We start from the raw sequence: 265,915 nt of genomic DNA, 5'->3' as shown, positions 1-265,915 counted from the left end.
TCATAATACCCGGATGTGACTCGCCCCGCCCATTTTACCGGGCATGCATCGAAGCAGGCTCGTCTGTTCTTGTGAGAGCCAAATATCCCAGAATGCATTTCACCTCGGCAACAGGGAACAACGACAGAGGAAAATAAACACAACTTTATGTCAAAGTTTTTAAATACTACTTTATTTAAGGAACGTAATGTAATTTTATGACTGAAGTTAGTTGTTAAAGCAACTTTTGTTGTTAAAGCAAATGTTTGTCAACATTCAGCCTTCTTAACAGTCTGCTCCGTGGATGGAGATGTGAGGTGTTGTTAATGCACCGTCAGACCCTCCAGCACAATATAGCATTATAATAATAATGAATCCAATTATTCATTGTAAAGTTCTCTGTAAGATCTTTGATGTGTGGTCAGCAGCTTGCTGTACGAGGACCACTACACTGATTATCAGCCTCTTGATGTTTGAGTAACAAGACAAACGGTATGTGTGTGTGCATTCAAATATTTTAGTATAATAGTTAATTTTTTGTTACTGTATCAAACCTCCTCCTCCTAAAATGATAAAGCTATTTATTTTATGACTGATTAGCAAGACCAGCTGACGTGGTGACGTCATCAAGTCACCTGCTGTTCCAATTGCGGAAATGACTGTTCTCCGTTCTCCCGAACCTGCGAGTCAGGACTCCCGAGTCTATTCTCGCGGGAACACAAGTCCGTTCTCGCCGTCTTAGGTATTGAGAAAGGGCCACTGACTTAACTGGGCAAACCACAAATGAACAAAGAAGTCATAATCAAAATACTAAATAAAACAATGTAACAACACCAGCCCACCCGCCACCTCCGCTCAGCAGGCACCAACCGCCTCACCCCTATCATTCGCACTAACCGCTGAACCCTGGGGGACCGAGCCTTTGCCATCGCCGCCCCCACCCTTTGGAACTCACTCCCACAGCCTATTAGAAACTCTGACTCATTACCTTCCTTCAAATCAGTGCTCAAAACCCACCTGTTCAAACTAGATTTTCCGTAAACCCCATTTTTTGTTTTTTCCCTCATGTAAAGCGTCTTTGAGTGTCCAAAAAAGCGCTATATAAGTTTGATTTATTATTAACTGTAAGAGCCCAAAGTGTGTGTGTTGACCTCCTTGTGTTAAGGGCATATTATATTGAATATACAGTATGTTGGCGTGACGCCCCCTTTATTTTCCTGCTTATATTGACGTCGTGTTTTACCAACAGGTGATTCCCGAGAGGAGCTGATTAGGCACTTGTGCACAGTTTTTCTACCGTGTGACAGAATGTTTTATTTTGTGTTTAATGAACTTTATTTTATGCGTAAATAAACCTCAATCTAAACAAACGTAAGCTATAGTAACCATAAGTACATCATATATTTGCAAAGGGGCAAAAACAGCAGTGGCTAGAGCTCAGCTTCAGCACCCGAAGCAAACATCACTTCCCCATTCCTGTAACAAGAGACGACACATGTCATACACAATATGTAAAAGAACTTCACTGAACATTGAAGCACCGCTAAAGAAGCATATTTAAACATACAACATAAGAAAAACAACCACCACTCCAAAAACAGACATACCTGGGAATTGCACATTATACATCCACACATGGTGAGAGCTCTGTAACAAGTCCTCTATAGCTCTCACTCCTGCACCTTGACTAGATGTAGTCGTTCCTGAGACAAGTGTGGAGATGGGGAAAGCTTGGGGTAAAACCTACATTTAAGGAGAACCAGGAAGGGATCTGGCCTCACCTGGTGGGAATCACTAATTAGGGTGGTGTGGCCAAACAGGTAGAGGAGGGAGGGGGAGCTCTACCCATCACACATGGGCTTCTTAAATTTGTTACACTGACGTCCTTTTGCCGGACATTCCCCCGTGCAATCGTGTTCTCTAACCCATGCTCCACACTCCTTGCTCTCCTTACTGTTGCTATCGTTCCTGCCAGTTCTTTTCTGTCCGTGTTCGGAATTGAGTGGCCTTATGCTAACTGCATGGACAGACTGGCTGGCTGTGTTAGCTACCAATTGCAATTGCAACCAATCGTCTTTAGCTGCTGCTGTGACACCTCATGTGGGCGCGCAATGTCAATCGCTTTCTCGAGCGGTACATCCGGACCATGATAGAGTAGGTTTTCCCGGGCCTCTTGGAGAGTTTGTACCGAAAACGATCCTGTTTCTAATCATCTCATCACCGTTATGGTAGTAGCAGTCTTTTACTAGCAGCTTTAGCTCAGTCACAAACGGGTCGAAACACAATCCCTTTGAATCTTCTCATGGAGTTTATATCGCGTGAAAATGGGGTTAGCTTTGGGCGTTACACATGCTTCAAATTTCACATAGTACGTTTAGAGAACGTTTTACTCATCCACTGTTAGGGTCCATGTATTATAGATGTCTCTGCCTTTCTCAGTGAGCCATAGGAGTAGATAACTGCACTTTCCTTTCTCCTCTTTAGTGCTCAGCAGGCCGGAGAACATTAGCTCCACATGCTGGCGAAACTTTCTCAATGTAGTTTTTGTGTGTGTGTCGACTGACATTTAATTTTTAAAGTAAGTAGTAGACATGGGGGGGGGGGGGGGGGGGGGTTCTGTTTATATGGTGTTTAACTTCTAAAAGCGTCCCTTAAATCGCTTTTGCTCTGACTCAACACTTCTAATTCGAGGAAAATAGTTATACGTACACACACGAGTGTGTGTGTATGAGGATGGTTGAATAGATTTTTATATGCCTTTGTGTTAAGCTACTACTTTCATATCTGTTTTTAGGTGTTGCTGCAGCGCCAGTTGTCCCTTGTATTGTTGACGCTGTCCATCGCCTGAGCTGTATCTACAGACCAGCTTCACCTGCCTTCCCGCAAGTCACATGAGTGCATGAACTCAACGCAAGGCTGCCAAATGCCTAAACTGTAGTACTTTCAGACTATGTATAAGAAGTTTGATGAAAGGACAAATCATAGAAATCTCTATCAGAATCAGAAACATTTATTTGCCAGGTATTATATAAAAAATGAAATGAGCCAAGTACAGAGATGAGTTCAATGACTCCTCAAGTGTGTCGGTAGACAATCATTGTATGAAATACAGATAGATGACATTACACCTTGTGTCCTTGTGCTCAGTTTTGGTCCAGAATGAAGGTCATAGGTTAATGATAGAGAGAAGACAGTTTACTGGAAAGGTCCATTCAGTTATTGAGAGATTCAGTGTGAAAGAGAGTTTCCACAGTAAGTTGACTCTGTAGTTAAGGTCAGGCGTATTCAACTGAAATGTAAAGATGTCCATTTTGAGAAAATTTCTAGAAGAAAAGGGGATTAAATAGAATAGTGTAATCAATACAATAAATGAAACTAGAAAATGCATTTCCTGCTGAAAATGCGTTGGAATGCAAGCTGAAAATAATTTCTAAAAGTTGCTTAAAGTACAGAAATGAAACCAGCTGAAATTATTCTAAACATTGCTGAAAGAATAGAAAAAGCTGAAATACACTTAAAAATGGCTGAAAATACAGAAATGAGAAAAGCTGAAATGAACTTGAAACAATTGCAAAAAAACTGAAATGGGAGAAGCTTCTATGAATTTGAAATCACAGAAATAATAAAAGCTGAAATTAATTTCAAAAAGTTGCTTAAAATGCAAAAAGCTGAAATTATTCAAAACATTGCTGAAAGAATAGAAAAAGGTGAAATACATTTAAAAATGGCTGAAAATACAGAAATGAGAAAAGCTGAAATGAACTTGAAACAATTGCAAAAAAACTGAAATGGGAGAAGCTTCTATGAATTTGAAATCACAGACATAAAAGCTGAAATTAATTTTAAAAAGTTGCTTAAACTGCAACAAGCTGAAATTATTCAAAACATTGCTGAAAGAATAGAAAAAGCTGAAGTACATTTGAAAAGCTGAAATGAACTTGAAAGAATTGGAAAAAACAGAAATGGCAAAATACAGAACGAAAAAAGCTTAAATTACTTATAAACATTGCTGAATCTTTTTCATTCAAACTAAATGAACTTGGTAAATGGACGTGTACAACGCTTTGCTAGTCTTCTGACTACTCAAAGCGCTTTAATACTAGATGACATCTCTCACCCATTAATACATTGATGTCACAACCTACCATACACAGTGGCACCTGCCCATTTGCACAGAATAAACAAGACAGGAGAAGATCCTGGCAACAAGTCAAAATAAAATATAAAAATCTTTTTGCAAATAGTGTAGAAATTACCAAGAGCTTTGTGGCGGTCCCATCAAAAACGCCCCTGGATACTTCCGGATAAGTTAACAGTCATGTCTTGATGATGTCATAGAGATGCGCGGTTTTGTGAAATAAAGATGGACGCATACAGCGCCAATGACTAAAATAAGTACTAAGTGTTTCACTTGGACAATTAAATGTTAGTGGACACACACAAATACTACAGCCCCCATCTCGATTACAATTGTTCACTCCTCAGTGCGCAGTTTCGCCCACCAGCGGACCCCCTCCTCCCCCCCTAACCCCGGCTGGCCCACCGTAACTTTTGACTTGCTTATTAACTGACGGACCTTCTTGCGGTCCGATGAAGGTTATTAATAGTATATTAGGTTGACGCTTTGTTGCGTAAAATAAAGACCAAACGATCTCCTGTCATTCGCGTAAGAAAACAAACTCACGTGTCTGCAGCTCAATCACCGAAGGAACAACGTCACGCCACTCCCCGTAACTTTTGACGTGCTTATTAACCTACGGACCTTCTTGCGGTCCGCGAAAAGGTTATTAATAGTATCACTCGCGTAAAAAAATAAACTCACGTGCCTGCAGCTTAATGACAACACCGAAGGAACAACGTCACAACCACGGTTTAAGTCTCCAGCGGGGAGTAGCCTCGTTAGCAGTTTAGCTAGCTAGCAATCTAGTACTTATGGCTCTCACATGTCTCAAATATCTTACGGTCCAGCCTCCACATTACTTACGGTCTGCTCATCCCGGGTCTCCGTCCCAACTCACGACACGCACGTCCACACGTACCGTTATCTAACCACGGTTAAACCTGCACGTCCCTGAGCTACGTCTTTATGGCCATCGATCAACAGCTGATCGCTAATTAGCTCGCAGTGAAGAGAGTGAAGAGATTTAGACAAAATCCACACCTCAAACAAATGCTTCCTGGAGCAAAACTATTTGGAGTAGCCAAAAAATAATGACATTTTGAGAGACACAAGACTCTACCGAACGTTTGAGTGTAGTTTTTATGTCTCTATGTGTTTTAAAACTGCTCAAACAGCCGTTTACAAAAAGTGTACCGGCTGTGTTTTTTTTTTTTAAATGTCGGCAGATTTGTATGGAAGCGTATGGGGCTCGGGGCAGACTTTGTCTCACAACCAGGCTCCTCACGCAAAAAGTAAATAACTCTGACATTCCAAACTTATACGAGTCCAACCAGCACAAGCACGGCTAATGTTTTCTTTTTAAATGAAGGCTGAAAAGTGAATATTGTGGCCGTAAAGAGAAAAGTGCCTCTTTTTTTTTTACTGAATCCTGACACGGCGCTCACTCTAAATCGCGGGACAATCCGGAAAACTCCACTCTAAATTCGAAAGAAACCCCAAAACTAATGAAACATAATTAGTGATTATGAAAAAACTATAATAGATATCAACAAGCTGTTTTTTTTATGAAATTGTTAAGACTTGTGTCAACATTTTAAAGTTTAAATGGTGACTCTAGCTGAAAGATTGGAAAAGCTGAAAAAGTTGAAAGTTGAACAAGTTTTGAGAGGATTTGAAAATGTAATCCATTAGGAAACCATGTTAAAAAGTTTGATGATTTTAATTTTTATTAATTCAATTATAAGAGCTAAAAAGCTGAAAAGTCATAGCACACCTCTCCTGAAGGAGCTGAACATTTTAATATTTGAATGGTCTTAATAGCTGAAAGTGTGAAGGAGTTGAAAGGTGCGGCGGAAGAAATAGAATATGAAGAAGATGAATAAGTCGGAACTAGAAAATGCATTTCCTGCTGAAAATGCGTTGGAATGCAAAAAGCTGAAGTTAATTTCAAGAAGTTGCTTAAAGTACAGAAATGAAACAAGCTGAAATTATTCTAAATATTGCTGAAAGAATAGAAAAAGCTGAAATACATTTTAAAATGGCTGAAAATACAGAAATGAGTAAAGCTGAAATGAACTTGAAACAATTGCAAAAAAACTGAAATGGGAGAAGCTTCTATGAATTTGAAATCACAGAAATAATAAAAGCTGGAATTAATTTCAAAAAGTTGCTTAAAATGCAACAAGCTGAAATTATTCTAAACATTGCTGAAAGAATAGAAAAAGCTGAAATACATAAATGAGAAAAGCTGAAATGAACTTGAAAGAATATCAAAAAAACAGAAATGGGAGAAGCTTCTATGAATTTGATATCACAGAAATAATAAAAGCTGAAATTATTCTAAACATTGCTGAAATAAAAAAGGCTGAAATACATTTAAAAATTGCTGAAAATACAGAAATGAGAAAAGCTGAAACGAACTTGAAACAATTGCAAAAAAACTGAAATGGGAGAAGCTTCTATGAATTTGACAAAATACAGAACTAATAAAAGCTTAAATTACTTCTAAACATTGCTGAATCTTTTTCATTCAAACTTAATGAACTTGTACACCGCTTTGCTAGTCTTCTGACAACTCAAAGCGCTTTAATACTAGATGACATCTCTCACCCATTAATACACTGATGACACAACCTACCATACACAGTGGCACCTGCCCATGTGCACAGAATAAACAAGACAGGAGAAGATCCTGGCAACAAGTCAAAATAAAATATAAAAACATTTTGCATGGTTGGTGAGTGCCTCAAAAGTTTGCAAATAGTGTAGAAATTACTGAAAGCTTCGTGGCGGTGCCATCAAAAACGCTCCTGGATACTTCCGGATAAGTTAACCGTCATGTCTTGATGATGTCATAAAGATGCGCGGTTTTGTGAAATAAACATGGACGCTTACAGCGCCAATGACTAATACAAGTACTACGTGTTTCACTTGGACAATTACATGTTAGTGGACACACACAAATACTACAGCCCCCATCTCGATTACAATTGTTCACTCCTCAGTGCGCAGTTTCGCCCACCAGCGGACCCCCTCCTCCCCCCTAACCCCGGCTGGTCCACCGTAACTTTTGACTTGCTTATTAACTGACGGACCTTCTTGCGGTCCGATGAAGGTTATTAATAGTATATTAAGTTGACGCTTTGTTGCGTAAAATAAAGACCAAACGATCTCCTGTCATTCGCGTAAGAAAACAAACTCACGTATCTGCAGCTCAATCCACGAAGGAACAACGTCACGCCACTCCCCGTAACTTTTGACGTGCTTATTAACCTACGACCTTCTTGCGGTCCGCGAAAAGGTTATTAATAGTATCACTCGCGTAAGAAAATAAACTCACGTGCCTGCAGCTTAATGACAACACCGAAGGAACAACGTCACACCCACGGTTTAAGTCTCCAGCGGGGAGTAGCCTCGTTAGCAGTATAGCTAGCTAGCACTCTAGTACTTATGGCTCTCACATGTCTCAAATATCTTACGGTCCAGCCTCCACATTACTTACGGTCTGCTCATCCCGGGTCTCCGTCCCAACTCACGACACGCACGTCCATACGTACCGTTATCTAACCACGGTTAAACCTGCACGTCCCTGAGCTACGTCTTTATGGGCATCGATCAACAGCTGGTCGCTAATTAGCTCACGGCGAAGAGAGTGAAGAGATTTAGACAAAATCCACACCTCAAACAAATGCTTCTAGGAGCAAAACTATATGGGGTAGCCAAAAAATTATGACATTTTGAGAGACCCAAGACCCTACCAAACGCATGAGTGTAGTTTTTATGTCTCTATGTGTTTTAAAACGGCTCAAACAGCCGTTTACAAAAAGTGTACCGGCTGTGTTTTTTTTTTTTTAAATGTCGCCAGATTTGTATGGAAGCTTATGGGGCTCGGGGCAGACTTTGTCTCACAATCAGGCTCCTCACGCAAAAAGTAAATAACTCTGAGATTCCAAACTTATACGAGTCCAACCAGCACAAGCACGGCTAATGTTTTCTTTTTAAATGAAGGCTGAAAAGTGAATATTGTGGCCGTAAAGATAAAAGTGCCTCTTTTTTTTTTACTGAATCCTGACACGGCGCTCACTCTAAATCGCGGGACAATCCGGAAAACTCCACTCTAAATTCTAAAGAAACCCCAAAACTACTGAAACATAATTAGTGATTATAAAAAAACTATAATAGATATCAACAAGCTGTTTTTTTAATGAAATTGTTAAGACTTGTGGCAACATTTTAAAGTTTAAATGGTGTCTCTAGCTGAAAGATTGGAAAAGCTGAAAAAGTTGAAAGTTGAAGAAGTTTTGAAAGGATTTGAAAATTTAATCCATTAGGAAACCATGTTAAAAAGGTTGAAGATATTAATTTATATTAATTCAATTATAAGAGCTAAAAAGCTGAAAAGTCATAGCACCCCTCCCCTGAATGAGCTGAACATTTTAATATTTGAATGGTCTTAATAGCTGAAAGTGTGAAGGAGTTGAAAGGTGCGGCGGAAGAAATAGAAGAATAACTAGAAAATGCATTTCCTGCTGAAAATGCGTTGGAATGCAGAAAGCTGAAATTAATTTCAAAAAGTTGCTTAAAGTACAGAAATGAAACAAGCTGAAATTATTCTTAACATTGCTGAATGAATAGAAAAAGCTGAAATACATTTAAAAATGGCTGAAAATACAGAAATGAGAAAAGCTGAAATCAACTTGAAAGAATTGCAAAAAAACAAAAATGGGAGAAGCTTCTATGAATTTGAAAACACAGAAATAATAAAAGCTGAATTTAATTTAAACGTTGCTGAAATAATAGAAATAGGAAAAGCTGAGAATTAAAAAATACATTCTCTGTAGTAATGTACGGTTTAGTTATATACTAGTTATAAAACTAAACTCTGTCCTCAAACAGACGTAACCGTGAACAACATCAGTCTCTGACACCACATTAAAACGTATGAAGACTCGTTATAGTATAGTTATGTAGCAGGTCGAACCAACCATATAGAAAGTTAAATTTCAAAGTATGATTTAATTAGAGAATTTTAGAACAATTATTTCATACTGAAACATTTCCCCTCGTTCATGACCATGCTTTAACAGGGAAACACCAGTCTTACTCAAGGGGGAGTTATTCTAACTGAAGGGGGCTCAGTAACCAGAACAAAACAAATAAATTCCCCGTAACAACGTACATTCATTCCACTGCGTGGTAATGTCATTAGCAACATATAGCCATAGATGCAGTAAACGACAGGCCAAGCTTAACACTGTACTGTAACACTGAATGCAGCAAACATGTAATCACAGCATTCAAAACTACCCATAACGTAGACGTAAAAAAAGGAGCCACGATCAGCTGATCACGTTGCTGTTCGTGGACAAGGTGGATTCACGTGTGGCAGGATATTACTCACGTCGGGTAGTGGCGTGGGAGAGGGAGGGAGAGATAGCATGCGTGCTGCTGGCACATCACGGGCTGTAGAGGTGAGGCGGCTGGCCGTCGTTATTCGCTGGCGCGGTGAAGCCTTCAGCGTTGGAGACGAGCTAATACAGTTCCTAAAGTCAGCTAAACACTTAACTAGCGGCTAACATCCTACCGTTGCGCTTCCTCAATCACAGGTGTACTTCCCGGGCTCCGCCAGCAGCTTAATAACAACACCGAAGGAACGTCACGCCCCCGGTTTAAGTCCAGCATACGGGGAGTAGCCTCGTTAGAAGTTTAGCTAGCTAGCGCTCATATCTCTCCCATGTTTGAAATACCTAACCGTCCTGCCTCCACATTACTTACGGTCCGCTCGTCCGGGGTCCCCCGTAACTTTCGACGTGCTTATTAACCGACGGACCTTCTTGCGGACCGTGAAAAGGTTATTAATAGTATCACTGGCGTAAGAAAATAAACTCACGTGCCTGCAGCTCAATCACCGAACAACGTCACGCCCCTCCCCCGTAACTTTTGACCTGCTTATTAACCTACGGACCTTCTTGCGGACCGTGAAAAGGTTATTAATAGTATCACTCGCGTAAGAAAATAAACTCACGTGCCTGCAGCTTAATGACAACACCGAAGGAACAACGTCACACCCCAGCAGAAGGGGAGTAGCCTCGTTAGCAGTATAACTAGCTAGTACTTATCGCTCTCCCATGTCCCAAATATCTAACCGTCCTGCCTCCACATTACTTACGGTCTGCTCATCCCGGGTCACCGTCCCCACTCACGACACGCACGTCCATGTCATTCTTCCTCGACACGGACCCTGAACTTAACTTGAAGCTAAACTTGCGATTAGCAGACGCATCTGCCATCGTATCCGCCATTGCTCATCGCTCTTAGTCTCTCCCTCGTCCCGCCCCCTCCGCTCTCTCCGTTCGCCTGCACACAACTTCCTGGTCAATGATTGGCCGGACCTATGGCCAAGTTCAGGGGCGCTATTAGGTGTGGAACTTCCGATTGACATCCCAAAGTAATCTCAGGGGCTGTATATAAAGATACATGTCCGTATTGTTATTTTTTTTCCATGACTGTACGAACCCTGGTTGAAAGAATAGCTGTGTCACGTGACGACACTAATCAGCCGTTATGGTTCAGCTGGGTGAGACCAACTGACAGAGTGGAGTATCCATGGCGACGGAGAAGCTGCTCACAGACAGGCAGTGATTTACAGAAAACCCACACCTCAAACAAATGCTTCCTGGAGCAAAACTATTTGGAGTAGCCAAAAAATAATGACATTTTGAGAGACACAAGACTCTACCGAACGTTTGAGTCTAGTTTTTATGTCTCTATGTGTTTTAAAACTGCTCTACCAGCAGTTTACAAAACATGGACCCTCTCTTGTCTTCCGACTTTGTCTGCACTCTAGCGCCCACTCTAAATTCAAAAAGGACCCCAAAACTAATGAAACATAATTAGTGATTATGAAAAAAGTATAATAGATATCAACAAGCTGTTTTTTTTAAATAATTGTTAAGACTTGTGTCACCATTTTAAAGTTTAAATGGTGTCTCTAGCTGAAAGATTGGAAGAGCTGAAAAAGTTGAAAGTTGAACAAGTTTTGAGAGGATTTGAAAATTTATTCCATTGGAAACCATGTTAAAAAAAGGTTGATGTTTTTAATTTATATTAATTCAATTATAAGAGCTAAAAAGCTGAAAAGTCATAGCACCCCTCTCCTGAAGGAGCTGAATATTTTAATATTTGAATGGTCTTAATAGCTGAAAGTGTGAAGGAGTTGAAACGTGCGGCGGAAGAAATAGAAGAATAAGTCGGAACTAGAAAATGCATTTCCTGCTGAAAATGCGTTGGAATGCAAAAAGCTGAAGTTAATTTCAAAAAGTTGCTTAAAGTACAGAAATGAAACAAGCTGAAATTATTCTAAATATTGCTGAAAGAATAGAAAAAGCTGAAATACATTTTAAAATGGCTGAAAATACAGAAATGAGTAAAGCTGAAATGAACTTGAAACAATTGCAAAAAAACTGAAATGGGAGAAGCTTCTATGAATTTGAAATCACAGAAATAATAAAAGCTGGAATTAATTTCAAAAAGTTGCTTAAAATGCAACAAGCTGAAATTATTTTAAACATTGCTGAAAGAATAGAAAAAGCTGAAATACATGAATGAGAAAAGCTGAAATGAACTTGAAAGAATATCAAAAAAACAGAAATGGGAGAAGCTTCTATGAATTTGATATCACAGAAATAATAAAAGCTGAAATTATTCTAAACATTGCTGAAATAAAAAAGGCTGAAATACATTTAAAAATTGCTAAAAATACAGAAATGAGAAAAGCTGAAACGAACTTGAAAGAATTGGAAAAAACAGAAATGGGGGAAGCTTCTATGAATTTGACAAAATACAGAACTAATAAAAGCTTAAATTACTTCTAAACATTGCTGAATCTTTTTCATTCAAACTTAATGAACTTGTACACCGCTTTGCTAGTCTTCTGACAACTCAAAGAGCTTTAATACTAGATGACATCTCTCACTCATTAATACACTGATGACACAACCTACCATACACAGTGGCACCTGCCCATGTGCACAGAATAAACAAGACAGGAGAAGATCCTGGCAACAAGTCAAAATAAAATATAAAAACATTTTGCATGGTTGGTGAGTGCCTCAAAAGTTTGCAAATAGTGTAGAAATTACTGAAAGCTTCGTGGCGGTCCCATCAGAAACGCCCCTGGATACTTCCGGATAAGTTAACCGGCATGTCTTGATGACGTCATAAAGATGCGCGGTTTTGTGAAATAAACATGGACGCATACAGCGCCAATGACTAATACAAGTACTACGTGTTTCACTTGGACAATTAAATGTTAGTGGACACACACAAATACTACAGCCCCCATCTCGATTACAATTGTTCACTCCTCAGTGCGCAGTTTCGCCCACCAGCGAACCCCCTCCTCCCCCCTAACCCCGGCTGGTCCACCGTAACTTTTGACGTGCTTATTAACTGACGGACCTTCTTGCGGTCCGATGAAGGTTATTAATAGTATATTAAGTTGACGCTCTGTTGTGTAAAATAAAGACCAAACGATCTCCTGTCATTCGCGTAAGAAAACAAACTCACGTATCTGCAGCTCAATCCCCGAAGGAACAACGTCACGCCACTCCCCGTAACTTTTGACGTGCTTATTAACCTACGGACCTTCTTGCGGTCCGCGAAAAGGTTATTAATAGTATCACTCGCGTAAGAAAATAAACTCACGTGCCTGCAGCTTAATGACAACACCGAATGAACAACGTCACACCCACGGTTTATGTCTCCAGCGGGGAGTAGCCTTGTTAGCAGTATAGCTAGCTAGCAATCTAGTACTTATGGCTCTCACATGTCTCAAATATCTTACGGTCCAGCCTCCACATTACTTACTGTCTGCTCATCCCGGGTCTCCGTCCCAACTCACGACACGCACGTCCATACGTACCGTTATCTAACCACGGTTAAACCTGCACGTCCATACGTACCGTTATCTAACCACGGTTAAACCTGCACGTCCCTGAGCTACGTCTTTATGGCCATAGATCAACAGCTGGTCGCTAATTAGCTCACGGCGAAGAGAGTGAAGAGATTTAGACAAAATCCACACCTCAAACAAATGCTTCCTGGAGCAAAACTATATGGGGTAGCCAAAAAATAATGACATTTTGAGAGACCCAAGACCCTATCAAACGCATGAGTGTAGTTTTTATGTCTCTGTGTGTTTTAAAACTGCTCAAACAGCCGTTTACAAAAAGTGTACCGGCTGTGTTTTTTTTTTTTAAATGTCGGCAGATTTGTATGGAAGCTTATGGGGCTCGGGGCAGACTTTGTCTCACAATCGGGCTCCTCACGCAAAAAGTAAATGACTCTGAGATTTCAAACTTATACGAGTCCAACCAGCACAAGCACGGCTAATGTTTTCTTTTTAAATGAAGGCTGAAAAGTGAATATTGTGGCCGTAAAGATAAAAGTGCCTCTTTTTTTTTTACTGAATCCTGACAAGGCGCTCACTCTAAATCGCGGGACCATCCGGAAAACTCCACTCTAAATTCGAAAGAAACCCCAAAACTACTGAAACATAATTAGTGATTATGAAAAAACTATAATAGATATCAACAAGCTGTTTTTTTAATGAAATTGTTAAGACTTGTGTCAACATTTTAAAGTTTAAATGGTGTCTCTAGCTGAAAGATTGGAAAAGCTGAAAAAGTTGAAAGTTGAAGAAGTTTTGAAAGGATTTGAAAATTTAATCCATTAGGAAACCATGTTAAAAAGGTTGAAGATATTAATTTATATTAATTCAATTATAAGAGCTAAAAAGCTGAAAAGTCATAGCACCCCTCCCCTGAATGAGCTGAACATTTTAATATTTGAATGGTCTTAATAGCTGAAAGTGTGAAGGAGTTGAAAGGTGCGGCGGAAGAAATAGTAGAATAAGGCGGAACTAGAAAATGCATTTCCTGCTGAAAATGCGTTGGAATGCAAAAAGCTGAAGTTAATTTCAAAAAGTTGCTTAAAGTACAGAAATGAAACAAGCTGAAATTATTCTAAATATTGCTGAAAGAATAGAAAAAGCTGAAATACATTTTAAAATGGCTGAAAATACAGAAATGAGTAAAGCTGAAATGAACTTGAAACAATTGCAAAAAAACTGAAATGGGAGAAGCTTCTATGAATTTGAAATCACAGAAATAATAAAAGCTGGAATTAATTTCAAAAAGTTGCTTAAAATGCAACAAGCTGAAATTATTTTAAACATTGCTGAAAGAATAGAAAAAGCTGAAATACATGAATGAGAAAAGCTGAAATGAACTTGAAAGAATATCAAAAAAACAGAAATGGGAGAAGCTTCTATGAATTTGATATCACAGAAATAATAAAAGCTGAAATTATTCTAAACATTGCTGAAATAAAAAAGGCTGAAATACATTTAAAAATTGCTAAAAATACAGAAATGAGAAAAGCTGAAACGAACTTGAAAGAATTGGAAAAAACAGAAATGGGGGAAGCTTCTATGAATTTGACAAAATACAGAACTAATAAAAGCTTAAATTACTTCTAAACATTGCTGAATCTTTTTCATTCAAACTTAATGAACTTGTACACCGCTTTGCTAGTCTTCTGACAACTCAAAGAGCTTTAATACTAGATGACATCTCTCACTCATTAATACACTGATGACACAACCTACCATACACAGTGGCACCTGCCCATGTGCACAGAATAAACAAGACAGGAGAAGATCCTGGCAACAAGTCAAAATAAAATATAAAAACATTTTGCATGGTTGGTGAGTGCCTCAAAAGTTTGCAAATAGTGTAGAAATTACTGAAAGCTTCGTGGCGGTCCCATCAGAAACGCCCCTGGATACTTCCGGATAAGTTAACCGGCATGTCTTGATGACGTCATAAAGATGCGCGGTTTTGTGAAATAAACATGGACGCATACAGCGCCAATGACTAATACAAGTACTACGTGTTTCACTTGGACAATTAAATGTTAGTGGACACACACAAATACTACAGCCCCCATCTCGATTACAATTGTTCACTCCTCAGTGCGCAGTTTCGCCCACCAGCGAACCCCCTCCTCCCCCCTAACCCCGGCTGGTCCACCGTAACTTTTGACGTGCTTATTAACTGACGGACCTTCTTGCGGTCCGATGAAGGTTATTAATAGTATATTAAGTTGACGCTCTGTTGTGTAAAATAAAGACCAAACGATCTCCTGTCATTCGCGTAAGAAAACAAACTCACGTATCTGCAGCTCAATCCCCGAAGGAACAACGTCACGCCACTCCCCGTAACTTTTGACGTGCTTATTAACCTACGGACCTTCTTGCGGTCCGCGAAAAGGTTATTAATAGTATCACTCGCGTAAGAAAATAAACTCACGTGCCTGCAGCTTAATGACAACACCGAATGAACAACGTCACACCCACGGTTTATGTCTCCAGCGGGGAGTAGCCTTGTTAGCAGTATAGCTAGCTAGCAATCTAGTACTTATGGCTCTCACATGTCTCAAATATCTTACGGTCCAGCCTCCACATTACTTACTGTCTGCTCATCCCGGGTCTCCGTCCCAACTCACGACACGCACGTCCATACGTACCGTTATCTAACCACGGTTAAACCTGCACGTCCATACGTACCGTTATCTAACCACGGTTAAACCTGCACGTCCCTGAGCTACGTCTTTATGGCCATAGATCAACAGCTGGTCGCTAATTAGCTCACGGCGAAGAGAGTGAAGAGATTTAGACAAAATCCACACCTCAAACAAATGCTTCCTGGAGCAAAACTATATGGGGTAGCCAAAAAATAATGACATTTTGAGAGACCCAAGACCCTATCAAACGCATGAGTGTAGTTTTTATGTCTCTGTGTGTTTTAAAACTGCTCAAACAGCCGTTTACAAAAAGTGTACCGGCTGTGTTTTTTTTTTTTAAATGTCGGCAGATTTGTATGGAAGCTTATGGGGCTCGGGGCAGACTTTGTCTCACAATCGGGCTCCTCACGCAAAAAGTAAATGACTCTGAGATTTCAAACTTATACGAGTCCAACCAGCACAAGCACGGCTAATGTTTTCTTTTTAAATGAAGGCTGAAAAGTGAATATTGTGGCCGTAAAGATAAAAGTGCCTCTTTTTTTTTTACTGAATCCTGACAAGGCGCTCACTCTAAATCGCGGGACCATCCGGAAAACTCCACTCTAAATTCGAAAGAAACCCCAAAACTACTGAAACATAATTAGTGATTATGAAAAAACTATAATAGATATCAACAAGCTGTTTTTTTAATGAAATTGTTAAGACTTGTGTCAACATTTTAAAGTTTAAATGGTGTCTCTAGCTGAAAGATTGGAAAAGCTGAAAAAGTTGAAAGTTGAAGAAGTTTTGAAAGGATTTGAAAATTTAATCCATTAGGAAACCATGTTAAAAAGGTTGAAGATATTAATTTATATTAATTCAATTATAAGAGCTAAAAAGCTGAAAAGTCATAGCACCCCTCCCCTGAATGAGCTGAACATTTTAATATTTGAATGGTCTTAATAGCTGAAAGTGTGAAGGAGTTGAAAGGTGCGGCGGAAGAAATAGTAGAATAAGGCGGAATAAAGATTAGAAGAACAATACTTGGAATGCTTGAAGCATTCCAACTAACTAGAAAATGCATTTCCTGCTGAAAATGCGTTGGAATGCAAAAAGCTGAAGTTAATTTCAAAAAGTTGCTTAAAGTACAGAAATGAAACAAGCTGAAATTATTCTAAATATTGCTGAAAGAATAGAAAAAGCTGAAATACATTTTAAAATGGCTGAAAATACAGAAATGAGTAAAGCTGAAATGAACTTGAAACAATTGCAAAAAAACTGAAATGGGAGAAGCTTCTATGAATTTGAAATCACAGAAATAATAAAAGCTGGAATTAATTTCAAAAAGTTGCTTAAAATGCAACAAGCTGAAATTATTCTAAACATTGCTGAAAGAATAGAAAAAGCTGAAATACATAAATGAGAAAAGCTGAAATGAACTTGAAAGAATATCAAAAAAACAGAAATGGGAGAAGCTTCTATGAATTTGATATCACAGAAATAATAAAAGCTGAAATTATTCTAAACATTGCTGAAATAAAAAAGGCTGAAATACATTTAAAAATTGCTAAAAATACAGAAATGAGAAAAGCTGAAACGAACTTGAAAGAATTGGAAAAAACAGAAATGGGGGAAGCTTCTATGAATTTGACAAAATACAGAACTAATAAAAGCTTAAATTACTTCTAAACATTGCTGAATCTTTTTCATTCAAACTTAATGAACTTGTACACCGCTTTGCTAGTCTTCTGACAACTCAAAGCGCTTTAATACTAGATGACATCTCTCACCCATTAATACACTGATGACACAACCTACCATACACAGTGGCACCTGCCCATGTGCACAGAATAAACAAGACAGGAGAAGATCCTGGCAACAAGTCAAAATAAAATATAAAAACATTTTGCATGGTTGGTGAGTGCCTCAAAAGTTTGCAAATAGTGTAGAAATTACTGAAAGCTTCGTGGCGGTGCCATCAAAAACGCTCCTGGATACTTCCGGATAAGTTAACCGTCATGTCTTGATGATGTCATAAAGATGCGCGGTTTTGTGAAATAAACATGGACGCATACAGCGCCAATGACTAATACAAGTACTACGTGTTTCACTTGGACAATTAAATGTTAGTGGACACACACAAATACTACAGCCCCCATCTCGATTACAATTGTTCACTCCTCAGTGCGCAGTTTCGCCCACCAGCGGACCCCCTCCTCCCCCCTAACCCCGGCTGGTCCACCGTAACTTTTGACGTGCTTATTAACTGACGGACCTTCTTGCGGTCCGATGAAGGTTATTAATAGTATATTAAGTTGACGCTTTGTTGCGTAAAATAAAGACCAAACGATCTCCTGTCATTCGCGTAAGAAAACAAACTCACGTATCTGCAGTTCAATCACCGAAGGAACAACGTCACGCCACTCCCCGTAACTTTTGACGTGCTTATTAACCTACGGACCTTCTTGCGGTCCGCGAAAAGGTTATTAATAGTATCACTCGCGTAAAAAAATAAACTCACGTGCCTGCAGCTTAATGACAACACCGAAGGAACAACGTCACAACCACGGTTTAAGTCTCCAGCGGGGAGTAGCCTCGTTAGCAGTTTAGCTAGCTAGCAATCTAGTACTTATGGCTCTCACATGTCTCAAATATCTTACGGTCCAGCCTCCACATTACTTACGGTCTGCTCATCCCGGGTCTCCGTCCCAACTCACGACACGCACGTCCACACGTACCGTTATCTAACCACGGTTAAACCTGCACGTCCCTGAGCTACGTCTTTATGGCCATAGATCAACAGCTGATCGCTAATTAGCTCACGGCGAAGAGAGTGAAGAGATTTAGACAAAATCCACACCTCAAACAAATGCTTCCTGGAGCAAAACTATTTGGAGTAGCCAAAAAATAATGACATTTTGAGAGACACAAGACTCTACCGAACGTTTGAGTGTAGTTTGTATGTCTCTATGTGTTTTAAAACTGCTCAAACAGCCGTTTACAAAAAGTGTACCGGCTGTGTTTTTTTTTTTTTAAATGTTGGCAGATTTGTATGGAAGCGTATGGGGCTCGGGGCAGACTTTGTCTCACAATCAGGCTCCTCACGCAAAAAGTAAATAACTCTGACATTCCAAACTTATACGAGTCCAACCAGCACAAGCACGGCTAATGTTTTCTTTTTAAATGAAGGCTGAAAAGTGAATATTGTGGCCGTAAAGATAAAAGTGCCTCTTTTTTTTTTACTGAATCCTCACACGGCGCTCACTCTAAATCGCGGGACAATCCGGAAAACTCCACTCTAAATTCGAAAGAAACCCCAAAACTAATGAAACATAATTAGTGTTTATGAAAAAACTATAATAGATATCAACAAGCTGTTTTTTTTATAAAATTGTTAAGACTTGTGTCAACATTTTAAAGTTTAAATGGTGTCTCTAGCTGAAAGATTGGAAAAGCTGAAAAAGTTGAAAGTTGAAGAAGTTTTGAAAGGATTTGAAAATTTAATCCATTAGGAAACCATGTTAAAAAGGTTGAAGATATTAATTTATATTAATTCAATTATAAGAGCTAAAAAGCTGAAAAGTCATAGCACCCCTCCCCTGAATGAGCTGAACATTTTAATATTTGAATGGTCTTAATAGCTGAAAGTGTGAAGGAGTTGAAAGGTGCGGCGGAAGAAATAGTAGAATAAGGCGGAATAAAGATTAGAAGAACAATACTTGGAATGCTTGAAGCATTCCAACTAATAAAGAAAAGAAGAACAATACTTGGAATGCTTGAAGCATTCCAACTAATAATATGAAGAAGATGAACTAGAAAATGCATTTCCTGCTGAAAATGCGTTGGAATGCAAAAAGCTGAAGTTAATTTCAAAAAGTTGCTTAAAGTACAGAAATGAAACAAGCTGAAATTATTCTAAATATTGCTGAAAGAATAGAAAAAGCTGAAATACATTTTAAAATGGCTGAAAATACAGAAATGAGTAAAGCTGAAATGAACTTGAAACAATTGCAAAAAAACTGAAATGGGAGAAGCTTCTATGAATTTGAAATCACAGAAATAATAAAAGCTGGAATTAATTTCAAAAAGTTGCTTAAAATGCAACAAGCTGAAATTATTCTAAACATTGCTGAAAGAATAGAAAAAGCTGAAATACATAAATGAGAAAAGCTGAAATGAACTTGAAAGAATATCAAAAAAACAGAAATGGGAGAAGCTTCTATGAATTTGATATCACAGAAATAATAAAAGCTGAAATTATTCTAAACATTGCTGAAATAAAAAAGGCTGAAATACATTTAAAAATTGCTAAAAATACAGAAATGAGAAAAGCTGAAACGAACTTGAAAGAATTGGAAAAAACAGAAATGGGGGAAGCTTCTATGAATTTGACAAAATACAGAACTAATAAAAGCTTAAATTACTTCTAAACATTGCTGAATCTTTTTCATTCAAACTTAATGAACTTGTACACCGCTTTGCTAGTCTTCTGACAACTCAAAGCGCTTTAATACTAGATGACATCTCTCACCCATTAATACACTGATGACACAACCTACCATACACAGTGGCACCTGCCCATGTGCACAGAATAAACAAGACAGGAGAAGATCCTGGCAACAAGTCAAAATAAAATATAAAAACATTTTGCATGGTTGGTGAGTGCCTCAAAAGTTTGCAAATAGTGTAGAAATTACTGAAAGCTTCGTGGCGGTGCCATCAAAAACGCTCCTGGATACTTCCGGATAAGTTAACCGTCATGTCTTGATGATGTCATAAAGATGCGCGGTTTTGTGAAATAAACATGGACGCATACAGCGCCAATGACTAATACAAGTACTACGTGTTTCACTTGGACAATTAAATGTTAGTGGACACACACAAATACTACAGCCCCCATCTCGATTACAATTGTTCACTCCTCAGTGCGCAGTTTCGCCCACCAGCGGACCCCCTCCTCCCCCCTAACCCCGGCTGGTCCACCGTAACTTTTGACGTGCTTATTAACTGACGGACCTTCTTGCGGTCCGATGAAGGTTATTAATAGTATATTAAGTTGACGCTTTGTTGCGTAAAATAAAGACCAAACGATCTCCTGTCATTCGCGTAAGAAAACAAACTCACGTATCTGCAGTTCAATCACCGAAGGAACAACGTCACGCCACTCCCCGTAACTTTTGACGTGCTTATTAACCTACGGACCTTCTTGCGGTCCGCGAAAAGGTTATTAATAGTATCACTCGCGTAAAAAAATAAACTCACGTGCCTGCAGCTTAATGACAACACCGAAGGAACAACGTCACAACCACGGTTTAAGTCTCCAGCGGGGAGTAGCCTCGTTAGCAGTTTAGCTAGCTAGCAATCTAGTACTTATGGCTCTCACATGTCTCAAATATCTTACGGTCCAGCCTCCACATTACTTACGGTCTGCTCATCCCGGGTCTCCGTCCCAACTCACGACACGCACGTCCACACGTACCGTTATCTAACCACGGTTAAACCTGCACGTCCCTGAGCTACGTCTTTATGGCCATAGATCAACAGCTGATCGCTAATTAGCTCACGGCGAAGAGAGTGAAGAGATTTAGACAAAATCCACACCTCAAACAAATGCTTCCTGGAGCAAAACTATTTGGAGTAGCCAAAAAATAATGACATTTTGAGAGACACAAGACTCTACCGAACGTTTGAGTGTAGTTTGTATGTCTCTATGTGTTTTAAAACTGCTCAAACAGCCGTTTACAAAAAGTGTACCGGCTGTGTTTTTTTTTTTTTAAATGTTGGCAGATTTGTATGGAAGCGTATGGGGCTCGGGGCAGACTTTGTCTCACAATCAGGCTCCTCACGCAAAAAGTAAATAACTCTGACATTCCAAACTTATACGAGTCCAACCAGCACAAGCACGGCTAATGTTTTCTTTTTAAATGAAGGCTGAAAAGTGAATATTGTGGCCGTAAAGATAAAAGTGCCTCTTTTTTTTTTACTGAATCCTCACACGGCGCTCACTCTAAATCGCGGGACAATCCGGAAAACTCCACTCTAAATTCGAAAGAAACCCCAAAACTAATGAAACATAATTAGTGTTTATGAAAAAACTATAATAGATATCAACAAGCTGTTTTTTTTATAAAATTGTTAAGACTTGTGTCAACATTTTAAAGTTTAAATGGTGTCTCTAGCTGAAAGATTGGAAAAGCTGAAAAAGTTGAAAGTTGAAGAAGTTTTGAAAGGATTTGAAAATTTAATCCATTAGGAAACCATGTTAAAAAGGTTGAAGATATTAATTTATATTAATTCAATTATAAGAGCTAAAAAGCTGAAAAGTCATAGCACCCCTCCCCTGAATGAGCTGAACATTTTAATATTTGAATGGTCTTAATAGCTGAAAGTGTGAAGGAGTTGAAAGGTGCGGCGGAAGAAATAGTAGAATAAGGCGGAATAAAGATTAGAAGAACAATACTTGGAATGCTTGAAGCATTCCAACTAATAAGGCGGAATAAAGATTAGAAGAACAATACTTGGAATGCTTGAAGCATTCCAACTAATAAAGATTAGAAGAACAATACTTGGAATGCTTGAAGCATTCCAACTAATTAATTGAGTATGATTAAAAAACTGACAATATTTGTCATGTAACAAAGAATTCATCACATAAATATGAATAATGCTAATAATAATAATTCTAAATATGAATAAATATGAATAATCAGGGAATATATAGATCCTGAATGACCAGGTTATGCCATCAATGGAAATTTTGGGGGAGTTTGTTTTTTTGTCCTTGATGGCATGGGCATAGATGACAATGCCAGGATTCATTGGGCTCAAATTGTGAAAGACATGGATTGGCCACCACAGAGTCCAGACCTTAACCCTATTGAGAATCTTTGGGATGTGCTGGAGAAGGCTTTGGGAAGGGGTCAGACTCTACCATCATCAATACAAGATCTTGGTGAGAAATGAATGCAACCCTGGATGGAAATAAATCTTGTGATATTGCAGAAGCTTATTGAAACAATGCCACAGCGAATGCGTGCCGTAATCAAAGCTAAAGGCGGTCAAACAAAATATCAGTGACTTTTTTTTTTTGGCCAGGCAGTGAACATGTTTCATATTCAGATTTATAGGGCTGTTTGTGAGATTTTTGGAGGCAAATCTCAAAATTTTCAGTCTGTAATATTGATATATTTTATTCAGCAATAATATATAAATATATTTTTACACATATTAGCACAGGGGTTCCCATTTCTGGTACTACTCCCACCTAAAATTGTCCAAATAGATAACCAGTTTCAGTGTTATTACTCTTCTTTGAAAACAATGATAAAAAAGGCCCAAACCCTGCATTCCAGTAGAATGCCTGTGCATCTCTTATCTCTGGCCCTGGGTCTCTGTAGAAACATGTCAGTGCACATCTTCGATCTTATTCTAAAAGTCACTCATTAATTTCCTTGATCTCTCATATAACTGATTATTTACTTCTTATAGTTAAAAAATTGTAGCGATAACTTGCCGAGTTAGAAACATCAGTCACATCAGTCATTCCAACAGCTTCCTTTTGACCTAACAAGTTAACAATACATTTTTTATTATTCATTCATTCTGAGGTTGAAATAACAGATTTGCGCGCTCTCGAAATCACACATAAGTATTTCCTTGCATCCTCTACCAATCAATTTTGTTATCTCTAATTTATTTCTACCCCTCTCTTGTTCCCCGTCAGTCTGTGGCTGTTTGTTTGTATGTATATGACCCGTTTTCGGTTGAAGGGATCCACCACCTCGTGTGTGTGGCTTAAATGGGTGTTTGAGCATAAGGTGCAGGTGTGTGTAATCGGTGCAATGCAGGTGTATGGTGTAATCCGATGATGCATGGTGGGAAATACAGTGAAATATTCAGGCAAAGGGGAGCTTGACAGTGACAGCTACAAGGGGAGGTTACAGAGTCTTTGTGACAATATTCACATCTTGTCATTCATTTCTTCCCACATTTTGCTGATAATCAACCCTATTCTTTTATATATATATATACATACATAAAAGAATAGGGTTGATTATCAGCAAAATGTATATATATATATATATATATATATATATATATATATATATATATATATATATATATATATATATATACATAAAAGAATAGGGTTGATTATCAGCAAATATATATAGGACTTGCGGCCGCTTTCCGTTTTTACAACTTGCTGTCATGGTTCATCGAAACATCCAATTTCCTTTTTTATGACACAGTACTCCAAAACAACAGATTCTTTGTTTTTACGACTTGGCGGTCACGAATTACAGAACACCCAACTTCTGTTTTTAGGACCCTATAGGTCTACGGCAATTAGAAACTCCTCATCGAGTTAGATGTTGTGTCCTCATCATTTTATGAACTTTAAAAAGTTTATACCATCACAACCTCAGTCTCTAGTTTTCAAGTAGTTCCTCGCCTCACAATCAACCAAACTTATCCTGTAACGCACTGGGGCTGAGGACATTGAAAAGACTCCTAGACTCCCTGTGCTGTTTCAGGTCCAATCCTTGAGCGGAAAAAAAGTTCTTATGATGCTGAAAGGACTAATTATGTTAAAGCAATTCTCACTCGACACCTGTGTAAAGACAACATATGAAACGTGAGAAAAATAAGCAATTTACAAGAAATAAGAATGGTTTCACTTCTTGTAAGTCAGGAAATACATCTCAGGATGATAGTATAATCTTTAAACATAACCACACAGCAAGTAATAAGTAAATTATTTGTAAAGATAAAGACATTCCTTGAGCTGGCAGTATAAGTACCGATGTGTATGTTCCCATCTCCACCTCAGCCTGGATCTCCTGCAATCATGTTCAGCTTCAAACTCCACCACACCACACCACACTGTGTGTGTATCAATTCAATTGCACGATGCTGCCACCATGTTTCACTGTTGGGATTGTATTGGGTAGGTGATGAGTAGTGCCTGGTTTTCTCCACACATAACTACAGCTTAGAATTAACGCCAAAATATTGCCCTCATCAGACCACAGGATCTTATTTCTCATAGTCTGGGACTCCTTCATGTGTTTTTTGGCAAACGCTATGCAGGCTTTCATATGTCTTGCACTGAGGAGAGGCTTCCATCGGGCCATTCTGCCATAAAGCCCCGACTGGTGGAAGGCTGCAGTGATAGTTGACTTTGTGGAACTCTCTCCCTTGACAAGTCTGCTCCTACCTGGATTGTTCTTCCTTCCAGGAAATCTTTCAAATCCAGTTCAGAAAATTTCTTCTAATTCCCATATTATATAATTGAATCCCTCTCTCCATAACATGTCATATGCTTTTTCTACATCGAAAAATACTGCCACTGTTGTCTCTTGGTATACTTGTGCTTTTCTCATGTTATCTTCTAAACACAGTATTGCATCCATAGTATTTCTACCTTTTCTAAACCCACTTTGGTATTCGGCCATCATACCTTTTTTCCATAATATACATTAGCCTCTCATTTATCATTCTGTCCATTCATTTTCAACTATGAGAAGTCAGGGCAATAGGCCTTTAGCTTGTTGGTTTACTAACTTCTTTCCCAGGTTTCCTTATCGCAACTATAATTGACTCCTTCCAGCTCTTTGTTAATTTACTTTTCTGCCACAATTTATTATATAGCATTAACTATTTTTCTTTCCCCTTTTCACTTAACTGTTTCAACATGCTATAACAAATGTCATCTTTTCCTGGCGCTGTCTTCCCAGCTTTGGCCATTGCCCTATTTAGTTCTCCCACATTAAATAATACATTTTGCTCATCCTCAACTTTTCCCATCCCTGTAAGTACCTCTACATTTTCAGATTTAGTTTTTTCTCTGCCTCTCTTCTCTTCCTCAGACATATTTCTGACATGAACTGTGAGCTGTAAGGTCTTATATCGACAGGTGTGTGCCTTTCTAATTAAGTCCAATCCGTTTAATTAAACACAGCAGGACTCCAATGAAGGAATAGAACCATCTCAAGGAGGATCAGAAGAAATGGACAGCATGTCAGTTAAATTTAGGACCATGTGATATTTCAGTTTTTGTTTTTTAATAAATTGTTTAATACATTTTTTTCTGTCAAGATGGGGTGCTGAGTGAACATTTGATTTGAATTAGCTAGGATTGGTTAGTGTCTAATTTGTCTTTGACTATAATTAATACGTCAACAACATAAACAAGAATGTTGAACATTGCTTTTTTCAACATTCAAGTTTGTGTTTTGGAAACATTCAATAAGACAGTACCTCATTTGTACATTTAAACACAGCATTTCAGAAAACCACGTCCATGTAAGTAATCTAGTGATGTTTGATTGTGATGTCTGCTAGTTGAGATGTTTACACTTATCCCTTATTAATGTCTTTCCTACAGGTGTGATGGAAAGAAGGTTTGCGAACTGAACCTAAATGACGTTAGTACCTCTGATCCCTGCCCTGGAATCTCCAAATAACTGGAAACCATCTACTCCTGCTTGCCAGCAAGTTGGTTACATCTCATGAAAGCATGAAACCAACAGTGAAAAAATCTTTATATGGCGCGATGTCTAATGTGTTTCACTCATTATTCTTTCACAGTCCACTTTATAACATGTGAGGGCTCTTTGGCACATCTCAGATGCGGTAATACATATATTTTTCTCTTTCCTGCATTTCTGATGGATGAAGCAAACATTTTCAATGCATCCGACCTCTGTTTTCTTCACCTTGCCAAATGTAACTCCGCTTTTTGACAGATCCAGGACAGGTAATATTTGTGTACGGTGCCGACTACGGACGCCACGACAGGACCACCTGCAGTTACAGATGGGCTACTGAGTTGGACAATGTCGACTGCTCAGTCCCCAGCAGCATCGTTGCTGAAAGGTACAGCTTCAAACCCTTTGATGAATATATGAATTACATCCAGATATCGACACTATTTCCTATTGGCACAGACAATCTAGATTAATTGAAATTCTTGCAAGAGGAAAGAAAGCAAAATTAAGCCACACAATATGTAAAAGAAAAAAGTTCATGTACATCCATGTACATATCATGTGTGGTTTGATAGCATTCAACATGCAGGCTGTTGAAGCGTTGTTGCCATTGACGAAGACCCAATTTCTCACATGTACCGTGGTGCATTCAAATGTTTTTCACCAATTCTTTTACTCCACAGGTGCAATGGGAAAAACCGCTGTACTATCAGTGCCTCCAACTCAGTGTTTGGGGACCCCTGTGTTGGCCCTTTAAAGTACCTGGAGGTGGCTTACATATGTCAATGTAAGTAAAGGCCCATTGAGCATCACTTATTTGGTAACCAGCCCAATCTGGAATAGGGAAAATGGCATCAGACTAATACTTGGTTGCTTAAATATTTTTTCCTGAATTGAATCTTCAGAAGTCCCTAGAAAACTTGTGTTCACCTACTGACATCAGTGATTTACCAATAAAGCTACATTTAATCAAATAAATATATCAATGTATTCATTACCTCTGAATGACAGAAAAAAAGGAAATACAAACAACTGCAGAATCTGGTTCCAGATACATAACCATACCGCTTTGGAAGTTACACACATGCAGGTTGTTAATGAGTTGGAGTTCACTCATTTCTTGGCAGTGCGCATTAGCAGCTCATAGCCCTGACAGCTCAAGCTGTGTCAGCATATGAAATAAAATGAATGAAAACAGGAATGCACTTTATTAAGTCTCAAGTCAGACATCACTTGCTGCTATAAGCGTGTGTGGTAACACAAATCTTCCAGTATTACGGACATGTGACCGGTCAAAGGTAAAGTGGCTTTGAAGAAATTTACTTTTCAGTACAGACTAGTTTTCAGATGTAAATTATACAAAGTTGGTCTATTTAATGATAGTTTGACTTATTGATTGTGTTTTGTGGAACCAGCAAGTTCCACAAAACACATTGCATGTTGACAAACTTCCGCTAGCTAATCTTTTAAAATGACTTTATCTCAATGAGTGCAAATAATGCAGGTTGTCTACCAAATCACGTTCACGTTGCTAATGTTGTTGCAAAGGTCGGTCTTGGACGGGTAGACAACTTTCAGGTTCCCGTCCTGGTCCAGCGTGCGGACCTGCTGCACCGTCAGCTCACTGGAGGGCTCGCTGCTGGCGGCCGGGTCTTGTGGGCCGTCCCCTTCCCCGTCTGACCCCGCCTCCTCGCGGTGCTCTGCCGTGAACTTGTTCAACTCTGCCATTTTCTGTGACAAAACAATAAAGGCGCTCTAAATGCTCAATGTGATGGGAAATGGTTTATGTTTCTGGTTCAGCTGTGTAGGTTAACACATATGAACCCCAGTGTGTCTGTGTACCACACTACATTGCTAATCCCTCCACTCTGTGTTCATACGATGGAAACCACAAAGCCATCATGACCTGAGGCGGCGGTAGGAGGCAACACCCACCCTCTCCGGTTCCCCTTCAGGCTAACACCATGTTGAGAGCCGTGTGGAGACAATCGCTCAATCGCCAATTTTCTCAGAATTTGAAATTCATTCTGTTCAAATGCAGTTCAAATGCAGGAAAGATACTAGAATAATCAAAAATTCATTCGAAACTGAGCTGAAACTGAGTTTCAAAATACAAGCTTCTTACTCTTTTTGGGAAGAGGAAGAAAAAGTGAATCTTACCACGATCAGAGCATCCATAACATCTTTGCAGGTCTGAAGGCTGACTGCACTCGTCACCTCCAAGAACAACTCTTTAGTCGTCTTCTTGATCTGTAAAACACAATCAGCTGATCATGTAATCATTTCTATTTTATCATGAGGAGACAGAAACACACTGTCGGGCTCAGTAGGTTTGATGTCAGATGCGTTGTGATTTCCACCAGCGGACCATGTGAGCAGTTGCGACTCTTTCTGCGTTGTGCTGCTGCATTCTGCAGCAGCACAACGCATTATAGTTTGGGTTAGATGAAGTTGCGGCTTCCTGCTCAAGGACCCTATTAAGGCTGCGGTAGCTAACACTTGATATGGCCTTTTTTATACAATCACACAATACAGGAGTTGTAGACACACCTGGCGGGAATCTGCTCTCTAATGGCTGCACCTTACTAGTTGGGTTGAGATTTCTCTGCTAACAACATTTCCACAATAAAGAAGTCTTCCTTAATTGGAGGACCAAATAATGAGAACCAGAAGGAAAAGAGATATACATACCTTGGTTTTCTCACTGTTGGTTATAGGTGGGAATGAGATCACATGTCCCTCTGCATCCACTATGCAGGGATACATCGCTTTTCCCTGCAGAAGTTGCAGGTACCTGGACAAAATAAAATGTGAGTGACAACTTTATCAAAAGCAGGGTAAGGCAATGCATTAGACGCAGAGCTGGGTATTTTATTTCAATGACACATTTGAGAATGATAATATCACGGCTGTCAGCAGTCATAGCAAAGATTCTTTGATTGGATTCATTGGTCATGTAGTTACTTTGTCTTCCTGACTGGTCACGGCTACACTGACAAAAAGTCATGAAGTACAATACTCCTCTAATACACCTTATGTGTAACAATTCATTGCACATTCAACATGGAAGTTGACTAAGCCCAATGCTGTGGTGGAACATTTTTATACTGCCCCATGTGTTCAAACACAACAGCAGACCAAGTCATACAGTCATGTACATGTCTTGTATACCACTTAAATTTATCTTGAAAATGCCTTTTGTGTTCTTGCCACAAACTGTTTTGACCAAAACCTCCCTCCCTCTAATCCCGCTAACGAAGGGTGGATCCTTTAAAAACACTTTCCCCAAAAGTGCCCATGTTGTACAGAAGACTCATAGGTTGTACTGACTTGTGGAGGCCAGTGACGTTCTGCCTCCTCTTCTGCTTCCTCAGTTCGTCGGCCTCAACCTGAAGTTGTCTTATCAGCTCGACAGCCGTCATCTCCTTGCGTCCCAGCGACACAACCTGCCGAACATTGGATTTATTATGGTTCCTTTTGTGAACTTGACAGTGACAGCTACAACGATCCACAAAGCAAACCACCTGAAAACGCCATCAACTCCCATGAGAGGAAATTAAAACTAGTTCATTTCAGGTACATGCCAATCTGCGTTTGCCTATATACCTTCAGCTCGATGGGTCGTTTGACATCATACGTCAGCGGAGCTTTGATGAGCTGCACATCATGAGTTGCAATGGTTGCGGTGGTCCTTTTACCGCACAAGTCATCATGAAGCTTCGTCTAGGAAAACAGGTAAATACTTTTTGATGAATACACTGCACACTTACCTCAACGGTGACGCCCCACTAAAATGGTGATACCTCCTTGTGAGGGGCCTGAACTCACCTGAGCGACCAGGAAGCGCTTGAGAGCGTTCCCAGCCTTTAGGTTCATGCCCGTGACCACGCAGCACACCAGGTACGGTCGAACATCTTTCACCTCCGCGCTCACCGTGACGGAGAGGGCAGTGGGACTGTCCGAAACATGGAGGACCCTGACCACCATCTTGTTCAGTTCCTCCGTCTCGTCTTGTTGATCTCCCACCTTCTCCTTCTTCTTCCTCTGCTGCCTTTTGCCCTTGTCTGCCTTGCGACCCCCGTCGGCGTCACCTCCTTCCTCTCCTTGTTTCCCTTTTCCTTTTCCTCTGAGGTAGTCGAGGATGGACTTGGTCTGACAGCCGTTGACCATCTTCTCCAGCCGCTTGTCACTCAACTTGTTGCCTTTGAAGTTGATCTCCTTCAGCTTGGCGCAGTCGCTCAGATCGGAGGGGATCTCCTTCAGCTTGTTGTTGGAGAGGTCCAGCACCTGAGGAGGACGCAACAAAGTGCAGATGTTGAGTTTGACTCGCTGGGAAAATGCAATCAGGCACCCCCAAGGTTTGAGGTGTGTGAAACACACACACACACACACACACACACACACACACACACACACACACACACACACACACACACACACACACACACACACACACGACTGGATTAGACAGTGTGGAAGCTCAGATGCTCACCTGCCTGTCTCATAATGCGACATTTTCACGTTGCATCGCATAATAGTAAACGTGGAAGCTCGTTAGCTGCAACTACAGATGTACACACAGCTCACCGAAGGCCTTTTTAAGATTCGGACTACAGCTGATGCTCCCAGGAGAACATCTCTCTGCATTAAATCACCCGGAGAGGCAGTTCCACCCACCTTTATAGCGGCTAGCTTGAGCACATCTCCACTCAGCTGCTCAATGGAGTTGTCCGAGGCGATCAGTATGCTGAGCAGGTCCAGTTTCTCGGAGTAGAAATCCGCGGGGAAGCCGGTGAGGCGATTCTTGGAGACGTTGATGTTGGAAAGCTTGGTGCACCGGCTCAGCCCCTCCGGCAGAACTTCCAGGCTGTTGCAGCTCACGTTGAGAGTGGTTAGCTCCTTCAACTGAGTGACTCCCTCCGGCAGACTGCTGAGGCTGTTGACCGAAAGGTCCAGGACCTTCAAGGACTTGAGCATCCCGACGACATTCGGGACGGAGGAGAGCCTGTTCCTGCACAGGATGAGGCTTTGGAGGTTCGTCAGACGCTGGATGTCCTCGTGGATCTCTGTCAAATTCGGGCACTGGCTAACTTCCAGATAATTGAGCAGCGCGAGGGAGTAGAGAGCCGGGGGGAGGCCCCCGTCACAGGAAATTCTCTCGTTGAAAGTTGGACCTTGGAAAACTAGTTCACGCCTCTTCTCTGTCGCTGCTTTCTCTATTTCTGGCCAATTCTCCATGTCAACCATGCTGTCTGCTGTGAACCAGTTGGGCAAGATAGCGAAGACAATGAAATACATCGAAACCCGGTTTTAGTTTTCAAAATAAATTAAGTTTTTTTTACATACTGGTTTGTGGATCATAATTGTAGCTCTGCCATAATATACCAAGCAATTATATTCGGCAAAGTACTGGAAATGGATGATTATTTCTCAGAAAGCTTCAATTATTGAAGAATTGCTTGCTTTCATTATAGGGCCAACACATTTATTTTTAATTAGTAGCATTTATTGTTTAACATTTTTATCACTAGTCTTATAGTTGCGTACTACTGCAGATTTTCTGCCATATTGTAAGACCTTACCTGTTAATGAAGTTACCTTTTACATGCTATGCCTTTACTTTGGAGACAACATGTTTGGCTTCCTGTCATACTCTAGTATTGACAGACACGATGCTTCTTTCCGCCAGGACAGATAAGAAGTTATGAATACGTATATCGATATAACAGTTTATTCAACAGTTAAGTAGACACATTATACAAGCAGGGGTTGGTCGAAGTAGATTTTACTCAAACGAATAGTGATGAATGTCTTAACAACTTGCACGCATGTAAAACTACATTTACGACAATCCAGTGCGAATGACGACCACCCCTCTACTGCGCATGTGCGGGCTGGTGTTGTCAGCGGTGGTTATGGAGATGGGTCTACAACCTGTAAATAGTACTCTTATGTTCGTGGTAAGATATTTTTTCTATAATCTCAAAAAAACGGCTGATTAATTTAAAATGTGTAACAACAAAATATAGCTTCGAGTGAAATACAGTTGTCAGGACAATTAGCTGGTCAAAATACCTTTGAAATACAGCTAGCGTCACTGAAGACCAGCTAATTCACTTTGGTTGATTGAGTCGCTGTTAGCTAGTTAGCATTAGTGCCAAACATGTTGCAGTCAGTACGGAGGGTTTATCTGCCCGCTTCCTCCCGATGCCCCTACCTAATGAGGCTTGTGTATAACATATAAAGAATAACTTATTTTACCCGAATAGATGCGAAACATGCGCCAACGGACATAACTGGCCGTTTAATATTTTCATTGTCCCAAGTAAATCCTTCAACAAATCTTTAATCCTTTGGCTTTCGCCATATGTTCACACGCGCACATATTCAACACATAACCCCACGTGTCAAAAAACTAACCATTGTTAGTACTAATGATATACGCTTTTATTGTAACGTATAACTATGCATTTAAATTAACACATATGATCTCGTATCTGTTTTTCCTTTAAAAATTAGTTATTCTGAGTTAGTTAACAATTAATTTGTCTCTCATTTCTAGTATATCAACTCTAGAAAATACTATTACAGGCCTATAGAATTAATACATAAATTGTGCAATCTCGCCCAATACCATATTTAACTTCCTTACTGTCACCAATTAAATGTGCTCTTTTCAGTTTATTAAATATATATGCATTTCTTATTTTTTTTGTGTCCTTTCAGTGTACATCAAAGGGATGCCCCGAAAGATAAGATTCATTGTGGTCAACTCTTCAAGTCATGAGGACATCTTCAGTGCTAAGGAGCTCATGGTCCATGCACCCACGGTCAACGGTTGGAGGTCTAGCAGGTAAAGCCAAGGTTTTTGTTCGAGGAGAAACGCTGATCCTTTGCCTATATTCAAATATTTTGGAATAATTCTAGATTAATCTTTCACTTTAAATCCAAGTTAAAAATAACTAAATTTCAAACTAACTTTAACTTCAGCTTGACCTAACCTAGGGTGTGAGAAAATTAAACGTCACCATTTACCTATTACTTCAATATTGCCTCAATATTGTAGGATTGACCAATGTGGCTTTTACTAAATATTTACCCAATGGGGATTTTTGATGTATAATCATCAGTAATATGGATATAATGACAAATTGAGTAGTTTTGATTATACAAAATTTGGATGATATCTAGTCTATATTTATCCTACCATAACCTTATAACAGTTAATTAAATATTTTTATATTTTTTCTACCTTTGTAATAAATGTATATATTTAATTGTGCTGTATTGGCTGTACTGTGTTGACCTAAAGTGTATTTATAATATAATGCTACTAATTGCAAACGCACTGCCCTATGCAACTATTGCACATTTACAATGAGTGGAAACACAAAACTTTGATTAATGTAGACCACATGTGTCAAACTCAAGGCCCGCTGGCCAGATGTGGCCCGCCACATCATTTTATGTGGTGCTTAATTCACATATGCGAAACTCGCGGCCCGCGGGCCAAATCCGGACCGTCAGCGCCCACCGTCGGCCCGCATCCGGTCGAACTGGGCAGTTTCTGCCCCGAACCTGAAATGAGTTTGACACCCCTGATGTAGACCCTAAATATAAAACGCATTGTCTATAACCACAGTGCTTTACTTTCAACAACATGAAACATTTAGCCGAAGCAGTTTTTCATTAATTTGGGCTTCCTTTTGAAAGAAACACATCATTTTCCGCAGGTTGTGCTCCTACCCTCAGTACGTCACCCTACAGCTAGCGGAGAGATGTAGGGTGAGGAAATTGCAGCTTCTGGGCCACCAGTACCTCATCCCATCCAAGGTTGAGTTCCACATTGGAGACACCCTTCCTGAAACCAGCGGCTCTGCGTTCCCTGGGCAGCTTCGCAGACTCGGGTGAGACTGCAGACTCGACCAGGCTGAGTTTTCCACTGGCATCCTTCTGTGTTGTTTTACTAGAACTGAGCATAATGTCAATACAAGGTGGTTTACAAGATTTGAATGAGAAACAATATTTTTCACGAGGAAAAGAGTTACAATTTATTATTTTGCAATTCTGTAAGCAAGGCCATGTGTGGGATCAGTGGGATGCGCATTTGTCTCCAACATAATACCACTATCCTTTGTGCAATGTAAATCTTTTTGTGTTAACTACTGATTAAACATCTATGCATTATTTTTGAGGATACAATACAGTTGCACAGAATGTAGGAATGCATTTCAGTCTTTTATATCTCTGCAGAGGTGTTGAACTAAAAAGCAACATTGTACCACAATTGCAGGTACGTGTCTTTGTCAGATAATGAGAAGACAGGCTTCAAAGCGCGGGAGCTGAAGTCAGTCCACGTAGACGCCATCGGAACGTATCTGAGAATCACCTTCCATAGGAACCATGTCAACCATTACAACCACCACAATCAGGTAGTCTGTTGGACGGTAACATTGCAAATTGGTTACATTTCAACAATGTTTAGCTGACACAGAAGGACCAATCCGAACTGTGAGTGTTGTTCTACTTGTTTTTAGCTTTCCAGAATTAAATTCCGTTGAAAATAAATAAACAACACAATCATGTTTAAAAGAAACTCACCAATAACAGCAGCTCTAGCCGTTTCTCTCAAACAGTGATTTTCAAACATTAATTTTCAAACATATTGAAGTTATCTTCTGTATTGAGTGACTGCTTTATGAGACACTCATCTTGCCAATTATACCCTTGACTTCATAATCTTGCCTTTTCGATAGTGCATCCATGCGAATGACTAGTTAGATCATAATTTGCTTGACCAACTTCTAAAAATGTATTCACATATTTATCATGAGACATGAGCTTATTGGACATTCTCAACCCCCTATAAAATACATTGTGGCTCTTTAGTCTTTTGCCAGTTTTGTATATTGCATTTGTTTTAGAAATGTGCCTTAAATGTCATAAATGCACTTCCAGTTATCAATGTCAAGGTTTTGAAACCCTGTTAATAGATTGGGTTTTAGCTGTTTGGCTGGTGAATGTGTGATTGACTCAAAACGTAACACAGTGTGTTCATCATAACATAAGAACATAAGAATATGTTCCCCAGTGTGGCTCATTGATGAAAGAAAGGAAAAGTAAGACTAGGCTTTGACTACACCAACAGCACTTTGTTCTTCAGAATAGGAGAATAGATTCTTATTTTCTGGCTTTTGGTGTGAATACAAAACATGAACCGGCCTTGCACCTTAAACTGGGCTGAATCACTGTACTTCCACTATTGAGTTCCCGACACTCACATTTTTATTCAACCCCTTCATCAACACCTTTTTATGATTTCAGGTTGCTTTGGTTGCCATTAATGTTCTGGGAGATTCTTTGGATGGCAACGCTTTCAACACGATTGTAAGTTTTCTTCAGCTGTCCCTCGTCCCTGTACTTACATCTGCACAGCACTGGGTGGAGCTCCAGTTCTGTGAGATGTTGCTGTGTTGTCATCAGTCAATTAGAACACTGTTGAGTGACGTCTCCTAATCTGTCCTCTGACATTGCAGGCATTGGCATGTCAAGTATTGTATATAATTTATTATTATGTGCTATTGTATCGGCATCTTATGTAGTATTTGCTTGCTTGTGTTTACCTGGAGGGTTTGTGTGTGTAGGCACATGTATAAGTGTCAGGAATGTAGTAATGAGACACAGAGGGAAGGTAGTATGTAATCACACAGGAGGCCTTTAGTTAGCCAGTGTAATCAGATAGTTCTGCAGACGGACAGGTCCTGGATGAGGGAGAGCACCTTTAAACACACACACATGCACACAAGGCTCAAAGACATGGAAAGACAAGGACACAAACTTGCAGAGATTCCAGCAAACAGGCTGTGCATTGTTGCTCCACTAATCCGACTCGGAGCACCTCCACCACAGGAGGGTCGGCTAGATCTTGTTCTCTTATATTTGTTCATGGCGGAGGAAGCTGCGTTTGTTTTGTGTGTTTGTTTTTCACAAAAATCCTTTAAATGATGCACACTGGACTTGGTGTGTTTGTCTTTGTGGTCACTGACCTAAATGGCCATCTAACAGGCATTTGACACGGACACTTATGTAATGGGAAAAGCCCAGTTGTCACTAATAACATCGCCGGCATACATCATACCAGCACCCTGAGGCAGCAAAATGGGATTCTTCCATCCTACCCATTTCATAATATACACCGTGGGCTTTTTCCTAGATATTGCAGGTATAGTGGCAGAAGGCGTAGGTGTGTATTTTATAGTTATGTGTACTGTGGCGCTGGACCATTTTCACAGAACACCGCCAACGCTTTCCTATGAGGGCTTTTTCCACAAAACCTTTTGCAACGCCTCTATATTTGTCTGAAGTGACAGATGTAGAGGCGGAAACACACATTGCAGTTCATTTTTTTTAAATATATATCCTTTGTTTCAATGGTTTGCAAATCCCAGGCTAAATTAAATTCACCTCAATTATATTGAAATACTGACTCTTAAAATCTGTGATCTCACTGTGTTCCTTTGTATGGAATCTGAAGCTGCTTGCCTGCTCTTTGCCCTCTATGAACAAATGTTAGCTTCTCGTTTCAGTCAGAATAATTACATACTGTATGAATAGAGTAGTGTACAGTATTGCTCGAGTTTCTACTCAATTCTGGCTAACATGAAGTGAAATCATGAGTAGACACGTCTTGTGGTTGTAAGGATTGAACACGTTGAGGTGAGCGCAGTGTAAACAGCGGGCTACTGGTCTCCACTAAAGGCACTAATTAATGATTAGCGTTTGATTTACGTGACTGTACTTGTGTTACTGCCATTTGATTTTTTTTTTTTAATTTATTGAAGTACTTCTACATTTATTAGGTCTTCCCAGGCACAGTGACACAAGAGGATAAATGCATGTGTGTGTGACATTTCCCCCATCTGTTTACCCCCAGCCAAGCAGAGAGCAGCTGATCGAACAGTACCTCAACAGTACCCAGCTGGAAGCCGCCTTGGATACGACCTTCATGGGGTGAGGTTAGGCCATTGAACCCTGGTTTCTTTGTCTTGTGACAAGAACATTGTTCAACAAAGCCATTGAGTCTGGAAAATAACCAATAAGGCTTTCAAGGTCACACACATTTGAAGACAATGCAGGTGGTGGCCCGCACAGGGAGAAAAACATTTCGAAATATTCCTTTTCTTTTAATTCTAATATCAACCCCCCAGGGACGTTTCACCGCAGGGTCTCACTCCTTGGGGGTCGATCCATGTTTTTCCCCCTTTGATCAGGATTTGCACAATACTCAGCCCATTTGACTGATAGCAACATGTTTTCCTAATCTACTCCGGGATCATCAGCTGTTCTCAATATTCAACATGTTTGGCGAGTGTAACAAGTTCAGACCTGACGTATAGAAAGAATTGTTTTAATGTCTTAAGTTTGTTGTTTTTGTGTCCTGTTTTGCGCCCAGTAAATGTGAGTCCTTCTCCCCTTTGGATGACCTGGCCTTCGACATGTACCAGGACCCCGAAGTTGCCAACATCATTCGACTCCTGGACCAAAAGAAGCAGGAGATGGTCCAGCGGGAGAAATACGAGCAGGCGAAGAATCTGAAGCAGGCCATCGCCGACCTGCAGAAGGTACCGTAGGCGCTGGGGCACCAACAAATACCAGGATGTCCCCCCTATGTCAATTTGCTTTTCGGTTAATTGACTACAATCAATGATTAAAAATGGCTTAAAAACAGTTAAAAGATGTATTTCAGGCTGACCTCAAATAATCGGCAACCAGCTCGTGCTCTATACTGACCACACAGACAGGAATATCTATTCGACTTTGGGATGTATTTCTCGGCAAGAAAACCAATAAGCACTCACTGTTATTTTTCAACTAAGCTACGTAGTTAGGGAGCAACGGGACACGCATGTTAGTGACGTCAGCCAAACTGCAACTTAAGATGGACAACAAAGAAGCATCTTAGATATCTTTGTCCTTTTGTTGTTACAGTACTGTGTCATGCAGACAACACAAACCAACCCTGTTCAAAGCATAACTTTATTAACATGGCTGCAATATAATGAGTTCTGCTAAAGGTTACTTGACATGATCTGCGTTTCTCGGTCGTGAACATTAATTCGGCCGAATTATACGTCACTATTTAAATATTGCCGCCGCAAGGAATTGTGGGACAGAATTATCTCCTTTCCTTCGTAAAGGATGGTCCAGTGCTTCCTATGCTAAAGGAGGTAAGTAGGGAAGCATTTCCTTTCCTAAGCATTGGGGAATTCGAACAGCCCTTATCATGGCGGCCACGTACACTACGACCGGGTCGTTTCTCTCTTTCATTTCACTTTGACAATTAGAATCTAGCCAGACAGTTGCATTGTGGGGTCTGGAGAATGTCCCTTTGTTTCAGTACAAACAAGCAGTATGTGTACACGCAGACACACATAAGCACACATATGCTAAATATCCCTGGTTACTGAAAGTATTTCTTCCAGCAAAAGGCAGAAGATCTTTTACCTGGATCTCCCCTCCATTCACCGCTGTTTGTAACAGTAGTTGTTAAACATTGTTCAGATTCCTGTTACCGACATCCTTTGTATACAGCGTTACCATGCTGACCATGAATTCTTAATAAGCTCAGCAGCTGCAGTGATGGTCATCTGGTGGGGTCTCTCCCACTTCCAACCAGCAAACAATCCTTTTTGTAACCAGATAACAAACACACACTCACACTGACACTCGCATATGGCATATTAACATTGCAGACAAAACAGTTGCCAAGGCAGTCATGCAGAAAATCTGTTGTCGTCCCTCCTCCCAGGTAGTCTGGGGATGTTTTTTGATGGTTACATCAATTGATTACATGATGTCTGAAAGCAGATGGCAGTTGTCGTGTTCATGGCACCTCTTTGTTTTGCCAAATTTCTCTTCCGGCTGTGTCACTTGGCACTTTGTTCGCAGCTTCACGTCATTTACGCACTTACTAGAAGTTTTGGTCAAATTTCCAGCCCATAATTATTAGTGATATAAGTGTCGCTGGGCTCTATTATTTTTTAAACTATAATTCAGCTCATATTGTGTTTAAAGCATGATTCTGGATCATTGCATGACACCAAAGTATTAACAAACAATGCTGCGGAAACACAGTAACATCGGGGAAGTAACCTTTTAAGGAACAGCCGTGCCAAGAACAACACCAGGGCGGATGGAATTGTATTTCAGATCAGCACCAAATCAATGTGCAAAAAAGATATCTGTTTCTAAAGGTGTCAGATGTATCAGGAGCGCCGGCCTAATGCACAACAACCACTTTAACTTTCAGCAGTGCTACATGAAGATAGCAAACATCCCAAAGACCTTTGGCCAATGAAGGCTCGCACCAACATAAATCGAAGCCATCTTGAGGCCATCGATGTCGTACATCAGCCCCGCCGCCTCGTTCCCCTCTGTAAACAAACACTAAAGGATCGGTCCGTCACAGCAGGGCTATGTTCACCTCTCCTCGTCCCGGGCTCTTCCAGGTCGGCGAGCGTCTGGCTCGATACGATGTGGAGAAGCGATGTGCGATCGAAAAGGAAGACTACGACCTGGCCAAGAGGAAGAAAGAGCTGATGGAAGAGTACAGGAGGAGCGTCTACCAGCAGCTGGAGGTCCACAACGTGCTGGAAATGGCAATGGTCAGTCAACATTAGATGGAGGTGCTTCACCTGTTTATCTGGATATTTTTATCCGAGGTGTTGGTGTTCATCACTTATTCTGCCTTCACCTTGTTAACAGATCACACAGGCCGCAGATTCATCCTCAGCCCGCGATCCTCCTGCCCCCCTGCCTTCTCCTGGTCACCGTCCTTCCCCCACTGGGCCCCTTGTGTCCACAAACACATCCATGGAGGGGAAAAATACGAGCGCTCCCCAGAACCACGAGTCGGACACAGAAACCGCTGTGGCCAAACCGAGCAGCCAGCCGGACCCCCCGTGCACCCCCGTCTCTGCTGTGCCTAAGATAGACGTAAGAGACCCGTTGTTTCTTTTCATTCCAAGTTTTTATTAATTCAAGCTTATCAACGTTATAAAAATCAACTTCCCATCATGAGCAACATTTGCAGGTACTTAAAAACTATAACAGATGCATTGTACTTTGTAGGGCTTTACCAGAAGCTTGTTCTTCTGGGGTCAAATTAGTTTATTGTTGTAAGAATAACCTAGCTTACTGCAACACCTTGGGGAACATGTCCTCTGACGTAAGCCGCTGTAGCGTTGGAACACGGAGCACACAGGGAGATTGTGACCAGCGGGGGCTTTTATCCTTTACTCACCACCTACTAGGACTTGTCCTACTGCAGGTTTGGGTTTCACTATTTAATTAAAAGCGTGCAACAGTTGGCTGACTCCGGCGGCTGCCAACCTGGCCCCATAGCAGGGCTCTGAACCTTGTACGAGGCAGCAGGGTGCCAGTGGGCCTCGGGCCACAGGAGACAGTGCTGGCCGCGTGGAAAGGTGGGGTTAAACGTTCATTGTGATCGCGATGTCGAATGATCTACAAATGAAGGTGAGAGTAAGTTGAGAAAAAAAAGGGAATGTGGAAGATGATACATTTTTCAAAAAGATGGACAGACCTAAATGTACAAAAGAGAAACAAGTTATTGTTCTGTGTGCTGATAAATACAGAACAGTATTGATGATTCAATTTGAAAGAAAAGATGTTTGCTTGTGTAATTAAAATATCTTATTCCAAGCTTTCAATACCATTGTGGTCTTGTGCTGAAAGGTTACCTGTGTGCCTCATGACGAGAGGCCGCTACCGGCCATTCTGAGGACGGAGCGGCCTGTGGAGGAGGCTCTGTCCTCCACAGAGCGGCGCTTCCCCCAGCCTGCTTCTCAAAGGGCTGCACACAGCCCCGAGGTGAGCGGAGAGCCAGAGCCCCTGTCGGAGACGGCCCAGAGAGAGGCCAGCCTTCCACTAGAGGTCTATGGAGAAAGCGTGGTAAGAAAAATCATTTGGAAACACCTGGCTCTCTAAGCGAGATAAGTGTTTTCATCTCTACTCATGCTATACTATATGTGAAACATATTATTATTATGTTCATCTTCAGCCCCTCTTTCTATTCCAGGTGGCCGGGGTGTATTCCAAAACCTGGTCCTACAGAGAGAATGCTCTCCTGGCTGTGTACAAGAAGCTTTCGGAGCTATCACCCGCCACCCCCAAGGAGGAGCTGAGAAACATGACCAGAGCTGCTGTCTTCCTGGTCAAGAAGTCCCTCCTGGATAAAGTGTCATCTGTGAGTCACGTTGTCCAAGTGTAAACGTTCTTTCAACAGAAACCTTTGCCGGTAAAGATGCCCTGTTAAGCCGTAGAGGATATTTTTACTTTTATCAATGTCAAAGTCTCAGTAAATCACGTTCTCTGGATTCATTTTACAAACAGAGCTAACGTTCATGAGTCAAATCACAAGCACACCCATGCACACTCCTAACAATGTTGACCCTGTCCCATATGCTACCCTAGTTCTCTCTCCCGCAGCTGGTCTACCTTAAACAAACTGTTTTGACAAGGATGGCCCTGTAACCGCTCTCTGGAAGTCATCTATAGCGTGTGGTAACAAACAGAGTAGTGCTTCAATAATTCAAGTTATTTATCTTCATGGCCACCGTAGCTGCTGATTAGCTGCTTCACTTATTAAATACGTCTTTCTCTTCCAATTTTGCTCTAATCTGCCATGTCATGTAATCCCATCCTGTGTCTGAATGTTGGTCAGGGTGTTTTGTTATGTCTAAATCTGCCTATTAATTGCAAAATGCTACAAACATTGATGACAATTGACCTGTAAAAAATGCAGCTTATTGGATTCTTAACTTCACTGATTGTCCCTCCACATCTGCCAACTGTAACCAACTCAAAGTAAACATTGCCAAGTCTAGCCTCTTTGCTAATTGACACCACCCTGGTGCTAGCTTCTCTCAGAAAGTCCACTAAGTGTGTAGCTAAACGTCCACTGGTTCTCTCCTTAGGTTTTCCACGCCTCCTTGAAGTTGCTGCGGCTGCTGCTCAGCCAGCTGGTCCCAGGTCTGGGGCTGGGCCGGGCCGAGGTGAGCCACTGCATAGATCAGACTTGGCCCAGCCTGCTGGCCCGGACTGGAGACTCAGTGAGCCGCCTCCGGGGCACAGCCATAGCCTTCATTCAGGTATTGAAAACACACTGGACTGACATGTAAATGTGGCACAGTACAGAGAAAGTATTTATGTTTTTAAAGTCAAGTCAGAGGAGTGAGGATATAATACACTTCTGAGAGTTCCAATTGAAGATTACATCACAATGATCATACTGCGGTGCAGTGTGGTCATAGACAGATACACAATGGCTCCATATAACAAAATACAATAATAGACAAGGAAGTTGAAACTGTATTGGTCAGAGCTTACGAATAAACAGATGGTGGGACGATAGAATAGAGTCTGGATCAATTTCTCCTTTTCCATAAAATCTATCAACCATACTAATTTGACAATTCCAGGAGCTGTGAGTACACATGAAAGAAATATTGTTCCTTTTAAAAAGATCATTCTGTAGACCCTGATCCCACCATTACCACATGCAGGCAGAAGTTTGCTCAACATACTGTGGTCATTGAAGCGGAGTGACATGTTTCGTAACCTCCAAATGCGTCAGAGAGGATAAAATATGCCATGATTCATAGCTGGGTGGATATGTTGTGGTTAGTGATTTTTAGTAGTGTGAGAAAATCATTTGATAACCGGATGATTAAACCCTTTTGATCAGTTTAAAGCCCATAATTATTCCTTCATATCATGGTCTTTTTCAAGCAGTTGAATTTATTCAAAAACTAAATAATAAAAACCTTTTAAATTTGTCTTTAAACAGTGTAGTTGCAATGTCTTATTTGATTTGAATCCTGACATTTACATTGTCATTTTTGCAAGGCACTTACTTTAACAGTCAATACATTTGTTATCTGTCAATTGATTAAAATAATAATCCTTTGTTTTCCCTTTCCTTATTAAGGTTTATGTCCGTTAAGATAAATCTCATTCGTATTTTGAATAATCAGTTAAAATCACAGACAACTTCACTCACAATGACTTGTGCAATATAATTGTTATGGTAATTGTTATATTTGTTTAGTTTAAATGGAAAATATTAGGCTCCATTCAGATGAAGCCAGTCTGATGGACAGCAGCCACCGATCGTCCATCAAACCTCTAAGGTGCCTTATTTACTCGCTCCAGAGTAAGCAAATAGAGGGAATAGTCCCAACATGTGAGAAATCCAACTTTCTTTCAAGGGCAAACTTTAACTAGTAAACACTGGCTGCACGGTCTCTATCTTCTGTGTTTTTAGAATATACATTTATGTCTTAAAAAACAGACTATTCTTCCAAGAAATATGAAATGTGTGTCCTCACCTTCAAAACACGGTGAATGCCATCGTATTTTGAAGGCATTGTTCCACCAGCACAATATAAAGTCAGGCAAAGCCAAGGATACCTTTTGTTGTTTAAAAGTGGAGTGGAAACGCTCCATATTGTTTTCACACGGTTACACTCCCCTTTGAATTAGAACTGACACAATAAGAGCCTGTAATGTTGTTATGACCCACTGCAGGCTGTAGAATAATGCTATTACAGTAACACACTTCATACTTGTGCAGTGTGTCCCACCGGTGCCTTGCAATCTCTGTCTGCTGGTTGTGAGGGTGCGTGCGTGTCGGAGCGGAACTGCCGTGCATGGCGACAGGTGGACAATTGTAGGAAAAAAACGCTATGACATATGAGACTGTTTTCTAAGCGAGCATGTAACTGAGATGCAGAGAGCGGATAAACCAGGCTTTTGTTTTCTAGCTGAAGTACGTTTACATGCAAATACATAAACAAACCAATCCTAGTGAACGCCCATGCGGTTGTGTTTATTTAATTAATTTTTAAAGCAGTTCGTCACGGCTTAGGCTGACGTGGACGGGCTTGGATTCCCTGCGTGCACGCTGCACTGTGCTGTTCCTTGGGTTGGGAGGTGTGTGAGGTGTCGTTTAGGCTCTGCCCGGGCCTTCAGACTATCGGCCCACGTTGTAGTTCATCTGATGGCTCCTTCTAAGACCCGAGAGAGCCACCAGTACTGGAAGTTGTCTCTTTACTGAAAGTTTTACCAGGCTCATGTCAGCACATTGCGCAGTGTGCGCCGGCCAGCTGGAGTCTGTCGCGGTGTGACCCGCGCCTTGGTGTGTCTGATGAGTAATAGAGGGATGGAGGTCTTTAGGAGCTACAGCAGCTTCTCTTTCAACCAGTTCAACTCTGGCAACATCTGTGCACACCAGTGCCATGAGTCGCAGCCCTCTGAAATCACCGCCCTCCCATTCTGGATCTCAGAGCAATGACTGAATGCCTCTTTTTACGATGGGAACAAATTATATGTGGGTTTTTTTTTTTTTGTGTGTCTGCCAAATTTCCGACATACATTCCACTCACCCGATGAGGTTTGAATGGCACACAACTGAGAGGAGGTTTTCCAAAAGTGTAATTTTCCACTTGTATTCTCTGTCACGACTTGTCTCTCCAGCAGTTGCTCGTGTTGAATGACAAATCACCACACATATGTTTTACAAGTGTCTTACCGTCCAGAACACATACCATAGCTGCTTTAAAGTGGCTAGCCTGCCGCTCTACCGTGACATCGCACCGCGTTTGTTCCAAAAACGTTGTCTCTGCTTTGTGTCCTCCTTTTAGGAAATTGCAGTTTTGAAAGATGTACGCGCTCTGCATGTAATCCCTGGTGAGCTGGTGAAGCCCTTCAAGTCCAACTTCCCCTCCCGTCCGGCTCAGAGTAGGGTCGAGCTGCTCCAGAAGCTGCTTGCTGAACTGGGGACGGAAAACTCTGGCTTCACCCTGGACAACGTCATGACGGTAAACCCAAATGGACCCAAATGGTGCAAAATGACCTATTTTTTTGCATCTGTGTTTTAATTCATTGTGAATGATTCTGGCTTCTGATTCTGCACATTTCTGTTTGTATCAATCTGATCTCTTCCAAATCTGGAAATAGCAATCACGGCAGCATGAATGCACAAGTACTCTATATTGATTCATACAGTATGAAGCAGTTATTTCACTTAAAATTGGCTTCCATTGGGCTAATTTTCCATTACATTTGGCTTAGATATTACACGGTGACGAACTGAAAGGAGCTCAGTCCCTCCCTGGCTCTCCGTGGCCATTCAGTTCCTCCAGACAGGATGTGAGAAAGCCCTGCACAGCTGAGACTATGTCGTCACCACTGGCATCCACTTCACATCCCCTCCTCCGGTTTCCAGCAGTGACCTAATATCTACGTGCAAACTATCTAAACTGTTGACCAGGCCGGGCAGGACAACAAACCGCCCCTGTCCTCCCCTCCCTAGTTTACGACCGGTCCTTTGCCCATCCCCATCCCGCCTCCGCTCCCCCCTCGACACATCTTTTGTCAGCAAGAGCAAATTGTCAGGTTTGACCACTCTGAAGCCAAAGGCACACGGATGGCGTCGGGTGGCCGGTGTTTGTGTGCGTGCGTGCTCAGCGCCTGTCTTCTTTGTATTGGCTTTCTCCCTTGTGTGCCTGGGAGACATTGGATGGAGCTTCGAAGTTTAGAAGCCCTCAGTACAGACCTCCCCCTATTCCAGCAGTGCAAAGGCCACAGATGTAGAAAGAGAAAGTCAATGGGAGGGAGATAGACAGTAAATTGCTTCGTATTAAACCGGTATGCGGTGCTAAAAGAAGCCGTGGGAACCCTGATCTAACTCGAGGACAACTGAATCCTGAAACCCAAAGTAAATCCTCCTAGGGTATCTTCCTCTTTAAATATCCCCACCAGCCCTCTTGACAGCTCTACAGTGTTGGCCAAGCTATGTTTTGAGCATTTTTCCTTTTCCCCCCTGCTGTTACCTGGGTGATCTGCTCCGGAGCGGCAGGCAGAGGGCGAAAAAGGGGGTGATTGAATTTCTTGTAATTAAAATGAGAAGTGGACGGCTGAGACAACAGAGAATAATGGCAAACTGTCCCAGAACCGGTTGAACGAGGGCCGGCTGGCCTTCATACGCAGTTTAGTTTGAACGCTCTCCTCTGGCGGCACCGCCATTGTGCTCTCTGCACACAAGACTGTGTCGGGTTATGGGCTCTTTCTACGTCATGATGTGCATTTCCCTTGAAGTTACTTCCTGAATAATGTTGCGGTTTTTGCACATGAATTACGTGCAATGATCTCTCCTTTTGTCACGCTTCTAGTGAAACAGTTCCTTGTCATTCACCTTTGCATATGGGGTAATGACGACTGGAAACTTGGTGAATTCACGGTTCTCATGGTAAAAAAAAAACATATTTATACAAAAGACTTCCTCTTTGGAGAGTTGCCCGCATGTTTCTTATTTCCAACAAAGGTGTCTCTGTTCAATAGGTTGAACCAAGGCAGAAACTCCGTAATGGGATGTCAGTCAGAGTTCCCGCTCATTGTTCCCATGTTGTCTTTCTGTCAGTTCTGTACAGCGGCTTTGGAGCACAATGCATCAGCGGTTCGCGGTCTGGCTGTGCGCGTCATCTTATCCATGTACCAGCAGCACACAGCGGCGGTTCTCCACTACCTGCCGCCCAACAACGCTGTGGCACGAAAAAACTGTCTCTTCAAAACCCTCTTTGATGGCTTCTCAAAGATTGATGGAAAACCGGTGGACAGTCAGGCAAGAAACGTTCTTTTTTTTGCAAACAAATCTTTCATTAACACCATCTTCACTTAGGTATACTAAAGGTATATAATATAAGGTACAAACTAAATAACAGAAATCTCCTTTTTTTTCCATTCGGGAAAATGCAACATTATTTTGCATCTAACTGACAAGCCGCGTTGACGTAGTCATCTAGGAGCAGCTGGTACATGGGCAGTGAAACTGTCAGACATGGCAGATGGGAGCACTCTCTTGATCGTTTTAGAGAGGACTGAATGACGTCATGCCTTTTTTATTTTTTCCAAGCTGACAGTAACAGAGTTTCATGTTCTGCAAAAAGCCAGCGGCCTCCGTTGCTTCCTTTGCCAAAGCAAGCACGGCCTTCTTCTCCCATCTTTTACTCACCGAAATAAACTCTCCACGACATGCATTTATGAATAATATAAAGATATTTGGGGTACACTGTAGACAAAATGTTGCACCTCTTCCAAATCCTGCACTAGGAACCGACCGGACTTCTCCAACTTCACAAAATGTTGTTGAGGATTTGCTGTTTGCTGAATCCACCACCACAGCCCCTGAACAAGTCTGCTTGTGTTACCGTAAAGTTAGTGACTCACACAGTGACCGTGTTTCACTGGCATTGTTGGGGACCTAGCCTCCCCATTACATAATGGCTGTAAGAGTCTGGACAGCTTAAAGCGGTTTAGTTTTCAAGATGGCGTGGCGAGTCAAGAAAGATCCGTGATCCTGAAATGATGACAAACGGGAAGAAAAAGAACCAACACAGAGGAGCATGCAACAGATAAAACTGACCATGAGTCTCTTTTCTTCCAGATTTTAAATAAGGGAGGTGGTCAGCAGGAGGGGAAAAAAGAGAAGGAGGAGATCCACTCTCTTCAGGAGCAGCTGGCCGCCTTGAAAGAGATGACAGTAGGGGGAGTTGTCATTATGCTGCGATTACATGGCTTCTCGTAACGGCTAGTCATTTGTTTTTATGATTCCACGGAGACCTGGTAGAATGTTAGCTTTCGGTCAGAAACTAACATGAACATATGCAAACACGTTATGTGGAACTGTGCTCTGATACCCATTCATGTTCATCTTTGTCTGCTTGTGAAGGAGAGAGGGAATGACACCACCAAAGGACAAATGCCAAAGAAAGAAGCTCCAAAAGCTGAGTCCCAAAAAGCTGGCAAGCCAAGTAGGTTCACATGTCCAGAAAAGCAGACAAAAAGCTCTCAGTTCCTAATCGCATTAAGATATGCTTTAGTAGAGTTAAACACTATTCTGTGTTGAATTGCTTTAAAGCACAAAGGGTCATATTACAAATCAGCAACATGTTGCTAATGCAGTCTTTAGAGTCATGTAACATGTTGTGGACTATTTTGAAGGTATCTGAAGGTGAATGACTTGAATGGCCGTTTACACAAGGGATAAAGGCCATTACTGTGTCTAATTTTGTTGTCGGTGGTTCAGCAACAGTGCACCCGAAAGTCTTGAACTCAAAGTACCGTGCTTGTCTTGGCATGTCCATAACAGAAACAAAAGCTCCATTCGAACAACAAGGCTTTACACCAATGCAGCCATTCAATTCCACCATGAACCTATAGAAAGGGGATCGCAAACATGACAACAGAATATGAACCGAACAATTTAAGGATTTTTAATTGATTGGACTGAAATATTTCTGATATGAGGCGAGTTAATTGTTAAGTGATGTTTGCAGTCGTGACCGGTAACACATGTTGTCTCCTTTATTCCCAGCTGTCACAAAAGTGCCGCAGAACAAGGCACCAGACAGCATAGACGTCCAACCGACCATCAACTATCTGGACAAGTAAGAGCCTCAATGGAGTCCTTTGAATAAAGTTTATTCGAGTAACATAAAAATAAAAACACAATGAACATGGCATGTTGATCTAATCCTGATATCACAGGTCTATTGTTTTCTGTGAAGCTTTTATAGATAGTGTATTCTTTTCCCCGTTATTCCAGCCTGTGTATATTCTGCGGTAAAACGGATGAGTCATTCACAGAGGACGGATTGGACCTTCACTACTGGAAACACTGTCCCATGCTGAGACGCTGCGACGAATGTCGACAGGTAGACGGTTACCCCTCTCAGGAGGTGTCTGCGTGCGTGTAGTCCTCCCAAAGAGGAGGGGGGGCTTCTTGCTCGCTGTTGGACGGAGCTCTGCGTTGTGTCCGCAGGTCGTGGAGATAGCCAGCCTCACAGAGCACCTCCTCGGCGAGTGTGACAGCAGGTCCATGTTCAGCCAGTGCCCTCGCTGCTCGGAGGCCGTGGCCTCTGAAGATCTGAGCCGCCACGTTCAGGGCCCCGGCTGCAACTGTGAGTGCTCCGTCTCAAGTCGCCATCTCCTCGCGAGATGAGAATCATGCTTTTTATTCATGTTTTTATTACGGTGGATTTTTTTTTCTTCTTTTCCTGCATTTATTGGATGGTTGTAGATTAGACAGAGGTGAAATGTAATAGGAGATAAGAGTCCGACATGCAGAGAAGGTCCCGAGCCAGAGTTTGAGATGTTCCAGGTGTTAAAAGCATCAATAAATAGGCACATAGATAAAAACACAAATTGATCATAAATAAAAATGCTCTTGTTCTATGTAAATGTGCCGCAAATTCCACATATCTGTGTTTTCCATAAAAGTTGCTGATCAGAATGCTCACTAATATTTTGCTAACAGAATCCAACATGTGAGACTCGAGACTAAATTCAATGCTGTGACACTGTCCTGGCTCTGTTCTCCTGTTTGTGTTTATAAACAGGAGAACAAGGGCATCAAGTTACTGTGTGAAGCAGAAACCTGGTGTCTTCCCTGGTGAAGCTCTGTGAAGCCCGTACTGCACATCTTGCTTGTTTTTTGGAGGCAACCCACATGCTCCGTTCCATTGAGGTCAGGTTTTGTGCTAGGCCATATAACCGCAATTCCACCGTTTAGCCCTAAAACCTACTTGATTACTTTGTGTGTGTGTTAAACCGTAAAGAGTTAAGATCCTCGTTTTGCTCTATCGCCCTCAAATTGGGGGATTACGTGCCACAAATCCTGCACTTGATGGAAGCCCAGTGAAGTAACTTGTTAGGTTTAGTGCTTGTACGGGTAATATTTTGGGCCTCAAGGGCAGTTTTAAGACTGAAAGCAAAGGACTAGAACGGCAACACCTCTGGTATCTATGTAGTGACCTCCGGCTGTACCTTCTCTCTGGTTCCATTTGGACCAGATTATCTCATATTATCCAGGTCATCCCTCAGGACGGCCTACAGCCACCTGTGGCCACAATTCAAACTCTTTTGAAACATGAAACACTATGGGAAAGTACATACTTCAGATTAGAATCTGAAGTATGTACTTTCCCATAGTGTGAGTTTCAAACAGCCCTGTTGCCAGTATTTACTTCATGAAAGCCGGGGTCAGCTTTTTTTAAGGGGACTTCTGGTTCTTGTGGACGCAGGGGTATTGCAGGAAGATTTGCATAAGGTCTCTATTGCCGTTTGTCTCACCTTTGTTGGTTGTGGGAGCAAACAAAAATTTGAACAGGGAACTGCAATAGATCATGTTCCTGTTCCTTTAGGGTGTATTTTCATGGGTGTTATATTCCTTTTCGCTCAACATGTTCTGTAACTGTATATTAGGTACGTTTAAAGGTGTCATGTGTCTGTTTCAGCCCCCATCGCTGGAAAAGGCTCCAATCACTGTCCTTTGTGTCACAACAACTTCATGCCCGGGGAGAAGGTGAGATTCGGGTTGTTTCATTGTCATCGCAAAGATCTCTCCCACATGAACAACATGTATGACCGCATTGGCAAACAAGACAACAAGCAAGAAAAAGTCTATTTCTATGAAGTAATCATCTTGTCAAATGTGCCACCGAGCCGGATTCGGCACAATATCAGATAAAATTCTCCAGGTTTCCAAGGAACTTACTATGATTTGAGGTTGTTAATCAATGAAGAAGGTGGACAAAAGTTAAAATTTCTTTCCCAGGCAGGTGTATAAAACATGGGTGAATAAAGGATCCACAGATGTTTAATGGATCTTGAAGCCCCTTAATACACACCATGCAGCACATCAAGACAGTAAGCGGAGGCCACATGTACAACACATCGAAAGGAAAAACAAGATTTGTTTTTAAAGTAAAAGAAAAAATTGAGAAAGCATGATAGACATAATTGGACCATTTCTTTGACTGACATCTGTCATGTTTTGTGTGAATCAAGAAATAGCTTGATTTAAATAGGATCAGAGCATGTGGACCAAGCACTAAAGAGGTGGAACGTGGTTCAATTCAGATTTTCACCCCACCTGTGCCCGGACTTCACTCTGTGAGTTTGTTTTATCTTTCATATTGACGCAGAGACTCAAAGCATCTAATGTGAGGCTGGAGGAGCAAACAGGTGTCGAGGTAAAACCCTGATATTTTGCTCCTTTCCAGGCTTCAAAGCGGCCTTTGTTCCCAACGGGCTGCTTCATGTGTCTCAGAATGAAAAAGATACCGTCACGTTCTTTACATTCCTGTTAGTTTAGGGGCAAGTGCAAAGAAGAAAAATCTTAAATGAAGCTGTGAAAACATAAATTATATTTATTTTCAATAAATTCCCAAATTCCTTTTTTTTGTGGTCTTGTTTGTTTAAGAAGAAAAGCAGTTATTTTGATATTAGTTATGAATACTGGACAAAAGAAGGCTTTTGAACACGCATATGTTTCCTTTGATTGCAGCAGATTGCTCCCTGCTGTGTGTGATGATGGATGAATCAATGACAGGAAAACATTGCAGTTGAAGATTTAGTGGAAATCTTATTCCAATATGAGTCAACATAACAAATGTAACATTGAGGAAACCATAGTAGCACACACTGAACACCTGGCGTAACCTCAATGTTAAAGATGACTTTATTTAACCCAAATAGTCGAAATAGTTCACTAGTAAACAGAGCTCTCGATCCAACGCTCTTGCAGCTTTTCATCCATCACTCATCAGTTTTGTCCATTCACAGGCTTTTGATGAGAGAAGTTTAAAATGGAAAGACTGTGTGCCCCACTAAAAGATGAAACAGCAGTGTAGCCTTTCATGTGTCTTGCGTTACGTCTCCTTCGCCGCGGCGTGTAGTGAATCATGCAAACTCGTCTTTCAAGGACTCACAAGCGCTCCGGGAATCAGTGTGACCACCTGATCACCTCTCCCAGTTTGCAGGTCATTTATTGCCTCTTTTATAATGGTGTGTATGTTTTCTGCCTTGCAAATATTCTACTGTAGGTAGATGTATGTCATGTGAGATGAGCACTTAGGCTTGTAGCAGTGTGGACCAGGTGTGATCTGTTCCATATAAGCCGTGCACAACACTGGCCCGATGTTGCTGGAACACAGCTTTCATTGATAATATTGATTACCACTGTGACTAATGTTTGCTTTGTCAAAGGCCTTTTAGCCTTCGTATCTCTGCTCACGACACCTTGGAGTGTAAATGAAGCGCCTCATTAACAGTTTTCAGGTCTGTTTGCAAACATCGCCAAAGTAGGATCAGGTGCGAGAGACGTTGAGGGTGAGCCCACGTGTACAGCGACCATCATTGTGCAACCGTAGCCGGATTTGTGTTCCCATTCAAAGTTGCGCTCACACACACACTCGAATAAAAAAACAAAAATAAAACGAGAAAAATAACTGAAAAGAAATTCTCGTCCTCGCTGGCCGAGCCGTGAGCTCGGAGCCCATGAAAGAGGGCAGTGTTGGTGGGAGGGAGGCGAAGCCGTTGACTGGGCCCCACAGAGGGAGCCTACTCACTGAGCTACTTTGTCCCCCCCCCCCCTTGCAGGCCTGGAAGGCTCACCTCATGGGGAGGGAGGGCTGTAAACAAAACTCCCGAAGGACTGCGGTGTCCCAGAGAACCCAGCCGGCACAAGGTAAAGCATTCACACCCCCCCCCCCAGACCCCAGCCGCCTCCCTAACACTCGATGTGGAAGCTGTACAAAGTGCTGGTCAAATGGTCACGTTGTAACTTTTCCCTGAGGGTTTCCTTGAATTGAGGCACATAAAAAAAAAAGGTGTCGAGATTAAATTTGGAGGGTAGCGGCGGGCGTTGGCGTGGCCATTTTGAGTCATTTGTAAGCACATTGCTGAGTGGATGTGGACTGCTGGATATGTTCAACACCGTGTTATGGTTTTCCTCAATCCACACACCTTCTATTGGATCATCCTAATGGGTGAATATTTATTTATTCATATATGATTTAAATATGCCGTTACCATCGGCAACGACCAGCATCGCCAAATGAACCAATTGTGAAATCCTCTACGCAGATGGCATCATCCGAGATATAAGATAAAACACACATTTGAACTGTGGCTCATAGGTTTACGGTTTCAGGGTTTCCCCCAGGAAATAGTTTTCAAACAGGCGCCTCATGAAATACGTATTTTCGTTTTGCACTTTTGTATTCCGGAAAAGCTTATTCATTATTGTATGATGTCGTTGTGGTCTTCATGTTTGCCTTGGTGGCCTTCACTGTATATTGACAGTAAACCTGGTGACATGGCCGCAGCTTATAGACTCAGTGACGGTGCGTGATCAAAGAGCGAGGGGATCTCCCCGCCTACAGCCGCATCGCCAGGAGATGCTCACGGCCTGTTTGTACTCACATCACAGGGGATGCAGGCGGCTTTGCTGACTGACAAACAGCACACAAGAACAGAGGGTGTCCCGTTTTAAAGATCCTTCAACGGTTTACTTAACGGATGTCGTGTGTGTGTGCGTGTGTGTGTCCAGGCAGGGCCGGCGACGGGGCCAACCTGAAGCAGGCCTGGTCGGTCGGGGCCAGAGGGCGAGCCTTGGGCCGAGGCAGCCGGATCCCGGCCTTGACCCCCCGGGCCAGAGGACATCCTCCGGGGAAGCACTGAGACGGGGCCTGAGACACCTGTAGAAACAAACATTACCTGTTGCAACAACCCACTCCCACATTTACCCTCCCCACGATCCTGCATGTCGCCACCTTTACAAAAGACATCTGGATGTTGGATCTCTTGCCCTCTTTTATCTATACGTCTAGAGTCTGGCGTCACACACCTGCCGGGCTCTCCAACATGTGCACAGCGTGTCCTGTTGGCTGGTATCCCCTTACAGAACAGCTCTGTTTTGAGCCTCTTATATTTCAATTTGCTCTCGGCCCGCTTGGAGGCGTAAGGCTCGACAGCGGTCGACCACCGATTTGGCCCGTGTGGAGGGCAGAAATGAAAGAGAAAACATCACTATGTTTCTCCTGTGTGTCTTCATAGAGAGTCCGCCATCTTGAAGACGCCATGTTTTTTTTGCAGTAGCCCAGGACGCAGGAACAGCATCACGCCTCACCTGAAGGCCGCCCGGCTTCTCCGCCGTGACTCCAACCCCAAACCCGTCTGCCTCCTGTTGCTGCTGAAGCTGCGTCATTATGGTATGGATGGCTCCCGGAGCGAGTGCATGGTTTCCCATTGGACAGCTCGCGTTACCGCGGGCCGCTGGATGCCCCCGAATACTGTACACCGGAGCTTTTACGTTTTTTAAGTTGACTCACAAGAGACCGATGATCAAAGATGTCCTCGATTTTTGGTGCCTAATTGGCGTCTTCTCATTAGACCGAGTCAGTCTTACAAACTCCACGCCCTCTAATACAGGCTTTGACTGATGACATCACAGTGATGTCATTAGTGTTACACCACCAGACTCTGCAAACAAACAAAACAATTCATACATGAAATCGATTGCAGCTGTTACATGTCTTTTACTTGAAAGGGGTTTCCATTTAATGGGATTTAGGTCACAAACTCTTGAGGACAATCCCAGGATATAATCCTGTGTAATACCATTAGATACGTAAACGGTCACTAGATCTTACCAGAGCACAGGTTGACCACAGACTGCCATCTACTTACATTTCTCCTTCCATTTTCTATAAATTATATCGACGAAAATGAAGTTGCACTTTGCCGAAAGGGACCAGTTTACAGTATATATGATGTTAATTTATTTTCCTGCCTCTGCTGACCGACGATCTTGACAAGATGGCACAACTTTGTTCATCGTCCCCGGACTCACACAAAAGAGATGCATCTATTGTATGCAGTTGAATTTCTGTCGTCATTGGTGTGTGAGTGGAACCTGACGGTCTAAAAGACTTCAGTCTCTCGATTTGCTGGATTTATTTTGAATGCTATAAATTGTACTACTTCAATTGTACTGCAAAGTGTTAGGATGATGTTGCTGGAGACAAACCTACAAAAAACATCCTTAAATGATCTTTGCAAATTGTAACTTTCGTAGTGTAAATAATACCTGATTGACATTTACTGTTGGTAGATGCATAAAACTAGATTTGGTCAATCCATCACGTTGGCTTTTATATGAATCTATGACACAAAAGTGTATATTTTTCCTGTTTTTAATTTGCATAACAGTCAGTATTTATTTTATTTTATCTGTATTTGTTTAAATAAAGCTACATGACGCTGAACATTGCAGCTGTGGTTTGTTCACACGTCGGATGAAGGGATGCAACAGTAATTCTGCATTTTACAAAGTTGACAGAACTCCGGTTTTATTTAAATGATCAGCCAATCAATCTGCACAATTACAGCCCTTTCAGCGTCTTTGGTTTTTGGCCTCACTGCCGATTCTACACACGTGAATTGACATTTACAATATATTAACTTAAAACAATCCAATTATTCAATTTTGTACAATTTCAGCCCCCTACATTAACAAAAGGAAGAAAAGAGGATCACCACTATGAATGTTGAAATCAGATATAAAGATCAGTTGTTGTAAAGAAACAAGTCCAGTCTCATTTATGCCCGCACAAACACACACAAAAACCTTTACAGCCCATGAGGGATGATAAAAGTACAAGCTGAAATGGCACCGGGGGTCAGAAGGGGTCACCTTCCTGTGGTGTGCACGTGCACACTGCGGAGTAGTGGTTTCACGTAATGGAAAAAGAAATCCAAGTAGTGGGATGAAAAGCTCCAAAGCCTTTTGAATTGGGACACACAGAAAGAGAAAACCACAGTGAAACAAACCCATAGAGCACTAGACCCTTTCTCACGTGTGACTGGTCCTGTACATCTTTATCTATTCATTACCCCCCTCAGTTGTGGCTCCCCGTTGGTTCCATAACTCAGTAGAATTAGTACAGACATGCAACAGAATGCGCACAGCTCCAAAACTGATCATCATCATCATCAGGATTGATCCCGGGTCACATGGACGTCCTCTGCGCGCACACCAGCTCGTCGCTGTGCACCACGCTCCACATCCGCAGCAGCTCCTGCGCGCTCAGCTTGTGCACCACGACGAGGCTTCGGTAAAAGCACGGCTCGCTGTTCATGGGGCTCACTTTGCGTCGGGTGATGCCGAAGGTCCTGAAGCCCGGGTGGATCTCGGGCGCCAGGCGCAGCTTCTGCAGGCACATCCCCAAAAACACGTCGTCGATGGGGTACAGCTCCAGGTCCTCCGAGGCCACGAAGAGCCTCCTGGCCAGCTGGGAGGACATGAGGAAGCCCCCGCCCCCGGCGTACGGGGGGTACGGCTTATCGTACAGCTCTTTGGGGATGTAGTACTTGCTCTGCCGGTTCCGGATGGGGATCGCCTTGGAGATGGTGTCCCCCACGAACAACTCGGCGTCCTTGCGCTCCTCCGTCTTGAAGCCGATGAGCTGCAGCAGGTTGTGCGTGTTCACGAACACGTCGTCGTCCCCTTTGAATATGAAGCGCACGCCGGGGCAGAAGATGTCGAACCACTTGAGGAAGTTGACCTCTTTCAGCGTCAGGTTGAAGAAGGTGTCCATGAAGTCCCACTGGAGGATGTCCCCGTAGATCATGTCCTCGTACTCGATCAGCTTCTGGAGGTTCTTGGTGTCCTTGCCGGTCGTCGGGCTCCCCAACAGAAACAGCGTTTTGATCACCTTGCCGTCCACCGTGTGCTCGTGGCCCCAGGTTTTACGCACCGCCTCCCGCCGGTCGTGCTGCTCGATGACGGACTTGACCACCATGAGAAGGTGCACCTCTCCGTCGGCGCACTTCTCCGGGTGGTTGATGAGCATGGGGAAGTACCTGCAGTGTCTGTGCAGGACGAACTGGTGAAACCTCGGGTCCAAGCGGCGGAACCAGTCCTTGGTCCTCACGGACGCGTCCTCGCTGCAGTTGAGAACCTGCGCGTCCCAGAGGGCCGGAGTCCCGTTGGAGACGCGCTGCGCGTCCGCTGCGAAACCAACCGGTGGGGCGTCGGAACTAGTTTTCACGGCGCCCTTCTTGATGGGAAAACATCTGGAGCCGCACCAACCGGCGTCCCTCGCGTGCTTGGCCCCCACGCCGTCCTTTTCTGCCAGTTTCAGCTTGTGGATCATGAGGAAAGACGCAAAGACGAGGGACAGACTCAGTAAGGGTTTCAGCAGACCGACCCGCTTTCTCCGGGGGAAGTGATCCATGGCTCTCAGTGCGGCGCCCGGGGACCCTCGAATGCCGGACCTTCTGGCCTCATAGTGTGTCAAAAACGTTTGGTCCGAGTGAAGTCCATCACCGCCGTGCCCGCTCACTTGGAATCCAGACGATGCGCTCTCGGGCGGGTGAGAGCGCAGAAGCTGAAGTGGCCCCGGGGCCCCGTGGTGCCATGACGGCGCTCAGAGGAGTCAAGCATCGCTTCTCGGTGCGGGAATGTGATGCGGGAAACACAACATGTCCTCAAGTTTCTTCACCGCCTTTCCGTGTCAGAATGACTGGAGACCTGCCCCTCCCCATCCAAACACCCCCCCCCCTCTCCCTAAAGATCTCCTCCCCCAAAATCACCGAGACTGATCTGGGACCAGCGGGAATTCCATTTCTCCCACACACCAGGTGTGCCACGACGTCGTAACGGGCCGATATACACACTTTATATTTAATCAAGGCATTGTTTTTAAATATTGAGCTTACAATGATAAAAAGTAGAATTTACTCCATTAAATGAATGGAAATAGTGAAGAGATACAGGTGTATCGCTCACTGGGACTAAACACAATGTAATAATGCGATACGTTTGGGAGTACAAAGTATACGAGGTAGAACTTAGTTAATAAAATGCAAAATAATACAATGAAATAATCACAAAAAAACCAGCAAAAGCATTACAAATACATGTTGACGTATATCTACATTAACATAGTACAGAACGCACTACTTTCACAAGTTGAGCATTATAAAAACTTTGTAAATGTGGCCACAAGATGTGTTAATTCTAAACAATGTGCTCTCATTGCTCTTGTCAATGTAAATGATGCCAATTTCTTTAAAAAAAAAATAGTATCAAACAACGTTCGGGGCAAAACTTAGACATAGAAGAAATGACATTCCTAATATTCCTCGACAGCACAAACTGTGCGCATCACTTTCAGGTGCATTATAAAGACTCGAGCACCCTCTTGTGGACAATTTATGGAATGACGCGTTGTCAACTCCATCTCCTCCAATTATGTCGCCTCAAATTACCCAACCCCTAGAACAGAAGTTAAACTAAATGGCATCGCTTACACACTTTAAAGCACTTTAAACTTTAAATTAATTGAAAACTCGTCGTCATTTAGGTAGGTTGGAAGAATATAGGTAAATATCGAGAGCAGAAAAAATGAATCTGACTACATGCACCGCTCAGAAGTCTTGAGTTGTGTCAAAATAATCAAATGAAATTGTCAGTAAAACATTTAAATAAAATTGTTAAATAATAATGACGCCAAAGCATTTTTTATAACGCCCCAAAAATGGATTTTTTGGGAAGTTATAAAAATGCTTTGGCAGAAACGTCATTATTACGTGTGTGCCAATGTTTTGTGTGAAGGATGACATAAGGAATGCTCGAGTAAGTCAAGAAACAGAAGTGTAGTATATTGAAGTGGAAAAATAACATGATGGGCTAAAGAAAATATACATTTTTTTTAAGTGAGAGCAGGAAGCACGCACTGAAGTATGTTGAACAGATGGGACGCTGTAGGAGTCGACCGAGTCCACAAGGTGGCAGAACTGCGACATTTAGGATGCAGACTGACCTTAAAACCCAAGAAGAAGCAGGAGGGTTTTTTTGGGGGGATACGCTACAAAATTATCCATAGATGCCACAGAGTGTAGCTGATCCGGTCCGTCCGTTTGTTTGAATAATAAAGTACTCAGGGGAAACTCGCCGTAAAGCAGAGGCATTACGCCGCTAAAAAGTGCGCATGGAAGGCGTCAAGGTAAGCTAACGTTAGGTTACGTAAGTTAATGTCAGGTTTATTTACAATACACAACATTTACTACGTCAACGTTGTCCGTGGTTACGGTGACCGGAGATGTTAACTGTCAGAGGAAAACAAAGTCCTCACCGGAGCAGACGGAAGGGCCCGATATGTCGACGTGTGAGCTGACTTTACTCAAAGAGCAAAGGAGGCTAGCAAAGCAGCTTTAATGGAGTAACGTTCATTTATCAGCTGCCTGTCGGCTGACTCACACGTCAGGTATCGTTCGCCATGATGGTTTATTTTTCACACAGTGCGCAGGGAATTTAATGACCAAAAAAGCTCATTCATGTCACCCGACTAGTTGCGTGTTATAAACTGTTCCCAATAGTTTATTAGACTTGTTCCCAATAGTTTATTAGACCTGTTGTCGTGGTTTTACATTCGGCGGCGCGTTGTCGCGATCAAAGGCGGTAAAATCGCGCTGTGTGGCGGAGGTCTCAAGTCACGGGGTCAACATTTTGGGGGAGGAGCTTATTCAGCGGAGGTCACCCGGCCCTGGTTGGGGTTTCCAAATGGGTAAAGTACGTCTTTTGGCGTGAAACACATAGAGATTGGAGTTTTGAATTGAGTTTTGAATTTGAAAAGATGAACTAACTAACGCCTTGCACAACAGTTTTATCATGCCAAGCTAAAACGCTATGACAGCACCCAGGGCAGTGTTTTGAAAAACACACTGACCTATTCCCGAGTAATTGGTTGCTCGTATGCACTTGCAGTACAATACTTCCATCGTATTGTTCCCTTGAAGTAGGCTGACATCAAAACAAATCAATGCTGATGCACAATTTTGAAAAATTGCCTGCCTTGTGGTATCGCTGAAGCTGGTTGCAATTTGGCTTCCTGCTCTGCCTGCCAATTGAAACCATATAAAACCGTCCTGTCCCATGAAGTGGTCGCTGGATTGATTTCCAGATGCCCGGTCAACTTGACGGCTTGAAGCCCAGAAAGAGGAAGATCGGCTCCAGACAGGTTTGTGTTAACTTGTAAACCGGAGTGGAAGGCCTGTAGGAAGAGGTCTGTCAATATAATAAAACCATGTATATTTGTTTTTTCTGTTCCCTCTATACTGGACATTTACAACCGGCTTATCTTTCAAAACAGCATTTGAGTACTGTGCTTTACAGGCGCATTAGGCCCGCTATCCAAAGCGCCTCGCGTCCAAGCGGGCGTCAGATGATCTCCGCCGGTACAAGAGCAAAGGAAATTGATGGTGGTTAACTGCCGCGTCATCCGCCTGACCCTGGTCTCCGACCCTCTCACAGGCTTCAACCTCAAGAAGGAGATGTGCGGATGGTCCAAAGAAGCAGCCGGCGGCAGAGGGCAGCTCGGCCGTCGGTGTTTTCAGCAAAGCAGACGTCCCCCTCGAGAAAGACTCTCGCATCGGCTGCGAGTGCCTCCACTCTGCAGGCAGGAGGAGGTGCTCGGCGTCGCCGGAGGTCGAAAGCCAGGAGGGCAAAGAAAACGCACTGCGGGCGAGGCTGGAACCGGACGGCCGCAAAGGGAACGGCGCCTGTGAGAAGCGGGAGGCCGAGGACATGGATTGTGAGGAAACCAGCAGAAACGTGGGGGACATCTTCCTGGACGACGACAGCAATCAGATTCTTCCCGTGGAGCAGTTCTTTGGGAACTTGGACGCTGTACAGGTGAGGCATCTTCTCTTTGTCCTGTTTTTATTTACCACCTTGGGGAGATTCTGTGACTCAGGTAGGATTGTTTAGCCTGTAACAGGCTTTTACAGTTTGATGGCTTCAAGTATGTCACATCACGGGACTTTTTTTTTTTTTTTGTAAAGCATGTTCCGACTGCAATATTTCCGATATCCTACAGCCTTTTCTAGTTTACATTCATCAGAGCCAATGTAATTACCGGTCATTTCCCGTGGAAAGGGCAAGAAAATGATATCGTGTGTGTTGCGTCTTTACTAGTATTCTGTGAAGTTGATAAGTTTCAGTCCAGGATATGCATTGAACTATCTCCCCAAAGGCAAACCAGATTGGTAAAGAAAGGGGGCTTCATTGTCTGACTGAAAGCATTAATGCAATGCACTGTGGGTACTCATCACCAGCTGTATATGTGGGCTACCTGTACTCTGTACAGGACAGTGGCTGTGGCCAAGTTGCCAACCAAAACCAATTCTTAGCATTTAGTTATTCAGTGTCAACAATTTTTTTTTTTTTACACAAAATGGAGATCAAACTGCGAAACGTGCACCTCAAAAATGTATTTTAACAAACATGAGTTCAAGAAAATGATATTTGCACATGTCATATTTGTAATTATTAAGATGAGGTATGAGTGCATAGTTACTTAATCACTCAAAAGCTCTGTTCTGCTTTCAAATTACAGCACTGCAGTTATTTTTCATAGTTTGGTGGTAAGATACCCTGAATGAATTCCTTAATTCCACTTTCCCGTGTTCCAGGACTTCCCTCAAAGATCGTCGGAGACCTCCCGCCGCGCTCACAGGGAGCGCAGGAGACGGCACTACTACGCACCGGAGGACAGCGACCAAGAGGAGGCGGGCCTCGGAGGAGGCGACGCTCAGTGAACAGGCAGCGCAGCGAGGACATTAGAGGACTCCCCAGCGAGGACATTAGAGGACTCCCCAGCGAGTCGCGCGCAGATGGGCGTGTTCGCCATTCCCCGGTGAGGAAGCATCCCGGGGCGATGCGGCACGGACTGGAGCGTCGGATGTATTTGCTCTAAACCCGGCCGTGCCCCAAAGGACCCGCTGGCTCCAGTTCACCATCAGTCAGGACTCTGCTGATGCCGCAACGCGCTGCGTCAACTGGGACATTTCCAGCTGTCGACCTGACGAGGAACCGCCAAACACACAAACCTGCCAAATTGTCCTTAAATGCATGAATACGTTTTTTCATTTGATACCTTTTAACGTAGCTTCAGTACTGAGATTAATGTGTCCACCTGTGGGGGTTTGTACAATAGTGCCTGTTTTGTTATTTATTGCTGAATTCATGCTCCGTGTTGGCAGCACTCAGCACTGTTTGGATAAATCGTGCTGCTCTTTAATTTGAGGGCAAGTTTGCGATCAGCCTTCATCAATGCCAAACCGTACCGGACTACAACATTTAGCGATTTCAGGGGGACTGTTTTTTTTTTTTCTCTCCCAATTCTTCGGTTGTGTCCATGTGGAAAGGAAGGAGGCGTCAAAGAGCAGATCCGTTTAGACAGCTTTTAATATCAAATACAGCGTTTGAGAGGAATGTCATTGTTCACCAAGTGTCTCATATTCATGCTTTTTTTTGGCAGCTGCTTAACATACTGTACAACACATCTGTACATTATAACACATGTGTATGTATATATTGATGCAGCTATTACGTTTCTCTGGGTTCCTGCTAGGTTCACATTTGCAAACATAAAATACAAGGAAAACAAAATCATGGACTATAAAAATGTTTGAAGAAGTCACGATTTCAGGTTAACGGGTCTAAATCTCATCTTACTAATGCGGTTCACTCCTATGCAACTTCCTGTCTGAGTGACCGCTGCGCTGAAATCAATCCATGCATTTCTACTTCACTGTGCCAACAGAAATAAATGGTTTTCATGATTTCCTGGTTTGGTTTGATTGTCTAACAAAGCTCTGTCGGCTTCACTGGTTCAGGAGCAGAAAACAACATAAAATACAGGGTGCAGAATCTGGTTTAAAAAAAATGCGAGGTCCCTTTGCTGATTGGCTCTTCCCACAGTCACCTCTAATATAATCATTCACATCATTATCAGTGCAACACTTCAGAACCGACCCCCAAAATGCAAGGCAGAGGTGAATCTTCACAACCAGCGCCTCTTGCCTTTGCCCTTCTGTATGTCTGGGCCTGCGTTGAAGATCTTGGTGACGTCGCACTGCAGGTCGTGAGCTTTCTTCTCGTGGCACACGATGTGGACCAGCTTCAGGTTTTCCCGGGTGAACAGCATGTGGTAGAAGTAGTCCAGGTTGACTTCTTCGCTCTTGTGACTCTGCAGAGCTTCCAGCAGGGCGGGAATGATGGTCCTCTTCTTCTCAATCCTGGACACCCGACGAAGAAATGTTTTAAAATGTGTTTTTCAATCAGCAGGTATGTTGTTTAGAAGCGTCCGTGCAGGATGCTGGCCGTATCCGTGGTGTCCACGCCGAATGAAAACATTGAATAAATTCAAACAAAGTCTGACCTGTGGTCCAGATTCCAGGTGCTGAAGACGATCCTGCTCTCCCGGCTGCTGTAGGGGTTGATGGAGTGGAAGGACTGGCACACCTCTTGCTCAAATGATCCCTGAGGAGATAACGAGGTGGAAACCATGCACTCAAAAGCAGGCGCAGTTCTTTCGAAACTTTTGTGAAGTTGCCAGGGTCACCTTGTAATGGGGTGGTGCCCCCCCCCCCCCCCCTTGTGTGTGTGCGGTTGACTCCTAGCTTACCTGGCAGGTGAACCAGCCCGCCTGAGTACACAGGCGATGGGCTTCCTTCTCCGTCCTGTCAAAGTAGCCGCCGTTGTTCTTCGCCGACTTCAGCATTTCCGCCAGGCCTTTGGTTGTTTTCAGATACTCCGCCCTGACTGCGGCCCCCTGGATGCTTTTGGTGGCGGCGTCCACCTGACGACGGAGACACAGAGGAGCCACGCTCTGAGGGCGTCGTGCCACTCGCATTAAGACGCCCGAACAGAGAAGGGAGCCTCACCTCCTTCATGTAGCTTCGTATCCTGCTCCCGCAGTTGAACTTCATGTAGGCGGACTTGGTCTTGAATCGAGGGTCAACACCTGGGAAGAAACCAAGATTTGTGGATTAGGATCAGGATTAGGGAATAAAACTCAAACGCGGATCTATATTGTACCAATATCGGCACAGCCTTCCCGATGTCTGAATGCCTCAATTGGTCCAACACCTGGTCAAACAAACATTGCATTTCTAACAGAGTCGCTGCAGTGAACCCATTGGACGTTGTACCTCTGAACCAGTCTTCATCATGCTCTCTCTCCTCCGCATCACATTTGTCCTCCAGGTTGAGCAGCAGGTCCGTCAGGACCTTCCGCCTCTTAGGGGACCGCTCGTCAGAGAGGAGGCCTTTCGCCGCTTCGATGAGGGCATCTGCATGCCGGTCTGGGCTCAGTAAGCGGCCGATGTCGGACACAACTGGAACCACGGGGGGGGGTGTTAGACATCATCATCTACCACTTAACTTACAGGTTGAAGCTATTTAAAACAAATGTCTACGGATGATTCCTCTACCTCCACTCCATGCCTGATCTCTGCACAGAAGAACGAGTTCAGTGTTGTCCGGCAGAGTTTGGAAGAATTCCTCCGTTAAGATGGTCCCATCCGAATACAAACAGATGTGCGCACCAGAAGATGGCAACTGGGAATGATCAAATGTACACAGCAGTAATAACAACAACAATAGTTAAGTTCTGAACCAAACTAAGATATTGTGTTGACTTTTAGCTCTACTCTGACAGATGATTTTTCTACCATCTCTGAAGCGCACTCGGTCTTATGTAACATATTCTTAGAGGAACCTCCTTTAAATGATCATACAATAAAACTACTTGATTATGCGCACCGGTCTCGTGTAATACACTGCACACCTGTATATCCAGTAACTTATATGCAGATGTCTGGCATGTGTCAGCGTACCGGATGAAGCTCCTCCTTTTTTTAAATTACGCCTTAAAGTCGCTGTAGAGGAAGCGCAGCTGGAGGTCCAGCACTAACAGATTAGAAGAAAACAAAGTTCACCTGTAATTTCTCGCAGGCTTTTTTAAGCAACTCCTTCAGGTTTTGGGCCGCAACTCCATACTTTTTATTGTCATTGCAACTCCTAATTTTCACTGGTTTATTTGTTTTTCCGAGGAGTCCGGACATTGCACTGAAGGTAGTTTTACGCACCACTTCCGTCCTCTTCTTCTTCTTCTCCTTCTCCTTCAGGCTGACCGGCCTCTCGGGTGGCGCGTGGCTGCCCTCTGGTGGTCAAGGCCTTCCATTGTCTTTAAGTGCTGGATCAAGTGTTCAGATGTATAGATACAATCTTCCATATACAGAGTAAAAATACTTAGGTACGTTGTCATCAAGGAAACATTGCATAGCCCCACGTAGTGTCATATTTTTACACTGATATATTGTGATGCATTAATGCGTAAACATTAATGTTGTAATTGGTTGATCGGAAGCTACAGTTTTTGTGTTAAATGAGAGGTATGAAGAAGATATGGCAATAATCAATGACACCAATTCCTGCCTATGTACAATACTAGAATAAATTATAATACTTTAATGTGTTGCTTGCCAGACAGCAAACATGGTAGGCACGTGCAACTGTCAATGTCCCAAAACAAATAAATAATATTAAGTTGAACTAGGACTTTTCTACCACACTGGGCCAAATTTCAAGTTTATACGATTAAGCTTGAACGAGCTGTTCTTTTTAGTCTTTATTAGTACTACTTCAACTAGTGTCTTTTACATAATCCTGTATTTACATTACTATAATATGCACTATTTCAAGCATATGTTATACTTAAACAACAAAGGATGCTTTGTTTAGATGTCGAATTCAAGACCTTAAACTGTAGACGGGGATAACAAAGTGAACATTACCATAGCAACTGATGCAGCGCAATGGGACATACCAAAGCAAGGTTTAGAGTTTTAAATGAAAACATTGTGAAAAAAACTATTTTTACGATCAAAGTCAGGGAAGAATTTCCTCGATGCATCCATAACTGAAATATATAAAACATGTATATTTGCATTGCTGCTTTGGTCGTGAACACACTAATGCGACCACTGATACACTTCTTCCCCCCTCGATCACTTAGTAGAAGAATCCAATTTCAATATGGCGGCCGCGGGTTTAAAAATCTGAACGGGTGGCAGAGATAAAATACAAGGTAACAGCACTGTTTTTACGCTATATTCCTCCATTCTCGTATTGACATCGTCGTTCTACTACTTGCCGCAGGAAATGGTCAAAGCGGAAGACATGGTCGACATGGCGGGCGGCTGGAGAGAAGTGTTCGCGAGGAGCCGGGTGCTTCCTCCGCCGAGCCACACGGTCCGCCTGGCTTTGGACAACCACTTCACCCAGTCGCTCGGTTCCCAGCTCACCGTCGGCCGACTCACTGCGCCCCACCTCCCGCAGGTGATGGCCCGCAGGATGCGAGAAACACGCTCAGGCCGAGCTTTAGCTCTAGTGGTGGTCTTTGAACGCGGCTCCATTCGGTGTAGTTTCACGTCTGCCATTATTTAGTAAAGATATGAAAGAGGCCCCTGATGATTAGAAATGCTCTTTTCATTTTATCAGCCGGCCAATTAGATAACGCACTCCGAGGATGCTATGGATTACATCACATGTCATTTAGCTGACAATAAGTGCATTTCAGCCATAAAGGATACAAACTCAAAAAGAACAAGAAACAAGTGCAATTTCATTAAATAAGCCGATTTACAACTTGCTATAGATAAGAGCCATTAAGTAAAACAATTTGTTAGTGTTTTTAGTCGAGGTATGAAGAGATGTGTCAGTAGTTTGTGGCTCCCTGCGGTCCTGATGTCATCAGAGAGCTCGTTCCACCATGTCGGAGCAGCAAAGAGTGTTGATCTTGTCCAGTGCTTTTCTCTCGGAGAGGGAGGAACAAGCAGCTTGGCCGATGCAGAGCGCGGGTCGGGACGTAGGGTCAGGACTCCCCATGTCCTGGATGTAGACTGGACTCACGATGTTAAGTGTCTCAATGATACAAACCCTGAAAGCTGATTTAGATTATAACATGGTGGCGGAATTTAGCATTTGGATCTTGTAAAAAGTTCTCGAGAGAAACCCAGTTAGTAAAATGAGATTTTACGGTTTTGTTTTTTTACACGTGTAAATCTTCTGGGGTTTACCTGTGGCTGTGACTCTAATGCAGGTGTGTCCTCTTGTAGGCCCAGGAGGTGAGCGGTGTGGAACAGGATGTGACCTATCAGCTGCGAGTGACCCTTTTTGATAGAAACCATCAGCACTTCTTTGGGAACACGTGGAAGAGTCCCTCCCTGAGGATGAAAAACAAAAAGATCCCCGTCAACGAGGTATCTTTGCTCTCAGAAAGCTGCAGATGACACCCAGCTGAGATGTGCTGTGTGTTAGCTTTGCAGGTCCTCTTTCCAACTTCTCATGTGTTGTTTTTAATTAGCGATGCATTGATGGTTACAAAGTGAAATCAATGCCCATTCAAGAAATGTATTTTGCACAACCATTATTTAATTAGAACAATCGCTGAAGCTCCACCACTCAAGGCTTTCAATAAGCAGCGATGATTAGACCGTTCTTCTGCACTCGGTTACAAAGTGCACCGATTGCCAAAAAGTCCCTTCTTATCATTGTCTCTTTCTTTATAAAGACAACCACAACATTATGAGAGTTATTACACAGGGTTTGAAAGAAGGAAATTATTGATACAATACAGGCACAATGAATGAGGGTTAAAGAGGTTAAAATGGCTCTAAATCACACAATGATGATGTATCATTTTATTCTCCACTATCATTACAAAACATTATATACTACATTTGTTGAAGGTTTATTTATGAACTGCAGACCGATAAAAGGAATGATTGTATTTGGCTAAGCCACATCATTACATACCTTAAAAAAACGAAACGAATCACATTGATGCCAACATGATGCATTCATTAAATATTGCTAAAAGCAGTCCTGCTCCCTGATTTCAAAGGAAGGCGAGTTCCCAAACTTCTTCCCAAGTAGAACTGTTCTAAGATGAGAGTACATTCTCACGCGTGTGAGCTTAATAGATACAATTTGACCAGAGATCATTAACTGTAAACAGTGTAACCTCCTGTCCGTGTTAACCGGACACACTTGGTGGTATTGAGGAAGTCGGCCGGCCTGGCTTTGGATAACTGTTCCGAGTGACCCGGTAGAACCACGAATGCGTCTCGTCCCGGCGGACCCACGTTTCGCGAAAGGGCCTCGGTGTAATCTGTTGTTTCAACTGGGCTCTCCCAGTATCCACACACCTTCTGACCAGACAACATTTGATTGAATTACCGAATCAACCAACGACACCAAGCGCTAACTGCCGTATCGCCCTTAGTTGTACACCCAATGTACTTTTCTCTGGGAGCCCATGTGAATCAAGTTGGGCGGCACTTTTGGTCAAAGTTTGGGGTCTCGGTGTCACGTTGTTGCGTTCGGTTTCTTTACTTTACTTTGCCTCATCGTCGTGTCGTTGCTCCTCTGTAATCACGGTTAGACAAAAGGGAACAAAGAAACATCCTTTTGATGGCAGTGATGCACTTTGAAGCAAGTGCTTTGATGATGTCATTTCCAATCGCTTCTTGAAAAACGCTTAAGAGAACGTCGTAGCTGCCGAGGACAAAATAGACAAAGGATCAAATAAGCCACGAATCGGATCGTCTTCACGCTATCCATTCAAGTTAAAAGGATCTCTTTTGTTTAGCAAGGCCCCTGTGGTCAGAACCACGCTGCTTCGGCGACCTCTCTCCTCTACGCTGATCAAAGTCAAAGTGGATGCCTTCTAACGAGGGGGACCAAACTAAAATTGATGTTCATACCATGATTCATAAAGATTCACAGTGCAACGCTATTTGTCAGAAGTCTTATTTGTTAAATTCCTAAAATGAGCTACGTCTGATAGACTATAATATTCTGTATTTCATCATATTAGTCTAAGGCAGCGTGCCAGTACCCGTCTTCAAGAAGCAAAAGTGAGACAAGTATTGAACCTGGGAGAGCAGCAACATCTTAGCCATTCATTTTTAGATGCATTTACCAGGTCCACGTTTTTTTGCATCCTTCCAATAAAAAAAAATAAAAAAAAGACCAATCACATGCAGGAGTATTTATTTGTGATATACATTAAATAACAACTTTTGACATTTGACCCCTTTCCCACAAATCATCTCATTTGACTCATCCACTGCATTACAGTGATGGTTAAAACATGCCGTCCATGGCTGCTTTTTAAAAATGTATGAAAGGTGTCTCCTTCAGTTCATGAAGGCCGGCGGACATGTTGATGCATCCACATTGATAACCCGAGAAGGCCCCCGCTCCGGTCCTCGGTTTCAGGGTTTCCCTCCACTTGGCAAACGAAAGCAGGCATTTCTCAAGGAGTGGACGCAAGACGAGCCGCCCTTTTTCCTCGCTCATCCGGGTGCGTTTTCGCTTACTTTCAGAAACATCCAGCTGCAATTATTTGTATATATATTTGTATCCTCTGCTGTCAGCCCCCCCCCCCCCCCTTCCCCTTCTATGGTAACCAAAAGCCAGGCATCAGTGACAGGCCTTTAAAGCCGTTATATCTGCTCAAAAATAACATCAGTGGAACAGCTGGATGCCTGTTTTCTCCCTCCCAGTCAGACATGTGGAGGCCTGTGAACATTCTGGTTGGAGGCCGGTCACCCGGTGTGTCGGGGCGCCGCGGAGCTCCTCCACCAATCCGCCTATTGAGCTGTCGTTTGAGATGTTTCGAGAAAACTCCTTTTGACGGAAATAATAGCGTGAGCTGTAGCTTTCTGATGAATGCACAGATGTCTTTTTTTTTTTTTTTTTTTTCTTCTTCTCCTTTTTACGGCAATGAATCACAGCACATGGCATATTCAGATTTCATCACCATCTGTTTTCTTTCCATCCCTCTGCTTGATGTTCTTTTGATCAAACAATCTCACAGCGTATCCTTCAGTCATAATGGTCAGAGTCCGTATGAAAACCCAATTGGTATCCCAATAAATGTCCAAACGCCATCATCTATCCAGGGTTGGAACATAAACCTGATCGTATCCTATCAGGATGATGAAGTGGGGCTGGCCTTCTGCGTGTTTTTTTAAATTTTTTAAATTCGATTTGGCCCGGTGCACTTGCATTCATGCTTGTGTTTACGAGTGGCAAATTGCTGTTTGATATCTAAATAATGTCAGCGGGGGGATCCTTTCTTCAGTTACAAGAGCATGGTGAAAAACGGCTATGGCCCCTCCTCCCCTCGTCAGCCATGATGGATTGCTTTTAATATCGGGTGAAAAGCATGCGCGGTGATTCAAGTGAGAGGTAGCTCTTACTAGACCGGTTTTCTGTCATCTCCACGTGTTGCTTTCGAGTGGTCAGGTCGGACTTATGGAGCTTTTTAGAAAGTAGAGTTCCATGTTTGTGGAACGGTTAGATGTGTTAGGAGTCTTGTGAAAGCTGCTTCTATTAATGGAATTCAGCCATGTAAATCCCAAACCCACAAATGTAGGCCTTTTCTTCTATTGAAGTAACTTTAGATTCCCATTGATTGAATTCTGATACTGTGAATCTGTCCGGCTTTAAAAAAAAAAAAAAAAAAAAAAATATCTTCTGTGCAAAGTCAATTTGCAACCTGTAAACAAAAGTTTTATTCATTTTTCTCTAACCCCGTTACAAGAACATCCCGTCTTGATTGGTGCCTTAAATCACCCTGATTACCAGTTGCTAGGCGTTTTCCCCCCCCTCACACGGCGTGCCTCAGATGGCCTGGTAACCGTTTGGATGGTTTTCTACAGCGCCCGCTCTCCTCAGACAAAGGGAGTGGCCGCCGTGGCCACCAGAGGGCACTGTTGTAACACAGACGGAGGAGGCGCCGAGGAATGTCCGTCTCTCTCCCTGCTTGAACTGCCCGGCTTCACGGAGAGCCGGTGGTTTCTTCTCTTATGTGCAACATTATCAGGCCGACAGCAGGGCTTTGGAGAAAAGGCCACGTTTTGTTCCTGTCCGTGCAACCTCTGTTTTTCTAGGTCTCCAAATGCTGTTTGGCATGATGTAGGCCGCGCTGACGAGAACAAACTGGGAGGAACACACACACACATGCATATTTTATGTCTCTACCCTTTTATTCTTTTGTTACTTCTCCTAACTTTTACCCCATGTCCACACATGACCTTTATGCTAAGCCTCCAACCCCGGCCCGCACCAAAGGACCCCTAAAGCAGGACGGACCATCACGTCTTGGTCCCCGTGATGTGAGGAAACACAATACAACCCCATGCACAAACAGACACACAGCCTTATCACGCGCCTTCAGAGCTCTGACAGGCAGAAGAAGCCCGGTGGGAAAGCATTTAAACATCAGTCATGAAATTCCTCCGCTTTTGGGCCTCGAACAGTTGTTCTCCAAAGAGCGAGTTGTTTTCAAAGTGAGCGATCCCGCGCGGCTCAAACTTCAGCCCGGAGAAAGGAATACATGACTGTAGTCGCACTCGTCCCGTAAGAGCATACGTTTCGCCTCTTTAAAGCACACAATACGTTTCCAAGTTGAGGCTGTCAGCTCCAGTTAAAGCGCCCCCCCCCATCTCCATTGTTCTCCCTGCTCTCTGGAAGGAGGCACGTGGTCCGGACAGCCGGCCTCAGCCGAGGAGCCGCGTCGCTTCGTTGACGGCGTTGTGCGGTGCGTCACGTTTGATTGATACGGAGATGAATCACACGCGCAAACGGCGAGAAATGTTCCTTCCTGTTAACTTCCCAGAGGTTTCGGACTGCAAACGAGTGGGATGGAAGAGGCTCATTGATTCAACCTGGAACATTTAGTGGAGAAAATGACGAGGCTGTTCGTCTCAAAGAAGAGAACCTGTGTATGTTTTCATCAGGCACGCATAAAATATATTCAAAATGTCTGGTTGTCAACATAGCATGTTACGGTTTTCCCAATTTTTCGGAGGGAAACTACCGATTCTGGTATCAATACCGGTTCTATTGATACAGACTACATACATGTGTCATATTTGTTAAAAGAAAGAGCGACACTCTACAAGCAATTAACAGTTGGTCTTTGTGATTTAAGTATTGTATGCATGCTTAGCATCTGCTGTATTTTCGTTCCCTTTGTTGAAGTTAGCCCTCTCCTTAAGTACCCGTCCCCACTGCCAGCAGAAGTAATTAACTCTTTAACAATGGAAACGTAACAGTAATCTTATTAAACAATGAATAGCTGCACTGTGAAATCACGTTAGGAAAATGAACAATATTTCTGTTCCCACACTGATTGGACCTATTTTCAGCGCTCGATTGACATCTCTCTACAGCTGCGCCCGTCATTTCCCTTTTCATCGCCCCGCTTGGCGTATTGTGATCAGTGACATCCCGTCGCTTTCCGCCAAAAGTCCGACCTCAACCGGAGCGGGGGGGGGGGGGGTGGGGTGGGGGGGGGCGTTAGTCGGGTCAACTAAGATCAGCTGTGTGGACGCGCCGAGCCTCTCAGCGTTGACGTCTTTGTTTAATTTGTAAGTGCTTCGCTATAATTATAACGCCTCTCCGCGAACTGTCAGATTTAAAGGCAATTGGTTAGACGGCAGGTGGTAATTATATCAATCGAGATGTACGTTTATACTCTGCAATGTGCATCACCATCACCCACAACGCTATGAGCTGTGGTATTCAAATTATTCCATACATGACACAAAGAAATAAGAAGAACAAATAGGCTGTGAAAACTTGATTCTTTATCAAGGTCTGTCTTGAAAGGAAAAATCGGACGCCTTTTATTTCGATGTATGTTTGAATGTAGACGTCTGAATAAGTCCATCTCCAGTGCGCGTATTGACTGAGAATGAAAATGAAGGAAAGCTTCTAACAGCTGCAGCAAAAAAGTATACAACGCTACACCTTTTAGAATTATAAAGAAACATAAAAAAACAATAAAGCTCACTGAGTTTGTCTTTCAACAATGAGCGTCTCTGGTTTTGTCTCTTACACGCCCGCCCCCCCCCCCCCCCCCTTTTTTGGAAGTCAAAAACATCGCAGACAGACAAAAGCGTTGTTGACTTTCACTCTGCTGACAATGAGGAAAATAATACCCATAATTCAACTTTCAGCATATTGTACAAGCTGGCCAAAAGGAGTCCTCCTTTGAACTGCTCTGAGCTCAGACAAATGGCCGGCAGTAAAACACAAACCTCTATCGAGTCTTGTTACGTTCCGTCTTCCATTCTCTTTTTACAAGGCATGGCACTTCCCACAGTAAAACGCAGCGAGCCCATGAAGACCCTTTTCTGCGTGGGGGGGGTGGGGGAAAGCCGCGTGATTGATGGGCCGAGGACGGGCCTTCCAGCTTTCCTCCGGGTCCAATTCCTGCTCCCAACCGGCGCGCTAACACTAAGAGATAAACGCTTCAATTATACACGGGGCGGAGGGATCGCAGGCTCCGCTTCCCTCGCCCGAGATCTGATCAATATTTCAGCAACGAGGGGGCCAAACATCCAGCGGGGCGACCGCTGCTTAATGGGGGGGGGGGGGGAATTCAAGAGCCACGAGAGCTGCTGGGGGGGGGGGGGGTGTGACAGTAGGGAGAGATGAGGGCCTTGAGGAGGCGTGTGTTTGGCGGCTGTTGACTTGATTCTTGACTCCCTTTTTCTCTTTCAGTCAGTCCCTCTTCTCCCCCCCCCCCCCCCCCCCGCACACAAACACACGTCGAATAAGTAAGCTTGTAAATAATTCGGTGCCCGGAGAGCGAACGGGAGACATTGAGACAGAGAGAAAGAAAGCGACTGTCCTTCTTGCGCTTGCGTTTGTTCCAGGCTGTGACATTGCCGAACCTACTCTGAATACCTTTTGTGAGCCCGGGAGCGTTCCTCCGACATGCTCAACGCCCCTTTCTCCCCCCCCCCCCCCAGTCCTCCCTTGTTGTGATGCCTCTCCGGCATCAGCAGTTCGTCTGAGAGGCATCGAAGACGGGATTTACGAAATGTCAGGAGACCAAAACCGTGGTGACAAACTAAGATTGTCTGTCAGAGGCAGAGCGGGGGGGGGGGGGCGGGGGGGCGTAGAGCGCAGATTCACTGAGATTCTGTCGGGAGTCGGAACGAGGCAGCCAACACCAGAGTCAGACGAGCTGAATGTGACGAATGGGGGGGGTTATGGACACTGGGGTTGATGCAGGCTCGGACCGTTATTGAGGCCGTGCGGACATTTTTAGAGTTACTGCACGGCCGCTGTTCTTTCATCTGGCGGACTTGTCATCCGTCTCAGACCAGCCTTGGATGTGATTCAGTGCTTATTAACCTGCCAGGACACATTTAACTCACACAGTCCACCTTCAGGACAGACAGTTTTCAACGTCATCTGTTCTAGCTGAGTGTGTTTGGAGAGTTAATCCAAACTTGGACACAGTGTGTCTTGCCTGCATTATATCGTTGCATGTTTCTTTTAAAGCATTAAAAGTCGCACTATTAAGAGGTCTACATTCCTGTTGGGATTGTTAAAATAACTACATTGTCTACATTACCTTTGTGACATCTAATGCTGCGCTCCCACCAAAAGCAAAAGCAACCGTTCTGTGCAAGTCGATTCCATGCAACGTCTAAGTCAACGCCACATTTTCCTGCTTGACCCGTGACTTTCACCACACCATAAGCTACATGACCGCAGCGCGGCTCGTCATTTACAAAGGATTTCTGCGGGAGCCCACATGGAAGCCGGGCGAGGCTCGAAAGCTAAATGAAACGCCCAGGAGTGTGTGGCATTGACGTGTAATTGGTGCTGCTGTGCGGCGAGATGGTCAGCCGCGATACTGGTCATAGATCGAGTGCTGCGAGACAGCGGACATGGAGCCAGCGGAGCAACAGACCAGACTTTATTCGGTCTGAACCTCTGCTGATTAGAGATAAGGAACGTTGTGCTCCATCCTGAGGAGTTGCCCTTGCAAGTGGAATAATGTTCTGAGGCTTTTTTTTGCATCACAGGTGACAAACGGCAATGAAAAGAGATTGCGGTTCAAAGTTCCGTTTTCCTTTGTTGGAGTGAAGATTTCTATTCCACGAGCAAAAGCCTTACATGGCCTCAGCCCGAATCGAATTCCATACAGACATCCATCAAACATTTTCATTTAAAAACCGGGAAATATCGGATCAAAGACAACAAATCTGACATTGATACTAGCGTTCCCTTCTATGGACACGTTTTGATTGGTCCCAGAGACATGTTGTCATATGTATGCCGGCTAGGCATCGTCCTCCACAACAACAAGGAAAGGTTGGTCAGATGTTTCACATCCTCTGTACAGCCTCAGTTGGGGATTTCTTTTTTTTTTTTAAAGGCGATAATTACTGGGTCGATGAAAGTCTTTGCTGGATTGAAATCGCATCCCAGTCACCCTCGTTCCTTGGAGGGCTTCCACATAATTGGGCTGTTTCTCCAGTAATTGCTGCAGTCCTCTCATCTTTGGGCAATATATCAGCTTTTTCACAGTCCTCCACCTTCCCCCCCTCTTTCTGTTTTGTCTTTATGACATTACATTTTCTATCAAACCACCTCAGGGAAGACATTCATTGCAGACTCTCTTTTCCCTCGCACCAGTCACTCTGGTAATAGAATAGAACACCTTTATGTGCCTTCAACTTAGTAATCCATTACTCTGCTGGGTTTTTTTTTTTCTCCGGTCATGCTTCAGGTTTTCACCTGCTGTCTCGTACAATTCTACATCTCTGACCCTGCAGAATGTCCCCTTCATATACAGTATATCAAGCTTTAGGAGTGTAATAGGGTAATGGTAAGATGTAGGTATACTGTACAAGAATTGAAATGTACCCACCCAGAAATAAAACTGCTGTTCCTCAATATGGTATTTTTTACGCATTGAGATCATTTCAGTGGCCATATGAGGGAATGAGACCCTATCTACTTTAGATACAGTGGTTACTAGCCACCAGGCACCAGAGGAGGGTTATCAGACTAATTACCATTCGGGCTTCTTTTTGTTTCAGTGAAATGTTTTTCTCTGTGGGATGTGGTCTTATTTTGCTCCGATCAAACCGTAGCGACAGACATATCTGTCTTGATTAAGTACTTTTTAATATTCACCTCAGTTTTCACTAGGATTCCAGTTTTACTTTTCCACTCACCATGACTTCCCTGCCCTCAGGTCTTCCCGCTGTGCTGATTGCAGCTGCCCTTCCTGATTGTGTCCACCTCTGCCTCGTTGTCTCTCCCTCTCCTTGTGTACTTGTACCGTTCGTTCGAGCGTACCAGCACCTTTGTTCCTCGTCTAGTTCGTTGTTTGATTAAGTCCACGACCCCTTGTTAAGTTTTTGGATCCAGTCCCTGCCTGAACCCTGCGGTCTGCGACCTTATCATTCGTTTCCCGAGCCCTCCGGTTGCTATCCGCGGCAAGAAGCGGGTGACCGTTGCTATGGAGCATACGCAAATTGTAATACGTTTCATGCTGGGCAAACACATTTTTGTTTTTTCTCTAACCAACGAACAACCAGTTTTAGCTACGTCCTCCCATCTACCTTTTGGTAGAGATGAGGTCTACATTATTTATCCCACCTGCAAAGTAATGATGCACCAGAAGTGAAAAAAGTAATTAGGCTAGACGAGGTGCCAGTGATTCAGAGGTTCGAAATTGGCCGAGTCCAAATTATATTTGGACTAATTGGGACATATTTTGGGAATTCTACTTTACATGGTTTCCTGGAAGAGTGTGGCGCATTATGCCACCGCCAATGTCCCTGCTTTCTCTCTGTTTGCACCTAATTGTCCTCCTTGCCTGTTTTAGACTACAGACAATTCTAAAAAGCAAGTGAAGCTCCTTTCATTGTGAGTTTTGCTTAGCTCTACCACAGGCAAGTTTCACATCATGTCCAAACGGTTTGACCCTGTGAGGGCCTCGTGCTGAAAATCTATTCAACTGTCACACATATGCATACTCAGTCCAACCTTCCCAAGCTGCAATCCACTGACATTATTGGTCATAAGGAAGCCTGGAGCCCCCATCCCTGTCATTTCCTCAGCCTCTCTATCATCCGCACCGCCCTCTCTCATCTCCCCTATACCGGGGACAGTCACAGGATTCACACAGGGAGGATTTGTGATGCTGATACCCGCTGGTTTCTGTGTCTGTCAAATGACTTACTGTAACTCTCCCTCTCTCTCGCTCTCGCTTTCGCTTTCTTCCCCCCTCCACCTCAGGCATTGGTTATGCTGCCAAAACTAGCATCAAAGTCAGCCAAGAATCTTCCTGAGTGCATGGGCTTCATAGATTAGCTTCATAAGACTTCATGAGCTGAGCCTTTTTTGCCTTGAACAACAAAGTTCTAGGGTGAAGGCCAAAAAGCTACACATCGACTACAGTAGGAGCTCCCCTTTCAATGTTTGCGTACTATAAAAAAAGCATGAAAGGCTGTGTATTGAGAGATTTTTCAATGCTGCATAATATATGCCTTCATTCATCTCGTTTACTTGCATAGGATGTGAACACTGAGTGCAGGCATGCAGACACGTGGAGCTGGCCTGTTACTTAAGTCCCAGGTAGCTGGCCCTATAGTTCTCCCAGCAACCCAACAAACATGTTCGGCTGAATAGAAAGGCCCCGCTTGCTTTTCTTTTGGGAGGACTGCAGGGTCAAACAACAGTGCCCTGTCAATTACACCCCAGTTGCTGTGGACCTTCATGCAAAAACCAATGCTCATTTGCGGCCGCTTGGTTTTGTGCAATGCCATGTGATTCCCTCTTCAGCGCTTTCCCTGGTTCCCACAAGTCGGGCATTTCAATGAGCAGATCGAGGGGGCAAGAATAAATAGCTTCTGCTTTTACAGACGGATAGCACTATGAGAGGTTTTATAATTGTTGTTTCGCACCAACAGCCACTAAAGCGTTACAGTTTTTGGCTCATATATTGGCCCAAAGCAAGTTTTCATTTACACACTCAAAGTCACTGATTACATATCACAATTTTGGAATCATTTTAAGAAGACAATAAGTCTGTTTTGGTACTTTTAATATATACCTGCTACTATAGCAGTTAAAGCCAGTTTATGAGACAAGATCTGAAACTATTCAAGCATCATCACGATGATGATCTCTTCCTCCTCTAGATTCAGATCCCACTTCCTTTCATTTGCCTCTTTCCTGTCCTAGTTTGGTTCTCTGTCAGAAACAAAAAGTGTCCCAGCAAAAAACAAAAACAAACGTGGCCAGGCTGGTTGTTGGTAGCGACAGTGACTTCAAGCCACATGCTTCTGTGCTGATGATGTTTTAATGTCGACACAAGGCTGTTGGACCCGCTTTGCTCGGGCGGAAGGGGTGGATATTTACCCCCGTGAGAATCGATTGCTGCTTTGTTGTATAACCTCTCATTAGGTCCGACATATGCTGCGCCGGGCTTTGCTGCAGACGCAAGCTGTTTTCTCAATGACATCTCGCAGTGGTCCTGTGGCGCCAAGAAGGAGCGGGATCTCATGAGATTGCTTCAACGTAAAGTTCTGGGGGAAAAGTACAGTCATTTCTGTTGACCTTGAAATAGCTTATAACAGTTGTACCATTTTGTACTATCAGGCAAACTGAAGTGTCACTATTGAAATTTGAGGGGAAAATTGTATTTGCACTAGCAGGAAAGGAAGATTATGCGTGTGTGCCAACAGATGTGAAATGCATTTTGTTGCCATGTATCAACAAGTACGAAACGACAACTGACTTCTCCTGGCACACATTTTCTTCTCCTTCCTAAGCATTACAGCACCTTCATTCCTCATTTGCAGTACTGCCTCCCAAATCAGTTAAAACTGTCTCAGCATCATGCTTCAGACTGCAACGTAAAAAGAGTGTGGAAAAAAAAAAGACAAGCTAGGCAGAAGGAGGTGCTGTACTGTGATGGCACCATTGTATCCATAGCTCAGCTTGTCAGTCTACAAAATATTCATAAGCATTTACAATATCCTTTTTTGTTATCGAGCGAGATATTTGTTTGGGACATATCTTTTTCTTCCTGAGATTGGAACACAATCTGTTTGGAGGTATTTCAAAGCAGTGAGGTGGATGAAAAATAAATCAGTCATAAACAATGTCCACGCGTAGGATTGCACCCAAGACTGGAGACCACGTCTTTGACCACAATGCAAATTCCACATTATCAAAGGGGAAGGAAACTTGGGGGAAGATGACAGAAAATGTATAGTCAAATAGGGATAGGTTCAAGAAAAGTTCAGTCACAGGTGATGCTTTGATCTGGGAGTTAAGGTAGGCGGGGAAAAAAGGGAAATAAATCAATCGAAAGTAAAGTTTTCCGGATATAGTCAGCGTTGGCTTGAATAACTATCCACATTCAAAGCAACACTATGAATGAATGTTCAGTACCAGAAACTGTGGTGTGCTGGTTACCACTGTCGCCTCACAGCAACAAGGTCCTGGGTTGGTGACTTCGTAGGTGAGTGAATGTGAGAGGGAAGGTAACTCGTATCTACGTATTCACTTTTTTTTCTTTTGACACTGTCATGTTCTTCTTCATGACTTTCACAAATAAAAGGGCTTTATTTGGCTCGGGCACCAATGGAGGACATAGAATTTGGTCTGTCCCTTTTATCATATTCAGGCCTTTGTGCATGTAAATCACGGTGGCTCGGCTCTCAGTTGGCCATTATTTCCAGATTGGATGGCAGAGCCTGTAAACAATTGCTGTCTTCTTCTGAAATTGTGTAAAAATAGTGGAGGTCAAACTCCCTGAACGCTAACAAAAGGATAAATACCCGCCTCTTGAATAGGAGATGGCCTATTCAGCATTCTTATCAACCCTGGATATTAGAGGCCCACACCAACGTGCGGGGCGTGACCCCGGAGGGGCAAACCGCAACACTTAGATGGAATAGAGTTTTGTTCATCTTTCTAAATAACAGGTGAAACAATCAGAATGAACTGCCCTTTTTGTTTCACTTCATTCATTCACTCTGACATGTTCTTTTTAGCCCATGTCTGCTTAGGAGGGGGATGTCTGCTCCCCCCCCCCCCCGAACCAATTAATAGTAAATCATGTTTCAATTCTGCTGATGTCATGTCTACTCTTGTTATTCCAATGGAGCATGTTTTTCAGACCTGGAGAGCACGAGTGCTGTCTTTGTGTTATGTTCAGCTGAGGTGTCAAGGTCCCGTTGCCATATGTGTGGGACCCTTTCGTGTACGAGGACGATCCATAAACTGCATTAACTTTAATGTGGGCAAGAGTTATTGCTGAAAACCAAGCTGGGTTCCATGGGACTGTGCACCATCTTGTATTCATTTATGATTCACTTCTCTGTGATTGTTAACATGCTTTTCATATAGTATTGTATGGTCTATTTGACCAATCACTTTGGGGCAAAGAGAAACATGAAATCCACTTTCATTAGGATGCTTGATAACCTGTTGAGTGTCATTTGTTTGGGCTGACATGACAGTCGAATACAAGATAAAAATGTGCTGTTTAACTTGTGCCTTCTCCTTAAAATCTGCTTCGACACGCAAAAAAAAAGTTTGGACCTTGGGAATTTGAATCCAAGATGTTGGATTGACAACGTAGACCCTCCCTGTGTGTTTAATGATTCCTTTTAGGTCCTGTATTTCCACACGTCTCTGCGGTTGCCCAGCACAGTGATGGTCCTGGAGCTGGTGTCGTTGTCACCCAGGCCAGATGGCTCCCAGCAGGCCCTGGGGCGAGGCTTCACTGTCCTGGAACTTTTTACCAACAGGCCAGAGGCTCAGGCTGCTGATGGGGACAGAAGGTGATCGCTTCATTCTTAATAAACACCAGCCAGTTGTTCATTTCTTCTATTTTGAGGATATAACTGACAGAAAGACATATCTTCTAGGCTGAATCTACACCATGGATCACCACGGAGTCTCATCCGTCCCCTCGTGAAGGCCACAGTTGACTGTAAGGAGCTTTTTTATGTATTGTAATTATTTATTGGGCTCATTCACTTTAGGGATTTGTCACCTGAATAATGCAACAGGAGAAGATGAGAGGGCCGCATTGACATGGGACTTAACTGTGTTTGTTCTCAGGGCAATCCTTATCCCCTCTGTTCACTTGTTCCAAATTCAGTATCACAGCAGTGATCACTGTGGATTTTTTCCTAGGCTGCTTAGTGTAAACGGGTTTCAAATCACAATAACATTATAGTTGACCTATCCCCAATCTCACTGAACCGAGCCTGAATGCAACCAAACTTTTGTTCATTGTCCAGTAGCCAGCCAACTACATTGGAACATTATAAGAGAAAGCGTGAATGATGTGCGTAGTTTACAGCCAGCGTCAGCGGGTAACGATGACAGTAATACTTTATTTCACGCTGTGATGGTTAAGGTAAACTCTGTTAATAATCCGCTGTTCACATGTGCGCGCTGCACCGTGAGGGGTGATCCCTTACACCACTACTTCAAATAGTCTGGAGGTGTTATGTCAGCTGTAACTTTGGAGGCGGTAATCCGTAATGGGGGACTGACCCTACTGTGTATCTGTTTGGACTGAAAATTCTTCTGAAGAGGTTTCAGCTACTCATGAAGTAAAAAGAAGCAAAAGCCAAGTAGATTGCCTTGCCAAACATTTTAATTGAATTTGTCTCATCCAGCTGAACTGGCACCGCTACCCATAACCTCACTGCATTGGAATATCTCCCAGTAGAAATCTTACAAGGAAACACAAAATATTCAGTGTGAAACTCCTATGCAGCAGGTACTGAAAGAAAAATAAAATGAAGACCTCCGATGAAAACACCGGTGGGGAATTACACAGAGATGGGTTCCCTGTTATCTGAACTCTCTGCCAGGTACCATCACAGGAGGATGGATCAACGGCAGGTAAGGAAAGTCTAACCGAGATCTCCAAAGAGGGAAAAGACTGCAGCCACACATTAGAAGCAGAGAACCCCTTGGCCCCTGCATTTGGATTGAAATGAAAAGCGGTCCCAGGCTCAATGTATTTTTGACCATCATGTCTCTTCAGGCCAGTTTCTTTTGTAGCCGTTTCATTCTCTAAGCGTCTCCAGTCCGAAGGTCCCAGAGTGATTTGAAAGAGCTCCGCACGCTCTATGATAAACAGTTGCATATGGACTGAAGAAAGCTAATATTCTGATTAAATTAATTCAACTGTGGCTGTCCCTGCTGGAGGTTGACGATGTGGTTATTCATCCGGCTGCGGCTCTGATCCACAAACTACTAATTGGATTATCTTTGAACATTAGAGTTGTATCGGTTTAGCGTTATAAATCTTGAATTATTGAGTTTGCTACTGAAGCTTGGAGTTGGTCTAGATATGTCTTCGCTTGGCCTAAAAAAACCAAGACGATGAATTTCAAAACACTGTAGTGCCTCGCAGTATGAATAACACTGTGCCCAGTGAGAGCCAGAGTTCCTGTCTTGGCTATCATGTCACATGAATATTAGAAAACCTCTCAAACGGACTCTTATACTCGCTAAATAATTAACCACATCCCTGTTGGTGAGCTCAGCGTTACTTTTTGGTTCCAAGGGGAATAATGCTGCCACTCCCGCACTTTTTGTTTCTACATCACTCTTCCTCTCATCTACTGTTGCAGGAACACGCCGTCCTTGCATCCACTTTGAGATGTGAGGGAACTTTAATGTGAGTTTGTTGAGAGAAACTGTTTTTCATGACTGCTCTGTGCTGGAGTGAAATAAGTACATTTCCTCATGGTGGTCATTCATGCCTCATTGTGTGAACAAATTGTAATGAGAAAACGTGGCCTGGGGGCTGACATTGTTTTTGTCCTTCATTCATTACAAATTCCACATTAGTTGTTGAAAATACCGTCGCTGCGAATGACAATATCTTCAGCACTTCTTGATGTGCTACCAAGGAAGTTGGCGTTACGAGTCGAATGGAATAAGAGTGAGACTGTGGACGGCTGTACATCTCCCACCACCATCAGTGCGCTTCTTTGCGGTCCTAAATCAAGCGGATGCCTCAAGGCGAAATGACCGCACAGACATCTGATTGGGCCGTGTGGCCTCGCCTCCCATGTAAACACCGGTGCACTGAGCTCAGTCGGCGTCAGTTAATTTAGAGCAAACGAATGGATGCAGACAGACGCTAAATCAAAATACGCCGCAACGGGGGGTTATAATTCATTGTCCATCACGGACGCAGCGTTTCCCCTTTGCATTCAAATCAGCATGCCGCTCTCATACAGGTAATCTCTGCTCTCCCTTCATCTTCTCTGGTATCCGTCCTCAGCCTGGCTCACAGTGCTAAGTGTTGGCAACCAATCAAAAAACGACCAATGCCAAATTGATTTTCCTGGGGAGAATACAAAATGCAAACCATGACGCTTCATTTTATAATGGGCTGAATGTGTGTGGACCCACATAGTGGTGGTTTTTTTTTGTGTGCAGTGCAAATGTGGATTGAATCATGATCAAAGCGGCCCACAGATTCTCTTAGATGGCCTCACACATACAGCTGCAGGCCGCACTCGTCTTTAAGGTTCTGTTTTGTCGGTGTGGGATCTGACATTTGTCATGTGGTTAAATGTCATGACATTGTGACCCATAACAACTTTGAAACCACTTCTTGACTTAAAAAAAAAAAAAGCTGATATTGACCAGCAGGCTATTGATTAACACAAGCTTTTGTTTGTCCCTCAGCGTCTTTCAGGCATTAACATTGTCTTTAGTGTATACTGTGTTCATACTGCATGAACTTTCCCGCTACGCTAGTACACGCGGACCAAACAAACCTCAGCCCTGTAATTTACACAATGGGGCTTTTTGTCTGTTCCAAGGCCAGTAATTGTACTCAGTCCACCGGAGCACACGGGTAGGTCAACATTCGGTCTGCTGTTCAGTCAAAATGCCGTTTTTGTCTTAACGCTCCATTGAGAAGGGTTGACTATATGTTTGACTCAGTCGGAATAAAGACGGATGAATGAAATCCGAACATACCTTGTGGTAACGGTTTCTAAGAAATCAATAAAGAATGTTATGGTTCATAATAATATTTCACTTCCAATGCATGTTATTCCCCTATACTCTCTTCATCCATACGTCCCAACGCATTGCATTTAGACAGTTACACTGCATATTGGGGTTTTTTAGAAAGCGTTGATGAGAGTGTAGTGTCGTCATACGCGTATGGCAGCATGGATACCAGCTGGATAGAAAAGGTAGAAATTCTCTCCTTAAAGTGGTCTGTAAGCTTTAAATGCATAAGCATTTTAGCAGTCTTTAGCTGGACAGGATAGGGACAATAAATGATCAACCCAGGCCACTTTACACATTCACACCAGACCACATTTATGTGTACAGAGTGTAAAGCCTTCAGAGGCAAAGATAACATTTTGGGCCATACAAAATAAAAAAATGAATTTTGATGACTGTGGCAGTTTTTATAGTTAATGGCTGGAACAGGATTGCACTGAGGACGCCAACAAAAATGTCAAGAGCCAGTGGTGGATGTTACCCAGTAATACGTTTTAATAAACCAACGTGCTAAAACAAAACAGATGACCAAGTGCGATCTCCAGCGCATTCGCCAAACTAAATTAACCTTAAGGAATCAAACCGGGCCGCTATCCGGCTTACCGGGATTTCGTTCTCGACCCTGGTGCTCTAAGGGAGCACCCACACTGCTCCTCTCCCAACCCGTCTCTTCTGCTTCCCTCCTTGCCTTTTTTTGTCCTTTTTGCACCCAGCCCTTGATGAGGTCCAGGTGTGTCTCCTTGCACACCTGATGTCAACTCCCCTGATGGCGTGTGTGGAAGACTTGTGGCTCCGCTATTCAGCCCTTCAGCCCCTTTTGCAAACAAGGGCCACATTTTTTTTTTATCCAAGAAAATAAAAACCGTTGGGACACACAAAGACCTGAAAGGGAACTGGTTAAATAAAAATCCAATAGAAAAAAATGCAATTCAATTTCTAAGCACGATTTGTTACCTATAACGACGGGAAGGCCAGTGCCTTGCAGAGCAGGTTAATTAAGGCAAGCATTAATTAAGGCCTTCCATTCAGAAAGGGGCGAGCTCTGGGGTTGTTCTCCCTCGCTCACGGGAATGGCTGTGACACATAGAATGGAACCATAAATCACTTTTGGCGGTGTTTGCTTTGCTACAGTATGACATCACAAAAAGGTTTTCAATCGAATTATGATCAGACTCTGGGATGAACAAACAAACAGTTTTCACAGTAACAAATATAAAGAATAACAGCTGCCCAATAGTTTAACAAGGAATGTAAAACAATCGCTACATTCATAGAAATGTATGGAAGCAGTTCATACAGAATTGGGATTCTAATGTATGCATTCGTTGAGATCTTCCATATTTCTGAGTCCACAGTCTTGCAATGACATAAGCCGCTTTCATAGCAGAGAAGAGCCACTAACTGCCAGCGCATGTTGTTGTATACCAGTGAGGTGTGTGTTGGGGGGGATGCAATTGGCAGTGGAGTGTGAGCACCTTCAGGCAGGCTCTATCCTGTAGCTACGATACATGTCTCTATGTTCTACTGCCGGGCAGCGCACAGTGCACACACTCTGATGCTGGTTGGTGGGGGCGGCAACGAATGAGAGATAAAACACAAAGACATTAAGATGACGCACAAGGAGGGCGGAGAGTACAAATGGTTTGACCGTAGAAGACTAACTTGGTGGAAAAATGGGAATGGCTAAGACGCCTCACTAGATTACACATTGAATTGATTCTAAGAAAATACAGCCACCGATAGCAAGTCATGCAGCTACAACACGAACATACAAGCTTATTGATGGCTCTGGAACATTCTTTTTTGATCAACTTCTGATTTCTGATTCTTACTTTTTAAGCAGAAAAAAATGAAAGCCAGTTTAATGTGCAGTGCCGTCTTAACCTGTGAAGTATGAATTTAAAGCACAGATTATAAGACCATAAGATCAATACAGAAAACCTAAATGCTGAAAAATAAATTGGAGACGAGTTGGTTTGAAACAGAAAAGGGAGCACAAGGAAAGAAATGAATAGAGTGGTACTCCAACCATCCCTATTTTCTTTGAGGTGGAGTCAGGGTCAAGAGGCAGGAAACGGGAAGAGAAGATTAAGGAAAGGAAGTTGCCTTGGGGCTTTTGATAGTCTTCTGAGAGGCAAAAAAAAGCAGGAGGAAACGGGCACAAAGCAAAGGGAGCGAGCTCATTGGCCTGATCTGTCTGCCCTCGACCGACTGAGAGCAAAGGGGAAGGAGCGGAGAGAAGAAAAAATCGAATAGGAAAGATGGAGGGCTGCTCGGGGGTCCTCTTGGTATAATGAGAGGACAAACCGATGGTACATTGTGTTGACATTAGCATATCTCAATTTGAATTAACATCACGATGGATATGCACATCTCTGTGTGTTGGATTGAGAGGTAATATCACGACAAAACGTTCTCACTGATGAACACTGGCTGAGATAAAAAGGTTTACTGGTGCCTTTTTGATAGGGTTATTCTTGCATGTATAGCCGTCTCAAAAGGCAGCCCACGTTGTGTTGGTTTTCAACACCTACGCTAAGCTTTATTGCTGTTTGGGGGAACTTCAAACTTCCAACATACTTAATGAAGGCAAATAACAATTTCCCCTTTGTCGTGGCTCCTCGAACTTGAACTTTTCCACGTTAAGCCAATATTCAAACGGGGGGCAAAACATCCAAAAAGTTATTATACCTGTGTGTTCAAGACGTGTCACTCTGTATATAACTATGTATCTCAAGCAGCAAGAGTGCAAAATTTAGAGAAAGCTATCGCTCCTACATTTAATTTTAACCTTCTCATCAAGTTGATATTGCAGGTGTCAATTTATTGGTGTTAGCACATGACAGCTGATGGTAAAAAGAGATGTCACGGTACAAAATTAGATACGGTCTTAGAATCAGAAATTGTATGGTTCATCCACAAAGTTACTTTGTAATTGTTTTAATGTTCCAGTTCCTACGTTGGTATTTTAAAATAACTCAAAGTACATGCTCGTGTGTATGAGATATTGGCTGATATTTATCAGTATCTTGTGTTTCTATTCCCAAATATTTACCATATTTGGTCTGGAAATCATTGAAACATCCACATAAGCATTTCTGACAGACTACGTGGAGATTTTCTGTCTGGCGCCCAATCCAACATGGGAGGATTTACAAAGATGTGCAGAAAGTGTGGCAGCATCAAAGCGACTAACCGTTTAAGCCTGAATCACCAAACATTGAATTGTTTTAGAAATCTAGCTGTGGCAAAGCCTGGTGCCTCGAATCCCTCCTGCTAGCTTCCCCGTTCTCCAGCAAGTGAAATGGAGAAGCACCAAAGCTGCAGTTGCTTCAGTGCCAAACAGTGGCAACAAAAGCAACTCATCACTTTCGTTCACTCGTGCCCGAGTTTGCTTTAAAACCCACTCTCCAAAATCCCCCTATTAGTTTTCTTCTTTATTACTTTCCTCTCAACCACCATCCCGAAACCACGGCCTCTTTTTGTCTGAAGCTGAGCCATTTTTCCCGTCCACTTCCTTGGTTTCTCATCTCTTGCCAAGATGCTGCTCAGCTGACGGAGGTACCGCACCACCGCTATTTGGGGTCGTTTTTTTTAATGCATGCACAGCATCTGACGGAGACCCAAGCGTGATGCATAATGAATTGCGAGAAATAAATGATGAAAAAGTTTCCGACAGCTGGCCGGCATCTGCGTGGAGGAGGAAACTCGTGTGCTTGGCTTTCTCCCTCTTCCCTTTTCTCCTTCCCGACTTTCTTCCGCGGTGAGAAACCCATTTTTAAACGAAAGCTGCCGTTGCCACCGAGAACGTTTGTAGCAACAGAGTTGATGCGGTGCTGCAACTTCAGAGATTTCCTCAAACCATTTCTCCTTCTTCGGCTTTACACATAAGCACTTTTTTGAAGTAAGTTTACTTCGGATTTGGGGGGGGGGGGGGATGAGGGGGGATGAGTCATGGAATGGGAGGGGAGGAGAACACAGTAATGTACTCCCTCTTCTTCTCTCATTCTCAATCCCTTTTTATTCACTTTGAAGATGAAGGCACTTGCTCTGCCATGAAAAGGGATGAAAGGTAATCCACATTTTGAGATGGACATTGAAAAAAATACTTCTTTGACTCTAAGACATAATTTATGTAATCAACTTTATTTGTATTAATGAGATTCCCCTTGTTATTAATTTGGTATGTAACTGAATTCCTTTCTGTATTTTATTTGTTTTTTCTGAAGAATATTCCAGTAGCATGAATGCATGAAGTTTGTTTTTGAATTTTGACATCTTACATTTTTTATTCAATTCACCAATCCAATGTCTGAACAAATTGAATTCTTCTTTACAAAAGTTTGGACTTTATTTCTGTACTCTGGCTAAGCAACTTGCATTCAAAGTAACCAGAGAAATGCACTGATGTTTTATGAGCCGACTGACACAAATATTTCATTGTGTTTCTGGATATCATTCAGCAATTTTGTGTCGTTATATTTTATTAGAACTGAAGTTGTAGCTGCATATTTTGAGGGCTGGTAAGACACTTGGTTATCTGCTGCACACTGAAAGCCAGATCTACTCCAAAACAGACATGCGCAGTGATGGCTAGGTGAGATGTTTGCACAGATCGGTGGGTTTGTTAGCGTGCACAGTCGGCACAGTCTTTATTTTGGGTTAGATGTAGAAATTCTAAATGTATTGACTGGGCTTTATTTTCCATTGTCGGTAAATTACATTTACTGATTGTCTGAAGCAGTAATTTAATATGATTCAGTAAGGTGTATCACCTTTTAATGAAAGTCAGAACTTTAATATTTGGTCCGTCCTTTTTATGTAACCACAGCTTGAATTCTGAGATCTAATCTCTAAGGCTTTGCAGGATTTGGAAGTTCTCATTATTCCACCACAAGTTTCATATTGTTTAAACTGTTTCATCTTTTCTCATTTCATCTTTTCCCTAAAAAGTTTTGGTGGTTTGGGTATAGTGATTGCGGTGGGGAAAGCCCTGTAAGTCGTTAAGCCTGGCTCTTCCTTTGATTTCATTCAGACCTGCCATCGCTTTGATGCTCGTTCAGGCTGTGATGTCATGCTGGAAACGAATAGCCAAACAACTGGGAGCCACAAGGACGGCAGGCATCTATGGAGGCCTTCTTCAGTTTTTGTTATTGGCGGTAGGAAGAGAGCTGAGAAACAGTTCTTTTGTTCCTAGATGGTGAATAACTTTACCCTTCATCCCCCTAACGAATTAAAAGAAATCAGCAACACGATGTTTTTAGACACCACTCCCATTTAATCCGTCTGTTGTCTGAAAGGTCTGTGAGGGTGAATGAAGCGTCCTGTATTGACTGTCACTGATGCTTTTGAAGGTGCAATCATTAACCCCCCCCCCCCTCCCCCCCGTCAGATTGACAAATTGTGTTACTGTTCAGGCTCGGCGGGAGGCAACATATGCGGCACATCCAACACCACCGAGCTCACCTTCCAAATAGTCAGCGCTTGGTGTAAACGGCAGGAATTGTGGGCCGTCGCTTGTCATTGGATGACCTGGTCGGGCGATGACAAGCACATTGCTCATACCTTGGGGCCTCATTCTGGAGGAGCGCCTCTTCCAAGTTGAACCATTGTCACCTCGGTTTAGCCCTAGAAAACGATGCTCGCGGTGTAATGGAACATCGCACCTCGGTCACCCACGCGGAATATTGAAATATGATGTGCGTGTCTTGTGTCATGCTGCCTGTGACTCATTGCTTTTGGGTAAATGTTAGACTCTGCATGAGCCAGGAGATTGATTCTTTGGGTGTGTTGGGGATGACGGACTCATTTGTATTCACAGTGGCGGTTTGCTTGTTTGCCATGTGAAATAGTAAACATTCCTACCTAAAATGTCTTTGGTATGCTTTTCTGCAGACAGCAGTCTCCTGACGACCATTAATGGAGCACATTTGGACTGTGCTATAAGAAACCACCAAGCGTTGGTGTCCGTGATGCACCTCCTGCCGGAGAATGTCCTCATATCTGGGAAGGAGAACATTCCCGGGCTTGCAGCTTCTCCAACAGGTAAGCTCCACGTCTCCGAGAAGGTGTAAGGTCAAAGCAATGTGTGAACGGCCTCCGATGTCAACATGAGACGACTGCAATGAAGCCTTTGCTACTAGATTTGGATATTGTTGGAAAATGTCAAATTGGATGATTGTTCAGATAAGGTGAAAACACACACCCTAAAGTGTGATAGCAGTTCTAGTCTGTTTACGCATTCCTATAAAGTTATTCTTGTCAAGATGAGATTTTTAGAGCGTAATTCAGTGCTGTTAACAGCTCATGTGTGAGTGGGTTGTGGCCTGTGTTTCATTCATTCATTCCTTCATTTTGCATCTGTCAGTAGCCGTCCTGAGATAGAGGTAGGTCATTTGGTGTTTTTTTTCCAGAAAAAAAGGATATTTTTAATGGACGCATTCATATGTGTTTTGTGTCGACTGTGTTTCAGAATTGTATCTGTGATTCAGTAATTCATTTTAGGGCTTCTAGTAATCCAAAGCATGACATGGCTCATCCTAACTCCGTCAGCACATATCAAATAATCTGACAGAACACACTGCTCACGTGTGTTTCCCCAACGGCCAAGATAACAGGACATTTATCATGGTACCTAAAATCGGCCTTTTTCCCTGTTAACTTGGCTCCATTGGAAGCTGAAATGTCTGCAGTATTTAGAAAGTAAGTTTCTGAGGGGGAATGTAATAAAGTGTGACAGTGCGCAGCTCTAATCATTGGGAGTCAGTGGGAGGTATGGTAGGCGGCTAATCCTCTTCATGTTCTGGGGCAGTGAGCAGCACAGACCTAAGCTGCCTCTTAAGACCACAGCCACCGGTTTGATATTCATGGCGCCTTCAGAACGGTCCACCTCTGCGCTCCGGAGACGAGGGCTGCGACGAGCCGCCTGATGGCTGCATTACTCTCGAAGAGATTTGGATCACGCTTTGTTATGTCTGAAAAGGGTCGATTGTGGACCTCACAGACATTTTTGAGCTTCTCCAATCGACTCAATGTATGTCAACGGTTCAGATGTAAACGGGACGTTTGATACAAGTATTAAAATATGTTAACTAGACTATGTCAGTATATCATTAGTGTCCAGGGTGAGCAAACTTTATAACTACTCGGAACCCAACATGGAAAACTTCAGCTCACTCCATATGATAACAAAAATGGCTCTGAAAGTGGAATAAACATGGCTATACCACTTTATCAAACCATGCCTTTTCTGCTTGACTTCTTAGGTTTCTAGAACGTCTGGGGGGCCCTGATAAATGTTCTGGGGATGATGGAGAATGTCAGGGAACTTTGCAAATGGGTCACAAATGGGGATACACTGGAATATAGTTCACCGCTCGTCTCATACATGTATTGCAGACCCCAAGAGAACAGATGTTTTCTGAGCCTCAAAAAAAACAAGATGAACACACAGCAGGGAGAGGAATCTTTTGTTAGAGTCAGGAGAGCTGTAAATATAATATAATCATGCAAATGTCATCATGCTGTATCGCCCTACTTTTGCCAGGAGACTCTTTACTGAAGCCTCAGCTGCTGAAGATGCTGCCCTTTACCCTGCACAGACTGACCATCTCCCTCCAGCCGTCCCTGGAGAAGTTTGAGAGCCAGCTGCTGCAGCTGATCAATGACGACTGCCACAACACAGTAAGGCCCGGCTTCCATCAATCAGGGAGACAGTTATGGTGTCCTGAGATGTGTGAAAACACGTCCACTCTTCTTAAAATCCATATTCTGATACAGTGGCTATAAGGCTACTAAGAGTAGATGTTCTATAAAGAGAAGTCAACTACGGATACAGGGTCAAGGGAAATATATTATCTATTATTTTATGTTGCACATATGTAACCGCCTGCTTAGTTTAAATGTCCGTGGTGTGCAAACAAGTCACTCCATGGTTTAGGGGGAAACAAAACTCACAAACACATAGTCCCCAAAAACATTTCATCCTTCTGAACTACATTCCGCAAATTAAAGATGGTCACAATGGCTTAGGCACACCTCGGCCAAGATTAGTCCCTGCCGCCTGATGCTTTACTTTATCTCACTTTCTGTTTCTGCAGTGTGCGAGGACAAGCACTTTTACAGCTGCCAGTGCAATTTAGAGGCACATCACCTCCCAAACTAAATGGAGCTTATCTATTCTCTTCCCCTTTTTCTTGTCTTCAGAAACCCAGATGGTTAACTGTATTTGACAGGTGCATCTATGGACTATTTGTACAGTGGCTTTGCACAGGCCCTATCTGTCCACTTCAGCCTAAGTGAGACTTGTCTTTGGTATGAATGAAAATTGATATGACAGGGCTGTCACTCCACATCACTTCCGCGCTGCGCTTTGATAGTGCCCGGGCTAGATCGTCAAACTCAAATACAGGGGATCGAGCGTGTGTTTGGACCTTATTAAGGGGAGCAAATGGTAGAAACCAGTGCCTACCTTGTGCATTTATACTGTAGGTGTACTGAGATGTTTACTGTATGAACATAGCTGGTGGTTTTGGTTTCACATGCTGTTGTCGCTAGATAAGCACAGACTCTATATGTAAAAGTCTCTATATACATGGTTGGAAGTTTCCAACGTTAAAGTGAAATTGTTAAAAAATTGCATTTCAATGCAATTATTTTGCAGACTTTTTAGATTCTTGCAATATATAATTCGCAATAATAAGAGCCATAATTGTGCAGGTAACAAGGAAATTATGAAAAGAATATTAAATAATTAACAGACGAAGGGGACTGATTTCTTTCCACGCTCTTTGTCTGCAGCAAACAGGAAATTGGTTCTTGGTCTTTTTAATCAGCCAGAGGTTACGAATTTAGCTTCCGTCGTGCCTGTTTCAAATGAAATAAATCAATTAAAGAAGCTCTGTGAAGGTTTTATGCGAACAAACAAAAGTCATTCATTCAGTGTCCCAAAAAGCGTTGTTTGTTCTTGAGGTTAGACCTTAAGGACAAACACAACGCTTCTTGTGCACATACTCAAAGTATTTTGAATCCAGCATTGTTAACTTCCATGTTTACTAGCTTGCAGGGCTGCTCTTCACTGCTTTGTTTCAGTGGATCAGTGGAATAGAGTGACACCTGTATTATGCACTGCCTGTATGTGCATCCACGGGATGAAAGAGAGCGAGACTGAAAAAACTTTACCAGAGGTCCATAGCTCCACTTTTTACATTAAAATCAAAAGCAGCAGAAAGAAAGTAAATAATGAGAAAATGGATTAAATGAGGGTGCTGGTTCAGGTATTTTTCCCTTTTCTTCTATCCCCTTTAGTGCAGACTTGACCCTGCCACGGGCCAGGACCGTCATGGGAAGGCCTCTAGAACTGCCCCCATCCCAATGGGATGGAACTTGCTCTGTACAGACAAGCAATCCCAGATAAATTAATAAATCAAATTCAGTTATATTCAAAGAGAGGCTTGATGGCCCAAAGTGCCACCATGTTAATATTCATACTATTCTTAGGAAGGACCCAGGGCAGATTGTGACCAAAAAAAAGAAGGGCGGGATAGAGCACATTAATTAATACATGGACACACTGAAAAAATCCTTATTTAATGGGCACATTTTAAATTCCCAAAAGGTACAAACCCCACTTTCAGAGCCTCCCTCAGGACAATAATTGTTAACGCCTCTAGGGGCTGATAATGGGGATGAGGATTGGGCATTTTTTTGCTTTTTTTTGACTGGTGTTGAATGATATATTATGAACGGTACTAGACTGTGTTATAAAGTTCTATATATTGCAAAAGACGATTTAAACAGAGTCAGACTTTGACTACTAATGAGCGTCAATAAAAATCCGTCCATAATATTCTTTAGTCCTATATTGACTGGGTTGCATTAAAGGAAGCCTCTCTCCTGTAAGCCTTTTGTTTCAAAAGGTGATATCATCTATTCAGCTATTTTACATCCACTGCTTCCCTGGGCCGGGATCACAGTTGTGTGCTAAGCAACGCAGACCAGACATGCTAATGCTGGTGGTCAAGGCTTCCCAAGTGCAATCTGGATGTGTGTTTTGCATTTTTCTACCCAGGAGACGTAGTCATCTGAGTGGCATGCATACCCACTCACACAAGCTCCTTTCACTGTGAATGCGCAGTGGCTCTACTTTGAGCTCCATTTGGGTATCTGAACTCCTCAGCTTGTCTCTAAAAGATGTTGCTTTGTCCGCAGTTTGATCATTTTGGTCGCTGCAGCGAGGTCATGGTTAAATGTTCAGCCTCATCGTGGAGTCATAATATTGACGTCCACATATGGTCCTTTCCCCCGAAGCCGGAGAGCTTTTCCAAACAGCTTTTTTCCCCTTCTCAACATGGACTGTGCCTGTCCAGACATTTAACTTGTCCGGACAACTGCTTGGGTAAAAAAGTAGTGGCAAGACATGTGCTCGTTAGGTACAAAATATTACGTAATCCTGTATTTAATTAAATACAAACAAGGGAAAGTTACAACTTCTTTTCCACTGTGAGGTAGGTAAGTGACATGTTATAATAAAATAATCATCTCATTTTGGATTCTCGCGTGTGCAATGTTCTTTGAAGATCTTCACGAGTTGTGTATATTAGTAAAATGTTCCAAACTTTTTTTTAACTTCAGTGTTATGAAGAACATTCTCATGTCTGCGAGAGGTGTTAATACATGCAGAAGTCAGCTTGATTGCAACTTTTAATTAAATTGTGTGTGTGTGTGTGTGAGAGAATGTGAGCGAGAGGGTGAGACAGACAGAAAAAAGCGCGTGTGATCTCTGTGAGACCTTTAAAAGTGTGACTCCAGCTGGATTGTCATCAAGCTGTCTCCGAAGTGATGCTGACACCTCACCTGCCAACTCACTTGCACCGCAACGTGAGAGGAGTTGTGTGCGTATCCGTGACTCCGTGCCAGCTCGTCCGCGATTAAATTGGTATCGAGTGACAAGAGAACGAAGAGGGCTGCGTGTGGCGGTAGAATGTACGGTGCCGAATGAGACAAATCCTTTATGCTGGCTGCTGGTCTGACATCATACAGTCTTCACATAATCTCCCCATAAGCAATGCTATTTTTAGCCCGAAAAAACCCCATCACAGAGCGTGGCTTCTTTTTACAGTCCACTTTCCCATATATTATACAGCCTGCGCCCTCCTTGATGTGCTTTCCGTGTGAAATGTGGGAGCTACTTATAGCTTCACAGCACGCGTTAATGAGCACAGGGGCTGGTTTGAAGATTCGTCAAGAACCTCGACAAACACGCTCTGACCTAGAGTTTAAAAAGAAAAAAATCTATGACTGTTCATTTTGAGGGTTGCTGGAACACGTCCACTTTGCCCCAGTTTGAGCGAAGCCAGAGGCAGAACTACCTTTAGTGACCTGTATCAGGAATCGGGAAAATTTATTGCCAAAATATGTTTGACATACAAGGAATTTGGTGCGTAACAACGGACAGAAAGACAATGGACAACAAGACAAATGAGATATGAAAGGGCCTGAGATCTTGTTTATTTTATGCGTGTCAGACCTTGGCCCAGGATCAATAAACCTTGGTGCACATAAGATGACGAAGAGGAGGAGACAAGGCGGCGAGGACTGAAGCCACGCCGCAGGCAGAACAAAACCCCTTAGGCCGATTTAAAGAATGGAAAAAAGGCTTTTGCAGCAAAGCTCCAGGAAGTTTTCATTCGTTCCAGAAGAAGAAATCTCACTCAAAAGTAGGAACTGCCCCCGTGGACTTGGAATCAAAAGAAAAGACAAAAGGTGTGTGTATTTCTGAAATAGTCTCGCACTTTGTTCTCCAAGGACACAGAGTTTGGTCGTACCTACTGAAGTGCAAGCGCAGCGCCTTCTCCCTTTCATTGTCAGGCCTGCAGCTACTGTAAGGGATGCGCCGCAAAGGAATGGTGTTCACTACACTTGCGCTCACACATCAGTTGTTTATGAAAGTAGTAGTGATGGACGATCCAGTAAGTCAGACCCTCTTTAGCATGAATTTATTTGCCAAAACAAACAAAGTGACCTCCGGGAGACGCGTCGGCCACCAGTTAGGTCTCAACCATCGGCTTGGCACTCTCAGGAGTCTGTTGGAAGTCGCTGCACCTTTCGTCTGGGCAAATTGTGTTTTTGAAGTTTTTCCGATTCAAATTTCCATTTTAAACACAAGCCTCCTTTTTTATCAGACCAGTTTGATCTGATTAAAGGAGGCTTGTGTTTCTCCGTGACCCTCATGGGACAAAGGTCTTTAAAGGTGCAGTGTGGAGGGGAACTGCAATGGCCCACGTGGAAATGCTTGTGATCTATTCATTTCGTATAGTCCGTTATGGGCTATTGTAGGACCCGCTCCATATGGATGCCCCCCCCCCCCCCCCAAGTAGATCTAAACTGCTCATTCTGAGGTAACGAAAACACAATGATTTTTAGGTTCAGGTTATTTTACACCCAAGAAAACCTGCCAATAAATCCACCTACACACTGTTCCTTTAAATGTCTTGTCAACATGGTTTTGTTGACTGACAAGAGTCAGTGTATTTTCATCTCTTTCTAACTCCCAGCCATTTTTCCTTTGGCAATTCAAGAGCTGCCTAAGGCATGGCTTAGAATTCTATAGATAACGATTCCACACAGACTTTGATGTGCTCCTATCCAGTGTTATTAATCGATTGCATTGCATTAGGCCTGTGTCTTTTATTCTTTGTTAATTTCATGTTGGAGAAAATGGGTTTTATGAATACCTTTCCTGTATTAAAGCATTAATTGCTTTGTAGTAATATTCAATAATAATTAAATGATTTGCCATGCTATATTTTGTGAATTTAAATAATTACCTTCTATTTTAGTGACTAGTTGTGTAGTGATAAGTAAGTTGTAGTTAATTTGTGGTCCTAAGCACTTACTTTTCCAAGTGTTGTTTAGTCAAAAGTATTTCTTATCTATCAGGGCTTTGATAACTCCCTTTTCTGATTAATTCCTAGTTCCAAGATGTTTTCAATTTTACAAACACATGAAAATGAATGTTAACTTTCTGCTCCGTGCCCCAAAGACTATAGAAAACACACACTCAATAGATTATTTTCCTTCTGTAAACACTCAATAGATTATTTTCCTTCTGTAAACACTCAATCGAGAAGCAAATACATATTACTCCTCCGGGAGCTTTTCCAAAAATGAAATGTTTATTGTTTGACCTGCTATTGCAGATCTATATCTTACAGTTTTTTTCGATTGCTAAACGACAGTGAGCACAACTGGAACTACATGTGCAAAACTCTAACTACAGTCTGCACTACCAACAGTCACCTGAGCTAAACAGTTCACATCACCTGCAAAACTCACTCCAAGCAACATAACTCTTAACACATGGCTCAAAACAGGCTCAGTGCAGCCAAACACTATGCACAACCCTCACTGAGATAACACACACTGTCACTCAGAACACACTGAGAGTAAAAACACTAGCATCAAACACCAATACAGAAAATACTACATTTTCATATTTACAGTTTGAACAATTTCAGTGACTTCATAGAAAGTAATATTTTCTTCAATGAAAAGATTGACATTCTTTCACATGATTTATTTTATTTACATTTTTAGAACATAACATTTCTTTAAGGTAAATGAAAATTAGCAGTTTGCTTCAATAGTCTGTACTGTAATTTACAGAATTACAGTAATGAGAAAAAAAAGGTAGAAACTAAAAGTACATACTTTACAGTAATTCTAACAAATAATTGAGGGGCTAATCCTGCCTCTCTCTAGCATCAGGCCACAGGTTTTCGTCAACATCACATCTAATGTTCTCTCTTGCCATGCACCTATATACACTCACCGGCCACTTTATTAGGTACACCTGTCCAACTGCTTGTTAACACTTAATTTCTAAGCAGCCAATCACATGGCGGCAACTCAGTGCATTTAGGCATGTAGACATTGTCAAGACAATCTCCTGCAGTTCAAACCGAGCATCAGTATGGGGAAGAAAGGTGATTTGAGTGACTTTGAACGTGGCATGATTGTTGGTGCCAGAAGGGCTGGTCTGAGTATTTCAGAAACTGCTAATCTACTGGGATTTTCACGCACAACCATCTCTAGGGTTTACAGAGAATGGTCCGAAAAAGAAAAAACATCCAGTGAGCGGCAGTTCTGTGGGCGGAAATGCCTTGTTGATGCCAGAGGTCAGAGGAGAATGGCCAGACTGGTTCGAGCTGATAGAAGGGCAACAGTGACTCAAATAACCACCCGTTACAACCAAGGTGGGCATTAGAGCATCTCTGAACGCACAGTACGTCGAACTTTGAGGCAGATGGGCTACAGCAGCAGAAGACCACACCGGGTGCCACTCCTTTCAGCTAAGAACAGGAAACTGAGGCTACAATTTGCACAAGCTCATCAAAATTGGACAATAGAAGATTGGAAAAACGTTGCCTGGTCTGATGAGTCTCGATTTCTGCTGCGACATTCGGATGGTAGGGTCAGAATTTGGCGTCTACAACATGAAAGCGTGGATCCATCCTGCCTTGTATCAACGGTTCAGGCTGGTGGTGGTGGTGTCATGGTGTGGGGAATATTTTCTTGGCACTCTTTGGGCCCCTTGGTACCAATTGAGCATCGTTGCAACGCCACAGCCTACCTGAGTATTGTTGCTGACCATGTCCATCCCTTTATGACCACAATGTACCCAACTTCTGATGGCTACTTTCAGCAGGATAAAGCGCCATGTCATAAAGCTGGAATCATCTCAGACTGGTTTCTTGAACATGACAATGAGTTCGCTGTACTCAAATGGCCTCCACAATCACCAGATCTCAATCCAATAGAGCATCTTTGGGATGTGGTGGAACGGGAGATTCGCATCATGGATGTGCAGCCGACAAATCTGCGGCAACTGTGTGATGCCATCATGTCAATATGGACCAAACTCCCTGAGGAATGCTTCCAGCACCTTGTTGAATCTATGCCACGAAGAATTGAGGCAGTTCTGAAGGCAAAAGGGGGTCCAACCCGTTACTAGCAGGGGGTACCTAATAAAGTGGCCGGTGAGTGTATATATATATATATATTTTGTGTGTGTTCACTAACAAGTCTAAAACAAGACACCTGCTTAGTCTTTCAGCTGAAATTGCAATCAGCAGTGTTTGAAAGGCACAAGGCTGAAATCTATTCTGTTTTGAATGTGTGGTTCACAGTTTTGACAGCAGTGTGTTAGCATTTGAACAAAGTGCTGTAAATCCACAGTGTTGTGCAGGTTGTGGTTAAAGTCATGGGATAAGTGTGTAGAGTTTTGAAAACTGTGTTCAAGCAATGAAAAATGAACTAGAGTTTGGTCCACATGAGCTGCTGCTGTGCAGACTGTAGTTACAGTTTTGCACATGTAGTTCCAGTTGTGCTTACTGTCGTTTAGCAATCGAAAAAAACTGTAAGCAGGAATAAATGGGCTTGGAGCTCAGTGCCACAGAGTGTGGAACTCAGAAGATATTTAGAGACGCGCTAAGGGTGGAATTTGTTGGCAATAAGAATACTTTTAAGACGATAGCAGCCTCATCCTTTTGACGTTATGGATTTGCACGCTTGTGTCGTGTTTGTGTTCCTAGTTGGACTGTTCTAGTCTCTTTCCAAGTGGAACCAAACATGTCCTCATGGCGGTGTACCATGTGCACTCCATCGATTGGCGATGAGATTTATCATGTTTAGCGACGACGACTCGCCTGAGAAGGAGGGAGGCAACGGAGTGAGTGCGTGTTTGACTTTAATATTTTTGGTTGTGAATAGTGATTTATCAGTGGAAGCTCTGTGCCAGTTAAAATCTGTTAAGGAGCAGGAGAGTGGGAGGATGAGAGCGGCATGCTAATGATGCTGCCACTGTTTCATGCCATGGATGACTCACCCTCAACATGGGGGAGCTAACATCCACTGTGTGGGCAGCAACACGGACGCACACACACACACACACACGTCTTGACATGGATGCAGATGTGCCTGACTTCTGTGTTATCAGTTGGTCAAAACCAGATAAGTTAACTGCCAGCAAGCATCCTCTCCGCGACTTTAGGTGGTGTGCGTGAAACTATAAGGTACGAGACACACCGTTGTGGGCTCTTGATAATTGGCTTATACAAAACTCATGTGGGACATAATTTAATCTGCTTTCTTTCTCTCGCACTCTTTTCCTCTCTTTCTCACACAACCCTTGAGATGACAGTTGCCATCTGTGGAGTTATTGTTATCTTTTTAAACACCCTACACATTGATTTCACAAAGTACTGACACAAAAACATACTGCTGAACACCTGATGGCTTTTAAGGTGCCATACAGAGAAAGACATACATTTACCAACTATGTTTTCAGCTTTTATTTGTCTTTTATAGCTTCTAAGTGCAACATTTTCCACAACACGTTACATTTATGTAAGGAAGAAATGAAATGGCGACGAATGAAACAAGATTAGATCTGGCCAGAATTAATAGATGCCAGCAATTTTTGTGCAGCCATGACAGATCCTTCCTGTTCTTATGCTGACATGTGACAAAGGACTGAAAGGCAGGCTCTTTCACATAATGCTTCTAATAAGCTGAATAATAACTCTGATATTAGACAAAAGATGCCCATCTCAGCCGAAGCATTTATACATGCAATTGCCATAATTATTTTCTGATAACACACACATGCACGCACGCACGCACAGCTTGTATACCCTCTATATACTGTATGTGTGTGTGTGTGTGTATTTGAGCAGCAATAATGACAAACAGATAATTAAATGTAATGAGGTATAATATGAGTAATCAGAATTAAGTGGAGGCATTATTAATTATATTGTCAAGACGTGTGAAAAGATGCAATTATCCTATGAGTCATATATCATCTGTATTATTTTGCTCATTATATCCTTCAGTTGAACTCTTTGGGAGCTTTGTCACTCTTTCAGATGAAGACATTTTCCCCAGTAACATGATTAGGACACACAATAGATGCGCAATTAGTCTGATGGGACTCGATACTTCTATAAGTTCATTTTCTTTACTTCAAAAGGTACTAAATTCCAAAGCTGGAGCACATGTATTACTGCAGGATTGCCCCTGCAATTGCCCCCATAAACTTTGGCAGACAAATAACATGGAGGGACTCTTTGCAGTAATCTGAGATCTGAGTAAAAACTAAGCCTCTTTATTTCGTGCAGGTGCATCAGCTTATATAGACAGTCACATGACACACACCTGAAATGCATCAGCAATAATTGGGAGCACAATCAGTTGTCATTATTCAATTAACAGTCTTGTTTTTTTTTTTAAACCAGTGAGTGGAAGTGACCATATTTGGCTGCCACTTTAGGCAGTGTCTTGCTTGGTGGAAGGAGCTGCCAAAGTAAGCAGGGTAGAAGCTCAATACATATCAATTATCTGTCAAACGCTTTGTTCACACTGTCTTTAAAAGTCCTCAATAAATAATGTAATTATGAGTAGTATTAAATGAGTACAATATTGTTCAGAAAACCAAATTGGGACTTGTTATGGATCAGCGCCTCTCAGCCCAGTCAAGACCATTTATGAAGTCCCTACTTGGTGATTACAGGGTCAAGACCCATTTTCTGCCTCAAGCGTCTTCTGCCCAAGTTGGAGCTATTAGAGAGAGCTTGCTTTCTCACTTCATCTCCTGCCCTTTGAGCACAAAAGAAATAACCTTCAAAAACTAATTCATCCTCCTCTGAAAATCGACACCCATTTTGCCTCAAATTCTCACAACGAGGCAGCTGCCGCCTGCTCTCCGTATCTCGTCCGACTGTCATTATTTCTAAATTCCGTCTAAATGACTTTCTTTCTTCTTCAGCAGTTTCATTTTATTCAAATGACAGTGTCCCCAACTGAATCAATTTTGCTTACCAATATGTCATCCTCACCTCTCTGTCTCCCACTGACTCCCCCAGCAGTTGAAGCGGTAAATTGAATCCAAGACAAAACTTTGTTACTATTGCATGATGAGAATGCAATTTCCAGGTGTGAATACCCAAGTGAGGAAGTAATCTTCCACTTCTGTACTTTTTTTGGATTGAAATGCAGGTGATGGAAGGAAGAACAAAAACAACCCCCCCCCCCCCCCATAAAAATAAAATAGGCAGAAACATGTGTAAATAGCATGTGGATTGCAATTCAAACGTTACGCTCTACAATCCGCCACAGAAATGTAAGAGCTTTATCTGTTCAATTCTTCTTTCCAAGATAACATATCTTTTTCTACCAGAGTTATCTTCCCCTTTCTGGTGGGCGATTTATTCTCAACACAGATTTCAAAGGAATACAGTTTTGTTTTCCTCGACAATGAAGAATTATTATTAACGTGTGTTTTGCAGGTTCACCGTTTGCAATAAGTGGTCTGCCTCTTCAGCCGCAGACTACCAGGCACGAGTAGAAACCATCACAGATGATGTTGAGGCATTGGCTTCGATGCCTTTTCTCTCAGCATACTGTTTTCCAAACGGAAATGGATGGTTAAGCCAAACAGTTAAGTCCTCCGTTCACAACGCCCACACTAGGTGACTTGTGTAATCGTGAGCCAAAAAACCCGCCACCGACTCTTCCCTTACAATGCGCTGCTTTTGTTTACTCTGTTAACAAAGCTCTAAAACAAACGGCCTCCAAAAGCATGCAAATTAGTCCCATTGTGCCTCCCCCGTCCTTTCCCTTTTAATGACACAAACAGCATCCAGGCATGTTAGCCGCGAGGAACCTCCGCTCCCTGTAACCCAGGTGTCGCTGAAGGGACCACGTCGATCGGTTACAGCTGGCTGCTTTAGCAATTTGTCCTTTTTTTTTTGCTTCCAAGATGATCTGGGAGAATTTCAAAAAATGTGACATAAAAGCGGGAGACAACAGGCTTACGTGCGCGTGGAATAAGAGACTCGCACCCACCGGTGCGCTCGCCACTCAGCACAGTCGCTCTTCTGTGACTCTGGAAATGGAGTATAATTTCACTTGGGGGGCCATTTCATTGTTCCCTCTAAGCTTCTTAGCTCTAAAATATTCATATTTCTGGCGAGGGTGGAAGAAGTCTGTGACGGCAGCAGAGAGAGAAAAACGGGGAGGAGGGGTGTGAGGAGAGAGGCGCAAAGAACAGAAAACAGCACTTTAACTGATGTTCTCTTATAAACAACTTTCTCCTTGTCTTTCTTCATTTTCACTGTGAAATTCTTCATGGCAGACCTGTCCAACTAGAGGCAAAGCCATTTCTATGTCATCACTCCCAGCTCAGGCTGCAGAGGAGGAAGGAGGCATCAATAATATAACAATTATAATCTGGATGTCATTCCATTATTTACATTATTTATCTTAGACATACGCTTGCTGCCCCATGTCAAAAAAAAATGTTCGCTAGGTCAGTTTGGATTAAAAAAATTTAAAAAAGTAAACTCTTACAAGGGTTGTAATGGGGTAAGAAATTACTTTGTTCAGCCTTGTGAAAAAAAACCCAGTTCTAATTGCTAGGTATACATGGTAAAAGAAAGCTATAGGTTAAGTGTGCATATCTGAATTAAATGCAATGAAATACAGGTGAAATTTGGAAATGCTACAACCATGTCGCAAAACTTCAATCTCTTCTCATGACCTTCACAGGGTCCAGTGCAATGCTCGTTGACGTCTGTTCCTTGGTTGATGAAACAATTAAGGACGGGATATTGCCTCTTTCTGTGCTGGAATCTGTGCTAAACCAAACTGACGATAAGCTTTGATGACAACAACGCTGCTATATTAGGTTGTTACAAGTTGAATTAGAGATTAATTTGACGCAGGGCATCAACTGCCACCCAATTTTACAGCTTCATCAATCAAGTCCAAGACCTGCGTCCAAATTTTATCAGTCAGGAAATTTTGGACCAAATTCACAGAACAGGGCAGCTCGAGACACTTTATGGGGGGCTGTACATTTTCTATACACCCCAAAACAGAAGAAAATTGACTTGAACATTGCAATACAATATTTTTTAGGAGATCCTATAATAAATTGCATTAAACACAAGATAATTCAGTTGTCCAAAGCAATGGGTGAGACCACCTAAATATGTTAATGTGAATATGCAAATGGATGAATATGTTCCTGCTACTAAAACCATGTTTGTGCCCATTCAACATAATAACTTGTCAACAAGATAGACATAATTATATCCTCTTAACTGTAGACCGCACACAAAGGGATTCAATGTTTCATTTTTTTTCCCTCATCACATTGTTATTGTGCATGCGGTCGGGTACGTCACAGCGCGGCGGGTACACCTTTGTTCTGGCATTTAGACGACAAGCGTTAATTGAACAATAATAACCTCTGTTATCCAGCTGGTTATGTAACACTCTCTGAGCAAATGCATTAGTGAGTCACCTCCTCCTCTCTTAGGTAAATACAAATGTGAACGCACCTACAGACAAGGTCTGTATCAATCGTGCCAACAAAACACAGCACTCGAGACAAGACAAGCTTTTAGATATTTAATAGTAACCACGTGAGCCTTTTTGAGAAGGACCTTAATCTTCCATCAACACGAGAAAAATATGGTTCACCGAGGAGCACAGATTACCCGTCGCCTGTAAGTGGAAAGAATGAGAGACGATAACAAGAGGAAGGTAGGTAGCAGAGAGAGCGATGGAGTCAGTGCAGAGCTGTAATATCAGCAGAGCAGCGAGCCGTGCTGCACGTGGGCTGCACAGTAGCCTGGCAGGCTCCCGCTGCCACTGCTTTAAAAGACAAACCCAAAGCTGAATTGATATGCTAATTTGATTGAGAAGCCGTGGGTGGATATGGAGAAGGTTTTAAGCAGCGAGGGGAAAAACCGGGCAGAGAGAATGACAAGAAAAGCGAGCGAGCGAGCGAAAAGGAAGGAAGGGAGAGTGTGGGAGTGAGAGATGCGACGGAGGGAGGGAAGAGGTTGAAATGAAACAAATGGGAAGGAGTGGGACGCGGGGCCAGCTCAGCGTGGCTCTGCACTTCAGGGTGAGAGTTTACAGTCAATCACTGAGCGGTTGTCAGTCAGCTGTGCATCGTAAGTGGCAGCTGCGACAGCACATGTTGACTCTTAAAAAAAAATAATTTGTTGATTCAAATTGAACAAAAAATAATTAATTGATTACGCACAGTTTCACAACAGATCATTTTTATCATCTGTAATGACATTTTACGTCCCATGGCTGAGGACATATAATGTCAATATTTCATAGAAACAACGACGACAACTATAGCTATAAAACACCATTATTAACCGTGTGACCTTAAAAGACCATTTTATTTTACATGACTAATATCATTATAAAAGTAAAGCAAGGCCATTGGTAAACAGAACGAGTTGTTTGTTTTCCGTCAGAGGGACGGAGTTAAGTGCCACTTATTAAAGCCTGATAGAAGATTCAGTTAATCGGAAGCTAAATGTTTCTGTACAAGTGCAAAGTAGAGTACCACAGCTGCTATGGGGACGTTGTGGAGAGATTAAAAGGAGGAGCTGTCATTGAATCCTTGTAAGGACTTCAGTCTAAATCCATAGATTAGCCATCATCATCGTTGTTTATAACACAACAATATGCATTTTTATGTTCAATACTATATGTTTGTCTCTAAATAGTATTTCTTGGACCATCAAACAAATGTTTTCTGGATTTTGCTGACGGGATTTCATGAGTTTCTCCACCAAAAATCACACAAAATCAGCACTTTGTGGTAACGTTGTGTTTACCAGAGATCTGCTAATACGTTTCTTCACGTTTAGAATCTCAAGGCATCGGACCCTGTGCTTTGGATAATACTTTTTGCTATTAACATATGCCATCGCTTTAACATGTTCCACCATGGTAACTAAGGGGCTAGGCTCAAAAGCACACAAATGAATAGGGGTATATAGGGGTGGTATGTTTTCTGTTTGTGTTGTAACTCTTCCTCTCACTGGTTGTCAGAAACAACTGGGACCAGAGGCCACTCTGAGAACAGTCGTCATCCAGGAAAGGAGGCTTCGTGTCGGGGTCCACAACGGCTGGTGTTTCCTCGACAAGCCTCAAGTGGTGGTGCTGGAGCCCGTAGCGGCGGGGTCAAGAGGTCGAGCCGACAGCACCTCCAAGCAGAGCACCCCGGTCAAGGACAGGTGAGCGGAGGACAGGAGGTTCAGTGAGGGCTTTGCTGTCGGCTACATGAGGTGCTGGAGCGATATTCTGTGCACTGAGCAAATCCGCAGATGTACAAAATTGATTTCAGGGGTGGTTATTTTTATAGCGTTTCATCAGACTTTTCCCGGCGCTGGTCTTATTGCATGTGGACAAGTGATTGAAAGTTTATCCTGGAGAGTTGGCACCAATGTTCAAAAAAAAAAAAAAAGAAAGCTATAGGTTGGTCAATATCATCTGTGTGTAGTGTTTGGATAAAGTGAACCATTGCAGACTTGTATCTTTTTCTTCCCTCGTGTCCGTTTGCTTCATACTCTCCAACCTTCCCACATGTGTGTTGTATATTTTGTGTGTTTGACTTTCTGCCTAATCACACATAGTGGGCTGAGATCAGCTTATTGATACAGTGGTTTTACAGCCATTTTTTTCAATATTTGGGTATGGGGGACCACTGATCTACAGAAAATGACTGATATCCCTCTGACTCCCCATGTTTGCTGTCATTCTGCGGGATGCACAGATCAGAATAGAGTATGAGTGAGAATTTTATCTCTTTTCTTTTATCCCTGGATTTTAAATCCGTAAACCTCCCTATGTCAGACTTAAAAATACTATTTGTAAGTTATTAAGCTGTACATGCTTATCAATTTGGTTGTGTCCGCCTGCTCCACTCTGTAAATAAATCACAGTCCCCCATAGAAAAATACCGTAATGCGATCACATTGTATCGGTTGCTGCCTGGATCAAAGATTATACATCCATCCATTCCATCCTGCTCAACTTAAATTTAGTAAGTAACAGACAGACAAACAGACTGAAAATGTAATCTTGTGTTATCTTAAATACATAAATGGTAAAATGGTATGCTAAAATTGTAAGTAGTACATTGATCTTGCACCATATTCTGTACAGCACAGGCCTCCACCCTCATAAAACTACTTTGCAATACATTCCAATACGTGCTAGTACTTCATAACAGATTGAGGAGATACGGCTTCTGCTGCCTCTGCCCCTGAGTTTTATTGAGACACCATCACACTCGATGCTAACCTTGTCGAAGTGGACGCGCTGATTGGCAGTAAAGCATGTGGACTGAAGTACGTCACCAACAAAGATTTAAAGCTAAAGAGATACAGAACCAGAGCTGGAAACTGAAAGCCACCCCCGTCAACATAAATCACATAGAGATCCTAAATCAAATTCATATTTCAGAAATACATCAGCACTGAGTATAATTCTCGAAAGTTCCACACCTCAGATACTTCAGTAACTTGCACGATACAACAACCGGTTATGCAACAATAATCAATACAAGAACAGCTGTAGAAATTGTGTCATTATAATGCTGCTAGTTCTATTTTTTTATAATGTAAAGACAGAATGATACAACTTTTAATGGCACTCAATTTCTTTTGCCTCATTTCTTTTGCTTCCACTCCCCTCCATCAGTGTTGTCATTTATTTTAGCTCTGATTTTCAGCACACTTAAGTGGGGTTTTGTCGCATAATCAAGGACATGGACTCTTGGGGAAAGGACTCAATCCTGTGTTATATAAAGTCAAACACGCCAAAGAACATGCAGTCGAAATGCAGAGATGACACTCAGACAGTGAGGGATGATTGCCTTGTTCCAGTGCGTGTCTGAATGGAGATGTATTGTGTTTGCCACTTCCAAACGAGAGGCGAGCTGATTATGGAGATCATTATACGGGTGTCTCACAAGCTGGGGAGTGTGTGCACAAACGTTGGAAAACATAATCTGCCAGCCAACAATCTGGGCTCTATTACTGTATCACACAAATAACAATAATCACTATTGTCAAACTACGACAAACATTATTGGTTCAGCACTTTTCTGTTTTTCTGCAGAAGAAAGTGTCGAATCTGTTCAGTTTTGATAACCGGGCTGACAATGGTCATGATCTTTATCTTTCTTTGAAAGCTGACCGACTCGCGTCACGGCGCCTGCTTCCAGACGGCAGAGAAAGAGAGGGAACAACAAAATGCGGTTCCCTTTCTCCAGAGAGTCGTCCACAAAGCGAGGAAAAGAAAAGGCGCTCGGCCCCACCTCGTGACACGCCGGCGCTCCACAGTATGCTTCCGCCTATGGTGTATGCAAACTGTGAATGACGAATACCCGGCGTGCTGTTCCACAGCTTACACGGGAGACCAGTGCTTGCCAGTGAAAAATCAGCTACCGAGTAGAAATCCAACACATTGAGTTATTTTCCTCTTTTTTTTAAAGAGATGACGCAATTCATTATTTTTGTCTGTAATGGCATTAACACACACAGGTCGCAAATAATGCTGCATATGCCATTATTGCTCCTTTCCTTGCATCTCTCTCTCTCTCTCTGATCATGTACCTGTCACTTCCTTGTGTGTCTGTTCTCTCCTCAGATCAGCAACATCCACCCTCCCTCACATGCTGGGCCTTCGCGGCAGCTTGGAGCTCATGCTGACCAATCATCACGCTTTGGCAATTGTGTTCCAGCTGGAGTGGGTCTTCTCTGCTCCGATGGGCCGAGAGACGAAGGTAAGAGTGTCCGAAAAACACACTCGCCTGAAATGAAACTTTTCGGTGAAATAAGGAGAAACTCATTTTCACTTCATTCACCTCAAACTGGTGGACACAAACAATAATGTCTGTATTAAAGACACCCGCACACACACACTTAATGTACTCTCTTCATCCAGCATTTGTCCTCTCACCACCTCTCTTGTCTTTTGAGGAGCACTCCATCCATATCTCATCTTTGTCTCCCAGAGGAAATTACTGAACGCTTCCTCCGCCGCAAGGCCTCTACAAACAAGTCTGAGATAGAACAATAGATGTCAGAAGAGAGAACCAGAGGAGATGAAGTCCTGTTTGATCGGGCATTCAGTCCCACAGAGTTCACGTAAGGCTTAATCTGACTACCCAACCTCTCTCTTGAAACTTTAGTTTCCAAAAGTCGTCTTGAGGGTTGTCTTGAAACACCTTGTGGGCAGCCTCGGCCTCTAAGAAATTCACTGACGGTCTTTCTTTCCTCATGAACGATTTGAAAATGCTGCATTCTCTACATCCTAGTTCACCAGCTTGTATTCTTATTCTACCTCTCCACCCTCCCTTCATTGCAACATCTCGACGTGTTAGCGCCACCTTTAGTTGCATCGTGTGATGCTGTGGTGTTGGTTACGGTTTGTCTCCAACATTTTGGATAACTTAAAATGCGTAGTCTTCAGGTAGCAACACAGTGACTGGAGACCTCAAACTCCTGGGTGAACGATGACATAATTGACTCTACATGAGTCATGACTCACTTCATTCCATCAAAAAGCTTACTGCGTAGGTCTACTGTGCAACCGCTGAAATGCAGCTTCTTTTTCGGGCTGTTGAGAGGCTTTTTGGGAATTCAACCAAGCTGTGAGTGTGATGATGCTATTAGTTTTTTCCCACTCAACATTAGAGTGAGTCAAATAGAACTTTAATTATAATTATAATGCCGTCCTCATTGTCCCCCTAAACTATTTCAACATGAGATGTACAAACAAGAGCCCGACTGATGAAGTGGGAATGGAATGTATGGCGGCTGATAATGAAACCAAATGTGCAGGACAGAAATCAGACAACATATTAATCCTTTTTTGTTGTTGGTGTTGCATCCTGTGCAATTCTCTATTAGGCATTCTCATTTAGTTGAATCCTTACCTGTCCCACCCTCTGTATATATTGCAACAAAAAAAAAACAGTAGCTGGCACCTGGTACAGACGGACACTGTCAACACACCCCCAGGGAGGTCATTTCCAAATTCAAGCGGCACCACTTAACAACTGCTCATGGCATGTAAAAACCTCCGAAAGACTGGTAATTATGTGCGTGGGTGGGCCTTCAACACTTAACGCATGCCAAGGCTGGGCTCTAATTGTGTTACCACGTGTTATCCTTTGTACAATCAGGGGTCACCGGATCACCAATTAAAAGCAGCAGAAACCAGCCACTCAGTACGTTGCATTTATGTATTATTCACCCATTCTTACCCCAGAAACCACTTGACAGCTAATCACTCTGTTGTAAATGGACAGTGTTCCCCCTTTGGTTTTGCACCACGGATGAGTTGTTCCATGGATATGTTTGTATATAATAGATGTTGTTTACGGTAAAAAAAAGTTTCTACTGGAGAGGTTTTTTTCCTGAGCAGAAAAAAAATGTCACAGTTAAAAGAAGAATCTTTGCTGCATACAGTTTGCTCATTTAACTCTGCTTTACTGTTTAATACTCAATGAAGAGAGAAAAAAAAAAACCTTATCTTAACATATGGGGATCTTAATTATTAAGACAATTGTTTTCCCAACTGAGAAATTATATTCCAAATATCTGGAAGACAGTAAACCCTGCTTATTGGAACAAAACTAAACACCTTTCAGGATGATAGTATTGGAATTTTTTTCCCCTTCGGCCTAGTGATGATGCTCAATGAGAATTTAGGGCAGTTTCAATTGATCCTGAAGGGGGACACTGATTGTAAGACGTTGTCACAATCTATCAAACTCCACATTGTCAACCTGCTGTTGGCACAACAGACTTGGCCAATCCCAAATTCTTTCCTTGAAAGCAGCATTTCATTCGTTTTGTAAATTCAGGAGGATGATTAATCTTTTCAATCAACTTATAAAGCCTCAGTTATGATTCTCTCAGCAGCCGATCATAAGTTCATCCAGGTTTCACTTGCATTCTTCTTTTGTGCAGACATGGCCGGGTTGCTGTGTGCCTTTTGGTTTTGAAAAGCTACAGAAACTGGGCGATGCACACGATAAACAATCACCGAATTCACCGAACGGCACTTTTTGGTTGGAGAACTGGACTTTGGTTTTGGCTGTTTGTCTATCCCATCCTCACCCGGCCAGATGGTTTGTTACACAGGACCATCTGAGGAAGGGAAGGGAAGTCATTTTCAAGAAACACTTGGCAAGTGATGAACCATCTGTCAATCAATTTCTAACCCAGTCGGGAGAAGATCGAAAATATATTTTATGTCAAGAAAAGCCTTCAGAGACGTTCTTTGCTCTTCTTTGGATCAAGAAATACCTGTGAATTAGAATCAGAAACATTTATTTGCAGATTATGTTTGACATGCAAATATATATATATATTAAGGGATAATCTTGGAGGCCTGATGAGTCTCGGCTGTTGACTGGTAAAGGTTTGACACACAATCCCTTCTGAGCACGGTGCCTGTTTGAGTGGGTTGGTACTATCTGCAGGACCACCAAAACTTCAGTCTGTGCATCTTCGGTTACCAAGGCGAGTGGGATGGGACAGTGTTCACGGTCACTGTGCTGAGTCACTGCTGTCAGACATGTGATGCTTCTGAGGTGTTATATCTGTGTTGAGCTGAGGTGTGCCTTCAGGGCAGGCAGCTGCACACTGTCAGCAGCACTTCACAGCTTTCGAATACCACTTGTGAGCCACAAATGTGAGGGTTCATGCCTGATTGTCCCTGCAGCCTCCTCTGGGCCTTTTCTGGCCCTTGTGGAGTTGAACTGGTATTTAAACCTGCGGGAAAAAAAAATCAAGATGCCATAGCTTTTCACCTTAGAGGTCATTCACCCTGGTATGTACAGCTGGGATTTACAGTGTTTAAGATTATATGGGATATTTGATGCATTGTGCAGGGAAACATTAGGTGTTAAGGACACAAAAAAGAGACCAGATTAACTATTAGGGAGTAAGAATGAATGGGAAATCCATTTTGTGGAGTACAATAGCCTGGGCCCGTGTGCATAAGCATGTTGATGAAATATGTGTTTCTAAAAAAGAATTTAACCAGTTATGCATTTGCCTGTGAAATATATATTAAATTGTGTCTGTTTACACAATTGTATAGTAGACATTACAATCACATTTGTAGTTATTTAATGAGGTAGAAAAAACAGAAATTATAGTTTTACAGATTCTGAGGAAGTCGACATGCTGAAAGGTGGCACTTAGGTTTTAGTTTTTAAACCTCTCTGTTTTGCCCTGAAAGCTAAAGTTGCAAATGGTAAAGAACCTTAAGTCTTAGCGGTTGAAGGGGTGAAGTAAGTTGAAATGGCAGCTGAAACAGAATTACTGATAGAAGTAGAAAGAAAAGGCATTTAAAACTGAAGCGTAAAGTTTGAGTGCTTAAAGGATAACAATTGCAAACAATAAATCATGAGTGAATCAAAAAAACACTGATGTAACATGACACACATAGCATATTATATATTTCTAGAATAAAAGAATAGCATATAGCAGTATCAGAACAATCTTTTTCATCATGCGATAAAATAATGTTTTATGGCGCCCCCTGAATCACCTTCAGGGCTTCAGTAATAATAGATATGGCTTTGTTTTGCAGTCTTGTTGCAGGCAGCACAAGCAGATGCTTGAAACGCCGTCTTACTGTGTGTGCAGATTCACCCAGGAGTAACACCTTGGTAACGCTGGAGTGCTACACCCGTTCTCTCTCATTTCCCATGCCTCTGATTGAATACTTTTCCACTAGATGGTGCTGCGTGGTGCAACTTGAGAGTCGAGCGAGCGCGCCGCCTCACTGCTGTTTGCTGATTAAATAGAATGATGTTGTTTGATGTATTCTGAGGGGGCTAAGGTGGGTTAATAGAGTAAAACAATTCCCTTCTCTTCGGAAACATCACCACAATCTAGTGGCAATAGACTCGCTGCTCTGCTTACATGTCTCATCTACGTTAAAAAGCCTGCCTCGCACTGTGAATGGCCCGTTTTTTACAAAATGTGGTTATGATGAAAGCAAACCTTGCGGTGTCGTCATTTTTTCTCTTTGGTATTTTGGATTTTAGTTATTATCAGTCTTCCAGTGCAGCCTACTGTCTCTCACTCAGAGCTTTTCAGCAGACTTCTATCATGCTCCTTAGGCGCAGTCGGGAGGATGGAGATAACCATTTAAATTAAGGAGGCCGGGGAGTGGAGAGGTAGTGGGAATTTGAATGATAGGCTGTTCTCAGAGGTCGTCTAATGTCAGCAAACTTCAAATAGTCAACCTTTTATTCAGTCCGATGTCCCCTCCCTGTCACCTTGCTTTCACTATTTGCTTGCTCTGTATCTATTCCCTCTGTTAGCGGGGGGGGCTCTGTAGTAACACCCGGCATCCCACTCATGGCTTTGGCCTTATTGGGCTGCACATGCAGAGACTCTGTGTTCCCGTGTCCACTCCAGCTGCACTTCTCCACATCACTCTGCTGCAGATTGAAGAAGAAACCTGAAAAAAAGCAAAAAGAAAGGCAAGATGGAAGAATATTAGAGAGTGGCATTTACTGTGTTCAGTGATTATCATGCCCCCAAAATATTATGACAATGGTTGCCTTAATTCCCTGCATCTCCTGCTATATTATTACTTTAATTGCTCGTTTATTTTCCGTATCCAGTGGGAGTTTGAAACATGTTTTTAATCGGATATGAGGATACGATATCAGCGTTTTATAGTTCACCCTATCCATATAAGAGACACAACTTTTATAGAACAGTTTAACAACCAATGAACATATGAAAACATCACAGATTTGTGAGTTCTGTGATATCTGAGCTTTATAGAGCAGAACCATCATGCACAGCTGACGAAAAGCAGGAGTATGCATATTTCCGTCATGGTGCGTGGTCATAGATTTGACCTTGAAACTTCAGAGAGTTTTATGTGTCAGGCCCCACTGGTCAGTGGACAGCTGGAGAAATGACCGCCCACCAAAAGACGGCATCCTTGAATAGAGGTTGAAAATCCCTCACAAACACAACCCCCCCTGTTACCATGTCAAGGGCAAGAAAAAACCTCCGTGTTAAGAACCATTCACGAGTTAACACCCCAACGGATGGTTTGATTATTTTTAATTAGTGATGCCATAACCCATGATTTAAGGAGTACAATTCGAAATCTGGTGCAGGAACAACCCGTCTTTAATGTAACTTTCCAAGATGATTGATAAGTGCAAACACTTGTAGAATACTGTGACCCTTTCGATCACTTCACCCCCAGATTCTTGACACGCTCATTTATTTGAGTGATGAAAAAGTGGCGTCCATCATGCATTCAGTTATCCACTCAAAAGTGTAAGTGGACCCTTTCAACAGTGCGTGATTTACTCGCTCCGAGAAGACTCGGTCCGCTGAGGAATGACGCGAGGCGACGACAGCTCTCCTGATTGTTGTCTGTCAGCACCAATTTGGCCCAGCCGCAACTCCCTCCGAGACATCTCCGGCCCGCCCACCGCCGCCGCCTCATCAATTCAGCGCCGTAACACAGTTGCACACGAGCTAGTGCAAGACGATGGGGAGGGGGGGGGGGGGCTTATTGTTGTCTGCCTTCCTCCCCTGAAGAGCACTAGCTCATCGCTCGCTAATGGAGGGGGGGGGGGGTGGGGGGGACCGAGGGAAGTGGATGCACAAGGAGCCGTTGGCCCGTGCAGCTTTTGTCCTTTCGCCGGGGAAGCAATTTGTCGGGAAGGCGTGACAGCTGGAGTCATCCGAAACAGTGACGCGGGGAATGAGTGACTGCTCTTAGGTCGCAGCCCCCCAGAAGGATGGAAGCAAAGCAGATAGACGGAGGGACAAGGGTGGTGGGGGGGGGGGGGGAGGAAGGCAGGGGACGGGCACAGAGGAAATACTTTGTTTTCATCCTCCTAATAACCACCGCCGCGCTTCTTAAAGACTCTCGAGCGCGAAATCACATCCTCGTAACAGTAATTGGCGACTTCGCGCAGGCTCTTGTGTTGCCGGGGAGAAGATGTCGACAGTTTTGAAACATTTCATGTGCTGAAATGGGTCCATCTTTGTTAGTAACTGGGCCAGCGCCACAACCAGTAATGAATGTGTCACCGGCGGCACCTTTGACCCCCCCCCCCCGACTGGGCTTGGTGAGTGGCACAGTCGATTACTCGCCGTCTGAGGAAGTTTAACCATTAAAGCGTAACCTTTCAACATACTCACTGTTTTGCCCTTTTCCCGAGCTCTCATCTGGATACATGCAGACGCAGGACGGGACCCGGCAGCCTGCCTTCTTTCTCAACGGCCGGCATTCCGGTCATCTGCGAGATGTTTGTTGTGCTGGGTTGGCCTGCAGAGCTCATTGAGCCGCCGCCGCCGCCGCGTTCATGAATGTTGTCTTATTATCTGTCCGTGGTTTGATTTAGAACTTCAGACCAGAAACATCTGTCAGCTGTCAGAGGGGCGACAGAGAATCATTTCCAAACAACTGAGACTGATGAGAGCAGTGGATGCGGAACTCACGGAGGCTTTTTCATGCATTTCCACATATTCTGGGGTCTGACTGGTCACAGACTTTCCAAACATGCTGCTGCAAATATCCGGCATCAAGGTTAGACGCGTGGCAGTAATGGAAATCCTGATGGAAAGCTTTTAGTCGAAGGTGATTTGATTAATGGCATTTTAAATCAAGTATGTCATTGAAGTCTTACTGCAATGCTATGTGCCCTCATTTAATACGGGCAGATGAAATCCAGCGTTCTGATTGCTTGAGAGTGATTCACGGGGTGTGCGTTATTGAGCGAATATGCACAGTAGCTGTTCACGTTGACACCACTGCGACACTCCAACTAAGTGTTGGATTTTACGCGACAGATAGTTGTCATTTCGGTTTTTAGCTCGGTGACGAGCGCCGAACAATGACCACAAAATCAAATAGTTACATTATTGGAAGATAAAATACAGCCTCCCGTACCTTATTGCTTAAACACAGTAAAAATAAAACACAATCTCAAATTAAACACTTTTGAAATGCTAACATTTAATTTATAAACCAGTGTTATTAGCCATTTCTAAAATAAAGATTGGCAGATTCCATGAATGTGCCCATTCATTTGTCCGTGCACGTCGAGTCACATTCATGGATGAAGGTTATTTCTTAATATTCCGTGCGTTTCTCAAGTAACGTCTGAGGCTTTTTGTTCCACTCAATCACAACATTGGAAGGCCTCGACTCAACAGACTGTAATTGTAATTCTTAAGTCAGGGACGACAGCATAATAACAAACCCCAAAGAAGCAGAGTGGTGAGTCATTTGCCACTTTTGTGTTGTGGAAATGTACATTATGATGATTCCAACCCGCCCAACTCCATTTCTTTTGACTGTCCGTCATTTGTTCAAGATAGCAATGTGGAGCTCCACTTGTCCTCATTCCTTGAGATGTTCCCTTAACAGACTGTTCATTAAGCCTCCCCCCTTAGCCACTGTTTCACTCAGTGGTTGACAGAGTTGCACTACCATCTTGTTTTTGTGCTTTTCAAGCCAGGTAAAGTCAATAAAGCATCTTTTATTTGGTTTTTGGCTGATGGGTCCAGCAGTTTCCTGTGGACAGAGAGATAGATAAACACACACACACACACACACACACACACACACACATGGACACACACAGACAAGCAAATGCATTTTCTCCCTCCAGGCTTTCGCCTGCCGGAGTTAATTACAAAATGAATACTGAACTATTAGTTGTATATTGAACATTCTCCTGTTCATATTAAATCTACATCGTACATATCGTTGACTCTTGACCAATGGCTCAGTGATTGTGGTTTATAAAATCACACAAGCGTGCGCTACATTTTCTGTTCGACCATCCTTCCATTAGTTGAGATGAACGACAAATATCACTCTCTAATTATCTCTTCATTTTTTTTTCTTTTTCGGACTCCAATGTCAAAGCCTGAGGAAGAGGAAGAGGGAGGGAGGGAGGAGGGGGGGGGGAGTGGAAGATAAACGGTATGTGGAGCAGAAAACAGTGACATGGCTAGCGGCTGGGTTTATTAAAAAGGTCGGTGTGCAGCATCTCCAGTGTGTCGCGGACGCTTGTTTGGATTTTAATTGGCTTACCGACGGGTCCAGGCTGTATAGATTGCTGTGTGTTTTTTCTTGTGACTCCTCCTAAGTGGCTCTGCTTTGTGTGTTTGTGTGTGCAGTTGCACTGTTATTGTGAGCCCCGGCAGGCTTCAATGATCTTTTCTGAATGAAAAGCATCTTGTGGAACTTTCCCAAATCACATGCTCATTAAAATGCCCTCTTTCCCATGCCACTGCCCCCCCCCCCCCTCCCCGACCTTATGAATCCTTCCCTTTGTCTGACTTTCCCTGACTACCTTATATTACAGCGCACGTGTCGACCGAGCCTTCCCATTGGGGTAGACCTCGCCCTCAAGGACGCCAGTTATGTTTTTGTTTGCTTATGATCTTAAATGTCATACAAATGTTAATTAAATGTTGATCAAGCATCTTAAACACGGTAATGTCAGCATGATTTGAAGTGATATATATTTAGCAGATTTGTGACCTATTCTGGAGATCATTCCTCCCTGGAGGCCCTCTTTTCTGTTTTTCCCAACGAGGAGGGATGTTGAGGTAAGGGCAAGGGAAGCTACTTGGCGAGGAGAAAATTTTTTGCCCCCCTAATTAAAATGATTGTCAGCTCTCCCCCCCACCGAGAAGTGCATCAGTCTCCCCCCGCGACAGGCCCAGAGTGAGTCTCACCCTGTCGATGCGTGCCAGCAGTGCTATCCTTCTCCAGACGGATGCATCGCGCTGGCAGCAAACAGAGGCAATGGAGGGGATGTTTGCACATCTAATGGTTGCCATGTCGACGGGAACCTCTGACAGAAGCCCGGACTTAAAATGATTTTTATTTAAAACAGCAGTTGTATAAAGTGGTCCAGGTCATTCTGGAACCGTTGGAGGGCTGAGCAGCTGTGGAATTGTGGCTCAGCTGTTCCACACACGAATAGAGATACATAATCCAGTTGTTGGATGGTAAACAGTGTCAAAAATGGTTAATGTCAGAATACTTGTAGGCCCGGTGGTAATCCTTTCACGTTGTTAGACACTCAACAAGGACGCTTGGCTAAAACGTTTGTGTATTTATTCTCCTGTTTCCGAAACCATTAGAGTTCTGTCATTTCCCTGTTGGTAAAGCAGCCCTCAAGCACCACCCCTATCACAGGGAAATGGTGTGATCTTCAGGGTTAATTTACAATCTTAATTCAATATACATGGACATTTATTCTATACCTTTTATAGCACATTCATGTTTTGCTGTATTCAGGTAGAGGCATGTGTTCCGCTTCCCCTTTATGCTCGGGTACTTACAGTAAATACAGAATATCACATCTGTTTGCATGTGCAGATCAGATAAATACTGCAAACGTTAAAGTCTGACAGAGCTGTTTGAAATGCGCACCTGCAGTGCAGATCAAAGCATTCACGAGATGCATTTGGGGCTGTATGGATGAGGTATTGTGTTCACAGATTTTTATGAAAAAGACCGGCATTGCTGTGATGTGCGCTCCTAATCCTACATGTGCACGTCGTTTACTTTCCGGCAAGAGATTTGTCATCTTTTTCACATCATCATTATCTTTAGGTGATTTTAATTTTAATCTATGGGTGGATGCTTGATATGCTGCTCAGATGTGAGATGGATAATCATTACAGGCACTTTATATTACTGCACTCGGCTAAATGCATTCCTATTATTCTACATGAGGAAGCGTCTGGTGCTGGGGCCGAACCGGGCTTTAATAATGTATGCTTTGAAGGTGACTCTGCCTCTTAGTTGGTGGTGCTTTTCTCTACCACTGTAAAAAGACTGCTTTAGTCCAGCCATGCTTACAACTCCATGAGGCAGTAAAGCTATTGATCAGGAAATCAAATATTAAGGTGGCTAGCGATAGCGGGTGAAGTGCATGTAAATCTGCTAGAGTCTGCTAGTCTGTGAATCTATGTGCAAGTTTTCATGGTAATCATTCTCGGAGCGCTCTCTGTGCTCAGCCATTGTTTCGTCCTTGTCGGATTTTTTTTTTTTTTACATCATACCACATCACACTCCAGAACAATACGTTTAAAAAACAGTCCTAATCCTGAATAGCACAATGTGTTAATTGCAAGTGCAGTTCAATGACACCTGTTTCAAAGCACTCATAGAGGAGCATCAGACCACAGATAAAAAGTGTCTACGTTCACAGTAAATTGGAGCGCAATTCCTCTCAGAGCACAGTAGCCGGCCGGGTTCATCGGGACTGCTCCTAGTGCTCCTAGGTTTAGGATCTCACTGCACGTTTCCTCACTTCCGTCTCGTTGTGGAGACTTAAGTAGCGGGAGCTGTGGGCCGGTGCCCGTCACAGGGTCTTTGCTCAAATAATGACGAGAACACACCAACAGACTGAAGTCACGGTAATAACTGTCAGACTCCGTCTCCCATCAATGCCCACATCCCTGTAATTTTGGATTCATTCCCGCTGTACTCAAGAGAGCCCAGAGTCGCTGTCCGCCCGGACGTTTCCTTTCAGCTTCTCCAAAACGATGTCACTGGAAAACGCATTATTTTAGCTTATCACATATTTTTCTATTCCTGCTTTCTGCTAACAGCAGAAATTGGAAGCAGTTTCTGAAGTGAGTGGTGTTTTTACTCATCGACGAGGACAGGCCGTTCATAACCTTTTCAGTTAGTAAGTGGTGCTGAATAGGACTGCTTGTGTCTCCAGTTCTTCTCGCCTGCTGGGAAATGGTGTTTCTGCTTTTTTTGATGTACAACATTTGGCTTCTGTGATCTTTTGATAATTTTCCTCTTTTTTTTTTTACTCAGATTTTCTATCTCCACCATTTCCACCCCCAAAGGTTTCTTTAGAAAACGCTTTGCCGGTTGGAGCAATAATGTTTTCAGTGACACCGCCTGTTATTGTTTTTCAGTGCAACTCCATAAAAAAGTTGGCTGCTCAATTGTTTCGCCCCAGGCTGCTGTTTTCCACCTGAGTGCACTATTGAAACAGGTGCTTGGCCACTCTTGGCGTGAATGTTTAATGACTCTTATTTTAAATGTAGCTTTTGACACTGAAATCAACAGTGTAATCACACTTTGGCAAGATTGGCGATGGATCATCCCGCCCTGTCCGTTGATAATGACCAGTGGCGGAGCCAGCGGTGCTAAAAGCGACTATTAATTCAAACCGCGAGTTCCCCGGATTAATTCAAATGTTTCCTGTCGAAAAATCCTTTTATATTCCCACTGAAATATAATGTCATTGATTTGCTGTCTCTCTGCTGTCCCAAGCAGGCTGTGCAATTGATTAAGCCTCACTGACTGAGTCCCATGTGTCCGAGGCCGTGGGACACTCTCCTCTCACCGAAGGCCTGTAAACGCATGCATACATCAGCTCGTCCTCGCAACAATTTCGTATATTACCGCATGCAAGGGCGCTGTGGACAGTTCTTTTGTCCAAGGATTACGTGCATTGTGTGAATGCAACTATTCTCTAGGTTTGTTTTATACGAACCGTAAACCAAAGATTATCTGTGAGATTCTTTCAATCCTTTCGGGGGCCGAGAGCCTGAGCTGTTCGGTGCTTCACGCAGTTCATGTGTGGATCACAAATGTTCCAAAGCACTTTAAAACCACTTTGCTGAACGCGCGATAGTGATTCATGTTGCTTCTGGCTTCGCTGGTCTAAAAGGGAATTTTTAGTTTGTGCTCTGCATGTTTTAGTGCTATTGTTGTGATTGAAGAATTTTTGGAAGTTAAAAAAAAAAAGAAAAAAATCCTCCTTTTTCACCATCAATAAGTAATTGCTTGTCTCGTTGAGGCGCTGGATGTCGGAGGGATAAAAGCTCTTACCTGGGCTTGAGGTGTCCGTGTAGAGGCCCCTGATTGCTCATTTGTCTGCCTCATTGTCACAGAGCTCGGCTGCCGTTCCCGCTCCGAAATCAACCCAGCAACCGAACACGTTGAGTGAATACCATACAACGTCCTGAGCTAGGCATTTGCTTTGCTCTTTCTCCTGCATTCTGTGAGGGTACGGATATGTCAGAGGGAGTGGAGTGGAATAGAAAAAAAAGGAAAGAGACCCATTAGATAAATCGCCTTACAATCTTTACAGGCTACGCCTCGCGCCGTAAAATGATCTCGCTCTCATTTTTACAAAGTCATCTCTTTGAAAATAGACTCTTATTTAAAGCACCTTATTAATTCAACCCCATGAGATGGAGAAACAGGCAATGCATCAAGGGGGATTATGCTGTCATCTGTTGTATGGCTGCCGCATAATTCTGGGGTTAGGGTTCAAGTAAACAGTTGTTAATGTCTGTGCAATTTGTGGGTGAAATTATAGTCTGAAACCGACTGTCTGCTGAGAGGAATGGAATATTGATCCGCATCCAGAGCTGTGGAGCTTTGAAAAGATATATACAACCAAGGTGTAAGTATAGGTCCATGCACAGGCAACACAATGAGTGTGACCAATTTATAGTTATATCCAAGGTTTTTGTTTTACAGCTGTGGCACAAATCAAACAGACAAGGCCAACCCCATACTGAAGAAATGATTCTTTTACTCAAAAAAGCAGATGACATGTCTTTAACTTTTAGATCTTTCGTCTCCCTTAGTTCCTGCTGAAGTTCACTATTAGTTGTAATGTAGTGCATAGAATGTCAGCCCCATTATCCGAACACTTCACGTCAAGCTTTGGGAGCGAGCTAACAGGACACGAAGGTTACATTGCATAATAATCTGACATTTTGAAACTGGCCTTACAGAAAAAGACAAAGACAGCATTGGTTGTGAGAAGTTTTGTATTTGCCTTTCAGGGACTTGTAAGTAAATCCACTTTATTCATTCCCTAACCATAAGTATCAGTACCAATGCAATAGCAACAAACCGCTTTTGCCATTTAGTTTCCAAAACTTATGGGGATTTCTGATCTCCCCACATTGCTCCGTGATGACCGATATTCAGTCAGATTTCTCCTGGTTGAAGAAGGTGACCTATAAGAAGGTGTCCTGTGGTCCCAGTGGATGCTGGTACTGGTTTTAGTTGTGCATTTACATTGCATTATAACCCATGCGTTACATTTTTGCCTGGGAACCATTAGGGGTTAGGTGTCTTGCTCAGGGACACTTCGACATGGCACATGGGGCAGCCGGTATTCGCACCGCCAGCCTTGTGGGTTCCCAGCGCACCACGCTACTTCAGTCTTCCCAACAGTTGTTGCCTGCAATGTCATCCACCGCTCGAGTTGACTTCTTCTTCTTTGGGGATCTTCTACTACAGCTGGGGAACTACTGTGTATCACTGTCAGCGCGACTGTTTCTGTGATCCTTCGTGGCACCAGTGAGAAACTGAATACCTAAATCAATAAGGAAAGCCTTTTTTTTGTCCTCCGTATACTCCTGGTGGAGCTTATTGGAAAAGGATTTTTGTCCATGGAAGTTTCAATGTTTTATAGCCTGGTTAACATATTTCTTTTCAGCTTTGTGCAGCTGAAAAGGAAGGCAGTTCCGACCTGCCTCCTCTTGGCTGTTGGTATTGTTGCTTTGCTGCCATCCCTAACCTGCAGAATATAAAGATATGCCAGTTAATTCAATATTTAGCATTGTACAGATGCAAATGTGACCCAGAATTTGAAGAATAAATAGAATTAGCCATGAATTTCCAAATTTGTGCTTTGCCCTGTTTTCCATTCCAGCTGTGGCGTATGTCATAACCCTCTCCGTCTCCCCTCATCTATCAAATGAAGTGAAAATAATTTATAGATCTAATGGTTTCATTCCATCGAATTACTGCCGTTGTGCTGTAAGCGCACTTAAATCTCTGCTTCAAGACTTCTGCCGGCAGTTCCTTTTTTCCATAATACCACCCAGCGGACGCTGCATGCCATTTATAATGAAGCAGTACTTACTGTATCTGAGTGATGACCTGTGGCTGGGGGTTGTGGCGTTACATGTAAAGAATGTGCTCAGGGGAGTTGGGAAATGAGCCAACCATTATATGCTCCACTTTATCTTGAAATAATGTGGACTCATTGTGCATTCTATATGCTGTCCCACCTGTGATTGATTACGATTGTCTGAGGCTGACCAGCTCATTAATCGATTTAGCAAAACCTCCAAGTCCCCTGTGGGTCATTCGAAGCATTTTATTTTTTACTTTTTCTGAAATTGCTGCGGTAGAGTTGCATTGGGACTGATTATAAATTATGTTCAAACACAACAAACTGTATATTTGACCAAGTACTCAATCCCATAACGCAAAGACCATTAATATGTGTCAGTCTTGGCAACAAGCCAAACCAATGCTATACATTTGTTTCATGCTTTTCGCTAAACACAACCTAAACTCATATTTCACTCAATTATTCACATGATTATTTAAGTATTCTTTCATATATATTTCTTTGCCATTCTACTGAACATTGTCTGACTAAACCCCGGAGATGCAGTAACTCCTAATCTTCTCTATATAATGGAGGTTTTTCTTTAGGCAGCAAACTGCTGCGTGGAAAAGCTGGTATCACAATCCCCGATGCTTCATGGTACCACCCGTGTCTCCAAATGAAGGGCATAGTATGGAAGTTTTAATTGCTTCAAGTTGCACCAGAAACTTTGCTCTGACAACACTTAAATAAATAAATTCCCCCAAAGACCCAACCCCCCCTGCCCTTCCACTTTGAGTTAACAACTCTTCCCTCTCTCTCTTTGCTTTTTTTTTTGTTTTATTTAGAATCTTGTGCCCCTGGCTGCAAATCCAGTTTCCCTTTCTGTCAATATGAAAAAAGTTATTACACGTACAAATTTTCACCCCATATCCTTATCCACTCTTCCATTGGTGGTCCAGATGTTTATTATGTTCAAAACAAAATAGCTGGCAATTTTAGGGTTTCTCATTTGAAGTGGAGAGTGCCACTAAGCCAACACATGATTGCTGCTGCTCCGTAGGTTGGACTTCTGTTTGCATGGGGCACACTATTTTAATGAAGCCATACTGATTTGTAATCTTACCAATAGAAATGAGTACCGATGTGTGCATACATAGTGGTGTATGAGTGCAGGCAGCCAGTGTAGTGTCAATCAAGGAAAGGGATAAAGTTTAATATTCAACCTGACACAAAGTAACTCCAAAATCCACGCAAAAATGTCCATATTTGACCGACAATATGGGACTACTGGACCTGAAATGCAGACCAAATCTGTAAGCAGAGGATAAGTAATGCTTGAACTTTTGTGTCAGTCTAAATATTTCCACATGGAGTCTCAAAACAGGCAAGGTTATTTCCGTTCATGGAAAGATTAATTAATAATGATCTCAATGTCCTCTAATCTTGTGTCTCCTTCCGTCACGCAGCTGTCTGCCACCTCCACGTCCCGAGCGGCCTTCTTGCAGTGCCTCCGTTGGGGGGTTTGGTGCCCCTTCCAGGAGTCGGCTGACTGGAAGGGGGACGAAATCCAGCTTGTCCTACAGGGTGGTGCAAGGCCAAACCCTCACGGGGTCATGGTCTACACAACAGAGATGTCGGCCAAAACCCAGAGCCCTGCCCCCCTCCCCCCTCCCGGCTCAGCTCAGGTAGAGTTCTCTGTCAAAAGGAACAGAATGTAAAGGATGTTTTGCTGTTTTCAGCAATCACACTTATCCCATCATTTCAATTGTTTTGCACTGCATTAGGATAAGTTGACAGGCCTTCATAAAGTAGTTTCATCCTTTAAAGCCCTGCACTATAAATCACGTCGACAAGTCACATCTTTTCCGCACGCGTTTCAGACCTTTCAAAGGGTGCAAAAGTCGTCATCCTGTGATGACTTCACTTTTCTCACCTTTGCTGTGAATTTTCACACAACTCCGCTATTAGAAAATAACTACACGTCACCGCCACATACCTCTTTGTTTCCGCTGCTATCTCATCCCTTCCAGATGTCTCCTTCCCTACATAATCTCCCCCACGCGCTTCTTTTGTTCCTTAAATGTGTGAATCTTTCTCCTATCCCGCAGGCGAGGGACACCATAACGTTTCGGCTATCGTCGGGTCCGGAAAGGAAGGCGCCAAGTCCAAAGGCGTCGCCAAGGACGAAGCGGGAGCATGAGTCACGTCACATAAGGTCACCATCATCGCCTTCACAGGGTAAATATTATCGCAATAATCCACAAGGGCTCATTAAGCACACCAATGTATTACTTGGAAGGGAATAAGAGCAAGCTGATACAGAGATTTTTGGTTCTCCTTCTGGTTTATTGGGGCAGGATGTTTGTGGGTTGCATGTCTCAAGTGTACGGCAACAGTCAGGTGGAATCAGCGAACGTTCTAAGCAACAAGCAACAAAAAAACCCCCGGCCTGTTCTTTGCATGTGATGCAGCCCCCACCTCTGCAGTGTTATCTCAATTGCTCCTCCTGCTCTCTGCATAATTAGCACATTTAATGGTTGGGGTCTGAGGGGAATAAACAAAGTGCTGCGAGAAGACTTTTCCGGTCCATTAGGACCTTTTGATCTTGAACAAGCATTGCTTTGCCTTTTCATGCTGATGTCTGCTCTGAAAGAAGAACTTTGGCCTGAATATAGACAACAACACACACATTCTTTAGTGACAAATTGTGCTTTTAAAAATAAAACATTATTCCCGCAGATTTTTCATTTTTACCAGGATTAAGTTTATTGTCGCTCCCAATTAAGCGTGACCTTTCTACCCTTTCCAAACATAACCACGAAACCCTTGAAGAGGCATCCCCCTAAAACAAAGTTCTGACACATTCCACATCACACCTACAGCCAAAGATGAATTATGTGCCAATGTTTGCAACTCTGACTCAAGCTTATAGCGCTGGTCTGCACTGTGCCTGTCGGGTAAATGGATCAAACCGTTGTAATCACCAATACATAGCCACTCAATCCCGGTGACAGCAGAAAGAACTTGAGTGGACCCCGGTTGTATACTCAATGATTCCCCCCACTAATGATGTTAACTTATCTCGGTAGCGAAGAATAGCGTTGATCAGGGCCCACTTCATGGGTGTGTAGAGGAGACTTTTGGCAAAGTCTATTAATGACATTTTAATCAGTGTTCAAGTGTCCTCGGAGGATCGCCCAAGGAGCCTGAATGATTTGGGCTAGTGTTCAGAGGAGAATGATATCATGAACCTCTGTCATTCTTTGATTTCAACGCCTTAATCATCCTTGACTTTGTTTTGGTGTGTGTGTGTGTGAGAGCATGCATTATGCAAGTAAGTTAGCTGCTCTCCATACTGATATGGAATACATAACCCCCCCCCCCATATATGTTACGTCTTTGATGAATCTATATTTCTTAATGTGGAAATCTGACTGCGTTTCTCAGTCTTTGAATGAGTCGTTGGAAAGAAAGAACCAGGCTACATTTAACCTTTTCCAAAGGCTCAGTACGAACTGGTTTGAACCATACATTTGTCCATCTGTTGGTGCCGGAGCCTGCAAAATATGAATGGGGGGGCTTGAGCCTTGGGCTGCTCCTCCCCACATTCCTCCAGAGCCTCTTACCCAGACAGCCGCCTAGCTGCTACGTTGGCACCACGGCAGCCTTCTGACACAGAACCATATTCATAATAGAATGTTCATCTTTGTGAGGCAATGATCACACACTGTCGCTGGCCCGATTGTCATCATCAACTCTTTATTAGCATCAAATGTCTATTCAAAACTACATTAATACTTGATCATACATTAATCTGATGAGAACTACTAAAAGATATCGATATGTAGCCACGTTAGCCATTTTTTGATGAGGCATAGCGAGCCAACAGTGTTAGAGAAACCCTAAGCTCAAAAAGGAGACTGAGGGTCCCAACAGGGGAGAAGAACAACTGATGATCTGGCTCAGGGATGAACAGAAGTGGGACCCCCCTAAATGCTACTAGGCTGCAGGTGGGCATCAGATGTTAGATGGTTGTGGTGGACACAGGATCCGAAACGACACAGTACATCCAGGGCAGAGGAAAAAGCCAGAAAAAAGACAAAAAGTGAATCCTGTAAATTATTCATGGTAGATATCTACATGCGGGAAAACTTCTTGTCAAGTCCGTACATTTTTATTAATCTATGATTTATTTACAGAATCCCTGGTTGTTTACATCACCATCACTCACGGCCTCTAACGATCAGCTGAGAGGCATGAAATGTGCGGCTTTGACAGAAATGCATATTAATGAAGTTTAATGATGCATAATTTTTACATATTTATTTAAATATATTTAATCCCTGGTGTCTTGCACACGTATAGGTGCTTGTATCTGCTTGTCGTACGGAGGCTCGTTTTCTCAGCCGGCCTCTCGTTGATCGCAAACAAACGGCCTATTGCTTACAGTCCAGCCACTAATGAGGTGGAACGCATTACTTTTTTTTTTTTTCCCCACCGGCTCGAGAGGTGAAACAGTGTGGAAACAGAAAGCCGTACAAATCTAAATGGCTGCTGGGAGGTAGACGCCAGAGCACATTTGCGACGGGGAGCCAGGCGGTTCTGCTCCGTGTCCACTCTGTGTGCATGTAGTCTGAACAGATGGGAGCTACAGTCAGACACCCCAGGCAACTGAAGCAATTTCCAAAAGGCCAGTCAAGCCCGGCAAAGAGAGCGAGAACGAGTGGGAGAGGAGGACAAAGAGATGCTGGAAAGCTTTTCATTTCAGCATTACCATGGCTACCAACCAAAAACCTCGGGACGCATTGTTAGACTTTAGACTCAGTATGACATCTAAATCCAACTCTGTTGGCTGATCCGCGTGAAGATGTGTTACTCTCGCGTTGCGTTTTTTCAGAATAGTTGTTCACTTTGCTGTGAAAATGTTACGCGGTTCACATCGCCAATGTGCTCTTTTATACGTGGTTCAGGGTGCCACCCGACTGCGAATCCAATCAACGAGGAGGCAATCTGAAAAGATGCCATTTTAATGTCCCGCTCTCACAATCTGCTATTCCATTTATCGTCTAACCACACTATACAATTAGCAGGGCTGCCAGGTAGGCAGAGCATGGGGGAGACATTACAATGTTCTTAATTGAGCTCGCTGAACACTGAACTGGAGTTGTCTGCAGAAGTGATACACAGAGGAAGAAATGAACTCAAACACACATGCTACACTCGGTTCATGCATACTATTAGTTTACGCTTCATGTATACAGTTTTTGGAGAAAAAAAACTTTTCTTGCTTTTCTTTTTCAGGCCACAAAAACGTTCCACCAGCTTCTCCTCCAGAATCACCACAAGGCCCCAGGGTAAGACACCTGCTCAACTCAGTGAACGCCACATCCATACCCTTCACACTGGGCATTTGAACACATGCAATTGCTGATCAATCACTTTCATTGAATTTTGAGTTGTTTATTCAACATAGTGACACGCATTGTGTTATCCGCCATAGGAAATGAACGGTAAACACTAGATCCATCCATTCATCAGAGGGAAATAAGGTGTGGGCGGCTGATAAGGCATTTTTCTTTGGAGAGAAACTCTGGTCCCAATTTTTTATGAGAAGGAGATTGAACTGGAAGATTAAATTAGATTCCAAATAAGATATTGATTTTTATCTGGATTGCTTTTTTTCAATTCGTTTTATTTTGTATAGACCAAAATCTCAAATTACAAATTTGCCTCAGCTTTACAGTCTGTACACATGCAACATCCTCTGTCCCAAAACCCTCATATCCCCAAATATAAACCCTTCCATGGGGAAAAAGAAACCTTAGGGACAACGTCAGAGGAGGGATCCTTCTCCCGGGATGGACAGACTGCAATGGATGGATGGATGTGTACAGAATGAACAATGTAAAGGATGTACAATACATCCCATTCCTTTGACAGAAATGATTCAAATAAATGAGGCTTATGAGACTGACCAGTCAACACATGGCGAGTAGGCTGCGCCAAAGGAACGGTCTCCTGGGGTGACGTTCCACTCCAAGAGTGGCTACTTGTTCTCAATTTTCATCCTCCGAGGACACAGGAGGCAGTGGGAGAATTGAAAACATGAAGGACAAAATAAGGACAAACAAGATATACAACTGTCGATAGAATGACATCAAGCTTTTCTACAAATGTTAAGTGTCTATTCTTTGTATTTTCACAGCAGTTATTCATCAAACCCCTAGTCCCAGACATTGTTTACAGCTTAAAAAAGGTGTTAAGTAATACATTTTGTGATGACTAATGTTTTTGGGGTTAATGTCAAAGCAGTCCGGTCACATTTGATGGAGAACACTAAAGTAAGAGGGTTGGTGGGGGGGGCGACACGACAGGAGGGTGAACCTAAGTGCTATAACAGCTTGCACTGTGATGAAGAGGCTTTGTCTGAAGCGCTTTTATTTTTCACTATAGAAGCAAGACTACATCACAAGCACTTAAGAGTCTTTATGCTACTTTCTTTCTCCCTCAAAAATAAGTCTTGCTATCAGCAGGTCAACAAAGGGTCCTGCTCTTTGGCCACTCTGCACTCAGAGCAAATCCAACATCTGGCATTTTATCATCTTATGAAGTCATCCATTGAAACAAGAATTCTGCAAAAACGGATAAACAAATAATAATGTATTCAGAGTTGATTCAAATCCTGTGTGGCTGTTGCCTGTACCTGACCATCAGAATGGATTCCAGTTCACTGTTGACCTGGAAGCCCCTCCAGCACGTCACTCTACATGGATGCAGCTCACCCCCTGTGCTCTTTCTAAAGACATCATAAATGTGGACTAAGCCACAGTCGCGCTGTGTCTGGTTTTGTCGAAAAGGTTTCAGCGGATGTGGATTCCCCTTTATCAGATTGCACAGTAATTGGGTCGATGAAAATATCCTGCAAGCAGAGTTTTGCTTAATAAGTAGGCAGCTGATTTACGGAAAGAAAGGAAGCGTGTGGGTGGGTGGTTGAAAATTGTATTTGTGGTGAAAGACAACAAGATGTCTATGTGTCAATCATGGAACAGAATCCCCACAGAAACCTCAGAAATAAGAGTAAAACTGTTGTTTACTTGGATTAGATCAGATTGAATGTCCCATTAGTGTCGCTGTAGGTTCGCTTCTCACAGGCGACTGACACAGTGCCGGTAGGTTCTACATTGACTGTGTAATCATTTGAATTGCGCCTAGTGTTGAGTCCAACAAATCAACGTATGTAAACACATAGCAGCAGCGTGTGCGTGTGTGTGTGTGTGTGTATGTGTATTTTGGGTGTCTGTTCGTCCGGGCTGAGCTAAGCGACTGTTACCGTCCATCTCTCAGCCTGAGTGGAGGTGTCAAGGGAGACTTGGAGTTGTGATGGATGCTGCTCTCTCTCAGGATGAGACTAGGGACACACACACACACACATATATAAACACTAGAATTGTGCCACAGAGCGGAGGAGGAGAGAGATCTGGTCTGTTTCAGTGTTCGCTCTCTGGGCCAATATGAGCCACAGTCTGACTTGTCGACTCATTTTAAATTGAACCCACTAGCTGGTAGCGCTACACCCATAAAATCACACTATTTTGATTAAGCTGCGGGGGCGGTGGAGTCCTGCAAGTGGCCTGCTGCCACTGGGTAACAAGACCTGACTGTGGCCATACTGCTCAGCTCTCTTTTTCATCTTGTAATTCCCAAAACATCTGTGCTAGCAAACATACAGCATTAATAATACAAATTAAGAAACACCCTCACCATGGTGGGTGGGGGGGGGCTAGGCAACAGAAATACTTGGTTTAGGCCCAAAAACATGCACAAAGGATGCGCTTCATTTGATGCGCCTGAATTGCCGCTCCCATAGTGCACGGCTGGCATCGGAGTTGGAGGATGACTACAGCCACTAGAGGTCAGCATAGTCTTTTTGTCTTTGTGTTGGTAATCAATGATTTGAATAGATAATGGCCTGATGAACATACTGGTATGTGTTGCAGGTGAGTGTGCTAAACACTAACGGGAGCTTGTTAGCTCCTTTAGCTTAATTATTTTGGTTCTGCGCCAACCCACCTTGTACCCAGATGTGCACGCTTTGATAAAGCCCATTTTACAAACAAGAGACGTACAAAGTTAGTGACCAGCCGGATGTGTTTGTTAATTCTAACTCTAAGAGCCAAGAGTCGGTGCAGTGATTAAGTGACTTGTATCGATTTGTTATCTAGAAACACATCAGAAAATGTAATGCTGCTTTGCCGAATGTGTAAAAAGTCACGCCCACATGCAATAAGGTGTCACTTGATTTGAGATGTTCCACAAAAAGTCACTGAAAGCAGCTTCCAGTAAAGTTTCCAGTAAATGAATCTCATAACATCAAAAGTCTATCAAACACAATAATGAGCAATCTAGCAGCCGTCATCATTAGTGCTCAGTGTGCACAACATGGACGTCTATGTGATGGGTGTCCAGGCTCCTGAAGCCCTGTGTGAAGCTGTGCCACCGCTGCTGGCAGTCACCCGGCAACTCATCACCACTCCCAATGTGTGCTACAAAATTCCATGAAGCAGTCTGTTTCTTTCGCTTTCTCTCTATGCCCTACGCTCCCAAAGATACTGGTATAAAAATACACTTGTTTCAATCCTAAAAATGATTTTGCATCTTGAACAAAAAACAGTTCCATCCCCCTCTACGTGACTGTCAGGCGCTGATTAATCAACGGCATCTTGCTCTGAAATTGGCTCTGTAAACAAGCCGTTGCGCTCCAGCTCCGTCTGTAGACATTGTTGGATCTGACAACTTTGTCTTGCTCGCATAAATTATTGATCCTTGACACTCTCGGCGTGCCGCCGCCGCCGCGCAGAATGCTAAGGATCCGGTGGTATTTATAGCCGGCATTTTTTGGGAGAGCGGCTGAGTGTGTTTTGGCCGCGTTGACGATGATCGCTCGCGTCGGGCCGCGGTCATGTTTCAGGGTCGTGCTCGCGCTCTGTCTGCCCAGGTGGTCTTGTAGTCTGTGGGCCGGAGGTGAGGCCATGTTTTAGTTTGTTGCTGGCAGAGGGCTGTTTGGCAGCCAGCTCGGGCCTCAGTGCGAACTCATTTGTGCAGCTCTCTCTCTTTTTTTTTTTTTCTTTCGCAGAGGTGCTTGGTGCCAGAATTTGTTCTCAAAAGAATAGGGTTGAAGATTTCTAAAGATTGATTGTTGTGTTTGAACCCTAATGTAGTGACAACACAAATTGTAATATATTTAATTGCAAACGTGTGGAAGCGAATGGTTAAGGAATATAGTGGTATCAATTTGAGCAGCATGTTTGATTGATTGGCATCAAAACGTCCCATTCCCAAAAGATGAAAAGGTGTCATTGCACCGTTCTGTGTGTAATATAATGTAGCAAATCTGTTTACTTTCGTAATTCTCGAATATTGTTGTAAGTAGTGTCGTAACAAGTTTTTCTCAAAATCTTCATTCAAGTTATAAACTGTAGTTTTAATCAAGTTTGTTACCTGGTTAAAACTCAATTTCAGGCTGAGTACCACTAATGATCAACTTCCTAAAACATGGAGATGTATAAACTGTTCATTGTATGTCATTGGTTGCCATTTGTACATTATTATAATTTCCCTGGTTCTCCATTTTTATAATTTTTGTTCAAAAGGGATTCAGGTCACTCTTCTCTTTGTCTCTCTTTTTTCGCTCTGTGCGAGACATCCTCACCTTTGCTTTTCTCTTGTCACACTCACACTCAATTAACACTTCTTCTTACTTGCATGCAACCCGCATTGTTCACACTCCAACCTGATTCTCCCCCTTTTCCCATGCTTCTATAATGTTTTCCTCTTTTGTGTGCTTGACTCTTTTGTCTCTTGTTCTTCAAATTTAACTACCTAATCTCTGCTTCTTTTTAACCTAATTCTCAATCATGTTTTGCATTCAACGCATCACAGGAATTACAATCACAGTATTTAGCATGATGAACAAGTTAAAAACAAATTCAAACAAACCTGAAACCCAGCAAAACTACTTGGTTCGATTTAGTCGAAGAAAATCATGGTTTGGCTTTAAGTATGGACGTTAATTAAAATAAATAAATAAACATTGAATGTCACGTGGTATACATATACACGTCTGAAAACACTGCCCTCGAATTGACAATGCATAGTAGACTAAGATGGACACGCACACACCATACCTCGGACACATTCACACACACATACGCACATGCAGGTCCCATGAAGCCAGAATGTGAACAGATGATCTGCTTGGCTGTCAGGTTCAGAACATTGGCAGCCACAGCATTGCCACTACTAATTGCCTCTGCGTATTCTCTAGCTGAGCGTGTGTGTGTGTGCATGATACTCACATGCAGAGTGTCTTTCACACCCTCTGTGTGCAGAACGTGATGACTCAATGTGATATCACATACAGTACATGCGTGTATCCGTGTGTGAATGTGATATGGCTTCGCAGTACTTGTGAGGACTGAAACATCTCACTGGTCTTGACATTTGGAACATTTTGAACACATTTTGTGCAACTTTTGCCCAATCTTAACAGCCAGAACAGCTCATTTTATGGCTACACCTACACCAACCATAGTGTTTGAGTGAGCCGTTTGGAATGAGCATATCCACTCTGAGACCACGCGTAAGTGAGTTAAACCCCTTCCAACCTCTATTTCAGTGACATTTTGTGTGCACCATTCAACATAAACAACTTGTCGGTATTAAAGTGTGAATGAGGGAATGTCTAAGGTTGCCGTTGTTGAAGAGAGCCACTCGCTTGTGCTGAAAACAACTCACAAGACATCTAGAATATTTCCATAAACTAAGCACATGCAGTCTTCTATTTATATATTTAAGTTAGCGTGAACATCATGTATCTTCAATGGACATTTGGAGCAAGCTGGTACAGAAAATACATGGTGATGTCACAAATTGCATTCCCCGTTGTTATTCCCATTTCAAAGGAAGATGAAGGGGGCCTTGAATTTAGAAATAAATTGTTTATTTTCACAACTACCTCAACAATTTGCTCCTCAGCTTTATTCCAGTTGCTATGGATACCGCTGTAACCAGTGCATCCATATTAAGGTTACCGCAGCTTGAATCAGGTCATAAATCTCGGGTGTTTTTTGGCCCTCAGCTACACACTAAATATTTCCTCATGCTCAGTACATCTAGTGTTTTATTGTGATACTTGTCACTGTGGCACATGGAGTCTACGCAGTGGGATGGCTTCTGTTTGATCTACATCAAAGCCAGAGGGAACTCAAGTAAATCAATGTAATGTCCTCACAAGCATAGCATATCCAGGAAGTACACGCGTGTCCAACAGATCACTGTGTGAGTGAACATCTCCTTCATTACCACTCAATAGGGTTCTATGCAGTGTCTTTATCGTCCCCCAGAGAGCCATTTATTCTGACTAAAACCGATTCACAACGCTCAAACTATTAGAAGAGGAAATTAGGACCATTGAGGAATATTAACCTCAAGATGTCTGTGATGCAGTTTTTAACATTGTTTCTATGTTTCGCAAGATAAACTCTGCTGAGCCCCCCGAAAAAATCCAAATCAAATCGTCTTTGTCACCAAAAAAGTACAGTAATCGATAATCGGAATGCGGTGAGCGTCACCTCAATCATTGGAAAAGACCTCCTTAGAACGGGCTCATTTGGAATAAATAGTTTCTGGTCTTGTTGGTGGAGTGTAGTGTAAAAATATCAGGAATTTTGGTACAAAGTATTGCAGCCCTTCTAAAAGTCAGGCACCGCTGTCATTTGCAACAAAAAAAAGAAACGCTGTTATGAATATTTAGCAGGGAATATTTGGTTGGCCGGGTTCATCGGGTTAGATTAAACATTCTAACGATCAAAAGGCCAGTTTAAGTTTCTTTTAAAGGATGTCTTGGCTTACGCTGAGGGACAAAGTGAAGAGCGCCGATTTCTTGATTGAAATGCAAAGCAGAGGTGCTGCAAAGAGAGCCAACGGATGAGGTCGGGACGTGGGACAGGGATCCCTCCCGGACGCCTCCCTGCGGACCTCCTATTGGGAGGTAACCTCAGGTCGGGCTCGTGCCAGAGGTCTAAACTCCTCAAACTACTTTGCTGCCTTTGCCAAATAGCAGAAAGCTGTCCAGATCAGAGGAATCCAAATGATGAAGCAATATAATGAAGTAGTAAAATTGCTTGTGATTCTGGCAGACCTATTTCAAATGTGCAGGTATTCATGTGTTACAATAACATTCAGGGTAATACATGGCGAGGTGTCTGAACTCAAATGAGAGTGGAGAATGCAATAATTGGAAAAGCAGTCTTTATAAATTAACGTCAAATAATTCTGGATTGAAATAATAGCTTTTACAGCATTTTGACAAAGACATGAGGGGAGGGAGTTACATGGACTTTGGTGACACACATGGTAAATTCAGTACATTTCATTACTGCATTGCATTACTCTCGCTTCACTACTCCGAGTTTCCCTGTTAAACAGATTTCCTTCACATTCAAATTCATTACTTTTCAATCCTATTGGCATTAAGCTACCACCAATGAAACTCACACCTCCTGTGAAAAGCCTTCCAGCAGCTCAACGAATGTAATGCCTCCCTTTCTTGGCAGACTTTTAAAGCTAGGGTTGTTTTCGGAAGTCATTTTAAGTCATATTTGTTTAAAGTTATTTTAACATCCCCACAGCAATCCATGAATCAATCAAAAGTATAGATGTAGGGAATGAAAAAGAGTAAGCAACACTCGGCTGATGTGGGGGTTGGATTTTTTTTTTTTATCCTGCCTATTCTTGCAAGTATCTCACCCTTTCTCTCCTTAACTTTAATGTGTAAATACTGCTGTGAAAAGGACCCGTTATATTTTAAACTGAACTGAGTGAACAATTCATTTTACTGTTAGAGAAAACTGTTAAGAAAAAAAGTGGGGAGGGAGAGAGACGTACACGTCTAGAATGTATCAACAGGTAATGATGGAGTAAGTGATGAGGTCACATTTAAAACAAACACCAACAAAATCTAATTCAAATGGTTGAAACAAAAAGTGGTTTCCTATTCTTTTCAGGCTGATGCATTGTGGGTCAAACCATTTGTGCTTATCGGCCTTCACTGTTTCTCTTTAGAATAACTTCGCCTTACTCCTGATGCTCTTTACATATCTGCATCTGGTCAATCACTTGTTGTTGTGGATCAGCCTCTCTCACGTTAGTAGCTACATAGTCTCTCGTTTTCCAGTCCAAAGTCTTCGGAAGAAATGAGGGGAACAGATAAGTAATTAGTCATTTTCCCTGCTGGGGCATGACAGTGTTGAAGGATATTGTGTGGAGGAACGGGTGGCGCGATAAGTGCCAAAGCGGCGTAATGGTCTGTTTTTTGTCGTCTGAGACGGCACACATGTCTCTCTGGCTTGAAGTACATTACTGATCCCTGTTTTTCATAATCACAATAATACCAGTGAATCCTTTGCATTGTTTCTCTGCAGCTCTCGCTGTCTCAGCTGGCAGCTACTTCCCGCTACCCGACCATCAGCCACTCAAGCTCGGCGTTGCCGTGGCAACAGTCGTTTCCTTCTCTGCTCCATCCTTCCCCGTTGGCATCGGCCCACCGGCTGTCACATGTCGTAAGATTCCCGCCCCCGTCCGCTCACACGCACACGCGGCCTTGTGCTCGCACACGTTCAAACCGAGGAAAATCCACGAGCGAAAGGAAGTCGGAGGTGAGTTTACTCACCAGGTGCACAGCAACACTTCAACAACACCACATCGGATATGCATCCCCAAGGATATGCAGGCAGTCACTAGAGTTCAAACACCCACTCACCCTCATGGCACGTAAGGATGCACATAATGAAAGTGGATATTCTGTCTAACTTCTTTGGTTTTGCTCTGCCTCAGCTTTTGTAAGATTTCTGTGGCAGGAATTCAGTGATTTTATCCAGGAGTTAAACAGATACTGTGGAACCTTCCACGTCTACACTGTAAATCGATGACTCATTTCTTCACCTGCCTTTCTGTAAAGGTGTCTTCGTTCCCATTTGTTATTGCGGTCCATTGGGAGGCTTTCTTTCAAAGCTGTCCTGGCCATTCCACCTTCTTTTACGCGTCAGCACAGCTAAGAAGGACTTTGCTTATATTCTAACTATTCTAACAGCAGTAGCTTTAATGGGGTTTCTCCCATATTTCATGCCCGAAATCCATATAGCTTAAACAATGAATCATATTGCAGGAATGATCCAGAAGCTGTGGATCAGGCTTACAACACAATCAGACATACAAACGGCTAAAAAAGACACAATTCAATTTGGTTTTAAAAGTCTGGCTCGGTCGTGCTGTGGAAATACTGTAAGGACAACTTACCTATTTTGTATACATCTACATAAATACACTGGAAGTCAGAAGAGCATTGGTTGCAGAATTTTGTGTGATAATGTAATGGTATCAAATTATTTGTAGTCATTTTAGAATCAACATTTGAACTCCTTCACTGGGATTTATGTTTTTGATCCATCAATTATTTACATCGCTGCTGCTGTCAAAGTTATCACAATACAATATTTCATAAAGGCCATTGATGGTTCCAGTCATCCACTTGCCTGTTTTTTCTCATTTGAATCCCTCATGTTGGGTGAAAGGGGGGAATACTGGTTGGTTTTATCAAGACAGCTACTCATTTTGCCTGAAACAGTTCACTTGTCGATGAATCTTTCGGGATCACTAATCTAACTCGTTAAGTTAAATAGTGAAATTCAGTAGTTATGATTTGCCATAAGGAATATGTAGATATGGCAGACTAAGCTCTGGAGATGGAATTAATTTGTCCAGCTTTGGATCAAATTAAACTAGGATCTCATTGACCATCAGTCTGACAACAGATAAGTCTCTGCAGTGAGGGGCTGTCTTCTTGGGGGTGATGTATCGGAGCAGAGACCTTCTTTTCCTGCGCTTCTGAAAGTTTACTGTTTGACTGGATTGTTTTAAAAGCAGCCAGTTTGCAAGCTACTTATAACCCCACCCCAAAATGTTTTTCTAAATCACTAACTTCTGAAATGCCATTTCAGCCCATCCGTTCTGTTCTCTTTAGCTCTGCACAGACACCTGCATTTAAAAGGTGATTGGCAATACCACTCTCCTACAAACGGAAACCAGTAGACTGTACCGTCGCACATGAATGCAGAACCTGATTACAGAGCAATGAATAGACTACAAAGAAAAACAGCTTCAAAGAAAATCACACCCAACTCTGGTATAAGACAGGGTTAGTACACTCGCCTGATGTTAACACAGAGAATTGATTTGCTTTATAATTTGATTTGATTGGGAAAGTTTGAATTGTTCTTTAATAACATAATATTGGTCAGATTGCATACTCTCCGTAGACGGTGTAAATACATCATGAGATTAATGTTCGCTTATTTGTCACTTATTTGGCAAAGGCGTTTCTAGTCCCCATCTCGTAAATCTACTGGAATAAAACATGCCAGGCACAACGACTTTCGCTGTTTTCATACGGCTCTTCTAATGCTCAAATGGAAACGAGGGTTACTATTGTTAAAGTGAGTCAATACTATATTTGCTTGGTGTAGCGTGGTAGTGAATTCTAAAGCATAATATAAAAGCAGCTTAAGCAGAGACTTGATTCGGGGTAATATCAGTAATGTATTGAATTCAGGATCATATTGTTTATTTCTTGTGCGTTAACATTTTTATCGATATACAAATGGATGTGGTATTTCTTCTCTAAGTAGTTACATAAACTCACTTAATAAGCATGTTCTCTTTAATTTAAATGAAAGTTGCTGAATTATGGAAGCTGATTCTGCAAAATGCTTTGTTTTCAAACGTAAAACCACTTTAAACGTCCAAGCAGTGAGTAACTATAATGCATAATGCATCCCTAGTCCCCTGGCTGCCATTACTCATCAGTTATAATAATCAGAAAGTAGTTCTTGTACATATTGTCATTCAATCAGCTTGTTGATGTGCTGTTTGATGCTCCCATTTGTCCACAACCTCAACGGAAAGAGCAGTCACTCATATGTCATCACACAGAGTAGGTTTTATAGCAGCAGGTTAAGGTACGGCATGAAGCCATGACTTTGAGCCTTTTAAACATGCTAAGGTTTCTGCACCGTGCCTTTCATCCTCTAAGGTTATTATACCACGAGCTGATGGGTCAGAGAGGGAACACGATGACGCGTTTGTTGCTGCATGACGGAATGCCCCATAATGCACAGCCATGCGTGTCCTCTGATGGGTCAAAGAACGGGAAAAACACATTTAGCACTCCCTCAGCTAATTATCAGTGCTAATACACCTCCAGCTGCATCTGTGCTACTGACAAGAAGGAGGGATTAATGTATGCCCCAACATATTTAGATACCATTATTGAATTGATCCACGGGCGTTAAAACATATTATTTCCCCTAAAAAGCTGATATTGTGAAGGAGGAAAAATGACAAGCTAAACAAATTGCAGATTAAATGCAAGACTGCCTCCAAGTTACAATGTTAACAATTTGCTTTTGGCATTTAACTCATCACAATTGTGTTATTTATTTACTTTTTTAATTTGACTCGAATTCAAATGAGAGAAATTCTGTCTTTGCCACTTTAGTTAAATTGAAAGCTTATGCGTTGTCCTGTTAGAGCAGCAAGGGACACCAATTTCTTTCTTTTCACTTTATTTTATTTTTCTACAAAAGTTTCATTTTGTTTATATTTAGGGAAAAACATAAAGGTCTTTGAAAAAGAAGTTCCTTTCACGCCACAGTAAAATATTCATCATTGCTACCAAAGATTTGCATGTTATTTCCCCAGAAAGAGACAAGGATTTTGACTTACTGTCGATGACAACCTTTTGTTTTGGCATTCAAAACTCGATTCTTGTTATTCGTTTAACAGTTTGCCACCATGATGCGAGTGGGCGGCTGGCCGTCCACCAGAGGCCGCTGTTAGCGTTTCCTCATGTTGTTGTTGAGTGACTCACGTGGGTTAGAGGGGGTACATAAAGTGTCATAGTTTGATGCATTGGTTTGACAACGTGTTGATTAAAACCTTCCTTCATTGCCTTAGACATGGGCACCAGTGCGAGTGTATGCGAGTCTACTTCACATACACCGTGCTGCTGCCATAAATACCCATTTAATAATAATACTCCTTGACAAATGTAGTATTTATCCTGTTTGAAGACTTGCAAAAACCCCATGGCCCAACTGTTTCCAAAAAGAACTGGGTATTTGTCACCAACTTGTTAAGATTTGCATCTTCACTAAAAACTAAGGGGCTTGTCTACACAGGTAAAGAATTAAATGGAGAGAAATCATGAAAGATGAACAAAAGCATTGTTGTTTTTCATGTCCTTTGTTGTCAAACAGTTCAACTACTAAGAGAGTTGCATCGTAACCAAATTTCAAACCAACATACTGTAATTAATGAGTTGATAATTGGAACGGAACCTCGTGGGGAATTATTGATGAAACAGTCACACCTTCTGGCTCCGGCGTCTCATGGTTTCCACACGTGTCACTTCAAAGAATAGCGTAAAACAGCTTCTGATAATTCACACACGTCATCCTGTTAATTGTTATTTACGGAACATGTCAATTACACATTTGTACCAAACAAATTATAATACAGAAAATGGGCCTCCTGCAGCTTTTGACGCTCACTCACGTTGTGATAATGGCTATGATGATGCTGCAATAGTCAGTGGCCTACTAAGAGGAAATCGTTTTGTACATTGAAGGACAAGGTTATTTTATGCATGGGACTGAACAAGAACTGTGTAAACGTGCAAACGCATATAAGGCCTCTGTGTGTTGAAAGAATGCTGACGTTGGAGCGGGCTTGGCGTGCAAGGCCATATCCTGGATCCATTGAGACAACTCTACCACTAGCTTTGCTGCATGTCCTCTCCTTGCACCCGGCTGCCACATAGTGAAATCCTATTCCCTTCTGCCCATAAGTGTGCGGTACATGGCTTTTCCTCTTTAAAAATGATCTGATCTGCAGTCATCTTCTGCATCGCTTTCCTGGCCTTTTTTTTGTTATCTTTAGCTGTTTTCATAATCACCTGCAATACCTGTATTGGCCCACTTTGCCGCAGGCCTGCTCAGGTGTCAGCAACATTGCCCACCTGGAGATGGACCTTCACAGGGAAGGCGATGGGCCACTGTCAGCTCAGGATGAAGGAGACCAACTTCAGGAGCTGCCCTTCACTCCAGTCCATGCCCCTGTCATCACACTGGGGGTGAACATGCCCAGGTAAGCCTCTTCAGGCATGGGAAATCATCTAAAGTCAAATCGTTTTTACAGTTTCATTCAAGTTAAGTGACAGCTCCACAGTAGGAGTTGGAAGGTAAAAGAAAGAAACAGACTGAAACACATCCTGGACTTTTTCATGCAACCGGCCCTTTGCTTCTGAATCCTGTTCAGTGTGGGGACAGTCCTGCTCTCTGAAAGCCAAAGCCGTCCCTGATCTTGTAGGAGAAGTGAGCGAAATACCTTTTCGTGTACGTTGGTGGTCATCAGCTGTTTGATATGAACAGCAATAAAGAGCACCCGTTTTGTTGTTGCTGTTTGGCACTTTACAGTTAAACGCTTATAATGTATCAGCTTGTAAATCCACTGGATCAATGGAATTGCTGTGTAACACGTTAGCAGGAAAAGGAGGTTCCAGTTTACTCCACATATCTGAAACTTTGATTTGGCCTCTTTTAGATGGATACATATGGGGCTCACTACAGTTTGTGCTGTAGCTAAGATCTAAATGGCAGCACGAGAGGATGACATGAGTATTACTCATGTTCGATGAGAGACATTATTGAACGGAGCTGCTGAAAACATGCTAGGATTGTATCTGGTATCTGTGTGTGAGCGCCAGTACAGTCCTTCACTACCACAATAGTTCCCTGCCTGGCTATCTACAGAGGGATATCGATCGGCTCACTAATTGGCAGCGTGTGTTCACCGGGTAATACAGCGGTGAGGGAAAAAAAAACGACCTTTTGTCAGCCTTAACATGCCACTTTGGGTAATGGTCTCAGCAATCTGTTTGTTTGTGTGGAAATTCATTGTTGAATCGAGCTGTGAGGAAGAAGTTTTGACTTTGAATGCAAGGCAATGAGCTCACTGTTGTCATTGCAGCTCATGTGGAGAGGTCATCTTAAGGCAGCCAGGTCTGTTGAGGTGGCGCGCTAAAAGAGAAAGTGCACGCTGAAAATAACGAGCATAGTAACTCCGAAACAAGGCCTGGCGTTTGCACACAGTGTCTGTAAATAAGCAGCTGGCATCGAAAACAGCTCCCCAATCCCAGAGTTTGGATCCAGACGGGATGCTGTTCAGTTCATTGGGCTGAAGCATCTCTGCCGCTTCACCAGGAGCCAAAACATACTTTTGACTGTGTTCGGGGTGGAGTGACCCACTTCTTTGAGAAGAACCACAAAGTCTAAAGAAGTTTAATTGAAGCTACCACGCATATCTGATTGAACTCCCTTTGAAAAAAAAAAAAAAAAGTAAAAGAAAAAAAAATGATGGCTTCAATATTAATCAACTTGGGTTAATTTAAGATATAACTTTGAAAGCATGAAATCGACAAAGCCGCAGAGGAAAAAGCCCAATCGACCGTCATCTTCACTGTTGCTGTCTTAATTAGTTTGATCAAGGCGTCATAATGTCACAAAATGCAAAGCCGGGAGCTTGGCTGTTCACCAGCTTGACTCAGGCAGCATTACTGCTGTCACATTCCCAAACATTCTCATTCATTTTCCTGCGCTTGCACTTTAGCCAACCATCTGGGCACTGTGTTTATCATACCCACAGCGCTGGGTGTCAGCCCTGGAAGTATATAAAGTCATGAATGTTACCATAGTTGCAGAAAAAAAGACAGGTGGCCACTATGATCAGAGATAACTGCCAATTATGTTTGAAAACCCCGAGGGAGCGCTTTTTGGCCTGGATGCGCCAGCGTTACTCGTGGTGCCGCCGCTTGACGGATAGAACTGACATCCTCATGCTGTCTGATCATTGATTCACTGCACCTTTGTTAAGTCCGGCGGGATATTCAGAGTAGTAAGTTATCTCCCAAAAGTTAGGCATCTGGAGTCAGAGTGGAACAGATCCAAGCTAATCTGGCTCTGAATGTGATAAAACTAATCACATCCAATCATTTCTCCCTGCCTCATTTGCAACCACAAATCACCCAAGTGAGACCGCTGCATCACGGGCTCAACACATTGTTTCCTTCTGAAGTCTTTTGAGCCCGGCGAATGATCGACGTGCGCTGGTTGATTCTCTCACTTCACCCGTCTCCTCTCAGCTCCTGCTCAGTCAGCTCCAGAAGTTCACTGGCCCACCTCTACTCCGCGGGCTTCCCCAACATCGTGGACTCTGCTGGGAAGGTGGCGGACGTCCTGGACCCGACAGAGCCTGTGGCCTTTGACCCTCAGCGTGAAGAGTCGGACCCTCTTCAGGGAAACCTGCTGGTGTTCCAGTTCTTGGCGTTTAACAGGTGAGGCGCATGAGGCTGCAGTCGTAATACTGAAAGCAGCCATTGTTGTTGTCATAGAGATCTGCATAAAAGTAGTTGTCATTTGCATCATTGATATGCATCTAAATATAATGTCTTGCGGAATATAGGAGTAGTTACTTACTTTATCCCTGCCTGCTTTGAGATGTCCTTTCTGTTTTCATTATACTTCAGCCAGACCTTGATGCACTCAAACCATGCGAGGCATCACGTCGTCCTCTACACACATGTCAAGTGCATATCCGTACGCCGTAGCAAGCGGACGTGCGCTCTGAGGAAAAAGAACATAAACACATTTCCCGTCAACACGGGCAGAATTGCGCTTCTGTCAGCGGCCCATCACAGAAACCCTGGAGCCAGTGTCCCGTCTGTCAGGGGCTGACAGGGGAGGGGGGCTGCTGAAGGATGGGTACAAAACGCACCGCTCTTTGTGTCCTTCTATCTTGTCATCAGCCCCGTCAGCAGTTCGATAAACCCAACTCTCATCTGTCTTGTTCGCCGGCATGCCACGACTCCCTGTGTACCGACATGTGGTGCAGGAGGCTCCTCCCAATACCATGTGCGAATAGGTCTACTTTGTTTTCAGGACAAATAGGAGTAGAATGTTTGCCTCCTCCTGTGTGCGAAAAGATGGCCTTGACTTCAAACAAGTGGTGGCAACCAAGTCTGGTGTGAGCAGCGCCTCACCCCCATCCATGTATGGTTTACTGTTGAAAAGAGGTCTGACCGACGTCCAGGTTCCACTTTAACCGTCAGTAGTTGCAAAACCCCCCCTTATTTTATTTTTTTCAGGCTCTTTTCAGCACATTATCATGTTTAATCTACACATGCTGGCAATCAAAGTACCTTCTATCTGCTGGCAATTTTTGTAGTGAGAGCATATTTTTACCCCTTGGGTAAGTTCAAACACTTTCATATTATCAGCTGGAGAGAAAGCGGTTATTTTAATGTCCAAAAGTATGGCTTTTCACTTTAATTTGTTTACTGTGACGATATCAAAGCTTATTTGATTTTTCAAGGCCACCTGATGGCAACCTGAAACCACACACGGTGCATATTTCTGTAGGTCCCTGAAGAGTGGCTTCGAGGGTTGCCTCATCATCAAGACAAACGGGTTTGGCAGCGAGGCACATTTAGGAGGCGGCACCAGTCGTTCTTAGCAAGTGGGGAGCCTCTGCATAGGCTCTGTGATTTCTAGCTCTCACCCGGGATGCCATAATTATCAATATTGTCTGTTTACAGAATTAAAATCAATGCCGGCTCCTCTGTGAAGATGAAGCACGGCGGCTTCTTTAAGTCAAAGTCAACAGCGAGTGATTGACTTTGACTTCACATAACGCTCCCCCACCTTGAAATATCCGGCTGTGGCGGCCCTTCAGTGAGCGTACTCCCTGTTTGTTTACAAATGTGCTTTCTTTTCCCCCCTCACTATTGAACACCCGATGAGTGATTACTAATCCGTGCATCAGACGCAAACAGAGAGAGCCTCATCCTGAAACGAGCACTCGCAGGCTCACCGGGACTTTTTATGGGTCATCAGCAGTTTCAAGTTTGTGTTTAGATCTGTGCGTGTGTGTGTGAAATCACACTCAGAGAGGGGTGTTTGTGTGAAAAGGAGTACACAACACCAGGAGGTTCTCTCAGTCAGATATCTTTTCTTCTCTTCGTATGAGTCCTAGCAAACACACGACATTCAATGATTCCCTTTGTGTAAACAACATACAACCACATTTATATTCTTTTTTCTTTTTCACGAACAGACGAGACTAAAACCTAGATTTCACGCAGCTTTAAGTTTTAAAGAAGAAGCCAGGCCATCCACTCATAATAAATCAAAAGTAGAGAGCCGAGTTTGTACCCACTCAATCAGCAGTCTAATTTAGCCAATTCCAAAGGTGTGATTTACCACCTTGAGTTCTAATACTCATTTTTATTATTGGCGTTTTAGTTTTAAGTAGCTGTAAAGGTGAGTTACGGGCTCTGGGAGAACGCGAGAGACATGCATATTTGATTTTTTTTTTCTATACTGAAATTGTCTGATGCAAATGAAAAGCAGAAGTGATTTAGCATTCCAGTTTTTTAATGACATTTTCAACCATCAATTTCTCTAATATCTATTCCACTCTTCTGCCCCTATAGATTTTGTAATACAAATATCACTGAGTGATAAATTGATTGTATTCAGGGTATCAAATGAATCATCTGTTCATATATTTCTTTCAAATATTGCAGCATCAGCGATCACTTTTTATTTTTCGAAATAATCATCAAGCTCCGTCTGTCTTTTGCCAGAATCCCAACGGCAGGTGTTGCTGCCAATTGGCCTGAAAACATCTACTTCACCTTCCAGTTCTATCGCTTTCCACCAGTGACATCACAGCAGCTCAAACTACTGACCAGTGACAAGGTCCAACAAAAAGCTAGTGTTCCACTTCCCTGTGTCCTGGCCTCCATCAACAAAGACGGCACCTTCAACTCTGGTGAGGATCCACTGCTGCAATCAAACAATATTACTGCTCAGTCAAATGGAATTTTCCAGTAAATGTTCATGAAAGAATGAAACCATTCTGGCACTCCGGTCCCAACAGTGTGCATTTTGAACTGGATGTTTAGCGTCATGAGTTTTATTTTCTTACCCTGCCGGCAGTCATTGACTTCCATTAGTTTTAGTATGATATGGAACTGCAAGTGGCTTTCAATGCATACTGACATGTTTGAGAATGTGACTCGACAAATGGATGTTGATTGATTATCATTCCCATCGATAACAGATATATGACCACAGTATCTTTTTGTTAAGATTCTGGATGTAAACCGGGCAGCGGTTTGTTTTCCCTCGTTCTGGATTAACAGTGGCAACAAGCCGCTTTCTCGTTCCATGAAGCTCCGTGATGTTCTCTGAAGCTCCGTGATGTTCTCTGATGCCGAGGCACTTCTCTTTCCGTCAGCCGGACGGCCGCTGATTGCTGTCAAGTCTATTCATGTAGCAACTAATGAAATGGAAGCGATATTACAGATTTTGACGGAGCGTGATATCGAGCACACAAACAATACCTCCTCCTTCCTACGCCTACCCATATTCTCCAGTCCCCAGACACACAGTCTAACTCAGTCAATATCTCTCTGTGCATCTCAGTCTATATCATCCAGTTCACACTCCCATAAATCCCTCCTACATTCAGGCAGATCCTTCTATATATCCCAAAGCTCTTTCACCTATTTACTCACAACTGCTGAACTACGCTCATTTAAAGGATCAAGCACTACAGATATCGTGTAACAGGCAAGCTCACAACTTCTCTTTGTGTTTACCCAGGTTTTGGAATTTTACAAATACCAAAGCAGAAACGACTACAAAGAAAACGCCAGAGACTACAAACATAAACGTGTTTAAACATCTCATCATAAAAAAACTACTTATGATGACTCTGTGATTCGACACCATTGTGAGACCTTATTCTTCTCACGGATAAACATTTCAGTAGTTTTGTCTCGCCAGGAGGCACATATTTGTTGAGTGTTTTTGACCGGTAGCGGACCTTAATTGATCGTCAACCGCAAACCGAGATGCGAGCCTCGCATGCAGGGGTGGTGGGATGGAAGTGCTTAACAAGCCACCGAGCTGCACCAGTAATCGATGCACAAACAGGACTCATTGCGCAGACACAACGTAGCGCGCATTGTGGTGGACACACAGTAGGTCTCGACCACCTCAATTAGTTCAGCTGCAAAGTTGTAAAATGGGTGTTTTTGCTGGCTCTGGGTTTAGATTCCTGATGCCTCTATTAAGCTCTCCTCACTGCCGTACCTGGGCCGGTGGCTCAGAGAAAACAAAACATATTTGTGCTCTGAATGCCACATATCGCTCCCTCATCATCCCCGTCCCTGAGATAACGGGACTAAAAACAACTCTTGTCACTTGTGGACACAGTGATTTGCTGTCTAATGAAAGTGCTTTAAAGTGTCACTAATCAATATGTTTATATTAACAATGGAACAAATGGTAATTGTTCCAGAACAGTTTGTCATTAGTTAGCGGAGGAAATTGGATATCAAGATGCTAATGAGCAGAGTATTGGCAAAACCAGAGCATGATGATTGGACTGACCGGATGTCTGCTGAGTAGTTAAATAAGCAATTGGTGTTGAATAATAATAATCATAGTAAAACTTTACAAGGAGATAGTCTGTTATTTCTTTTTAGCTGTCTCCAATTGGATGAGAAAATGTGCAGTGCTTTAAGTCCCTCCTGGTTTTCCTCCGTAATGTCTCCCTTTTCCATCATATACAAATTTGTCAAAATGAGACTTCTGTCCAACCCTATGGCATTCACTTTAATAGGTGCAAGTCACTGTTTTGACAATATACCTCTACTGGGAAAGGACACCTTGTAACCCTATGTACCAAAAGTCTTTGTTCGGGTTAGAATGCTGAGATGATGAATGGCGTCGGGTGCATTTGGCTCAAAGTGTATCCTTACCGAAGCCGCCGCTAGCATGGCTGTGCGCTTCATGGTCGAAACAAGAAGGAGCGCTCGGTCGCTGAAAGCAATGTAACCAAGGTGGTGGATTCATAATTACTTTCACTGTATGCAGAGCCCCATTGTAAAGAAATGAATATTGCAGTTACAAAGAAAGATCTGCTACATTTTACAGACAGTGATTAAGGGGAGGAAATCAGAAAAATCCCTCATTTGGATCATTTTTATAGCCTTTTGTATCGTCTACCTGCTAACGGTACAAATGGATGTTATGTAAAACATTTAACGTACCCTTTATCGACTGCAGTGTTCTATAACGATATGAGTGATCACACCATTGCACAAGATCAATGATCCACTGACTGCTCCCTCGTCATTCAGTGTGAGCGCCTGAAAGTAGTGAGTGAGGGTTCAGAGAGAATATGGAATACGTCGAAGCTTCAAAGCTGCTGCAGTCGAGGCTCCGATTCTGTGTCCTGCAGGGTGGAAGTTTCTGTTCAATGCCTTAAAAAAAAAAAGAAATGTAAAACTTTATTTTGGTAATTAGCCGGCAATTTGGTTGAGCTTTAATTTCTTCATTTTCAAAATGATGGTCCCAATCATACGAGATTGCCAGCTGCTGCTTCGTAGAGGCAGAAAAGTAACCGAATAATACTGTATTTCCATTGTATCCCCGCTACAGATGAACCAGTATGACTCCTTTTGTTACCAGAGGACAATCGACTCCACTCCATAACACTCTCTCCCAGTGTGGCACTAAGGAGACTGAAGTGAGACCCGGTTTGGAATCCTGCTGTTAGCACACACAGCGATGCAACTGCTTTCAGGCAATAGGTGCCCAAGTTTAACCATTACGTGCAAACAATAGCAGTGCTTGGACTCGAGGTAGTAACAATTCAATTATTCAATAATTCCAGAGAAAAGGACAATGGAATTGTCTCCTTTAGAAATCATTTGTTATGTCAGCCCAAGAAATACAGTGGATGATTTTATTTTAAAGGTAGTGGTGGGATGCGCTGGAAATTTAGAGTAACCAATGGTGACCAAGAGGTCAATATGTGACCAGTTATATTTCATGCAATTATTTTCCATTGATTGGAGGACTTTGTGTCCGTGTTCAGACTATACCGGACATGTCTGACTTTACGTTCTGAATTTCCTGTGTTTGGTTCTGAGTAGCTCAAACTTTACCAGGAATTCTAGTGGTCACTTTCCTCCTTTTTGTACCTTTTTTTTAAATAATTGGAATCATAAAGCTTTTAGGATAATTACAAATGTTTCTGTCTTGACTTGGATTAGTGAGAAAAACAAAGTTGTATTCAACGTAACTCTGAGTTAGAAATTTAGATGCAGTTTGCATATAGTAAACAATTAACCAATTCTACGTTGGCAATTATAGTTTGACAGGATTAACCAGCTGATGTATTCTGCCATTAGTTATCATTCCAGCAGTATGAGGTAAAATGTAACACTATGCTGTTTAAAAATGAGACGAAAAATTGCATCATATCCCCAGGATTGCAGTGGCAAACCTTAGACGGCCATCAGGTGTTTTTTTTTTTTTTCTAAGGATCCGTATTCTAGCGGGATGCTCTGGTTTGCGTCAGCCTCTCCATCTGTCTCCACACTCAGTTCAGCCTCACCTTTTCTTTGCCTCCAGCCTTCACAGAGCTGTTGATCCCCCGGCAGGGTTTTCAATGTGCCTTCACTGCTGCGTGCACACCAGGCACTCTTTCCACGTTGGGGGCGTGGGGGGGAGGAGTGGGGGGGGGGTCGACTGCGTGCTGCTCCTCGTCTTCAGACCAAGCTGCACACCAAAAAAAGAGAGACACACACACACAACCCTTGGGCCAGATCTGTCAGCGTTTCCCCATTTGTGAGCACGGAGCACACTCTCTCGCTCTCTCACCCGTTCTCCCCCTGTGCTCTCATCGCCACCCATCCACTGCGTACAAGAGCATGCTGGGAGGATTAATGTTGCAAGTGGAGAGAGTTTCTGTGAAGAGGGGGGAGGTGAGGGAGTCACTGTGGGTTAGGCAAAGGGGAAAAACGGCACAAAAATATATATAAATAGACTGCTTTGGTCTTTGTTTGCCTTCCCTTTATCATTTTCTTGAATATTGTCAAACAGATCAGTCATAGCCTGTCTGCTAAGATGGAGGTTCCCGTAGACAGTTTCTTTCTTTTTCATTTTAAATATCTGATGATACTTTCCCCTGTGGGTGGATCTTACACAGCCGTGAAACCCGAGGTTACCTCTGACTTAAAGTCAATATGATGAGCTGCAGCCCAACCAAACAAATCTGCAGCCTTTTAGTTTCTCATGAAGCTCTGAATGCTGTTTTGCTGGCTTTCATACCTTGACAAGTACTTAAGTTAGAACCATTGTACATGACGATTCAAAAAATGAAAATAAATACAAAGCAAGTCACAAACGCACACACACTGAAACAGCACCAAAAGAAAAAGTTATGCACAAGGAAAGGACCTCGCTCGGGAAGACATGAGGGGCAAAGCGGGAAACGTAATTTGATCTGATCAAAAAATGTCTTCATCACTACTGAATGGACTGTGCAGGATGATTGTTTTCTCAAATTCAGGTAGTCATCAGAACAGTAACTTATCCATTCTCACTTAAAAGTGTCAGAAGCCAAACCTATAAAAAATCAGACAATTTAGATGAAGTTGGTCAGGAGCCACAGACCTGAATGCGCCACCAGGCATCGGTATTTGCCTTCAAGAGAACTTGAACCTCTGCAAGCTTAGTGGGAAGAGAGATAAAGTGTGTGTGTGTGTGGGGGGGGGGGGGGGGGGAAGCAGATTACTTACAGGTTTCTTTTACACTGCAGGGCCATCACCAACGATACTCATTACTCAACCTCTACACTGCCTCTCGTCACATCTGACGGGTATGCAGACGGCATGGGGGCTTTGATACAGTGTTGGAGGGATGCTGTGGGGAAGAGTTTTGTCACACACACACACACACACACACGCCATTACATGGACGCGGCGTTTCAGGTTGGGTTTGGGTCGCGGCTGACTGATTGCACCCACTCACCAGCAGGGTTGGCTCAGTGCTGCTCAGAGTCAGAGGGTAAGTCGGATTTCAGGTCGCTGCACCGCAGAGTAGTCCTGAGAGAATCGCATCCCGGGTGCTGGTTGTACATTTTTTAAATGTGTCTTGACTTCTACTTTGATCCTTTGATAATCGTAACAAAAAATGGCCGGTGTGTACGTCTTTGCAAATGACCTTGCTGGAGTGAACAAAATAACAAGTAGCTTACTATTTATACTGGTAAGCCATTATCTTTAGAGTAGATGTACTCCTACAACTGTGTAATATTTAAATAATAAAAACCAGTGATGGAGTGGGACATCTACGGTGGATGTGCTGATTAATGCCTCGAGTTTAGCTCGCCGCTCATGAAATCACTCTCCAGGTTCTCTGTGCGTGTTAGAAACCATTATCATCTTGAAATATGGGAACCCTAGGGTGCTTCCTATTTTGTGAAATGGCCTATACTCCCCGGTTATTGTACTCCCATCAAGCACAATCATCAGACCTAATGACTCCCAGTCGATGGCTGCTGCACCCGTTCAGTTGTGTCCACAAGGTTGACAGCTGGGAACAGACGTCACGGCTTTGCCTCCATATTCAAAGCCATCTGGACCGAAGCGAAAGCCTCACAGAATCATCGAAATGGTAGCTCTCTCTAGTGGTGGTATTGTCAGATACAAATATATGTAACACGGGGCACTTGTAAAGTCCATCACTTAAAACGATGAACTTTTCTTTTGATCAACTAATAACTAATAAATCCTGTTTCACCTACACCCTTCAAGTTTAGACTTTGAGATTGTTGCTCCAACCAATCTCGATCAGCAGGGAGCCACTTATTGGTCACTAAATGTTTTAGTTTTTTTTAAAACAGAAGAATTGTGCCAAATACGAGTTGCTATTGTTAAACAACCAATACAGCTGCATCGTTCCTTTTTCTCTCACTATTTTCAGCGGTTGTAGCTATGTAAGAGGACCATGTCCTCATTCCTTATCCTGCCTTAACACGTCATCATTCATTTTTGAACAGCGTACGATGTTTTCCACTCCATGCTAAAGTATCTCCCCCCCCCCCCCCCCTCCTCCCTATCTAAGCCTCCCCGGGCCTGCAGGTGCAGTTCAGAGTAGACTCCTTGAAGCCCGGAGAGAAGCGCTGGTTCCTGCGCTACCTGGCCCTCCACACCATGCACATTGACGTCTGGGACAGCGACTCCTTGCTCCTCATCGGTTCCACTGCCGTCGAGCTCAAGGTAAAAGGCCGAGGTCCACATTTCGACTCAACTGCAGCGGCATGAAAGGGATTATTTGTCGGACGGAACGCAAACTCCTAATTCCCACCGATGCAAAGAAGCCTTAGTCAGGCGTGGAGCCAAAGGAAAACATGCATCGTTACGCACCATTCGCCGTGGATTCATGCAGCGCGCGCAGGTTGCTATTACACGTTTAATTGCGGGAACCAGGCATTGCAGAGAAAAACAGCTTCTGATAATAGAATGTCAAATACTGAAAACACTTCATCATATTGTAAATTAGGTTTTCACAGTATAAATATCGTGATTCGTGAGATGTGGCTGTTCAACCGTCCGGTTTTTGTCTTCAAGGATTTGACCCGAAGCAAATTATACACGAAAGGACTTTTTTATTTGAACTTTTCCACCCTGCTATTCATTGACTGATTGGACAGAAACTCTTTGGCCGACCTTGATGTGGAATTGATTTGTTTTTCAACTTGGGGAAGTTTTTAAAGTGTTTAATGAGAAGAAAGTAAAGGAGTCGTTTAACAGCTTTGACGTTATTCATTTAGCAATAACTCAAACTCTCACTCCCGGCGTATGAGCTTTCTTTTGCCTGTTTTCATTTAATCATGTACCCCCCCCCCCCCCCCCCTCCCTTGTCTTAATCAGCACATTTGTGTTTAATGCATGCTCGTAAATGAATTAAACCCAGCTTTTGTTCCTAATGCCCTTTTTTGCATCCCCAGTACATGTTGCGTCAGGGTAAATCAGCGGTGCAGGCCCTTCACGAGGTGGAGGTGCTGACCACTGATTACTTAGGAGAAGACACCCTGCTGACCAGCACTGATGTGGGCCTACGCCCTGCTCTCACGCCCATGTCGGTGCACACCATCATCCGGGGGCGGCTGCACATACGCACAGGCAACATAGGCAAGTACTGGAAGACTTTTTTTTTTTTTTTAACACGGACATGCCCATGACTAATGTCAGCATAGAATATCAACAGATGGAGCGACCACCCAAACAGCTTTCTTAAGTGTGACGAAATGATCTCAACTCAAGGTCCACTCGGGAGCATCTGGTGGTATTCACCAGTGAATGGATCTGGCTCACGTAACCATAATGTGATCCAAGTATGGAACCTTGGTTGATCTTGTTTCTTTTGTCACACACATTGATACACCTTACAATTAATCTCAACGTAAATACAGGAACCTTCATGATCGACATCCATTATCAATGATCTGCATTCCCTGATTGTGCTGATTGCAAAGTCGCGACTGTTCAGGGATGCAGATTTGGTGAGAGCCTTTTGATGTTGTTTACCTTGATACAATACTAGGGTCTGATGAAAGATGCTTTGTGGTAAATGCACTTATCATAGAGTATTGAATAATGTGTGCGTTAGGAATTCATCTGACAGCAGGAAATTGTATTTGATCTAATTTTCAAAAAAATCCACTTTCAATATCACCCAAACCTCCTACCTATGACACGTTTGTTTTATATTCTGGTCATATATCCATTCACAGCTTTGGATTATAACTCTTGGAGTATATGTCGTCTGTTTACTTTTATTGACGTTTACATTTGGGAAATGACAGCAAATCCCCAGGGCTGATGCCGCTGTTGAAAGTTCCCATTTTTTGGATGTGTGCAGGCTTGCAAGGCAAACATTGTGCCAAAGCGGAATATCTTGATGCGATAGTTCCACTCCGTCTAGCAACTGAGCACCTTTCCTCTCGCCTTGCACTCATCCAATTTGGGCCTGACGTGCCCCCGCCGTGCGATGGCAGCCGACGATAGCTTCCACGCCATTAATCAACTGTTGAAACGCTACTCCCTCTCATAAACAATGCATCATTCTGGGGGCCTGCAGAAAATCTGCAGAGTGCCATTGTTGGGTGCTAAGTATGCCGGCACTTATCACTCAAGGCAGGTTGAGAGCACATTGGGTTATTGGGTGTGCAGGGGATGGGGAGGAGCACGTCCGTGTCTGGCATGTAAATTCCAATCAGGGCACAGATATCCATCAGGCGCCTCGGCCGACAGTCAGAATCCATCCGGGGAGGGAGGACTCGCAAGCACTTTTCTTTGTTTCCTGGCTCCATCTGTCGCTGCCTTTCTCACTTTCCTCTTTGCTCTTTATCGCTGTCTTCCTGTTTTCTCCCATTCATCCATTTACCCTTTACCCTTGTATCACGCACGCGCGCGCGCTCTTCCTGCCTCTCTGTGGAGATGGGTTTTCTCCTCTTGCCTCTCCCATGTCCTCCGTCTTTCTCTGTGCCTGTCATCACGCCGTAATAAATAAGCGCCCTCATTTCGTGGGTGGTAATGGCTGTAAAGCTTGGTCATTAACGGAAGGAGGGGGGCTTGATCATTAGAAGTTACTAACAATATGACAGATGGATTTTCTGTGGGACGAGCTTGACAAAGATTTATTAGGAGCTGCACACGCACATGTCAAATCACTCAAACATGCCGAGAAGGTATGCGCTCATGCTTACACACGAACATGTAGACAGACGGGTGTAGCAGAGCGTGGACAGGTTGTGTGCTGATGCAGGGTGGCAGCCAGGTAGAGTATATCACTGACATCATGGGAGAACCCTGTAACTCCCAATATTGGTGATTTCCAAGTTCAATACAAGGATTACATGGCTCCTTTATTGTTTGAAATAAAAACTACTGGGCCCACTGGAGGAAAGGCATTCTGGCCAAGCAGGATAGCTGGCGATATTTCTGTGGTGACGGTTTTGCAGATAAAGCCTTTGGCTTTTAGCTTGAGAGGTGAGGGGAGGTTGTTGATTGGTTGACGGCACGGATTGTGAGAAAAAAAGAAGAAAAAACGGAGCAGTGAAAGCTTTTCCCTCAGCGGGGCTAAAATCTCCTGTAAACTTTTGGAAGGGTGGTGATTATTTAAATAACGTTGATCTAAATATATACTTAATGCTGTTGACTAGTGTATTGTGTTTTGTTGAAATGTCAACCCTATTTCTATTACATTTCTGTCATACTCATTGGTTTTCTCTGCATTTTTTTACTAATGCAGCTTGATTTTGGTTCACTATACTTGTAGTTGCGTTAAATTAGCCTCTTTTGTTTTTGCTGTCAAGCTACTACAACAATCAACGCTTTGTGCTCAGACTACATATTGAACGTGGGGGGATTTGAAGAAGGTCGTGAGGAAGGAAACAGCGCTCGCACACAGAGTACCATAGGAGCAGATGAAGAGGCTTTGAAGCATGACGACCGCCTGCTCTTCTCATGAAACTGGTGAATCCAGGGGGAAAGCTACGAGGCATTGTTGATTTCATCTGCTCAATCCACATGGACTCTGAGTGGAAAAATAAAGATGGCTGGGCAAAAGATTCATTTAAGAGGCATTTTCAACCAAAGCACTTAAAAGTTTGTTCCAAGTCTGCGGAGTCAAAGGAAGTCCGTATGTGCAAATAAACAGTGTGGAATCTTTTTAATCCATGTTGTCATTGTGATTTAGAACCCAGAGCTTTTCCACAGACGGATACTGTGGATTAATTGATGGCCTGTTTTATCATATTATCTTTCTCAGACTAAGATCGATGGCAGATGCATAGATGTAAAGGAAAGGATCTGTGGTTTGTAAGTGAGAAGCCACGTCGAAGGGCTATATGTTGAACTCAAAAGCACTGTCGCCTTCATGGGTTTTCAGTACACATGGTCCCTTCTCTTGCAAGCCGTGTGACCTGAGAATGACAAACAATGTTGGCGCCTTTGATTTTATTGAAAAGTGAGCTTATGAGTATTGACATTTTCTGCCCAAATTTACCCTACTACTGTTTCGTCATTACACGCAGATTTTCTGCCGTTGACATAGAGATATTGTTGAGCACAGCATGGGAGGCAATGCTGGTGCCCGAAAAACATTGAGCTAAAAGATTCTAAAATGTTGCATAGAGCTGAGGGGACCTGCTGATACAATGCTCTGTGAGTGGCCCCGTTCACATCGCATTTGATCTATTTCATTGTCCAGGATCATTGAAGAAATTTGGGCTGGCTTTGACTGAAAACTTTTATCAAAATACTTCAGTCAATGCTTCAGTAGATTATCGAATTGTTAATGGTCTAACAATGCACATTGTTAAATTTTATAATCAAGCAAAGTGAATATTAGCAGAAAGTAATATCCACTTTGGAAACAGCTTATATTTATCGGCAGTGGAAAGGCCCACATGTGACAGAAGCCTATTGATATGAAATCTTTTGCTGACTGAGCCGTGTCTGTATCGTTTCTCTATCTCTAACTGGCTCTTGCTGTCCTTTTTGCTGTTCTCACACACACACACACACATACAAAAACATGTGTCTGCTTCAGCAGAGTAGAGAAGACAGATTAGCACCTTCTCCAGACCGCGTGGTGCTTCTCATCTGCAGTGTCCTGATAAGCCCTACAGAGAGTGACTGTTGCAGCGGGATAGAGGAGAGGGTTCCCCACCTATCGCTGCCACCAGTGGAACTAAATATCAGTGAAATTTACCTGACAATTAGTTTGGCTGGGTGACCTCCCCAAGGGGTGCAGTAACTGTCTTATTAAAAGCTATTGCCGCTGGCGCATTAAGGCCCCACTTTATCAACTTTGCTTTTAGCCCGGAGGTGAGAGGGAATCTGCTTATTTTGAAAGGTCAGCGGCCTGGAACGGGGAGGCAGAATAAATCGAATATTGCACACTACTTTGAAACCCCCTTGGCGCTCGCTCCCGTTTGTTCTCGAGGCCAGTGAATCAGTGGTTTGTTGTGGGCTTAACCTCAAGAACCGCCGGCAGAGCAAGAGGACAAGCAGGTGGGGTAGTGCCCAGTCGGGTTATTGTCATGCAACAGAGAGAGGTGGTCAATAAATTTGATAGAGTTTAGCCCCGTGGCACTTTTACAATTACTCGACTCCACACGGACCACACCGAGGCAGCTGGGCTTCCTCTGTGCAACACAAACCGGGAGTATCAGCTTTCCTTTCAGTGATGCGGATCATCAGCTACGTCTCAACAATCGCCCCGCGTGATTCGGCAGTTGGGGACGGATAATGTGACCCGGGAGCAAGACGCGCGCATCCACCTGGATTAGCGCTAAAGAAGGCATTATCCGCTGAGCCTTAAGATGGTTCTAGTGATAGCCAAATTAATTAAAATGATTGACTGATACAATCACTGAGCCGTAATTGGGTTCATTATCGGGCCATTTGTTGTATTGTAAGCAAAGAGCACCGGGCGTTCATCTTATCGCGTCCTTTCACGCCCCCTTTGTGCGGTTCTGTCCATCATCGAAGCCTTTCTTGACGCAAGCGAACGCACGCTAAAAGGTCCTTAATGAGCCGTTGAGCGTGGGCTCTCGATGGCTTTGGTATTGATTAAAGATATTTATTTGACAGCAGAAGTAATCTCTTGACAGTAATATTTGGGAAATATAACTCAAACAAATGCATTTGGCTGAGTTGTGTGGCCAGGGGAGGGTGATGGATGCAGAGGGGAATGGACTGGGACGGCAGACACCTCAGCCATTAATCTGCAGAACCGTGCTGTCTGTGTCTGTTTGCATGGCAACACCACTTCCCCCATTACTCATTTGACTGCCGCCCATTATCAGTTTGCTGATGACGGGAGTTTGCCTCTAAAAGATCTGGATGGTGCTTGTGGCTCCCCTTCTAAAGCTCCCGCATGCTCAGAGGTGCGAGGTGCGAGCGGAAAAAAGCCGCTTAATTGCCGCACTCGGTATATGTCCTACGAGTGGTATCCCGGAGCCTCTCAGAGACTTCTTACACCACAGTTAAGCAGCTCAATTGAGAAAGTTGTGTTACAATACTTGGAAGCTGATGGGAATAATGGTATCATCGTGTCAAAGTGGAGTGCGATTTAAAAAGTTTGTTTTAATTACTCCTTCAGTCAAGTGTTTTGTATCAAAGCGATCGCATCTGTTTGATACAAAAGTTTTACCTGTAAATTGCACCCAAAAAAGCATTTTGCAATGTGCTAATTCCAAGTGTTCTCCTTGTGAAGATGGCACAGCGCTGCACGTTTCGTGTTGTGTGACTGCAAGCACTTATCTCTTACACCTGGGCATTTTGTGCTTATAGCGCTGTTGTAAAACATAAGGAAGCCTTTCCCACAAAGCTTGTAGTGTAAGTGCTCTGTAATGTGAGAAGAAGGCCTAGTATTGACCATCAATTACTGTCTTTGTACAAGAGCACCCTGGAGTGCAAACTTATCCACTTGCCTTTTTAAAAAGACAGAGGAAAGGCTTATTTTGCCATTATGAGCATAAAGGGAGACATATAAGACTCTGGTTTTGCAGTAATATCCCAAACTATCAGCCGGGTGGTTTGTACAGTGGAACATTAAGCGTCTGTAATGAAATTCAAAAATCAGGATGCAGGATATATTTAACATCTTCATGTAGCCGTCCCTACTGCATCTCTGGCAGCGAGCACTCGGAAGCAAACCGGACAGAGGCCAACCATTCACCATCAATCAGCATGACACATGCAGGGCTGCAAGGATTCGGTGTCCAGACCTCTGGCAATTTCAGGCCACTAATTAATCACTTTAGGCCTGTCTTCATGTATTGATCCTGCTCTGAGTGTTCTAAGCCAGGGTTTAAAACTGGACTGTGTTCACTTTGGCATTGTCTACAATGGAAACGTAGTGTTTCACATGTTACTTCAAAGTAAACTTTGGCCTTAAAGCGATTTGTTTTGGCAAACCGTCCGGATCTGGCTTCAGATCTCACTTTGGCACGTTTCTAAGATGTGGCAAACGCCCGAGTCTCAAGCCACTGCTGAAGTTACATGGATATGCCTTCAAAGTTGAATGGATCAAATTTAGCGCTACAGAGATGAAGTTGCTTCTATTAGTTATGATCCTGATACTGATTGTGTGTGAGGACAACCTCAGGCACGATGTGTGATCAAACAGGCAAAGCTCTTATTCCTCATTCTAGACACTCTTTGTCAAACACCGCTTTTCTTATTTTTGTTGATTTCAAACAATCATCTTAAACTAGATGTATTCGTCCATCAAACCAAAGCACCTGAAATGACAACAGCAGACCTGCAGTCCGAGGCCAACCTGCCCACTTATCAAGAAGGAAAGTAAACTCTGGAACTGTTTGTGTAGACCTGCACATGGACATACTGTATATGTGTCATCAAATACCCTCTGGCCTCATGGACTCTGCTTCAGAATAATCTAGATCCACATAAAATGACCATGTTCTGTCTTTGATATTAAATATTTTAATCATGAACTGGGTTGTTATCTAAATAATTTCAAAATATGTTGCATGTAGGAGTAATAGTTAGCATGAAAGGAAAAATTGTGGATCTTTTATTTTCAATCTTTGTTGACCACATCCATTGAAGAAATACATTTGTTAAATCTAATAAATTGACAGAAAATCAACCCAAACATGTTTACGTTGAAACTATACCTGCAAATAATAAATGAAACATGGAAAGAAAAAATACTACTTTTGCAAACCCCGCAGCAGCTATTTTTTTTATGCATCTAATGTGCTGGATGGCAAAATAAACACTGTTTCTCTTCCACAGGCTGCCCAGAAGTTCCTAGCAGGAGGAGGACCGCAGACGTGACAACGTCTCATTTTAACATCATAACTCCTCGCGAAGGGATTGGCGGATTCAGAGGAGGAAGCCTGTCCTCCAGAAACACCCTCCAACTCAATGGCAAGCGCTTCAATCCACAGCCCACTGAATCCTGTCAGTGTTAATGTACTAACATTTCGGTTAACTTCACGTTCATTAACTCTGCAGTTTATGTTTTTCTGCACTCAGCGTATGACTAAGCACACGGGTGTGTAATCTACGCCACGGAGCAATTAACGTCCTTCATTTGGGCGGTGACCATGCTCCCGCTTTCATCAACTCTACCGAATCCATTTCACATTCTGTCTCTTGGCTGCACCACTGAACCACTCAATTTTCAGCCTAATTGAGCTTGCAGAAGCATCTCTGGTGGCTAGCCACAGTCCTGTTTGAATGTTCTGTGTGCGCTTGCATGTGCACGCACAGAACAACACACAGAGGGGGAGGCCAATTCTTTCCTCAATTAGGCAAGCCTTCAACCGGCGTGTACTCCTTTAAGTCAAACCAACACACACTGTAAGAGGAAGGAGGAAGAGTTGCAAACAATGAGTCCGGGCTGCTCTAAAACGTGCGAGACGTTTATTCACAACTGGTTTCATGGCGCGAACACGGTCAGTTCATCTTTGCTCTGTTTGTTTCTTACTTCTCGCCAACCTCTGCTCTACACACTGCACTCCTTCCACTCCACCTTCCTGTGACATTCAAACATACAATGTGCCTAATTGCCTTCCCTGGAGTCCAGTCGCGACAGTTAGCCGAGCTGTGTTCTGTGTTCTGTCCTAGTCCTGCCTGTGGCTCTGAAGGAAGCACTGTGGCCAGACACTATCTGGTGAGGTGACAGGCAGTCGACCCAATGCCTCGCTGATAAGGACACTGGGGGGTGAAAAATGTGCGGGGAGAAAAAATTATTCTTAGAGAGAAAAAAAAAAAAAAAGTGTGTGTATTGCACTCAGCCCCTGGGACCGTTTTCCATTTGATCAACTCAACATGCATAGTACTTTCATTGTGAACACAAAAAGTAGAACAACATTGGATGCATAGGTATTCACCTCCCTGAGTCAATACTTGGTAAAACCCCCTTTTGCAGCAATTCCAGCTGCAAGTCTTTTGGCGTATGTCTCTACCAGCTTCGCACATCTAGAGATGGAAATGTTCACCTATTCTTCTTGGCAAAAAAGCTGTAGCTCAGTGAGATTGGATAGAGACTGTGTGTGAACAGCAAGGTTCAAGTATTGCCATAGATACTTGACTGGATTGAACTCTGGGCTTTAAATTTGGCCATTTTAAAACATGCTTTGATCTAAAGCATTCTTTTGTAGCTCTGGCTGTAGGGTCATTGTCCTGCTCCAAGTTGAACCCCTGCCCCAGTCTCAAGTAACTGCATCATATTTTCTTCAAGGGCTGCCTTGTATTTGGCTGCATCCTTCGCTCCCTCAGTTGGGGACTATTTTCCCTGTACCCGGTGAAGAGAAGCATCCCCACAGGCTGATGCCACCTCCACCACGTTTCCATGTCGGGATGGTGTGCTCAGCCTGCGGAGGGCTGTTGGGTTTCCTCCACACAGCATTTTCCATTGAGGCCAAAAAGCTCCATTTTGGTCTCATCTGACCAGAGCATCTTCTCCCACATGCTTGGTGACAAACTGGTTTACTTTCAACAGCGTCTTTCTTCTTGCCACGCCTCCACAAAGGCCGGATTTGTGGAGTACACGAATAATAGTTGTCCCGTAGACAGATTCTCTCAGCTCAGCTGTGGATCCTTGCAGCTCCTCCAGAGTTCCCATGGGCCTCTGGGTTGCTTCTCTGATTAATCTTCTACTTGTCCGGCTCGTTACTTTTGAGAATTTACATATTTCTCTACAACATTTCTTTCATTTAGCTAAAGTTCTCACATTCTGTCAATGACTAAAACCCAGCAGCCATACAAAGACATCCGATGAACATCGGATATCAGCATTTGGTACTCGAAAATGCAACAAACACATCTGAATGAGTCAGTTTCTCTTCCCACATCCTTTACAAAACCTACTCCATCAAATGAATCTGTTTTTAGATGACAACGATTCGGGCAGCTGTGACTGTTGTTGAAAGTAGCGGATTAGGCAAATTCTCTAGTCACGTACATGGGTGATTTGCATGATCCAGTTCAAATGGGGATGGATTATTTGGTGACCGGTGCTGTAAATGATTCAGTTATTTTAATACTGCTTGTAAAAGGTAAATAGCCATAGAGGCAAAAAGAGTCTGTCTACCCGGCAGTAGGGCTTTGGCCCAGTTGCTCTAATGTTTGCTTTCAAGCTGTTGTTTCTTGTGCTTCGTCAACGCCTCTCTCACTTGGACGTTTGGATGGGTTTTCAGATCAAAGATTCCACTCTGTTCAGTAAATATATTCATCATTACGGTCGGTTTCTCCTTCACAGGGAGGAACGCCGCCCAGGCACCCCGACCGGAGGAGGTGGAGGGGCAGCGCAACCTAAACGGGCCCGACGGTCGGCGCCGCAAGCTGGACTGCATGGCCGCAGTGCGTCGGCGGGAGGGCATGGGAGAGCCGAAGGTCACGGTGAGGTCAAACGTCGCTCCGGAAGCCAACGGCGAGACCAAAATAGCCGCCTGTGCGAAGCGGCGCCACGATCGGGCCGTCCCCGTGTGCCGCTTTCACTTACTTACATATCAAAAGGACAAGCGAGGCGGCGGAGGAACCGCTCTCCTTCTGGCTCCGTAAGATGTCACCAGGGAGCTTTCATGGCGGCGTGCAGCGTCTCACCGCCTGTGTTGCAATTCTCGTGGCGACGTGCCCTTCTACCCTCTGTGTTTTAGTGACTGTATAAGAAGGTGTTAATTGTTCTTCTACCCGAAGGCACATCTTGTTCTTTCACCCATGGGTGCACATGCTAAATGTGATTCTGACTGTGGTGAACGTCTGCCTAAGACATTCTACACATTACATTTCCTGTGGTAAGGCGCCCGCAACACAGGCAACGCTGTGGGAAGGGTTACTGAGTCCTGCTTGCACAGGTACAAGATTTAAGAGTGGCTTTTCAATTTGGATTATACTTTTCTGCCTGATGGCCACAGCCTAATTTGGTCCAGGTTTATCTCCGGCATAATTTTAGTGCTGTGAAACCGCACACACTTTGCTCCACAAACCTGACTTTGAAACTCAATTTTTCTTTTAGAAAAGTGTACCTACTGGCTAGAATCCCTGGTGTTGATTGCAACCATTATATTATTTAAAGGGTTTGAACAAAGGAAACGATACAATAAGAGAATGGTTTATATTTCAATGTCATAATTTCATAGTACCTGTGCTGGAAATTGTCAATGTTTGGAATTATTTTTGACCAGCCATTGAAAAATCTAATGGGCTCTGAGGTTTTGAAAAGGTCATTTCAAGCCACACCATATTTCAACCCTAACATGTAATCACATTGCAACTATGGCTGTATCGCTCATGTCGCCGTGTCTAATTCTACGGCTTTATATACCACACAAGGGTCTCCGGGAATTTGGGAACATCACTGCCATGATGTCAGAAAGTTTGAAAAAAAAAAATCCAATAGTCAAGAGAGATTATTTAAACCACATTTTTATGAAGCAACACAAAGAGGGAGCAAACCTGAAGTGTCAATATGAAACCAGGTCTTTGCTCCATAAGCAGGGCTGATGTACAGTGGGCATTTTGGGTCATTCATTTGCATACTTTACAGAATGTCGGGATGCTGCGTCGCCTGGTGTTAGACTGCGTTAAATCTTTGCCACTGTTCTTGGATGTTAGGATCGGACTACGGAAGCCCGGTTGGCCAGAGAGCTTCATCAGATCAAACCCAGCGGACAGCACAGCGAGGCGGAGGGAATCGCCAACATGCTGAGCCAGGCCATAACCACCCAGCACCTGCTCTACGCCGGCCTGGGCTCCGCTGAGTACGTGGAGTTCGTACTCAAAAACCCCTTCAACGTACCTCAGACGGTCACCATTCACAGCGACGACCCTGAGCTCAGGTGAGACTCTGGCGGTGCTGTCATGCTGGCATCCCTCCCATAGCCGTTTGTTAGTTGACAGGTTGGTCCCGAGTCTTAACACACCAACTGCGAGTATGTGTCTCTGTGCTGTACAAGTTTCCCGTTCCCAACCCTCCCTTAGCCCCCGCTTCACACTGTGTTCGCACGCTCCGGTCGTGTCCCCAAAGGTGACTCGGCAGCTCCGGAGATAGAACCTATTTCCATCCTGCTTTAATAAAGGATGCCGTGTCCTCACACTCGTGTCTCTATGTGAGACACGTTTAATCCAGAACGTTGTTCTTTGAAGAGATGCTCTGCCTCACCCCCCCCCATTTTTTGACATTGTGGCGTCAAGGCTTGCTGATACTGTGAGGACATAAAAAAACTCAACAGTAGAGGGCAGTAAAGCAACATTAAACCAGATAGTCATCATCAACAAAAGAATAAGAAGGGGAAACAGGTTCCACACTTACTATGGGCGCGTCAGTGACGAGTCAAGAGTGGCACCCCTATGTCTGAAGTTAATTACCACTTAAAACTTAAACTTTATAGCTCTGATTTTGGGCTGCCTCTAAAGACAAAAGAGTCTCAGAGAGCTTTCAACACGGTGCTCATGGTGCTGTCAGTCATGGCGGATTAGATCCTTATCGTTGCGATTCATGCCACCAATGAACAATAAACCAAATGACAACCTAAACAGCTTCTGAAAGGATTGGTAATGCCGAAGCAAACTATGGAGCTCCTCCCGTTAAGTGATGCCAACACAACTGCTCTACAGAAGGGATTAGGAAAGCTCATCCTCCACACCAACATGAGAAAATGAAGGTGAAGTTTGTGTGACTGTTTTATTCAGGTTGTGCGAGTCTGATTCATGCCTCGCTTTCTGTTTTAATATGACATGTGTGGGTGTGTGCCGTTTTAACGCTGAAATGGGATTTTATATACTCTCAAAACACATCGTTGTACTGGGTGAATTATTTCGTCTTTGAATTCTCTAATTTGAGACGGCTGGTTTTGTGTTTATTCCTATTCAGATTTACATTTTGTTCGCAGAGTGATTTGGTTTTTGAATAATTGAGGTCGATGTTAGTCTCATGGTGCAAATAACTGCCATATTTACCACCACATTTTGTGTCTGCATGAACACTCCTTCAGTAACACAGACATAAAGCTGGGGAGAGCTAAAAAAAAAAACCTTTAATCCACAAATAGAAGCCATTATGGTGGATATCTCCCAGATCAACCCCTTCTTGGTATCCACGCCGTGTTTGTTTCCTTCACTTTGCGTCATTGTTAATGCCCAGCATTTTCGTTATGAATTCTGCTCATGCCTGAGCTTTGGATTAACATACATCATGTTGATCAACAAAGGCTGGAGTGCGCCATAGATGAATCATTATGGAATTAGCCACCAGGTCTTATTGAGTCCCTACATCCGTCCTCTCAGCGGCTCAGCGCCCTGTTAGTTCACATATACATTTCCTGATGACGCAGTGTGACACTTTACACCCGAGCCGTCTGCCACCTCTACCAAGAGCCGGGGACGTGTTAATTAGCGGAGAGGCTTCTGCACGGGATGTGTTTCAAAGCTAACATTGCGGATTTGACGAGTCCAATTCAAGTCACCTCGTCAGCCGTGTTATTGACCTGTTGGATTGAAACCGGTCAATAACACGGCAGCGCCATGAACACCTTTGCAGTTCATGACCCCGTGCTTTGTATTTTATTAATAGCCATCATTGATTACGTGCGACGTTGTTCTGTACGTGAAGAGATGAGGAGATATCATAGAAGGTACATTACATATCCTTATTAACTAGGTCTGTATCAGAGTTGTAACCTAATGTCCTTTGCATATCTGGAGAAGCCCCATCCAACCAATACAAACACAAATGCTGTGTAAGAAATGTAATGTAGGATATAACAGCAGTACAACAGGAGTCAACAAGCGATGAACTTGTGATGTTCCCCGAGCAACGCTACAAGTACGAGTAACTGTAGCCACGCAGATGCCGAAAATCGGTCTAAATAATCCACTTATGGATGAAGCATTTTACGTATTTTGCACCCGCACACACAAACGTTTATTATATCAAGCGTTTTTTTCCAAAAGGCTGTACTAATGCGTTTTTAATGTTGAAAATAATTCAATAATCTGCAGGTACTCAACAAACACACCAAAAACCACAGGGTTTTTTCCTGGGAAAAGATTTGTGCTGAGAACATCTTTCTATCCACCACATGCAGACCTGAATTTTTGAGCTGCACTTTAGGCAAAATCAATGTACGCATACAACAAAAAACGTCCCGAGTAGCCTGTGTCATCCTGGACTGCATGAAGCGCAGCTCGGTCAGTGCGCCGAGGCCACTGCGCTCTTACTGCCTCGACAATATTTCAACCAATATTTGATGAGGAGCTTCCTTTTCTAAAAAAGAAGCCGGGCCTTTCGGTTGGCGCTTTGTTCTAAAGAAACAAACAGAAGAAAAGTCTGACCCTCCAACTGAAATCCAGCAATAGGCTTTGAAGGGAGAATACTCAGAGAGAGGGAGGGTCGGGCCGCAGTAGCTTTGATGTCTGCTTAGAGCCCAAAGGCTCCTCTTGAAGTGGAGGACACGTTTTCTACCTGTTGCCATCCATTTTGCATGGCTACCTTCCACACTTGGCCTCACAGAGCCCGGGGTGAGCCACGACCGCTGGCCAGCAGAGTGACAGGAGGCCGCTGCTCCTCCGCTCTCACCGTCGGTCTCCATGCGCTTCCTCAACTCCACGCCCATTCAAGTCGCCCGCCTCATATCCTTTCAATCATCTTTATTGGTTCACTTCTCTGCCTGTTTGTCACCTTTCCCTCGCACTTCATTCTATTTCATTTGGTTAAAAATGACCAATATATTAATTTTTTTATTAATGTTCAGATGAAACACGTACACGCAGAGTCTTTGTTGTGGTGATGAGCCACGGGCAAACATAGTTTATTCTAAACGCACAGGCGGGAGTCTCCAATTAAGATGCATCTTCTGCCAATGTTGGGAAGGCGGAGCCTAAAGTTTCTCGTATGGAGAGGAATCCTCCTCTTCCTGGAACGCTTGAAGTTTTACGAAGCCCTTTCCTCTTTGCATCAACGCGTGACATATTTGCATTCAAATAAGAGGGAAGAGCAGAGACCTCCCACTGTCGGAGCGTCTTATCTGTTCCTGTTGCTTTCTCCCTAGAAATCCATTTGTTGGGGATTGCATGGGGGGGGGGGGGCTTTCACTCACCTCTGAACACTGTTATAAAAGCTGCCAGGCCGTCAACAAATCTCACTTCCTTTGTTGGCTCTGCAGTCAACTTCATCTCCTTATTTGAATTAGTTTGTAAGAATGGGAAAGCCACATCGTCTGCACTGAATATATTGTTTTAGACGCATTAATTGATCCTTTGGACTTTCCCCTCAGTATTCAGTGGAGAAAAGGATACATATTGAAACTAAATTTAAAAGGTGGCTTTGGCTTCATCATGCTGTTAAGCTCAGTGCATCTTTGAAGGAGCCAAATATGAATTGTACATCATTGAGACATATTGTTTACTGATTAGTGGTGAAAAGTAAGAACAACCACCCACATTGATCAGTCTTTTCTTTTTACTCCACATTTATTTAACAGCTTTAGTCACTTGTTACTTTTCAGATTAATGATACAAAAATCTAACCTTACGGATAGGTTTGTTACCGGGGGAATTGCATACGTTTTGCCATCAATATGTCATGTTAAATGGAAGCTTTTAACTTTACCCTAGTTTGCAGTACTTGACTTGCGGCACAGATCTTTGCAGTTCCCTGACAAAAGCACAAGATCAGAGGCTGATGCATCGTAGCCGCATCCCACATTTCAAGCTGGCTGGTGGTGTAAAAAACTTTAAGCCTCATGATTACAAGGAATGCCATCTTATTCTGTGGGTCCAACAAGCCAATTTTGAAACTGTGTAATTTAAAGACTCAAAATGCAGTTAACATGCTTTGATGTTGAAAAGTTGCATAATCTTCTCGTATTGTCTGTGTCAATGTCCCTGTATTCATCTTCCGCCTGAAATGTTGCGTTTTAGTGCCGGTTTCTTTATGCGCCCCCCCCCCCCCCCAGACCAATTGTAGCAGGAGTCCAGCGTTGTATTGGTCGAGTGTTTGAAGATAGATTTCTAACCCCGGGACGCCATGTAGAGAGACGTGCAGAACTTTGCAACCGACTGCAGCGCATTTTAAGGATCGAGTGCTTCGGCGTGTTGGGGGGTATTCGTTTGGACTCGAATAATACATGTAGCGTACAGCACCAGCAGGTCGTTGTCCCACTTGCTTCTCCTCTCATCAAACTGTAGGATCTAATGGACAATGTTCAATCCCGATATTGTGGCAAGTTCATTTGTGATCCTCTATAGATCCCTTGAATTATACAAGAGCCTGCTTTCATCTCACCCTTTCCCTTTAATCTTTCCACCCAGTGTCATCACTGCTACGGAGGAGTGGGCTTACTTCAAAGCGCTAACCAAAACCCCAACCCCGCTGGAGGAGAACATGTTTCACCTGGAGGAAGGTGCCCCAGGTCCCAGGGTTTACCTCCGGCCCAAGGAGAGCGTCCATATCCCCCTGAAATACCAGAGTTTCCTCTGCGACCACGCCATGGCCCTGCAGGTGCAGTAGACCACAGGTTGACGCTGGTGGACTTATAAACCCGTTTTTGTGCAACGGTAAATTGTGCCGGCTGCGACTTTAACAATAAAAAAAAGGGTCGTATTTCAGCAGTTAGATGTTATGCTGGAATATTTCCAGTCACTGCTTATACATCACCGCAAATGTACGATCTCCCTCCGGCTTCTAATGCCGGGGTACTTCACAACTCTGCTTATTGATTCCAGTGGTGTGGAAAGCTTTTTTGAAATTGATTGCCCCTGGGTGGTCCAAACATGCGGTTGGTGTGAGAGCAGTGTGGAAAGAGGTGGAGCAGTGAAAATTGAAATATTATTGATATAAATGTCACCACACCACAGGGGTTGTTTAACATAACTGATCTATCCCGGGGCCAAGTTCTACACGGGCAATGGCAGCTTAGGCTCCATAGGTCATTTGGGCCAGGGGGGAGCGGGCGTGTTGTACGCTCTTACCCCCTGAAGATGAGTGGGGTTTCTACACTTTCTTCGTTTTGTGATCTTTTTCCAGTTTTCTTGCCTGTTGTGCACATGTGATATTTTCTCTGTTGCCATTTGGTCTTTAATAGATGATCAATGTTGATAACTATCGCCTTTTCTTATCAAATCCTCACAGGGGCCGAGCTTTCAACCGACACACAAAGGTTCCCAGGTGGCCAAGAAAAATCTGTCCAACATTGTTGCTGCCAAGACCATTAAGGTGCAGTCTGCTATTAATGCTTTGAACAATATTTTGTTGTGTATTATTTGAACCATTCTTATCTCGTTCTGTAGTCCGCTGCTTCTCAATCCCTTTGGTTGCCTGTCTCCAGGCGGGAATTATACTAAGCTATGGATTTGAGATGCCATGTGGATGTTCATCCTGTTTCTGCCGTGATAAGAGCTTCAATATAGTCCACTGGAAACATTGTTTGTATCTTTGCAAACTTCAATTGATAGTTATATTCAGAGGAAGACAAAGTTACCTAAACTTGTATGAAGCTTTTGATCTGGAATTTATTTGGGTTAACTCTCTGGTACAGCCCTTAGTGTGCACACACACTCCCAGTCTCTGCAGAGTAGCGCTGCACCGCCTCCTCCCTCCACTCTTCTCCGGCACAGTCGCAACTCCGAAACAAAGAAACCTTTGAAGTGTCAACTACTTAAAAAAGTAACACTTGCCAGACAAGATTGTCAGGCCAAATTATATGCTGGAAATTACTTTTATCTTACCGAATATTGTTTATCTTCTCCTACTGGTAAAAGTCTGCCTAGAGGGTTAAACTACAATATCTCCAATGGGAGCACTGCTTGAAGTGTCCTTGAACTAATCTACTTTAAAGGAAGCGTGCACGAATAGTATTGCTCTGTTATTCCACATTTTCAACCATTTATAGTGGGGAGAAGTTTAGAGGGAGGAACACTGTGAATGTTCTAGATCCATTCACTTCGGATAAGACCATGTGCTCAACATATGTGACCTGCTCCTCTGCACCCAAACAAATCTGTTTAAATTGCCACGGCAGCCCTGTCTCTACTGAGTGTCTTTAATGGGCATATTTATGACGTAAAAAAAGAAAAATCTATCACTGACCTGTACTTAACAATAGTGTTCTTGTAGAGTACAACACCCTAAAGCTCCTCCCTCGCACTGCCAAGTGTGCGCGCGCCAGCGTCAGCATTGCCGCTCTGAGCAGAAATCCTGTCAAGAGGTCAAAGAGGTTGGGTCCGGATCAAAATTGTGTCCCGCTAAATCTGACAAGCCCCAACAGCGGAGCTGTCATGGTGCCAGCACACATCACCAGAGCCAGATATGGGCCACTATTGCGGGTCAGCATGGGCATCAATGATTCGGACAGCTGCTGTTTGGCAGGGACCAGCTTCGTTGTTTGTGAGTTGGCAACCAAAACGTGGAAAGTCACGCTCTATATTTGTAGCAATAGTTGAGATCAGATCACTGATGACTAGAGGTTTACATTTGATCCTCGCCTGGAGCTAGAATTGATTACCACTGCAAGAGCCAATTGCACAAAGTTCCATTTTATGTGTAGTATAAATTACATTTTATAGCATGTAGACAACCAAACATTGTTAATCAGCATGAATCTGCTGCTTTAACAGCTTTCACGCCTCTGGGAAGGTTTTCCACAAGACTTTTAACCCAAGTGCAGGGCTGGAGGTCACAGTTCTTCCACATTGAGACAAACATGTTTATATTCTGCGGGTTTTTATTATGGTGGGGTTCCACGCACTTAACTAGTGCTCTATGAATCATTCTGAGTAATCTCTGTATTAAAAGCCTTCAAATAGCCAATAAACTCTGCAGTGTGTTTGGTCTGCACTTTATATATGCTGTCATCTCAACACTGCAGCATCTGTCTTGGAAGAGAACAAACAATAATTGGGGCTATTATTCTGATTATGAAATATTTGAATATTGATATTATTCTAGTAGTCAGTACCATAGTGTTTAATCTGGAAGCTTCTCTATAATTTATATCCTGCAATTCAATCCATAATACCTAAACTCTCTTCGCTCTAGTAACGTGTAGCTTAATATCATGTAAATAAATATTAACAAGTGAGCAAACACCATCTCAAGATGGTTGAAAATATGATGGGATGTGAAAGGGTTTGCAATTCAAATGTATTTGCATATGCTTTTGTGCAAAATGTCAGTTATCACATGTAATTAGTGCATATGTATGATCATGTATGAATTCTGTTAATTTACACAGACCCAGTCCTGAGGGCTGGTTAAATTCAAAGCACATTCAGCAAGTCTGTAGTGGTTTCAGTAGTCAAATTGAAGCCAAGTTCTATATTCTAGTATACAGCGGGCTCCATCATCGTCATACTCTGTGGGGAATTTTTAAATAAATTTCCTCAAAAGGCTTCATTGGGAGTAAAACAGAGCCAAACCAGCTTCGTAGAGAGTCAACAGTTACTAATGTGGAAATTCTCTAAATGTCTAATGACGGGACAGGTATAGTAAGAGCACATAGGTGAACTAATGAAAAAACAATCACTCAAACTAGTTAAGTCGACAGACCGACATCTTGGTTCAGCTTTGACTTGAGGTACAAGGGGGCGACATTTCAGGTAGCACCCTTCCAAACAAAAGTGGTTTGCATCAAGGGTCGGGACATCCAAGAGGTTGAAAAGGTTTCATACAAGAATAAAATGACACAAATCTATTCAGTCTTTTTTTTTTCCCTATGCTGCATCTTTTTAAATATACAGCTGAGAAAGAAAATAAAACCTTTTGTCAAACGGCTTACGGTTTATGATCAGAATGGCCTGGACCTTTGACAAGGACATTCATGTTTTTAACAGGTCACAAAATGGTTCTAAATCATTTTGCAAAGCGGTGTCTGACGCTGCACTATTTCAATGTTTTATTTTAACAATGTCAACAAAACGGCTCTAAATGACAAGATGATAAAAGTAGGCAATAACTCATGATGAACTGCGGTTTCATTGCAGGGGAGTGGCACGCTGCTCACATACACACTTGTCTCCTTCCCTCCACAGGTTACGTTCAGAGCAGAAGACGGCAAGCCGGTGGCCATCTGCCAGCTGAACGTGGAGCCGACGCCTCACGTTGTGGACCAGACGTTCCGGCTCTACCATCCCGAGCTCAGCTTCCTCAAAAAAGCCATCCGCCTTCCGCCCTGGAATGACCCCGAAGGTAGGTAGACCACCACATAACATCTCCCATCAGCCATTGCTCCCAGTCCAACAAATACACACATAGTCTACTTGGAACATTTCAACTAACTGGCTTTGTATCTTTTTCATTTGAATATAATTGCATATCTACTGTTAGTTTTGTACATACACCATCAGTTGGTTCTTTGACCGACCCTCCAGGAAGAGGTGTTACACCTAGATCTGCGCTTACTCCTGCAAAAATACAAGTATTTACAGTATACAAGGTGTATTGTGAATGCATAACATATGCTGCCTTCATTTTATTGTCAAAATTGGGTAATAGCAACAGGGAGGCATCAGGATATAGAGAAGGAAATGAAAAGCAAGAAAAGGATAAATGAATGCAATATGAAGAATATAGCACATGTGTGTAGATAAGCATGTAAATATAACATATTGCACGCTTACAAACGAATGGTTTTAAACTGCTTCCCTCTGTTTGATAAAAGGTCTTGTTCAAATATTTACCACACGTATACTAACCTTTGTGTTTTGGGGTCAAGCAGTTGGAGACCCAGATGTCAGGACTCTCATTTCCGTACGCTGCAGTGACCCTAACGTCATCTGCCAGACAAGGATGCTTGTGAGAATCTTTTTTTTTACATTTGTCTACAATTCCACAGAGCTATATAACCAGAATGTTTCACGTTGAGGGGGAAAGCCCTTTATTTTGAGCTCACCTCAAGAACTAAGTGCTGTTGTGATTCACAAGAAGCGCACTTTACCCTTTTTTAATGTGGCTTTTCTTTTTGTTCCCGCCTAGGCGCCAGGGGAGCCTCAGGACGTGTACCTGAAGGTGCCAGGGAGTCCGAGTCCACACATAAAAATGTTCTTTGTTATGGTTTTCACGTATGTACAACCCTAACCCTATTTAATACACATATACACACACAGAATATTTCTGTTTTCGACTACCTTCATTTTCCATGCAGTCTTGAATTAAAGAACTAATCAGATGGGGGTTTGGTGGTCTGACTGCCCAAAGTTACAAGACTTGTCCTCGACTCTTCCTCAAATCTTCATCAGAGACCAGTTAGGGCGTATCATATATGATGATGACATCAGGACAGCAGAGAGCCTCTACATCTTCCGTCGAAAACTCAAGACACACCTTTTTAGACTCTACCTTGACTAAAACACTAGCAAACCGTAGCACTGACAAATGACAGCACTTAAATTGTACTTATAATGGCACTTTTCTATAACATGTTTTGAAACTGCTTATTTGATGAAAAATGTACTTTCTTGTTACTTGTTCTTCTGAGTTTGTATCTCTATGTGGAATTGTGTTATTGTAAGTGGCTTTGGATAAAAGCGTCAGCTAAATGACATGTAATATATATATATTAGTGCAGAACTGATCTGCATCAAGTTTGCTGAGGAGCTTTCCCACAACATTAATGTGAACATAGCATCTCTTCAAAAGGGACATCTCAAAACATTTGCAAATCATTGTACATCAGAAGATTAATTGCACAAACCTGCGTGATTTTGCATTTTGAAATGCATTCACAACCAGACATGTGCCCTAATTAGAGTGGGGGTCATATTGTGGGATTTAATTAATGCAAGCCACATGTGGCCCACCCCCCATTCTGGAGAGTCCCAAACAAGCAGCAATGATTGCAGGCAGTCGCACCAAAGTTGTTGTGTAAGGCAAGTCATTTAGTTTTGCAAAATCCAAAGTAAATGCTTTCGAAATCCTTAGCAGCTGCTCAGTGGCGGCGACGTACTCGGCCGTGTGTGTAGTTCAAGTTCAGTTGGCTCTTAGCTCACAAACCATCCAAAATAATTAAAGTGATCAAACGGTTATCCCTCCACTCGCGGCTGTGGGCGCATAGCAACCGCTGGGGGCCGGCGATGCACTCTGCTGTGTTATCACTAGTAACAAACAACCAACAGCAGTATAAAACGGGCAGCGCACCTAGAGAGGAACCTGAGCATGCTGCCGTGGAATGGGAGATGAGCCGTGGCCTCCGTAGCACGGACTCATGCTCACAAGCCGGTAATCGCTCGATTCTCCTGGCAGGCATAAGAACTAATGGTCGGAAGCCCCCCCCATAGGTCACTCCACATTTTTTTCCTAATGAGAAATGATCATAGGCAAATTAAAGTCATGCACAAGTCCGCACTGGACATTGACTCAATATTAAGAACACAAGAAACATTTTATCTTTGCACACCGTGGACGGAGATTAGCAGCTTTATTAAATACAAAGACACTCTGCTCATCCAGTGCTCCTGTGCTGGAGTGATCCGAACCTGTCCCTAATGGTTTTTGTGGTAAAGTCATTCAGGAATAGGAAGAAATGCGCGCTCAATACAAATAATATAGGAGCGTTTAAACGTAGCATCTGACACGTCCTATACAAGACACGGCCAATTGATTAACCCTTGAAGAAGGCGCTTCTGTGACTAATATTTTATACAGAATTATTCAAACCAGCTTTGTTTAAAGAAAAGGTTTTTAGCATCAATGCAACACAGATAATATCGTGTCTTCCAGTAACCTTTTGACTTCCATTCCCAAAACCTCCGAATGCGGCTTTAGTGCAGTTGTCAAGGAGCAGGCGGTGAATAGGTGACTACATTGCCCCCCACTTACAGCTCTCAGACAGCTGAAGTATACATTCCTCCCTCTTATGATTACGTTGCTGTTTCTTTTTTTTTAAATGCTCGCACAGCCGTAGATCAGGCCTCATCATCTCCGACCCCGTGCTGATCCTGCTGCGTCTCTTGGGTGGCCTCTGCTTCATTGTCTGATGGTGGTTTTCTGTGCAGGGATAGGTGGATGGCAGCGCCCTCCCAGATCTGGCAGATTTACGTGCATTTCCTGGAGCGGGTGGATGTGAGCTGCGTGACCGGCCAGCGCAGCTGTCAATCCCTGGTGCTGAGGGGGAAGCAGGCTGTTCGCAAGGTCAAATGTTTCTCATCACACCCCCAGGAGATCGAGGTACACATCTTCAAGGGAAACAACACTTTTGTCATGCCAGGTCCAAATTCAGAGCCAGAGAGGGCCTTGTTGTGTTGTACCTCTGGGTCTAATGCCCAAGAAGATCCAAGCATGCCCCCGAGCAGCTGTGAGGCTCACCACCACTGCAGCATGAAACGTGTTTGTAGCTGTAGCTGCCTGTTAATTGGTTGACCTTTGTGCTACTGCAATGCTTTCTGTTTTGGGGAGAAAAGGTGGAATCAAAATACCGTAATTCTCTAATTAGAAGTTGAGAGCTTTGTTCTTTTTCTTTCAGTCTTTGCAATACTTAAGCCAGATATCCTGAATGAATTTTATGCAAATGGTTTTCAATTTGGTCCAATAAATGGACATAAACACGCTTTTGTAATAACTCCAGGTTTAGATTTAAGCAAGACCGTACAAAATGTCGATAGACAGCATAATGTGTCTTTTTCATTTCATTTGTTCAGTTCAGCTATTTCTCTCTGCACCCTGTCATATGTTGGGGCACAACACAATTCCCAAATGTAAAATGCTTGTACACTCCCTGAAGATATATTTCCCGACAGGGGTAAAGAGGGGAGAGAATTTGACGATCCTGTTCATTGGTGGCGGCTGGTGGAGAATGTTCTAGGGCGATCAAATTAATATCAGCAAACATCCCAGGTTATATATTCATTCCAACATGAAAAAAAGCAGTAAATGACACTAAATTTGACAGTTATTTGTCACCCTCAATAGCAATTCAGTATATGACATGTATGATATATTTGTCAGTTGTCTCGTCTGCTTGAAGGCAAAACCAATGTTGCCTTTGGCTGAGTCTATTTAGTAAAGTAAAGTTACCAGTCTAAAAATCTACAAAAGTAAAAAGTAGCTCATTAAAAATGTACTCAGAGTAAAAGTTACTGAGTATTGGTGCAGGATTCTAGTGCAGCTGACGGGGGGACGTATGCACTCCAGTGGCGGACCGTTTACTCTGCGATCTCCTTAAACTGTCTCTGCTCTGCTCACTGAAGCAAAACAATACGTGGACAATAAATATCAGAGCCAAGAGCAGCGAGTGTAGTCAACTACTGCTGCTAACACATCCCGTCAGACCAGGATTATTTATTTATATCCGTTAATGAACTTTTCTCCTCTTGTTACCCTGGTAACCGCTGTCATTACAGACGGTTGCGTTGATTCTTACTGTGAAAATCTACGTACTTCCGGTTTAGCGGCTACGCTTCCTATTTTTATTCGATTTCAGCTGGGTTTGCATCTGTTTTGTCCGTCTCCATCATTCTTGTTTAGCGCGTTCGTTCTCTTCACTCAATCACTGCAGTGACGTTAGTTTTAGATTTTTTTTTACTTTGTAACGGATATGATTTAAAATGAAATGTAGCGAAGTACAATACTTCAAACAAAAAATACTTAAGTAAAATTACAGATTTAAAAAACTACTCAATTACAGTAATGCGAGTAAATGTGATTCATTACTTTCCGCTACTGCTTTTCATACAGAGTTGTAGTAAAAGTGCATTCAAAATATTCCTTGGTCAAGTGATGGAGTGTCACATTCACCGTGGGCGCCTATACAGTCCGACCGGGATGTTCTCTCCCCGATACAGACTAAAAGAGGAACAGATGTTTAAAAAAAAAAAAAGATTTCACACTGTGTGCAGCTTTGATCTGTGGAGTTTTATAAAAGCGGATAAAGCTCTCCGCCAGAGAATAGCTTTGCTTTCCCCCGACGGATTTTAAAAAAAAGAGCCACCAAGTAAATCTCATTCTCACAACTTTCTGTCTCACTTTTCTGCTTCTGCCTTCTCCCATTTCACAAAACCTCACTCGCCCCCTCTCACCCACTCTATTATATTCCCAAGAGACTGTTAACCACCTTTTCCCATTAATTCTGTCCTTCCCTGTATCCCCCTCCCCTCAGCGCCTGTTCTGTTCCATGCTCCGGTCGCTTGCTCAATGCTTTTATTGCTGCCAAACTCCGCCTTTTCTTTCCTGCAGGTGGACCCACAGGGTGTGTTCCTTCTGCCTCCCGCAGCGGTTCAGGAGCTTCAGCTCAAGTTGCAGCCGTGGCGGGCGGGCAGCCGCTTCTTGTACGTGAACGCCGTCGACGTGGAACAGCGGCGGCTGGTCACTGCCTGGCTGCTCTGTCTCAACGTCCACCGGCCTGTGCTGTCCAAGGTATGTGTAGTGCTCCCTGACTTACCACGCAACACGATGTGGTCACTCATTTCCGTTCTGTTCCAAAGTAGAAATGGTTTGAGCCAAAATCAGCCTCTCCTCTAAATCATGTACAACACTTTAAACAGTTTCCTATACACTCCATCCCCCCTCCCTCCTTCTTATGGATAATCCATTGATCTTTTACAAATCTTGCACCGTGTCTAAGATACAGGTCCTTACATATCTGTACAGCTTAGTGAGCTACCGTGGCCCTCCAGGTGTCCAGTGACATGCCAAAAAAAGCTGGTTTTCAAAAACTTGGTTGTGCTAATTAGCGATCCTTGCTTACTAATAAATATACTAATACATTTCTTTCAAAGTGAGTAGGGCTGCTGGAGCACTGAACGCGTTTTAAAAACGCTGTTCCTGGGTACGTCAGTAAGCAGAAGGTGACTTGTGCGCCTCCAGCAGCAGCAGCACTCACTGAGCATCGCGTGCTTGGCCACAGAAGCAGGTGGCACGGAGTCATGTAATAGGCATGGCAAAATGTTTCCGGTTAAAGGCAGTGTGCAATGCAAATGACAAGTATACTCCGTATACACACAAATAAACAGATATTAAGCTTTTTTTTTAATGCAAGTTGATTGCCAATGTCCTGGTTGCATGAAAAAGTGTTGGAGCCCCCGAAAACTGTAAATCGACTCATTAGACAGGGCCAATGTGTGTGCGTCATCTCTCGTTGTGCTGCATCATTTATGATCCTATTTTCAAAGTGTCCGTCGAGAGTCCAACAACATTACATTACAGTGGTGCAGAGCACAGCTGATCCCCTATAACGACTGACTATGGAAGGTTATGTTCGCATTATAACCCTTTTTCTCTCATGTGATGCATACTCTTGGTGTTGCTCTCAGTTCAACCCTCAGGATTCGTTGTCCAATCTTGATCACTTGTCTTGGTCATCTAATCTAAATTTAGTGACAAATTAGTTGTGGCACTGATTGTCTGTGTGTGTGCAGGCTTTTGAAGTGTGTGTCCCAGTCTGCGGCGGCCGCGGAAGCTCCAGGAAAATCACCTACACCAACCCATACACCAGCAGCCGGTCCTTTCTGCTGCGCTCCGACCATCCAGACCTGCTCCAGTTCAAAGAGGAGAAATTCCAGGTGAGATTAGAGATGCATACTAAGTACTATCAATCCTAGAATTAAGACCGGGACCTTGTCATTAATGTTGTAGGAGAAAATCCTGCTGAGCAATGATAGGAACTTTTTTGGATATGCCTATTTTTCTACTCTGAATAGGAACTACTCTCTCTTCCTCCTGATGTAAAATAGAAATTGAGGCCACCTTCAGCATTCTTCAGTCTGTAAAGCTCATAACCGCGGTGATAATAAGTGTCTGCCATCGAGATATCGTTGAAAATTAACTAATTGTGCGAAAGGCTTTACAATTCAAATCCACCCGGTCACATAATATATTCCAATCAGGCAACAGAACACGCTGCAAATTTCATCAGTGGCTTTCCACTGTCTGAACGTCTTTTTGTGACTATGATTAGTCTGCTCCAGTAAACATCAGTTTCTAAGTGTCTTATAAAATGGAAAAATATAGACTTGTTCCTGGGCGACATATGGTGGAGCCGCAGTGCAGCCAGAACACAATAGACATGAGGAGTTTGACCTTTTTATATTAAATTAATAGCCCAAATTGTTCTTCATGGTATACACATAACACAACATATAAACATCCCTGACACTGGAAAACGCTATAAATCAACATGCCGATTGTCAAAAGATGTTGTTTCCTGTCATCTGGAGTATTATTGGCTGTTAGGTAGGTGAATGGTTTCCTTACAAGTCATTACTGCAGGTGTCGTCTTCCTCAGCGAATGTCTCCAACAGATCGTCATGGCCCTCCTCTGGCACAGGTGTGATGAGATGGCAAAACAAATGGAAAAGCAGCATTTTAAATGAATGAGACCCGAAGGGCGCCTGTTTCCACATAAACTATTTAAGTCTCGCTGTCCAGGAGACACCGCATCAATTAGACAGAAGCAGGTGGGGAAAGTAAAAAACAGCCCATTGTTTTTTTCCGTCTTGTCAGCGAGGAGCCGGGGCGTCTTATAAAGAATTTACTATGCCCGCAGTATTAAGCAAATGGGGAGACGCTTTTCTCTTTGATGTTATCTACCTCACCATGATGAAACCAGCTGGTAGGAGGCAGAGCGCAGAGCCCAGATCAATACTGCTATGCTCTTGGAGAAAAACTGCAACATAAATCCCCCAAATTGACCCATACATCCATTGCTGGCTATTACAGAAAAATATGGGAAGACAGTGCGAAAACAAAAGCGAACTTTGAGCCTTAACTACAAATACATTCCAACCATGAAGGCAGTGTGAGGCTTTATTTGGGGAAAGGAATGATCAAAGTTGCACTCTGGATGAAGACATGTCATTTAGACTATTGATTAGATGATGGATATCCATTTATTCAAAACCCAAATAAGGATGCACAGGAACGCTGTGCACTATTTACCGGATAAAAATACACCACTTTAGTATATTTTTTTGTGAAGCCATACGGTGTTTTACACACAGCGGACGCAGGCTGCCCCGCCTTCTTACGATTATTGTAGTAACGGCTTCAAATCTGTTGGACCGTTCCTTCAGAGAGTGAACATGGTGTTCTAACCCCGCAGACAAAAACTTTTAAAAAGGCAAATAATACTGACCAAATCTTTATTTGGACTAAAGATTAAGGAAAGACAAGAAACCAGCTATTTGATCAACAAACAAATTGTAAGTAAAAAAAAAAAAAATACCTCGACAGTGATGCAAAATCGTATAAAAGCAGAAGATTCTCTAACATTCCTGCTACGGATGGGTTACCAGCTGGAGAGGAAGGGTGGATTAGTTGCCCCACAAAGCATTCAGGGGAATATGAAGCGTGCCTGTTGTTGTGCGTTGTCCAGATCAGCGGGGGAGAGACTTACACCATCGGACTACGCTTCGCCCCCAGCCAGAGTGCCGGCTCCGTGGAGATTCTGGTCTACGTGAACAACCTGGAGGAGAAGACGGAAGAGACGTTCTGTGTGAAAGTCAACTACTCGTGAAGTGGTGATGAGAACCAACTGCTGAGCGGAAATGTTTCCTGATGCGATGTGTTTTGTATTTAAGACGAGAATAAACTTTTTTCAGCGTATATTGTACAATTTTTTGAGTGGGTTTAATGCGCCTCAACAAAATAAGGTCACGTGTATGAAAAATCAAAAAGCATCCGTCTGCATGCAATACAGGCAGGAAAAGAACTTTCTCTTAAAAGCTTCAAACAAACCATGAGGTCATCAAAATGTAAACCAAAGGTCAGAAGAAACTACATTAAGAGCAATCTTATGTACAAAAGCAAAACTGAGGCTGCAAGAAATAAAATCTGCTAAAGTAACTTAAAGACATTATTTCTTTGTTATGTAATTAGCAATACAAGCGTCAAGTCTAATTCCTAATTATTATCTGTCCTCTTTCAATCCCCAACCAACCAGGTGGGCTGAGGGTGAGAGCAATAACATTTTATTGACTTTAATTACCCAGCAAACCCACCTGAATGCCACTTGATGGTTGAGTTTTAATCTAAGACAAGCCAGGGGTCCACTCTCTGAGTCCCCCTTACCTCCCAAACAACTTCTCCTCATCAGCGGCGTTATTAGAAACGGAGCCTTAATGAGATATGAGGCACACGCCTCTTCAAAATCGCCCCCCTCAACACCAGCACCCCGAAAAACACTCCATCTTCTCGCTCCCTGCCACTCTGTCTGGAGGTACAGTGAGAGAGGGCCATGCACATTGTGTTATGTAACAGTTACATAATCCCCCCCCTCCACCCCCTCCCTCCTCGCTCTATGTCTCATTAGAATGTGGGCTGCAAAATATGCCTCTGCACAGCAGCAACGGCGAATAAAAAGATGGCAACCAAGCCGGATGCACTTCATCTTTACTTTTTCAAACGTCTCGTCTGAAGCAGAAGCCTCATTGTCTCCTCTATTATATGTTAACAGCTAACGGAAATACATATTAAAGCTTTGTTCACCTCCACAACCTGTTCTGGTTGTTATGCTCAGATGCTTCATCTTGATGTGTTACTTGTAAGACGTGGGTGATTATTCCTCCTGGCCCTGGAGTGATCCTTTTCGAGCCTGAAGACTAAAGAAATAAGGGAGAGAATCCCTTTTGCAAAGACATTTGTACCAGGTTAATTAAAAGCACACTTACTGCACCATCCCAGACTTACAATATGAAAATTCAAGTATCGGAAACACAAAGTACATGAAATAAGAAAAGGCTAAAAATTAAAATGATCAGGAAATATATGATAAAAGAATTACATGTACGTATAATAATGTCCGAGGCAATCCATCTTTGTACCTCGCCCAATGGCATAACAGAACAGTCTTTTAAAGTCATGGCTTCACCGAAGGCTATTTTACATGAATGTGGCCCGGTAGCTAACTAGTGGGACTGTGTCTGGTGAAATCTGGAACTTTGTAAGCCCGGTGGATTCGGTCCACGACTCCTTTGAATGTCCAGTGTGCAATGGAAGTGCCACTTAACAGCCCCCTTCATGGACAGCAGAGACCCTCCTGGTGGCGGCTGATGAGGCGTTTGTCTTGTGCGCGGCTTAAAACACTCGCGTCCCGGTCTGAGCGGCAGCCCTCGCCGCTTCAGAGCCGCACTCTCCCAGCGTGGGGGGGCACTGCCGCGCCGAGGCCTTATTAGCCGAAGCCAGTCCGCTTGTTGTCGGTTCCTCCTGAGGGAGCACAGACAACGGCTCACGCCGTCTGCCCACCTTGTTAGTGTGGTTAGACAGCTCCCGAGTAGCTGCCCAACAGAGATCCTGCCTTGACATTATGCCGGAGAGTAGCTGTTATTGCCCTGCTCTGGAAGAAAAAAAAACAACAACCAGGCCTACCTGCACGGTGCGTGTTTGTGCGTTCTTTTTGTGTCTCTAAGTGCCTTGCCGGAGCCATGTGAGTGGGTGCATGTCTATGAGAGGAGGGAGCGACGCGGGTATCAAAGAGCTCTGTAACCGGAGGAATATGCATCCTAGCAACCAGCCCTCCTCCTCCTCCATGCACAGAGAGGAGAGAGACTGGGTTTCTTGTTCCGTTTTTACCTCAAGCTGAAGACAAATAAACCGAGGACACACGCGGATTACAGAAACGGGGTCATTTGAAAACAAAAGTTAGTCACAGAGAAATTTGATTATTAATTACACAACTTGTTTGAAAACTCTTCGGAACAGCGGTGTCATTCTATCTCGTGGAGGGGCACCTGGGTCTGATTAGTGGTGCGAGAAGGAGCAAGGCTGCAACTTTGGTTAATTGAATCTAATAATCTAAAATAAAAGAACTTCTCCACATTGGAGGAGTTGATGTTTTCTACCGAGAAGATTATTCTTGGATTAAAGTAAACTAAGAGCACTCCAAGACGGTTGAAATGCACAGAGTTGTGTTGACGCGGCTACCGTAGAGGATATGCAGTGTTAACTACCCCCAGTGTTTCCAACTCCTACTCTTTAAAGCCTCGTCACAATATTTCCGGGGGCCGCAAATGAGCAGAATACAACCTGGTATGCACATTCAAGGCCGTTTGATTAGCTCAAACAGTTTGCGCCAGAGGATGCAGCATTTCTTTGGCTGTGGTACCATGCAGCGATTTTTTCCCTGCTGCAGCGCCGACCATATCAATGCGGCAGCGTTATGGAGAGCAATTGCTTTTGTTGGTGGAAAAGAGACCTAAATGCTGTGTGGATTCGTAGCTGTGTCTACAACTGTCACGGTTTTCCACTCGAGGAAAATGAATCCCTGCAGAGGCAGGAGGAATCTCACAAACCTTGTGTATTTATTGATCCTAAATGGACAGTAAATGTCCTCCATAAAAGTCATTTGTGCTCATTGCTGCTAATAAATGCCAAAGATAATGTTATAGTGATCTTCAGCCAGTGGATTGTTTTTTAACTGGGTCAGTGGTTCATTAACTGCAATAGCTTGAAATTATGTCCGTTGTCAACGGTCCAAGTGTCCTTGAACAATTTGAACTTCACAAGCCCCTTCACTGTTAATTACTCTAGCAGCGTCAGCTACATGTGTAAATCAAGTCAAGTCAAGAGAGGAAAGGTAGATGCAGAGCTTTTTGCTGTGGAATAATTAACCAAAGACGCAGTGCGGTCCAGTGCCCTCATCAAAGAGCAACATGGTGAAAAATCACGGTTTAATTTTCTAGTTTGCATGTCTTAAAATTGAGAGCATTTGAATGCGGTTCACTGCTGTGGCATAGGTGAGTGTTTCTAAATCAAATTAAAAAAAGGTAGAAAGGGATTATTTCTGGAGGCATAAAGTATGCCCTGAGGGATATTGCTTTCTCTGGGTTGGATCAAAAGGTAACGGCGTAAAGGCTATTCTAACATGTACGTTGTGATCACTGCATCCCAACGCATAATAATTTAGGTCTGATCCAGATTAGAAGATTCCTCTCTGCTTCACACCAACAATGCAACATTTAAGGAAACAATTGTTTTACTCATGGTTCATACAAGTGATCCTGTGATACTTCACTGTCACTTTCAAACTATTTGACTAAAACCACTGCTGTGTGCAGAAGTAGATCTTAGCATTGCCAGATTCACAGTGCACTGGTGCATGTATTTACTATATTAGCTTCACCTTATTCATTGTTATCTGGCAGCACAGCTTCATCATCTATTTTTCCGGGCGTGGTGAGGCAGATCCACTAGTTTACAATATCCCCATTTAATCAGGAAACACTACATCTGCCAAGAAAGGGTTAGTTTTTACACTAATGGGGGATGAATGTGCAAAAAGTGTCTTCATTACTCCAATTGGAAAAAACTGGAAGGTCAAGCAGCGAGTCGTTCTTGAGAGAACTCGCTCAGTCACAATGGTGCCACCACTTTGCTTGCTTTCAAATTGATGCGGTTAAGGTGAAATTATCCAACCGAATGCCAGAATCAACTGCTCCACTGGCAGAGGGGATTTAAATTAAGTGTTAGCCTGCTATTTATTTTAAAGGGGGAAACATGAGCCATTTCCTGGTTTTAATCAATTCTCTTTGAAAATCAACCACCAGATTTTTGGTTAAAAAGGAGAGAGGAGGGAAATTGAACATGGAGTCCTAAATGGGTCTGTCAGCAGAATGGCCCGCTATCATTAGATAACGCAATGGAGAGCACTGTGTTCAAAGCAGCTCTACCCTTTTTATTGGTCTCATTTTGTTGACTTCGCAGACTCAAACCCATGAAGAGGAACTATCTGCCTTTTGACCGCTGCATATGAGAGTGAGCAACTGCTTAGTGATGCTGGGATGTAGAGACACTACACATGTTGCTTTTAAAAGCACCGTGTAACACTGAGAAAACATCTAATCAGATTAGGCTGCATGATAAAAAACTACATTTCTGGTATTAACCTATAGCTTCAATATTGATTACAAAGTGCAGTCCTATTGACCTAAGTGCAACGCATTAGAAAAATTGAAAATATTCATGACGTCCCTTATCAAGTGAGAGGTCATCGTTGAGGTACATCCTTGGAGGCAGTTCAGAACCTTTTCCCAAAAACCCCAGAATGGAAAGCTCACGCCTGACATCAATCCCCTTTTGGTGCTGTCAGCTCGGACTCGTTAAAGGGAGAACCTCGGCCCCCTGGTGATTTTCCATCTCTATTGCAGACCCAATCCTGCAGGAGGTTCATCTGTCACGTTTCACTGGACTGATTGCTGTTTCTGCTTTTCTCAGTCAACATGATTTGAAACCCAAAGATAGATCTACATACCGCGTGGCATGCATTTTATGTTTGACAAATAATACAGAACTTCACTGATCACTTAATTTCTATAAACAATGGCTAAAATGATTGCATGTCACTCATAGTGATGATCAACTTGCTCAGCAGTTCTCCCTTCATGGAGTGTTCTCAAAATCCCCCTCACTTATTGGCTTTTATGGATCCATCTCAACGCATCGATCGACTTAGTGTAACAGAACAGCTGGGAGGACACCGAAATTTAGTGGCAGCAATTAGGAGGAAAAGGCACTTTGCATGTTTTCGTGCTGTTTAACTAAATCAACTAAAAGCAACACAAAAACATCAGCTCAGTCGCCAGCTATATCACAAAACCACAACATCTCCAAGCCTGGAGACTTTATGAAGAAGCCGTCCTCACATCCTGCGCGTTGATCAGTTTCTTTGTCTGACAAACACCTCCTTGACGAGATCAGATGCAGGTGCGTCTCCTCCCACACCTGAACCAATGCCCTCCAGAGGGAGTGGGCGGAGCCTTCTGACTATACTGCCCCTCTTTCATTACTTTTCCAAAAGTAGAGCAGAGTTCTGCTCTCACGTTTACAAAAAAAATACGGATTAGTGATGGTTTTGTCTAGTGTAGTTATTCAAATATTGTTCGCATTCAACATGGAACACTGGCTACTTGGCAAATTGGTTTGTTGGATTCATTAAAAAAAGAAGAAAAAGACCTTGGTTATTTTTATGCACTGTTAAGTGGACAAACAAAATAATTATAGTCTTAAATAACAGGAGAAGCGTCCCTTTTATAAACATTGGCTATCTAGTAAAAATGAATTGTGAGTCTAATGATTGTAACTGTACATTGTTGATTAGTCGTTTTGATGGTACATTTGTTTGACCAATCACAAATCAGCAGCACTGCCAACAACCCCTGAAGAATTTACCCAAATTTGCATTTAGTATCACCTGAGTAGTGCCTCGATTAATTTACATAAAACGTCTTAACCTCTTAAGCACTGAAGTGTTTCCCAGGGCATGTTGAAGTACTCTCAGGTTTTAAGTCTGTTTTTTATTTCATGCATTCGATAAAGTTCAGTGACACAGTATTAAGTGACAGTTTTTGGGGAACCAGGGGATGGAATATTTCCTCCACAGGACAAAGTAAACCATGCCTTGTGGACATTAAAGGCTATAGTCTAATGTGAATTATTTTAGCATTACTGACTGTGTTGTCATCAACTCGTCCTTTTCCATTTGCGTTCAACTTTTCCCCTCGCCTGAGGACAAGCTGCCTTCAAACTCCGGAGCCCTCTGTGACCTCGGCAGCGTCTTTCGTCCACATCTCTCGCCGTCAAGTGCCTCTTTCATTGATGGTGCACTTTGGTCCGTATTTGATCCTTTTGCACTTATAGAATTCGGTAGTGCTTTGTGTTCCTTGAGGTCAGCCAGGTCTCTGTGCCTTGAGCCCACATAGTCTATGTCCTGGCTCTGGGCAGAGAACCAAGCATCACCACCCACAGCCCCCCGGTCGGCCTGCACAGCTTGGAGTCAGCTGTGGTTCATCTAGCCTCCAGACAGAAAATGATCCGATGTGTCTGGACAAGCTCACAGTTTGTAAAACACCAGGCGACCCCACATTAAGACAAACGACTCGCTGAATGTTAGAACTGCACAATGTAGTTTCACTTTGAGACTAGACACGCTCACATACATTCATACTTATGTGTCATTATTACATATTGTTGAATTGGTCGGAATCAAATTCCACAGGAATGCGTTTATGTGTGGCGTTGTTTAAATACTAATGTAGCTTTTTCAAAATAAATGTTAAAAACATACAATTCCAGTATTGAATAGGTATGCCATTGATTTAGTGTTGCATATCCATGCAGTCGTTGATGGACTCACAACAGACAGATTAAAGGAGAGGTTGAAGTATTGACATTTAGTCTCAAGGATTAATGGAACATAAGGATTCCCATAACAATAGTTTACTTACATACAAGGTAAGTGCCTACATCTTTTAAACCATGCATTTCCTGCAATTCCTCCTTGGACAATGGAGACCATTACTTATAACATGGAGGTAAAGAGATTTATCAACTTTATCAAAGTTTAAGGTATTCCAGGTATGACAATGAAAATTGTGTATTTGCATGTAATTTCTATGGTTAAAAAAATGTCAGAAGCATCTTCACATTGTCAAATCTGTCTGTTTTAAAAGAAAGCGCTGGACACCCCTGCTTTAAAGAATCTACGGGAAATTCTGTGCTAGTCCTTCAATACAAAAGTTGTATAGAGAGAATCAATGTTATAATTTCCATAAAAGACAACACATTTAACCTGCCTGTTATTGCTAGCAAATCTACCAATAACTGGTCAAAAGGGTATTTCTGTTTATGCTGGATATCCATGAGCACTTCACCACATTCCCTTTCATTAAAGTGACTGCCCAGACTTCTAGAAAAAGCTAGACATGTCTGCTGTTTTGTGAGCGGGAGTCATATTTCCATTGCGGTGCTGTCCGTGGTGCTGAAAGCTCTCCTCACAGGAGAAGCACTTTATGTACGCAGCGTGTTCCTGCTCCTATTATACGTAGACTTTGAACGGAGAAATGCTTGCGTGGTAAGTAATTACGCCTCATGCCCAATCTCCGGCCCTTGAATTAAATTAGTTTTAATGTCCTGGCTGCTTGTATTCTACTTAGCAATGGAGAAAATAATCCCACCTGACTGTTTGTTATTTCTTGGCCTGCCTCTGTTCTACATGGGGCTAATTTGAAAACAATTGGATTTACCCTCTCATACCTTCCCTGGGCCTCCCTTAAAATTAAAATTCCCTTCCCTGCCTTACTGTAAACCAAACACTCCTGTCTCTCCTCGGCCATTTAGGCTATAATGTCTGCTATAAATAACATCAGGGCCAGAGAAAAGGGCGAGAGGGCTTATTGCTATTCAACTCAGTAGCGAGTGGTGTTGAATTACAGATTGTTGTGTAGTTTATACAGCATACGGCAAGACTGCAACTTCAGATAGTTGATTGTTTCAATTAACAACAACCCATAGATTTAGACATAGCGGGAATCACTATCAACTAGCTTTGTGAAGTTCAACTCAATATACTAAATGTTCATCACATGATAGCAAAAGCACCTGTCATTTAATTAGCACATTCATTTACACAAGCAGTCACATTAACATGGACGAGTACATATGCACAGTTTCATCAGCGCTAAATGGATCCTCTCATGTATCGTTGTGTGCCCAATTGGACAACCATTAAATTAATGCTAGCGATACTGAACCCAAACTCAGAAAAAATAAGATACTTCGATAAAGTACGTGGAATACAATTATGCAAACTAATTCAGTCCTGTAGGTTTTTATTGATTACAAATGTAAAGCGGGTTTACTGGACGTCATGATGAAAACAAAGTACTTAATGGGTGCAATGCCAATTTTGAGTCTTCCAGTCAGTGCACTCTCATCATGATGAAGTAAGTGGCCCTGATCCGAGAATGCTTAAAGCAGCAATTATAAAGACAACTTGCACTACACACCCCTACTTATCTAACGCAGAATTATATAATACTAATGCATAAGTGGTGATAAAAGATGAGGCTGGAGTGCAGGGCAACAGCACGGCAGGAGCGATGTATGGTTGTGTCGTCCTGCCAGAGAGACGGAAAGGAAAGGAACATGGGTGGTTATGTAACCAACGCCCTTTTTATCTAAATACATTTTAAACTTAAGCATCATTTTATGCTTGAATGCAATTTCTATTTAAGGAATTTACTACATATTATCCAGTCAATGAATGAAATCAAGAGGACAAGTCAAGGTGCCCCCATGCATTCTTCAAGAAACTGCTTTTAATTTTCCAAATCATTTTGCCAACTATAAAGTCTCAAACCTAGAATATATTGTTGGCCAGTTATTTAAACGAGTGATGGACCTGGAAAATTATACATGAACTGGCAGGGGAGTGGCATAAAAATACAATGTGGATTTAAATCAAGCATTATCATCAATTAATACTTGCTATTTGTTTCTAAATTAACACTAAGCTTTGAAAGAACTCCTGACATGTGAGGCTTGTTGTCCAGGGCGTAAACAGGATGATTCTAGTGCCTTTTGGAATTAGCACTGCTTTAAACATGTGGAAATTTCTGTCTCAGGAATGAGCAGTTCCAGATGTTTGCAGCTGCAGGCAATCAGAAAACTGAATTACATTTAGTCGGTCGCAGCTCAGTTAATATTACTTTAAAAGAATCCGCAGTTGCGCGTGACTGACCACTGTCTACTTTCAACAGACTCATTAGTCATTTCATCATCTGTTATTTGCCCAATTAACGTCTATGTTGGATACATTCATACAGTCATAGAGAGCAGTGTCAGTGTAGTGCACATGTGAACAGACACATTCCAGTGAAAGTCTCTGCGGTGGTTAAAGCCAGCTGATGCAGCTGTGATCAGCTGCTGCCCTCATCAGAAACAGACTTTGCATCATGTGACGCTCCAGAGGAAAGCACGTGTCATTTCTACATATTAATCCCTTCCACCTCTCCTTCACAAATGTTACACTTGTGTTTTGCCAAGTAACCCCTTAGTGCCCGGCACGTATGCGTGATCATACATTATGCACAACTATTGAGGTCAACACATTTAAAAAATAATCTACAGGGAAGTTATGGAAATAAAAGAAGTAATGGCATGGTTGTTATTTGTGCCCCAGTTTCTCTAAACCAAAAGGAAAGGCAACAACATTTTCAATTATTTTAAAAGTATTGTTGTAATCGCCCTTACCTGCCAAAAGTTGACTGGTGTTTCCCTGCGTGGCTACACACACACACACACAACGTTCCCATATTGCCGGCGTAGTTTGTTGCAGAGGTAATAGTATGTTTCAGGGCTGTTAGTCACTGTGGAGGAGACTCATCTGTGTGCACCTGATCGCTGGTCAGCGGGCCCACTGTGTGCAGCCGGACAACCTCCGTCTCACGGGGCTCCTTTAAAGCCTCTTCCACGCAAGGCGCACTGCAGGTGGAGCTGTTAACGCTCTGCTGGGGTTAAAAAGGTATCGCCACTACTCGTACCGCACAGGTTTGGTTTGTGGGATCCGCTGTAAATCCCAACGTGGACTTTTGAGTTAAGTGTTTTATTGTTAATGCAGATGCTGTACGTGTTTTTAGGGGAAACCTAAGTTGTTGAACTGTGCCATTTGCGTTCAGCTTAATTCTGTTATTAACAACTGATGATTGGTGTGTTGCTAGGTTGCTGAAATATGGCTCATTATTTGCTTCTGCATATATTTTTGGTGGTTGGAGTTGACTGTGACCAAGGTGCTAACGACCAATGACTATTACTTTTTCAGATGTGACTCTGCTGACACCCTTCAACAAGAGACAAAAAGTGTCACCTCAGCTTCCCAACCTTGGCACAGCAGAGGGCTGTTGGGCACACACATTAAAGATTCGGACAATTCCCCCCGAGCCTCCAGTTTCTTGGATTTATTTTACATTGACCTTGCGGTGAAACGGGATGCTAACCATCTACCACCAGGTAATGGGAGCCAAACGATCCTTAGTGGAAATGGGTGGGTGAGTGATCAGCGGGCTACATCAGCAGTAATTTCCCTGGGGTCCTCACCAAAGGATGGAGCTATAGTTCAATGTAGATCTGACGGAGAGAATAATGGGCAAGCTGCCAGTAGAACATGATGCATCTTTGGAGGAGAGATGTCCACTACTTCTAGGATGCACCATAAACCACACACTCCAAAGTACAACAACAGCTTCATCAAATGCAACTTCCAGGAGAATTCAGCCCTCAAGTGGGGACTAATCCATCTTCATATGCGATAAAAGACACAAAGGAATTCAAGCCAATAAATGGTCCAGTCAATAGACCACCTGCACACTGACGTATAGTAACTAAGAGAATATGTATCTCCTCAACATCAGACAAGTATCATGATGAAATAATAATTTAAAACCAGCCATCAAATACCCACACACACAATCTTTGATAAATGAGCTATACATTATAGCCTTGCATATAACGTTTATTTATATCATATACGGTATTTTTTGTAAAGTAACACAAGCTTTGTCTTTCTACCCAGATGACTTAATAATTTGCGATATCAGTTATACAGGAGTGTAGTTGAGGATTATAAGAATACATTTATAGTCAAGCTGTTGTCTCCACAGTGAGAGCTTTGCATCCTGTTTACTATTCTGCTCTTGTGTTCATTTAAAAGAGATCATTAAAACACTCACCGCTACATTTTGTACAATTAGCACAGTTGGCCTCTCCCCTTAGATGTAATAATGGTACTTATTTTGAAGCCCTCGCAGTAAAATCGCATCTCATAGTTCATCTTTGCTATTATGCAGCAAACTGAAGCCTTGCCAGTGACTTAACTGGTACTAGAACTAATTTAAAAAGGTACTGCTTGCGTGATTTAAGGCCCTTTCACACTGCAGGAATTAGGAAAATAGATAAACAACAAACATGCAATAAACTTTCCTGCCGTCTTCAAGTCCAAATATGCAAATCAATCCAATAAGTCTGGAAGTAGTACACATGAGAAAACATCTTTATAAATCTACCCTTTGTTTGTGTAAGACTGCAGAACTCAGATAATTTGGTAAAAACCTTGGAAAAATGTGTTGTGTTTCTGTCTTTTACATTCCTACATACCGATGATTATACTTTGTTTTTTATGCTGCCATTAGAGGATTATTAAAAAAAAAAAAAAAAAAGTCTTTCCACAATGTCAACTTAATAAGTCATCTTATTTTCCCTTTCTTAAGGGAGTCAAATGAAGGCTGCTGTAAGGGCAAAACTAACGTAATCTACCAAGGGGGTCATTTTCCTCCTGATCTATTCCGACATGGACTGCCTCCAGATAATTCCATCCTGCAACTTCATGTGAAATGAACAATACATTCTGCTTCATTATCAAATTAGGATCCAGGATAAAGCTGTGGAAAGCACAGTCTCTGACAGGACTAGTGGAAAGTTCAGCAAAGTTCTTTGTTTGTCTCATTGATCTGTGGGTCATTTTGAAATAAATCGGTTAAATCGGTTTCTTAGTTTTTCGTATCGATTATGAATTACTTCTTTTTTTAATCAAAAAGTATTAGGTAGCTTCTTGAATATATACATTTTGTATTGCTTTACTTTGCAGAGTAGGAATGTTTTGTTTTTACATAAAACATAGAATTGTGATCCCATGGCACATGTACCTCATGCCCAAGGCATTTGTAATTGGATGAACAAATAGTTCCGACATTTGATCTATTGCGGTCTCAATGCTTTGTGATCTATTCAATTTTATATTTACTGTGTACTATATATATAAATATACACACTAGAATGTTTATATTTAGATTTGTATGTCATTTTGCCTTAATATTCATTAGATGGTATTACTACAAAGTTTATTCTATGTTGCATTGTCCTATTATAAACTATTAATCTATGAGAATAAATATTGCCTCCTTGGTGGCTGACGGTTTGAGTTGGACTGTACCGATATCGTACTGTTCATTTTATACATTTTCCGTTTGGTACAAAAGGATTGTGTTCACCAAAAGATGAAAAACACAGGAAGATAAAAGCACTACATTTCAGTGTAAGCAGCCTTCGGTTTTAGACTTCTGAAACAATGAAGTGAAGTTTGGTTTTTAAAAACTAGAAATAACCATTTTATATCTGGATGTCATTTCATTGTACTTTAAGTTTTCAAATTTGTGGTCTTAAGATATATCTCATCTTTAAAAAAGGTATTGATTGTTCTCTCTGAGACTCAATTGAAGAATAGATTCTTTGAGCAAATGTTATTTTCCCTAAATGATGCCGGTAAATTCAATCTACAGGGTGCAATTTTGAGTGAGCTCAAAGTCTGTTGATCCTTATCAAATCAATTTTTTAAATATCTGTAACGGAGGGCTGGAATGCCAGCCACCTAGTTTTCACTATGTGACAAATGTCACAATGGGTACTGGTGCAGGCGGAAGGCAGGACTCCGATGCAGGATTCTTCCAAAGGTGCTCTTTATTCGGAACAGAAGTCAAAGAACGTGCACCACCGACGAGTAACATAGACAATGACGCGACAAGGGACAACAGGCACACGGGGCTTAAATACACAAGGGAGGTGCAGGTGATTGGACACAGGTGGAAACACTCAGGCAATCACAGGACAGGACAGGAAGTGAAGCTCACCCAGAGACACAAGAAAACTACAAAATAAGACAGGAAGAGGACCCAAACCGTGACAACAAAGTGATGATTTTGGTGAACTGAATACTTCCCGGTTAGATAAATTACATTTCCTCCTCGATAATGAACGAGCAAACAGGCTTTAAGATCATAGTAGGTACGTACATGTCAAATGCCATCCAAGGCAACTGCAATATGGATTAGTTAAATCCAAATCAGCATTATCACCATTTAATCTTTGGATTGTGAAGCATTTCTGACATGTGACGATGAATATTATGAATAAAACAATTGGATTTTTGACTTTGCAACTTAACTGCAAACTTTGTCCATCTATTTGTTGAAGGTTGTAGTCTCTTGGGCTTGACACGTTTTGGCATATAGCTCTTTTGAATGATTCGACTGCATTCATTTTATAGTACGGAGTTTACTTGAGCCTAAAAGGTTTTTAAAGCTTACACATATTTAGATGTGTTTTAACATGAATAAATCATAACCTCTTTCATTTGGAGACATTGGTGTAAGTGCCTCAAACAAATGAGATTATCAGAGTGTTTTGAGTAGAATCCTCGACTCATAGGAAGGAATACATGTAAAACTAATGGGTAGCAGACAGATGTTTATACTCTCCAGTAAAGCTTGAGGTTTAGCTGAACCCTCCCAAAACGACTCCCTTTCCGTGGTGTACAATGTATCACTATAAAAAACATCTGCTATGCCGCTTGTCCTCTTCTACAGGGTCGGGGGGCATCGGGAGAGAGATGGGATGCACCCCCCTGATTGCACGCCAGTGAATCGCAGGACTCACACAGGTACAAACAGCTAATCCCTAGAGTGGGAGGAGGCCGGGGGGGGGGGGGGGGGGAACCAAACCCAGGGGCCTCCTGCTGCGAGGCGACAGTGCTCACCAGCACACCACCCAAATAAACACTAAGCAAAGCAAAACTCATAGCCTGGATATATCTAAAATAACTGGGAGCTAGGAAGGTTAATCTTTTCCGTATGTTCCACAAAAGTCAACAGCGTTATCTTCTATTAAGTCCCACTTACTGTAATCTGTTCATCTGGCCATAGGGAAAAGGATTTAAACTCAAAGCAGGTGAGAAAATCATAACTCAGGGACCAAGGTTTACGAAGCCTTGTTGCAATAACCCTGAAATGTCTTTGTCACACCTTTTAATATAATGAAGGAGTGAATATTCTACAACAAAAGCTCTCCATGAAAAAAAAAAAGAACGGTTGACCTTATTTTGAGATTAGTAATCCACCTTGGTGCTGTAGACATGACTACTTTATTCTTGTGATCTTCGAGTTCATTTAGATTTTAGAATTTGAAAATCTGGGTAAATAAAGCCAATACATTAAGTTTGGTCTGACAAACTATCTGCTGTGGTTCCGTACTTTGAAGCCTTTGACCAATGATGGGGGTCACGACTACTCTAATCTACTGAAAGAAATGTATGTGCTTTTCAGTGAGATTCACAAAGCATTAAGCGATACGTAGTGTGCAGAATGATAAGAACGGGATGTTCCTGCCGGGCTCACACTTCCTCTTTGGGGCTCTGTGAGTAATCGTGGTAAAGACAGCATATTATTATTATGTCACTACATACAGTAATGAATAGCTATCCTATTTCATGAAGAAAAGTCACAACAGCCACCCACTCCCACTTCGATATATGAGCACATGTCTGCATGTTAATGAGGAAACCTGCAGTTGAACTGTGACTGACGCCTTGGTGTCTTCAGACAGGAAGCACATTGATCGCCAAAGCCTCCTCTGATTCAGTGGCAGCAACTGCACTGATTCACCACGTCTTTTTTTCTTAGCCTGTGATTAAGCCCCTCACTCCCACCTAGCAGGTGTTTCCATGGATGCTCCCCCCCCCTGTTGGCTTTGGCCCAGGGGCTACACAAGCTGAATTGCTCCCCAGGTAGTCACACTTCTGAGGCAGGTGTAAAAAGATGTTTCACCTGCATTCTGCTGTGAAAGACTAATGTCTTCAATAACCAGCCAGCTCTCTGCAGCCACGTGGGGTTTGTGTCCCTGCATGTCAAAACTCGGCCCCTCAGCTGCCATTAGGTCCAAGTCCAACCTTGTACCAGCAAGTGTGAAGCCAGAGAGACAAGCTGGACATTCGGGCTCCATCGACTTTCTGTCCCTTTTGCATGGGTGGACATTCTCCTGCTCTCCTAAATGTGTGTGAGTTGATTCATGTTGTGAATGGCCCAAATACAGTAACTCAAGTCAAGGTAGGAAATATTCACTAGTTATTGACAAGTTACTATATGCAGTAAAAACGAAGCATGTTGTGGGGATTGTTGGCGGTGCAACCAATAATAAGGGAACTTGATGCATAGCCAAGGGGAGGAAAATGGACGTTAATTTGTTTCTATACATTTACAGAATGAAAATAATTCAAAACCATCACCTAATTGGTTATCTGAACTGTAAATGGTTGAATTCCATTTTTTCTGACCTTCAGATTTTCTTTCTATGAACTGATTCATATCAAGGCTCCAAACTTAATTTTCACCACTGTAATTGTAAATTCCAAATGTACCTTTCCTTTACTAAAACACGTAATTGAAATTATACTGAAATATTAAATGATGTATTTCCATCTAAGTAACCAGGACTGGATTAAAAAAACTAATTGGATTTAGAATTATGTATCATTAGCTGCTCAGAGCTAGTGTTGAAAGTGTAAACGCCCTCTATGATAGCTAATGCATTATAAACAGGCTGAACATGCAAGGGGTATGCTTCTCACATGAACTCCACATTTATGTCATTGGAAGAACAGCTTATTAGCCATCACCCAATCAGTGTTTTCACATAGAGGTCACTGGATTCCTGCTATCGTGTCTCACAGGATCCCTTCTATGCATATCATGTCTCACAGGAACTCAATTTTGACAGTGCATTAAAAACGAGCTCTTCGTCAGAATAAACAAGTTATGGATCATGCGCACTCTCGCTCATCCTAGCATTTTAATATTCATGTTTGTTCTTGTAATGAGCAAGTCAGGTCAGGTGTCAGTGTTTCACAGCAGAGGCACTTTCCCACCTGTGATACGCGTCCAAATGGGAGAACACAAACAAACATGAAGGGGTATGTTGGCTGTAGATGAGTTCCGTGGACAGCTATACTGGGACCCGTGGGAGAGGAGACTGGGTCTGGAGAGAAACAACAAGGCAGCAGGGGAACGAGTGAGACCTCCAAATTGGTTTATATCATTGACATCAAGCAGTTCCCTCAATTTCAATGTGTGGATTCAGTATCTTCTCCCAACCCTTTCAAACCACAGCACTGTGTATAACCTGTCGATAAGCCTCATTCTTAAGATTCCCTTTTATCATCTGTACCTTTTCAGTCACAACTGGAGCCGGACTCAAGCGCCTTAGCCTTCCTTGTCCATGGCAGAATAAAGACGACTTCTGGAGCTGCTAGATCACAGCTGCGTGAGCAGGTGGGGAGACGGCGTCCTTGGGAAGCTCTGCTGGAGCAGACCTGGCCCGAGGGCGCCCTCGGGGTACCGCCGCTGTCGTGCCAAAATAACTAAGAAAAAGATTTCAAGACGTGCATTCCTTCTCATGACTCTATACTTAATTCATAACTTTCTACAAAAAGAGAGGTTTTCAATCATGATTTACTTTATAAACTAGTTGGCACTGCAGTTGAAGGAACTTTTCATTGTTTTCCATTCCTGCCGGACTCAGCTGTACATTAATGCAATTTGCACTATAAGGGCAGTCGGTTAAACTTGACCTGATATTATTAGCAGATTGGCATAATCAACGACATTTTTTTCACATTTGCTAAGGATCTCGATCTTGTGAGACAAAAGTCTCCCATTTTTATTATGTACTGAAATACCTAACTGAATGTCGAAGTTACATCTTTGTAATACCCTGCCTTGAAATAATGATGCAGTCTATTGATTTTTTTCTTCCGGCAATTATTAAATAAACTGTCCATGACAATTCCACTTGTGTTTGAATCATACTAAGACCCAAAAAGTGCACATTATTAAGGGCGTATCCACTTTGAGGGACAAGTTGTTGCCGTCACTGCCAACATGGCGGCCGCTGAACCCGGCCTGCATACCACTTTTCATACATTCAGACGTTATTGATGCTGGTTCAGAATGGACTTTAGTTGTCTTCATGTACAGTAAATGGTTGCATTTTTAGGAGATGACCACTAAACACTAAATGAAGCTTAGGCGAAAATTCAGTCAGGAAGACTGGACGGGCTGTGCCGTTCCCGGTAGGCTTCCTCTCTCCATGGGGGCGCACGGCCAGCTGATTAGGGGCGGGGTCAGGTAGTACCGGCCAACCAGACGTGGGTGACGTTACCGTAAACCAATTGCATCAGTGCTGGCAAACGTTAAAAAAGGCAGGGAAAAAGGCAGGGAAAGGCATAAATCAGTGTGAGGCATTCTCCTCTAATTGAAAGCTGGTGCCCCATTCTGAAGTGCCCATCAATCAGAGATAGAGCTGCCACCATATTGACTATGCACCAGACAAACAAGATGAGCACTGTGTACTGGTCCCAATACAGGCCACATTGTCCTCTGCGAACATTGAATTATTGAGAATATGTGCAAGTGTAGAACACAGAGGAGCGCTCCTCTGCCGTCGGATTACAGCAGCAAACATCACTAATGGTCACGTTGTAAAATATAAAACTGCAACCATCACAAAATAGGAGCTTTTTTTCCAAAGTGTTGCAAAGTTCTAGATGCTATTTTGAATGTGTGCTAACAATATTTCTTTAATTCAAAAGGGCATTTATTATGTCAGCACACAATGGCTCAGCTCCAAACCTCTGCCAAATGTGAGAAATTAAAGGGGCTGTGTTGTGTTTGAGTCATACATCTGTCTCATTTGTGCGATATGTACCTCGCTGCTATACAAAACCGCACAACGTACATTTTATAGAATTAGAGTAATTTTGACAATTTTTATTTGATAAGTTTTACTTTGGTAGGATTTCTACAAGTTCGTAACCCTTATTTTTTCATGAAATGAAAGCCTTCAGGGGCTGTATTTATTATATAAATTGATTTTCCTCACCACACACAAAACAAAACTGAAACTTTGTACGTCTTTCTGACTGCCTCCCCAATGTGGTTCTCTATTCGGTTTCTGGCTGACCTGTTCCGGTCAGCCGTGTGCACCACAAAGCACGGTATCTACTGCTTAATTTAACCATCACAGGGCAGTGAGAGTCTGAAGAATCATGAGCAGCACCTGTCTGGTTTTAGGACTAGATCTCAGGGTAATAATTATTATGCACAAACGCTGGTCTTCCCACTGAACCAGGATGTATCCTCTGTGTTTATGAGGTTCGGTATGATACAGGACCATCATGTCCTCATGAGACGGTTGGACGGCGGCATACAATCTAATATCTATATCGTTCTAAATGGGAACATATTTCAAAAATTCATGTCATGCTCTATTGAAAAATACTTTAAAACCCAAACAAAACTCCACATTACATCATTTGATTTCCAAATTGTGTTTCTGTAACTGCAGTGTTGAAATCTGCATATTTTATGTGGCCATTATTCCCTCAACCTGCATTGTCAACTTTAGCCTGAGTTAGTAATTTGCAAGAACGGCTTTTAACTGCCTCCAACAAAAAGCTTCTGTGTGCTGCAAAAGGGGAGAGAACAATGTGTTGGAATAGTCAACTTACATGGAATGGAGTTTTGAAAAAAGCTGTGCCTGTCTTATCCTCGTTCAAACAGAAAACTGTTGCCTTAAATATCATTAATTGTTGCATCAATGAGATTTTCTCACCAGTGAAATTACCTCAAAGTATTTTGAGTGACAGTCGTGATAAGAGCTAGTCAATATTACCTAAAATGTTAAGGGGAGGTCATTCAATGCAGCCTTTCTAAGCTCCTTTACAATAGGCCACACCATCCTCCACAGAAGGCCAGAACATAGTGCCGTCCCACAAGTCCTCAACAGCATCAACATTTCAAGCAACGCATTGCGAAATCCACCTTTACAACTAATTTTTGTTTTTGCATCTTTAGAAAGTAATTTATGCTTCTTTCGAGATCAAGGATAAGTAGTCGTTAAAAAAAATATCAAACATCACAGATGACACATAAACAAAGCAGCATAATAAAGTAGTAGCTCCGAAGCAAAGACTGAAGGCAAATGGGGGCGCGTACCCAGCTGCAACCAATCACAGCATCTCTCTCACGCTGTCAGATGGTCACGAGGTTAATGATTTGGTGCTTCGTCAAATCAGATTTATTATCTGAGCATGGATTAATTTGTCAGTATTGTGCGGTCCATTAAAGCACTACCAAGCCTTAATTAGAAGAACGTTAATTGCAGTGATTACCAGCCTCCTCTTGAGGCGCCGCGAATGGTCGGAGGAGCAGGAATCTGCACCAAGTTTTGGGAGCGAAGTGAATTAAGCGTTTGGAGAAGTCACACACTCATCGTTGCGTTTCCCTTAATCTCTCCGGATGGCCTGTACTAAATTACTGAGGGATTGCTCAAGTGTTGTTCACAAAAGATAATGTTCTGTGTGGAAAATTGCAACAAATTAGATCATCCCTTCTGAAGGGAGGGCTTTTCGGGGGCGCTAGCAGCGAGTGCAAGCGCAATCTCATGGGAGAGACACAAAGACAACCCAAAACACACAGTCTGCTCTGTAGGCAGAGCGAGTGGCTGTTTGTCTTTGACACTGATATGCACACGCTATCAGATGGAAGAGCGGAAGGCCACGCTTGGACTGGAGGGCAGAGCTGAGATCCAGAAGCATGTTACCTTATCTCAACCTCTGTTCCATGGCTCCTTCCTGTGGGCTGATCCCGTCCCGATGATAACGCTTCTTCGCCGCAAACGTTCTGCAGTTAAAAGGGTGAAGACCGAAGCGTTGGTGATGTTGTTGAGCTAGTCACTGTTTCCAGTCTGCATTATGCCGCCGCCGCCCCCGCCCCCGCCCCCCCCCAATGTCAGGGCTGGATTCACACACTCAGCAGTAGCTTATATCATTTACCAGTTAGAAGAATTGAGGAACAATGTCAGATTGCTGCTGTTTGAAGGATGCAGGATTTATTTATTTTATTTAAAAGGGACCATGTACACTTCAAACCAATGTCACCACTTGATGCACCATACCAGATTATAGTAAGAATTTGCATCTGAAGTGTGTTGTCTACATTGAACTGACATGTGAGATGCACTGCACTGACTGTCCTTCATTTTGGTTTTTGCCACATGGGGGCAGCTCAACAAAGAGACAACACAACATTAATGCAATAACATATTCACGAATCAGACTCAAAAATGAGACCAGTCACGGTGAAATACAATTTTCGCTCATGCATGTCATTCCCATAATACCAGACAGCCGCTCGTTTTGAATGTCCAGAACTGAAAATATTTTTATTAGTTGTGGAAACGTTTTTAAATGCAGCCTTAATAGGCAAATATTCAGCAAAAGTTTGTTCAACTCTGAGTCATGTTCGAAGGAACAAAAATTCTTTTACAAATTTTAATTTTCACTTCTACAGTTGCTGTCCTTTTATAGACAAAACGCCTTCTCCCATGTTTTGCCTTCATTATAGGAAATCATATTCCTATATCATTCCGGGGACAAACATTCCAAAATGTCCTAGTCCTGACCCACCCACAGCCTAATTTAGGCGTCAGAGAAGGTGTTTTGATGTGATCAGTGGGCTGCCTCAAACACACTTACCAATCAGCATCTTTGTCTTCATTTCAAAGTCAGAGTAGCTTTTCTGGGAAACGTATTGATCCGGGCCTCATGAAGCCATCCGTCTTGCGCCCCCGCTTCTGAGATGGCTGCTCGCATTGAGGCAGTTGATCGCCATCACACGAGATACAACAAAAATCGATTGTGAACAAAGTTATGGAATATAATTTGTGGCTTTAAGCTCAGCCAACATTTAGCCATAATTAAGAGGGCTTATTTTCAGATTGACGGCTGGTGTGCTCACACATGCTGCCCTGAGATAAGGCAGAGGGAGGTCAGGGGTTCCCTCAGCGGAAAACCTGTCAGTTACGTTTAATTGACAGGTTGCATGTCAGAGTTACAACTTCGTTACTTTGCTTGTGTTCTTATAATCTTCAAACTGGTAGAATGAACTTCTCGGATTGTATTAAGTTATAGTCAAGTTGTGATACAGAGCATAAAACTCTGCTTGTGAACCTCGGACAAAGAATAACATCAGGTATTGTCCATTCTTGTTTTTATTGGTTAAAAATGCCGGTGTCCATGAAGCCATCATTTCACCCTCTTCCTTAACTTGAACAAAAGTTTCAAATTTCTAAACATTAGGCTAAATATGACTATTCTTCTATGTTACTGATACACAATGTCATAAGGCTGTCAGTCTTAGTCGTTTCCAACTCTTTAAGTATCGTAATTTACAGACAGACTTTCTTCATAAGCAAACTGGATAAAAGATTATAAGATTATCACGCTCTTCATTCGTTTTCCTTAGAGATCTGTCCACTTATTTGGCTTGCAACCAATTGCAGATTGAGTGATTGAACTTGATGTGATACAAGTTTAGCTTGGCAGTAGCCTGCAGCTTCTTTTCTATGACGGGGAAAAAATTTTCTTTGCCTGTGAGTTGTGTTGATGACCGAAAACCTAAATTGTAGGATGTACAACACCTTAAGATTGTAGAAACCAATGGAGCCGACAGCACTCAACAAACTGAGTTGGTTTACCCTGTGATGGAAAACTCTGGGTTTCAGAACAGCAGCACCACCACAGTATGAATTACCATGGGAACAGCCACAAACAATCGGTCGGCATACGTCACCCCTATTGATCTGGAGATATTAATGCAAGCGTACGGCGAGTAGGAACCAAGTAATTGAAAAAAAATCAACACCGCTACTGCAGCAAAATAAAGAAGCGGCGTGGGAGAAATCTGCTGCTCCAATACAGTCAGTTAATATTTAATGTACACACTAATCATAATTCATACATTTTACACTCTGTTAGGATGCAGTACACACAGGCTTGAAATACACACGCATATTTGATCACAAGAATAATATCGTTCGTAAAAAAAATGGTACAATGGTATTGAACCTATAATGTATTTTATTCCAGTGCATCTGGTGGACTTCATCTTGGTTTGTGTCCAGGGAACAAACACGTTTCAGAGAGGCACACTTTCCTCACGGCTTTACTAATGTTCTCCATCACCAATGCTATAAAGCTGTCGTTTGCAAATAAACGTAATACTACATGTAACAGGGGCGCCTGTGCTCCCGGTCACAATGGTGACGACGTCACTCTGGGATTTTCACCCAGAGAATACACCGAATCTAGGTTTATGTTATTTTTATTTACAGGCAAGTTTAATACAGGTAAAATAGCAAGTCTCAGGCTAAAAATCAGAGGAGGGTTAGGGTTAGGGTCAGACAGACCTTTCCAGAACACATGATTACAATGCTGCTTGCCTGATGCAGGTTGATTATTAGCTGCTGTGCAGCGTAGTTGCAGCTTTGCCATTAGTCATAGTGAGGGAATATGATCAGGTCTTAAAGTGCTTTATATGACCTTCAGGCAAAAGAAAAAGGAAAGTCATAGATTCTTCTGTACTTAAATGTGATTTCAAAGTGATGAACTACAATAAAGCAAATTTGTGTTAGCGGTTGCAGTAACTTAACCTAAATTACCAAGGAGATGCCCCCATGTGTCTCTTAACAATTAGGCTAAAGATAAAGAATAATTTCATGATTGTCAGCACACTTCTTGAACCAGTACGACATTATAAAGTGTGGCGTAATGAGCCTTCAAAACATAAAAACAAAAACTAAATGAGAAGCAATATTTTACCTAAAGTGTGTATGTATATTGCCTCCCTAAATCAGCACAACCAATATGAATGATTAAGATATGGAGAAAATGCCATGATGTAAACCTGGCAGCCGTGAGGATTTCCCCGCTGTTATCCCAGTCGGAGACTTTTTCTTCTTCTGCTTTGCGCTGACCCCGAGTTACAGGCCCTGCACACATCTGACACAACTTTTTGTTTTGTCTTCTGCTGTGTCTTTGAGCCAACGCGGAGAGATGCCCTGATGTGTGTTCCGTCAGCTTGTCTGCCGCTTACCTTCTGCGCGGCGTCCGCCTGGGAAAGACCAAACCCTAATCTACAAAAAGCACACTGTGGCCAACTGTCGGAGTTGAGGCTTGTCCTGCAATCCTCCCCCCTGTATCAACAAAGCTTCGCCTCGCTCTTTGATGTGCCGGGCACCTCGGTGCTGCTGGCTATGACGCTGCCGGCTTTTGCTCGCATTCTTCCTCAGTCAGTCCAGCTGACATCAGTCAAGAGTCTGCATAAACGAATGCTCTCAAGTCGCCATGAAATATGGTTTTGTCAAATCAAGAAGGAAAAAAAAAAAAAAAAACACGCTGGGCACTCCAAACATTCAGTGGCAAAAGAGCGGACACTCACATGGTCTCTGTGGTGGGATGACTTTTATTGAACGTAAAACCTAAATAAAAACTTATTTGCTTTTCTGATAAATTCTTGCATTCCGTTCTCTCGAAGGTTTCTTCCCTTTTTCATTTTTTGGGGAGTTTATCCTCTGCCAATGTGAGGATTTCGGGACAGAGGATGTTGCATGGGTACAGACTGTAAAGCCCTCTGAGGCGATTTTGAGCTATACAAAATAAAATGAATTGATGAACTTTAACATGACTCTGACCAGCTCATTATATCATTAAAAGGAACTTTTTAATGTGACAATTCTACCACTGGACTGTGCACCTGTCGGTAATTTGCAGAGGCCAAGATACTTTTATTCCATGATTCCATGATATGAATAGAGTGCCAAAAACCTATTTTCCATTTGCAAGACACTTTTTTCAAACTTGATGTCCTTATTTGTGGAACCCCTACCAATAAAATTGTATTCTCAAACCCAATCAATCAAGGAACGGATAATAGAATAACAGTTCATCATATTTAAGAAAGGTTAGATTGTTGATTGATGACAGATGTGAGCAGGTCCAATTTATGATTGGTTTTTCCTTTTCGGTCATGAAAACAAAATCTGGGTCAAAGCTTTAACTATTGCTTATTTGCGATGGAATGAAATCATTCAAAATGTCGACCAACACACACAATCTACAAATATCAGTCAGTTGAGACGTGCAAAGCGCTGAAAAGATTAAGGATCCAAATACACTGTTGTTTGAAGGTCCTCAGGTTTCATTCTCTCTGCCCCATTTCTTTATCCCACTTAGCCGAGTCATAAGTCTGTGTACACATATTAAAAGTGGTGCATTCATTTCAACACCCGGCTCTTGGTGTACAGACTACTTATTGTTCTAATAACAAATATGTCTGCGTCGATCTGGTCCAAATGATTACATTTTTGCTAATCCCATGTCAAAACGCCAGTTTGACGGTTTGTCAAAAGCTACGTCACCTCCGAGTGAACTAGAAGCCGCTGTGTGTATTCATCTAGTTTGACTTGTGTGATTATCCAGGGCACAGGGCCGCTTCCAGGTACTTTATGTGACCTCTGTCTTCTTCATATTTCTTCACTTGGTCATGGTCATCAGGAGGGATTCCATGAACAGTTACACTGTATAGGAGATTTTTTTTATGTTTTAATGTAATTTACAAAAAGGAATCTATAGGTAATGAATTGGCAATCTGCATATTAGTGGAATTAGGAGATATGTTCATTCACAAGCTAAATACATTGCCAAAAGGAGCTGCAAAGGTCAATGGCAGGTTTACACGAAGCCAAAGGAAATGGCTCCAATGTATCTACATCAGTTAGTAGCCGAGCTGCCCACCCAATTAAGTAGCAAGTACTGTAATCAATCACTGGCCAAATTGGATTTCTGTGGTCTCGGCAGTGAATTGTCCAAAGCTGGTGGTTTGACTTTGGACTATGACATTCCCAGTCAACTGCAGCCAGAAATTAGTCCCATGCATTAGGACAACGATGAGATAGGTAGCAGTGTAATGACACACAGGGGCCAGGTGTTCCAGCTCAAGTAATACCAAATATTCTCTGAAGTTTCACCTCTAAAAAGGTTAAATAGTCTGAATGATAAATTATACAACATGGTTGTAACACATGGAAAGGGAAGAAAAGTAAAGCAGGGGAGCTCAATGAGGTATCGTTACAATTTAAAAAGGTACAGCACATATTCAACATAAATAATGGAGACCGTACTGTTTTTATTATAAAACTCTGGGGGCCGTATTGGTTTGAGCGATTTCATATTTTCTGTATAAGTTTGTTGGGATCAAGCTGTTGAGCAGTCTCACACACAAATCATTAGTATAGAATCTCCGAAATTACACACAGTATGTGACCGGACATATTCTGGTTGGCCCTGGATACCTTCTTTCGGGGCATCATTAAATGATATCATACAATATATAACTTGCCCGTAAAAGCTTTCTGACGAGCATGTCATCACCAGTCGGGGCCTCTCATTAACTAAAAGGATTTTTTCATTTACCATCTTCCAGGCGTCCAATGCCTGTTAACAGGGTTAGATATGTATCTAACATACATCGGCTGCACTCCGATGAGGTTTTTTTTAGGAACGACAGTGATGCCAAATCACTTGCATCTCTGCTGTCGTTTGAGAAAATCTGCTCTTTACTTAATGCAAATCATAATTGTTTTTTGTGGTGCAGAATATCTCAAACGATGGAAATACTAAAACAATCTTAGCAATTTGAGGTTGTATCATTCAAGCAACAGAATGTGGATTAATGATGATTTTCAATATGCTTTGTCCCTTTTTCTTTTTAAACCAAACGGATAAAATCAGATTTATTGAACCAGGAACACAGACTGTGTTTAAATCTCTTGCCAGAACCTGCCAGCTTATACACAAAACCCACAGCAATTTCTCATACTGTTTAGAACATGACGAGGAACAGACCTTAAACAAAGTTGTCGAGTGAACATCTAATAGTCTTAATGCAGTGCCTGGTTTGTGTTGATGTTTCAGATGTCACTCAGTCGGGATCCCATTCTGTGGCAGGTGTCACTCAATATTTCTCCCACGGCTTCCCTTTTCTTTGGTGAAAATTTCAACGATTCTCAGCTCTATACCTGAGAAAACAGGAACTTTGTCGAGATAAACGAGGGTCCAGTTCTCACATATGGGATTTTCTTGTCGGCAAAAAGAGCAATTGCCTTTTGGATTTGTGCTCAATAAAGTCACAACAATTAGCGTGGTCCTGTTTTTGTGATATTCTTATTGAATAATCTATCAATGAGTCTGTCAGGGGATTGGTGCTGGTGCAGGCGGAAGGAGGCAGGAGTTACCAGATATCCAAAAGGTGCTCTTTGTGCACCAATGACAACTGACATAAGACAATGACGCGACGAGGGACAACAGGCACACAGGGCTTAAATACACAAGGGAGGTGCAGGTGATTGGACACAGGTGGAAACACTCAAGCAATCACAGGACAGGACAGGAAGTGAAGCTCACCCAGAGACACGAGAGACAAGAACACTACAAAATAAGACAGGAAGAGGACCCAAACCGTGACAGTCTCTAATTTGTATTTCTTTAGTTAAATAACTTATCAGTAGTTTGTTGGTAATATGTTTTGACAGTAGCAAAGGCGCTTTAGACCCTAAAGAAACACAGCTAAATACATTATTCTATGGAAAATGAGCATATTTAGAATCTTCATGAATATACTGTATATGGTCTGCTTTATTGGAGACGCTGCATCTCCTCCTGCATCCTCATTGTGGCACTGTGCTGACCAGCTGTCTCCGGTGTTCACTGCCATCTTCAACACCTCCTTGGTGAAATGCCACGTTCCAGCCTGCTTCAAGGCCTCCACCATCATCCCTGTTCCCAAGAAGCCCAGGATCACAGGACTAAATGACTACAGACCCGTCACCTTGACATCTGTACTCATGCCTACAGAGGCAAAAGGTCATGCTGGTGCACTTTACTTTAATTCACTTTTATTCCTGTTTTATACTAACCCATAGCATTATATTGTATTCCTTACACTATGTTGTACAATGTCTAAATGTCTGTTATGCACCAACCGCCAAGTTAAATTTCTTGTATGTGTGACACATTATGGCAATAAATGTTTCATGAGTCCTGAAGTACAGATATAACTTCAATGACCCAATTCATCTGAAAAGGGACAGTTTCTGTGAGGAGTAAGAAAGTACAAAAATACTTCAAGCACCTCAATACATTAAAGAATGTACTCTATGCATTTTCCTTTTTTTCCAAATATTTAAACCAAGTTGAGATTGCATACTGCTGAGGATGCAACAGTATGCCTGTCTGTAGCAGTGACTGAGCATTAAACTGAATGAAACCTACCGTACCTTCCCACAAATAACAGACTTTTGGATGTTTTTCTTAGTTGGCTTTGAATCATCAGAATGAGATTTTGATTGCAGCAGCAGGGATAGAGTATGTGCACAATTTGACCTTTCAAATAACTCCGGTCCTCTGTCTCAAGCTTATATTGACAAATATGTTCACAACTGGGGATTATTTCTACTGCAGGCATACTTCTAAACAAAAACAAGTCAAACAATAATTTCAAGGACTGAAAGATAAGTTGTTTTTGCTGTATTGATCATCGTACATCGAAAATACATTAAAGAGTGCACTGATGATGAACAATATGAAACAACCTGGATTATCGAATGCAGTCAGATTTATTAGCAGCAGGGGGTAACCTCAGAGTCGAAGAGTGCATATCAGATCATGTACTGTATAGTTAAGAGAATGTAATAATATTTCAATATCTGCATGTTTTTTTGGCAATTTTAAATGGGTAAAGATGTTGTTTCCAGCCAGCAATACATCCTCCAGCAACTCTATAAAAAAGATTATCAAAATCATTCTGATGAGATATATCTTCCCGGCGGTAAAAACCAGAAGGTTAAATGTCATCTTTTAGCACAACAGGCTGCTTTGTTGAATGCTCACAGGAACACAAAATTAATAGAATCTGGCCGCATGATTATTGTATAAGTCCTATCAGCCGATTCAATTCCCAAAAAGCTGATAACAAGATAATGAATAGCATGGTGTCTTCTACCAGATGTCAATGGGCTGAGGTCAGCCATTCACAGTGCAGATATGCGGCACTCATCAGGCCTGTTATTTAGTCGTACATGAAGGCGAAGGCGGACGAAAAAGACTAATTCCCTGCAGAGGGACCAAAAGGAGGAAATACTGAAGCAAACCAGCTCATGTTCTCTGGATGTTTATCTGCTTTTGACCAATGGCACAAACAACGTTTGGATTTGTTTTTGCTGGAAGATGTTTAAGTTGCTGCCAGCGGGGGGGGGGGGGGGGGTGATTTAGGTGATAGGACTCAGTAAAACAGACAACGCTGTAAAGGGCTTCTGTTGTTTTAGGCCGTCTCTCGCCTCAATCTGCATAAGCAACGGGGTTAATTAGGAAACCCACTTTACTGATGTGTTTCAAAGGATGAAATTAAAAATTTACCGGCAGCCCTTTCACGCCAGCGGGAAAATGTGGTAGATAAACAAGGAGAACACCCCGCCCTGGTTAGAAGCTCTCACAGAAAGTATTCAGCTGCTCCCATGACATAAGACACAGGAGTACCACAGCACAGATGCTGTGATCAAAGTAGATGTGTTTTACCTCCTTAAAACTTTGGTAAAGTTCTCTTTTAAATGACAGGGAAGGTTCAGATATACATTTCAAAAGCAGTACAGGTAGTAAACCATTAGCAAATATGTACCGCAGCAAACCTTCACATTGGATGAAGGGGGTCGGTCTGCAGCATATTTGGTGCCACAACCAAGCTCTTCTGAATTACCTGGAAGATTTCCAAATACCATTCTCTGAAATAAAAATATGGTCAGGGTCTCTTAGCTCATAGCTTCATCACTGTAAAATAAAGGGGGCAACCAAAAAGGAACAAGAGATGTTACAGGAAGAGATACTGATGCATTGAGCTGTCATTAAAGATTTCAAAGCGATGGCAAGGAGCACGTTGAGGTGGAGATTTCCGGAGGCAGGTACATCCCTCGACTTTCAAAAAGGATTGCCTGATTCTATTGAGGGGTAAAATTGCGGTGTAAACCTAATAAACGTGGCATGATTGCGGCTAATTGAAAGATAATGGCATTATCGATTGTGTTGACATCATCTAGAGGGCCTTATAATGGCAAGTGTGTTTCTGAATTTAAATCACTTTGGTAAATGGGTTCTTGGAATTCTCTTGCAAGACATTTGGGAGAAAAAGGTGAATGAAAGTCTCATTTTGTACACTATGCAGTACTTATTTAGCTATAAAACTGTGCACTGGCTCTCTTGTTGGTGTCCAACAGCTCTAAAAAGGAGATGCATGACTATTTAGTGGTTACTGTGAACTCTACTATACGCCCGCTGGCTACCAACGGTACCTTTCTGCTGTTGGGTTTTTAGAACTTTATTGCTGAAGTAATGAGCCACACAGCTGAACAATGAACTAAAGATTATTCAAAAAGCTTGATAGATGCAGGGGAAGATTGGTTCATTACTTTTAGTAGCCACTTCGTTTCAACGTTTTTAAATTTGGATACATTATAAGCAACATGAAGCAAACAATTGTTCAAAAAAACTGAACAATGAGCTTCACATGTGTGATGTTGTTCTCAAATATCTGGAAAACTAACATTATGACAAATTTACTTTCACTGTACACTAAAAACATGGCTCAATCTGTGGCAGTTTCATCCTGATCAATGCCTGACAGCAAACAGAGTTTTTCCCTCTTTGATGAAGGTTTCTGTAAAAGGAGTCAGGAGGTCATCCAACTAGTTAGCTTGATGATTTTGGAGCTAAATGCGGGTAGCTGAATAATTAAAACATACACCCGTTTAGCTCTGGATGCAGTTCACTCAAGACTTGTCCCCTCAATAATTCAGCTTGTTAAGCCTTTTATTAAAATCTCCATCAAATATTTATCTCTCGCAGGGACCTTTCACAACCTTACTCCATTTATGATCACCCTGTAGGCAGTTACCATAACTGACAGTTATTATTCTCAAGAAACAGTGGAAGCTGAATTCTATCAACTTTGTGTGTATAAAACCTCACAATCAGAATGATTGCTTGGAACGGATAAAATACGTATGTGTCTTTACCAAAAATAAAAATAAATGTACAGTGCTACCTGAACTGAAATTAAAAGCAATATAGTAAAGAGTTATTTGACTTTTCAGAAATGTTAGGTAAATGAGTAGGAGCTATGGGTTTTAGAGGAATTTGGCAGTATAAAGTGCTGCTGTGGGATCGAGGCTGCACGGGGGAAACACTTTACCTACAGCAGATGCTCACTAGACTACTTCCAGTTGCCTTTCCAGGAAAATGGCAACACTTACTCACAATGGTCTAGGAGGTGGGACTAGTAGTGCGGAGTAACAGACTATAATTGATCTTTTGATAGCTTGTGAATGTAAACATATTAAAACGGTATAACCACCAATCTGAGAAAGTCCCACTGCTGATCATCAATGGCCAACATTCAGTAAAGATATGCAAGTGGGGGATTTGTATAATGCTTTCTAGATTTGGTCCCTGCTTACGTACAGAGCTCCCATTGAGATAAACGATGTGTTCATCCTCAGTACAAGGAATTAGTCGGCAAAGGTAAAAAATTAATTAGTCTGGTGCAAATCAACTTCGGGACGGTTGAAAGGATTTTTGAGGACGGCCCCCCGCCGCTTGCTGAGGAATCCTAACCTTTGACAATCACACTTCCCTGATGGTCGGTGCCTCACAGAAGCACAGAGCGGTGCATCGCGTTGAGAAACATACGCCTGGACAGTTATCTCTGTGGGGGTTCTATTACCAACATATGAATTACCAGAGTGCCACCTGCACACAGATGAAGCCCCGCTGGAGCGGAGCACGCCCACTCTGAAAAGCACTTGCCTGTGGATTTGAATACAATTCCAGAAAGATGCATCGGCGATGACCCCATGACTGAGCTGCCTCCCTTTGTATACATACAGTATATGCAAAGTATTTTTTTCACATTCTTTGTTGCCAAATTATATCATTTCTCTTGTTTATTGGAAAGGATTGTGTGACAAAGATTTGTCTTTCTTGTTAAGTAGATAGGTAGGTTAACAGCTCCTGAAGGCGAGACTTGACAGAACGACTCCCCTGATGCTGTCAAGTCAAATCAAATCCTCCCTTCAGTCACATCAGTTCTGACAGCTTTGACTCGCCGAGACGCCGCTAATTACTATTCAACACAAGACTGTCCCACTTCAGGAATACAATATATTGGTCTAACCCTGGTTTCAAAATGGGCAACCCTTTGACCTCTGCAGTGTTACATCAGTAATCTTTTCTTTCACGGCATGCCATTCAAAACGGATTACCGGACCCCCCTCGGGTGCGTAGATTCTTCGAGCGAACAGGCCACCCTCCCCACCTGGGAGCAGCAAGGAAATATTGATCATAATAATCCTGGCAAATGACCTCTGGGGTATTTTTAGACTGCAGCCTTATGACTGCGAAGGAAGCGGGCCATTTCAGTGAATGAGGAATGAGACCACTGCGATGCTGCAGAGTATGCAAAGCCCTCCCCCGAGGCCTGGTTAATTACTCAACTCCCACAGCTGAGCGCACACCCCTCCCCCCGCCTATCTCCTGTGCCCTCTACAAGGAAAATGCCACTGAGTGATTGAATTGTTTGCTGAACGATCCCCACCATCTTTAAATCAAACATTTTTGCTACCTGAATGATTCATGCAATTTAATCGCTTCATGTAAATGCTACTTTCCACACAGAGACACATGTGGAAGAGGTAAAGTGACCACTACAAAAAACAGCCAAATAACCACTTTCTACATTGACTAAAGGCCCAGAAGCCACTCCTAGTGACACCTATACAGTCAACATGATTAAAACGCTTTCAAATCATGAACATAGCAGGCATTTCTCGCTCCTTTTTGTCAGAAAGGCAGTTGCGAGGAACATATTTCATTATCTCTGACAGGTGGCGTGGGCGTTCACACATTCACTGAATCTTTGTAGCTTATTCCTCCCCACTAAAATAGGTTTCATCCACCCCTCCAGTCCCGCCACACGTTGCTCTGATTACTGACATCAGACATCCAAACCATGACACATTAGCCCCAGATAGGCATTTCATTTCAACACCCTTGGGTTGCAATCTCAAAGCCAGTAGCTACAAGATATCACAACGACACTGATGGATTTATAAATCCATCAGTGTCGTTGTGATGGAATGGTTTGTGATACTGGTTGAAAACAGTTTATATATTCACCAGGGAATCTAGACTGTGCTGGATTGCATGTTTGTTATTGCTTTACATCAATCTTTTTCAGTTGTAATCACAATGTTAGTAATCAATACTGATGGATTACATTTTTCCCTTACTGAACTTAAATCTGCCCACTGTCACCGCTAAAGCTGCCTTCATTTGCCATGTTTTGCAACACCTACAAAGAGTAGAAATATATAAAGTATCCATAAAATATGCAATACACTTCATATTGAACCAGGAAGTGTGAAGAGCTACAAAGTAGGAGGTCTGCGATCAATTGCTGACAAGTTAGATTTAGGAAACTTTACGCATTTGTTTAAAGGGTTAGGGTTTAATTATGTGCAGAAAAAGTTGATTCAGCTTGAAGCGTGACAGCCCGGACAATTTTTACAATATTCAGCCCCACCACCCATCCCACCCCAAAAAAAAGAAGATACATCAGCAATGAGTTTCCTTTTCCAAAGTTTATTCAGAAAAACAAATTAGTAATACATCAGCACATTTTGTAAAAGATAGGGTTGCAAGAGCACACTTGGTTAATGATGAGGATTTATTTTCCTCTAAGAAAACGATTTTTAATGCGTGTGTAGAAGACTTTCAGTGTCTTCTGCACAATTTGTCATTCTTCACTGCAGAGATAAGGAGCCTCTACTGTCCTGGAGACGCGCCAGGCCCCTACTAAGTGTCTCAAATACAAAAAAGTCAAGCGACAGCGCCTCTGAATATTTCAACTTCATCCTTGTATGTTGGTGGCTCAATAGACGTATTTACATCTTAAATGTGTTATGTTTGTTGAGCATTTGTCAGTTCCCCACCACTTGCAAATTGTGTGCACACAATCACTGCCAGAAGTGATTGTCATGAATAATGCATTTCATTTTTTTTAAATTCAGCACTCCGGGTTTGATTTGCACAGTTATATTTTTTTCCTCATCTCCCTTCACTTATCCCCGATACTCCGCCTCCAACCACTACCACCCGCAATTCTGCCTTTGTGTTAAATAATTCAAATGGCGCAATAATCAAATGGAAAGGATCCGCCGCCTTTGTATCACTCCGCGTTAACTGCCGCCCCGTTCGATAGGTGACCTCCTCCCCAGTTTCTCTGTGGCAGCCGGTCGGACGGGAGGCCGGCAGCGCAACCAGGGATTCCTCCTTCTAATCCCTAGCACTACGATACAAGAGTCCTATTTTTTTGACCGATCCACATATGCTGCGGAGGGAAAGCGTAGAGTGTGATGGGTGAAAGGCTGGTGTGTGTTGTGGGTGCCCCCCCCTCCCCGCTTGTGACACTGCTACGCTCGGTGCTTGCATGAATAAAGCCAGCTTACACTGCTTAATTATATTATGTAAGCTGCGAGATCAAGGAACATACTGAAAGCCTCCATCTAAGCACGGCCCAGAGTGTGTGTCCGTGGCCCACGTCTTCCAAAGCTTCTCTACCTCCACATGCTTTCATTCAATAAATGTTCTGATGATGCCTAAAAGAGCTTTTAAACATGGATAGTACTAGTCTATGAGCTAGATTTCAATGTTGCCCCACCAAGACAATGCTCTCTTCATCATAAGTACTCCTTGTTGCATAAATTAATAAGCAAGTGTCTATGGTTCATCTTTATGGCAGTTTTCCGCAGCTTTATTTATTCCACTTCATAAATTAAACATGCAATGGAGCTTTTACGTGGCACAACTTGCAAATCAGAATAACGCAACACATGTTTCGAAAACATTCCGTGGAGAGAAAGCCTCTGCAATATGATATGGTAAATGTTTGTTTGCATGACGTGTGCGCGGGATGGTTAGGACTGACAAGGCTTCAATATGACTGGGAAAATTGACACGTCATTTGCAGATCGCCTAGATTGGATTACACAAATAAACAATGTATAAGCAGCGTGTTTATCGTCATGAGGCGTTGCTGGAATGCCATAGTTGCACATGACTGGCATCCCAGGCCCCACGTATAGAACTACTGCTAAATGGCCTATAATAGAAATAAATGTGAAAGGCTCTAGCCTAAGCCGGGGTTTGCTTTGTCCTTTCTGGGCCAGTGCAGAAACATGGCGGACTCGTATGTAGATTCCAGAGGTTCATTCGGAGGTAACGAAACATAACAATTCTTAGCGAAGGGTTATTGTTACACTCGAAAAAACACAGCTATGAATATTATATTTGGCTTCTGACAGCAAATCCCTCTAAATCATACACACAGTTCCTTTAAGGATTAGTAAATCTGAATTGCTTTCACAATGCAGCAGATGAAAGAACAGCATTTAAAAAGGATCAGCTGCATGGTTTCTCTTCCAGAGTACTTTACTTGGCAGTGGCCAGAACAATCAGTTTCCATTGCAGCCATATGGCTGACAGAATTATAAAACTCAATATTAAAGCAATGATGCATGAAGCGGCACAAATTATTAGGGACGTCAGTTCTGTATTGACTGCAGCACCATTAAAGAGATTGTGTCACCTCTCTGCTCATTGCTGGGAAAGTGAAGGCTTTGATATAATGCACAAGCAGCATATGGCGCATGATTGCTTGCCTATCAATATTTCTATCCATGTGTGATACTGCACATTCTAATCTCAGCCATAGTGCAACACGTTCATAATACCTTTTAGCAAAGAAAAAAACTGCATCAACAGCCATTTTCTGATGCGAGCGGTTAAAAATAACAACCAGGAGTGTTCGATAGGGGAGATGCATTCCCCGGGACTTTGGGTCTTACAAGTTGACTGCACAGTAATTACATCTCCCGAGGATCCAACAGAGGAAAGTTATCAAAAAGAGGGGAGGGGGGGGGGGGAAGCTGGCAAGGCAGGAGGACTTCATGCTCTGCAGGCGTCGCCATGCTCTCCTCCTTCTTGGTACAAAATATGTATGCTAATATCTCATCGGCATACATACGGGGAACACTAGAGAGCCACTTTGTGCTGGTTCATTCATCCCTTGTGCCTTGTGTTCTCTTTCTAGCCATGAAGTTGGCGAGCTGCATTGAGGATTTGGAAGTCAAGTCGGCTGCGGCTCTAGGTATGCACCACTTTTGACTACTTGCCAGTACAAAGTACTGTTTTATTTGAATCAGAAGTTACCGTCTTGCTGACTGAATACATGTTTGTTGACATTTTAACATTCAATTGTGAACTCCTCCTGCTCCGTATATTTTGCTCTTGGGTCCAGCCGTGCACAACCATGACAATTTACTCCTGAGAAGGGGGGGGGGTTACAGATGCTGCCGGGGAAGAGAGCCAGGCACACAGAAAGCGTCTTTTTATCCCGTGGAGCACTGGCCCCAAAAGCTCCAGATGTGGCTCAGTGGCCTTGAACGCAATACAGGCAACGTACGAACATACACAAAACCCGGGTAGGCAGGGGCTGTCACGGCAAAAAAAAATCCAAAATGCGCTTGTATTTCTGTACAAGTGTTCTGGATGCATACAAGGCCACTTGTTAAACTAAAACCAATCGGGATTTAGTTGGAATCCCACAGTCAGCTGTGCAGCAGAGTTTGATGCCATTAAGTTTCCAATCCTGGAAGACAACACTGCCGTTGCCAAACGCACTTATTTTTGATAAAAAGCGTATGATTTTCGTAAAAGGGTCGTTTAGGAAAAAAAATTAAACTAATTGCCTTGCCCAAGGGTCTGTACCTGAGAGAAACTGGTCACTTAATTTGCATTTAAATGAAAAACACCAAAGTATTTAGTGGGGGGGGGGCAATTTTCTCTGAGCTAGGTTGATTTGCTGTGATTTACGGCTTGTGCAAAGTCTGATTTGTGAGCATATTGATCACTTCCCCTCCTTGTCTTTTTACGATTCGTTGGTTAAATGAGTCATGGAGACCCCCTCCTACCCCATTTGCCAGGTAGGTGAGGTTACATTTGCACTTGGAGATTTTTCCTCCATAAAAAGGACAAGACAAATTGTTCATACTTCCAGGCTGCTGAAGCAGAACGTTTGTTTCATCTGCTGAATTGGTAGTCATTGCGGGAAATCAACCCCTTAGAATTGTTTTGATTTAGACTGAAGGCCTCTGTGGTCCCCATATCACTGTGGCTATTATCAGTGTCTTTGAAATGGTAATTGCAACTTAATAAACCTTAGGATTTATGTGACAGGAAAACTCAGTTTCCAGCCATTTATTGAATACATTTATTCAACAATAGCGTTGATGAGGTCATACCTTTGAACATTACTGAATGTTCAATGCTCAATGCCCCCACTATGTAAAGGCATCTATATACACACACACACACACACGAAATTCCAGTTTACAATATACATAAATTAAAAAGTAAATCAGTTCATAAACTTCTAATTGGCAACAGCGAAGATTCTTTGCAAAACTTATTCAATTCCATTTTTCTGGTAAAATAAGAAACAATGCAAACATTGACAGGTGTTATTCCTGTCCTATAATATGGCAACCAAAGTATAAATTATCTTTTTTAGGGGTAGGTTTAACCAACAGATATTCCCTGAATAGAATTGAAACATTAATTAAAGAGTGTCATTAGACAAGACTATAACTTAATCTATGATCTTTACATTATCTGCCGTCACGGCTTGTCAAAGCCATTTAGTAGTTCATGCTTATGTTATACAGTCACACCTGCATCATGGAGGGGGGAGGGGGGGGTCGTGCTGTGTTGAAGACACCTTAAACAGGGTTGATCTTAAGAGCTCCATCACACACACACACAGATGCAGCCAGTGACACAAGAGGTTATCTAAAACCCGCTCCAATGGATCGGGCTGCTGTTTTGTGATGATCAACACCGGCTCCCCCGGCATCAAACATTCACACTTTCATCGGGGTAGTCCTGTTTTATCTTGAAAAACAGTGTAATCCTCTCAATGGCTTTGCACGGATTACCTGAAAAGTCTCCCTCCATTCCAGTATAGAAATTTATTTGGTGTTGTGGAAAACATTTGTCATGAATACTAAAACCGTTGGAACTAAGTGTTAAGCTTATAGAATGAAAGTTCACCTTGGTTTCATTTCATTTCGTTTGTCTGTATGAAAAGAGACCCTAACATTCATTCACAGATCCTAGGCTCTGTCTATAATCTGGAGCACGTGTTCAATAAGTGGAATGAAACGTTGAGAGTTAAATGTTTCGTCAGATTCACTGCCTTTTTTCTTATGAGTTTGGTCCAAATAGTTTGAACCTTTATTTGAATCCTAATGTGTGAACAGAAACAAATACAGATGCAACCTATTTTTCATCTAGTTATATTTGATTAGATTTTGTATTCGTTAAATGTCTATACTGTTATTTTTTTAAATTATTGTTTACTTTTATGTATACATAGAACCGAGGTCCATGTCTGCCTAAGCTTAAGTGGCTAAAAAAGCAAATTTCTGGATTCTTCAATTCTAAGAAAAGACGCCTGAAGTGACAAAATAAAGCTTGCCTGAAAATACACCTGAGTGTGGAAGGAAGCCGTAGTTGACCCTTCTTATTTATCTTTGCTTCAAGGTGTGTGTGTGTGTGTGTTCTGCAAAATGAGAGTATTGCCTCAAGGAGGATAAAGTATGGGACAAAAACCCTCTTTTATGTACGGCATTCCTAACACATTTTTGCTTTGAGCATATACAGCACATCAGCTGCAAATGAGCAGCGTGGCGGCTTGTCAGTCAGAATAGCATTTCAGCCCGAGCGCAACCCTGTCAGCGGCTGAGAATGTAAAACTACAAAAAGACTACTGGTTGTGTGAATAATCACAAAGACATAAAAAGAAAAGATGGATGGGGGAGCAAGTAATCGCTGAACTACTTTGTCAGCTCAGATGACTTGTCTTGGCATGGCTAAGGTGGTCTGAAGCGCTGCGTGCCATGCGTACTACACCAGCCTGTAATGGAAGGCAGTCATTATTATCTAATTAGGCAGACTAATGACCTGCCACAGGAAGCCATAAGGCCAAGACAGTCTTCTTCATGCCCGTCTGTTTTTCTCTAAAGGCTGCTCATAAGAGCAGATGTACCCTCAAATTAAAATCCATTTCAGCTGAAAAAAAAAAAAACAACAACAAAAAAAACATCGGTATTTACCAGATGCTGTTGTAAAAAAACGAATAAATCCTGGGAATGGAGCAGCCAATTTGAATTCAACTCCGGTTTAAAAACACTCAAGGTGGGGAGAATAAAAGAGGGGAAGGCGGTTTTGCTGAGAAGGTCGGAGTTGGGTTCAGGGCTCAAAACTAAAAATGAGATTTGTTTGTGACCTATAGCTGACTTATGATGGTAGAAGTTACATTAGTGAAGCACAACTGGCGAGAGCCTGAACCTGTTGTTTAAGCGATTTATGAAACCGCAGCATAGGGCAGTGGTTATAGTGTGGATTTTGCAGGAGAGTTGGTTATTAAAAATAAAATATTGACAAAGCAAATCTAGTACCAATTAAAACCACTTAATTCTTCATGCTCCCTCCGTTGAGTTTTGAAGAGACCTAAACGGATAAGAGAAAAATAAAATAAAAATATAAAAATATAAAAATAAAGCTTGCAGTATTTGCGCTGGCCACACTATTTACACAATGCCGGACAATTGACCTAAAGTATCCAGTTTGAGAATGTAATTTCAGATTTCAAGCACCATCACCATGACGATCAGCTTGGAGTCCATCCTCCACTGACAGGCTGTGTTTGGGATACGGAAAAATCTACCGCTCGCTCTGCTGATACACAAGAGAAGAAGACATAAAATAGTGTACAAGATCTCTCGTTTCACTTGCTAACCTTCTTGACGTTCACGCCATTTCTAATCAATCCACACGCTCAGTCCCCTCTTTGAATACACAAATGTCCTTCACCAGACACGGAATCCCAAACAGCTCCAGGTAGTCGTTCTGTGATGGAGTCTGACCACTGACCTCCAGGAAAATGAGAATTTACTTTCACGATCAAATGAGTTATTAACATAATTTTTCTTATTACTGACAGAGCATAATAACTGACATTAAGGGTGGTGCTGACGAGGGAAATGAATGAAGGCTCTGTTCGGTTCATTGTAGTATTACTGACGCCATACGAACTGCTGAAAGTAGGGTAGCCTCTTGAAAAGGAAGAGCGACTCGGGAATACAATTATGAATTTGATATGCTGTGCTGCAGTTGTGAAATAAGGGGAGGAATCAAACATTGTTAGAACACCAAGTGGCACCTTTAGTGCCTTCTTTATCCAGCACTGATGAGACTTCTCTAGTTTCAAAAGATCTGATTGCATAGAGGTCGGAGAAATACATTTCCAACAGAATTATTTACCACAGCAACAATGGTAAACATTATCATCATCTAAATTGCTATTGTGCCAAAGCAGAGGCCTCAAATCTGCATTAAAACAGACCAGTTAGTGATGTCATGGATACTGTGATTTAATTATTTTTTTTTACATTAAGGGCCAATGGAATTTCCTCGAACAAAATCCACCATACCTATAATAGTTTGATTCCCATCAGTCCATCAAAAAAGCTTGATGGTTGGGGCTATTGTTTATGCATTTTAAAATATAATTTAATATGAAAACTGCGGTCACATCAATGTTAAATAATTGTCTACTGGGTGACGTACCCCAACCACTGCGGCTCTATGCCAGATTTAAATTGTGCCATCATTCTACACCGTCCTCAATGAAGGCCACTACAGAGCTTGAGTTTTGCCACCAGTTGAGCCGTATTCTGCACGTCCACCACCTCACGGAACGCATTCCCCCTAGAACAGGGCCAAGTGTAAGCATCGTCTGTAACACTTGTTTACTGCAAGCACCATAGTGTCTGAAAGTAATGGAAATGTGAAAAATGTAACTCCGGCCCAGTTTGGGAATCTGCAGCATTCCTTATTATATTCCACATGAACAACTGTTTTCCCAAACATTTTTGGCAGTCGGTACAGAAACTCTTTACTTAGTTGGTCTAAATCCTTTCTACAGACACTCTTTGGAATTAGCTGCATATTTTGCTCTGGATCACGTTTTAGAAGGTGTTTTGTCTATTTTTAGATGACTGGGATGACCAACACTGTAAAGCTAAACGTCACAAAGAATTAGTGGCAACTGAAATGGGGTCAGAGCAAAAGTGTGTAGGGAAAAAGGCAGGGTTTGGGTGAGTAAATGTCTTAATGTCCAACTTACTTAAACATTAAATACATAGCAGAAAAATTCTAATGTGTTTGACAAATACTGTAATTATGGGACTGATCTATGTTCCTATGACCAATAGTGTTTTGACTTGCCTTAGGCGTACTTTCCAGTATATTTTTGGATATACACATTTACATATAGATATATGCACTAACATGCAGTCATATTTTTGAGCACCAAAAATCTGTGAACTGCTTTTCTGTTGCATACCAGATTTTTACAGTTGAATATTGTGTAGGTTCAGGATGTTATGTAGGTCACAAAAGATCAACCTCAAGTTGATTTGCAGGATTTTGAAACAAACAAGTGACCAGAAGTATATAAAAAAAGCACTCCTCTTTGTTCCTTACCATGACAAAATGGAGCAAAGCACAAAAGGAGAGGAGCAACATAAATGAACATTTAAAATATAAAATCAGCATAAGCCTGAGTGACAGTTAAAAGTCGTCGTGCCACTTTATGGCGCCTTTATTATAATTATTTTACCCATGACATCTTGAATGCTGCCCTGACAGTTTGAGGCAGGAAAGAGACCAAAGAAAAAAAAAAAAGGTGCCACATGCACACAAACTGGGAAAATTGACTTGTACAGAATTCGGGACAGTTGCTATGGATGCAAACAGACAAGCAAATCACCATGAAAGCGATTTGTCTGGGAGGAGAGATCAGAAAACTGTGCCTGAAATTCCTGCTGCACCGTTTGCTAAACTTGTCCATTGTAACCTCCACACGCACTGCACACTTGTACATGTTTGAATGAGTTGGCTTTAGCTTTTGTAATGTGGGGACTGTCCCATTGCGCCTCCTTCAAAAAAGGCAAGGCCTGATTTAGTTAAGTATACTCAAAAGCACACAATCATTCATTATAAATCATCAAAGTTGCACTGTATTGTGAACTTAGATGGGGCAGCCGCTTGTAATTTTTGAACATGAGGTCAAACAATATTATACTGGGAGGGTTAACTCTTTTTTCCAATTGTGTTTCAGTAAAATTGATGAAATTAAAATTCAGTAAAAACTGATGATCTAAATGTAAACTTTCCCTGCATTTTCCAGCTGCAAAGCATAGCTCTGCAAACTATATTTATACCCAATGGCGTGAAAAGTGTTCAGACAACTTCATTAGGACAAATCCAAAAGCTTTTGTAACGTTTCAAGGTTGGGATAGGACTCGAGCAACAACTAACACTGGCGTCACGATGAAATAGAAAAGACCGGTCTTTTCAAAAGTAACGAACAAAAGAACTCAAAATGATTCCAAACGGGAGTGGCTAAAATCACTAGGAAAAGAACCTGCACACCGGGGAAGAACAATGACAATCTAACAACTGGAGCGGGGCAGACGGGGGAGTGTTTATGAGTTTGGTGATGAGCCCATTGGAGGCAGCTGGGTGGACTGGGCAGGTGAGTCGGATGAGTGCAATCAGGGGAAACACGAAAGGGACACCACGAGGCTAACGTGACGTTACGGGTTTAAGTTGCTCATATCAATACGTGCAACAAGAAATGAGCTCTTTGACTTCCACCATATTTTTTTGCGCCCGTTGCATCAACATGGGCTTTATATTATTGCTGTCTGCTGTTTACAGTGTTCCTTGCTACCCGTCTGCCCTTTGCATTTTTTACATCTGTGCTGCACCGTAACAGTAGATATAGCGTATCCACATTTCTCCTTTGTAGACAATCTCCAGTATATTGCAGGATCTATTTGTACAAGAATAGGATGGCAATGTTGAAGTCCCTTCATCTCATAAATCAGCAGATTGAAGAGATTTCTTGCTCAACTGAAGTACAACAATTATTTTTGACAGAAGGACAACTTGCAACAAGTGCACAAAAGTCATGTACTGCAGATGTTCCCACTTTTTTGTCATGTCCCTCAATGGGACTCAAAAAATATTGAAAGCTGTCTCCCGTAACTGCATTGGCATCTCTTTCGCTACCCTGAAGTCAGCTGAAGTCCCCACGAGAGACGAATCACAATACCAGAAGATCCTTAACATGCAGTGTTGAAGTGCAACCACTGCACTGTTCCCTCGGTTTACCTTACCTTGGGAATCTGCAAAGGGGGGATTAGCGGCCGAGATGAAGGGGCCACACAGAGAGGACCCCAGGGAGAACGAATTTGCAGTTTGAAAGCCTCCTGAGGCCTCATTACTGAGTAACGGCAGAGTCAGAGTCCTTTAACAATACATTCCCAATATAGGTGAAAAGAGCTGCAATACTTTGGACCCCGTTTTATTCTATCAGAAATCTGTTTTTACCGATACTTAGTCAAGGTCAGTACGTTCAGAGTCCCACAAGGACAAACAGCTCATTTTAGTACTAAAAAAAAAAGACTTCATAACACATTAAATGCTGTTTGTATCCTCTACAACTACAAATACCATGTTATGATACTGCATGGCAATATTACAATACAAGGAAACACTGGTGTTGTTTCACCAGTCTCCTCATACAAAAGTGGTATTTTCCATTTTGAGCTCATTAGGCTTTTAAACATGTACAAATGCTTTTAACACCACCTGTCAACTTGCAATTTTATAACATCACCTGGATTGCAATTCTCTTAGTGCTAATTTGGGAGGTTTGCTTTCTCAAATCTTGACTTTAAATCTTGACTATTTTTCATTATTTTTATTTTGTTTAGCTCTCTCAAACCTTTTTGTTGTCAATAGACTTCAATAACCTTCCACATTTTAAAATCCTTCCCCATCTCTTTCTACCGATTATTTCACTGGTGCCTGAGAAAACACGTTGCACGAGTATGAACCCTTAAGGTTTTAAGCAGGGTCTGTATTTTTTACAAAATTCAAATCTGCATGCCAACTGTAAAATAAAACACTTTCTCATTTCATTTAACGTAATTTTGGTTGACATCATATTTTGAAAGGCTAACAAAGCGTAGCAGTACTTTAATCTTTGCACAACCTGTTAGCATGCCCTGCATTCCTGTGGCCGGATCAAAAATAAGATCAAAACGTCGTAGCATGCATTGAAATCTGGTCAATATTACTCCTGACATTAAATATTACAATCTACGTATGGTAGTGATTTTAAAAAAAGTTGACTGCCTAAGAATGCTTATTTTAAGGTTGTCAAACCGCAAAGTCTAGATAAGACACACAGAAATCTGACTTTTTAATGAAAAGGCAGACACTTAAACAGGCATACCACAGTCTGCAGGGCCAAATATTGAACTTGCTGACATGCCCGCTGCTGTCTAATTGCCTGGTAATATGCATGTAATGAGTTTTCGTGTACAGCCTGCATGTCTTGGCAATGTGAAATATGGTTCCAGAGGAATCTAAGCATGACAAACGAAGTGATTTCTTTGTTTTGTTATTGTGAGTTTGCCTCCCGATTTAACCACCATTTCGAGGCCCTTCAGCACAACGGAGATTCCCCGTATTCAGCTGACTTCCAATAGGTTGTAAGATTTGATTGAAATAAACAATGGACGACATTTCATCACTGTTTTGATAATATTTGTCTGAGGTCTGAAACACTCATAAATGAATTAAAAAATTATTTAATTTAAGGACTTCAAATAATTTTTTATAGATGCAAAAAGGATAATTAAATTTGAAGGGGGGTTTTACATAATGCTTTTGTACCATGTTCATTTACTTGATGAATGAAGGCCCAAGCTCAGTGGAATTGCTTAAAAGACTTGGTAGTAATAAATCTCTGTAACATTGGCGATTGATTTAATTAGATTTCAAAAATAAATTACAGCTGGCAAGCAATCAGATGATGGCAGAGTCCTATCACGATCCAATCAGCGGCTCGATGAGACTCAATTAGCATTGAAGCGAAGGAGAAAATCGGCTTACACCATCAAAGTCTTTGGACGCTCTCTCCTTATAACCTGCTGAGCACGTAATTGAAAAGGTTGAACGTATTAACTCACTAGGGCTGGACATCTGCCAAAGTCTGAGACATAGTTATTAAAGAGCAAGGGATGGATTTAATGGAATATTTAGGGAACACATGTGTTTCTGATTTGGAATAAGGTCCACACTTGCTCAACAGCTTTTAGTCCAATCGTACCAGTTTTATGGTAACTGTGGGATCGTATGAAACTGGAGCAAAGTGCTACCAGACCAGCTCAAACCATCGCCGGGTGAATGCAATTCTAAAGCTGCTCAAACATTGGGACTCTCTTTTTTATGGTGTCCTATCGCTTTCTTCGTCCTGCGAATCCCAAAATGGAATGATAATTAAGACAGGTTCAAGAAATTCAACTCAAAGTATGTATAAATAAAACGCTGTGATTACAGCGCTGTCATTTCCACCTCTCACTCCACCCAATCAGTTCATCCTGTACACCTGCAGGTCACATTCTCCTCATCAGCCCAATCACACTCACCTGTGTACCAACTCGCTCCCTCATTCACTCCCTCATTCATTCACTCACTCACTCACTCATGCCAGACCTTCCAGCGCTTTCTTTTGAACTGAACCCCTATCACGACTCTGCCTGCCTGGACTACCCCGTCTCGCCCAGTGACTCCTAGAACTGTTTGTTTGCATTGAGGAGAATAAAATACTCTGATTGGACCTGTTGTCCGTCGTACTGCATCTGTGTCCGCACCTCACCTGTTACAGACGTCAATATCCTCTCTGTGTGTAACAGCCCTAAAGACAGTTTTTTGAGTGTCTCAGACAGGGGGATTCTAACCGCTGGGGTCAAAACGAGAACAATGGTACAATTCTCCATTGTAGCCCAAAACATTTGCTAATTCAAAAAGGGTTATTACGTATCCATGCACTTGGTTAACCTGCCTTTTTGTGGTTGAATAGCTTTGCAGATTTTTACTGTATAATAAAAATATCTGGGATATAACGTCATTGACTCATATATATATATATATATATATATATATATACACTCACCGGCCACTTTATTAGGTACACCTGTCCAACTGCTCGTTAACACTTAATTTCTAAGCAGCCAATCACATGGCGGCAACTCAGTGCATTTAGGCATGTAGACATATATGTATATATACGTATATATATGTATATATATACATACATCAAGACACACTTCACATTTTCCTTCTTGTGACCCCCTGCAGTGAAAAAAATGTTATAAAGCCGTCTGTCACGCTATCATTGCTATTCCTGTGGGGAATCCTCTGTATATGCCATTAATTCTTTTAAAAACGCCAAATCCAAAGCCCGTGATTGATCTAAATCTCATTCCAGTTCACCTCTTGTAGATCTCAATTGAATCAATGTCAGAGAGGGATTTGAATCTGACACTCAGATTCCCCCCTCTTCTTCTCTCCTGTCAGTGGAGGGCAGGGATCCTTTAGTGGCAGTCTATTAAAAACTCTTGAAGGAAAAACAAAATGTCGCTGCTGTTTCTTTGACTTTAAACTGTACTCGTCTGCTGGACATTGAGCTTAGAGGTGGATTTCGTTAATTCAGATAGCATCTGTCATCTTTTGGATTCAATAGCCGTACCATTGGAGAAGATGGAGGGCGTCACAAAACCATTGCGAGGTGATTATCATTAGAAAAGTGCACCGCTCTTTGAATTTGACCCAAGTTGTTGCCTAGCTAGACAGACTCTCTGTTGAAAAGAAGAGTACATCTGGGAATGTATTGTGGAGTCTCTCTTTTTTTTTCTCATCCTGGATGAAAGCGAAACAAGTAGCCAGAGAGTAGATGCATCTTTGCGTGGAGTGCCTGGCGTCTTTAGATCTTCCCTTTTTGGAGGAATGCAAAAGAAGTTCATTTCATCTGACAGAGATGACTGACAAATCTGTGGTGGTACTGCTAACACGCTGGGCCCTGGGGATATGGATGACCCACCAATAACACACTGAGCTTTGATACGTACTTCATGAGGAGCAGTGGCGGCTGGTCCATAAAGGCATGGCCCCATCATGAGGGCTACATCGGCAGGTTTAGTTAGCTACATGCTAACGGTGTGTGTGTGTGTATATACTATATATCTATATATATACACATATGTATATTCTTAAGCACAAGGTTGGTGGTTTGATCTCCTCCTTCTTCTGCCTTTTATGGGTCCTCAAGTGTCCAAGTCAGTTGTAAAAGGTTTTGATACGTCATGAGCAGTGTTAAGAACAACGTTTTTTTTTACCTGTTTTCTCTTTTCCAACTGTGCAATGTCACGACTTATTAACCTTCTGGCAGGGTTGGTCATACGGCATGCCAAGGCCTGGTTTAAGACATATGTTTTGAAAGTAGTGCGAGGCCAGAGAGCGAGCAATGCTTTAGTGAATTAGAACTTTTCAGAAACTTTTTCAAACACTTATCTCTCCTAGGTCTGATACATCATTTGTCTGATGTTCGGTTGCCCCTCAGGCACCACGCTGCATCTGCCAAACTCTATTACAGTAAACTAGTTCAATACATCAGAACTTCATAAGCTTTTTTTAGTCTTTCATATTAACCCAAAAGACATTTATATGAGAAAAAACATTGATATCACTTTGACTTTTTCTAACTGGATTGGCAGGATCTGAAGATCTCGTTTGGTTTTCAGGTAGAAACCAGGTTTAAATATATAATAATGTATCAATATTATGTATTGAAGCTTGAATTTAACGACAGTTGCATTCTGATTTAGACACTGCAGCTTTCTGACAAACTGTGAACACACACATTTTGTAGGAAATAAAATTGAAGTGGTTCATATTACTTGTCACCCGCCTTTTGCTTACAGCCAACGCAAACCGCGTAGTGGTAAAACAAGATTAAACGTCTCCTCCCTGACCAAGCCAAATACTTGTGGATGTATTTCGCACGATGACCAGTGCTGATTCAAGTGGGAGTGTTTGTAGAGAAGGAGAAGAAAAGAACCAGGCTGTGAGAGAGGAAATTCATTATGTCGCACAGCGGCCGTGTCATGGCCAAGGGGTGTGGGAGAGCAAATCAGGACAGGAGCAGAAGAATCGGGACAGGGTAGGACCGAGGTCAGCAACGGGAGGGGGGTGTGATCTGCAGGACAGGCGGTGGGTGTGAGGGCTGATTTGTTGTAATTAGTGGGACAACACTGTATATCCAGAGGGGCTACCATCCGCCCAGAGGAGCACAAACAGACACAGGAGAGCCTCTCGGCTACTTATTGCCGCTCTGGGCCCATCTTCCTGCGCTGTGAAAGTGAAGGATGGGCCCTGTGGATGGTGGAGCACCATATGGCTTCAGCCATCCTCACTCCAGATACATGATACTTATCCTTCGGCATCGAGTAGCAATCTCAATTTATTTTGTGAGCAGAAGAATTAGCAGTTATATCTTCGCCACTGGGATACGTCTTCAGGCCCCTATTGGAATGTATTGGCTGAGTGATTTTGATACTCGGGGTGATCTCGGCTGGATGCGAGCTGGAAATGGATTCTCAGATCATGTGGCAGTTGAATGAAGCTTTCATCGAGCGGAGGAGTTTTGGGGATCAACTTAGGGACCATTGTGCAGTAAACCAAAAGCTTTTGCTGCTCGACCTTGGAGCTATTTGAAAAAGCAAAGGAGATTTCAAAATTTGCCGGAAGATAAGTGCAAAGAGGCTGTTGCCAACTGCTGTGGCTGCTTTCTTGGATGTCAAAATGTCACCCACATTTCTTTTTTGGCATTTTGTTACAACCATTATTACCCACCATTATCATCATCATCATCATCATCATTGATACACACAATTTGATGGCCAGCCAAGTGTGAAATTTAAGTCGCACCCACTCAGGCTTTTGATGTGCTCCTGAAGCTTGTAAATTATTTCAGACAGGGCGCACGGCGGGAGAGGAAAAAGTTGCCTGGGAATAATTGTATTTGTAGTTTAGTTTTAACTGTATTCCATGTGTCACAGTATCCTTTCCCTTTACACTTCCAGCATGAATATAAATTAGGATATCAGACTAACGCAACATAACAGCCAATTAGATTCCTTTCCACTTGACATTGACTTGGGGGAATTTCCACAATTACCTACTGTTTACATTGCCTCTCATCTATTTATCTTTGCTGGATTGTAGAAGGATGTAAGACCCGCCGCGCCCACCTGCTGCTGAGCATGTAGTGGCGCTGTGACACCACTGCACTCCGTTCCCATTCTTTCCCCATTTTTATAAAATCTCACGAAAAATGTATTCAGCACTTCTGCAATGCTGGGTGCTCTGTTGCCCTAGCAACCAAATTCACCCACCAGTATTAAGTGCCTGAGGTCTGGCACTGGTACAATGTTGCTCCACTTCTTTTCTCTCATGCTGTTCTTTCATTTAGGGATATTGTCCTGTGTCTATACCAAAGCACATCTATTGCTGTGTTATTTCATTCATATTTCTTTATTGGGGTGGTGCATTCTAAATATGCCGAGGCAATATCAGGACGCTTTGCAATATACCGATGTGCACATACATCCTGCCCCCCCCCCCTGGGAGAAATAGTGGGGATAGCAGCTACAGTTGCAACTTTAAGGGCACAAAGTTGATGGGTCGCCTGTAACAATGCAGCTCAGTTAGGTGAACAACACACACACGAACCCCTCCCAGAAGAACAGAACTGAGGGGTTGATGACGCACTCCTCTCACCAGCTGACAATTCCTAGAGGGGCAATGTTCAACCAGTAAGCCTGGTGGAGCTGCATAAATGGGAGGCAGGGTGTTGTTAAAAAGAAAAACTATGCTATTATGGCGTAATTATGGAGACTGTGGCCACTGTGGGAACAACGAGTAGCAACAACCTCATTCCTCCTCTCACAGGCTAAACCCATCAGGAAAACATGGATCTAAAATGGCCTAAAGCTGAGGATGTCTACAGCTTTTAGAGGTTGAATGGGCCCCAGGGGTAAGCCTGGAAAGTCCTCAATACAGATGGAGAACATATCAAGGGTGAACAACCAGGTGTTGCTATTCCCAGTCACTTTTGCTTTGTATTTGGACACTATCTCTATACTTAAAGTGTTCTGGGTCAGCAAACTCAAGGCTTTATGATGGCAGTCCACTTATAGATATAGTCTATTAACCCAGCTGTCCACCATACGTACATAACATTATTCATCATTAGCCACTATAAGCGCACAAAGAATTAGATAATGATTATTTGATAAGGAAATATGCTGAGGCAACAAGCTCTTGATCCCAATTAATGAATTCAAAAAATTTGTGTATTTAGGAGTATTCGGTCAAGTCTGTCGTCTTTATTGAAATGACCAAGCCTGAGAACAGTGCCAGCATATTACTCAGGAGGAGGAAGAATTGTTTTATTGTGGGGAGGGATTCTTTCCCTCCATTACCTATTCATGACATAGAATCATTAATCTCCTCCCGCACAGTGTGTGCAGTTCCTCGGTCTAAGGGATTATTCTCATGTGTTTTTCCTTCTGTTTGGACAAAGACTGGTTCAGACTCAAGGACAAAACAAGAGCTAAGAAGAGCAGATCCTAGTTTTCTTTTTTATCCAGTAGGAGACAAAGCACAAAACATTGCATTTTATTTTCACTGACAGTGTAATATTCAGTGCACCTAAGTTAGCGAGTCTCTGTCTAGGGTCGGGGGGGAAAAAGGCACAATGAGAAGAGAGCGACCAGCAGCTCAGTCAATAGGACTTAGAGTGAAAAGCTGCAAAACTCTGAGGTGAGAGAGTAGAGTGTGTGCAGACTTGAATTTCATGTCACGTACTCAACGCTGTTAGTTCACTCAGAAAATTGGGGATTCATGGTCAGGGGTTACAGGAGGCAACCCTGAGACTAGCTGGGAAGAAGGGATAAGAATCAAGGTTCAAAGTATGAAACTTTAAGAGGTGTTGTAGGAGTGTGACAGCGGGGGGCGGTCCACAGGCCTAAAGGCAGGCACTTAGCAATGTGGACTGTGATTTATATCTCAGACACATTGATAGGGACCATCAAACCTCTGTTATTTTTGAGATCTTAGAAGTGCCCAGACATGGCTGCATCTTTGTTGTTTCCACTGGCGATGATGCAAACCAACCATTTATTTCAGTTACAAATCATAATACAAAATCCTGTGTTTTGTGACTCTCATCAGTTAACAGTAACTCATTTGTTAAACTTAATGTGCTTGTGTGCTGCCTCCTTGTTTAATAGAGTTTGGTGGGCCAATTCTGGAAGCAATTATGTATGTTGAGGAATTGCGTCAAGCACCGGACAGGTCCATCAACCATCTGTCTACACGCATTAACTATTTATCACGAAATAACACTATTATACTCGTCCCTGTGTGATGACCATAGACTGTGTGTAAAGAGTGGGATGTCACTCATTGGTTTGTTGGCCATCACCATCTTGGTTTTGACCACTAGCTACCATTATTTGAATTGCGTAGGAGTGCAGTGTGCCTTGTATGGCTCTCAATCAAAAGACAAGTTTACGGCATTTACAAATTGGCTTCACTTTTAATAACTGGAGGCTGTTTTTTAAATGATGGTAATTTGCTTTATTAGAGATGTGAAGTGAATAACTGTATTCATGATGTGACCAAATACTCTCTGTAAACAGTATATTCCCCACCTCAAACAATCATATTTGTTTCAAAAGACATCAAAGAAACAACTGTGATGTTTAATCTAAATTACCCCCAGTTGGAAGTAGAAATAATGAAACACAATAACCAATACGCTGCTGTCTCAAAACAAAATGAAAGCAGTAAATATCCTGTATGCTCAAAACTCTATTCCTTTAATGAGGGGAGAAACAGGACTTTCTTTGTTTCACACTGAAATGCCCTAATATATAGCTACTACTATGGAGGTTGAGAGGAAATTACCATCACAGCACTACGGATTTGTTACCCCAAAAACCACATTTATTATTTCTCAGGGCTTTTGTTTTGTCTCATGATGAGCTTAATGGTATCGTCTTTTTGCCATGTGGCATGAAAACAATGTCATCTACAAAGGCCTCGTTATCTACAACTTCAAAACTGCTATCTTCTGTAATAATGTGCGCTATTATGCAAAAAAGGACTTTGCATTTCCTCAAGTCATATGCAACAAAATAAGACCGACTTTTTGGGCTAGTAGTCAAATAATGTCTCCGAGCTATTAACAGATGTAATCCAAGTCACTTCTAGTATATTAAGAAACCTCCTTGTTTATACACTCCTCTCAAACCCACAAGATCCCAGTCAGACAAAAGTAATTAAACATCCCTTCGAAAAGACACCACCTTTTTGTTTGTCCATCCACTGTTCCACCAATCACCAGCTCTGGGGCAAAAAAGAAAACCCCAATATACGCTGCCTTCTAAGAGAGCACTGTACTGGATTTATTGTTCTTCTCATGCATGACATGTGAATCCATTCCAGTAACTATTCTATCCACATTGGTCCCAAAATGTTTGAATAAAGTCATCACAGAACACTTGCGTTCCTGAGACCTTGGCTTGAATACAAAAAAAGCCATTTTGATGAAGCCTTCGTAGTTATGATTGTCTGAAAAGAGATGGAGGCATCAAACTCGGCAAGGCAATCCCTGATACTTTCCTCAAATGGCTGTTTTTGAGGTGATCAGTCACCTCTTCATTCCCAATTCAGTTTACTTTGTTGTTAGCTTTTACAGTTTGGGTTCACGATGATCCACTGCAATTCAGGGTGATGTGCTTGAAACCCACAAAAGTAGTTTGTGATATATGTACCAGACTGCAACTTCTTTTCGGGTCCTTATTCACCCTCAAAGCCCCTCCAGGAGTCCTCTATATTTTCATCCTATCATGTCCCATGTTTTTCTGCTTGTTATTGAAAAGTAAAACTTCAATAAAGCTCAACTTCGAACCCGAGATAACCCAGGTAAATGAGTTCAGTTCAAACCTCTACATCCCACGCAACCATATCAGTGTTTTTCTCATTTAGCTCCAGCTACCTAATGTGCTTACTTGACTTAATTAGCTCAAATGACATATCTGAGATATAATCACTCATCAGGTCAGTTGTTGCATGCAATGTCCTTTTTTTTGCCATTTGACAATATTTCTTTTCACTCTCCACATACCTGCGTTTGGGTTTCCCCCAAACTGATACTACAAGCAAACGTTCCTTTTGAACATTTTAATTTTGCACAGGTACGAATGGAAACAAATACTGGCCACTGGAATGATCCCTTAACATATTCCGATAAACATGACACATTACACAGCGTACTGTAGACCCATGAATATTAACTTTAAAGATGCAACCACCGCTCACAGCACAATAGCTGTCTCATGTCTCATGTGGTGTTTATCACTCACTCTTTCAGACAGAACTAACAAATCTCACCCGCACATCTTTGTGCTTGCAGTTGAACCGATACCTCGACTCAAGGTAATTGTCTGTGTGAGTGGCCAAACAGTTCTGCATTCATCCGGTATTAAGAGATGTGATGCAGCTCAAAGTGTCCGTCTAGTTGCTTTAACAGTACTACATGATGAACAGCTACATCTCACAAGTGTGATGTTGCTCTGCTGGAGTTATACATGTTCTGCTCCCCTGCGCGGCTCCATCCAGGGCCAGCCCAATTATTCAGCAATGCTCGGCGCAGGGTTATTTAGTTTGGCTGGGTGTGAAGTGAGAAATGTTTGGACACGGCTGCCCGCGGGGTTTGTGTACGCTCTGTGTCGTCAGGGCAATTGTATGCACTTGTTAAAACAGGGATTTGGAGGGGGCTTTTTCACCCAGCCGCATGTCACTGGTCTATACACAATGTGCCTGCCAGGCCATTGCGCTCCCCGTCACGCACACAAAAAAATGAATACATTCACACTATCAACCAGGAGTCTGTCTGCGATTCATTGTGGGAAAATGTGTTCCCGAAGACACCTCTTTAAGTCAGGACTACCACAGAGGAGGTTTTCCGTACTTTTCCAGGTGTTTATCTTCCTCAACCGTACAATATACTCCCACGACACTTCAGAAGTGTCCCTTTGCAGTCAAAATACATGCCAATATCAAGGCTGGTCCAATCAAGGTTGCCGAAAATAGGGGGGTAGGAAGTGGGGAAGGCTTTTGCCCCACCCCTACTTCTGGCCCGATTTTAGCGGTGGGTGGGATGCCACTGCAGGGTGGTCTCTAGTTAGTGTTGGTGAACGTGAAAACAAAAATAATCTGTGCACAAAGGTCAGTAACGTGTTTCACATTGTACCGTTCAGTTAATGTGAACGCATGCACAGCAGTAACCATATTCAAAATATCAGAATACACAATGAGTCTGTTGCAGCAGGGGTCTTGAGATCATTAACCTTTTGATTAACCTTTTGATTTTGGCAGCTGCTGTGGCCTCCAACAGGTGGCTGATGGGGTTTGCCTAATCCTGTTTAAGCTGCTGATAGTCAACATACAAACAAATTGAACCCATATACACACATTTCACCTTTTCAGTGAAAGGGAAAAAGCTCAGGTTCAATATCTTTGAATGAGGAATACAGGTGACTCATTCAAAAACTGTACAAAGCAGCGGCATCGCATTCACCTGCGCTCTTTGCAATGAAACCCATGCCGGGCTGCTTCATCTGTTACCAGCATTCCATCCATCCCCTGTGAATTCAATTGTACACGGACCCGGAATTAAAACCAATAAATCATTTAAGATTTCACGGCACTGGTTCAGCAGTCCAGGAAGCACACAGAGCGACTGTAAATCACATCACATGATGCTACTCGTCGAATTCAATATGTGTTTTCTGACAAGCTTCCCAACTCGGGTGAGGTTGACACACACCGGGGAGACAAGAGTAGCCGCAGAATAATAATGTAATACCTTCCTACAGGCAAATGTCTTATACGTTCACAGACTGTGGCAATAATTTAAAGTGCCGCTACGAGGGCAAAAAAAGCACAACGTCCAATATGATTAATCCCTAACACATGAGTCGACTGCCCAACAATGATATAAACCGAAAGAGAAATGAGGCCTGAATAACAATTGATTATTACAAAAAACTTAAATTTGTTATCTACTCTATTTCATCCAGTTCGGTTTTAAAAAACCTGTTGGGATATTTTTCTTGGATTTGACTTGCAAGTTAAACTTGTGATGCTACAGACCTCAAAATGGATAAATTCTCCCTAACTGGACCTAGAATTTGAATTGAATCCAATCCATGTTGAATCCAAACATGCATTATTACTTTGTTTAACAGTTTAACATAATAAGGACATTCATTCTTATTCAAACAATTCAGAATATATATATATATATATATATATATATATATATATATATATATATATACAGGTGATGCCACGACTGGAAGCCAAAAGGCCATGGGTGAAAGCAGTTACCGACGACGCAAAGAAAGCATTTTTTGTGCTTTTACACCGTGAAATGATACACAGCCCGGAAAGTGTCCCTGATTTGGGGTTGGGAGAGTTGGCAACCCTAAGCGTAGGCCGGCGAGTACCCAATGTATTTTAGGATGCTAATATTATAATACGATAGTCGATCATGAACTTTATCAGTGATGGGCTTACTGCTTGTTAGACCCGCCGCTTTGGGACCCGGCCCGAGCCCAGCTGAGACAAGCAGAGAGGACGTGCAGATATCTTAATTTACAAATATTACCGAGTATATAATCCACCTTTCAAAAAGATTTCAAATATTGACAAGTATTCCAAAATTTGTAAAAAAAAAAATTTAATGTAATTTGTAATTTTGTAACAACAAAAAATAATCTTTTTGTTTTCAGTCGCTCATGGTGGGGCTTCGCCCCATTGCCTCTATGGACCAGCTGCCACTGCTGAACTCACTAAAATTGCTCGTACAGAATAAATCCTTCACTTTTCCCTCAGGCATTGCACATGGTCACTACAGTTTGATGCAGCTGATTTTTCTTTTTCCACTACATTCAGATCTTTGAAGCAGACATTAATATTCACCTCATCACTTAGTGTTATTAATATTTGAGAACATTTCTCAGGCCAAGACATCATTTAGAATAAAAACATTAAAAAGCAAGCAAATCATCAAAAGGTAATCATGCTGTTTTTAAGTAATATGAAACGTGGTACAGGGGAGCAGCTGTTTAAAGGCATTGGCAGAATCTTAATGCCCCGTTTGAGCAGTCTCGGCATCACCTTCGTAGCGCTGCCAACGTCACCCATCTGCCAATGAAGTTGGTAAATCCTAAGCATTTTATTTTTGCCCTGTGGAGATGTGTTTAAGTCTGTCAAGTTATCCCTCAATACAGTACGGATAATCCCCCTTCTAACCACTCTATTCACAAAATAACTGCATCAAAATCATTCTCAAGCAACAATTCCAGGTCTCTGTGGGACTTGGGTTCCAAACTACGGTCGATTTGACTTGGAGCGCTTTCAAAACCAGGGGCTTAAAGTACTATCCTCGAGTTTTTGCGGTGGGAAGGCGAGGTGGTGGCTGCTATCGATCGGCTGCCGTTTGGAGACTATAATCAGGGAGCCTGATGTCAGCCACACAGTGGATATACCTCGAAGGAATTGATTGCTTTGAGCTGCTGGCCATTGGTATTCTTGTGCTGGTAGACAATGGGAGACGGACAGGACAGGGCACTGTCTCTGAGGGTCAGCGGTGGAGAATCGGTGGAGGATATGGAGAGGATGGTGGTGGGGAGAGGAGAGAAAAATGGAACGAAGAAAGATGGGAAAATGCTCAGCCGGGCTCTCCACATGTGACTTCTGACAGCAATCCTCAAAAGACCAAATGTTTCACTGCAAGAGTGGGTATATTCGGCTATGCACTCTCATTATACAAGTCTTTGGGGTTGTCTTTATGCTGTAAAAAATAGGAAGAGGTGAAGGTAGTGGCATATATCCATGACAGATTCTAAAACCTGAAAAACTTTGCAGGTATAAGTATCCGTGAGGATTTTAAACTTGTTGTTTAACATTTTTGCCGATGTCTCCATATGATCCACATAAAAGAACATTATTTAAAAAATGGTCTATTTAAACAATTATATATTTATTTAAAGGTCCTATAATCAGCTTCACCAGGTCCAATTCAGCACAAAATCTTGGACCATACTCACTGCAGTCTCAGGCCGAGGGCTCTGCCTCACTGCACCCACGGTCCCCAATGGGATGCCCAGGTCACATGGCAGGGCCTACAGGAGGGAGTGGAGGCACAGGTGAACAAAAGGACCGCGATTCAGACTGCAGTGAAATGACGTTTTTCTAAATAAAATGTTACTCAACTGCCATCCAATTGGAGTGTTTTGCTCTGCTAGTATCGGCTATTGCAGCTTCGTCCGCTTTCCTCACTGAGGAGCCGGCCACAGATGTCAGTTAATCTGACTTCATTCCTACTCCACTCCTTCAGCCCCGACCAATGGTCCATTGATCAAACGTCATGTAGCATCCTGTGGAACCAAAGCAAGCTTCACTGTTTGCACACACAGTGGTACCTTCCAACACCTGGACACTGACCTTGACGTGTAAGATTGGTAAAGTGTCACTTTATGTCTCCACAATAGAATGTGTGTGATAATGAAAATCCAGGGAAGTTATGAAAAATATTTTTCTCCTATTAAAGTTCTGGTTTCCTGAATAGCAAAAAAACGTTTATGTGCATTGATATTGCGTGATGCCATATGCTCTGCAGGAGTCACAATAAAACAGAAAGGCACTGCTGGTCCCCCCCCCATGTTGCAATTTTAATTGCAGTTTGCAGCCTCAAGGCAGGGCTCTGGTGACGAGAGACCCGGCTGCATGACTCATTTGTTTTTAAAAAGATGGCGGCTGTCTGCCACAGATCTGTCAGAGCCCGTGATCAAAGGGTAACCATGTTAATGTTTAGGATGGAGGACTTCATACGCTGCCACAGCCGTCAGCTGCAAAGCTGTTTATTTCCACTGAGCACATGATAACGGAGCTGCGACAAAACAGCTAGTTTACAGATGACTAAATAAGCATTAGTGCACCACTTGAAGATGTGTCACTGGGTGCTCTATCCTAGATTACCCTTGAGCTGAATTTCCTGACGATTTATATACTGCCAAGTGTCTATTTTTGCTAGGAAGAGTTCATTTAGTCGTTTTTGTGTTCAATACTAAGCTGGTTGCCGACTCCACTGTTCCAGTTGTCTCGTTAGACTGAAAGATTTTTTGGAAGCAGTGATTGCTGCACATAATGCATTGAGCTGTCTGCACTGATGATGATTTTCTTACAAACCGATTAAATCACTTTACCGAGGGGATTCTTTTTGATATAGATGATTACAGCTTTCCTCCCATTATGCCTAGAGCCATCTCATCCCTGTGCAATCTTTATCTGACTTCCGTCTTTCAACTTTTTTATTCAGCTCTCTTGACTGGGATTTGAAACATTTCTTCTATGCGGCTGGATATTGTTTGTTCTTTATAATTTGTATTAATTTCTTGGGATTTAACCTTACACCTGGGGTCTGGTTATCTTTCTGTATTTTGATGAAAACACCTTTTAAAAGGCTTACCCACTGCAGATTCCAGCCACAGTGCCAGACTTAACATGGCTTTTAATCAAGTTAGAGCAAGACTGTTTAACTTTTTCCTCAACAGCTCAACAACACATTTACAATTAAAGGATAATGAAAATTTGAACTTCTCGGATTTTCGAAGACACTTTTAATTCAGTGACTTTCAGGAGATGATCATCAGATCACTGAACTGGAGAGGCACAATATTCTTAAGAAATAGCCCATTAGCTTACGTTGGTCACATAATCAAAGCGCTAGAGACGATACTGCTTAGTGTATGTAATTTACAAAGTGTTGCTTTATTGCACAAAATTTAAACTAATCAAAATCAAATCTCTTTGAGAGACACACATTGTGGTGTTCAATTGACATGTCTTTTCAATGTCAAAAGTCAGCATTTCCTGTTTTAAATGGCCCAAAAAGCCATCTTTGTATTGTATCTTTGTATTGCAATTGACCACAAGTCTCGCTATGTTTCTATTTTAAATAGAGAGGACTTTTTAGGAATAGAATAAAAAATTTCCTCGGATACGGGACAGGATTTAAAAATGATGCATTGGTTGAACTTGCTGTGCATTTCAAAGTTTAAGGAAATAATGGTGCAAAATGTTGGTGATAAACACGTGACCCTCATCGCTCGGTTGCTACTGTAGATTAGAATCTCGATCAGGAGCTGCATGCAGCAGGTGGAGCTAATTAGATTGATTAAATGGAAAGTGGTTGGTGATTGGCTTTTGTGTGTTTAAGTGACAAAACCCATACTCATCCCATCGGTGTACGGGATGAGGAAATGCCAACAGAACTAATGACTGAGAGAAGTGAAGACACAGTCGGTCTGAGTAGAAGAAGGAAAAAAAAAATGTTCAGTTGTTCAGATGATGCGGTCTCCATACTATTTTACCAGATATGTTACGTTTTATTTATCCACTTTTCAACACTAGATTTGTGCTTATCTGAGCTGTCAGGTTGGCTGCTGCAAGAAGAAGGTCAATGCGTTAATGGAAAAAATACTTTTCCAACACTGCAAATCCATCAGTTAACTGGGCTCTTTTATTTCAATAAAGTTATTGTTAAATAATTTGATCCACTGTGCATACTGCAATGTCTTCCTGTAAAGGGGACACCGACCAAGTGGGGGGAAATTGTCGGGGGCCCCGAAGCTGCTGCTCTTCAGTATCCTATCCCGTTTCCCACTATATTTTTACATTTTTTTAAATCAGAATACAACACAGGCTTCTTGCCCAGTTGTATTAAGCAAAGCGGCAAGAAGTTGAAGCTTATTAAGACTTGGTATTTGCGAAAATAAATTGCCTCGCTGTTAGATTGTGACCTTTACCTTTAGCTAATGGTGAAGAAGTGCAGCCTCACACTGATGCATTACCGTAGGCTAAAATAACACTCTAAACTTAGATTCCATTGTTGATTTTCACCTTTCCCTAAGTCTACTGTGACCCCCTGTTCAGCCACCAGCTCTAAATGATGTGTTTGCTCAGTTCCCGTCAGCATGAACAGATTCTGATTCTTCTTTTCATTTATTGTCATTCGTTCATTCAAGCAATGTTGTGGTCCCCAATGTAACTGGAAAGAAAAAAGGCACAATAACAAATGTGATTGAACTTCAAAACTGTATCTGAAAGTATCCTCATTCATCTTCCCAGCCAACAAGTGAAGCGATGTGCTTCCAACTCCCGCTCCACGTCCCCCTCTAGGGTCAGCTTTGGACATCGCAGGGAAGGCTTATCAGTTTTTACCACCCCGTAAATTGAGGTTTACTTAGTTTGGTTTATATACTTATAGGCAACACAATTACGTGTTTAGGTGAAGGAAAGAAACATGGTTTGGGTTCAGTGTTTGTTATGTTGAATAAGCATGCCTGTTACTTAAATGACATGTGGGCTTAGTTAAGTACCTACAGCACTTAAGGTAACAAAAGTCAAATATGAAAAGATTGATTGGTTGCTCACCAGACACAAACAGTATCCTGGGTGAAGGTCGATGTCAGTTTGACCAAATCAATCATTTCTCAGCCTGAGGGCCAACGCTTTCAACAATATCACCTTGTAACGCTAGATGTAATAAACACATTTCATGGCCAGTTTTGAATTCAGGTTTATACAGTATGTTGGTTGTTTTTCCAATGTTGTCACATATGTGATTATATTACGTTTGCCACTAATTAGAACAAAATACTTCTTATAATAATAGTAAACCATCACCATGATCATTTATTTTGTCTTCATACATGAGTTGTATAAAAACACAAAAAGGCTTTAGCGCTCATTCAGGAATTAAACTGCAAATTGGCTCCAAATGAAACTTCATTCTTGACCTTGAAAATATCAGTTGGCAAAATGATCTCTTAACCAGTTCCACTTTAGAAAATGGGACAGGAACTAGTGGACCTTGTGGTGCGCACGTTCCCTAACCCAGACTGCTCTTTCCAAGGCAAGGAATACATCTTCATAATTATATTAGCTTTCATTTTGTACAGTTAACTCAAATGAGTTAACTGAAATTTTTAAATATAATTTATATTTGATTATTATTTTCTTTAAGCTGAACATTTGCAGGTTGGTTTTACTGAACTTGCCCTTGATTACAGCTTCTCTAGATGAAACTCAAACAAACTTCTTTTGTTTTCTTCAAACATGGGATTCAAACTAACAGCCAACGAGCGATGCTGCTGGTAATCAGCCTCATTAAATGTAGGCATCACCCTCGCTGACACTAACAGCCACAACATCAATGGGTGAAAATGGATAACGCTGAGGCATGGTAAAAGGTCGCGGTAAACAGGCGTTGCCTTTGCAGGACACAAGCAGCCTGGATGACACAGCGGAACCTCTCCAATAGTAAGCCATCAGTATCAGGAGAATGCATTCTGCCAGAAGTGACACAAAATACGCTTTTTGGACTGTCAAAGTGTCTGACGATGGTCTGACATCAAAGGAGTGGCAGACGGATCTTTCATCTATGTTTCCCTGCTGTAAAAATAAATGTGCGTTTCATGCACTTTTCAAGCTGCACAACTCAAACACAACTTGCTCTACCTTCTGTTGCCTGTATGGTGGGTTAAGTTCACCTTGTGGGTGGCGAGAGAATATCATATCCATGCATACACCCATACGACAGATGAATACAGATTCCTGCCAGTTGGCCTGCCATTCTCACTCAGCAAAATGCAAACGAAAACGGGAACTGAGAGGAGAATTTACTCAGTGACTCAACATACAAACAAAGAACCTAAGATGCAAAATTAGGCTGCAGTCCAGGCTGTGAGCAGAAACATGGCAGTTGGCAAACTCGGCACTTAGGCTCCTGCTGGGACGTCTAGCAGGGAAGCTGGGTCTGCAAAGACCATAAACAACAAGCACTGTGCTGACAGTATCTGAAAACACTCCACTGTGACCTGATATTTGGATATATTTTCTCAACGTTCATTTCTTTGGTGAACAGATTTGAACGGCATTAAAGTGACAGTGCGTCGGATTTGGTGCCATCTAACAGTAATCACACATCAATCAGAGACCTGGTGGTGGCCTTCGGGTCAGATAAAACCTGAAAAAAAATTACAAGAGCCAGTGGCTGACGCAAGAGCATTACGCTAGTGGAAACGAGAGACACATCAATGGATGGTTTAGCTTTGCTCTTGGAGAGACAATTATGTTTTAGCAACATTTCTTTACCCATAATGAATGAATGAATGCATGAATAACAAACTTAATGGGTTACTTAAATTAAGCCCGAAAATTGTGTAATCTTAGGGGCGATGTGTCCAACAGTTCAAAGCCATCCAAGACCTGGATGTCTCTGTATGCTTTATTTTGAAACATTTTTTTTAAAAACATAGCTGCTATCCATTTCCTGGTAAGGGGGGAAAGTCAATAGTCCTACATGGCTCTTTAGGTATGCCTGCGCTGCTCAGTGTGGTCAAAAGTTATCCAAAGGTCCTTGGTACTTAAGAGTGAAGGGGCCGGTGCAGTGGAGCTGTCCAAGGTGCTGAACATATTGTGAGGCTGCAGCACTGTCCATGGCATTTCATTTGCAGCACAATGCACGAAGACTTAGATATTTCAATCTACTACCCTTCCACAAACAAAGGCGAGAAATTCAAAAGGTTAAAACTGTTATTTTAATGGTCAATAACATTAAGATGTATGCTGCACAATATATACATTTTGCCCCATTTAGAATAAAAAAAACAACAACAACTCAAAAACAGAGAATCAGACTATTTTCACTTTCCAAAATTGAGGCCGAGCAATTCATTTCCACATTGGAGACATTACCACAACCTGTTTTGAATAATTTCTCACTGAGTCACAAACGCTATGGTTTGTGCTGATGGCAGGGTGCTTTATGTAAGTGTGAAAGGAGTACAAGTATTTCTCTGGGGGCATGCGGAAACTGGGAAATAAATGCATTAATCAAAATGTAGGTGTCGGTTAGATGTCCCAAAAGACAAATGAAACCCTCAACAGGGGAATGAAAAAAAGAAGCCATACAAGCACACGTTAAAACAAAAAATGCTCCACAGACTATCAGATACATTTGATTGGAAAGTTGGCGGTCTCAAACCTCCTCGGGCCATGACTAAAAGTCTTTGTTTAATAAAAGGAACCAGGCATCGGGGAAGGAAGCGCGGTAATAGAACAAAGAACAACAATAGATTGTTGCAAATGTTAATGACAAAATCAAACATCTGCAAGGTGGCTGTGAATTCCTGACTCATCTAGTTCCCTCCGAATTCCCCCGTGTATGGATATGGATACAACAATTTGCATCTAGGCCTCATTTACATCTGAAAAAATGCTAGATCTTGATGGTTGCTGTTGTGATCTGTGCCGTGTATATAGTTGTTTGTTTGTCTTTTGCAGTATATGTCATAGCAATCATAGCTCTCATCACATAACTGTGGCTGAGGGTTGGTGCTGCCATTTCATTTCAAAATGTTGTACATGAAACGGGACAAACTTCCCTTTGTAAGTGTTGGGAAAACTACTGTTGTCTACCTTGCTATCCACAAATGGGAGGACTTTTATAGATAACGGTCAGACCAGCTCACTCTTACACATTGTGTGGACATTGGACATATTATCACATATTTGAGTGAAATACGCAGGGAGCAATTTTGTGTTTCAGGCCACCTAAGGAATCTAATTCTGTCATTCCCCCTCTTTTTCTTCTTATTTTCAGCAAATAACTCTTCACATAAATATTTAATCCAACATTAACATAAATATATTGAAATGTGCAGCTTTGATTAATTTATTTGCTTTTTTGATAGCTGCCAAGATACTTTTATTCTTTGATGAGGTCGAGTTGTACTTTTTTCATAAGTAGTTGGAGACATTAAATGTTTAAAGTTTTAATCCCATGTTATTGATAGACAGCATGATGTTACCCATCAGTGTGGACTACCGATAAATGTAGATCTGTATTTGGAGTTACTTTAGCTTCATCTAACTTTCAGGAGCACCTTCAAACCCGCATGCCCTTTGGACCCTGGAGAGAGACAGCAGAGAAGGATGGACATCTAGGGACAGATGTAGCTCCTGTCTCCGCCCATGCTAATGCACTTGAATAAAGTTAAGATGTGCAGAGTGAAAAGTCCCCAGTGGTTGTGTTGGTCTGTTGAACTGATTTGACTTCTAAGTGGCTAAGGGACTTTTCTCTCTTTCCCACATGGTGTTAGTCAGATCCAATACGATCAGACGATCAAAAAGAAAGTGGTAGGGTGTGAATCGGACATCCTGAAACTGTTTTAGGAAAGAAATCCAGATTTTTGACTCCTGCCGTTTCGCCATGCCTGCAAAAAGCCTCTCCTAGAGTAGTTATCAGTAATGTATCAATAAGAAACCTTTAATGACTACTGTCCACACATTGGGCTATAGATGTGTTTTGAGCCTGGTATCTTTGTGTTTTATGGAAATTTAGGGCTGTTTTTTTCTGGGAATTCTTACATTCCAAAGACTTTTTTTGTATTCACTTATTTCTTTAATGGGAACATGATTTGTACACATCAGAACACTCACAGGTGTTCCCCTTTATCCTGACAGAGTAAATATACTTTTTATCATGGGTTTGCCATTTGCAGAGCAGAGGAATGACCTGTTGCAGAAACCTTTTTCTTTAGATTTATATGTCCAGTTCAGTAGCTGCAGCATCAGGTCAGCTTGGCCTTAACCGTGAAGGATTAGAAATGTAATTGCCCTAAGATGTATGAATGTTAGAATATAAACGGAGAGCAAGATTCTATTGTCGGAAAGACAATCCGGATTGCTGATTAAAAAAGGAAACCTTCGTAAGTACTTACTCCAAGAGGGGTACTACTATTGAAATATATTCATTTACAGTAAAATTTTCCAAGTTATTCTTCTTACAACTTCACATATCTTTCTCCTGCTTTAGAAGGTTGGAAGCAAAAACAACTTCTTAGTTAGAAAAATGGCAAAAATGACCCAAAACAACATATGCTAGTAAGTCATGCTGTATTTCAGCCTTTCACAGATACATGTTACATGAAAGCATTTTAGAAGATTTCATGTCACAATGATATTGTCCAATGTTTTGTGATCCATATGAGCAGACAATCACAATAACTACAATCACTTGTCTTTGTGTAATGGAAACACGCACAGTATGTTAACAGATATGGGTTTAAATTGTAATATCAATTAGAAAATGGAAACACTCAAACAAAGTACATTCAATCACCCTCATGGCTTTGCATATTAGTACGCCTTCTGTGGTGTACCTTTTTAATCTCTGTATCATCACTTGCTTTTTAGACTTAAACTAGGGGCTCATGTTTTGTCGTTCATCCCTCTCTTAGTCTCTCCCCCAGAGGACATGACACATTGCTTTGACTTTGCTATTTGTTCTCAGGCGTCTGTGGCTGGGAGAGGGGGAGGAGGGTTGCAGGGGAGGGCTGACAGGTTCTGACCAGCCAAGCTTTGCCAGCCGTAATTGGAGTTCAGGAGGTTGTGGAGGCTGCTGAGTATAATTGGACTGCAGCCGGGAACTTGTGTGGATGGTTGTCTAAGCCTCGCTCCCCTTTTCACTGGCCATCTCAATTACTCCCCCGTACAGGGCTGCATCACCGCCTGCCCACTGACACAGCAACCTCAATTTCACTCCAAAATGTGTGCTAGTATGCGTTTGCTCCATGCCCGGGCGGTGGTTATGGGACGGGGGTTTAATGAGCCACGGCCATCGCCGGTGCCGCGGCAAACCTCGGCGAGAGAGCGGCTAGTTTGACAGAATCAAGGTCGGGTCGTATCGGTCAGTCATCTGTGGTGAATAATCCCAGATTCATGAGCGCAAAGAGATTAACGGCGCACAAGTTCCCTCCAAAAGCACACGTGTGTTGCATCGATGCTCACAGAGGGGTAGATTCCTATGTAATGTCCTTCGTTGACTTGCAACCACTACCATACCCCTGCACTGGGTGTAATTAAAGCTTTTAGGATTTACAATGGCCAGTGCTGCCCGGGAATGAATGAGGAGCTGTAAATTGTTTTTGCAGTCTTTTTGTTGGTTTCTGCATTGCACCCACAGAAGTAAATGAATGCAGCTTGGCTAGGCAATGGCAGGTTTCAATGTTCAAGTTAAGGGACAATTCGTTTCATTTCAGATGTTTGCCTGAGATGGATGACCAACCTTGTCTCTTAACAAATTGCGTCAACATGCAGCTGCAGTACAGAAAGAGCTTCTGAGCCAAGCTCGCTAAACCCCTCATTGGTCATTGCTGACATTGTTAAATTAAGTAGTGTGGCTAAATAAAACAATTAAAATAAAAAACGCCTTGTTTCCCAGCACGTATTCCAACTGGTTTATCCAATACCACATTAGAACATTGGTTATTGAAAATTCTAGAGTAAACCTATATTTATTTCAGAAGAGCAACGTTAATACAATGCATAGAAGTGTCTGTAGTCTTCCACCAATCAAAGAGGAGGAGGTGACCTGTACTTTGCCCAATGCGACCTAATTTTGAAAAAAAATGGCTGCTGCAAGCATAAAGCTTATTTCTTTCAGTCTATTCAAAGCAACCATATTAAATTGCAGCATCTAAAGGATGTTGATTGTTTAGCGAGAAAGAGATTGGAGGTGAAAAAATAAGACGAAAATAGGATTTTAAGAGAGGAGAGGACCTGCCCCCCTCCGTCCCCGGTGGTGAATTGCATCCGTGTGTTGTCCCGACCTAAACATAACCCATACATCACACCACTGTGTTTCATTTTCTCTCAGCTCAGAAATGCTTGCCCTGCATTACCGACTCATGCTCCCCAACAACATTCTGCGTCTGCACCGACGAACTTCAGCCACCCGTTTTAAATTAAATCTGAGTCAGCAAAGAATCAAAGCAGGTCGCCTGGTTGACCTGGAGAGGGAGAGGGACCACCTGAAGATACATCAGGTACCCGGCGACCCGGTTAGCAGGGGACCTGGTCTCGTGCCAGCCAGTTACTGCATAATGGCACCATTATTTGATGTGAATGTGACGTATGGTGTGGATACTTCTTATTGATACAACTTTTTGGGTTTTTTACAGTTGTTAGGTGTGTTCTCAAACTAATTTTAGCGAAATTAATTAGACACTCAAACTGCTTCGCTGCAATCTCAAAATGTTCAGTTGCCTGACTGGCTTGGCATGAATGCCCCACACAGTCAAGGTAGCCTCACTAACTCTACAGTACACGCTCCTGATCAATGGATATTCGTGTTTCCACATGTTCTCTGGATTTATCACTCAAATAAAAACACCAAGTAGCAACACAGGCTCCAGAGCATCATATGCAGATTTTTTCTTATTGCAAAAGGGTAATGATGCATCAAAATATTGAATATCTTGGGTGTTGAATGGTGGGAGTACACTGCTGCACATTACATGTATTTGTTGTTTTCCCTTGAGGGGAATGTTGAAGTGAATTGTTAAAAGTGTTTAATTGAGACGGCCTCTTTGGCCCGATCACATGCTGATATGGCGTCAAGCACTGTGATTTTGGATGTGAAAGCCAGGAATATCCATTTGTGTGCTAGTGATGTATGAATCATCAGCCAGATGACAAGCATGCATCTAAAAAAAAAGAAAAGAAAAGGGTCATTTATTTTATATAAAGGAAAGAGGAATTAAATTCTGCCATTGGAAAAATAGGAAGATGTACTTTGCCCTTAATTTATGGACCCAAGTGATGGAGAACTTAAAGGGCTTTAGTTATTTAGGAGCTCATTTGACGCACCAAGAATCTCTTAATTTAAACTCTTAAATTGGTGCTCAATTGGCACTTTTTGAAGAGCAGAAGCGTGTTATTCATTTTCTCCTTTATCCCCCACACACCAGCATCAGAGCTAAATGCTTTGCTATTTCTTCAGCAACCTTTGCTGCTATTAGTGGATCCCAGTGTGCAAACAATAGTCTGATGGGAGCCATAATCATCCCTTAAACACATAGGCTGCTGTTGAATAAATTAAACGGGCAGACCTCTCACTATACCATCTATATGTCTCCCAGGAACTCGATATGCCTTCGGAACCATGCAGGGATTTCTTGTTGGGGGTAAAAAGTAGCCGGCTCTAGTAGATTCCTTAATTGGGAGGTGTTGTCTGGGGTGAGAACAGTTAACCTCAGGGGAAAGGCTCCGTGGTTAACCTGGGTTAACCCCGCCCTCTAAGTCACTCCCTCCTGATGGATACGGATGAGGGGCTATTACGGGCAGCCTTTTGGGTTAAGAGGACTTCATGGGGGCGGGGTTAATGCTGTGGTTCCACTTCCATCGCCCCTTCTTCTTCTCTGCCCTCATTTTGCTCAAGTCAAATAAGCAAATAGGCTTAAAGGTCTGCTCTTTATTTCACACTGAAACAGATTGTTGAGGTTATTCATGGTGCTGTAAACAAGGATTTAAAAATGTATGAAATGTCTCCAAGTCAGCAGAAAAATGATCCTCCTAAAACCCAAGGCTTCATTGTGCAAAGAGGATAAATGTGGCCTTTAAGATTGAATTTCTGAGGTCGTATTTTTAGCATGGCAAGTCAAGCACAATATATTCTTGGAATTTAATTCAAGATCATTCTCACTAGGATTAAAAAAAACCCTGAGAAAAGTACATTACAGAGGTCCGTTGACAGCATTATGAATGTTAGGCCACGGGCAACCACAGAGGCAGGACTCAAAAGTAGACACAGGCCAGATGTAGTCAGGTGAAGAATGGTCTTTTACTGAAGATGGTTGGGTGCACAGGTAACCAGTCACACAGACGTAGGTATCCGAATCAGCAGGCAGAACTCACGAGGACACGGAAACAAGCTCACTAGAAACCGACTGAGACGAAACTGGCACATTGACACGGACTAAATACACAAGGGAGGGCAAGCAACGAGACCCGGGTGGTGGACAATCGGGGCGGTGCCTAAAAACAAAAGAACAGGTGAAACACAGACAAACTACATAGAGGGACGGGGCGTGACAGTGAATTGTATTTGAACTTCAAACTTATTAAGGTTTAACATTCGTATTCTCGTCAAATTAAAGGACATCTTTATCTATCTTATCCTTGGGTTCAAGATAAAAAAATAGCCCCAACATATAGGCTTTTGTAAATAAATGTTTCCAAGTTTTTATTTTTTTATACTACCACGCTGCTACGTGGTGCGGGCCATGTCTCATGTGATAAATGCCAAACCCAATATGTTTATTAAATATTTTAACTGACTATGATTAACGATGTAGTGGACCTGTGAGTGTGGGGCACAGCGGTCGCGTTCATTGTTGCGGGCTGACGTGTAAACCACCTTGAAGAAGGATGTGTTCAGTGAACCTTTGATTTTGGCCCTTATTACTATTCCCCGTCCATTGTCTTCACCATGCTGTCCTGTTATCATAGATACATAACCTTACCAGCTCACCCAATCCTGTTTAAGAGTGAACAGCAGGAGGTTCAGGCAGTGTACCCTTTAATAAACATCCCTCCTATTTAGTTTTCATCTGTAATTAGTTTTGAGCATTTAGTCTTTGTAGGTGCAAACGGGATGAAACCGTCCCCTGTTTAAATGTATTTAGTTAATTAATCTCATTATTATGATCAATAAATGATCTCATCTGTCTCTGTAAAAGCTTCAATTTGTGTAAATGATTATCTGATTAGCATGGTTGCAGGGGAAAGCGTTAATAGTTTTGCATAAGTATAAAAAATGAAAAGACACAGCTATAGTCAACTTCTTTATAAATATTGAGGTCGCTTCAGCCCAATCCTGAATATTCAATTATATTGCATGGCCACTATTATAATTATTCTATTAACTGTTCACTGTTATATTCTGTAATTCTATTTGCTCTTCCATTCCCAAGATTTAATCGCTAAAAAACGCAAAATGCATATCATCTATTGAGAATAGAAATTGTATGATACATTCTTTAAATGAATCTAGCAAAATGCTAATATTCCCCACTTTTCTTTAACGCAATAATACATAAAAAATACACAACAAAGGGGATGTTGTAATTACTGAGATCATGTAGTCATAGACACGTCTATGCCCCCGACTTCCATTTCACTTTGACAAACACTAAACGCTGAGCTACGCACAGAAAGGTAGAGAAATAACAATGACAAATTCTTGACTTTTGTGCAACTAGAACTTCAACTTCTCATCGATCTCAACTGCATCAAGACAGAATTCCATTGTTTAATAGATAGTTAACATTCCCGCCACGTACTGTAGCCTGCATGAATCCCAATTTATCTTCCCTAACTTAATGGAGAAAACTCTGCCATGTGTACAAGCAGCAGCAAGCTTCTTCGGCTGCACAACCAGGATGTCATGCGGCCTGCTTGCAAGTAACACCGGCAGACTGCTTTTCCTGGCGTGTAACCAGACCTTATTTATCACTCTGACATCCTGGTGGCGTTTCCCTGATGAGACAGGTTGAGACAATGAGGGACGAGGAGAGGTGGAGGGGGCCGGGTCCAAAGCGTGGGCGAGCACCACTGTCGTTTGGCAGCCTTCGACCCGTTCAGCACACCGCCTCGCGGACACCCCGGTCAGGGAGCTGGATGTTTGCCTTCTTTCATCTGCTTTACAAATGTCTTTGTGCAGCCTGTTTCCCCCCCCCCCCCCCGCTATCTCTCCCAAGCAAGTATAGAACTTGAGTTCAAACTTGCAGAGTCCTGGCTTCGGGGAGTACAAATCCAGGGCTTATCTGTTTCCGCCATCCGGCCGGCCTTCCGTGAGGCTGGTGCAGTGGCGGCGGGCCAGAAGAGGAGTGTCGGAGCATCGCTCAGGCTACACGTGCATGAAAAGAAAAAAAGGAAATTACAGCCATGAGCACTTATGAAATGAAAACCTTTTTTAAAGGCTCTCATCTTCTCTTTACACACACAGTAATGCCACCTGTACTCGGGCATTTGCCCACATTTGGTTTGGTCCTCACTGAAGCCAGGCCTTTCCGATGTTCAGAGAGATAGGATAAGAAAACTTCCGACACCGACCAATACAAGGGAGACTTTTTCTTTGCTTCCCTTGAAGATAGAATGGTCCTGCCTGATCGTGATCAGACTATAATGCACTTGTGTTGGTTTATAACATTTGTATTTCATGGAGAGTTTTCTTTGATAACATGGATGCTGCAGCCAGCCTAACCGCGTTATTGAATTTTGTGGAAACTGAAAGGATCTGTATTGATCGTTTGTACTCCTACCAACACCATTCTGTGCCATTTGTTAAGTATTTGAGTTGAACACAGTTATTGCTACTTCAGCTGTAAAGGCAGTGGTGTTAAAGCAAAGGCGGAATGTTGCCCGCAGACTGATATGAGGTTAATGTTATGAGCTATTATCCTGCCCCGAATCTAAACGAGCTATAAAACAAGCTTTTTCAGCAAACAGAGGATTCCAGGACCAGAATCTGTTACCTTATCAGTCGAAACCACAGTTCAATAAATGGAAAATACACTGTGCTAAAATTCCTTTATGTGCTTATTTTTGAGTGTGTACCCTACCAAGTCTCACAAACAAGTTGACTTTCAGGTACATTTTACAACCTTCTTGCGGATATCACACAGAAATCCAATTCCACACACAGGACCGGCCATTGCAGGACAGTCAAAATGCTAAATTATGGATCAAGGCCGTCGGAGTCAAACCACCCAATTCAAAGTTGTGCCCTATTTGTTCCTCTGTGTTTTGTGATGTTTTCTACCCATTTCTCTCTGTCCTATTTGACTTTCTACCCCTCTTGTTCCACCCTTTCATCTTGTAGACGTGGAACAGCAACACAGCTCTCAGTGAGGCCAATCAAAGCCCCCTTAACATGCATTCATGCTTTCAAAGCACAGCCAGACCACAGTCCCATTTTGCTACCCGTCAGTTGCTAGAAGAATAGCCTTTTGTAATTTAAAAATCAACTCTGCTATAGCAAAATAATACATTGATGTTGTTCAGTTTATGATCAGGTTAATGAACGTAATGTGAAGGATTACTTGTTATGTGCAAAATACGTTAAGTTTGAAAGCAAAAGGGACAATAATTAATTTTTTCTGCCACACGGTCGTGGAATTGGTAATGCAGTAGCATCATTGCAGCCTTTTATTTAAGGGTGTTACAAATGATTGCATGGATCACTTGATTTGCTCTCATGAAATATTGTGTTTGGCCAAAGCGACACTGCCACTCCTTTAAAAGAAAAATATGCAACGCCTGCATGGTTTCCTAAAGGCTGCTTTCACAAACAGGACACATCAGGCTGGTTTTTCCCCACATGTCGGCCACAGGACCAAATCCTTCAGTTGGGAGGCACTCACATACACAAAATCAGCCTTCCTTGTGATTTCATCATCATTCCCCTTTTCTTCTGAAATGAGTTGCAATGATGAATCGTTCGGTAATGTTTCCATGTCACTAAATAGCTTGGATTCGAAGTTTAAGTTATTTTTAAATATCTTATTCTTCACATCAGAGGATAAGCTTAACCTTTCTCAGATTGAGCAATTTGCCAATTTTTTTGTTTACTGTCAGTAAAAGTCCAAACTCTGCACATTGCCAACTTTTCCCACTAATGAGTGAAATGAAACGCGTTGACTGACTTTCACAATAATGGATACGATCAGAATTGCAATCCCAGTATCTTCAGGTGTTGAGCGATCCCAAAACGCACTTTACAGTCATGAAATACTGTGATTTTCACTGAAAAAGATTGGCATTCAAAGAGGATGAAATAACATAACAATTTAAATGATGTGTATGTTTGTGTGTGCATAATCATGAAAGAGTAGAAATAAATCCTATCCCTGTTCACATGGGCTAAACTTAACTTGCATTACATTTGTAACCGCATAATGAAATGGAAATAATAAATAGTTGTGAAGAATCGTGCAAGCCACTTTTTGATTCGCCCCAATTTGTAATTACTTATAGAATAGGTAGTTCTCTCATTTTGATTCTTAAACTGTTTTTTATTAATATTATTAAAGATAACCGGCATGACGAGTCAAAGCCCTACATGAGAAAAGGTCTGAAATGAAAGGTCGTCTGTCTAAAATCGCTGGCAATTTGCACACTGTATTTAATTTTGGTTCCCCTCAAAAACACTACGAAGAGGGTAATTTAATGCTTTGCCTTTGATAGATGTGACAATTACAGTTATGCAACACTGCATTTTCACTGAGGGCTCAAAAGCATGTGGGTAGTGTTCAAGATAAAAATAAAAAAGTAGAATATTGAATTTGTATTTTTCCGGGAGCATGTGAAGGAGGTGCGGTTTCTGAACATGACATATTGCTCATGTTGACCCTGGCTATCTCCTGGGAGCCCACTTTGGAAACAACTGCTCTAAGTCACTTTGCAATGCTTGTAAAAGCCAAAGCAAATCCCCATGCTGCCTGAACCTGAACCCACCGCTGAACGATTTTTCTGTTAATGTTTATTACAGGGAGCCCAGTTCATTATTTACTCTGTATAAATTATGGTCAGATAAAATTGATTAACCCTCCCAAGCTCACAGTGCTGCCCTTTAGATGTTTATCTGCTTGCGACTAAGAGATATTGACACAGCGAGTCTCGGCCCGCTGACAAGCATGTGGCAGAAGGCAAAGTAGCTGCCACTCTGGGAAGGGCAGAAAAGAAATCTTTCGGGAGCTTGACAGGGGGCAGAGGAGACAAAGTCAAATACCTGGCCGGACGCCGCTCAATCTGGATGATTAAATCGGCCCCTTGTTCCTCAATCAGGCATGGGGGGACGTGGGGGGGTTGGGAAGGTGTTTTACAGATTTTTTATTCTACTTTAAATCATTCTGTATATGTCTGGAATTATTTCCTAGGCTTGAAGTCACACAATTACTCTATAGTTCAGATGATGTTGATACAGTTGAAGCAGGGATTCCAAAATAACGCCTCTTCAACATTCACAGTGGAGTCCCTTAGGGCTGCAATGTGAGTTTTTTTAAGCCTACATATAGACATAGATACAATAAAACACAACGTAAAGGAATGCAATGCTCATATAGTCATATAGATGACGGAAATGATAGAAACATTGCTGTTGAATGTCATATCAATGGAATATGATCAAAAAATGAACTTTTGCCAGGCTGAACTGGGTGATTTTTGCATATTGAACTGTCAGTCTGTGGAATGAGCAGTTTCACAGGTGTCGGTAGCTTCAGACCTTATTCATGTTTAATGATTCGAACACAAAGAAACATCAGTTGGTGTTCCTGTTAAGGGTACTAAACAAAATAACCTGCCGAATGCATCTGAGAAACACACATTCCGCAGCAAAAGAACAGGGATGGATTTAAAATGAGTTTATACCTCCTATTTGCAATTCTGAGTTGAACCCAATCTTTAATCCTAAAAGCTTTGCTCTTTGTGGATTGATTTGCATGCAGCCATTTAAACAAATTCATTTGTAAACCATATCTGTATAAATCATTGGCAGCCATAGAACAACAACTTTCTATGAAAATGTCAAGAGCGGTCCGTTCGGAAGCCAAATGCTAGATGGCCTGGGACGCATGGCTCTGTACTGCTGAAAACCATTCCTTGGTTTGTGAGCTACACTTACCAGTGCTACTCTGGTCATTTTGTGGCGCCATGGCAACAGGCATCCCAACCCGCCCACACAGACAGATTTAAGATGAATGTCCAAATACCAGTTTTTTTTTTTTAGTCAATACTTTAGTTGTCTGTCTCTGATAAAGATTTTCTCATTAGAAATCAAAAATGGAATTCCTCATAAAGAATCATTACCTTGCCACCTAATGAGGGGAGAACCATTCACATGAGCAGCAATGTTCTCTTTTGTTCAAATCAATGGTTGATATAACTGGCCTTCACAGCTGGCGTCTCACCTAAAATAAAATACACTGTGTGTCTGTTACAAGTACGACAGTTATTAGAAATGCTGTAACATGGGCTGACAGAACTGTGAAATCAGAGGCCTCTGCCCCGGTCACAGTTAAAATCCACATTAAGGCTCAGTCGGGGGGCCGAGTCCAGAGATTAACAGGGAGACGAGAGGCATCTCCACAACAGAAGGGTCCAGGCTGGCAGTTTGTGTGACACACGAGGACACTGACAAGAAGGTGCTTTATAAAGTGAAGAAATGTTAAGGTTCTTTCATTTAGAGAGGTTCACATGCAAATAGAGCAATGACACCGTGGCAGATTTCTTCACTGTAAATTCAATTTGTTCCAAAGACAAATGGTGGCCAGGGATTTGCTGGCTGGAAATGCTATTTTCTAGTGCCCTCAAAATAATTTCACACATTCTGTGAATTCACCACTTTCTGCAGTAGCCTCTCTATTATCCATAGGCTTTTACAAGGGAAAGAAACTGCCATAATGCTAACGTCTTTAGTATCTGACTTGTATTATTCTACTGTCCTTTCTTAATGTCCGTTGACGTGTTTTGGTATATTATTTACCAGCTAGTCTACGGTCACAAGCTCTGGGTTGTGACCAAAAGATTGAGGTTTTGGATACAAGCGACCAAAATGAGTTTCCTCTGTAGGCTGGCCGGGCTCAGCCTTAGAGAAAGAGGTCGGACATCAGGGGGTTAACTACTCCTTTGTCTCGGAAGGAGTCAGCAGAGGTGGTTTGGGCATCTAACTGGGATGCCTCTGGGACGCTTCCCACTGGATGGTAGGAGCCCCCGGGGGAAGACCCGGGACACGCTGGAGGGATCATATCTCCCGGGTGGCCTGTGAACGCCTCGGGATCCCCCAGAATGAGCTGGGAAATGTAACAGCTGAGAGGTAAGTCAAGGTGAACCTGCTGGGCCTGCTGCCGACGCGACTCGACCCCGGATAAGTGATGGATGGATGGATGACGGTTTGAACAACAAAGAGGGTAAAGCAAGAGTCATTGGTTGGTGGCCGCTGGCAGCATTATTGCCCCATTCGGACACCTTTTCTGTAATAGAGGTTCGTATAATGCGTTGAAGTCGGTTTTCCTCGTGCTCCCAACACGCTCGAGGGTGCGAGCTTGACTTTATGCCCTTTAGGGGCAGCTGTTGGCCTTCTTTATTAATGTTATCTGCTATACATGACAGGCAATATGAGATGGGATATGATGATTAAAATGTCTCTGTTCACTGGTGTCACTTTGACCGCCAGTGGAATTGCGTTTCAAAGGCGATGTTGTTTTTCCCCTTTGAAGCCAGTGATGATGATGTCCCCTACCTGTCAGCCTGATGATGGTTGGAAAGCACAGCTCTGCACTGACACATTCATAATATATGGAACAGACACAACTTTGCGCCTGCGTGGAATATACCCAGTATGCGAGATGCACACGTGTCTCATCCAGTTAAAGAGACACACTTAACCGGCCCCTAGTTCCACGTCCTGTAAATATGTATAAATACACAAATGAGCCCATTATATTTATAGATATTGTTTCTGTGAAAAGTCCGATGGTGTAACCCAGTGTCAGACTCACGTGAATCACTCTGACAATTGTCATGTTACATAACTCCGAACCACTGTGATCAAAGATATAGTCAATACAAGCCTCGCCCTTACAGTGTGATATTCCATGCAATATAAAAAGGGAAAACAATTGCAAACATTGAAATGAAGTAAAGTCTGACATTTTTTAACAATATGTCCAACAAATGTAATAAATGTAAAAGGCCGCAAATTTAAATAAAATCTGAGGTTGCAACCTAAATAGACAAGGTTTTTCTCTCAGGTGGAACTGTGTGGAACCGTGATCTAAAGTAAATGTTAGGTGCACACCTTCTCTTTTGCAAATAGCGGTTTATATGCGGGGAAATATTTTTGGCATTACTTTAAGCAGCTACTTTGATTTTACTACTTATTAACATTGATAAAGTTTGGGTAATTTTGATTTTTTATTTTATCTTTATTTCTCAACTTACTAACCCATAGCTTTAGCGTACTAACCCATAGCATATATTTTATTATATTTTTATTTTATTTTTATCTTATTGCTGCACTATGTTGTCATTATTGTACTGTCTTCCATCATGCACCAACCGCCAAGTCAAATTCCTGTATGTATGTCTAACATATGATGGCAATAAACGTTTCCTGATTCCTGAATGAAAATCATACATATTAATTTTAGGTAAGCCATTTTAGGTAGCACAAACGTGAGTATGAAACACTAGTAAAATAGCTTTGGGAGTGAAGAAGTCAACCTTTTTCCCCATTACAGTGAAAAAAACAACTCAATAGACTAATGTAGTACTATTCGATGTTTGCTGCAAAGAGAAACATTTTTGTGCCACCAAGTAGGATTTCCACTGGAAATACGGAAATAACAACGTTATTGTTTTTGCTTCAGGGGGCCATGGGATTCGGGTGAAATGTGGTCTTAATTTTGGGAAACATAATGCTACGTCTAACACTTTTTAATCCTTGTGTGGGCAGACCGAATGGAGGTTGTTGTGTCCCATTTCTCAAAAGCGAGGCTTTATGAAAGCAGAAGCCACCAAGCTGGCGCTAAGCTCTTCCAACTTCCTTATCTACAATGCATTTGGGTATGAGAGACTTTATTTATTAAAGTTTGGTGTTTTTGTGTAAAGCTTAAGGTGTTAAAGTATAGAAAAAGTATTGTTTGTTTGTTCTGGTTCCTTTTTTTCCTGACTGTCATGTTCAGATTTGGAGTAAAATATGTCTTCATTTCAGCAGGACAGACAGTTCTTACGCGCTACAAGGCCCACTGGCCTTGTCAGTGTTGACTGATCAGAATGGCCCCTGCTATTGTAATGAGAACATTAAGCTGTCACTGCAATGCACAGGTCACGGCGAACAGCATTGTTACAACTGTGGCTCACGCTCAATGACAGACGCTGTGACATTAAGCCTTTGCCTCTGGTGCTCTGCTACTGTAGTGCGTAGTACAACATTTGTGAAAGAGTGATCTTTCTAATAGAGGGAGGTCACCGATGTAAAGCTTGTCAAAAAAGTATTCAACATTCTTATTTCTTACATTTTCGATGAGGTTCTTTCATTGATTTTTATTCTTGAACCTGGGTGTACTTGCATTACAAAACACATGAAGATCTATTTGACAAAATCTTTTTCCTCAGATTGTAACATTTCAGTCAAGGAATTTATTCATTGATTTGTTTTCTCAGGGGCTATTTAATCCTAACATATTATGTCTGCTAATATGCTAAAATACATATCCATGTACAGACCCGTAACTGAAAATGATGTACTGCTTTCTAAAGGAATGCAGTCTTTTCACATTGGCTGGAGACACTTACACTGACAAATCAAGTGAAGGTATAAAAGCGTCAGCTAAATGACATGTAATGTAATGCATTTCCCACGGAAAAAACAAAGCGTCAAGCCCCCAATAAACATGATACAGTGTATGGTCATTGTCATGGAAAATGTGCCGTGAATCACCCAGTATGGTGCTGGTACCAACACAATATGCAGTAAGAGGACTGTAGTACTCCATCATTGCAAGCATTAGTACACTATGACTGCAATGACTAAAGATATCTCATGCACAATGGTCTTCTGCGAGTGTCATATGGGTGTGTGAGGAAGTAAATGGCATCTCAAACCAGTTGGAGATCTAAACAAACTGTGTATGCAATTTCAGATATAGCTCATAGCATCACAGATGTTTTTTTGGATATGTGTCTCGTATGTGAACACAAAAAAAAAACATACCGCTATTTAAAGGCTCTCCCTGAGGGCCAGGGAGGCAGAGGGCGATCTAAATGGTGAAAATGAATGGAATCTGATACAGTTGGAAAAGTTTTAAAAAAGAAAAAAAAGATGCAAAAACTGCATCATAGGGGCGAGGTGTGATGAGACAAAAGCCCCATGAAAATGCTACATTAGTTCCCTCTTGACTGTTGGTGGAGGCAGTGGCCATAATCATTTGCCATCCTAATGGCAGGGAGTTGGTGATGAGCTAATGCATATTGTCACAGGATATTACAGCGGGAGGCCATTTTGGGGCATAATTCCTTCAGACCCCACCCCCTTTTTTCATGGTTCCACTTGATTGATAGGCCTCTAAATGTTGCTCTACATTTAGATGTAATCAGGCGGTCCCATCAAAGAAGATGAAAGACCTCTCTATTCTGGGGCTCATTCCATTTATAATCTGCAAATGACACAGCCACTTAATTTATCAGTGAAATATCACCGTCCCTTCCACAATGGGGAAAGTGGCATAATCTACGTTGCCAAAGAATGGCGTCCATATGGGCGAGAATTATAACATGTATCAATAATGCAGCGTGGGGTCTGAAAATGTCAGCAAGCCCTACGCAATGCAGCAGCTCTAATTATATTTCGACTGATTTTGACACATGTTCCCGGGCTCACTGTTTCTTTTGCGACGTCGCTTGATCAAATGTTTCATTTTTCAGGCTTTACATCATATTGTGTTTCAACCCAAAGACGAAGTGGTGTGAGACGTTTTAATTGTGCAAAACAAAAAATGGAAAAAATGCAGCAAAGGGGGTCCAGAAAAAATAAAAGTAATCAAACAAAAAAAAGTTAAGCGGAAACCATTCAAACTTGTAAGGATTCAAAACAATAAAGTTCCGCCCAATACAACAATACATCTGTTGGGTCAAGGGAAAAAGCAACAGTAGATCTTAAAGGCAATCAAACTATTTGTAAATGTTCAATTCAGCCAAAACACAACTTCAATAAATTTGAAGCTATAATGTCATGCGGTAGCTTTGCTGGGCATTTTCATCTCACCTGCAAACCCGGGGCAAGTGATCCATGTCAGCAACTTCTCCCCACCTGCAATTACACAGTGCATTAAATCTCAGAATACCTGGCTAAAATGGTAGTAACCTAGGGGTCTTCAAGGAATGAGCCGAATGGCAGTGTGAAGAACTATTTAGTCAACGTAAGGTGAATTTTAAAATCCACAGAAAAACACCAGTGGGTACAAATGGACACAGATGAGCTCAGGGTGGAAAAAACTGAACCAAAACGCATGAGTGTCATTGAAATTATTAAAACTTAAAAAAAAACAAATGTAACATGTCAATTACTGCAGTTTTGTCACTTGGAGTGAATTATAGTTCAGCTTAAAAAGCATACTGGTTTTGGTGAGGTTTGGACACCAAATATGAATCAGTTAATCCTTTAGTCCAGGCGGACGTTGGTGACAAAAGTGAAGAAATTCCCTTGAGGCATTCATAGAAATTCTGACAGAAGGAAAAAAAATGCATCAGGGCCAAAGCTGTGGCATAAAGAATGAAAAAAAGACGTTCAAATGAGACTGAGACTTGGAGCAACCACAGGCTAATATGATTAGGAGCTCATTCACATCTGGTTATTCATTGTTTAATATAACCAATACATTTATTTGGATTGGATTCATAAGTTAGTGAGTGGAGTGGTTCTTCATTAGTAATAATGATAAATAACAAAAAGTACTTCCATTGCCTTGACTCTCTACCTGCCCCTTCGGTTGTGGGTGTTGCATGGATTCGTACGATTGACTTCTTTCTTGACAAGAAGACAGTTTTAGTCAATACATTATACTGTAGTTTTACTTAACTGACGTTTGGGGTGGGAGGTAGGACCCACAACCAGTAAAAAGTTTTACTAAATCAAATACTAGAACACACATGGGCTGAATACAATCACAACCAGGAAGATAACAAAGCAGGGAAGGAAGTGAAGTAAACCCAGGGACACGAGAGTCAGGGAAATAAGAAATAAAACAGGAACTATCCCAAAGACTGTGACGGTAACAAACAATCAAAACATTGACTTTTAGTCACAAACAGCTGTTCCCTGGCAGAAAGTCCTGGTTAAGTGAACTAGCTTAACTTTCAATCTGTTTACACTGCACCAGTTGCGCCAAGTAGCTGATAATGGCTGACACGAAGCATCGCAAATATAATTTAGCCACTAAGGCCTGGGCCACACTGCAAAGCTTCAACAGATCTACTGTATCGTGGCTATCATGATGGAATTAATTGTAAAACTTCAGAGGCTAGGATGTGTGGTAAATGTGCACTGGGGAGCAACATTTCCACTCATCTCAAAATATGAGATATACTTTCGATGCACCCGGACTGCATATCAAGATGGGAAAAACTAACAGCACTTACATCAGTGATTATTCTTTGCTATCGAGAGGTTTTAGTTGGTAGTTTCTGTTCCGTCCCTGAGAATTGTCTCGTCAACACAGACTTAAAAACTTTTCCCTCAGCCAATGAAGCGGTTCAGATAGCTGAAATGACAGCAAAGCTTTCCAAATTGAAACAGTGGTATCTGATGGAGAAAAATAGATTCTTCCTTTTCTGCTATTCCCCACACCCTGCGCCCCGAAGGCCTAGACGAGGTAAACAACAGCACTGAGACAACTCAAATCGAAGAGCAGCATTTGTAATCATCTAACCGATAAATGACTTCACAGGTGTCTGTAGGTAAACACTTCCTTCAAGAAGTAAAGTTCTCGAGCATTTAAACCACATTGTGGGTCATACACCATGATGGTGTATGTAGCATAGGGCCGGTGTTATATAAAATCATTGTGCATGGATTTATGGTTTTTGAAAAACTTTATCCACCCAGAGGGGAATCCCTGACTTGTCACAGAGTGAACACTTGGTTTCTTAATAGTTTTGCCTTACAGTATGCAACCGTTTTTAGGACTAAACTAAAAACATTAAAACATTTCCAAACAAAGAATGGAAAACATGTGAAATATGATCGCAATGTTAGTTACTTTCCCTACTTTTTTTGTTAAATGATAGCACTTTTGAAGTATTTCTCTACTCAATACCATTTTTTTAACATTGCATTTCATAATGAACAAAATTTTGGAATACATCATTTCAATCTGTCTGTGATTAAGACATGTAATGTGAAAGGTGCCAGACAAGGGGACATTAAAAAGGATCCCATTTCAGGTTCATGGTATGCCTGAAATGTTCCTAAAATATTGTTGACTAACTGACCTGGGGACTTGCTGACTTTGGGCCTGGTCAAATGGAAACAGCTGGTCGTTGCGGGGGGGAACCTCGACCTACAGCAGACATAAGGTTAACAAAAAAACAGATGCTTAGTTACATCAAACATTATGTATGCTTCATATCTGCGTCCAGAGGGTCTCCTGTGCCATCTTGTTGAGGCATGACTCGTGTTTGAAATCTATGTTCCAAGTGAAGTCTGGTTAGGTTTCTACCTTAGGTTGTTTTGATGCACGCATGGACTTCTGAAACTTTAAAAGCCCTTCACTCTTTTCAATCATGGTGCAGTGTAATAAACAAAACAAAACGTATTGAGCTCTACTATACATCTTACATATAAAAAAGACCTACACCAAGAAAAACTATTACAATGCTTGATAAGGTGAATCACACTTCTTCTATGCTGGATTCTGCAACCAGGGTCATTGACCAATATGTCACACATGATCAAGTATTTTGTTGTATGTAAAATGTAAGTTAAGGCAAATTCTTTGAACATGCTGTGTAAAACTTATGAAATGGACAGTTGTTCTGCTGCACAATGATACCAACCACTCTACCCAGTGAGTTGTTGTTTAAAAAACACATTCTTTGTCTTTAAATTGGTTCTTTCTATGTCAAGCTTGGGTCCAACTGATTTCAATTTCAACCAATATGATGAAGTAGACCAGACAGAAACATTCTTCCAAGTCACACGCCATCAGTGGAGCAATCGGGTGGTCTGCGGGGGAAAAAAAGTCACAAATGTATGAACGTGATAAACCAAGAATTGTGATTAATTGGTTGCCAACCAGATTCAGCAACATTAAAAGCTGTCATTAAATTCTAATTAGTTCTACATGAAGAAACAAAAGACTTGGTTGCTTAATCATACATATTTATTAGGCTCAACTTGGAGAAACTGAGATAAATAAACACACTGGAGAGATAATTGCCTGTGAAAAAAAATTGCACCCACTGTTGAACACAGAGTCACAAACAATACTACATAATAATTAGGGGTAAAGAGTGACGATAAACAACTCAGAGATCATATTTGCGATTAAAAATGAATTCTGAAGTCTAATTAACTTAAAGTGATCCAGTTGGTTAATGTGTGTGTCATGAAAAAAAAAAAAACGGTTTCTCTGGCCAAAACCTGCTCACCGCATCAGAGCAGTCGGCCGCATTTTTGTTTGTCAGGCCACTTGCAGAGGATTTACCAGCTCACAGCCAAAGAATGATTATTGCTTTCTGATTTGGTTGTCGGTTTAATATTTAGGGGCTCCAGATAAAGTCTTTAAGGACAAACAAGAGCTTTAAAGCCACTCTGAGATGATCTATTGATGGTTCATTACCCTCGGCGTGCTGACAGAAATAGACAGACTGTACAAGCCAAAATCACTAGGGGCTAAGATGGTTGACCTTTGGGATTTGCATGTTTTCTGGAAAGATTGATAGGGTTGCGTAAATCAATGCTTATACTGGAAAGGTGAGTTTTTTTAAAGCCATCTTTACTCCCAGTAGGAGCCTCCCTCCACAACCGTCTACAGTATCTGTACAAGTGTGATCCGTGGAGTCACACCTAGCGTGGCCAGAAACAAAAAAGCATAGCTGTTGCTGTAATTATTCCAAGAGTGTACGTACAACATATGGTGGCCATCTGAAAATACCTGAATATGCTCATTGAGTGATGAAATATTGCAAGAATTACTATAGAAACCAAACACACAACAAACAGACAGGAAAACACAATGAAAACCAGATTCAGATCAGAACTTAAGCCAGTCTTGTTTTTCTGCTGGACATTCACAGAATTCCCTTTTTGTATCAAATCAGAAATTCTATGAGAATATATTGAGTAACATTTTTGAAAAAAAGAAGCAGTCTGTACTTTAACATCGTCATGTGCAGGTGCATTGCCGTATATTTCTCAATCCTCGAGCCAATAAGGTTTGCATTTACTTTAATATCTATATTCAGTGTTTGAGTTTGTTATAATCACCCAGCCTTACTCTAACAAAGTAGTAAGTGTTGAGCTATTAATATGAAAATGTGAGTTCAACTAAAATGCTTCCTTATTTCCAATTTAAGAACAAACAATTGACTACGGGCGGGATTATCACCGTGTTCACTATGCGAATGGTCTTTGTCGTCAGACATGTTGTGAAAATGTCACACTCCGAAACAAGCGGCTTGCAATTCCCATCTGCTGCTATAAGAGTTCAATAAATGTAACAGCTCAATAAATTTCATAGACTCCATAGACTGCATAAAGACCCTTTTACAGGCATTCAGCAGTGTGAAACCAGAGCTACAAAGTAACTTTTGTCATTACGGCCTTTTAGATTTGTTATTGAGCGTTTCACAAGCCATGCAATCATCTGTTAATGGCGAGCCTATGTGGAAAGCACATTGTGGAGGCCTTATGGGATTTTGCTGATTGTCTCGGCCCTGGTCCCCCAGTTAGATCTACAGGTATATTGACTACAGCCACGGACAACCTACGGTCATTATGTGAGGGCTCTACAGCCGTTTCAATTTTATTGATCTTTCATCGCATTCTACAAAAGGTTACATAAATGAAGCCTGAGGAAGCTAGTGAGACTGCGACGTGTAGGCTATTCCGATACCCGGGGGAGGACTTTTGTGTGGTCCGTGCGGATTAATTCAAACAGTCGCACTGCATATTTGCACTCAGCCCCTCAATCATTTTATGGAGGCGTTATTACGTGAACTATTTCATTGTTGTGTAGATCCTAACCCTCACATTGCTGTTTAGAGGTATTGTGAACTACTGACAGAGGTAACCATTTGGAATAAATGACAGACCAAACATTAAAAGCGTCCAATTCCGAGGTCAAGTATGACACATTGCCCCGTTGTTCCGTGTCACAGCGAGCATTGTGTCCCTCAACAGCATAACGAGTGCGTTTTGCATTGTACGCCATGCAGCTGGAAACCTGCCTGTGACGTGAACCGTGGTGCTTGTCACTGGGCATCAGAAAATGGTCCACTCATCGGGAACAAAGAAGACACAGATGCTGTGTAAACACGGCGCATGCCCTCCTCCGGCTGATGCATATTCAGGGCATGCGGATTGTTAAGGGGCTCTAATGTGGTCGCCCCACGAAAAAAGAGGAACGTGTACAGTTCTGTCGCAGCATAAGAGCATTTTGCTGTAGCTGAGAGACAAGATGTGTATTTATAGCCGGCTACTGCCTTTTTTTGACCGTCACTGCTGACAGCATTTTGATTGCAACATGTATAGGTCATGCAAGAATTATGAACTCGAAGACAAGCGATAAAGTGCTTCTGGGGGATGCGGGGGTACTCCGTGACATTTCGGTTCAGCCCTGTTTCTGACTGACCACATCGTCATTTCTACAATTCTTTTGGATGGAACTAATCTTTATCCTTTTTTTTTTTTTAAACAAAAGCCCACTGGGCAGTAAGCACGAAACCTTTATTTGGAAATGATGTCACAATGTCTGCTTTATATCTATTTCGTGGATTTAGCCGCAATGGTTTAAATGAAGGAAGAAAGCAGTATTTCCACCAAGCAGAATCAAGAAAAGTTAATATCAGCTTCTTCTTTACTAAGTTCAAACATATCAGTGTCTTTAAAACACAGTTTTGCTGCCAGAGGTCTTTTAATGCTAAAATTGTATAGTTTTTATTTTATTTTTTAGAACTCCTATATTTACTATTTCCTTTGATTATTATCTAAACTGCCCTCACTCAATGAATTTGCCGATAATCAGATCTGTTAGATCTCTTCAGCAGGAAAAAAGAGCCATTTTATGCCTGGAGGTAAACGACAATCACTTCCCTTCAGTGGGCTAAAGTTGCATGTTAAAAATGGCGCGTTGGGTTCCGGGATCCAAAAGGTATGGCTCCAACACATCTTTGGCAAACTGATTTTGTTCTAGTGAACTACAATATCTGTTGAGAGTTTAGCTGTGCCTTCTGCTCAGCGTAGCCATCACAGCTATTGCACTGCTGCAGTCACAGCTCACACAGAGGGCCAAAGTATTGGAGAAATGGTAAGAAAAGATTGCTAATTCTTCAGCCATCTGCTGAGCCGTGAGTATTGGCTGCCGTTTGCAGACGAAAACCATTAGAAACATTTTCTCTCCATCTCTGAAACGCTCTGGGTAGCTCTGCAGTGGAGGAAGCTCCAGCCAATGCTTTAACAGCAATTCTTTCTCTCCAGGACAGACATACGCCCGCAGTTGCTCTTTTGTTGTGTTTCTCTATCGCATGTGTAAATGTCTGGCTATTCAGTCAACCTGTAAGGGGAAGCCAATTTGCATCCTGTTGTGTGTTACTTTCCCCGAGTAACACTCACCGCCAATATTATATTTTAACAGCCGTTGTGAAAACAAGCCAACGACTCTTGCCATGGTTTCCCCAGGAAAATATAACATTATGTGAGAAGGGATCCATTGTACCCATAGATATTTATTATATATGTTGTTTTAATGATGAAAGAAATGCCTTTCTTTCAGATGTTCACATGTATT

General features: G+C 42.4%; 7 protein-coding genes and 1 non-coding gene across 16 annotated transcripts; 5 read left to right on the top strand and 3 right to left on the bottom strand.

Annotated features, from left to right (window-relative positions):
* Positions 1–26,043: 26,043 nt before the first annotated feature.
* On the top strand, positions 26,044–27,082 carry LOC134102940 (L-rhamnose-binding lectin SML-like; the record flags this gene model as incomplete). Its single annotated transcript, XM_062557680.1, is given in 4 exon segments — positions 26,044–26,164; positions 26,258–26,302; positions 26,416–26,545; positions 26,841–27,082. Coding segments are annotated over 4 exon segments (408 nt in total), but the record flags the coding sequence as incomplete, so codon positions are not given.
* Positions 27,083–27,378: 296 nt separating this feature from the next.
* lrrc47 (leucine rich repeat containing 47) lies at positions 27,379–31,458 on the bottom strand. Its single transcript, XM_037478515.2, has 7 exons — positions 30,835–31,458; positions 29,986–30,444; positions 29,764–29,880; positions 29,488–29,603; positions 28,849–28,951; positions 28,318–28,407; positions 27,379–27,888 (listed from the first exon to the last, which is right to left on the bottom strand). Exons 1-7 carry the CDS (start codon positions 31,453–31,455, stop codon positions 27,667–27,669), a joined length of 1,728 nt encoding a protein of 575 aa, XP_037334412.2. The 5' UTR covers positions 31,456–31,458; the 3' UTR covers positions 27,379–27,666.
* Positions 31,459–31,693: 235 nt separating this feature from the next.
* Positions 31,694–55,599, top strand: cep104 (centrosomal protein 104). 4 transcript variants are annotated; one of them, XM_037478492.2, is made up of 22 exons: positions 31,698–32,117; positions 32,884–33,010; positions 33,891–34,064; positions 34,451–34,589; positions 35,482–35,544; positions 37,091–37,167; positions 37,610–37,778; positions 39,666–39,821; positions 39,922–40,152; positions 40,912–41,127; positions 41,255–41,422; positions 42,153–42,326; positions 44,880–45,056; positions 46,658–46,858; positions 47,681–47,776; positions 47,966–48,047; positions 48,611–48,683; positions 48,842–48,950; positions 49,058–49,196; positions 50,532–50,599; positions 52,678–52,765; positions 53,630–55,599. In XM_037478492.2, the coding sequence occupies exons 2-22, from the start codon at positions 32,898–32,900 to the stop codon at positions 53,758–53,760; spliced, it is 2,844 nt and encodes a 947-aa protein (XP_037334389.2). In that variant the 5' UTR covers positions 31,698–32,117; positions 32,884–32,897; the 3' UTR covers positions 53,761–55,599. The 4 variants fall into 4 exon arrangements, with proteins under 4 accessions (XP_062419564.1, XP_037334390.2, XP_037334389.2 ...); XM_062563580.1 differs by lacking the exons at positions 52,678–52,765; positions 53,630–55,599 and adding an exon at positions 50,856–52,667 and having other exon boundaries at positions 31,694–32,117; positions 50,532–50,728; XM_037478493.2 differs by lacking the exons at positions 50,532–50,599; positions 52,678–52,765; positions 53,630–55,599 and adding an exon at positions 49,635–50,522 and having other exon boundaries at positions 31,696–32,117.
* b3gnt7l (UDP-GlcNAc:betaGal beta-1,3-N-acetylglucosaminyltransferase 7, like) lies at positions 55,414–57,630 on the bottom strand. The gene has a single exon (XM_037478530.2). It carries the CDS (start codon positions 57,315–57,317, stop codon positions 56,091–56,093), a length of 1,227 nt encoding a protein of 408 aa, XP_037334427.1. The 5' UTR covers positions 57,318–57,630; the 3' UTR covers positions 55,414–56,090.
* A 946-nt stretch (positions 57,631–58,576) lies between these two features.
* On the top strand, positions 58,577–62,710 carry c1h1orf174 (chromosome 1 C1orf174 homolog). Of its 4 annotated transcripts, none has more exons than XM_037478546.2 (4): positions 58,577–59,090; positions 60,048–60,104; positions 60,398–60,778; positions 61,558–62,710. In XM_037478546.2, exons 1-4 carry the CDS (start codon positions 59,076–59,078, stop codon positions 61,681–61,683), a joined length of 579 nt encoding a protein of 192 aa, XP_037334443.2. In that variant the 5' UTR covers positions 58,577–59,075; the 3' UTR covers positions 61,684–62,710. The 4 variants fall into 4 exon arrangements, with proteins under 4 accessions (XP_037334443.2, XP_037334445.2, XP_062419576.1 ...); XM_037478548.2 differs by having other exon boundaries at positions 58,580–59,090; positions 60,026–60,104; XM_062563592.1 differs by having other exon boundaries at positions 58,580–60,104.
* dffb (DNA fragmentation factor, beta polypeptide (caspase-activated DNase)) lies at positions 62,317–65,069 on the bottom strand. Its single transcript, XM_037478541.2, has 7 exons — positions 64,870–65,069; positions 64,363–64,489; positions 64,081–64,266; positions 63,814–63,893; positions 63,555–63,728; positions 63,309–63,409; positions 62,317–63,165 (listed from the first exon to the last, which is right to left on the bottom strand). Exons 1-7 carry the CDS (start codon positions 64,993–64,995, stop codon positions 62,931–62,933), a joined length of 1,029 nt encoding a protein of 342 aa, XP_037334438.2. The 5' UTR covers positions 64,996–65,069; the 3' UTR covers positions 62,317–62,930.
* Positions 65,070–65,902: 833 nt separating this feature from the next.
* On the top strand, positions 65,903–180,292 carry nphp4 (nephronophthisis 4). Of its 3 annotated transcripts, none has more exons than XM_037478490.2 (30): positions 65,903–66,020; positions 66,092–66,271; positions 67,051–67,194; positions 80,453–80,622; positions 80,710–80,774; positions 89,735–89,884; positions 91,386–91,522; positions 105,767–105,951; positions 108,371–108,506; positions 124,118–124,336; positions 124,760–124,889; positions 127,953–128,005; positions 136,133–136,270; positions 140,755–140,912; positions 142,966–143,157; positions 145,468–145,655; positions 151,811–151,965; positions 152,697–152,880; positions 159,526–159,660; positions 161,999–162,138; positions 163,354–163,577; positions 168,049–168,238; positions 168,869–168,952; positions 171,766–171,922; positions 172,452–172,528; positions 172,709–172,794; positions 174,727–174,898; positions 176,903–177,082; positions 178,084–178,227; positions 180,039–180,292. In XM_037478490.2, the coding sequence occupies exons 2-30, from the start codon at positions 66,095–66,097 to the stop codon at positions 180,177–180,179; spliced, it is 4,311 nt and encodes a 1,436-aa protein (XP_037334387.2). In that variant the 5' UTR covers positions 65,903–66,020; positions 66,092–66,094; the 3' UTR covers positions 180,180–180,292. The 3 variants fall into 3 exon arrangements, with proteins under 3 accessions (XP_037334387.2, XP_037334386.2, XP_062419560.1); XM_037478489.2 differs by having other exon boundaries at positions 172,449–172,528; XM_062563576.1 differs by lacking the exons at positions 176,903–177,082; positions 178,084–178,227; positions 180,039–180,292 and adding an exon at positions 176,767–176,894 and having other exon boundaries at positions 172,449–172,528.
* A 21,454-nt stretch (positions 180,293–201,746) lies between these two features.
* LOC119223877 (small nucleolar RNA R41) lies at positions 201,747–201,837 on the top strand. The gene has a single exon (XR_005121031.1). It is a non-coding gene; the product is annotated as a small nucleolar RNA R41 (small nucleolar RNA).
* The last annotated feature ends 64,078 nt before the right edge of the window (positions 201,838–265,915 follow it).

Source organism: Pungitius pungitius, chromosome 1 (genome assembly GCF_949316345.1).
Source record: "Pungitius pungitius chromosome 1, fPunPun2.1, whole genome shotgun sequence".
NCBI classification, from domain to species: Eukaryota; Metazoa; Chordata; class Actinopteri; order Perciformes; family Gasterosteidae; genus Pungitius; species Pungitius pungitius.
Note: the sequence above shows the minus strand (reverse complement) of the source record. Positions and strands in the feature narration are given on the sequence as shown.

Bases quoted from the DNA above. Each gene is read 5' to 3' on its own strand.
- c1h1orf174 (XM_037478546.2), top strand. The intron at 60,105-60,397 runs GTTTGTGTTAAC...ACCCTCTCACAG, and splicing joins GGAAGATCGGCTCCAGACAG to GCTTCAACCTCAAGAAGGAG. The intron at 60,779-61,557 runs GTGAGGCATCTT...CCCGTGTTCCAG, and splicing joins GGAACTTGGACGCTGTACAG to GACTTCCCTCAAAGATCGTC.
- b3gnt7l (XM_037478530.2), bottom strand. From the start codon at position 57,317: ATGGATCACTTCCCCCGGAGAAAGCGGGTCGGTCTGCTGAAACCCTTA.
- dffb (XM_037478541.2), bottom strand. From the start codon at position 64,995: ATGTCCGGACTCCTCGGAAAAACAAATAAACCAGTGAAAATTAGGAGT. The intron at 64,490-64,869 runs GTGAACTTTGTT...GATCATTCCCAG, and splicing joins AAGCCTGCGAGAAATTACAG to TTGCCATCTTCTGGTGCGCA. The intron at 63,729-63,813 runs GTGAGGCTCCCT...CTCCGTCGTCAG, and splicing joins TACGAAGCTACATGAAGGAG to GTGGACGCCGCCACCAAAAG.
- nphp4 (XM_037478489.2), top strand. From the start codon at position 66,095: ATGGTCAAAGCGGAAGACATGGTCGACATGGCGGGCGGCTGGAGAGAA. The intron at 140,913-142,965 runs GTAAGCCTCTTC...GTCTCCTCTCAG, and splicing joins CTGGGGGTGAACATGCCCAG to CTCCTGCTCAGTCAGCTCCA. The intron at 171,923-172,448 runs GTAGGTAGACCA...TTTGGGGTCAAG, and splicing joins GCCCTGGAATGACCCCGAAG to CAGTTGGAGACCCAGATGTC.
- lrrc47 (XM_037478515.2), bottom strand. From the start codon at position 31,455: ATGTATTTCATTGTCTTCGCTATCTTGCCCAACTGGTTCACAGCAGAC. The intron at 30,445-30,834 runs GTGGGTGGAACT...CGTCCTCCTCAG, and splicing joins TCAAGCTAGCCGCTATAAAG to GTGCTGGACCTCTCCAACAA. The intron at 27,889-28,317 runs GTAAGATTCACT...GTTTTGTCACAG, and splicing joins TTATGGATGCTCTGATCGTG to AAAATGGCAGAGTTGAACAA.
- cep104 (XM_037478492.2), top strand. From the start codon at position 32,898: ATGCCCCGAAAGATAAGATTCATTGTGGTCAACTCTTCAAGTCATGAG. The intron at 41,128-41,254 runs GTAAGAAAAATC...TTTCTATTCCAG, and splicing joins AGGTCTATGGAGAAAGCGTG to GTGGCCGGGGTGTATTCCAA. The intron at 46,859-47,680 runs GCAAGAAACGTT...CTTTTCTTCCAG, and splicing joins GAAAACCGGTGGACAGTCAG to ATTTTAAATAAGGGAGGTGG.